The 239331-nt window shown below is 60.0% G+C and overlaps 8 protein-coding genes across 14 annotated transcripts; 2 read left to right on the top strand and 6 right to left on the bottom strand.

Moving 5' to 3' along the window:
- Positions 1-51319: 51319 nt before the first annotated feature.
- Positions 51320-58481, bottom strand: BIRC5 (baculoviral IAP repeat containing 5). Its single transcript, XM_037493939.2, has 4 exons — positions 58327-58481; positions 57888-57997; positions 56635-56752; positions 51320-52295 (listed from the first exon to the last, which is right to left on the bottom strand). Exons 1-4 carry the CDS (start codon positions 58435-58437, stop codon positions 52206-52208), a joined length of 429 nt encoding a protein of 142 aa, XP_037349836.1. The 5' UTR covers positions 58438-58481; the 3' UTR covers positions 51320-52205.
- A 13144-nt stretch (positions 58482-71625) lies between these two features.
- AFMID (arylformamidase) lies at positions 71626-82458 on the bottom strand. Of its 2 annotated transcripts, XM_037493869.2 has the most exons (11): positions 82400-82458; positions 80899-80989; positions 78211-78315; positions 78083-78131; positions 75774-75859; positions 75614-75686; positions 75312-75409; positions 75007-75085; positions 74793-74934; positions 74546-74650; positions 71626-72302 (listed from the first exon to the last, which is right to left on the bottom strand). In XM_037493869.2, exons 1-11 carry the CDS (start codon positions 82409-82411, stop codon positions 72270-72272), a joined length of 873 nt encoding a protein of 290 aa, XP_037349766.1. In that variant the 5' UTR covers positions 82412-82458; the 3' UTR covers positions 71626-72269. The 2 variants fall into 2 exon arrangements, with proteins under 2 accessions (XP_037349766.1, XP_037349767.1); XM_037493870.2 differs by lacking the exons at positions 78083-78131; positions 78211-78315; positions 80899-80989; positions 82400-82458 and having other exon boundaries at positions 72266-72302; positions 74546-74718; positions 75312-75686; positions 75774-76385.
- Positions 82459-82719: 261 nt separating this feature from the next.
- Positions 82720-91365, top strand: TK1 (thymidine kinase 1). 2 transcript variants are annotated; one of them, XM_037493882.2, is made up of 7 exons: positions 82720-82834; positions 82910-82941; positions 83544-83654; positions 85648-85741; positions 89555-89644; positions 89854-89973; positions 90076-91361. In XM_037493882.2, the coding sequence occupies exons 1-7, from the start codon at positions 82769-82771 to the stop codon at positions 90274-90276; spliced, it is 714 nt and encodes a 237-aa protein (XP_037349779.1). In that variant the 5' UTR covers positions 82720-82768; the 3' UTR covers positions 90277-91361. The 2 variants fall into 2 exon arrangements, with proteins under 2 accessions (XP_037349779.1, XP_037349778.1); XM_037493881.2 differs by having other exon boundaries at positions 89854-91365.
- Positions 91366-91582: 217 nt separating this feature from the next.
- Positions 91583-95653, bottom strand: SYNGR2 (synaptogyrin 2). The gene is made up of 4 exons (XM_037494054.2): positions 95490-95653; positions 93671-93908; positions 93170-93309; positions 91583-93086 (listed from the first exon to the last, which is right to left on the bottom strand). Exons 1-4 carry the CDS (start codon positions 95586-95588, stop codon positions 92889-92891), a joined length of 675 nt encoding a protein of 224 aa, XP_037349951.1. The 5' UTR covers positions 95589-95653; the 3' UTR covers positions 91583-92888.
- A 2122-nt stretch (positions 95654-97775) lies between these two features.
- On the bottom strand, positions 97776-105273 carry CUNH17orf99 (chromosome unknown C17orf99 homolog; the record flags this gene model as incomplete). Its single annotated transcript, XM_037494053.2, has 4 exons — positions 105219-105273; positions 104882-104914; positions 99247-99543; positions 97776-98077 (listed from the first exon to the last, which is right to left on the bottom strand). Coding segments are annotated over exons 1-4 (669 nt in total), but the record flags the coding sequence as incomplete, so codon positions are not given.
- A 2385-nt stretch (positions 105274-107658) lies between these two features.
- Positions 107659-114858, bottom strand: TMC8 (transmembrane channel like 8). Its single transcript, XM_037493349.1, is given in 17 exon segments — positions 107659-107919; positions 108577-108655; positions 109013-109127; positions 109130-109170; positions 109259-109389; positions 109515-109698; positions 109853-109950; positions 110176-110299; positions 111022-111152; positions 111405-111575; positions 111862-112009; positions 112184-112320; positions 112699-112781; positions 112971-113120; positions 113424-113545; positions 113628-113817; positions 114759-114858. Coding segments are annotated over 17 exon segments (2265 nt in total).
- A 1794-nt stretch (positions 114859-116652) lies between these two features.
- On the top strand, positions 116653-128553 carry TMC6 (transmembrane channel like 6). Of its 2 annotated transcripts, none has more exons than XM_037493865.2 (21): positions 116653-116705; positions 117784-117934; positions 118021-118163; positions 118303-118398; positions 118646-118801; positions 119893-119998; positions 120105-120201; positions 120387-120644; positions 120875-121065; positions 121799-121943; positions 122250-122405; positions 124312-124457; positions 124545-124626; positions 124786-124883; positions 125474-125569; positions 125811-125886; positions 126335-126468; positions 126627-126803; positions 126914-126992; positions 127535-127602; positions 128176-128553. In XM_037493865.2, the coding sequence occupies exons 2-21, from the start codon at positions 117879-117881 to the stop codon at positions 128240-128242; spliced, it is 2427 nt and encodes an 808-aa protein (XP_037349762.1). In that variant the 5' UTR covers positions 116653-116705; positions 117784-117878; the 3' UTR covers positions 128243-128553. The 2 variants fall into 2 exon arrangements, with proteins under 2 accessions (XP_037349762.1, XP_054545216.1); XM_054689241.1 differs by lacking the exon at positions 116653-116705 and adding an exon at positions 117280-117395.
- A 2956-nt stretch (positions 128554-131509) lies between these two features.
- TNRC6C (trinucleotide repeat containing adaptor 6C) lies at positions 131510-221076 on the bottom strand. 4 transcript variants are annotated; one of them, XM_037494848.2, is made up of 23 exons: positions 221037-221076; positions 188328-188427; positions 187572-187593; positions 174983-175309; positions 163933-166539; positions 157171-157386; positions 155307-155473; positions 152789-152869; positions 151600-151657; positions 150042-150184; positions 148050-148199; positions 146760-146906; positions 145321-145440; positions 143093-143176; positions 142619-142850; positions 141156-141323; positions 140103-140294; positions 139610-139753; positions 138604-138720; positions 137224-137418; positions 136667-136737; positions 136136-136275; positions 131510-132227 (listed from the first exon to the last, which is right to left on the bottom strand). In XM_037494848.2, exons 2-23 carry the CDS (start codon positions 188388-188390, stop codon positions 131867-131869), a joined length of 5805 nt encoding a protein of 1934 aa, XP_037350745.2. In that variant the 5' UTR covers positions 188391-188427; positions 221037-221076; the 3' UTR covers positions 131510-131866. The 4 variants fall into 4 exon arrangements, with proteins under 4 accessions (XP_037350745.2, XP_054545464.1, XP_054545465.1 ...); XM_054689489.1 differs by lacking the exon at positions 221037-221076 and adding an exon at positions 219737-220128; XM_054689490.1 differs by lacking the exon at positions 221037-221076 and adding an exon at positions 216447-217559.
- Between the last annotated feature and the right edge of the window lie 18255 nt (positions 221077-239331).

Below are 239331 nucleotides of genomic sequence, written 5' to 3'. Positions count from 1 at the left end.
GGCGGGGTGCGGAGGGGAAGGGGGGGGGATCTGGGAAATCCGACCAGTCTCACTTCTGCTTTGCGGGTTGTAACAGGGAGCTGCCCTCACCCCCGGGCTCAGGACTTCCTCCGCTGGCCATTTGCGTGTGTCTCACTGAAATTCCGGATCGGGGCGTCACTCTCCTCCCCGCTGCCCCAGAGGGTGGCTGAGCATCACGGGGGAACCGACGGGTGACCGGGGGACAGGACGGACTGCCGCAAACCTTCCCCCGGCTGATTCACCCTGGTTCGAGGGACAGGTCATTTTCTTAGAATGTTCCAATGGGGTCTATTAGGGTTTTTCCAGAGATTTCCACTCTCGATGACCCAACCCTGGGCCCCCCAAGTGGGGCTCGGGGTATCGCCCACAGGCCAGGGTGGCGTTTGTCCTCCGACCTGGCGCCCCTATCTTGGCACCGGCTTCCAAGGAGGCCCTTGTCCACCCAGCTGTGCCCTGCTGGCCACCTCGTTCTCCCTTAACACCCGCTCCTTGAGTGGACGGAGGGGCAGGAAATGACACCGCAAGCAGCAGGAGGACGCGGTTTCCATCTAGCCTGAGCCCCCCGTCTTCAGGCCCCTTCACGTCAGGGCACCAAGTCCCCAGGGCTGGGCCCCAGCCTGTGCTGACGGCCCCCCAGGGGGAGGACCGGCTTTGCCCCAGGGACGACTTGACTTGGATGTCTGAGCTCCGGTAAAGGGATCTGACCGCGGGGTCTCCCCGCACACGTGCCGATTCCTGCGGGTTTGTGCTCACAGAGGAGAGAGAGGTAGGCGTTGTCAGGCAGGGCTCCCAGCTTCAGGGACATGTTTTCAAACAGTTGAAAAAGTTTAGGTTCAAAGAAGCTGTAGGTTCTGGAGCAGTGAAAACGGAGCAAGGAAAGTGATAAATTGGGGGAGGGGGTGGGAACCCACAGTTCAATCCAACCTCAAAAGACCTCTGAGAAGGGACAGAGGTGGGTGCGGGTACTGAAGAAGGTGCGGGTACCTGGAAGGGGACCTTCTGGGGCGCAAGGGGCATACGCCATAAGGGTGGCGAGAGAAGAGGGAGGAGGGAGCTGGGGAGGACGGTGAGAGGGCGGGAGGAGGCAGGAGGGGCCTCCAAGTAAAAGCAAATGCACAGGAGCAAAGGGCAGAGTGAGGCCTCAGGTGAGAAGTCAGGACTTTGGCAAATAACACAGGCGGGAAGAGGAAAGAGCAGGAGCCGGTCCCTGCTGCGCACCCACTGTGCCCTGGGCCGCCCGTGGCCGGTCAGGGACGGTGCCCTCCTCTGGGGAAAGGGAGCCACGCCCTGGGCACTTCTCCAAGTAGGGGCCTCTCCAAGGCCCGCTCCTGGCTGTGCCCGCTTCTCCATCAGACTCAGAAGGCAAGCAGGGCGGGACGTCCAGAGGCAGCTGGCGAGGGGCAGCAGGCTCTGAATCAGCCCCAGGGAGCCGTCCTGGGGCAGGAGGGAGCTTGCCCCCCTGGCGGGGAGTGGTGTGCTTTCTGGCCTCTGAGACGGGAGAGGGCCAGGGAGATGCGCAAACCAAGCCCTGTGGGGCAGAAACCAGACTGGAGAAACTGGAAACCAGTCCTTGCTGTTAATCACCAGCGAGCCGCGATGAATCACCGCACAGTTCATTTAGGCCCGTTGCAGTCGGCCGGTCCCGCCGAGCGGATCCAGCTTTGGGGAGGAAACCTGAACGCGGGGTCCGCTCTTCCCTAAAAGATTGCAGCAGCTGCCAGCAGGGAAGTGAGAGCGCGTGGTTATGGTAAGAAGCCTCGTGTCCCAGGAAAATCCATAAGGTGAAAACATCGGAATTAACGAGCCGCACCCGGGGAAGGGGCGCACCGGACACGACACCCCCTGCAAGGCCAGCCCCAGAGAGAGCAGGCCAGAGGGGTCTCGGGCCCGCTGCGTTGTTGTCAGTGTTCGGGGTGTCTCTACTTTGGATGTTTTTGGAAACATCTAGAAATAGTCACGTGTCGCGACAGGGAGACGTCCAGAGAAATGCATCCCAAGCGATTTTATCGCTGTGCGAGTGTCAGGACACAAACCAGGGGCGCAGCCTCTGACGCACCCGGAGGGAGCCCCTCGGGACCACCCTCAGGCGCATGGTCCATGCCCACCAAAGTGTGGTCCCCGGCACGTGGCTGGACCACCAAGAGGTCTGCCGTGCTCGTCTCTGCGTGGGCATTAGAAGGCTGAGGCATTCATTTTCCATTTCCCTGGTGGGTGTGTGTTGGGGGTCAAGCCCTAGTTGCTCCAGGGCTGGGAGCACAGGACAAAACCCTCAGACTAGCAGGGATCTCCCAGGAAAAAAGCCATTGACCTGTACTTTGAAATTCGAATACAACAAATACACATTATCTTTTCTTCCCAAAGGTAAAAAAATTGAGATTTCACTATCCGCAGCTCAGCCAGTGCCTCCCTCCGTGCATGGGATTGTGAGCCCCTAGGAGCGCGGGGGCAGGGGAGCTGCGGGGAAGGCCTTCTAGAAGGCAGTGCGAGCATGCGGGTCACGTCAAAACAGAAAGCTGTCAGGCCTCCCGGGCACGTGGCTGGACCACAGCTGTTGAGCGCTGGCACAGTGGTTGAGCGCTGGGCTGCAAATCTGCCCACAGCCTCTGCAGCACCGGTTCAATCCCCGGCCACCGGCGAGGGTCCCACATGGCGCGCAGACCTCTCCTGCCGCCCGCTGCTCCCCTCAGCAGTGTACTTCGGTCCCTCTGCCTGCTCTGCTCCCCGTTCTGGTGAATTCTCTCAACCTCCCCAGCTCCTGACTGTACCTAGTGTTTGCATAAATAAATAAACAAATCTTAAAAACAAAAACAAAAACCAGAAAGCTGTCGATTGGTGAACTGGGACAAGTCTGGGGGGCTGAGCGGGAGGCTCTGGCCTCTCCCACATTTTATCAGTGACTGGAATGAAGACCGTGGAGCATGTGGTCAGCAAAACTGGGGCCTGGGGTCACCCAACTCATTTGAATTCAAAATGATGACAGGCGGGGCCTCCCCGGTGGCACAGGGGTTAAAGTGTCAGCACTATGAAGCTATCAGCAGCCACCACAGCACGAGTTCAATCCCCAGCCAGGGAGCTACCCACATGGCGCAGTAGACCTCTCCCGTCTCCCTGCTGCTCCCCTCAGCAGTGGATTTCAGTGGATCCGCTTGTTCTGCTCCCCACTCTGCTGCTGGTGAATCCTCTCACCCCTGCACCTCTGGCCCGCACCCCAGTCCTATGCATAAATAAATAAATAAATAAATAAATCTTTTAAAAAATGATGACAGGGCCTCCCCTGGTGGTTGCAGCCTCTGCAGCGCCAGTTCGATCCCCGGCCACCCGCGAGGGTCCCACAAAAAATAAATAAATAAAATAAAATAAAATTAAAAAATGATGACAGACAAGGACAATAAGCTGAAAGGCCCAGATGAATTGGAATAGGCTTGGATTGTGGGTCCTGAATCGGACGCCCCAGAACCGCACGGGGAGGACAAGGTGCCGGGTCACATGGCCAGCGGCACATGAGGAGGCCAGGAAGCCGCCAAGCCTCTGGGCCTCATCAGGCAGATGTGACTTCCAGGGCTGTGGCCAGTTCCGGGGTGACATGTTTGACGGAATCGATGGTCGGGAGGCAGCTCACCCAGACCAAAGGACAAGGGAAGTTTCCAGGAGCCTGGTGTCAAGTCAGCACAAAGAAAGGGAAAACAAGGCTGGTCTGAGTGCCAGACAGCCCTCTGCCAAGAGCCGCCCCCTGCGCCCTGGCCCTGCATCCTGGTCTGTTGGGGCTGAGAGCCGCCAGACGGAAGTGCTCAGCAGAGCCTGACCTGGGCCAGATGCCCCCAGCACCCCTTCCTGGGCCAGACACTCCCAGAGCCCCCTTCCTGGACCAGATACCCCCAGGGCCCCTTCCTGGACCGAAGGGCCCCTGGGGCCCCTTCTTGCTGGCTGGGTCTGTGTTCGTCCTGGGAAGTGACCCGGCAAAGCTGGGACAGTGCAGAGCCCCCACCTCATCAGAGGGATGACAGCACAGAGGAGGAGGGGCCAAGGACAGACAGCGAGGGCAGAGGGGAAGTCCAGCGAGAGAAAGAGGAAGGCCGGGAAACACAGGAGCGGAAAGCCGGGGCAGATCAGGAAGTGAGAGGAGCCGGGAAAAAGCAGAGCCCCGGGGTGGGGGCCAGCACCCTGCGGCCGGGGGAGGCGGGAACCCCAGACCTTCCCCAGTGAGGTGTGGAGGGGCAGGTAAGAGCCGTGCCGGGAGACTGCTGGGCTCCTAAGCATCTGCTTCAGTGGGGTGCTGGCCTGAGCCCCCCGCCAATGCTTGCCCCTGCAGTTGCCCCCGCCCAGAACCTCCGGTGTGTCCGGAATTACAACTGGCTTTTCTGAGGGGGCCCTCGAGCTGGGAAGACAAGGCGTGGGACTGAGAACCCCAAAGAAGGGTGCAGAGCCCCTCACCAGGTGTGCCGCTGGGCGCTGGCAGATCCGAGTTTAACGTTGAACTTGGGGCTGTGCGGCCTCAGGCAGCACAGATCCCCTCTCTGCTGTGAGGATAAATGAGACAGTGCGTGTGTCAGCCCTGGGCCCCCCCTCAGAAGTGTCAGCGCGCCCTGACTTTGAAGTGAGCAGCCCAGGCCCCTGAGAGAAGAAAGACGGGGGTCAGGGAGGGGGCGCAGGTGGCCCCAAAGCAGCATCCGTCACCAACTGTCCTAAGCCCTGGCTCAACAAATGCTCTGGACTGTGATCCTGCACTGGCTGGACATCTCTGGGGCCAGGGAGCGAGGCCCCTGGTGTCCAAAGGATGATGTGAAAGCACGTGGCTGGGGGCCCAGCAGGGTCAGGGCCTTGGGGGACTTGGCTGTGCAGGCTGGGGAGTCTGAGGGAGCGCCCTGTGTCCAGCACATGTCCAGAGATGTCTGGGGACCTCCATGTCGTGTGGTGTAGGCAGGCGGGCAGAGGGCAGAGGCGGCCAGCCCCCAGAGGAGGAAGGCCCTGTAGTGGCAGGCGCCAGGTGCCAGGCCCCGGAGCAGCCCTCCCTGGGACTACTCCTGTGGGCATATTTTTGGGGGCCCTGTCTGGCTTGGGGCCTTAGCTGCGATCCCAACCTCCAGGAGGGAGACTGCAGAGCCTCCCCGTGAGTCACTGCGCCCACTTCCTGCCACACGGAACCCAGGGCTGAGTCACCGGCCCCCCAAAGGGACAGACTGGCCACAAGGCCGGAAAGCGGGAGCCCGATGGTGGCGGGAGAGGGGGTGCCACTGCCCTCCCCGTAGCCAAGGCGCCCCGGGCAGAAGCTGGAATCTCTGGCGAGCAGATTCCCCAGGAACAACCACGGCTTTGCGCCCTTCAAAACCCACCCAGGCCAGAGCGAGCCACCCGGCTCTTTATTTTGAAATAATTTCAGGCTTACGGAAAAATTGCAAAAATACTGCAAAAGATTCCCGGATCCTCTACCCCAGAGCCCTGCGCTCACTCTCTGCAGCGTTTCCTTTATCTTCTTCCTCCTTCTTGCCCCACTTTTTCTCAGCTGTTTGAGAGTAAGTTGCCTACATGGGGTCAATTCCCCCCAAAACTCCTGTGTTTTCTGAAAACAAGGGCCCTTCCTGCAGAGCTGGAGCCCAAGGTCACCCTCAGCCCAGCGGCACCTCGATGCCTGGCCTGGCTTTAGGGCCAGTCCAGGGCCCTCTTGACTGCACCGGTCGGCGCCCCAGCACTGCTGGCACCTCCACCCGCTGGCCTGGGAGCCAATGGAACTCCCGGCATTGAGCGTAGGGGTACCCCTGTACCACAGGGGAGCCTGATTCTGGGCAATGGGACCCATGGCCCGCTTCCTCCCGGCATGGTTCCTTCCTTCCTCAGCAATGTCATTCGGGTCGTGGGAGACAGACTTCCAGATCCATCCCACAGACCGTCCGGGGCTGCCTGTTACCGGGGCCCCGCACTCAGGAAGGAACCCCATGCTTGGGGTTCAGGGTTCTGCCATCCCCTTGAAATTCTTAATCAGGGCCACCCCAGTGGTGCAGCGGTTGAGCACTGGGCTGCGAAGCTGCCCACAGCCTCTGCAGCGCTGGTTCGATCCCCGGCCACGGGTGAGGGTCCCGCATGGCGCGCAGACCTCTCCTGCCGCCCGCTGCTCCCCTCAGCAGTGTCCTTCGGTCCTTCTGCCTGCTCTGCTCCCCGCTCTGGCTCTGGTGAATTCTCTCACCCTCCCGCGCTTCTGACTGTACCCAGTGCTTGTATAAATAAATAAATAAATAAATCTTTTTAAAAAAAAAAAAGAAATTCTTAATCATTTTATCTTTCAGTTTGAATTTTCCGAGTGAAGCCCCGTGGGGCCCTGGAGCGCGGGGCAAGGATGCGAGCCCAGTGGCAGAGGGGCCGGCCTCAGCTGGGCCCCAGCCCCAGCCCCTGGCCTTTCAGCGGGTGACCCACCTCACAGACAGGGGCCCTGAGGCTCAAGATGCCTTGTCAGCAGGAGATTAACCAGCTGGATTCAGCCCCCGTTCTGCGCTGGTGCCCAAGTTGGCACTGGGCGATCGATTTGGACATTGTCAGTCTGTCCATGATGTCCGGATATGGCGTGACCACCGCGACTGCCTTGGCTCTGCCCCACCTGGGCCCGTGGACACAGGAAGAGGCACTGGCCTGGCAGCGGGAGCCAGGTCCAGAAGGCAGATGGGAACAAGGCCTCTGAAGTGGCCGAGTCTGGACCGGTCCTGGCCGGTCCTGTGTCCTGGCCTGGACCAAATTCTCATTTCTGCCAGCCAGGGCAGCGGTCAATCCCGGGAGCCCCGTCCCTGGTCCTCGCCCTCGCACCACGCATTCCCGCCCTGGCTCTTGGCAAATCCTCTAACTGCTCTGCTCACCGCACCCTCTTCCCTGAAATAAATCAAAGGAGTTTCAAAGTGGGGAGGAGGTCGCTTAATCCGGCTCTTGGGTCTGCAAAGGAGGCCTGGGTTCGGGTAGAGGTCCTGACGACGGGAGGTGCCCGGGCTCGCGCTGGGTGGAATCCTGTCCTGCCTGCCAAGTTCCTGCGGAGCCCGGGGCGAGTTCACCTCTCCACGTAGCAACAGTCCGCCAACGGGCTGCGACTTGGGAAGAGTAACTTCCGAAGAGAATCCCAGGAGCGGGACACCCCAGAGCTCCCCCAAGGGCCCTCAGGAGACCGCGGCATTACCCTCTGGGCAGGTCTGTGAGGGAGGCGCGCCTAGCATTCCGCGGGACAGAGCGGGACGCGGAGGCTCAGAGAGGTCAGGGAACCTGTCTGAGGAGCCAGCCGGCCGAGCGGAGCCAGGCCCGTGACAGGACAGCGTGCAGCGGGCCTTCCCGCTGGCGCTGGCCCCAGGGGAGTGGCAGGCGCTGGCTGCAGGCTCCACACTCCCAGGGCCCCGGCCAGTCATCCCGTAGCCGCCACCCCAGGAGCAGAGGAGGAAACCCACCCCCTCCAGATAAACAAAGCACTTCCTCCCGGAGCCAGCGGCCCAGGAGGAGGAGGTGCCGAGCACAACTGTTTATAGAGACAGATGTTTGGGACGGAAAAAAAGAGGCAGCCCTCCTCCATCCCCATGGAGACAGAGGAAGTTTGCAACTTGGGCAGAGGCGACTGGAATTGAAAAAGGAGAAGGGAAAGGGAGGGAACCAGCTCGACCCACAGAAAATGGTTTGACATTTTCAGAAACTGGTGCCTAACAAAGGGGCGTTGCCAAGGCGACCGGCCTGTGGGCACGGAGCTGCCCATCCCAGCTGGACCTGGGGCCGAGGCCGGGAGGGGCGGGAGGCACGCGTGGAGGCGGAAACCCCACAGGGGGGCAGAGCAGTGGCCCCACACGCCCAGGGCCTCTCCCAAACCTGGGCGCTGCGACCCCTCCCCTCGCCCGCTCCCCCCAGGCCTTCTCCTGACCTCCCCTCTCTGCTCTGTCTGTCCACCGCCCGCTCTCCCTCTTTCCCTGTCTCTCTCCCTGCCCTGTCTCTCCTTCCTTTCTCCATCTGCCCTGAGTCCTCCCTCCCTTCCTAGCTCCCCACTCTCTCCCTCTCTCCCGCCTTCCACCAGCCCCCAAGCCTGGGCACCATGGACCCGGCTATGTCTTCTCCGTGTCAGCGAGCAGACAGCTCTCGCCCTGGCGGCCCAGAGGCTGCACTGCCTGGGAGTGGGCTGGGGTGGGGTGCTGCAGGCTTACTGCTCCCTCAGGCTGAGGACCCCCCACTGCAGGCGGCAGCTCCAGAGACTCGGGAGACAGGGACCAGAGCTTTCTCTCCAAGAAACGTTCTGGCTCCTTGGGCTCCTGGGCCTGGCTCCCTGGGCAGAGCCAGCGGCCTTTCTGGCCCCCACAGATGAGCCAGGGTGACGGTTGCTCAGCTCCGACGGTGATGACCCGTCATCTCACTGGCCCTGATGCCAGCCCCAAGGCCCTGTGGGCCCTGCCAGCCCGCCCACAAGCCCCTGCTGGTGCTGATGCCAGCGCGGGACTCCACTTTCTGCTCCTCCACTCAGCTGCCTTCGGTGCTGGTCCTTCTCCTCCTGCCTCCCTCCAGGGGCCGGGGAGGCGGGAGGGAACTTCCGATGAACTCTGGCTGAGGTAATGAGAGCCCCTGAGGCCAGGATGTTCTGTGGGAAAGGGCTAGAAGGGAGAGCTGAGCTGCAGCGGCAGCGCTGGTCTCGGGGTCAGGGCCTGCAGGTCCAAAGGAGGGGCCGGCCGTCTGGGACACCCCATGATGGGAAGGCAGGCCACAGCTGGACCATGGTCACCCAGGCTGGCCCGGCCAGGAGTGCACCCCAATTCCAGGCTGGTGTGAGGCTGGAAGTGGGAAGGTGTCCCGGTGTCCGTCCTCCGCTGACATTGGGGAGATTAGCACTTGGCACAGGAGGACTGGGCTAGAGGCCGAGTGGAGGCCGTGGCCAGTGGGGACATGTGCACCGCGGGAGGGGAGGGCAGCTGCAGGGCTGCGAGAGGCTGCAGGGGAGGCTGGGGAGGAGCCAGGGCTGCAGAACCACCGACCTACAATCGCTGGGCCTGGCCCTCAGGACAAGGAGGCCGGCCTGGAACTGAGTCATGAAGAACGCCCCCACCCCCAGGGGAGGCCAGGGGCCTGAGGTGAGGCCTCATCCGCTCCCAGGCAGGCTGACTCAGTGGACGAAAGTCAGGCTGGGTTCCCTGACCCCTGGAGCAGCCTGGCCACACCCTCTGGAGGCCATTCCCCCCATCCCCGCCCCCCAGGCCCAGGCCCAGGCCCAGGAAACAGTGTGCAGGCTCAGTTCCTGCCTCTGCTGGGTGACCCTGGGCCAGTTACGTAGCCTCTCTGGGCCTTCATTGCCCCATCATAAAATGGGGCTAATGGCCATGCTTTGGTGAGATGTGACGATGTGTCAGAAGCACATCTAGGGACACCCAATGAGCTCAAACTGTGCCAGGCCCTGTGCCAGGCTGCCTGCTGGGCACTGACCTGGGCAGGGAGGGTCGTACCGGTGGGTTCCGGGCTAGGAGTTAGCCAAGGGGGCAGCCCAAGCCTGACTGGGGCCTGCTGCCTGGTTTTGCCCACAAATATGACTTTTCATCCCCCGCCATCCCTTACATCCCTGCTCCCCCCAGCCCTCTTGACCTCGGCGGCCTCACTTTATTAGTGGCCACTGGTTTTTATACGAGTCTGGCTCCGTGGAACCATCTGCCACGTGAACGTCCAGCGGTGGCCTCTGCTTCCCCACCCGCTTTGCTCACGTCCCCTAAGCTCCTTCCTGGTGTGCCGGCCTGTCCCCCCAACTCCATCCCCCTGACCCCGTCCCCCTGACCCTGTCCCCCGTCCCATCCCCCTGACCCATCCTCTAGCCATGGCACTGAGGTCCCTCCTTGTCCTGGCTTTTGTTGTCATTAAAAAATATATATATAATAAAAATAGTAGAAGAACAAGGGTGCAGGCTAGAGGTGCAGGGGGCGGGGTGTGAGAGGATTCACCAGAGACAGAGTGGGGAGCAGAACAGGCGGATCCACTGAAATCCACTGCTGAGGGGCGCAGCGGGGAGACAGGAGAGGTCTGCTGCGCCATGTGGGTCGCTCCCTGGCCAGGGAGACTCAACCCCTCAGCCGCCAGGACGGCCCCTGGCGATTGTTCACATGCTGCTGTAAGCAATGTTTATTGCTTTTGCAGTTTTCCATGGTTGAAAAACAAATCAAAAAATACTATTTCATACACCTGAAAATTCTAGGAACTCTAGGGTCCGGTGTCCATGAACAAAGCTTCACTGGAGCTCAGCAGTTCGTGAATCAGCTGCTTCAGCTGCAGCAGCAGAGACTCAAGAGCCTCCTGCCTGGTCCTTCCCAGAGAGGGTGCTGGCCCTGGCCTGGGGGAGCGTGTTTAAGCCAGGGGCCAGGGAGAGAACTTTCTGGGCACTGGGGGAAACTCGGGTGGTAGGGCAGACGATGGGAAGGAGCAGGCTGGCGTGGAGGGCCGGGGCCTCAGACCCACCCCTCGTGCCCACGAACTTTCTGGGTTCCATCGCAGGTGACAAGGAGCTGAGGGTTGGGGGGCTCTGCTCGGCTGCCACAGTCAGGTGCTGCCTGTACAGGTACCCCCGGGAGGCGGAGGGGTGGAGGGGCATTGGGAACTGCTGCTTTTTGTCACCTAGAATGGAGGAGCAGCCCAGGGCCCCCCACTTGACCCTTCCAAGCACCCTCCAAGGCCCGCTTGACCCTTCCAAGGCCTAGACCTGCCTAGGCCCCAGGACTCAGATTGGGATTTGGGGTTGGTGGGTGGGGGCTGCAGCCCTGACTCTAGAAGAGCCCCAGGAAGTTCTGAGGGTGCTCACAGTCACTTGGGCCTTCTGCTCAGCGGATGCTGACAGGGCAGGTGAGGGTCAGCTCTGGAATAGGGCAGGCCTGTGTCTGGCCAGGGGTGCCCAGGCCAGCTGGGGTTGCTCAGGTACAATGTCAGTGAATCAAGGGAGATGGTACGGGGTGGGGGTGTGGCCAGGGCCTGAGTTCCACCCTCACCCCTGGGAGCAGGTACAGACTCCTCCAGTGCTGCAGGAGAGCAGGAGGCTTGCCTGCTCCCGCCTCCTCTCCCCACAGCTGCCGAGCAGCCACCAGCTCCTTCAGCCCTCCCTGCTCCCAATCTTCCTGCTCAGTCTCCCCCTGCCTGGGCTTCTGGTGCGCGCCACCCCCCACACCCACCTGGGCTCTGGCGCTGGGAGCCCAGCTCCCAGCAGTCCCCACCTGCCAGCCAAGCTGGGCTCTGGAATCTCAAGCCCCGGCAGCTGCCTCACTCTCAGGGATCTCCCAGCCGAGGTCTCACCCTGGCCCTTCCCATGCCTCCCTCCCTCTCTCTGAGCTCCTAAAGTCCCTCCCCGGCCTGCCTGAAAGTCACCTGACTGGGAGGCCGAGCCCCACCCGGTTCCCCAGCCCAGCTCTCCCAGTTCTGGAAACTCGGAGAACTTGAGGAGCCTGAGAGCCCCGTGGCTGGAAACCCCCCCCCCGCCCCCGCTGCTACCCCCACCCAGTCCCAGCCACACCTCCCGCTGCCACCAGGGCACCTATGAGCTCACACGCGTGTGCATGCACAGCACGCCTGCGCACACTTTCACCTGTGCACACGAAGATATGCATGCACCTGCGCGCAAAGCACACCCAGGTGTGCACCGTGCACACACGGACCCAGGCATGTCTGTGCACACACACGTGCACTCTTGCACCGTCAGGCTTCCGACCCCATCTCCAGCTTCCCTGTGGGCCTGCTGTGGTGACTTGGGGGTCACCATCAGCTCCCCAAGGCACTTTCCAGAGCAGTGCCCACCCCGCGCTGCAGGGCTGACTTCCCTGCTCCCGAGACCTGGCAGCCCATGCATCAGTCCCCTCTCTACTGCCCGGATGGAAACAGTTCCCTGTGACCGTTCAGAGATAGCGGCGAATGAGGGGGGCAGGAGTCCCCGCCCGCGGCTGTTTCACTGGGAAAGGGACTTTCCTTAGAAGGAACCGAGGCGTCTTGTATCAGCACCAGCTCTTAACGATTTGGGAAGGGAAGCTGAATAGCTCTTTACTGTAATTCCAACAAGTAAATTATTCATCGAGAGGCAGACAGAGATTGGACAGTGGCCGGAGAGGCAGGGACCCCAGGCCGGCCTCGTGACCCCCGCCCAGGCCTCTCCGCCTGCTCCTGATGGGCCAGCACCGAGTTCCTGCCCAGTCAGGGGGCTCTGGAAGTCAGAGGCCCTGGGGGTCCATCAGGAAGTGGAAGAGAACCGCTTTCAGCTGGGAGCCGGGGGTGGAGGAAGGAACTAGAGGGCCCTGGGTGTGGGGAGCCACAGTGAGGGGGTCCCGGCCCCTCAGACACTTGTCCTGAGTGGAGGGTCCACGGGCTCTGGCCAGGGGACCCGGGTCCCAGCAGCCTGGCACTGTCCTGCCAGGCCAGGTGTCCCCAGGTGCCGCCGCCGCTCCTGCAGCCCGGCGCCCGCCGTGCCGACCTCAGGTGCTGAGCGCAAGGGGTGTGCTCAGGTCTGGCCCCCGGTTGAGGCCTGGCCTCCACCCACAGGAGGCAGGGAGAAGGTGGACATCAGAGCTTGTCCCTCCAATTCCAAGCAGCCCAGCCCCGCTGCCCGCACCCCTGCTCCGGGCACAGGGAGGGGGCGGGGACAAAGCCCCGAGCTCCCCTGTCCTGCCTGCGGCCCTGCTCTGGGGCCGGGGGCAGCAAGAGAGGGCTCCAGATAAGCCCTCGGGCTTCGTCCTTCTGTCCCTTGCGTTGGGGGCCCCCGCTCTGCCGGCCCCAGCAGAGGGAGTGACCCGGGGAGAGGGTGGCTCAGGGCGCTGGCCTTTGAGGTCTCCTCCGGGGCGGCGCCTTCCCACCAAGGCCGGCCTGGGGGGGGAGACGTGCTTCCTGGGGCCACGGCCCGGACCCGCGGGTCGAACGAGGTGGGGCAGAGACAGAGGAGCGCGGGGTCAGAGATGGGCCCGCGGGAGCATGAGGCGGGGTCTGCAGCGATGGTCGGGGTCAGGAGCAGGGAGAGGACAGGAGGGGAGAAGAGCTGATGGGGGCGCCAGAGAGCCCGCCGGGAGGGGAGAGTGGGGGCTCCCAGGGCAGGGGGGGGGGGGGAAGGGAGGATGGGGGGCAGCCGGCACAGCCTTTTGGAAAGCGGAGCCCCGGGGCCAGCACGTGCTGACTCACCCGCCTGCCTTCAATTTCCCTGTTTCCTGGGGATTCTCATTTTATTTTCGGGAAAGCTGCCTGCTCTGTGACTAATTTGTTCTTAAACAAACCAAACCCAGGCAGTGGGGAGGCTGGGCGGGGCCTGAGTCACTCCCCGCCCAGGGGGGGCCACACCCGACTCTGGGCTTGGGCCTCCCCCAGCTCCTGGGGGCTGTGGGCTCTGGTCTGAGGAAGCCCCTGGGCTCTGCCCGATGGGTCAGCGGGGCTGCAGGGGATCCCAGGCAGCTGAGCGTGTCCCTGGACTGTCTACTGCCGAGAACAGTGCCTGGCAGGGAGCCAGGACTCACCTAATGTTTGTTGACTGACTGACTGATGGACTCTTTGGTCTTCATTCTCTCCCACCAGCTCCTCCATGAACACCCCCTCTCCCCTGCCCCCCAGTTCCATGCCATGGCTTTTACTAATCACTCCCCTCCACCGGAACCACACCCTAAGCCAGACACAACAAACGCCTTCTCTCTGGATCTGCCTGAGGGCCACAGGTCTTACGGCCCCTCGGGATGCTCTGCCACTGGGTCACTCTGAAGGGTCCATCTCACAGCCTGCCCAGGCCCACCTGGCGGCAGAGCACTGCCAGGACCTTGGCCTGCCATCTGCGGCTCTCCACTGAGTGCTACAGAGCAGGAGCTGGGCCCTGGCAGAGGCAGCTGCCACGGGGGCCTGGTGGGGTGACCTGAGCCACAGGGTGGGGTGAGGGCCTCCTCTTCCACCCAGGCCAGCTGGGTGCAGCCCCTGAGCGGGGTCTGCAGAGGCCGCCGCTGGCGCACAGACAGGAAACCCTCTACTTCTGTTTTGCATTCATCCTTTTCAAATTCCAGCTTTGGTGGGTGCATAATGTATAAACCTGGGGATAAAGTGCCCGGGGTTCATAAATAAATCCACGCTGCGGATTATCTTCCTAGGAGGGAGAAAATCGCCCCCAGCTCCGGGGACCCCAGCTAAGTAGCTGCTTATGAAATGCATCTGCGAACAAGACAACTGGTGCCCCTGGTCCAGGAGGCAGGATCCGAGAGGGGGTCCTTCCTGTGTCAGGAGAAAGAGCCCCCAGGCCCTCTGGGGGTGCTGACCCACCTGCACCCCGGCAGGGCAGGCCATGGCCGTGCAGAGGCTGCTGACCCTCCAGGAGCTGGGCACCTTCCACCGGGAGGCCGCGGTATGAGCAGCAGCTGCCTCCCCGCCCTTGGGTGCTCCCGGGACCCCGGCCGGCCCGGCGCGCCTGCTCCTCCCCCGTCCCGCCTCCCGCCTCCCGCCTCCCCGGAGCGCGCGGTGCCGCGAGGGCCTGTGCGCCCCGCGAGGGGTGGGGGCCCGGCCCGGCCCCAGCCGGCGCCCTGCGCAGTGGAAGCCGCCGCGGGTGACCCCGGCCCGGCCCGGTCCGGCCCGGCCGGGCCCGCGAGCCAGGGCGCCCCGGGCGCCTCCATCGAGCCGCCCCTGCCCCGAGCGGCTTCCCGTAAGCCGGGCGGGCGGCGAGTTCCCGACAGCGCGGCCGGGGCGGCGCGGGGCCTGGGCTGCGTCTACACCAGCGATCAATGCGCCCGGCTCCCCACCCGCCTGTGGAGCCGCGGCCCCGGGGCGCCCCGCGGGGCCCGAGCCCGAGCGCCCGACTCCCGCCCAGGGGCTGCCCAGCCCGCCCTGCCCGGAGCCCAGGGGCCCGGAGCTCGCGCTGCGTGAGCGCCACCAGGGACAGGACCCCCCGGGCCCGGGGGACGCCTGGCAAGGGCCTGAGGTGGGGCCCGCAGGCTGGTCCCCCTCACCGGAGCTCTTCTCCCCGCCCGCCCGCGCTGTGTAAAGGGGCTTGGGGGGTCCACAAAGTCTCCCTTTATGAAGCCCCAAGGAAGGCCTGGAGCTTGGTCTCTCCAGGGACTCAGGACCCCTGCTTTGCTCCCTAGTTTTGGGGTGCGGGCGGCCGGCCTCCGGGGAGGCGGCAGGGCCTTGCTCTCGGCTCTTGGCCCCCACTCCTGATCTGGGGGTTGCTGGGGTGAGGGAAGGAGGAGGGGGAACGAGATGTTGTAGAGACAGGAGGAGACTGGGCTTTGGGGGTGCAGGGATGGTGCCCCCTGTGCAGCGAGGCCTGCGGGGCAGATGGAGGGGCTGTGGGGCGTTCCCGCTCTCTGGGGTCACGCATCCCAGCCCTTCCCTGGGAGCCGAGAGCAGCAAGAGCGAGGGGAGGCCCCGCGAGCAGCCTGTTCCTGCAGAGGGGCCTGCGCGGGCCAGGGCGGAGCTGCGCGGGATGGGCTGCTGTGTCCTGCGGGGGCTGGCTGTCCACCCCTCATCCCTGCCACGACCCCCCCCACCCCTGCCCCGGCTCTCAGGCCCCTGGCGGGGAGGAAACCAGACCCAGCGCCCATCTCCACCCCCAACTGCTGCACCAGACCCCGGTCTCAGGGTCCCGCTCCCCTGGGTGGTTGCTAGAGGGTGGACTCCAGGGTGCCAGCCTCAGGCAGGATCAGGTGCTGGGCCTGGGGAAGTTTTGGGGTGCTGGGCACTGACCACAGATGGGCACTCGCCATCTGAACACGGCAGGAGGCTCCTTCATGGTGTAGGCGGCAGGCGGTGTTTGGGGGATTCTTGGTTAACCGCCTGCCCCACGCCTGCTCCCCTCTCCACCCAACCGGAGGCCAGAGGTGAAGGTGTGCCCCGGAGGGTGCCCGTGCACACCCCGTGCCCGTGCTCACGCATGTCCATTCCCACATTTATCCACAGATTCACTCACCGCGCATGTGGCCGGCGCACGTCCCTTCACGCACCGCCCGCCATTCACGCATCGCTCACCCACAGACTCATTCCTGCGCTCACTCACCACTCACCACTCACCACTCACCACTCACCACTCACCCACTCACCACTCACCCACTTACAGCTCAGAAACCCGGGAGCCTGGAGAGGGGACACTGTTTCGGGGAGGGGGACACCCCAGGTGCTGTGAGCCCAGGGAAGAAGCTTTTTTTTTTTTTTAAAAAGGTTTATTTATTTATTCCTACAAGCACTGGGTACAATCAGAAGCGCGGGAGGGTGAGAGAATTCACCAGAGCCAGAGCGGGGAGCAGAACAGGCGGACTGAGGAAGTACACTGCTGAGGGGAGCAGCGGGCGGCAGGAGAGGTCTGCGCGCCATGTGGGACCCTCCTCCGGTGGCCGGGGAGCAGCCGGGGATCGAATTGGCACTGCAGAGGCTGCGGGCAGCTTCGCAACCCAGCGCTCAACCGCTGCGCCACCAGGGAGGCCCCAGGGTAGAAGAGTTTTTTTTTTTTTTTTTTTTTTTTAATCCAGTAATCTGGGCCTCCCCGGTGGCGCAGCGGTTGAGCGCTGGGTTGCGAAGCTGCCCGCGGCCTCTGCAGTGCCAATTCGATCCCTGGCTGCTCCCCGGCCGCCGGGCGAGGGTCCCACATGGCGCGCAGACCTCTCCTGCCGCCCGCTGCTCCCCTCAGCAGTGTCCTTCGGTCCTTCTGCCTGCTCTGCTCCCCGCTCTGGCTCTGGTGAATTCTCTCACCCTCCCGCGCTTCTGACTGTACCCAGTGCTTGTGTAATTAAATAAATAAATCTCTAACAAATAAATAAGTAAAAATCCAGTAATCTACAGAAGCTATTTTTTTTTAAAAAGATTTACTTATTTATGCATAAAAGAGCTGGGGTGCAGGCCAGGGGTGCAGGGGGTGAGAGGATTCACCAGAGACACAGGGGGAGCCAAACAGGTGGATCTACTGAAACACACTGCTGAGGGGAGCAGCGGGGAGAGAGGAGTGGTCTGCCGCACAGTGTGGGTCACTCCCTGGACGGGGATCGAACTCAGGCCTTCATGGTGACCGCGCTGAGACTCAACCCCTGGGCCACCAGGGGGGCCCAAGAAGCTTTGGCCCTGGGAGTAAATTCCTTTCTTTGACTGTGTTGAGGTGACGGTCGGTCCACGCGCATCCGCATCCGTAAGGCACAGCGCAGAGAGCGCGTGGGCACTGTGCTCAGGAGCGCCCCACCTTCACATTTTAAAAAACCTTAGCCCCACATCCTGGCCAGCAGAGCCCCAGGTTGGAGACAGCGGGGAGGGGGGTGTGTTTGTGTCTCTGCTCCCCACAGGGCTGACATTTCTCAGTCGGCCCCTCTGCCTCCGAAGTTTGAGCCATATTCAAAAAATACTATAAAACCAAAGAGGAGAGCCAAGATGAGGTCAGAGATGACCAGGATGGGGGAGGAACCACCAGGAGCCCCACTCCTGGCCTAGTCGCCCCTCAAAGTGAGGAAATGGGGGGACTGTGGAATCACCAGCTGCTGGTTCGATCTCCCAGGGCCTCGGCTTCTTATTTTAAGGAGACGGTGATCATTCCTGTCCTCCCCGGCTGCCTGAGGATGGAAGGACCTGCCACGGGTCATCCGAGATGCACGCCGGAGGTGACTGACGTCGTGGGGGGAGGAGACGGAGGCCTGCGCGGCTCAGGGCGTGTGTTACCTGCTGTGCTCCCGCCCACGCCACACCCCTCTGAAGGCCGCGTGTCCTCCCGGGGCCCCCGTGGCATCCGGGACCCCTACAGCTGCGTGGGAGAGGTCTGCGAGGCAGGGACACCCCAGCACAGGAGAGCCCTAGCTCTGCTCCCCAGTGCTGGGGCGCCGGAGGCTCCAGGGCTGATCACCCCGGAGGCAGAAGAATATGGCTTGGAGCCCAGTTCTGTCCCCAGACTGGCCACCCATCACCTGTGCCTCCCCAGCACCCCTTTCCTTTTTCCTGACATGAGCACCCCAGCTTGTACCCCCCATCCTTAGTCTCTGTGGCTCCAGGAAGGGACTGACTTGCCTCCCTCCCCGAGAGAGGCCACGGACTCGGGAAAGCCCACCCAGGACAGACACGCCCCCCGCCTCCCGCCCGCAGCTGCTGCCCCCGCCATGGGGTCGGGGACAAGAGAGGAGCCTGCCTCCAGGTGAGGCTGGGGCGCCTGGATCCAGCCGTGCCTGAGGCCTGCCCCGCCTGTGGGGCTCTGCCCCGTGAGTCAGCAGATAGGCGCTTCTAGTTGTGCGCTCCGGTTTAAATAGGCTTCAAACTGCCCGGACCTGCTGAGGGACCTGGTGTGGTCTGGGCCTCAGAAGGAATATTCGGTGGAAACAAGGGTCCCTGTTTGCACAATGCAGGTGGCGGTTAAACAGGGCCAGGAGTCGAGGCCCTTCAGTGGGCACTTTGCGAGCACGGGGTGCTCCAGTCGCCTGGGTCTGGCCGCTTCAGGATGCGGGCTTGTCCCGAGCAGCGTGTCCCCAGGTGTTTCCCGCGTGGACGTCGTCCAGGGGAACGGCCTAGACCGGGGAGGTGTGGCCAGGGTCCACCTGCCCCTCACAGCAGCCTCCCGGACAGCGCTGGGCAGCAGTCTCGGGCTGGGGCCGTGCCTGGCAGGGAGGGGGACGCGAGGCTGCGCGAGCCTGGACGCTGCCCCCGTGACCTGAGGCCCCGGCTGAGGCGCGGCCGGCGGCACCAGCTGTCCCTGCGACGCGGGAGCCCAGGCTCGTCTGGCGGCACTGACTTCCTGGGCCACCCTGCTCTCTCCTTGGGGACCCCAACCTGCTCCATAGGGAGACCCCTGGATGGGAGGAGCTGTGTGGCAGGTACCCTAGAGCCGGCTGGACAATCGCATCTCCCTGTCACCTGGGGGTGCCCAGCTCCTATTCTCGCTGTGGCCCCCAGGGCAGCCCTTCGCCTGCTCCCCGCCGTGAGAGGTGGGGTCACTTGCCCAGTTCACCCCCACCGGCCCCCAGATAGCCTCCCCTAGCAGTGGCGGATCCCAAATCTACTTCCTCATATGGAGGTGCCCCTGGGGGCTGCCCGAGTGTGACCCACCGGAACACAAGCGCCCCGAGGCCGGGCTGCAGCAGCCCCGAGCCATAGACCCGAGGCTGGGACCAGTGGGGCCCGGGGGCGGGCGCCAAGTCCTGGACCTGGGGCGCCGCCGCTGCCTGGTGTCCAGGCCGGGGTGTCCTCCACCTGCTGCCCCATGGCTAAGCCTGGAAACACTCACACTCCGCGAAGCCTGTCAGAGAGCTGGGGTGGGGGGTCTTGGGGCTGAGGAGTGGGGCCCTGTGGCGACAGAGACTCAGTGGGGGACGGGCGCTCTGGGGATGGAGGGCCACAGCTGCACAACCCGGGTGCTCTTAGTGCCACTGACGTGCCCACTTAGGGGTGGTTAAGTGGTAGATTTTGTGTTGTGCGTGTTTTACCACAATAAAAAAATATTTAATAAGAATAAAAAACCTCAGGCCTTGACCTCGGTGTCTGGTGCAACAGCAGACTGCAGGCCCTGGGCGGGGGCTGAGCCCTGCTGCGTGCTGTCCCACAGTCCTCCGCGGGGGTGGGGCGCGCACAGCCCCCCTGGAACCCGGAGCCCGGGTCCGGGAGCCCCAGTCCTGGCCTTGCCGGCGCAAGCCCCGCGTACACCCGCCTGGGGTGGCTCTGGCCGGCCTTGCCGCAGCCCCCAGCACCTCTGGGGGCTCCCACGCACCCTAGGATACTGGGGCAAGAGGAGACCTCTGAGCCCTGCTCTCAACACAACCACCTACACGTGCACGCACGCGAATACACGTGTGCACACGCACGGGCACGGGCCCCCGGGGCGTCGGCGTCCCAGACCTGGGCAGGGGAGATGGCCCCTGCTGCCCACCAGCCTGGCCCCTGGGGACATTGTGCCCCGCCCACCTCAACTGCTGGCCCAAACAGCAGCTCAAGTGACCCCGACATGGGTACCACGGCACAGGCGCAGGGCAGGCTGGGGCCTGGACCTATACCCAGCCTGCCTGGAAATAGGAGGCCAAAGAATGCAGTGGGCAGCTTGGCAGGGAGACAGCCGACTGGGCTTCCAGTAACACGCTGGCCCTGCCCTGACCTCGCCCACCCGCCCCACCTCAGCCAATAGATGCCCGTGCCGGGCTCCGGCCCCCAGCAGCACCCAGCCCCACAGCTGCAGCAGGACCTCCCGGTCACCCCCCCACCCCCGGCCCGGCGACAAGAGGACGGGAACTAGATCCCTGTCCTCTCGGGCCTCCAGCCCTGCCGGGAAGGGGGTATCTTTAGCTTCCCTTCCTGGAACCCACTGGCGCTCATCCCTCCGGGCCAGCTGCGGTGCCTCCGCTGGGCCACCGCCCCAGCACCCATTCCCTCGAAGAGCAGCCCCCCCAGGGGGGTTTCCTCCGCTGGCTCAACGCCCACCCAGCTCAGGACCCCATGTCCAGCCAGGATCTGAGACCGCCAGCCCCACTCTGCACATTACCCCACCCTCCCCCAATCATGGGGGTGCTGGCCAACACACTCCCCCCAATAATTAGAGCAACTTTGCCAGGGGAGGAAGCTGAACTCCAGGGAGGGCATGGGAGGGGCACGGGGTGTTTCCGAATCACAGCCTCCTGGTGTGGGATGGCCAAGCTCATGGTGGGTGTGGGATGTCAAGGTCAGAGTGGGTGTAGGGTGGCCAAGGTCACGGTAGGTGTGGGATGTCAAGGTCAGAGTGGGTGTAGGGTGGCCAAGGTCATGGTGGGTGTGGGATGTCAAGGTCAGAGTGGGTGTAGGGTGGCCAAGGTCATGGTGGGTGTGGGATGTCAAGGTCAGAGTGGGTGTAGGGTGGCCAAGGTCATGGTGGGTGTGGGATGTCAAGGTCAGAGTGGGTGTAGGGTGGCCAAGGTCATGGTGGGTGTAAGATGGCCAAGGTCACGGTGGACATGTGGGGATGGCCGAGGTCACGGCGGGTGTGTGGCTTGAACAAGTCAGTCTTGAGCACTGAAGGAGAGAGAGCAGGTCTCCTGACATGGCCGTGGAGCTGGAGCAGCCAGGGCCGAAGGGTGAGGCCGGGAGGGGACAAGACAGGCGAGAAGGAACAGCCCCTGCAGGGCTTCGCCCAAGAAGAGGCCCTGGCGCAGGTGACAGGAGCTGAGCCAGCAGCAGGCGGGGGCAGACAGGCTGAGCCTCCGGGCCAGGGTGGCCCCAGGGCCTCTGGGGCATGAGGGCACCGTGGACCCCTGGCAGGATGTAGAAGGTCAGGTGGGGCCTGGCCTCATTTCCAGGCCCCAAGAAGCCCCTCAGTCTGGATCCTGAAACCACCCCCATGCACTCTCCGTGCCAGGAGGGCCTGGCGGGGAGGCGGGGAGTCAGGTGGCTGCCCTCTGTGGAAGTTGGTGGGGGAGGGGAAGAGAGGCCGTGGCCCCCAGGGAGCTGGGGCAGAGAGCAGCAGACACAGAGGAGGGGGGTCACATGCAAAGGGGAACTTGCTGCGGGGCCAGGAGCCCAGGAAGCCGTTCAGGAGGAGGGGGCACCAGTGCCGCAGAGTGAGCACAGATGGCAGAACAATACAAAAGCCGGAGGGGTGGGGGCCGGTGCTCCGGCCTGTGGCTCCAGCTGCAGGTAACTAAGCGGAGGCTTCAACCACAAAGATATCTGTTGTTGACGTCAGAAACTACAAGAGCTGGTTGGCAGCTCAAGGCTGTTGGCAAGGGCCCAAGTGTTTCTACCTTCCCATGTCACCAAGCAATAGCAACCTCCCTGTTGCTCAGAATTTCCCGTTTCAGTGCTGAAAGCCTTGCATCCCAGGAGAGCAAATCCAGACCTCTAGCCACCCTGGTGTTGGGGATGGTGGCCCTTGTGGGCACAAAATAGCTGCCACAGCTCCAAGCATCACGCCCTGCAGGGCACCCCTGTGGGTGAGAAGCGGGGCCGAGCAAAACAGACTTCTCCCTGAACAGCTCGGAGTCCTCAGAGCCGCCCCTTCCCGTTCACTGGCAGGCCTGGGCTCACGCTCACTCGAGACCGGTCACTGGCAGAGGCGCGGGCACCGGCGCAGAGGCCCACCCGGGCCGGGGCTGTGTGGGTGAGCAGGAAGGGGAGCACTGCTCGGTGGCCCCCAGCACCCGGCCGGGCCAGACGAGCCTCGCGGGGGCCAGTGTGCGTGCAGCCTGGGGAGCTCCCCAGCGGCGACGGAGGGGCCTCGGGTCAGACTCGCCCAAGGAGTTGGGACCCAAGGACACGGGTAGAAAGGCCATAAAAGTAAAACGACAGATGCGGGGTCCATGTTAACTCTCTCTTGCGGCGGAATGTCCCAGAAATCAAGCGGCTGTCACCCAGCAGGGCACGCCCGGGGGCTGACCTCCTGGGGCTCTGTCTGCCGGACGCTTTCGGTCCTGAATGAACAGCGCCCACGTCCCACCAGCGCAGCCACCGAGCGGCTTCAAGGGCCCACCCGGGCACCGGGGGTGGTGGGCGGGCGCCCCACCGAGGGGCCGCGAGAGGCCGGCCATCCACGCAGCTTCTCCCCGGGGACGCCAGACGCCCGGGCGCAGACCCAGGGCTGTGGGTCCAAATCCCCACAGACACGCGCGAGCTACTCTGGCCGGAGCAAAGGCCCGGCTGGCCGCCGGGGGGCCCGGCTGGCGGGAGTGGGGGTGCCCTGTCCAGGGACTGGGGCAGCCAGACGGATTCAGACCGGGTGGGGCTCGCCTGTAGCTGGCGTGGGGAGGGGGCGGGGGGGTGGGCGGAAAGACGTGTGTCCACTCTGAGAGGGGAGCCAGCAAACCTGGTCCCCGTTACTAGCTCTGCGAGAGTATCCAGAGCAGCGGGCACCCCAGTCCTCAGTGCGGAACAGCTGACTGGGCAGAGGGAGGGAGCGGGAAAGGGAAGGGGGAGCACGAAGGAGGAGGAGGCCTAGGGGAGCAGGTGGGGGCCCAGCAGCCAGCGGAGACAGGCGGGGAGCGCGTGCCACAGGCTCCTCATGCACGCGACATGTGCAAAGGCCCTGCGGCCGTGAGCCTCGGCTCTGCCGGGAGTCTGGGGACCTGCACCCCAGCCTCAGCGTTCAGTCAGCCTCTAGTGACGCCCCGCCACGGCCCCCGGCTCAGCTTGCAGCGAGGAGGCCAAGCGCGGAGGAAGGGACTTGTCCAGGGATGCTCGGCCGGAACCCAAAGGGCCGGCTCCGCGCACGGTCGGGCCACGAGGCGGCTCCTCCTGGCTCCCTCCTGGCCTGGCTCCCGCTCCCTGGGTCCGCCCCGAGTCTCCGGGGCTTGGGGTTGCGTTTCCTCCTCCGTAAGATGGATGTGGTGTCAGCAGAGCCTTCGCCTGCCGGTTGTTTCTGAGAAGCGCACAGACTGCGTGGCTGCACAGGGTGCGGAAGGTCCCCCAAGGACGCCTCCTCTTTTGGGGCCACTGCAGTTCTTATTTGCTGTTGTCTGTGCCCGGCTGAGCTGCACCCACCCCCAATTTCTAAGTCTCACCCACCGTCCAGTAAACAGACTTGTCTGTCTGCAGGGCACCAGGCCGGGGGCCAGAGCTCTAGGGCCTCAGGCCACGGCCCACCATGGTTCACGCCCAGGTAGGGCCCCCCACCTTCAGCCGGCAGGTCCAGGCGGGCGGAGCGGCCCCTGCAGCCAGGCGAGGCTGGGCTGCGAAGGTCTCCCCCTAGCGGCCAGACACGGCGGCGGCTGGCCAGGCCCTGGCATCTCACCCTCCCAGCGCCCTCCCAGCGCCCCCAGGCCCGGGCACCTGCTTCCGTGCATACACTCGCCGCAAGGGGCCACGAGGAGGCTGGAATCTCGGAGCAGACGGCACAGGGCGCCCCGGGCTGGGTGGGGTGGGGCGAGACGGGCTGCACCAGGGCTCCGGCATGCACAGAGCTGGCAGGGGCCTGAGCAGGGCGGGAGGGGGTCCTCGTCCCGGATGTTGGGGCGCAGGAGAGAAGACAGGCAGCGCAGGCGGAAAGAGAGAGAGGGGCCCCGAGCCCCGAGGCCTGACTGCGCGGAACGGCTCATTGTAGGGGGACTGCTGTGCCCGAATGTAAGGGTGCGGGGCGAGGGCAGGAAGACATGGGGCTGGAGGCTGCGTCCCCCCACGCAGAGCACTTGGCTCAAGGGCCCGTGGCACTTCCTGACCACACGCTCCTGCTGGCCTGGGCAGGGCAGGGCAGGAGCCAGAAAGCCCGGATGTGGACGCGCAGCCCAGGTGCTTCTGAGATCAAGGCTGGAAACCTCCTGGGCTCCGGGCAGCACGGAACTGCCCGGGCAGGCCTTGGCCCAGAGACGGCAGCCGGGAGGTCTGGGGGGGCCCCAGATTCCCAGGCGGGAGGCCGGGCCGCATTCTCAGACATCTGAGTGAGGGGTGGGGGTTAGGGGGACCTCGCGATCCCACGCTCTCGGGCCTCCCTCTCCCTGCTGCTCGGAGGGCCTGACCACAGGGTGACCGCAGCCCTCGCTTCCCAGCCGCGTGCTGGGCCGTTTGGGGAACAGCCACTTCGCTTCCCTGAGACCAGTTTCTGCACCTCCAATGGGCCCATTAAAGCCCCTGGGGAAATAGAAATAAAAATAAAAAAGATGAAAAGTCCGTGGGTCCCTTGTAAGTTTCCTTTTCCCCTGATTTCCCTCCAAATTGTGAGAATGACATGATGTGTCCTTCTCAGCACCTGTGAGTGTTTTGATTCCGGGGCACTGAGCACACGTCCGTGACTGTGGGTGTCTCCCCTCCATCTCGCCCTCCCACGGGAGGCTCTGTCCCCGTGGGGTCCCCAGCCCTGCCCCCCCCCCGGCCGTGGAGCTGACCCCTCCGGCCTGGGGAGAGAGAGGCAGGCGGGGCTTGTCCTTCGTGAGCGCAGCGCCTTTGAGGCTCCTCTCTGGGGAGACATGTGTCCCAGGCTCCTTCCCGCGGGCTGCCCAGGAAGTGGGGAGGGCCCCCCGCATCCACTCATCCTCCGAGGCACTGGGGGTGCTCCCCCTTCTTGCAGCCGTGAGTCGCGCTGCTGTGGACACCTCTCTTGTAGGCCCAAGCCCCAAGCGGCTCTGCTCTCGGGGTTGGCGTTTCGCCCTGAGGACACCCCAGACAGCAGCCTCCCCGCGTCCTTCCTGCCCCTGGGCAGCCCTGGGCGGGCTTCACCCACTTGGGGGTGGGCTTCTGGGGTCACAGCAAGATGGGGTCACCCGAGGTCATGTCCCATGAAACCCCGCGGGCTGGGCACTGACCCGCACGCAGCCCCCGAGGTGGGCGGTCCGAGGCGGGCGGGCCCGCGTGCTCAGGAGGCAGGGAGCGCGGCTCTGCGGCTCTCACTGCGAGGACGCCGACCCGTCCTGGGGCCCCATCCTCGGGACCGCATCTCACCCTACTCAGCTCCCCAAGGCCCCACCTTCGGACTCCATCCCACGGGGGCCAGGGCTGAGCCACACGGATTTAGGGGACACAGTGAGCCCCTGCAGTCACAGAGCTGGGAGCAGAGACAGACCCAAGCAAGCAACGAGGTCTTCCCCCTGAGTGTTAACTGAGCACCTACTACGTGACTCAAAGACCCAGCGCATGAGTGACCAAGAGGGCGGACTCCGGGTTCAAGCCCCAGCTGAGCACTCGTCAGCTGCACCTCCGCCCTGGGTCCAGACTCCCGGCTGCTCTGAGCCCCCGAGCCCCGCTTTGAACATCTGTGTATTTGGTTGTGAAGGATGAATCACTGGTCTGTGTATGGTGCCAGGGACCATTCACTGTAGCTGGGACACAGCTTCTGCCTCAGTTTCCCCAACCATAAAATGGGGATGATCACAGGACAAGACAGCTCTACCTCTGGTGGGTGAATGACAAGTGGGGGTAGCCCTGTCCTTCCAGGTAGCCCTGACCACTGTCTACCCCTTAGTCCCCAAAGCTGCTCTGTCTCCTGCAGTTTACTCTCTTAAAATTCCCGTCCATGGTCCCGTCAGGGGCTGAGGGTTATGGTGCTTTCCTTGCGTGATGGAGGAAGGGGCAGCCCTAATAACCCACAAGGAGTGAGCCGGGGCCTCTTAACAGATGCAATCCGTGAAGCTGTCCGCAGGCACTGCAGTGTGGGTCTGCCGGACCTAAGCGGCCTGTTCAGCCACCATGATGGTCACCTGCAGCTCCGTGTCCCCATACAAAGGTCAGAACTGCCCCGTCAAACAGTCACAGGAGCCAAAGCTTGCAAGCGCCTTTCAAACCAGTCAAGAGCAGAAAGCTGGATCCCCCTGGGAAGGGTGTGCATCATGAGGCGTGACCGGGGACGCCCGGGGGGCTGAGGACAGATGCATAAACTCACTCCCGACTCATACATCATGAGGTATGACCGGGAACGCCCGGGGGCCGAGGACCGATGTATGACAAGGGACCCCAGAAGCTGATCAGTGGACGCCTTGTTGGTGAGATTAGGACGGTGGCCGGGGTCTGGGGCCCGGTTTCGATGACAACACTTGGTCATCAAGCTGATAACGTGGTCAGCAGACTCGTGTCCCCCAAGCCCTAGGTGACACTCCTGAGTGTCACCATCCCTTTCTCCACCTATGATTATTCTGTCAATAAAAACGGCCAGGATCTTGCGCTCAGCAGCTTCCTGCCTTGTGCAGCCTGCTCCACAACGCCCATGTCTTTGTCAGTGTTGTCCGACGCGACAGTGCAGCACGAGTTCGATCCCTGGCCAGGGAGATACCCACATGGCTCAGCAGACCTCGCCTGCCTCACCCGCTGCTCCCCTCAGCTGTGTGTTTCAGTCAGTCTGCCTGCTCTGCTCCCCGCTCTGTCTCTGGTGAATCCTCTCACCCCCCGCACCTCTGGCCTGTACCCCAGCTCTTGGATGCATAAATAAATAAATCTTAAAAAAAAAAAAAGAAGGAGAGAACCGGTGGGATTGCATTTAGTTTCCCAGCCGCCACTTCTAAGTGTTCTCTTTAGCTCAAAGCCCAGGGGAGGAGAAAGAGCAGCGAGAGCATGTTTTCTCTCTTTTTCAAATTTTAACAGCTTTCTTGCAAGCGCGTTCACATAAGGCCCCACTCAGCCTGGTTCTAGCCTTTTCACAGACAGCGCAGTGCGGCCACCAGCAGGGGGATGGGGCCCCGGGATGGGGTCATCGCATCGGTCCAGACACGGGCACCCCAGCTCTGTGCCCCCAGCCTCTCTGCTGCCGCCCCACTCTCTGTCCCCACCCATTTCCCCACTCCGGGCATTTCGCGGGAGTGGACACTCTGATGTGGTCTCTGGCCATCAAAGGTGTCGAGAGGCCATTGTCCTTGAATGAGCCGGAAGAGAAGACAGACACGGCGAAGCGGCCAAGCTCCCAGAGGTGGGCGGGATGCGGCCACAAGCCAAGGAATGCTGGGGCCCCAGGAGGCTCCCCTGGAGCCTGGGGGAGCATCCATTTCTGTTGTCGTCAGCCCCAGCTTGTGGATTTCCACGGGGACCGTGGGTGGGAGGTCACTGCTCGGCCCAGGACCATTTTCACAGGCTACTGGGGCTCTGGGCTGTTAAGTAAGTAACTTGCTCCCCAGGCAGCCTGCGAGGAAGTTGCCTCATCCTTTTGAAGTCTGCCCAGGAACCCTGGCTGCTAGGCCGGGCTCCCCGTGCCCCCAGTCCCATCAGGAGGCCACAGAAAGCCCACTTTTTCCCAGAAGGATGTTCCACGTGTTTTACAGGCATTCTGCTGTGATGTTTATTATTTATGGTCACTTTTAAGGACATAAAATTGCAGCTGCATTGTTGGGAGTCAATTTTTTTCTGTGACTTTAAGACACAAACGAAAATAATAATAATCTCATTAGTATTTGAATATTGTCATCATTCTGTAGCATATAAATTTTATTGCCATAACTACTGGAAAATTACTGAGAGCCGTGGAGGAAGGATTCAGGGCAATGAACGGGACTCAACACAGGTGGTCATTCCGCTGGGGGCTGCAAGGCCACCCGTGACCACTACGCATTGAACAAAAAACACGCTGGGTAGGCAAGTCTGAAACTCCATGGCCCAGAACTTTCCAGAACTGTAAGGTGTGGTTGGGAATTCAAAGAGGCCTCTGACAACACACAAAACAGATCCCTTTGTAGTTAAAGTCCCTTTGTAGTTAAATTTTCTATCATCTTGCTGACAAGGATGTTTTACTGCTGCAATTGTAAAGCTATAAAACGCAAAAAGAAGAAGCCATTTCCAGCTTCGGGAAAGTCGGAATGATAAAATGCAGCTTCATCAACAAGAAATCTTTGGCTGGGGCACCGAGTTGGTTCTGACGGATGGGAAACTGGGGGCGGGCGGACCAGGGTCACCCTAGAAAGGACAAGACGCTCAGTTAAATTGTAAACAAAGAATCATTTTGGTGTAAGTCTGGCCCACGCAGGCATGGGATATACTTACGCTACAAAGTCGTCCTTCACTGCCTGGCCTTCTGGTTTCACTAGGCGCCTGGCTTTTCTGGTTTGTTTGTTAGTTTGACTCCATTTGGCCACTGTAGGTGGCACTGAAGAGCAAGGTGGAGCCCCGCCCCCGCAAGCCTGAAGAATGGAGCACCTGGGACAGGTGTGGGTGCAGGTGCGACCCGAGGTTGGCAGGCAGGGCTGTCTGAGTGGCAGTTGGTTTAACCATGCCCCCAAGGCTTTGAGTCAGGCCAGGTGAGGGGGTTGGGGGTGTTACCATGGCTTGGGCAATGACTGTTTAGGTACACAGCTGAGTGAGGAGACAGGTGTGAGTCTGATAGGGGTTTATCACACGTCTCATGCCTCTCACGGAGGGGGGCTGCCTCACCACAGGAGATCTGGCCCTGATGCCCCTCCCAGGCTAAGGTGGACCCCAGACTTGCTCTGCCTGCACCCTCCTCAGAAAGGGGTTTCCAGTGGGCGTTTCTATTAGCATGGGGTGGGGGCTACACCTTCAGGCTTTAAAACTGCAGAGCATCAGCCTCAGGGCCTTACCCAGGTCTCAGCCCCCTCCACTGCCCCGAGCTTGGGGGTGGCCATGGGGACACAGGCACAGTCATGCGGAAAGAGTTCCCCCAAACACCATGAAGATGCCCCTGGAAACTCCCACCCCACCCACCCATTTCAGGGGGTGCTTCTATGGGCACCCACATTCCCCAATACACGGGTCTTTGTTTCTGCTTTTTTTTTTTCACAATGCAAATAAGGTGAAAATACAATAGGATTCCCGTAATAAATAGAGAAGCTGGCCAACACCCCCCTCACCCCTCGCCTGCTATCTGGGGGGCTGCCCACTCCATCTCGATGGTCCCGCCATTCCCAGCAGGACCTCCCCTGACTCCAGGGCGACCTGCAAGGATGCCTGCTGAATTCCCAATCTGTCCTAGTCCCTTCAAACACTCGGTGACCTCACTTCCTGCCATGCTGCCCCTCCTGCCCCCAGAGCAGGCTCCGTGGAGCAGGCTGCAAGGGTGGCCTCCCCACCATGCCCCGCCACCGACACTCTGACTACTCCTGCGTCCCCTTTGTTAGGCCTCGGCCCCCTGTGTGCTTCACAGTCCAGCCTAGAGCCCCCAAACACACAGGTGCCCCCGCATCCCTGCTGGTGGCCACAGGCCAGCACTGCAGAGACGGGGTCTGGGCTGGGGCGACTGGGCACTACCTGTGCTCTGCATGAACACTGCCCCCAGCCCACTGCCCATCTCTCTCTTCTGCCCTGCAGGAGTCTGGGACTTAGCCACTCAGAGGCAGGGCCTTTCCTGCACCCCCAGGCAGGGGCAGGTGGGACTCGGGCCAAGATGAGGGTCTTCAGAGCAAGCTGTCCAGGAGCCGAGGGCAGAGGGCCACTAGGGGACCCCTGGAGAAGTGGGCGAGCCCAGACCCCTCCATGGCCACAGTGGGCCAGAGAAAATGGGCCCAGAGGGGAGTGGCCTCAGGATCCCCAGGCTGACCCAAAGCCTTGAAGTCAGAGCACCTTCCCTGTGTGGCCTGTCTCCTGAGCTCACAGGGTGGAGCAGGAGGCTCCACTCCCCAGATGTGACTCCTTCCTTCCTCTTCTGGGTAAGGAGGGCCGCTCTGTCGGCCCCTGGGAACCCGCCCAGGGGCTCCCCCAGCTCAGGGGCCATGGCCTGCACCTGAGTGACTGGGGGTCTAGGGCAGGTCGACACCACCCACCCCTCTGGTGAGCCCCAGACCCCAGGAGAGACAGATGGGGAAGGGGAGGGAGCAGAGGAGGGAGTGTCCACTCGGAGGGCAGCCCAGCCCCCTCTGCTTCCTCCAGGCTCTGCTTCCTCCAGGCGAGCCCCAGCAGGACCCCAGGGAGCTTTGGAGGGAGGCAAAGGGCCCAGCCCTTTCAGGCCTGGGGGCCCTTGGAGCCAGCCTCCTGAGGAGCACGGGCCCACCCCAACAGGAAAGGAGCAGCTTCCCAGAGCCTAGCAGCACCCCCCTGCCCCACACCAGGGTGGGTGCGCAGCTACAGGTATGTGCTTTGGCCTGGCTGGGGGACACTGGGCATCCCCTGAACCCTCAGCAGGCTGGACCAGCTGGTGGGAGCCCCCTTGCCCCCCACCCCAGCCATCACTCGGAGCCGCCCTGTTGTGACTATGGGCTGGATCTAGTCCCCCAGGAGAGGGAGAGGGGCTGGTCAGGGGATAGACTTGCAGGGAGGGGGTGTGGGAGGTGGTTCGGGTGGGAGACAGCCCAACAGCAGGGCCTGGGGCGCAGGAGGCAGAGCTGGCTCCCCACCTGGAGTTCTGTCATTACTGGAGTCAAAGAGAGCCTCCTGGGGTCCCTGCAGAGCTGCCTGCCAGTAAGTCCCCTCCCAAGGGTCCCTCCGCCCTCCCGCAGGCCCAGCTGTGCCTGCCACCCCACTCTGGTGGTCTCCCGTGGCCCTGAGGCCTGGGGTGGGCAGGGGTGAGCACCCTGCCCAATAAGCGCAGCCCCTCCCTCTCAGCCTGCCTGCTGCCTGGGATCTCTGCAGGGGCTTTCTTTCTTTCTTTTTTTTTTTTTAATAATAAATTTTATTTTTATATTCCCCATACAATTGCAACCCCCTTATTTTGACCCCAATCCCTCCCCTCCCGCCCCCTACCCCCCATAAAGTCTCTGGTTCATAGTTTTTTGTTGATTTTGATTTTCACTTTCTTATAATTAGTCTTTTTCCCGGTCCCTTATTTAGGTTTTCTAGATTCCTGCTATGAGTGAGACCATCCGGGATTTTTCTTTTTCTTTCTGGCTTATTTCGCTGAGCATGATCCCTTCCAGCGCCATCCATGTTGCTGCCAGTTGCATGTGTTTATCTTTTTTGAAGGCTGAGTAATATTCCATGGTGTATATGCACCACATCTTCTTGATCCAGTCATCTATTTTTAGGCATCTGGGCTGTTTCCAAAGCTTAGCTATTGTAAACAGTGCTGCTATAAACATAGGGGTGCAGGTGCTCTTTGGAATGGATGTTTCTGTGTCCTCTGGGTAAATACCTAGGAGTGGAATGGCTGGATCCTATGGAAGCTCCATCTTTAGCAGGTTGAGGAATCTCCATCAGTCTCCATAGTGGTGGGTCCAGTGTGCACTCCCACCAGCAGTGCAGGAGAGTTCCTGTTTCTCCACAACCTCGCCAACATTTGTTGTTGCTAGTTTTTTTAATATGTGCCATTCTCACTGGTGTAAGATGGTATCTCGGGCCTCCCCGGTGGCGCAGCGGTTGAGGGCTGGGTTGCAAAGCTGCCCGCAGCCTCTGCAGCGCAAGTTCGATCCCCGGCCACCAGTGAGGGTCCCACCTGGCGCGCAGACCTCTCCTGCCGCCCGCTGCTCCCCTCAGCAGTGTCCTTCGGTCCTTCTGCCTGCTCTGCTCCCCGCTCTGGCTCTGGTGAATTCTCTCAACCTCCCGCGCTTCTGCCTGTACCCAGTGCTTGTATAAATGATAAATAAATAAATAAATAAATCTTAAAAAAAAAAAAAAAAGATGGTATCTCATGGTAGTTTTGATTTGCATTTCCCTGATGACAAGTGATGTTGAACATTTTTTCATATGCCTGCTGGCCATTTGCATTTCCTCCAACTGGGAGAACATTTTTGCACCCAACACTAATGATAAAGGACTGATCACAAAAATCTGCAAAGAGCTGATGAGACTCAACAACAACAAAGAAAATAATCCAGTCAAAAACTTAGGGTCTATCCAGGAGGAACTCGGCGGGGTCCCCTCATGCAATTGTAGCTGCAGAGACCCTACTTCCAAACGAGGCCCCACTCACGGATCTGGAGACTGCCATTCACCCCAGTTCACCCAGGAGCCTGGAGGGGGGCCATGGTGGTCTCTGAGGGGCTCCCTCTGCACGCTGACTGAGCCTCCGGCCCCCAAGATCTGCTCTCTCTATCAGCGGCTCAGGCACGTCCTCCCTGAGGCCTCCTGGGGCTTCTTGAGGACACGCAGCAGGAAGGGCTGTGAGTGGACGCCGTCTCCTCCTCTGCCAGCTGCGGGCTGGCCCCCAGCTGCTGCCGCGGCAGGTGTGGCCCTGCTATCAACCCCCCATAACCTGAGACCCTGAGCTCCTTCCTCCTTCCAGAGGTGGGGGGGGGGTTCCCATGGGAGCTCTGGTTGAAATGACAGAACGGAGCCCACCTGTGCCCGGGGAGGAGCGCCTGCCCAGGCTGGGAGCACCCACCTGGGCTGGCACAGGAAGCCCCTGCTCCCCCAGCCCCAGCAACCCCCGTCAGAGCCGCTGCAGCTGCTTGCCGGCTCCTCCAAAAGCTAAATGCAGAATCTGATGCCACCAGCGCCCGGAGCAGCGACGCAGGCCCCTGGGCGTCGGTGCCCGCCACGTCCCTTCACAGCAGGGAGAAGGCAGAGGCACCAAGGCCGAGGATGCGGAACGCAGTGGGTCACGCTGTCCTCGTTTCGGCTTCAGGCAGGAAGCAAATCCTCAGTGGCTGCCACGTGCGTGGCCAAACCTCGCGCCATTCTAGTGAGCTGAACCAGAAGAGGGACAAACAGCGGCCGGTTACTCCTACAGGAGGCCCGACAGCTGCGGAGCCGGAGCAGGCGGCGGGCGGGGCGGGTCCGGGGACACAGGGGTGAGGTCCGCACAATGAGGTGGGCGGATTTAGCGCCCCCCGCCCCCCGCCCCGCACACCTAAAAAGATAGATTTTCCATTCTGTATATTTTACCACAATAAAAATGAGAAAACCTCCTACCAAGAAGAAAAGACGGAGCAGACACACGGAGGAGATACTGAGGACCTGCAACCTGGAATCTTGGGGTTCGTCGTGCCCTTCTGCCTTCCTTTGACTTGCTCAAATATTTTCATAATAAAATTTAGAAATAAAAGGGAGGTTGAGTTGTCACTTCCGCTTCTTCCCCCGCTTCTGGCGGGACGGCACAGCCTTGGCCCTGGCCCTGGCCCGGCCTCTCTCGGGCCCACAGGCTGGACCGCAGTGCACCCCGGGGGCGGGGTGGGGGCTCGTGAGCAGCAGCCACTTGTTTCTCACGGGCTTGGAGACTGGACGTCCCAGGTGGAGACACAGCGGGGAGGGCTCTGGAGCGGCCAGCTGCTGGCCCCCCCCATGCTCTCGTCCTGGAAGGGGTGGGAAAGCCTCCGGGGCGCATTTGCAAGAGCACCCACCGATGCCATCATGGGTGCCACCCTGGTGACCTGAACACCTCCCAGAGGGCTGGCCTCCACCACCATTATCTTGGCAGGTTAGATTTCAACACAGGGGCTTGAGGGGGTCACAGGGATGCGGGCCAGAGCCCCTTGCTCTGAGCAAAGGGTGTCGGCCACGCGCCGCCAGCTGTGACTTGAAATGCGCTGTGCTGCACACTTGCCCTCTCGCACGTCTGGCATTGCCAGAGAAAAGCATGGAGGGCGGCCCAAGGAGAATGAGAGCCTGGAACTGAACCTAGCTAGTCCCAGCACAGGCCAGCCCAGGGCCCCAAGCCCCCAGAGATGTGTGCAAAAAACACCCGAGGCCACGGGACTGTTTGTCACGCAGCATTACCACCTAAGTACTGACCGATGCCGGGAACCTAGGGGAGCCCCTGGGCAGGACTGTGGTGGACAGGGCCGCTCTCTGGTTCCCTTGGGTGGGAAAGGCATCTGTGGGTGTGCAGGGTCAGCACGGAACGCCAGCAGAGCACAGGCCTGCAGGGTCCTCCCCATGCCAGCTGACCCCCACGGCCCTGTGCATGTCCCTAAGTTACTCCTCACCTTGGCGAGTCACCCTCAAGCTTCAAAGATCCAGGGGAAGCATCTGATTGGTCACAAACACACGTCGGTTTTCAGGTCTGGGAGAGGAGGAAGCGGGTGGAGCCACGGAGCCACGGAAGAGACGAGAGCCCAGCGTGGGCTGAAGGGCAGAGGAGGGCACTGAGGCTGGGGTGTCGTGGCTCTGCCTCTGCCCCTCCTTGGACATGCAGGCAGGGGTGTTGTCTCCTGCCCCGGGTGTGCTCAGCACAGCTGCCAACCGATCCCAGCCCTGTGTGCCTGACTGCACCCCCAGGGAGACGAGCTACTCCTTCCCAGCCAAACAAGCCCTTGGTGGGGACCCCTGGATGCCCGCCGAAACCACCTGTTACCACCCCAGGGCAGGGAGAGGGAAAAGGAGAGGCAGGCGAGCAGTAGGCATCACCCGTGTGGAGTCTGCGGGGCGTGGTTTCCAGTCTTGGCTGACACTTTCTAATGGGCACCTGGGGTAGGTGGCACCTGGGGTGCTCATCTCAGCAGCCGGGACATCAAAGTCGGCTGAGCAGCTGCACATGCAGGTTTGGCAGATGCTCAAGAAAACCAACAAGCAGCCCCGAAGCACAGCTGGAGGAGGGAGGGCCGGCTGGCCGACGGAGCAGCAGGCTGGGGACACAGGGATCAAGCACCCCCACACACTGTCCTTCATGCCCCCAACTTTGCCTGTGCCTCCCACTGATTAAACCCAACAGGAAGAGGGGCGCTCTGCTGTGGCCCTCACAGGGCAGCCTCTGGGGTGCAGAGCAGGCAGGGCGTGAGGATGGATGTAGGGAGACATCCAGCCTGGCTGGGCCAGGGCTGCCCCCGAAGAGCCGATTCACTGGGCTCCTCACTGGGGTGACCCTGGTACCCCGGAGGACTCTGTATGGTCGTCCCCAGGTCCATGCCAGCCTCGACCTAGCACAGCTATCACAGCCTTGCGCAGGCTCACCTCAGGCAGGTTAGGGCTCGTGGGGCCCAAACCCTCAGCGCTCCCTCCAAAGCCTGTGTGCCCCAGCTGCAGACCTGGGGTCCCTATTCCAGGCCCCTCGCGCCTGCTCTCCCCGAGCCAATCAAAGGGGTGTGGGAGCCCAGCTTTGCAGTTTGATTCCTCTTATTCATTCACTCATTTATTCATTCTTGCAGGAAGCCCTCTCTGGGCTCTGCAGACCCCTCAGGCCAGGTGGGGCCACTCCCTCCCCTCCTGGGGCCCGCACAGGCAGAGGATCTCATAGGTCAGTGCCTGTGCCCAACACCTTGGCCACGTGGCAGGTCAGGGTGCAGGTCCTGGGTTCAGACAGACGGCCGCAGTGACACGAGCGCTGCCGGGACGGGAGTCCGCAGGCCTGTGGGGCCCGGTGCACATAAGTGTCACATAAACGTCACCCGTGGCCTCTCCAGGGTGCAGCAGTTGTGTCTGAAAGAAAGCAGCCTGCACGCCTTGACTTAAAGGGACTTCGTTGTTTGACTGCTCTGTTTGTTAGGGGGAAAGGATGTCCTGAGATAATCTCATACAGGCTTTGTGGACTCCACCCCCACTCCAGACTAAAGCCATCAGGACATTGGGAAAGACAAATCCCGTCACCACCAAGGGGAGGGTGGCTGGGACCTGAGGGTGGAGTTGGGCAGCCAGGTTGGATATAAAAACCAAACACGTGGGCCTTGCTCGCTCTCTGGCTCGCGATCGCTCGCCTCCTGGCTTCACCGCTCCTGGCTGGCGGCCAGCTCTCAGAGCGCCATTTTGGGATTCCTGATCGGCGGATCGGGTAGGACTCATTTAAAACTTTGTCTCCCACTTTTCTCCCAGAGCTGTACATTTCCTCATTTCCCCTTCCCTTGTAAATAAACCTTTTATTAACCTTTCACGTGTGCCTGCAGTAGAGCATTGATAAGTCCTTTTAAGCGCGCGGGTGAGGACCCACAGTCAGGCACCCCGTTTTGTATCGGGGTTGCTCTACAACATGTTGACTTGGCTGTGGCCCCCCAGCCGGGGGAAGGCGTCCCTGATGGACTCGCACAAGCAGGGATGCCCAAACCTTCGCTTTTTAAAAAATTATGTTTGTTGAAGTGACAGGTTTACGACGCTGTATGTCGAGGGGACAGATCTCCAGTTTGGAAAAAAACGCAGCATCTGCGAGAAACGAGGCACCTGTGCTGCCCCGAAACCGGGTCTGGTGCAGCTCAGGCTCCGGAGAGCTGGGGGGGCGGTCAGTCACGGGTGGGCCGGTGGCAAGCCAGCCTCGTCCCTGCCAGCAGAGCCAGGCCCTTCCCTCCCCAGGGATGTTTTGTCTGACTCCCCAGCGCAGCCTGGAGGGCAGGAGCTCTGTCTTACAGGGGTTTTTTTGCGGGGTGTGACAGCAGCTGTGCAGGACTGTATGGAAAGACCTCGGGGACCCAGGGCAGCCCGTGTCCCTTGCAGAGGACAGCCTCTCCCCTAAGGTCACGGATCCTGCCCAGGGCCAGGGCAGGGGTCCAGCATGCCGGGTGGGTGTTCCCAAGAGCAGGGAGGGGCCCTCAACTGCCTCTTGGAAGGTGAAGCAGAACAACGGCTAAAGGGCAGTGACCCCCAAGCCAGAAGTCAAAGCAGAGCCCCGGGCGGGTGCAGGGACACAGCAGCCCCCCCCTCTGGCCCAGGCTGCGCCCTGGTCCGGTGGGGCGCTGGGGGCAAGCTGAGTGTCTACTGAGGGCCCAGCGGGCAGGAGGCCGCAGAGGCAGCTGCCCTCCTTTACCATCTCAGCAAAGCATTTACAGTCAATAAACGGGCTAATTAATTCTCTTCAAAGACCTCTCAATTATTCATCCCGGGCTGCAGAGAGAACAATTAGAGCCTCTCCCGCTAAGGGTTCTGGAAGCGGAAGTGAGGCTGGGCAGCAGCGCTGAGCCCCCTGGGCTGGCCCGCCCACGCCCTCCCCCAGGTCCTGCAGGACTGAGGCCTCTTCCTCACGCTTGCAAGAGCCTGCACCACCCACTTCCCCAGGGAGAAAGGCAGGAGCCCAGGCCGTGGGTGACTTCTTTCCCCCAGACCTGGACACTCAGTCAGGCTGTGGGCAAACCGCCTCCTTTGGGGGGCTGCCAGGCTCCCAGAGCTGAGGCCTCTCTGCCTCTAGGAAAGAGGATTGCACTGGCGGACAGAGTGTGTGTGTTGGGGGGTGGGGGGCGAGTGAGTTCTGAGGGGCAGCAGCTGCAGGCCAGGCTGGGTGCATCTGATACCCCACTACAGGGGTGCCCCGGGATCCCAGCTGCCACCGCAGATGCCCTGGCTCCAGCAGGGCCGTCCGCGGGGCATGAAGTCCCTAGCCAGCTCCCCTGGTTCCCTGCAACTGCGCAAGTCACTCCCGGCCTGAGGCCCAGGGCAGTCGCCGAGTGCTGCCCTGCTCTTCCCCAGCTCAGCCCCCTGCCCGCACGTGCTCCCCAGACTCCCCCAAACAGCATCAGCCGGCAAGCAGAGGGTTAACTCCCAGCCGCTCCCGGCGGCGCGGAGTGGGGGGTGGGGGGCCGGAGGGGGCGTGCCTGTCGGGAAGTATGGATTTCTGCAGTGGTTTTACTGGAAAAGCTGTAGCTGAAGGTGGGAGGGGGTCACCATGGCAACTTCTGGCTATGGGAACAGGTTGGCTGGTGGGAACCAATTCTTCCAGGGGCCCAAGGGGGCATGCGGCTCCAGTTGGCACCCGGGGGCCCCTCCGTTGCCTCCCAGGGGTCCTCTCTAGGGTGGGGAGGCCCAGAGACCCGCCCCAACCTGGAATTACTCATTTCCCCGCCTCCTCCGGCAACTTCTCCCCAGGGCTGGGTCCCTGACTCTGCGCCCACCCCAGGCGCCCGACGGCTCTCCTGGGAGAGCTCAGCATCGGGAGCGCCTCCGCGGCCTGGGTGAAATTCAGGGAAGCCCCAGGCCGGCAGGCCCAGCCCAGGCGTCCGGGGCTCCGGGACCCAAGAGCTCCCCACACCGGCCCACACCTGGGAAGGTTCCGGCCCAAGAGGCGAGTTCAAGGAAGTCCTCCCACCCCAATACAGACACCCCCAAAGCCTCAGCCCCCCTCCCGGGGTGGGGGCAGTGCCCAGAGGCACAGTGGGCTCCTGGGGGGCACCTCCAAACACCCCCGCCTGCCCCTGACCCAAGAATTCCAGGCAGCTGGGACCACCCTGCCCAGTGCTGCCCCCATCACTGGCATCCCCAGTCTGGCCTCCCATCGGGACTCTCTGCCCTGGCCTGCCTGGCCGGCCCACTCAGTCACGGGCCACCAGCAGGAGCCTGGTCCGGTGGAGGCAGGCTGGGCATTGCCAGGGCAGAGCTGCGGGTCCTGGGCTTCCAGGGTCAGGCTCCTGGGAGGGAGGGAGGGGGTGCTGGCCTCGAAGCCCCCTGCAGATCCCGCAGGCACAGAGTGGGCTGGTGCCAGGGGCGAGTGCCAGGAGGCGCTTCCAGGAATCTCCAGTGTCGCTGCCCAAACAGCCAGCAACAGAGGGCAGCGAGCGGGCCCATGGGAGGGGAGGGGGCCATCAGCGGGCCCTCCCGCTGCCCTCCCCTTGGTCCAGGAAGGCCGCCCCGGCCTCCAGCTCAACTCTGCCCACGGCGCTGGACACTGACCCCGCCGCCTCGCTGTCCTGCGGGCACAGGGAGCCGCTCCCCCCCAGGGCGGCCCGCGGGGCGCAGAGGGGAGCCAAGGCCAGCCGCGTCTCTCCCGCCCGCCGGCCAGAGAAGGGCCCGACCCTCCGTGAGGCCTCCTGGGTCGCTCCTGACACGCGAGGCTCCCGAGGTGGCGGGCGAGGGAGCCCCCTGAGCCGGGCGGGCCGGCCAGAGCTCGGTGAGGTCCCCACACCTGCCACCGCGGCCCCCAGCGGCCTCGGGGCGCCCAGCAGGGCCTGGAAGGGTTAAGCGCGGATCCCGGCCCTGCCTTCCCTGCGGGTTTGGGGACCCCTAAGCCAGCGCCCTGGCTCCCCTGCGGTGCCCTCCCGCCCGCGCCCCGCCGCCAGGGGCTTCCATCTCGCGCTCTCGGATCTGCCGAATCCCGATAAAACATTTGGGGGAGATAAGTGCTGCGTATAAATAATTAAGACCACATGCATATTCGCCAACAAAAAAAAAGTTTAAAACCCCCATTCCGGGAACAGCCGCCTGTGTGGGGCCGGGCGGGGCGGCGGGGCCCACCCCCACCCCTCTCGCTCCTCCCCAGAGGATCCCGGGGCTCCTCCCCCGCCCGCCCCGGCCGCCCCAGACGCCCAGAGAGGGTGGCAGCGGCCGCGCCGTGCGGCCACCAGGGCTAGCTGGCGCGGGGTGGCCCGAACGCCCTCGGAGGCCGAGCCCCAGCAGGGTCCCCCCAGGCCAGCACAGGGTCCAGGCAGCATCTGTCCCCCAGGCCTGGTCATGTCCAGGCAGCATCTGTCCCTCTGCCCCAGGGCAGCCAGCCCGCACCCCACCAGCTGCTGGCGGACCCTTGTGCAGGTACAGCTGGGGGGCCCGGGGCGGGGGAGTCTGGAAGAACTCCCAGCAGGACCCGGCCTGGGCCTGGCCGTGGAGCTGCCTCCTGCCCCCCACCTCGTGCTGTGGGGGCTCCCTCTGGAGGGGTGTCTGATCACATGCCTCCGCTTTCCACCAGGCCATTGGGCCTGGTCCCTAAACCTCCTTGTGCACACCAAGCTCCTGGCCAGGCGGGAACTGTCCCCCAGGGCCACCGCCCCCCAACTCTGCTCCTCTCCCAGGCTTCGTTTCCCATCCCGGACAGGAGCCCCGCTCCCAGCGTCCTCATCCGCATCTATCCAGGTGTTTCCCAAACGCCGTTATGCTCCGGGCCCTGCCAGGGCTCCCCAGCCCATGAAAGAGGGTGTGTTTTGGGAAGAGCGCTAGAGGCTGTCATGGAAGGCTTCCTGGAGGAGGCAGGCCGAGCCTAGTCTGGATTGGAATCCTCCGAGTGCAGGAGAGGAGAGCGGGCAGGGGGGCCCTCTGGGGGCGCGCACACCTGTGCCTGTGTACACACCTGTGCCCGCGCACACACCTGTGCCCGTGGCGCCCACAGCCCACGGCGGCAGGTGCTCTCAGAAGAGGCCCTGGAGGCCTCGGTTCTGACGCTACCACTTTCCAGCAGGGCTCTCTGCCTCGCAGACATCAACTTCCTCACCTTTAAAACGGGGATGGTCCCGGACAGGCAGCGCTCCTGCCTGTCCATCCTCAGCCTCTGTCCCGGGCGGGAGACAAACCCCCCGCCCCGCCGCCCCCAGCACCCGGCACAGGCCATCAGCCTCGTGGGTGCCCCGGAGATATTGACTGGTGGCTGGATCGAGGGACCTGGAGTTTTCTTTCCTGATCTTCCTTCCTCAGCAGCAACAAAGCCTGGCAGCCTGCGCTCCCTCCGGGCTCTGGGAAGCTGCCTGAAGCTCAGAGCGGCTGGCGCCACCAGCCCTGGCACTCGCCCCTGCCCCGGGCTCCGGAGGGTGACCAAGGCCTGTGTGTGGACGCCAGCTCTCCGGCCCGGCGCCCTCTTAGGACCAAGGAGGGTGTGCTGGCGGGGTCAGCTCTGCCACAGCCCCGCCGGGGGAGGCCGAGCCCGGTGCCTGCGCCGCGTCCCGGAAGCCGCCCGCGACTGCCCGCGCCAGCCCTCGCCCCCTCGGCCCGGGCCTCACGCCTGTCGGGCAGGTGCAGGGGGTAAGAAGTGGTAAGACCTAAGACAGCGACCTGCAAACCATCCCACACTTGGGGTCACGCCCCTACCAGCGGGAAGGCCGGGCTCGGGGTGCTGGGTGAGCTCACGACTCCGCGAGTGCGGTTATTTATAGGGGCGAGGCCCCGCGACGGTGCGCGCGTGCTACTTGCATTATGAAATACTCACAAAAGAAAGACAGTTTTAAAGGATGAGCTTTAAATGCAAAGCATAAACTTCTCCTCCTCACCCCAGTGGGTCAATGTTTACCCCACATTGTCAAGGGGAGGCCCCTTGGACTCCCCAACTGCTGTAGGTTCCCGGCACCTCCCTTACCTTGGCCCATTTCCAGCCTCAAGCTGCAACCTCCTTCTCCCCATAGCACCCCGACTCTGCCACCGTGAAGCCCGAGGTTTTGCTGGCCCCAGTCAGCCTGTCGGCAGCTGGGGATCCAAGTTTGGGATGCCCAGGGAGCCCCCCAATAACCTCCATCTGTCCCTGCATTCAGGCCCTGGTGGGGCTGGGCAGACTGACTGCCCACACCTCTGGTAACCCGGTGGCTCCCCCGGGGCCCCTGGGGAGCCCGCCAGGGTGCGCGGGAGGGCACTGGGATTCTGCACTGGAGCCCGTCCCACGCTGGCCTGCAGGGGGTGAGGGCTCGCGGAGCTCTCGGGCGACAGACCCCAAAGCCCCAGCCCTTCAGAGGTGTCCTGTCCATGTCCACTGTCCAGAACCTTCCTCGCCCGTTCTCCCACATAGGCCTTGCCCTCCGGCGACGGGAGTGTCTGAGGGTGGGCCCTCCTGCTCTGCCAAGCCCCCCGGGCCCCGAGGCTGTGGCCCGCTTCCTTGGGTCCTCCACGCCCAGGACCGGGTGGGTGTCCGTGGAACTGCCCCGCCCCCAGATGGGCCAGCCTGCCCATGCCCAGCGTCTGGCCCCTCCGACCTCCCTGCCCGGTAGGCAGAGGGGCAGGACAGAGGCCCGGGAGCAGGCCAGCCAGCGTGGAGCTGACCCCGCGCCTCGGCCCAGGCGGGGTAACAGGAAGCGAGTGGCCGATGCCGGTAAGCGAGTGAGATGCGAGAGATTAGAGGTCGGCCGCCTGCTCAGAAGCCTCCTGGACTCTGACAAGTTACTGGAAGGAGGCGGAAGCTGCTGCAGCAAGTAGCGCCAGACCCCGGTGCCTGCCTCTAGCCGGCAGGGGCCCAGCAGGGCGTGTGGGCCGGGGTCCCAGAGGGGGCTGGGGGGCGGAAGGGCTGGGGGTAAGTGCGGGCTGCAGCCAGAGCTGGGGGGCTGGGAAGGCAGGGGCCAGGGGGTCTCCTGGGCTCAGCGGGCAGGAGCCCCAAATGTAGGCGTCCTCCCAGCTCTGCAGAGGGCCCCGTGGGCCAGTCCCCACACCTCCTGCCCCTACTGCCCGTCCCACCTCAGCCCCACCCCAGGGAGACCTCCAAGGGGGGGCCACCCCCGGACTTGCTTGCTCCCCACAGACCTCCACATCCCCACCCCCAAGCTGATTCCTGGAAGGCTGGCAGCTTCCCAGCAGAGCAGAGGGAGCCCTGGGGCTGCTGTCCCAGCGGATTTCCCGGGATTCCAGCTGCTCCACCCACCCCCGGGTGCCAGCCCCACACGCGGCTCCTCACCCGCAAGTTCTCGAGTCCCCCGAGGCTCCCGAGGAGCCCTTAAGATCCAGAGTCGCCTGGAGCCCACTGGCCCCACACGCAGGTGTCTCTGTGGGAGGGATCCAGCCCTGCCGAGCACCCCACTCCCAGCAGGCTGAGCCCCCTCTGCCTGGCAGTCTGGGAGGGTCCTGAGGGGCAGCAGAGCCTCCCCCCCCCACTGTGGCCAGAGGGATGGAGGGGCAGTGCTGGGTGCAGGAAGGGCCCCCAGCCCCTCAGAGAGGAGCAGCCAGGGGTCATCGCAGGGCCTGCTTGGCACCAGGCGCCACGGGGCTCCCCTGCCCAGGGCCGCCTTTCACGCCCAAAGCCAAGGTCGGGTGGGCTCGCGTCCTCCGCCCGCCCCCGGCCAAGACCTCCCCAGCCCCGCCTGGACTGCCCCTCCCCAAGCCGGTGCTCCCCGAGCCGTGCCCCGCATTGGCCTGGTCTGAGCCTGGGCGCAGCGACCGCCGGGTAGCACCCCAGCCAGCGGCCACGCCAAGGCAAGACCGTGGCAGGAAGTGAGGACCCCACTGGCCCGGGGGACGAGAAGGCGCCCGTCGTAGGGGAAGGGCCGTGAGTTCAAGCAGGAACGCGGAGGACCCGGTCACCCGTCAAGCGCTGGCAGCAGCGAGACCAGCCGCAGCCGGGCACGCTCCGCGATGGGCAGGTGGACAAGCCCAGAGCACTGCGCGAGGCCGCCAGGCTCCTCGGGGCGGGAGCTCAGGGTCGAGAGGAGGAAAGCGGGCAGCGTCCTCCGTTACCCGAAGGGGCGGCCGGAAGCCAGGAGCGGCCCACGCGCGGCCGGGATGCTGCGAGGTCTGCGGGCTGCGCGGGCGGCCGCCGCGGGAGGGCCGAGGGTGTCCAGGCGTCGGGCGGGCTCAGCAGCCCCGATAGGCCTCGGCAGCCCCGCCCCGGGGACCTCGCCGAGGCATCCATGCTGCGCCCCAGGGCCCAGAGCCGCTCGGACCCGCCGCAGACCAGGGGCCACCCCAGGGGCACCATCCCCAAGTTCGAAGCCCGGCTGTCCTCGACTCGCACGGAGACCGGCCCGGGCGGCCCGCGCAACAGAAGCACGTGCCCTGCGGGCGCAATGGGAAGAGCCAGGATTACTCTAAGGGCTAAAGAGGGCAACACCGCGGGGCCGGCAGTGCCCACCCTTGGGCCTCTCCCCAAAGAGCATCAATCTTCCAACTCCAAACCTGGCGCCCTCCAGCTGCACCCACGCGGACTCCCGCCCGGCCGCGGCAGGAGGGGCTGGAGGACGGGCCGGGCCGGGGTCAGGGCCGGGGCCTGGCCGTCACACCGTGGGACACGGCCCGGCCGTGAGGAAGGACAGAGGCCGCGCCGGGGCCGGGGCCCGCAGAGCCGACAGAGCTCGCTGCGCGTTCACAGGTGTCTGTAAAGGGGGCGAATACGCTCCCCGCGCCCCCGCGGGCCGGGCCGTGTGACACTCATAACTTGGAAAACACGGGTGTCTCTGAGGTCCCAGCGGGGAGCACCCAGACCCGGGTCCAGAGGCTGAGGGGGCACCGGCCACCTTCCGGGGCTGGCCTGGCCCGCGCGTGCAGGGCCTCCCGGCTGCCATGACGTGCAGCCCATGGTGGGCTCCTGCTGGGCCGCGTCCCACTGAGGGCCTCCCCCGCTGTCCCCGCTGTCCCCGCCCCAGCACGGCTCTGCAGGGGACCCTCCGCTGTGCTGCTGCGGCTCGCCGCCCGGCTGGGGGCACGGGGGCTTGGAGGAGCCCCCCAGCAGCCCTCCTTCCTTCATGACGTGGCCTTGATGTGGTGCGCGCCCACGGCCCTGCCGGGGTCCCCGGGCCGGCACTCTGCCCGTAGTCCCCCCAAGTCTGAGGTGGCTGTGGAGGCGCAAACATCCCCCCCTGGACACCAGGCCGCGGGTCGGACCCAGGCCGGCGCCCTGTGCATCCCACGGGCGCCGGGCCAGGAGGCCGGGGTGGAAAGGACATTTCCCCGAGCGGCTCCCAGCCCCCGCGCTATCTCCAGCTCCATCTGCTGCCTCCTTTATCTCAGCGGGGCCAGCCGGCTTCCCAGCAGCGGCTGCGCTCGCTCGCTTCCTGCCAGAGGCCCCGCCTTACAGGAATCCGCACACTGTGCACCCAGAGCTGCACCTGCAGGGGCGCCAGGAACCGGGGTGCCATGTGCAGCCAGCCCCGGACTCGCCTCCGTTCCAACCCCCACACGAGCCCCCCCCCCCCCCCCGGGTCTCCTCACTGCGCTGGGGAGCCACCAGTTGGCAGCTCAGGAAAGCGGGGGCAGGGGCTATCTTGAGGACCCTGTGCAAAGACCCAGGCAGGAGCAGGAGCAGCGTCCACCCCGCTCCCCAGGGTGCCGGGCCTCCCCGGGGCCGGGGCCAGGGAAGGTGGCCCGTGCCTGCTGAGGGCTGTGGCCAGGCACCCTGGGTGCAAAGGAAACTTCTGAGGTCCCTGCTGGCGCCCATGGTGGGGGAGAGGGATGCTGCCAGGACCCCAAAAGGAGGGCCTCCCCCCACTGGCTCAGGGGGCTTCCCGGAGGAAGGGTGTCTCTGGGGAGACCTGGCGCCCAGGGACACGTGCTGGTGGCTGGGTCTGGGCAGAAGGAAGGGCAGGCGCAGCCGGTGGGAGAGGCCAGCACAGGCAGGAACAGAGATGTGGGAGGGGCTGGGCCCGGCCGTGGCGGGGCCGAGGGGGCGGGAGGGACCCCACCGCTGGGTGGACAGGAGCCGAGTCCTGGCCAAGAGCAGTGGCTTGGGGGCAGGAGGCCGCCGGTACATAGTGGGGGGCAGGTCTGTGTGCACGTGGAAGACCACACCATGACCCAGGACCTATGACCTCCGGGAAAGGCAGCTGTCCAGGGCGGGGCTCTCCTTCTGAGAAGAGGAGGAGGGAGGGGGTCTGTCCAGTGGGGGCTGCACGAGGGGCTCTGACTCCTCAGCTCAGCCGCGCCCCACTTCTCAACAGGAACACTCGCGCCTCAGCTGCAGTCCGGGACACGCGGGAGCACACGATCACTGACACTCATAGGCACAGGCACGCGCACACACACCCACTCCCTCACACACCGGAGCACATGCCCGTGCATGCAGCACTTACAGTGCACACGCCTGAGCATGCACTCACACACGCGCACATACCTTCACGCCTGTGCACATGCACACACACGTGTGCAACACATCACACACAGAAAGACACATGGACACACACGAACCAGCCCAGCGTGCCCTGGGACGGGATGCATGTGCACAGGCGTGAGGGTGTGTGCGCGTGTGTGAGTGCATGCTGCCTCCCAGACCCGACCGGGGCTGGCAACGGCAGAGCTCTGATGACGGTCCAGTGGGATGAGCGGGGCCAGGCCAGAGCTGTGGGCGCCTCAACTTCCTCCAGTGAGGGGCCGACGCCTGTGGCCCGCAACCAGGAGGGCGCACTGGGGAGGCCTCTTCTCCCTCTGTAGGGAGGGTCCCCTAGTAGAAGCCCAGCCAGGCCTGAGTCAGGGGCACCCCACACACAGCGCCAAGCCCAGTGCCGGGGGGCCCCTCAGCTGCAACCAATAACCAGGACAGCAGGGGCCAGGCAGTGAACCCGACAGCGCAGGGCTGACCACTAGCCGGGCCCTGGGGTCAGCACCCCGCACCTTGTCATGGAATCCTCCAAAGGGTCCCTTTTGCAGCCAAGAGGCAGGCACGGAAAGGCTGAATGGCTCCCAAAGGGTTAGAGTTCAAAGACAGGGGTGGGAAGAGGTGACGCTCCATGCACCCCTTTAACTCTGCTCCCCATCAGGCCCCTGGAAGAGGGACATTAGGACGCGGCCATCATCCGCCTGACTGCCTACCTGGCCTCTGTCACGCCCCCCACAGCGGGAGGCTGCCCTTGGGGGCCCTGCCCCAGGGCCGCCACTCACTTCTGCTCCCCTCAGAGGCCCCCGCCTGAGAGAAGCACCCCCCTAGCCCCCTGGAGCTGGTGGGGCTTCACTGCGCTAACATCTGTGAAGCGCTTGGAGCGCCTGGGATGAGGGAAGAGCCACAGGGCGCCTGCTCCACAGGTTGGCCCGTTTCATGCTGGGGAAGCAGAGCCCCCGCACCCCCTCCCTCTCCCGCACCCCAGGCTCGCGCAGAGCCCGGGGCGACGAAGCCCGAACTACAACTCCCGGCATGCCGCGCGGCCCGCCGAGCCTGGGCTGGGGGATGCTCGCGAGTGGAAGCCCGAACTACAACTCCCGGCATGCCGCGCGGCCGGTCAGCGGCCGAGGTCCGGGCAGGGCGCCTCGCTGACCCGCAGCTCCGGGTCGTGCCCGGGGGCGGGGGGCGGGGGCCGGGGTGGGGGGCCGGGCGCTGACCCCCCTATACTCGCAGACTGGCCCAGGGGCAGCGGTCTGGGGGCGGGGTCGGGGGGCGCGCGGGGGTCCGGCGCGCGTGTGGACCCGCGCGGCCACGGGGTGACCCGGCCCGGGCCGGCTGGGCGCGCCACGGCCGAGGCGGTCGTGAGGAGCAGCCGTGGCGAGGGCCGAGCGGGGCTGGAGGCCGGGAGGGGGTCGCGGGGGCGCCGGGGGCGCTGTCCGTGGTGCTGGGGGGGCGGGCGGGGCCCCGGGCGGTGGCCGAGGCGCGCTGCGCGGTCCCGGCCGCTCGGCCCGCCCCAGCGCCCGAGGGGCTCTGCGAATGCAGGTTCTCGGGCCCAGAGCAGAGTCCGCATCTCAGCGGTCAGGTGGCGGCCGTGCGCACCCAAGGGTCGCCCGACGGCCCAACGCGACGGGCGCTCCTCCGAGCCAGAGCGCGCCCCTGGCAGGCCCAGCAGGCGCTCAGGTCGCCGGCCTAGCGCATGGCAGAGTCAGGGCTCAAGCCAGGCCTCTGCACTGTCCTGCGGCCATCGTCCTGCCCCGCCTGACCCGTGAGGAATAGCAGAAACGAATCTAGAAAGGGGGGGCCGCCTTCCCAGGACCGGGTTCTAAAACCTGGGGAGCGTCTCCGAAGCTCGGTGATGCCCTCGCCCTGGTTGAGGGCTGCCTCCACGGCGAACCAGCCGTGCCAGGCGCAAGCCACAGGGCCACCACGTGAGTGCCGAGGGCTGTCGGGGTCAGGTGACTGGCGGGCTGATCAGGGTCCAGCAGACGCCCACGTTGCCCGGAACTTCAGATGCCGAGCCCAGTGCTCAGCAGGCGCCCTGGGTGTAAACAAGCCGAGCCTCTGGGTGGGGGAGGTGCTGGCCAGGCGCCTTGGAACCCTGGGGTGGGGGTGACTGACAGGGAAGGCGACTTCCTAAAGATTGAGTGGAGACCCCTGGGCAGGGAAGGGAGACCCCTGGGCAGGGTTAGGGCAACTGCATATGCAATCAGCGCTGAGGAGGAGTCCAGGATACAGGCGGGGGTGGGGGGACTGGAGTGTAGGGTGCAGAGGGGCACCCCTGTTCCCGGAGGGGTCAGAGGTCAGATCCCACCAGCCTTGAATGTCATGCTAAAGGCTTTGGATTTGATGCCACGGGCCACAGGGAGCCACAGCAGCTTTAAAGCAGGGGCCAGAGCCCCACAGCTCCCCCAGCCCTCCCCCCCAAGTCTCCTGTCCTTCCTTTCCGTGAGAGGAAGTCAGCAGAGAAACCGCAGGGCCCCACCTGCAGGGGGACTGATGGGAAAGGAAGTGAGACAGGTGTGAGGTCTGGGTGGGACAGAGGGTTCAAACCACAGAGCTTCAATGTGGCCCAGGAGGAGGTGGGGTGCAGAGGGTTGAATGAGGGACCTCTGGACCCACATATGCGGTCACCGAGACCACAGACTGCAGCTGGCAGACGGGGCTCCCGTCCCGCTCCGACACTCACTGCAACCCCGGGCGGGGGCTCGGGCTCGAGTATCCAGGGAGAGCCCGTGTGGAAAGGCGCCTCGGCCCCCGCCCCCTCGGAGCTGCAGGGGCGGACGAGGGGCTGCCGGGGCGGGGCGGACTTCGCCTGCGCCCACCAGCACCTCGGCAGCCTCACCAAGGCAGTGAGCGCGGGGACTTCATCCAGATCCTCTGCACGAGTCTCCCCTCTCTGCTGGGGGCTGTGACTTCCGTGGACATCAGTGGAGCCCCAGACCCTCCCCTGGCCGGAAACGAGGGAGTGAGCAGCACATTCCAGTTCCCTCCCCGAGGGCGGCCTCCTCCCTGCACGCTCCACACCTCACCCCCATCTCTGGGTTCTGCAGCCGCCCCCCCTCCAGCTGGGGGTCCTGCACTGTCCTCGTCCCCCACACACTGCCACACCTCCGCAGCGCCCCTTTCCTGAACTCTGCGTCCTGGTGTGCCCATCCCTGCCTGCCAGACAGGTGCATGCCCTGGGCTGCTTGTCCCCCAAGGGGCAGCACCGAGGTCACGACCTCAGGCAGAAGATGCTCTGCAGAAACCACGGGGCACGGGGATGGCTGTGCCAGGCCTGGTGAGGCACAGGTTTGCTGTCCTAGACCTGGCTTGCGAGCGGGAGGGTTTCCCAACCCGTGGCAGTAAGGCGTCTTGAAGGGGCTGGGGCAGACGGGTGCAATGGACTTGGTGCCAACACTGCCCCCTCCCCCACCTGTCTCTGATGTGTCACTGCCAGGGCTCCCAGCTCCCTGAGGCAGGGGCCCCCTCCATGTCTACGAGCAGGGCAGGGCAGCCCAGGTAAGGACCCACATCCGCACGTGGGCCCTGGGCGTCCTCTGGCCAGCACAGGGCTCTGCTCGCCTAGTGGAAGCCAGCCTCCCAGTGCCAGGAGGGGCCTGCAGGGACCGCGGGGTGGTGGCCTCCCCAGGAAGGTAGGGCCAGTCCCCAGGTTGACCACCTGGGGGCAGCTGCAGCCTCCTGGACACTGGGCCCTGCTCAGCGCCCTGCTGCCCCCTTGTGGGCACCCGGAGCACTTCCCGAATTCGGGGCGCTGTCCTTTCCACCCCGCCCTCAGCAGGGATAGCTGCTCGGTCCACAGCGTGAGCTCCAAGGCCCAGAGCTGGGGAGGAGCAGACGGAGCAGGTACTGCTGAACTCTGGACCTGATCCTTCACCCCATGATACCTGCAGAGCCCAGGGGTGCAATCGCAACCCCTCCCAGGCCTGCCCACAGCACCCTGGACCTCTGCGAGCTGGAGGAGACTGTCACACGGAGCCTTGGGCACCCCTAGGACCTGGTCTTCAAGCTCAGCTGCCTGAAGAACACCCATAGAAGTTGGGGGGTCGGATCCTCCCATCAACCACCCTCACCAGGTAGGCTGACCCCCGCCATGAACCAGCTTCCTACCCCCTTGAGCCCCGCCCTGGGGTTTAGTCCCCTCTGACACACTGTGGGTGCCCATCAATGGCTAGGGCCGCTTTAGGGGCTGCACAAGGTTAGTTGGGCATCCCCAAAGCTGCTTCCCAAGAGCAGAGATACCCACACCCACCAAGAGAGCCAAGCCCCAGCTTCCTCCCGGCACCTGCAGAGGGGTGGGGTTGAGTCCCACGCCCCAGACCAGGCAGCCACTGCCCCTGGACCTTTAACACCTCCCCAGTGAGCCACACCAGCCCTTCCCCATCCTCCAACCTTCTCCCCAACAGTCGCACATGGGGGTGGGGAGGGCAGGCAGGGACTCCTTTTCCTCCCAGGGTCTGGGTGCCCCAGTGGGGGGCCCAAGGACTTCATCCAAGAAGCCTGGCATCTCCGGGAAGCCCGGGGCGGGGCGGGTGCCCGGCAAGGTGCTGGCCGCACCTGCCCTGGTGGAACCAGCCAATGCCCAGGAGGCGCTGCCGGGGGGCCATCGGAACGCCTAGATTGGCCAAAGGTGCCTGGACCAGAACCCCCCACGTCCCTCCCGGAGCTGCTGGTCCACTGCTGCCTCCCTCCCTCTCTGGGCCTCCCAAAGAGCCCAGCGTCCCTGGGGGAAGCCCTGGGCTGTGTCGTGGGGATCGGTCCTGAGTGCCATGCTGGCTGGGACAGGTGCGCCAGCCAGGACCGCAGGGATAACAGCCAGCCTGGGGCGCTTGGTGGCTGGCTGGCTGGGACAGTAGCACCAAAAGACCAGGGAACCCAGGATGACTCCCGCTGACCTTGGCACATCCCCCAGGCGCAACGTGCCGGGACAGCAGCGTGGGCAGAGCTGGGCCCAGCGCCCAGCAAAGCCTCATGGGGCTCTGCCGCTGTCACTGTCAGTCCAGGGCCGGAGTCAGGGCCCCTCCTCAGCCCGGCCAACCCCCTGCCTGCCCTCGCTCCTCCCACCAGCAGTCTGGAACAAGGCAGAGGGCAGGGAAGAGCCGTCCCCCACTGCCCATCTCCCCCTCCCAGACCTGGGCCTCACCCCTGGGGCCCCTCCTGCCCCGGCGGGGTGTGTGTGGGGGAATGACAGCCAGAACTCCGGCCTGCCCTGGAAAGGCCCCACGTTGCCGTCACAGGGCATCCCCCGCTGGGCCCAGGAGGAAGCAGGGACAGGCGGCAGGACACGCAGCGCCCTATTCTCCCGGCCTGCGGCTCCCATGGCCCCAAGCGCACCCCTCAAGAAGTGTGGTGCTCTCCGTGCAGGGGCTCCCCCCGCGGGAGGACCAGCCCGCAGGCCGAGGGCCCACGGGGCACGGCGGGTATTTAAAGCCCTGCAGCGGGGGCCGCAGTTTGAAATGAAATGGCTTTATTTTTCAGGACCAACCAACAGGACTGCAGAGTTCCCGCCAGAGCCGGGGCAGGCCCCGCAGCGCTGCCGCGCCCGAGGGGTGCGGGCGCCCCATCCATCACCCCATAGCACCCGGCTCTGGGAGTGGGGAACGGGCTGCGGTGGGGAGAGGGCCTGGGCCTCCGGGGCTGGTGTCTCCTGCGGCCTGGCTTTGTCCCCCAACCCCAAAGCAGCTCACGCTGCTCCCCGACGACCAGGACCGGCTTGGGGCTCCCCTGCCAGCGCGGCCTCGGCTGCTCTATGGAGCAATCAACAGCGCGAGCGGAGACCTCGCAGAACCTCAGGGCCCAGGGCTGCCCTCCCCGCTGCACACAGAGCCGCGCCGCCAGGTACGGAGGGGGTGGGGTGGGGCGCGCGCGGGCAGGCGCCCCGGGACCAGAGGGTCGGGCCGCTGTCGTTGCACGACCACCCAGACGCTGCCCAGGCCCGCTGCGCTGAAGCTCGAACATCTCGTCAGACGACAAACAACATAAACAAGTTATCTACTTTTTAAAAGTTTCCCAAAAAGGTCTCCGGAGACCAGGACAGAGGCTGGCGGGCACCGGGCGCGACACATCACCTCCCGGGGCCTCTCCCGCCACCCGCGGGCGAGGCTCACCCGGCAGATGGCGAGCCGACCGCATGCTCTAGGCGAGGACGGGCACCGCGAGGCCCCTGGCGGCAGGCGGGCAGGCAGGCAGAGAAGCGCGCTCGGCCGGCCGCGGGTGGAAAGGGCCCTCACTGCAGCCAGGGCTTCGGCCTCCGGTACCTCGCCCCCCAACGTGGGGCTGGCAGGAGGAAGAAACAGGCGCGGGAACCCCTGGCCTCGCCGCGCCTGCAGAGGTCGGGCAGGGACGTGACCCCCCAGCAGCCGCTTCGGAGTAGAGGGAGGCTAGCGCGTTGCACGGAGGGGCCGCCAAAGGCAGCAGGCGAGGTGGCCAGGAGGTGCGCGCCACACTGGCAGGCCCACGCGCACTGCGGTGCGACTGAAAATGGCCCCCACAATTGTCTGCCCCCCCCACCCCTCTCAGGCTGGACGAGGCTGGTGGAAGGGCCTCCCTCGCATGCGCCCGGAGTGGCCGCTGCCCCTGCAGCACAGCAGGCCTCAGGCTGCCTCTGGAGCCACTTCCAAGACAAAACAAAGTTTAAAGCCAGTTTCACGAAGCACAGTTCTCCTCTGCAAGGCGCTGTGGGGCCCCAGGACCGGTGGTGACACGGGGTGCGCCTTGGGGACCCGCCCACGGGGCCGGGAACCGCCGCGCGTCACTCCCCGGAGGCCAGCTTCTCGATGGCGGCGCGCACTTTCTTGGCGTCTTCTTTAAACTCCCTCTGCTTGCTGGTGGTTTCCTTCGCCTGGAAATGAAGCGCAGCGCGTGAACAGGAGCAAGGGCGCTGTCACTCGGGGGAGGGGTAAAAACAAGAAAGGGAACGTTTGCTGGGGACCCCTGGGGAGGCGCTGGGCTCTGTGGGCAAGTGCCCATTCGCGCCACCGCCCCCCACACTCACGAGAGGGTGACGCCGCTCGGCCTGCGCCACTCACACTGGCCAGGCGACCGCTCGGGGCCCGGGGGTGGGCGCGGCCGTCGCCCCGGAACGGACAGGAAGCTGAGGTCCAGAGCCAGGACCCAGCTCAGGGTCACCAGCTAGTCCACATGTGGGGGGAAAGGCTGCCCTGAGCAAACCCCATGCAGGCTCTGTGGACGCCACCCCCCCTCTATCAAGACACGGGACAGGCTCCCTGCAGGCTCTGTGGACGCCACCCCGACTCTGGGAACTACAGATCCCATGACTGGGAGGTTGTGAGGCCCTGAGGGCGGAGCTAAGCAGCATTTTCTCTGTGTGTAAATAAAACCAGCCACGCTGGGGGGTCTCGGGCACTTGGCTCTGCTCTTGGCCAGGCCGGCTTGGTCTCCCGGGTCCCTGGGGAGTCCAGGTGGGCGGAAGGGGTAGGAGGCATTGAAGACTTTATCTCCCTCTTTTCTCCCTGAGGCTACATTTCCTCCTTCCCTTCCCTTGCCAATAAACCTTTGTTAACCTTTGGTGTGGGCCTGCGGGTGTGAGCCTGCGGGTGTGAGTCCCTTCCCAGCGGGTGAGGACCCACCGTCAGGCAACCCGTTTTATATCGGGGTTGCCCTGTAACACACACACACACACACACACACACCCCTGCTTGTCCCCCCGCCCGCCCCCACTTCTGAAGCTCCTGTGGGGAAAGTCCCCTCCTCATGCCCAATTAAAAAGAGCCGCTTTTTCCTGAAACAGAAAACTCTCCAGCCTCCAGGTGCTCCTGTCAGAGGGAAGGGCTGTCCCGAGCACACTCCATACAGGCTTTGTGGAGTTCCACCCCCCCACTCTATCAAGACACGGCAACTGGGCCTCCCGGTGGCGCAGCGGTTGAGTGCTGGGTTGCGAAGCTGCCCGCGGCCTCTGCGGCGCCGGTTCCATCCCCGGCTGCTCCCCGGCCACCGGAGGAGGGTCCCGCATGGCGCGCAGACCTCTCCTGCCGCCCGCTGCTCCCCTCAGCAGTGTCCTTCGGTCCTTCTGCCTGCTCTGCTCCCTGCTCTGGCTCTGGTGAATTCTCTCACCCTCCCGCGCTTCTGACTGTACCCAGTGCGCGCATAAATAAATAAATAAATCTTAAAAAAAAAAAAAAAAAAAAAAAAAAAGAAAGAAAGACACGGAACTACAAACCCCATGATCACCGAAGGGAAGGTTGCGAGGACCTGAGGGCGGACTTCAGCAACTAGGGTCAAGGTTTGAAGATTTAACCGGCCGTGTGGCTGGGGGTCTCTCTCTTGGCCACGATGCGTGCTCGGTTTTTCGCCAGCTCAGCGGGTCATTGGGATTCCAGGTCAGCGGAACAGGTAGGACACATTTCCGAACTTACCTCCCTCTCTTTCTCCCTGAGTTATTCATTTCTTCCTCTCCCCTTCCCTTGTAAGTAAACCTTTTATCCACCTTTCGGGTGTCTGCAGTTTAGCATTAACAAGTCCCCTTTAAGCGCGCAGGTGGACTCACAGGCAGGCACCCCGTTTTCTCTCAGGGTTGCTGGCCCTACAACACTCCCTGCGTGTGGCAGCTGCCCCCACCCTGTGCCCGCAGAAGGACAGTCGCGTCGCTGAGCTGGGGTCCTCCTTTAATCTCCTTGATTTCTCAAACACATTGAAAAACAAAAGACTTATTGGGTTAAACTTGTCTTTCTAGCAAGACAAACAGCTTAACTCAAAAACTGACTTTTCAATACGTACAATTAGGTGTATCTTAAATTTGATCCCATTACTTTAACTACTTTAGAATTATTAATTAAAAGAAAATTTAATTTTTAAGAATTGACTTGACCAGAGTGAAACAGCCGCTGACCAGTGACAGCAGGCCTGAAGGGACACTCTGCAGCCCGGGCCGTGTCTGCACCGACACGGACAGGGACTGGGGCCTGTTATGATGCCCGCTGACTCCCCTTCTCCCCCCAAGGAAGCCTGCACCAGCAGGGACCCCCGAGAAGCGGCTCTGGCCCCCCGCCTGGAGGCCAGCACGGCCCCTGTGAGCATCCCAGCAGTAGGGATGAAGCGAGCCACAGACTTCAACACTGAAAATGCCATAAAAGCCCCGGCGCAAAACTGCGCCAGGGCTGGGGACTCAGGGCACTGTCCTCCCCGGGACACCGACCAACAGGCCAGACACATGGGAAGTCTGTTGGCTCCCAAAATGGGGGGCCGGGGGAATAAGTCCAGCTCCTGAAAGGATTTATTTTCACACTGACTCTAACACATTCCATCTTTTGTAAAGACGGGCCTCGATGCAGCAGCACAGGAGCAGGGACGGGCCTGGCCCCGGGGCTCTCCAGGTCAGCCCCCCAGCCTGCAGCGCACCCCTCAGCTCAGGGCCCTGTCAGCAAAGCAGCAGCAGTCGCACCCGACGGAGATCCGGGCCTCGGAGGCTCACAGCGTGTCAGCAGCTTCCCGGTTCACGCTACCTGCAGCCAGTTATTTCACCGACCAACTTCCACGGAACACCTGACCGTGCCAGTCCTCCACAATGCACTGCGGCCACGGAACTGACCTCATCTGTCCTTTAAAATAGCGGCTTCCAACCTTCTTTCTACAAAACAGCCCAGGCTTGCAGGCCAGCGCCCTCCAGTGCCCACCCAGGTGGCCCCAGTGTGACAGACAGGCCTCAGGCTGCGCCCGTTCTCCACACCCAGCTCCCACCCAGCCCTCACCATCCATCCCACAGGACGGGGCTCGGGGCAGGAGAGGTGGGGGCTGCGTTTCTTTTTAGAAGAATAAATTAATTTTTAAAAGATTTATTTATTTATACACACAAGAGTTGGGGTGCAGGCCAGAGGTGTGGAGGGGGTGAAAGGACTCACCAGAGACAGAGTGGGGAGCAGAAGAGACGGATCTACTGAAATACACTGCCGAGGGGAGCAGCGGGGAGACAGGAGAGGTCTGCTGCGTCCTGTGGGTAGCTCCCTGGCCGGGGATCGGCTCGTGCTGCAGTAGCTATGATTGCTTCACAGTGCTGTGCCTTAACCCCTTGCGCCACCAGGGAGGCCTCTAGTCCTGATTTCTAATATTTATTTTTAGTCTCTGTGTAAAATGTATACGCTGAAGATGCTCTGGGAGGGGACACACCAGTGAAGGGTGCAGGGGCTTATATCATTTTTGCAAATTAAAGTAATAAAAATAAAAATATAAACATTTTCTGTATTTTGATCTGGGGAGAACAAAACAGTTACAAAATGAAAGTACAACACTGTCTTCAAATCTCCCCTCCAGCCTGGCTCTTCCACAACTTGCTTTACTGACCACCAATTTCTTCCCCTTTCTGGCAAAAAGGTATGTAAGAGTATGTGAGTGTATGTAAGAGTATGTGAGAGTCACTGTGTTGGGCAGAATGATTTCCTCTCAGTCTCTAGAAAGGAAGTTTCAGCCAAACCCTTGGGCTGCAGCCGTTGAGCCGCAGCAAGGACTGTGCAGCCAAGACTGACCTGAACGGCAGGTGGGGGAGTAGCAGAGAACCAGGCTGCCCCACCCCGCCCAGAGCTCTGCCCAGAACAGTCCACAGGACAGGCCCACTCCCTGTCCCGCTGCGGGTAGGCGAGCAGACAGGTTGCCCGGCCGACCTCCAGCTTCAGGCTACGAGTCACCTCCCAGGAAGTGCCCACCCAAACAGGAGCTACACTAAGGCCACACCGCACATCTAGAATCCAGGTGGACCCAGTGTCCAGGTTTTCTCTAATTCTCCACGCTTCTACTTCCAATAGCCCAGCGCCTCCATTCAGGCAGAAACTGTAGAACCCCCCTAAGGGTTGCGCTGTCAGCTCTTGTCCCCAGTTCACGCAGTGCCCATCCCGAAACACGCCATGACCCCAAACCCTGCCGCCAGCACTGACATGAGAACGCAAGACCATGTAAAGGGCCTCCCCCGTCATCACCGAAGACAGGAGGGCAGCACAACCACGGCTGTGCAGGGCCAACCATCCCTTCCCTGCGGGGGCCTCCCATCTCTCTGCACAGACCCAAGACCCGCTCCAGGACAGAAGCTTTCCTGCCCTTCTCCATCCTCGCACACACACGGAGGGGCTTGGAAACGCTGTCTGAAGGGAACAGCGCGCCACGCGCGTGAGGCCGGGAGCTCAGTGTTCAAGGCGGGGCGGTTTGACGCTGTTCTGCCTCCCAAGCATACATACGATTTTGTTCTTGGCTCTTTCTTTGTCCAGTTTCAAAAATTCACTGAGGGTTAATTCTTCAAACTGCTTCTTGACAGAAAGGAAAGCACAGCGAGACGAATGCCTCTTATGTTCCTCTCTAGAAAAATCAACGCACGACAGTGTCAACAGAGAAAAGCCAGGTCCGGGGAAGCACTTTTCTTAACTCACGGGCCACTCCCCACCACCCACACGCAGCCTCGCTCAGCGGCAAGTGCAGGGTGTAGAGTGGACAGGATTAGCGCCGGGTCACCAGCCACACAGCTGTCCTGGCACCCTCGCTCTGTGGACGCCGCCCACCACGTGCTCGTGGCCGGTGCACGTTATCTGCGACGTCACACGGTCTAAGATGTCACGCGTCAAATCCCTCTGACACCCTGGGGAACCGTTTGAAGCAATCTCATGCCCCTGGGAGTGTCAGGTCACCCACTGGCTCGACAAAGGCGCCACCGGCCAGGTGTCTCAGTGCTCCTTGGGCCGCGTGGGGCGGAGGACAGTCACCAGTGTCCACAAAGACATTCAATAATGACACATCAGACACATAATTCACTCCACAGGTCCTACCCCCAGGATTTCCCAGTGACCGCCGGCCTGGTCACCAGACCCTCCCTGTTAAATCTGAGTAACAGCAGACACGCTAGGAAAAGCAGCAAGTCTCTGCTGGCCAGAAGAAACAACTCGGTGATTCTCTGGGGAGGGGGTTTTAGATTGTGGGGACAAACCATTATGACAGGGTCAGCGTGGCGAGGGAAAAGGGATGTCACATGACAGACAGATCCTCCGGCCTGACCAAACACACACACACGGGATCTTTTCTAATAACTAACATTTCAGAGAACAAGACCCAGAGCAACGAGCGAGTGTGCCTCTTTCAAGGGGCGTTTTGGCAGGGCTGGATCACAGCTCCACAAGGCTAGTTTTTAAACTCTCAAAGAGAAAAGCACCTGGACATCCCAGGAGGCGAGAGGCAGGCTGCTCCCGTGTCCTGAGCTCCCCGAGGGCGCCCGGCACCTACACAAATGTTCAACATCCACCCTGAAGGGTGTGTGGCCAAATCAGGTTCGACGAGCTGGACCAGCAGCGCCAAAGCGGCTGCCTGCAGGGACTCGCCCCCTGCAGCTGCTCTATCACAGGCGCCTTGGAAATGCAGGTGATTTGGGGGCGCCCTGGTCAGAAGGAAAGCTTGCACTGAGGACAGACACCCTGGGGTGCTGGGAGGCTGGCGGGGGACTTACATGGGGTCGTCGTCTGGCTCCCAGCCTTCCAGCTCCTTGAGGCAGAAGAAACACTGGGCCAAGTCGGGTTCGTTCTCCGTGGGGCAGTGGATGAAGCCGGCCGCGGCCATCTGCAAGGGAGGGACAGCTTAGGCCCCTGCGGGGAGGGCCCCGGGGCCCGGCCGGCCTGAGGGGTCGTGGCCCCTGGGCGGGGCCCCCCTGGGACGCAGGGGGCTCGGGGCGGGGCCCCCCGGGGACGCAGGGGGCTGGGGCGGGGTCCCCCGGGGACGCGGGGGGCTCGGGGCGGGGTCCCCCGGGGACGCGGGGGGCTCGGGGCGGGGTCCCCCGGGGACGCGGGGGGCTCGGGGCGGGGTCCCCCGGGGCCCGGCGCCCACGCAGGGCCGGAGCTCGGGCCGGGCGCGGGGGTCGCCCCGGGGCCCGGGAGCCCCCGTGGCCTCACCCGTTCCGGGGTGCAGGCGCAGTCCTCCAAGAAGGGCCAGTTCGTGAAGGTAGCGATGCGGTGGTGCTTGAGGTAGAGCCGCCAGGCGGGGGGCAGCGACTGGGCTCCCATCCCGCCGCCGCCGCCGGCCGCTGCCGCGATTCAAAAGCCGCGGTTGTCGCGCGGGGCTTGTCGGGAACGCCCGTCCCGGAGGCGCCGCCCGCGGCCTCATGGGAAAGCGCTGCCGGGCGGCGCGGGGCGTGCTGGGAGTTGTAGTCCTCCCGCCGCGCGGGCCCTGCTTTTCTCTGTTCCTGGGGTCCTTGGGGAGCGCTCTCCGCTCGCCCCTTCCCACACTCGGCGCTGTTCCCACTGCCTTCGAAGAGTTGAGGGACGGGGAGCTGAGCATGGACGGAAGCTCCGTGATGGGTTCAAGGAGTGGCCCCTTTCGGCGCACTTATGTATTAGGCCCTGTCAGCTTGCAAGCCCTCATTTTTGTGGACGCCCCATTCTTTGAACCCCGAAAGGGCCAGCTGCCCCTGGACCGGCCAGGTTAAAATGCTGGTCCTGGCACATCCCCCTGGAGGGCCCGCATCCGCGGGGGGGAAATGTCACAGATGAAAAACACAGCTGAGCCTCCACCCTCATCCAGAGACGCTATTGAACTTGCTTCTTATCAAGGTTTTTTACTGAAGCTTCGTGAAAGTCCAGAAATGACCTTGGAGCATAGTTCTTCCCTTTGCAGCAGATTTCCCCGGAATTAGCCATCCTGGGATCAATACCTGGAGCTCTAAGTAGGTCGCCAAAGGAGGGGAGCTTGAAGTATCAACAGACTCCTGCCTGAGGCAGGCAGGCCCCTTTTGGGGCGCCTTCCCCGCCTTCAGGTCTCCATTCTCGGGCCATACACGTAACATACCTACAGCAAGTCCTTGGCATGAAGATCCTAATGTCCTGGTGTTAGGGGGAAACAATGTCCTGAGCTAATTCCATGCAGGCTTTGTGGACTCCACTCCCACTCCAGACCACAGCCGTCAGGACATTGGGAAAGACAAATCCCGTCACCACCAAAGGGAAGGTGGCTGGGACCTGAGGGTGGACTTAAGCAGCCAGGTTGGGTATAAAAACCAGACACGTGGGCCTTGGGGTCTCTCACTCTCTTGCTCGCCTCCTGGCTTCACGGCTCCTGGCTTGCAGCCAGTTCTCGGAGCGCCATTTTGGGATTCCTGATCGGTGGATAGGGTAGGACGCATTTAAAACTTTGTCTCCCACTTTTCTCCCTGATTGTACATTTCCTCATTTGCCCTTCCCTTGTAAATAAACCTTTTATTAACCTTTCGTGTGTGCCTGCAGTAGAGCATTGATAAGTCCTTTAAGCGCGCGGGTGAGGACCCACAGCCAGGAACCCGTTTTGTATCGGGGCTGCCCTATAACACTGGTACTTTTGCTTTCATGAGCTAGATTTCTGAAAGTGAATTCTAGGCAGACTGTGCCTTTAAAACATTAACACCTGGGCCTCCCTGGTGGCGCAGTGGTTGAGCGCTGGGTTGCAAGGCTGCCCGCAGCCTCTGCAGTTCCAGTTCAATCCCCGGCCGCCGGCAAGGGTCCCACCAAAAAAAAAAAAAAAAAAAAGAACACCTATGGGGGCCTCCCTGGTGGTGCAGGGGGTTAAGTCTCAGCACTATCAAGCTATGTGCTGCAGCAAGAGTTTGATCCCAGGCCAGGGAGTGACCTACACTGTGTAGCAGACCTCTCCTGTCTCCCGGCTGCTGTCTCCTGGCTGCTCCCCTTCAACAGTGGATTTCAGTAGATCTGCCTGTTCTGCTCCCCACTCCATCTCAGGTGAATCCTCTCACCCGCCCCCACACCTCTGGCCTACACCCCAGATCTTGTATGCATAACTAAAATAAATACTTAAAAAAAAACTTTAAAAAAATTGAACACCTGGTGTTCAATTATTTTGCAAAAAGATACAGCTGAACCTACCTACTGGCCAGTTTACTTCCCAGCACTAGATATTTACCTTTTTGCAAATGTGTATTTTTTGGCATCCTTATCTACTGAGTCATTTCTGTTTTCTTATCAGTTTTTTTGCAATTCATAGAAATGATCCTCATCCATCTGTGATGTATTGCAACTTACCAATTTAACAAATGAGAACATTGAGGTCTGTGCAGTGTAAGTGATGCCCACAGATCTCACTTGTTGAATCTCTGCAGATTTAACACAAGGCCTGTCCGCCTCCCACCAGGGATCCTCCAGAAGGTGAGAAACAAGTTGTTGTTTGTAACAGTGTGGTCCCCAGGAAAAGGGGAGGTTCCAGGTCCCCCGCTCATGGCGGAGCTGACCAGGGAAGAAGAGAAGGTGGAGGGGAGACTGAGGGAGGAAGGAAGCAGGATGGCGAGACAGGAGACCTGGATGAGGCACGTGGAGAGAGAGACATGTGAAGAAGCTGCAGTTGCTTCTTGGTCCTGGAACGGTTGAAACAGGCATGGATGAGACCCGCGGGTGGGGCTAACAACGGCAGCTTTTATGTTGACTTTGCTCCTTTTGTCCTGTACATGCTGGGCCCCTTCTGCCCCTTCCTGTGGGCCCCCGCGGGGAGGTGCCTTAGGCTGTGGCAGGCTTTCGGGCCTCAGTGGCCCTAATTTGGGCCAACAGTGTTTGGCTGGACATTTGCCCATGAGTGGTAGGTAACTTCGGGGGCTTGATTTGGAAACTATTCTTTGTCCTTTTTTTGTTGCACACTAATTAAAGTTCTTTTCCATTAAAGGTCTTACACACTAGAGTATGTTTGCCTTGATGCAGCAGGCGGCAGAACATATTTAGAGCAGGCAGGTTTGGGGGTTCTGGGGTGCCCCTCTACTTGCCCTGTAACAGCTTAAGTTTACAGCAAACTATAAACCGGCTAAGAGAATGCCCTGGGGGGGGGTGAGGCACTTCTGTCCCTCACGGGGCACACCACCTCCCTGTCCCCCGACCTGTTCACCAACCCCAAGCCCTCCCAACTTCCCCCTTTACCATCTTGTGGTGGTTTCACAGGCGTGGCTGGTTAAATCGGTGACCACAGGGGTTAGCAGCAGCTCCAGCCCCTCCCCCTGCCAGGAGGTTGATGACTGGGGCTGAGGCTCTAAGGTTCTGATCAAGGCTTGGCCTTGTCAGCTGTCAATGAAAAACAGCCTGTAGCGGAGGGAGAGTCACGCTTGGGCGCAGCTGCTGCTTCAGTTGCTAGAGTCCTCGAAGAACAGCCTCTGACCTCAGCCGCTGGCCGTCGCCTGTGCTGTATGGCCAGTCGCCAGGCTGGGCTCCCAGACGCTCTGAGGGCCGCAAACCCTCCCGACGAGGCCGCCTGCCCCTGCGCCCCGCCGTGTGCACGTGGTGACTTACGAAGGCATTTGGGGAAATGAAAGAATCTCTGCAAAATGTTCACTCACCAACCTTCTGATGGTGTCTAGGGGCGTTTCATCTCGGGTGGAGTCAAACTGCGGAGCCTTCCAGGCCCTTTGCCACCCAGGCAGGTTCTGGCCGCCTGGCTTTGGCCTGGGAATGTCTGATTTAATCTTTGACGTCAATGACTTCCGTTTAACTGTCTAGAAGGAACCAGCTGCTCGGCCAAAGCATAAATAAAAAGGCGCCTTCTCAAAAACACAAACGGCTAAATTGCCAGCAAAGTGAGTTCGCCCCAATGCCCAGAAGAACCGCCCCACGCGCGCTCCAAAGCGAGAGGAGCTGCTTATATAGGCAGCAGGGGGGCGGGGCTGTTCTGACCGAGCTCATTGGAGGAGAGCAGGCGGTGCCGGCGTCTCATTGGCTGGACTGCGGTGCTTCTCATTGGTGGAGCTGTTGCTAGGCGGGGCAACGCTTCCTCCAGTTGAAGTGCAAGGGGCGCGGCTTCCTCTTGGGACTGGCCTGTGGGCGGGAACATGCAAATGGGCAGGTGGTGCCGCGAGCGCCCTCTAGGGGTCGCCCCGCGGCGAGGCCCCTGAGGTTTCCCTATTTAATTTCCAGCCTCCCTGGGGCCTCCCCGCGCGCCCTCACCTAGGACCCCGCACCCCGGGGCAGGGACACCCCGCCTCGCTAGGACAGAAGGCGCCCTTCTCACTCCAGAGACCGCGAGGCCAGGAACCAGGGGAAAGAGCAGCTGCGGCTTACACAGAGGCAAAGCTGCATTTTTATGGGGACTCCCTGGAGTTTCAGAGTAGGCTGTGCCCTGTGCGGGCGGGGTGAGAAAGGATGCTTGGGGTGAAAAAAGGATGCTTGGGGTGAGAGAAAGGATGCTCGCGTCTGTGAGGGCCTGGAGTGCGCACACCTGATCTGCAGGCCCAGCTGGGGCAGTCCCCTATTTATTTAGAGCCGGGTTCAGAGAAGGTGAGGGGTGCTGTCCTCATCGGCTTGTCAGCTAGGGCGGTGGCAGGGCTGTTGCCTGGGGGGCTCCGCTGTTCCCCCACTCGAAGCACATGAGCTCATCCTGACATCTGCCCGCTGTTTGCAGCAGACACCGGCTTCCCGTGTGTCCCTGGCCCCAGGACTCGCCCCCCAGTGAGAGGCGCCTGCCTGGCCCAACACCTGGCTGGTGGGCAGGAGCTCTGGGCACCGAGACAGTAGCCCTGAGGACAGGGAGGGCTGGGGTCCCAGAGGCAGTGTTATAGGGCAGCCCCGATACTGAACGGGTTCCTGGCTGTGGGTCCTCACCCGCGCGCTTAAAAGGGACTTACTGTTATAGGACAGGGAGAGGGGCAGCCCAAACCCCGCAAACCTGCCTATTCTAAATGGGTTCTGCCATCCGCCGCATCAACACAAAACATAGGAGACTTTAATGGGAAGGAACTTTAATACAACTAGGAAACAATACAGGAAAGGCAAATAATCTAGTTTCTAAATGAAGCACCCAAAGTTACCGTCCCCTCCTCGTGGGTAAAAGTCCATCCAAATGGGATTGGCCCAGAGCAAGGCCCCAAGGCCTGCCACGAGTCTAAAGCATCTTCCAGTGGGGACCCACAGAAAAGGGTCACAAACAAGCAGACAAGCCCGGAAGGAAAAGAGCAAAATCAACATCAAGATAAAAGCGGCCATTGTCACCTCCCCACGGGTCTCACCCACATCTGTGTCACCCAGTCCACGACCAAAAGCCAAGCGCAGTTTCTTCACGTGTCTCTAGGCTCCACGCGCCTCCTCCAGGTCTCCTGGCTCCATCCTGCTTCCTTCCTCAGTCTCTTCTGCAGCTTCTCCTCTTCCTGCTCAGCTCCACCCTCCCTTGGGTGGGGCAGGGAACCTCCCCCTTTCCTGGGGACCACCCTGTTGCATTATGAATACTCCACGGCAGGACACACAAAAGGTTCATAAAAGGTTTATTTACAAGGGAAAAGGAAATAAGGAAAATGGACAACTCAGGGAGAAAATAGGGAAATAAAGTCTTAAATGCGTCCTACCCTATCCGACGACCTGGAAACCCAAAGGCACTCTCCGAGCTGGCCGGAGCTGCGAGCTGGCGGGGAGCCAAAATGGGGGACCCCCCACCAAAGCCCACGTATCTGGCTTTATACCCACCTGGCTGCTGAACCCCACCCTCAGGTCCCAGCCACCTTCCCTTGGGTGGGGATGGGATTTGGAGTTCCCAGTGTCTTTGGCTTTGGCCTGGGGTGGGGGTGGAGTCCACGAAGCCTGTGTGGAATTAGCTTTAGGACAGCCTTTCCCACCTAACAGCAGCACATTCTGATCAAGCAAACAAAATGGATTTAAGATCTTAAAATGTGAATGCTGGACACTACCTGCCAGGCCATCTCTCTGTTAGGGGGAAAGGATGTCCTAAAGCTAATTCCATACAGGACCTACCCAGATCCTCCTCCATTCGACAGCACCACGTCAACACTGTGAAAGCAAAACTCATGAAATAAGGTCTCTCCCTCACCCAAACCTCTGGCTTACTCCCCAGGAGGAAACGATCGCATACAGGCTTCCAGATGTGTGTGTGTGGCCTGTCTGGCGTCTAACATTGGGTGAGGCCGGAGGCCTGGGGGCGGAAGAATTCACCAGAGGCAGAGTGGAGGAAGTGAAACACCCTGCGAGAGAGCAGGGGCCAGGCGGGAGGTACAAGCCTGTGCAGGAACTGTTGTAGAGCAACCCCGATACAAAACAGGGTGCCTGACTGTGGGGCCTCACCCACGCGCTTAAAAGGACTTATCAATGCTCTACTGCAGGCACACGTGAAAGGTTAATAAAAAAGGTTTATTTACAAGGGAAGGGGAAATGAGGAAATGTACAGCTCTGGGAGAAAAGTGGGAGACAAAGTTTTAAATGAGTCTTACCCGACCCACCGATCTGGAATCCCAAAATGGCACCCTGAGAGCTGGCCGCCAGCCAGGAGCCACGAAGCAGGGAGGCGAGCGATAGCGAGCCCCCCAAGGCCCACGTGTTTGTTCTTTTTTTTTTTAATAGAGTCATGTTTTATGTGGCAGCTCCTGCCTCCATGGTTGGCAATGCCACTGTTGCCACCATTGATGGCCAGTAATTGAATGAAATAAAGAGTGGCTGTACTGTGGATGATCACAAATAGAGTACGTAAGACCCTCTTCCCCTGTGCGCTGGACTGGTCAGCCAATGACGGGTAAGATCAGGAACAGACCTTCGGTTTGTGACTCCTGACGACCTAAGACAGGCGCAGTCCCCGAGGGGATTTATAAGTGTCCCCCCTTTTAACTTTATGGAAAATAACTGCTAGAAGACAATAGCATTGAGTTTCAATAACCCGCTCAATTTGCTGAGGTCGGGCCTCCCCGGTGGCGCAGCGGTTGAGCGCTGGGTTGCGAAGCTGCCCGCGGCCTCTGTGGCGCCGGTTCGATCCCCGGCTGCTCCCCGGCCACCAGAGGAGGGTCCCACATGGCGCGCAGACCTCTCCTGCTGCCCGCTGCTCCCCTCAGCAGTGTACTTCGGTCCTTCTGCCTGCTCTGCTCCCCGCTCTGGCTCTGGTGAATTCTCTCGCCCTCCCGCGCTTCTGACTGTACCCAGTGCTTGTATAAACAAAACAAACAAGCAAACAAATAAATAAATAAATAAAACATGTCTCTATAAAAATAATAATAATAATAATAATAATAAAAAAAATAAAAAAAAATTGCTGAGGTCACACCGTCGCTCCTCAATAATAAGTGTTAGCTCTATTAAACTATTACTGTAAAACTAGTTTGACTGCTTACGGAAAATGCATTAGGAATCTGGTGGGTGTGGGGAGCCTAGAATAATGGAATTAGGTTGTGCTGTATAAACAGTCATAGTAATAACAAAAATATGTAGGTCGACATAGATCCTAAGCAGAGGGGAATTCTGAATAATTGGGTCAATGGGTAAGCTAGGGCTAATTACAAAAGCCAAAAGGTCATGACCAGTGTAGAGAAAAATGGGACCTCTTGCAGAGGTCTCGGTCAGTACCTGATTTATCGGCACTTGTGATCAGAATCTAGAGTTAGTGCATATTGTCTTCGTTATGTTTCACTGCATGTAATGATTTGGTGTATGATTAACCACATAATGTACAGTGTCTATGAAAATGTATAAAAAGAGCATGATGCTTTCAATAAATTTGCACTCAGATTTTCACTCTCCCTTGAGTGTGTCTGTGTGTCATTCTTTCTTGTCCCTCGCCCTAATTCCTTCGACCACCTTTTGCTCGTTCTCACTCAATCCCTGAGACTGTCTCGATCTCCCGCCGCCACTGGGCTGGTCCGCGGCAGTTTTATTTATTTATTTGTTTATACAAGCACTGGGTACAGTCAGAAGCGCGGGAGGGTGAGAGAATTCACCAGAGCCAGAGCGGGGAGCAGAACAGGCAGAAGGACCCGAAGGACACTGCTGAGGGGAGCAGAGGGCGTGGCAGGAGAGGTCTGCGCGCCATGTGGGACCCTCCTCCGGTGGCTGGGGAGCAGATGGGGATGGAACGGGCACCACAGAGGCCGCAGGCAGCTTCGCAACCCAGCGCTCAACCGCTGCACCACCTGGGAGGCCCCACGTGTTTGGTTCTTTATATCCAACCTGGCTGCCCAACTCCACCCTCAGGTCCCAGCCACCCTCCCTTTGGTGGTGATGGGATTTGTCTTTCCCAATGTCCTGATGGCTTTAGTCTGGAGTGGGGGTGGGGTCCACAAAGCCTGTATGGGATTAGCTCAGGACATCATTTCCCCCTAACAGAAGGACTTGGGACTCCCTCTTATACCTGCTCTCGTGGGCTTTTCATGACTGGGGGAGTCAGCCTCTGCGGGTTGCTCTCTGATGGGACATCAGGTTTGGGGGGCTTTCCGCACAGGAGGTGTCCTGTCTGGTTCTGCTTGTTCTGTTTCCACATTCCTGGACTCTTGATAGGCCCGCAGCGGTCATGTGGCGGCCAAGTTCCCATGGCAACACTATCTCTCTCCTTTTCTTATCTACTTTGTGTCTCCAGCATTGTTAGCTGAGCAACATGCAGAGACTAGGTTTTAACTGTTAAATGATGACATCCTGGCATGTAAGCGTGCGCAGTGTAGTCCCCCCGCCTGCTGTAAGGAAGGATGGAGGGGCGCTAGAAAGGAGGCAGGACGAGGACCCAGAGAAGCAGCTGAAGGAGAAGCAGACAGCTGGGGAGAAGACGGCTGGAGGGGGCGTGGGGTGCAGAGACGTGAGGAAGCCGCGCTGGCTGCTCGGCCTGCGACATGCCGAGACACTTGAAACAGACGTGGGTGAGGACTGGGGGAGGCTGACAATGGCTGCCTTTGTCTTGAATTTGCACACTAATCGCACACTGATTGTATTAAAGTTCTCTTCTACTGAAGGTTTACACACTAGAGTTTGTTGTATCTTGATGTGGTAGATGGCAGAACCTATTTAGAGCAGGCAGGTTTGGGGGTCCTGGGGTGCCCCTCATTCTGCTCTGTAACAAGAGCACATCTCAGGGGCCTCCCTGGTGCCAGGCGGAAGGACTAACATTGGGTTGGCGTCTAACATTGGGGGACGCTGGAGGCGTGGGGGTGGAAGAAGGTTGATGACATTGTCATCAATCTAACCACAGCCTCTGCAGCATGAGTTTGATCCCCAGCCAGGGAGCTACCCACATGGCGCAGCAGACCTCTCCTGCCTCGCCCACTGCTCCCCTCAGCAGTGTGTTTCAGTCAGTCTGCCTGTTCTGCTCCCCGCTCTGTCTCTGGTGAATCTTCTCCCCCCTCCCCTGTACCTCTAGCTGTACCCCAGCTCTCGTATGCATAAAGAAATAAAAACACACTGCTGAGGGGAGCAGACGGGGAGACAGGAGAGGTCTTTGCGCCATGTGGGTAGCTCCCTGGCCGGGGGTAGCACTCGTGCTGCAGTGGCTGCCGATAGTGTCATAGTGCTGAGACTTAACCCCTTGAGCCACCAGGGAGCCCCAGATAAAAATGAATCTTAAAAAAAAAAAAAAAAGAGGAAACTCTTGAGCAATTCTGTGAAACAGCAAGGGAAAAACAGGCCAGCTGAACAGAGAACCTCCGGGAGGGAAGGCGAGGGGCGGGGTTCTCAGGGTCAAGGTGGAAAAAGAAAGCCCCCTCTCTCTGCCACCCCGGGAGTCGGCCTCCCACACTGCGAGCTCCCAGCTTTTTGGTCTTCATCTTGTTATAGGGCAGCCCCGATATTGGACGGGTTCCTGGCTGTGGGTCCTCACCCGCGCACTTACAAGGGACTTATGAATACCCCACTGCAGGACACACAAAAGGTTCATAAAAGGTTTATTGACAAGGGAAAAGGAAATAAGGAAAATGGACAACTCAGGGAGAAAATAGGGAAATAAAGTCTTTAATGCGTCCTACCCGATCCGCCGACCTGGAAACCCAAAGGCACTCTCAGAGCTGGCCGGATGCTGCGAGCTGGTGGAGAACCAAAATGGGGGACACCCCCCCAAAGCCCACGTGTCTGGCTTTATACCACTCCTGGCTGCTGAACCCCACTCTCAGGTCCCAGCCACCTTCCCTTGGGTGGGGATGGGATTTGGAGTTCCCAGTGTCTGTGGCTTTGGCCTGGGGTGGGGGTGGAGTCCACGAAGCCTGTGTGGAATGAGCTTTAGGACAGCCTTTTCCCCCTAACAATCTGAGAATCTGAAATAGCGAGCCCTGTTTTCAGTGGTGTCTCTTCATTGGAAAGGGGATTGTCCTTTTGTCCTTGTCACTTTTCTGCTGCGTGGCTGGCATTCCTGCTACTGCTTGGGGGGCAGGTTATACGCCAGAGACTTAACCTCGCTAGTCGTCTCCCTCCAGCCCTTTCTTCTGAGTTTGTTTTTGTCTCTTGACTTTGTGATGTGATTTTTTTTTTTTTCTGGCAGAAGTTTTAGATTGTTGAGGGATCCTTTTGAGACCCAGGGCAAGTTAGGGTAATTAGGCAGTTTTAGGGACACTGCAGGAGGGGACCTCGGAGAATTGAGGAAGGCTTCAGAGATAAGGGCAGCAAGAGGAGTGTAACTAATTCCACCCGGAAAAACAAACATCCCAGGACCAAGGAATACACTGTTAACGCGGGCCTTGCTTTCCTTCAGGTGGTAAAGGGAGGCAGAAATTGGAGAAATGGAGAGTGGTTTAATTTATGGACAACTTAGAAGGGCAGCTGTTTAACTTCAATGCAGATGCTCCTCTGAGGACTGGGCCATAAAGATAAAGAAGTAACAAATGGGGAAAGAGAAAGCTGTTAGATAAGGAATGTGAAGATCCCCCGCTCAGTAGCAAATTAAGTGAAACGGCCAAGAACTAACCCATCACAGAGTGGAGCTGTAGGATAATGAGGGAAAGCAGGTCTACATTCCCCGGGACACTGACTCCACTTTGGCTCCCTCGCCCCTCCCAGGCCGGTTCTACCGGCCCGGGTGTCCCACTTTATTTCTGTTCCTTTTCTCCTCAATAAACTTTTTCTTTCTCTAAACAAACCTGCCTCTTCTCGCTTGCTGGCCTGAGCGTCTGCGAAGTTCCTGCTGCGGTTTCGTGAGACCCCAGCCCGTGGGGTCTCGTGGCTGGGACTCAGCGCTGCCCCTGCAGCCTGGGATCCGTTCCTGGCTCAGAGACTAGGCCTGACAATTCCGGTATCACTTTCTACCACTTTTTCTTTCTGGTTTTTGTTTTCCAGTTTAGGTGGTTCTTTGTTTTTTTAAAGATTTATTTATTTATGCATATAAGAGCTGGGGTGCAGGCCAGAGATGCGGGGGATGAGAGGATTCACCAGAGAAGAGTGGGGAGCAGAACAGGCAGGTTGACTGAGATCCGCTGCAGAGGGGAGCAGCGGGGAGACAGGAGAGGGCTGCTGCGCCGTGGGTAGCTCCCTGGCCAGCCAGGGGATCGAACTCGTGCTGCAGTGGCTGCGGATTGCCTCCTAGGTTGTAGGTTGTCTCTTACCCTTGTGCCACCAGGGAGGCCCCAGTTCTTTGTTTCTGCCATACCCGGAAGGCTTGTTCTAGTGGGATTAACAAACAATGGTCCTTGAAGATTGCTCTGGTTTGGAGTTTAAGTCGCAGTCTTGGCCCCTCAGAAGCAGGCCTGCAGCAGGCGCCCACAGGGCTAAAGCTTGTCCAGCCGTTGCCCACCCCCCACCCCCCCAACACACAGGTCCTCAGCTGTCAGCTCTGCGCTTTGAAATACACCTTTATCACCCACTGACTGGCCTGGTGTGGGGGACCTGCTCTTGCCTCGCTTCAGCCCGGGGGTGGAGGGGGTGAGGGGGGTTGGGGTCTGCCTGCCTGTCCCTGCTCTGGTCAGAAGAGCCTATGGGTGAACATGGAGACCCAGGGCTGCTAGTGTTAGGGGGAGAGGATGTCCTGAGCTAATTCCATTCAGGCTTTGTGGACCCCACCCCCACTCCTGACCACAGCCGTCAGGACATTGGGAAAGACAAATCCCATCGTCACCAGAGGGAAGGTTGCTGGAACGTAAGGGTGGGGTTAAGCAGCCAGGTTTGGTATAAAACCAGACACGTGGGCTTTGGGGGGTTCCCTTTTGGCTCCCCGCCAGCGCTCGGCCAGCTCTCGGAGTGCCATTGGGTTCCCAGGTCGGCGGATCGGGTAGGACGCAGTAAAGACTTTATGTCCCTCTTTTCGCCCTGAGTTGTCCATTTCCTCATTTGCCCTTCCCTTGTAAATAAACCTTTTATGAACCTTGTGTGCGCCTGCAGTGGAGTATTCATAAGTCCCTCTGAAGCGCGCGGGTGAGGACCCACAGCCAGGCACCCCGTTCTATATCGGGGCTGCTCCGTAACACTAGCAAGAGTCTGGGAACAACAGGGAGGCAGGAGGGGAAATCTGGCTCCAGGGAGAAATGGACAAGTAGCTTCAAGAGCACCCCGGCTGCCCACCCTGCTCCCCGAAATCAGAGAGTTTTATAGGACTCCCAGACCTCATGGAAAACTCCCAATGCGCGGAAGAGCCAAGGGCCAGGGAGGGGAAGGGGCACTAAAGGTCCGAGGCAGGCCTGACCCCTCAGCCCCGGTGTCCAGGGGGCCGCCTGCCGGCGGGCTGGGGCAGGGCCACCGCAGGAGGAACCCCCAGGAGAGCCACGGAGACCAGGCTGGGGGTGAAGGGGGTGGCGGGGCAGGGAGCTGGGGCAGGCGGCGCCAGAATCCCGCTCCCCTGCCAGCAGCACCTGACGGGGTCAGCCCTGCAGCTACAGGGTCTGCGCCCCCCCGGGGGCTCGCAGAACGGAGGGGCAGCTGGAGGGGCGCCTCCCAGCTGCTTTGTCCTCTAGGCCCGGTGGCTGCTGACCCTCAGTCCTGCACGTTATGACTTAAAGTAATTTTTTATTTTCCCCTTGTAAGTAAAAACCGCAAGGCCGGGATGCGCCATCCTCAGCGACCCTCTCCTTTCCCCGGGTTTCACCTTGGCCCACCTGCCCCGTCGCTCCCACATTCCACTCCTCCTCCTCCACACGCAGATTACACACTCACACACACACACACACACACACACGACCTCTCTGTGCGTATGTTTTACCTGAACCGCCCAAGAGTAACGGGAAGGCCCTCCGCCTCTCACCCCCAGCGGCCTTCCCGCTCCCGGCCTCAGCACAGCCGTCAAAATCAGCACCTTACACGGATGTTGCCTGTTACAGGCGATCAGATGTTTCGCTGGCATCCCATTAAAGTGCTGATGGTGATACAGCTTCCCATCAGCACAAGGGAAGTTCAAGTTGCCACCATTTCACCCTGCGGGTTAACCGCTGGGACCAGGTTCCCTCCAGCCTTTTTTCCTGTCTTTAGGTCTCCAGGGCTACTAGGTCACCCCATGGAGGTGTCCGTGCTTCCTTGTTAAACTGTCCCTTTCACAATCCGAGGGAGCAATCCTCAAAGGGGCGGAGGGGGGGGAACATGGAGGGACAGCCGGCAGCTGTGAGCTGTCTGCCTCACAGGGATTCGTCACAAATAATGAGTCCAAATGTTAAGCACGTGACGTGCTCACAAGTCCACCTGCAAAATCTAGAGTGGATTCTACGAGAGCATTCTTATTTGCCTGCACCCTGAAAGGGCTTTGACCATTTTAATACCTCATATACACAGTTCATTTAGACACTCAGTACATTCTGATCCCGAAAGATAGAAAGAACCAGATAAAGCCAACTCCACTTCCCTCCCCAGAGGGAGACGCGGTCTCTGTACCCCCACCCACTGACTCGCAAGTATAGACCATCTCCGTGAGCACCTCTCGTCGGTATATTGTATCCTCCAGCACCTTATCTTTTGTAGTGTGACCATATGTCTAGGTTTCCCCAGTGGTGAAGGCAGGTCTCTTCCTGATGGCTCTTGCGTACTTTTTCCCAAGAAATAGATGGTTCAGCTCTTTCCTATTTCGGCCATAATCAAGGATTCTTAACTGGGGAAAGAGGCGGCAGCGTGGGGTGGGTGGTGGGCTCCGTGCGAGGAACAGCAGGCAGCTGGGGGGCTGGGATGGGGTGCGGTCAGGCTGCCGGGAGCCACTCAGTCAGGGTGCCACTGCTGGGGCTCAGGTGCCATCAGAACTCCTGGAAGATTGTGTCCAAAATCATCTGCAGCAGGAAGAAAAGATAAGAAAAGCCCAGCATTGGAGAGGCCCTGCGAGGCTCTCGGGAGGGACTGGCGGGGAGGAACAGGCTGCGATAGTGATGGTGCCATGGAAATTAACGTGCCCAGGAGTTCTCGTTGGAAATGTCCCAACACGGCTTAGAGCCTCGGGGATTAGCTCTGGCTGCCTGCTGGGCCTCGCTGCCCCAGAGCCCTGGCTGGCTTCACATGGTTAAAGAGCTGGAAAATGTCACTCGTTCATACGTGGAAAATAAAGAAACAAAGCAAAGGAACAGACAAAACTAAAGCAAACCCTTGAAATCTGATGGGGGGAGGTTGAGATCCCTTGGAAAGTGGGGGGCAGGGATGGTGAACCCATGGACTATGGTGAAGGATTATGGGACTGGGGTGTTGGATGTGCCATGGTAGCAGCATCTGGGGGTGTGAATGTATGTACCTAAACGTGTACATAGACCCATATACAGTGCTGTAAGCCAACGGTAGCTCAATAAAAAATAATAAAAAATATTTTTAAAAAGAAAAAACTCATAAGTATTATTGTGTGACATGTAAAAATGATCTCAAATACTAATTTCAGCATCCATAAGTATAGCTTTATTGTCACACAGCCACGTTCATTCCTTCGTGAATTGTCTAAGGTGAGTTTTGCTCCAGATGGCAGAGTTGGGGAGCTGTGTCTGGCTGTGCAGTCATATGGCCCCCCAGAACCTAAAACATTGACTTCTTAGGTTTTTCAAGAGATGGCATATATGGGTGATTGCTTTTCTCCCCGGTTAAAAAAGTAACAAATGGCCATAGTTAAACAAGGTGGAAATGGGTTTTAAAAACACACTTGTTGGGCCTCCCTTATGGCGCAAGGGGTTAAGTCTCAGCACTGTGAAGCTGTCCGCAGCCACTGCAGCGTGAGTTCGATCGCTGGCCAGCGAGGGTCCCACATGGCGCGGCAGACCTCTCCTGTCTCCCCGCTGCTCCCCTCAGCAGTGTGTTTCAGTCAGTCTGCCTGTTCTGCTCCCCACTCTGTCTCTGGTGAATCCTCTCACCCCCACACCTCTGACCTGTACCCCAGCTCTTGTGTGCATAAATGAATAAATCTTTGAAAAAAAACAAAACAAAACAAAACAAACACACTTGTTGATATCTGGAAAATTGCTCTGTCACAGGCTCAGCCCAGCTGGCTGCCTTAGGAAACCAGGGCCTCCGTGTCAATGGTTTCTCCTGCATCTGCTCTCACACCTGAATCTGATACCGCATAATGCATTTTCATAAACTTCATTTTGTTACTTGGTCATATCATCATTTAACCTCCTTGGGCATTCAAGGTGCTCCCAAGTTTCTAACATTAATAAAGCTGCAAAGACCATCTTGGTGTGTTTCTTTGATTACCCTTAAGACAAACACCAAGGGCCTCCCCTGGTGGCGCAGCGGTTGAGCGCTGGGCTGCGAAACTGCCCGCGGCCTCTGCAGCGCCGGTTCGATCCCCGGCTGCTCCCCGGCCACCGGAGGAGGGTCCCGCATGGCGCGCAGACCTCTCCTGCCGCCCGCTGCTCCCCTCAGCAGTGTCCTTCGGTCCTTCTGCCTGCTCTGCTCCCCGCTCTGGCTCTGGTGAATCCTCTCACCCTCCCATGCTTCTGACTGTGCCCAGTGCATGTATAAATAAATAAATAAATCTTTAAAAAAAAAAAAAAAAAAAGACAAAACACCAAGCAGCAGAATTGCTAGATCAGTGGATTTGGATCTGAAATGTCAACCAGACTGTGCTCCCCAAACACGGGGCCAGCGTGTACTTCCCCTTCCTTGCCCCTCCCCCACGCCAGCACGAGGGCTTTTCTGGGGTGAAGGTGGATGGTCACATTTCTCTGATTACTACTACAGCTGGATTTCCCCATGTTTACTGGCTATTTCTATTTCTTTTAATTTCTCTCTTATTCTCTGTCCACTTTTTTCTATTTATTTCTGTTCTTAAAGAGAAGAACTCATTGATTTGAGTGAGCTCTTTATGTAGTAAGGATATCACCAGGTAGGTGACGGTTGAATGCTAGAAAAGGCCCCCTGAGTGGCAGCTGATGAAAAAGCGAAACTAACCAAGTGCACACTTTTCCCAGAAAAAAACCAGAAACGACAATCTCCCAAGTCGTGGCAAATATTTTCCCCAAATTACCCTCTGACTTTTCAAGGCGTCTCCCCCTTGCAACTGTAACCGCGCAGGTGAGGGAAGGGAAGGGCGAACCTGCGTGAGCACGTAGTCCGTCTGCGTTAGGTTCCAAATGATTTCAAAGTGATCCACGTCGTGGATCTCCACAAACAAGGCTTTCCAGCCCCTCCGGTGCAGCAGCTGGCGGGGGAGGCAAGAGGAGGCGCGGCTGCAGGCCAGCCTGTGTCTGTATCCGCGCCTGGCGTCCACTGGGTGAATGAAGAGGCAGATCATGAGACCTGGGGGCCCGCAACCTCCAGCCCGAGGCGGGCGCTGGGGCTACCTGATAGAACTCCCTGGACTGCAGGTGGAACTCGGGGGAGTCGTGCTGGCCGACAAGCACCAGGATGCGGAGGGCCGGGTCTCCCGGTGGCACCCGGGACGCCTCCAGGAGCCGCTGCGGGCTGTTCCTCCGGGCATCCTCCCTGGTGTGGGGCGGGCGAGTCAGGATGGAGGGAGCCTTGGCCCCTGGCCTGGGGGGCGGGGAGGGGACTCACAGGGTCATCCCGAGAGCATCGTTCTCAGAGGTGTGCAGGACCGGCTCCAGGTCGTAGAGCCCGCTCACCAGGAAGAGGCCTGGGAAGGGGAAGAGCAGGTAGCCAGCGCCCCCCACCCCTCGGGCAGGCACCAGGCAGGGCAAGGTGGAGCCGGCCCAGCCTCCAGGGCCAGAGAAGGAGCAAAGAAGCTTTGCCTCTAGGGTTCCCAGCTCCCGGGTCAGGCTGCTCATGGCTGCTGGGATTTCCAGCAGCTGGTGCAAACCCGCAAAGACGGGGGGTGGGGGGACTGTGGTTCCCACAGAAACCTTTGATGTTGGGGGTGACCCCGTGCTTGGTCCAGTCAGCCAGGAGCATCATGGAGACCAGATGGGCCCCAGCTGAGTGTCCACACAGGTAAACACCCCTGGATGGATCAGAGCAGAGAGCTGGATTTGCGCTCAGTCTCCCAAAAGGCGTCAGGCCAGGACCAGGGAGTCCCAAGTCGCCTGGTTCGTCACAGGCCAGTGGAGGCGGACTAGCTTCCTCCACGGGGCTCAGTCCACCGTCCTCCCCCAGCACTGTCCTCCCCCCGGCACCGTCGACACAGGGAAGCCGCAGCAATGCCCACTTGTTGGATGGAAACCGCTTCTGGACGAAGACGATGCTCCGGGCCGCCTGGTCCACCATCAGGTCCAGGGTGCCTGTGGGACACACGGCCGGGTCAGGGCCCTCAGCGTGCTTTCCCCTAGAGCCCCCTGGCCCTTGACCCGCCAGACCACGCTCCTTACCTCTGGGGGCAATGTCATAGCCCACTATCACCACGGCCACGCCTCGAGCCGTGAGCGGCTGGACCATGAAGGCAGACTGGTCTTTACTGCAGAGAGAGATGAGGACACGACCAGAGAGGCAGCCTGGCCGCTGGCCGCCCCAGAGCCCCGTCCACCGGAGGCCACGTTGCTGGCCCCCGCGCGTGGGGAGGAAGGCGGCTCGCCCCTTGCCACGTCATGTGCTGCCGTGGGGCTCTGGGGCCTTGCCTTCACCTCTAAGTGGGTTTCTCGCCTAGAATAGATGTTGTGTCTCTCTCTGGGATGCTGCTCTGGGGAGCTGAGGAGGCCAGAGAGCTTTGCACGGTGAAGGTAAAGGTGCGTAAATGTACCTGCCGAGGTGAACATGCGTGAAGGTGCGCAAACCTATCACAAGCAACACTTTGGTAAGATCTAGGGAATGTCCTGGAAGGTCCCAACCGCCCTCTGCTTATCTCAGGCCAGCCGCCCCGTTTGCCCAGGGCTCTCTTTCATTACTGAAAGCCATAAAAAGGTTTCCTGGGCAACACCCCAGCTGGTTGGTCCCTGTGGCCTTGCTTCTGAACAGAGAGCAAACTAAACATGACCTTCAGCCATGCCCCCGCCCAATGCCCCCAAACCCTAACCCCCAGTTCCAGTGGAGGCGACTTTCTTGGAATTACGTCCATGCAGATGTAATGAAGAATCTTGAGATGAGATGGCCTGGATTTAGGATGACCCCTAAGCCTAAGGGCGGCGACGTCACGAGAGACAGGAGAGGACACCGCACACAGAAGCGAACTGAGAGTGGACAGAGCTTGGGGGCAGGCGCAGCGGTCAGCTCCAAGGCCATCTCGAGCGTGTGCGGCCCGCTCTCCCACGGGGCAAACAGGAGCGAAAATCAGCAAGTGGGACGACAGAGAATAGGCAGGAAGCCTGCTGCCCAGGGAGGAGGCCTGTGCGCCTGACGATGGATTAGCATCCAACATACGTCTGAAGAGTTCGTGCTCCTCCACAACAGACGATAACCAACCACCTCGTTCAGAGGCTCTGAAGAAGAGGCGCAGATGGCGCCGGGCAAGGTCCCAGACCACTCGCCACCAGGGAAACGCCAGCCTGGGCCACACCCACCGCGCCTGGCCAGAGACTGGCTCTGTCAGAGCCAAGAGCCAGGGGGTGCTGGAGAGGATGTGGGAGAGAAGGGGCCTCTGCACCTGCTGGTGGGAATGGAAACTGGTCCCTCTGGAAAGCAGAAGATTCCTCCAGAGACCAGGAGCAGAACTGGGCCTGAGGAGGCCAGAGAGCTCCCTGGTGGCGCAGGGGCCAAAGACAGCGCTAACAAGCTATCGGCAGCCTCTGCAGCACAGTTCATACCAGGCCGGCCAGGGAGCTACCCACAGGGCGCAGCAGACCTCTCCTGCCTCCCCGCTGCTCCCCTCAGCAGTGTGTGTCAGTAGATCTGCCTGTTCTGCTCCCCACTCTATCTCTGGTGAATCCTCTCACCCCTGCACCTCTGGCCTGCACCCCAACTCTTGGATGCATAAATAAATAAATCTTAAAAAAAAAAAAAAAAAAAGAACGACCACATGCTCCAGCTGCCCACTCCGGAGCATTGATTTGAAGACTACAGAGCACAAATTTGAAAAGGCAGCTGCTCCCCTAATCACCACGGCGATGTTTACAACAGCCAAGACCGGTCCACAGCCCACGTGCTCTTTGACAAATGAGTGGATAAAGACATGGCGTGTGTGTGTGTGTGTGTGTGTGCATACATAAATACATATATATATTTTTTTCCCTGTGGAACACCACTCAACTCTAAACAAAGGTGAGAACTGTCATTTGGAGAACACGGGTGGCCCTGAGGGCCTGGGCTAAGGGAGACACTCATGTATGGAAGACAGAGAAGCAAAGCAAATGAACCCACAAAATGAAACAAAAATGAACTCGCACATGCAGAGAACAGGCTGGTGATCACGGTGGGGGGTGGGGGCCAGGGGGTCCGTTGAAAGGTGGAAACTAGACGAGGGGTGTCATCACTTCTCGGCATGTACACGTGTCACATGTAGACACACAAAGACCAAGTGGGGAGGTCGCTGAGATTGGGGTGTCGGGGCCACAAGCCAAGGGAGCCTGAAGCCCCAGAAGAGCAGCATCCCCCGGAGTCTGGGGAGCTCCCGGCTCCCTGGGATGGGGAGACCATCAGCTTCACATGGGAGCCCCCGGTGCCCCTGGGCGTGACGCTGGGCATAGCAGCCCTGGAAAGGAGCAGACAGTGCTCCCCCCTTCCCTCCACCCACCCAACTCCCCCTCACCTGCCGCTCTGCCAGTATCCTCCGTGAAAAAACACCAGGAGCGGGTAGTCTGTGAGGCAGAACAGGGGTGAGTGCGGGGGAGCGGGCAAGTGTGGGCGAGCCCCCCGAACCCCCCGATCCCCCCTCACCCTCAGACTCTTCCTCAGGAAGGTAGATGTCCAGCTCCTCCCCTTCCCTGGCTCCGTAGGGGACACTCAGAAGGCTCCTCCTGGTGGCCCGGGCCCTCTCGGTGGCTGTGTCGGAAACAGACAGGTCGCTGTCAGGACGGCCCCCCACAGTCTGTTCCATTTCTGGGGGATATCTTTCTGCTGAAAGCCCCTTGGGTGACCAGCCAAGTCCACCGCCAGTCCTGCCCAGGAGAGATGGCGGCCCGTCCTCCTGCTGACCTGCCGGGCTGCAGGGGCCACGACCTGTGGCTCCTACGTCAGCCTGGGGCCCCAGCAGGCACCTTGGGATGCAAGACGAGGTCATTAGCATGGGCCTCTGGTCCAATATGACTAGTGCTCTTACAAAAAGAACACCCCTGGACACACACACACGCACACAGAGTTATGCTGGCACCAGACGGTGAACTACCAGAGGTCAGGGCACAACCTGGACAGGCCCTTGCCCAGCACGTGATGGGGGAGCACAGCCCTGCAGACACCTTGATGTTGGACTTGCAGCTTCCAGAACTGTCAGAGAATAAATTCCTGCTATGTAAGCCCGAGGCCCGAGGCCCCTTATTCCTGCAGCCACGGCAAAGGGCGAAGCAGCCCTTGGGCGCACAGCCGGCACCCTGCTGGCCATGCGGAGGGTCAGGGCAGGTGACGGTCTCGAGGACAGGCAGGCCGTGGCGCACACCTGCCTGGTCTGCGGGAGGGGCTGTTGCTCTAACACCGCGACCGCTTGGGCGGGTGGCCTGTGAGGCACATCACATCAAGAATAAAGCCTGCTGTCTCTCCTGCTTTTGTGGAAAGGTTTTCTGGGGCAGCAGGAGACTTTGTCATTATTTTTGCTTTATGGTCCTTTGCCATCTTCTGCCAGTTTGATTCCAAAGGGCGCCTCTGAGTCCATGGTCCGCCAGAGCCGGCACCGAGGAGGCCCGGGTACGCCCCCAGGGGTCTCACGTGACACCCACGGACTGGTCAGGCTGCCCAGCTCTGACCCAGAAGCTCAGCTCCCAGATGGGCGCTCAGCTCCGTCCCCAGCTGAGTGAGCTTGGGGGTGACCTCACCTCAGGAAGCAGGAGCCAGGCTGGGGGGAGGAGGAGGGGGCACAACACGGGGAGGAGGACCCAGGCTCTGAAATGACTGTCGTGGCTGCAGACTTGTCCTCCCCCAAGTCCCAGGTTGAGTCCCAAGCCTAGCGTGATGGCTTGGGGTGGTCGGGTTTAGATGCAGATGTAGACGGAGAGCCTCACAGGTGGGCTGGGGCGGGATCAGCCGTCGCGTAAGAGGCCTCGCTCTATCCTCTCCACTGCTTCTTAGCCGGGGCAGCTGTGTGGTGGCAAATCCACAAGCCACAAAAAGGGATGTAAGAGGGAAGCCGTTGGCTGCGCCTGACCTTGGACTTTCCAGCCTTGGCAACTGTGAGAATAAAGTCCTGATGTCTACGCTGTCCATCTACGGCATCTTGTCAAGCCCCCCAGAGCAGACTAATACAAATACAAATGCCATTTTAATGTGATATTTAAAAAAAATCAAAATTAATGCCATAAAAGCCCCTGATGAACAAAATACAAACACTGTCAGCGGAGGCGGGTCCCAACCGCGCGCAGAGCTCCTTTCCTCACCTGGTCCCGACCGGGCCCCGACCCCGCTACCTGGCCCTGCTCTTTATCTATGAGGGTGGTTAGTGGCGCCGGCACCACCTCTGGGCCAATGGGAGAGAGGGCAGGGGAGGGGCGAATGTGAAGCTCGGGCTGGCCACAGGGCAGATGGAAGGCAACTGCCTCGGAGGGCATCTGAGGACATGCGCCCGATCCCCAAAGTCCAGTGTCTTAGGCCTCACTCCTTCCCCTGGCATCAGCTCGTCGCTCTCTAGATTGAAATTGACAAGCAGGTCTTCTAGAAGCTCGTGCAGCCTTGGCTGTCCCAACAGCATTGATTCTAACAGCCCGCTGGGATACTGCAGTGTTTACTGAGCAAACAGAGGCACACGTGGCCGGGCGCTGGCACGGCAGGGATGCCCACCAAGCCACCAGCCACATCTGTCGGGCCAGGGACGGTAGCGAAACCTGCCGAAACAGCCCCCGCTGGGCCACGTCATTGTAGAGACATACCTGCCCCGGGAGTTCCGCTCACTCTGCGGAAACAAAGCAGATTTGCCAACATGCAGTTTCCCGAGCGAGCGGCGAGGCCGGCGGCTCTGTCCCTGGCCCGCACACCCTCTCGGAGCTGGATCCCCCAGCGCCATGCAACACCGGCAGGCGTTCAGCTCACACACGGGAGACACAGGACAGAAATGGCAATGAACGCCAAGACTTCTAGCTCACCGGTTGCCACGCCGTGGGAATACAATAAATCACTAAATAAAGTGTCATGGCTTTTTCATCAATAGTAAAGTCCCGCCCTCAGCAGCCAAGGGGGAGGAGGCCTTCTGTTGTCTACTCCACCACCCGTGACTTTGCACCCCGAGGGCCCGGGCATGGTTGGCCGAGCAGGAGAAACAAGGAGGCCTCAGTCTCTCGTGCCTTCTGCCATCTGGCAGCCAGGGCTCCTGGCACCCGGCCTGGGCAGAGGAGGCGCGCACAGAGCCTGGGGTTGGGGACATCTCTGGACAGCTGGACATGCCACGTGCTAAAGTCCACCCACGTGGCCGCTGTCCCCCAGTACCTTGGACTCCTTTCTGTGTGTAGGTCCTCAAGGTCTCCTCTGCGCCGCGCCTGACAGCCCAGCGGCTGGGGCTGTACTGCTTCTCCAGCTCCTGCGGGGACAAGCACCAGGCTCCGGGAGGCATTTGTTTCAGCACAGGGCACCCCCAGTGGGTCCTGGCTGAGGCAACTCTCTGCCTGAGAGCTCCTTCCCTGACATGTCAGCTTCCCCAGGGGCCCTCGGCTTCCTTCAAGCCCCACCCGACTGTTGCCAGCTAAAGAATCAGGTGCCTGGGATACGCTGCTGCGTGATCTGTGATCCACAGCCCAGCCCCGGGGGCACATCAACGACTGTCACACCTTTAACCCACAGAGAGCTCTGAAGGGGGGAGGGGAGATGGGGTCGCATAAGGTGTCCTCCCTGGGGGCCGGGAGCTGGGGCAGCCATGGCAGGGATGTGCAGGTGATGCGCAGCTGGCCTTCCTGGAGAGGTCACTGGCTGCCGGACAGAGGGCAAAGTGCAGAGGTGAGGGGGAGGGACAAGGTCAGTTGGGAAATGCTGACTGTCCAGATTGCTAATCACAGAGGAGAGCAGGGAAGCTGGGGCCGGAGCGTGGGGCTATCAGGCTGCGGTGTTCAGGCTTAATGCAAAAGCAACACGGACCCGGGTTCGGGAGGAAAAAAAGGCAAAGGAGAAAGGGCGAAGGCTGGCCGGGGCCTCCTGGAGGGTTTGGGTGCTGGAGCCAGATGGACTAAGAGTCCTGGAAGCTTTAACTGGGGTCACTCACAGACTCCGGGGCTCAGCTCCCTCTGTGGGGGGTGTCAGTAATCAGATGGCCTCACAAGGATAAAGGGCCAGGCAAGTTCACGAAATAAAGCTGCCCCTGCACATGCGGTCACCTCTCTTCCTGCCGCCCAGGGGCCGGGCATCCACACAGTCCACCGTGGGGACCTTGCGCCATGGGGTGCCCACCACGGCCACGGCACTGGTGACCACGGCACCGCAGCGCAGCAGGACCGGAGTGTCCTCCGATGGCCTGGCCAGTGTGTGGGGGACAGGCAGGCACAGACACTCACAGGGTGGCATTTCTTGGGGGTCATTTCCTAACTTTGATCGGATTCTCAGATGTGCCAGGACCACTGGCGAAGGCGCGGGAAAGCCAGCTGGGAAAGGAAAACCGAGCGACAGCCACCAGGGCTGGGGCAGGCTGCTCCTCAGCCGCCAGCCCCGCCCGGCCACATTCTTCAGCCTCGGAAAGCGGCGCAGAGAGGCCTGAAATCCGAGATTCGGGTCGGGGACTCGCCGCAGCTCCGGGGGGTTTATGGCTATTCAGAGCCGGGCCGTGCATTCTCGCGACCCCTAAACCCCTGGCCCGCAGAGGCCTGGCCGGAGAGGCAGCCGCGGGGAGCCGGCACCCTGGGAGCCGCGGGCGGGGATCTGGCGGCTTCGCGATCTCCTTCCAAGAGGTCGCTGTGGTCCCTGAGCCGGCCCGCAGCCCCGGCGCCCGCAGCGGCCCACCTACCTCCTTAGGCATCTGCTGCCAGGGAGCCAAGGCCCGGCCGCCGCCGCTGCCCGGGGCCTCCATCCTGCCCCGCCGCGCCCGCGTGGCGCCAGCGCTTTTATGGGAGTGGGTGGTGGGCGGGGCCAAGATAGGCCCCGCCCCGCGGCCCGCCCCGCGGCCCCCCGCCCCAGGCCCCGCCCCGCCCCGGGTCCGAGGCCCCGCCCCGCCCGGGACCCGCGCGCCAGGGGCCCGCGCGGTCGAATCTCCCGCCCGCCGGCGGGCGCGGCCCTGCTCGGGGCGGCGCCGGCGGCTGATTGGCCGGCCCGGAGCCCGCGCTGGCGCCGCCGCGGGAGCTTCGGGGTCTCCGGCGCGAGAGCTTCCTGCCGCGCCATGAGCTGCATCAACCTGCCCACCGTGCTGCCCGGCTCCCCCAGCAAGACGCGCGGGCAGATCCAGGTGGGCGCGTCCGGGCCGGGCCGGGGGGGCCGGGGGGCGGCGGGGCGGCCCGGCTGACCTCCCCTTCTCCCGCAGGTCATCCTCGGACCCATGTTCTCAGGGAAGAGGTGAGGGGCTCGTGGGGGGCTGGGCCCGTCCTGCTCTGCGCCCCTCCCTCCAGCGTCGGGGCCCCCCTCCCCGCGCCCCCGGCCGCCGCCCCCCCCCGGCCCCCCGGAAGGGCCCGCGCCCCTCCCGGAGCCGCCCCCTTGGAGCCCTCCCGCCGGGCACCCGAGCCCCCCAAGGCCGCGTCTCCGCGGCTCTGTGCACCCCGCCTTCGGCGCCCCCACAAGCCCAATGGGTCGCCTCAGCTGCCGCCCAGCTCGGCTGCTCCCCCTCCCCGCGAGCAGCCGGGAGCTGGCGCCTGTGTGCTGCAGACTTCCCGGGGCTGAGGCGGGGCTCGTGGCCCCCATTCCTGGGTGGCCCCGCCCGCCCCGCCCGGAGCAGCACTCTCTGCCCACTGTTAGTGGGGTCAGTTCCACCCGGGGTGGAGCGGGGAGGCCCCACACGAACCCCAAACCTGCCCCCCCCACCCCCGTCTCTGGGCCCCTCTCTGTGGCGCTGGCCCTCACTGGGCTTGCCCCAGCGGGACCCTGGTCTCCACCAGGGCCTCCCGCTGCGCCCCAGGAGAAGGCCAGGGGGCCTCACGGGGTCTTCCTTGCCCACTCCCCAGCACGGAGCTGATGAGGCGGGTCCGCCGCTTCCAGATCGCCCAGTACAAGTGCCTGGTGATCAAGTACGCCAAAGACACGCGCTACAGCAGCAACTTCTCCACCCATGACCGGTCAGTCCCCGCCTTGGCCCTGCCCTGGCCCGCCCCAAGGCCTTGGAGAGCTGGCGTCCTTCCTGGCGGCCGGGAGGGGTTTCTAGTGCCGATCCCTGGCACGGAAGCTGCCAAGCCCCAGCGCTCCCCAGGCTGCTCAGCAAGATGGCCTAGGACTTGGCCTTTCATGCGACTCTAGCGGGGCGGTTCTTAACGGGGTGCGATCCCTCCACCCCAGAGTCCATTGGCTGGAGAGGTTTTTAGCTGTCACAACTGGAGGGGGGGAGGTGCCACTGGTCTCTAGTGGGCAGAGGCCAGGGATGCTGCCCAGCATGGTCGGTGGTCTCTTCTGACAAAGAGTAGTCTGACCTCAAATGTCGAGAGTGCCTGTGCCGGGGTGAGGGAGCCCCGACTTCCCAGACGCAGAGGTTTTATTCGGCCTGTGCATTGGTTTTCATTTAATTTCATTTTAAATGGCTGCTCCTTGTGGATTCTTCCTGGCCTGTGGCCGCCACGCCTTCTCTTCGGTGGGATCTGCCTGCGCCCTGTGGAAGTTCGTCTGCCGTGGGTCAGAGTTTAAACTGGGGTCAGGGCCTGATGTTTCTAAGCTCCTGACACCATGTCCTCTAGACTGACCACCTGGGCCTCCGGCAGCAAAGCCACGCTGTGCCACGCCAGGGCTTGTGACCTCAGCCACAGGGGTGGCTTCAGGGTGGGGCCCAGATTCCAGAGATGGCCAGGTGAGAGGTGCCGGGATGGGAGTGACGCTTGGCTGTGCTGGCTGCTGCTGGTCATTGCGGTCTCCCAGTTTGCGTCCTCGAGCCTAAAAACATCATGTCCACTGCACAGGACAGGCAGAAGAGGGGACGCTGCAGTGATTAGAAGCGCCGCCGGGGTCGGTCAGAGGGGCTTCAATCCACGCTCTGCCGAGGGTCACCAGCGCCCTAGTGGGCTGAGAGGCCAGGTGGCCTGGGCTGCTGCGGCTGTGACCACCCTTGGCCGTGAGCCCAGAATGCTGCCCTGGCTAAGCTGGCGCTGCTGGCTGGCTGCCTGCCCGCCTGCCTCCACTTCCCCCTCTTGAGGGAGGGAATTTAGGATCCATGGAATACTGTCTCATGCTCTTCCCGGGTCCTGAGGTGGGACTGCAGCAAGGTGATCACTAAGCAGTGGCGGTAAAGGTTTGTTTTTAAATAAATGTGCCTACAAACTGCTGAAACTTCAAGAGCCTAGGCTCCTGTGAGGGCCAGTTCAGGGGAAGGAAACATTGTAGAAAGACAGAACTTTGGGACAGTCCTCTTTCAAAGGGCCCTGGCTGTGGGCCACGGTATCATTTAAAAGCACTGGAACATTCAGGCACACAATTTCTGGTCAAGCTCTGCTGGGCGGGAATCTCCCGCGGGATACGGGAGGCCCCAGTGGCCTATCCCAGCCTTGCCAGTGAGTTGCTGGGTGACCTTGGAGAAATCCTTTCATCTGCCGGAGAAGCTGAGTGACTGGGGCCTCGGGGCTCAGGGTCTTGAATCCGGGGCTGGCGCTCAGCCCAGGCATGTTAGGGCTCACGAGCCCCTGCCTCCGTAAAAGGGCAAAAATTTTAAATTGCATCTTCTGTTTACATGGATATAAAGGCAAATACAATGCAGTCTGAGTTATGTATACTTAGTCGTTCTGCTGATTTTTAAAAGAAATGGAAACACATCGTGAGCCCTGGGTGCTGTGCCCCGTGACGCCACCTCGTCCCCGCCACGGTGTCGAGGCTCTTCTGAGGCCTGGCGGAGCTTCAGATCAGGCATGGCTAATTTCTAGTCCAGAGCGTCAAGTGAAGTGACTGGTGTGGAATAACTGGTTTTCTGAACAAGGGCCTTTGTTTTCCTCAGAGCCTTCCCACCCCTGCTAACCTCTCAGAGCTCCAGAGCTCTAGGCAAACAGCGCGGCCTGCTTTGCAGGTAGGGGTGGTGATGAGAGCTGGTCCCTGCCTGCCTCCCTGCCCTTGCTCATGCCCTGGCTTTCTCCCCAGGAACACCATGGAGGCGCTGCCAGCCTGCCTGCTCCGGGATGTGGCCCAAGAATCCCAGGCCGTGGCTGTCATAGGCATCGATGAAGGCCAGTTTGTGAGTTGGCTTGTCAGGGTATCACTCTTCCTAGGAGCCCCTCACTGCCCCCCTTTTTCAAACGGCACAATATTTACAGTACCGTGAACGAAAAAGAAATCAGATTCCTCCACAATGGTGTATAAGGGACTGTAGTTCATGGTTGCTTCTTGCTCATTCCTTATGGGTTTAATTTTCTTCTTGGTCAGGGACCTCCTGCAGTAGCTCTTGCAGACAGGGTGTGTGGAGGGGGTGCTCTCCCGGTTCGGTAGGAAAAGGTCTTTATTGTGTTCTCTGGCAGAGGAGGTGCCAGAGGAGGTGCCAGGTGCCTCCGTGGTAGGAAGATTCTTATTTTTCCTTGTTGCTTTGGAAAAGCAGCTGTGCTCCTCGCGGCCTGTAAGAAGGCTGCTGTTGTTCCAGCGCTAGTTCCCCGGGCAGGTGAGTGGTCGGCTCTCAGGACAGTATGTGCCAGGGGTGTTTATTTTTACTTATCCTTCTTTGCATCTGGTGTGCCTTTTATTTATTTTTTTTTTTTTATAGAGGCATGTTTATTTATTTATTTATTTGTTTGTTTTTGTTTATACATGCACTGGGTACAGTCAGAAGTGCGGGAGGGTGAGAGAATTCACCAGAGCCAGAGCGGGAAGCAGAGCAGGCAGAAGGACCGAAGTACACTGCTGAGGGGAGCAGCGGGCGGCAGGAGAGGTCTGCGCGCCATGTGGGACCCTCGCTGGTGGCCGGGGAGCAGCCGGGGATCGAACCGGCGCCGCCGAGGCCGCGGGCAGCTTCGCAACCCAGTGCTCAACCGCTGCGCCACCGGGGAGGCCCTGGTGTGCCTTTTAAATGTGGCATCTTGCCTTCCTTCCTGGTGTGGTGGGGAAGCCGCTGTCACCCCGATGTCCCTGGCTGTCTCTGAGGTGTCCTGGGTGCTGTTCCGGTGTGTTCATTTTGACGACTGTTTCTCATGTCTGGGATTTCTGGTTCCTTTTTTAATATCTGCTACTGGAAGTCACATCTGCCCTTCTTGTTGAACAGCTTGCTGTTCACGATGCTGTTCCTGCTTTGCCTTCTCAATGAATCCCCTCTGTGTCCTCAGAAGCGTGTCCCCAACTGAGTTTGCAGGTTGACTTTTGTGGGCTAAGTCTCCCTGCTGGGCTTTGGGGATTTTCGTTCCCACAAGGGCAAAGTCTTGAATGAAAGAAATGCACCCGATAACCCCAGCGTTCCAGAAACACCTGCCAGCCAGCCTCGCCTGCTGTCCAGGTGCCTTCAGAGGCCGCCCGTGGCGGCTGGACCCCGTGCCGGTTTCTGCGAGTCCAGCAGGACGCCGACCTCCCTGGAGTTAGGGTGCCTGTCCTGCGTAGCCCCGCCCCACGCCTGGGGTTAGAGGACACTGGAAATCAAACAGATGCGCGCTTGGTTTGCTGAGGGGTGCAGCTGCCCCCGGTGCCCAGAACAGGAGGCTTGGGCCCTCCCGCCCTGTCCAGTCGCAGCCCCAGGCTCCACGCCCGCAGCCAGGGAACTGAGCGCCCTCCCTCCAGACTTACCGCAGGGCCTTAGTAACAGCTCAGCTCCCCAGCCTGGCTGTAAAACTGGGTGCAGGGCTGGGCCAGCCCCGCAGTGGGAACTGTCTCGGGCTTCTGCTTGGTTGACATCCACGTCCCCAGTGAGGAGCCTCTGTCCTGCCCCGGTCTGTGTCTCCCTCCTTCCTGGCGACACGTAAATCTTCCGCTCCTGTGCCAAGCGAGACTCGTGCTCGGCGTCCTCCGTCTGCCCGCCCGGGGCCGCGCTCTGGCAGGAGGCGGCCTCCCAACACACACATGAACAGGGCCGCCCTGTCAGCCTTCCTGGGGGAGGGCCTGCGGCTGGGTGTGCCGGGCGCGCTGTGGAGGTTGTTGGCACTGGGAGAGAGGCCTCTGAGCCCCCAGGCCCAGGCTGAGGATGACGGCGGTGGGTAGCGCCCCAGCTCCCCAGGCCGATGCCCCGCGGGGACCCTGGTGTTGGTCAACAGCTCCACAGCGGTGTGCAGAGGCCTGTGGGCTGGGGGTGGCTGGACCATGATTTTAAAGGCTCTTGTGTTCTAGTCCACAGGCGGTGACGTGTCAGTCGGAGGGGCTAGGACTGACCGCTGGGGACGTGGGGCGGGCACGGAGGACGCTGCTAGTGGGGTGGGGGCTTGTGCTGGCTCTTGCTGGGGAAGCTTCGGAGGCCAGCTTGGCTCTTGATTTGGCGCCCTCAGGAAGGGGCGGCGCCATCGCCAATCTCAAACTCACCTGGGGGCAGGTGCTGTGGGCCCTGCGGTAGCCGCTGAGGGGCGCCGGTGCGCCAGCGCTCCGTCTGTCTGCTCGGACTCTTTGGGAAGGGGACTTGTTTCTATCTTGACCCCCACAGACACGGGGTGGCGGGTCTGAGGCCCATGTTCTGGGTGCTGACTGCCCACCAGGGCTTGTGAGGCCAGGCCGGCTCCCACCCTGGGCTGCTCTTCTCCGGCCACCCCAGAGAAGCAGCCAAACCAGGGGCGCTGCTACATGTTGGCCACCTGCAGCGTGTGTGCGCCTCTCCCAGCGGGCGTCTGTCTGGGCGGTGCCAATCCACGCCAGCACGTGTCCTTGTGGACAGACGGGGTGGGTGTGGCACTTACGGCTGCATGGCACCTGCTGACGGGGTGTTGGGGTTCCTCTGCTCAGTGGAATTTCTGGTCAGGGGCCAGTGTCACTCATGCAGTAAGTTCAAGGTGCTGGGAATACACCCAGGTTCTCCACGCTTGGGCTCACATCCTAGTGGGGGGAGAGGATGTGGGGCTGCTTGTGGGGATGGGGGAAAGGGGTGCAGGAGAGTGGGGAGCGAGGGGGCGCCAGCTTGAAGGTGGGGGGGTATGTGTGTGAAGACTGCAGAGACTGCAAGGGGACTGGAGAGTGGCCAGCAGGGGGCAGAGGTGTGTGGAGCCCCAACCTTAGATCCCCAGGAGAACCAGGATGCTGGGCACACACAGCCACACCCCGCTGTCTCCCTCGTTTCTGCCGCAGCTGCCTCTTCTACGTTCTTTGGTGACTGTTCTTAATTTCCCCTTTTGTAAGTTGCATTGAAAGGGCTTCTACCTATTTTGGGGGGAGCATATTTTTCTGGGGGACATGAACTGATGGGGGCCTTTGTCTCGGGCTGTGACTGTTTCTCCCGGCTTCTCTGCCTTGGAGCGCTGCTGGCGGCTCTTCCTTGTCTTGTGTGGGTCACGGCGGGGTCCACCCAGCTTCTGCCAAGTCCCAGGGGATTCACCCTGGGTTTTTTGGTCCTTTCTTGATCCTGGTCTTGCCAAGCACTCAGCCCTCAGCCAATGAGCCAAGCAGGGCACGGGGAGACCCTGCATCCAAAGCAAAGGGCCCCGCCCCTCACCAACCCAAAGACACGCGGGCCCTGTCCTTAGCCCGGCCACCCAGGACGTGGCCGTGGAAGCCGACCCTTAGGCCCCTTGTGGCACATTCCCGGGCATTTGGGTGCCTGCAGTCTCCAACAACCCGAGGGCCTCCCTGCCACTCTCAGGTGGGGGTGGGGGAGACACGGCTTCCGAGTGTGCAGTGACAGCCAACAGGCCCACCCAGAGCAGAGGCCACGCCTGGGAGCCGGCCGGCCTGCCTTGGAGCCTCGGTGCTTGCCCGAGTGGACCCCGTCCTGCTGTGGACACGGTGCAACCCACGTGGCACAGGGACGGGCCCCAGGGCAGCTGTGGATGCGCCCATGGACGGCAGGGAGTGAGACAGACTCTGCGGTCGGGCTGGGTTGGGTAGGGTCACCCTGCACTGGTCTGGGGTTGTCTGAGCTGCTCTCACCGCCCCCCAGTTCCCTGACATCGTGGAGTTCAGCGAGGCCATGGCCAACGCCGGGAAGACGGTGATCGTGGCCGCGCTGGATGGCACCTTCCAGCGGAAGGTAAGGCGTCTGGCCCTGGGTCCAGGAGGGGGGCGAGGCCCCGGGGCTCGGCAGAGACGCATCGGTACCGCGTCACCTCGGGAGCGTCTGTCCCAGCCTCGCTGACGCTCGGGACAGGCCAGGTCAGGCAGTGTCCTGGCTTCAGTGCCCGAGAGCCGGGGTCTCGCCTGCGGGGTCACCACACACCTGCCGTCTCCGCCGGCGCGCAGGCCTTCGGGAGCATCCTGAGCCTGGTGCCGCTGGCCGAGAGCGTGGTGAAGCTGACGGCCGTGTGCATGGAGTGCTTCCGGGAGGCCGCCTACACCAAGCGGCTGGGCACCGAGAAGGAGGTAGCGCCCCCTGCCTGCTGGGGGTTTGGGGGGCTGTGCTCGACCCGGCTCTGTCCCCTGCTGCTCTGCCCTGTGGCCAATGCCGCCCTGTCCCGTGGCCAGGTTGAGGTGATCGGCGGGGCAGACAAGTACCACTCCGTGTGCCGCCTCTGCTACTTCAAGAAGCCCTCGGCCCCGCCCGCCGCGCTGGACAGTGGCGACAACAAAGAGAACTGCCCCGTGCTGGGGAGGCCAGGGGAGGCCACTGGGGCCAGGAAGCTGTTCGCCGCCCACCAGATCCTGCAGTGTGGCCCTGCCCACTGAGGCGGCAGCGGACCCCAGCGCACCGGCTTCCCTTCCTGTGGCCGCCCCTGGCTGTGCCCCCCCCCACCCCACCCCCCGCCAAAGAGGAAGTCCGGGGATGAGGTCCGCACGGGACTTACGGCTTCCGCCTCCCCGGCCTTGCTCACTTCCCAGCTGCTGCTCCCCTCACCCTGCACCCTGCGCAGAGCTGCCAGCCTGTGGCTGGGGTCTGGCCGCCGACAGCCCCCTCCTCCCCCGGGGTGAGGGGCAGAGCCGGGGGCTGCAGTGATGCGGGCGCCCGGCTGCTTCCCCCTTGTGGCTTTCGCTGCAAGTTTCTGTTCTCACTGGGAAGTCCACGCACCAGCACTTCTGCTCAGCGCCCAGCCTCATCCGGCGAGGGCTCCCGTCCTTCTGCCCCAGCGACTCCCCGCCAGCGGACGGCTGCACCTGTGCCCGCCACTTCCCTGCACACTGACGCCTTCCTGCTCTGCCGTCCCCTCCAGGACGGTCCACCTGGTGGGGCTCAGATCCCGGGGGCCTCTCCTGGGGAGCAGGGGTTAAGACGCAGCCCTGTGAAGCTGTCCGCAGCCACTGCGGCAGAGTTCGATCCCTGACCAGGGAGCTGCCCACACGGCACAGCAGACCTCCTGTGTCCCCGCTGCTCCCCTCAGCAGTGGATTTCAGTCCGTCTGCCTGTTCTGTTCCCCGCTCTGCCTCTGGTGAATCCCTGCACCCCCCGTACCTCTGGCTGCACCCCAGTTCTTGTGTGCATAAATATTTAAAAAAAGTCATTAAAGGGGACGGGGGGGCAGGATGATTGCTGCAATGTGTGAAATTTGTATCTAATGTTAAAATCCAGTTCTCTTCAACTGCCTGGGATTCCCCGGGTCTCACCGCTCTGATGTGATTTGGGTGGGGATTTCTTTCCAGATCTTTTTCTGAGCTGCTGACCTCGTAGCCACATCTCTTTTTCACCGAGCCCATGAAGCCCGTCCTCGGAGGCGCATCACAGGCCCTCCCGCCCGGGGAGGGTCCGGGAAGCACGGCGGCTGAGCCAGGCTCAGGCTGGAAAGGCGGGGCCTCGGCTGGGGCTGTGAGGTCAGGTTTTGCTTGTGGAACAGACACTTGGTGACTTGGGAGCCACAGAGCCCTGCTCGGCACTGCCGCCTGGAGTGGCCATGGGCAGCTCGTGGCAGCCTGGAGCCTGCGGGGACGGGGTGGCCGGACTGCATCGAGCCCGGTTGATGGGGTCGTGGCTCCAGGTCGCCCTGCCACCCCCTCGGCTTCCCTGTCCCCCGTGCTCCGGTTGGGCATGCCCCCCCTCCAGCCTAGCCACGGGACATTAATTCGCAATGCCCCTTCGGCTTTTACTCAAGGCCACTTTGACAGCTCCCTCAGAATGTGGTGCCAGGGGTGGCCTCCCCCTAGAGATGGCGCTCACTCCCCCGTGCCCGTCACATCCCTGGCCATGCGGAGCCCTGTCTGCAGGACGGAGTGAGGGTGCCCCTCGCTCTGCTTTGAGGGGCAGGAAGGAGCAGGTTACCAGGAAGGGGCATTCGATGGGCAGCTCCCAGGTGCCCTGCGCCAACTCCAGCACCGGGCGCAGTGGTGAGGCAGTCCAGAAAGACTTCTTGTTTACAAGCTGAGCACGGCTGCTATTTTGGGATGCTGATGGAGACAGGGCAGTGCAAGGCATGAGACCCCAAAGGGGGGGGCTTGGTGGCTACGCACGTTGGAGGGCAAGCTGCCAGGGCTGTCCCCAGACTGGAATTTCTCCTACCCTCGGCCGGGGCCTGACCTATGACAAGGGGCAGTTAAGAATGAGAAAAAAATGTTTATTCATCTGCAAACCAGTTCAACAGAATCGAGGGTGCCCGTGTCTCCCCCAACCCCCGAGCTTTTCAATACACTCCAGACAGCGTGGGGCTGGGCAGCCCCGCTCTCCAGCTGACCCTGGCAGAATATGCACATCATAAAGCCGGGTGCTGTATTCAGGCAGAGCCCCTCCTGCCGCCACAGGCAGGAGCAGAAAGACAGTGCTGCCAGCCCCTGGGTGGGCAACCAGTCCAGCCCCACCCCAGGCTGTTCTGAGGCAGCGCAGGGCCATGGGCAGGGTGGTGACCCCGGGCCTGAGAGCGAGCAGCCAGTGCAGCAGTGAGCGCAGGGGCACAGCAGCCGGCGCAACCCTGAGTGAGGAGGAGCGGGCCCCCAGCACCAGCTACAGGGAGGAGGAAGGCCCCCTGGGCCTCATCTTTGGCAGAGAACCCCCAAGAACAGCAGCCACCCCGGCCCGGGCGGGCTGGCTGGCCCCCGGGGGCTAGGAGAAGCGAAGGCGCTTGTTAACAGCATGTTGGCTCTGGCGACCCCGGGGGCGGGGGCGGGTGGGGGATCATAAAGTGGTGAGCAGCGCATCTGGCTAAAACCCTTTCCTAAAAACCATCTCGCGGGGGTGGGGGAAGCGTCTCGGACATAGGCACTTGGGGTGAGGCTCTGGGCAGCAGCCAAGGTGGGGAAGGCCGGGGTCCCCGGGCTGCAGGAGGGGGCTGGCAGCTCCAGGAGGCAGGTGTCATGAGAGGAGTCTAGGAGGGGGGGTCCCTCCCCCCGCGCCCTCCCTGCTCCCCGAGCCGACCAGCTCAGTACACGGGGGGCGGCTGGTAGCCCTCCGCGGTCTCCGCGTTCTGGGTGAAGGGGGGCTGCTGGTAGTTGTCCACAGACGCGCCCGGGTAGGAGGCGTAGACCGTGCTGGGGTCCGGAGTGGGGTCCACGTAGTTCTGGATGAAGTCGTCCACACCGGCCTTGTAGCGCTGGTAGGCCAGGGAGGCCAGCACACCCTGCGGGGAGCCAGAGATGGGCTTTCCTCAGCCCTCCGCCCTCTTCACCAGCGACGCCCGGGCCCCCAGCCCGGCGCACCTACCCAGGAGAAGATGGAGAAGAAGCTGAAGGTGATGGCGGCCCGGGGCGAGTCGCCTCCCACCAGCACGTCTGCCGGGTTGGTGGCGACCCACTGGTTGGTGAGGAAGCAGAAGCCAACGAACCACAGGAAGGTCCAGAGAGCTGGGGAGGCGGCGGGAAAGGCAGGGTCAGCTCCGCGGAGGAGGCTGGGGCTTTTCCAGAACCGGACCCTTCTCTGGGAGGGGAGGGAGGCCTGGGGCTGGGTGTCCCAGAAGCCTCCAGGAGCAGAGAGGCCCCGGGCGGAAGCGGGGTGGGGAGGGGATGGCATCTGGGGACGCCCGGTCAGACCGCCGGAAAGCCGGCTCTGAAGGGGAGGTCAGTCTGGCCGCGTGGGGGTGGGACCCCAGGCCGCCCCCGCCCCTCCAGAGCGCCCCACGGGCCCGCGACTGCCGACCCCTAGAGCTTTTGGGAAGGCCGCGGGCTCCCTGCCCCTCCTGGGCTCAGAGGCGGGCGGCAGGGCTACCTGAGAAGAGCAGGTCGCCAACGACCAGGTACTTGCGGTCGGTGGCGTTGCTGATCTGCGGGAAGTAGACGTCCACCACCAGGAAGAAGGTGCAGGCCAGGAAGGCCAGCACCCCGATGGCGCTGCCGTAGCGGCAGGCGTCCTCGTTGCGGTTGAACACGCAGTACTTCTGCCTGGAGTCGTGGGTGTTGCTGTAGCCCTCGCCGAAGATGCAGCAGAAGACGATCATGGCGAAGACCTGGGGGGGCGGGGGGTGAGTGGCCAGAAAAGCCCCCGGGGCCCACGGGCGGCAGGGGGCAGGCCCTGGCCCCTCCATGGCTGCTGGTGCCCTTTGGGAGGGGGAACTGCCGCCCCTTGTGAACTGGGGGGGCGAGCTGATGCGCAAGCGGCTTCCTGGTGTGCTACGCATGGCCGGGCCAGGATGGGGGGGGATGGGGGGGTGGGGGGTGGTTTCTGGACTATGGGGATGTGGGGGAGGGTGTGGGGAGTGGACGGGGATCTCCTGGGAGGGGACTGCCCCGCCCCAGCAGCCTGGGCGGGGGGGTCGTGGAGTCTAGGCACAGGATGAGGGTCAAGGGCAATCCACTCACCCCCACTTTCAACACCAATGAGACCGACAGACACCCAGGCCTGGCCTGTTGCGCCCCGAGCCCCCGGTGTTGGACTCCCCGCCCCGGGAAAGCCACGCCACTGTGCACTGGGCTGAAACCTTGCCGCGGGGCCCCCACCCCCTCGAGTCTGCTCCCACTCGTGCCTGCTCCAGGCCGGCACCCCCAGTTTGAGCAGGGACTTCCGGCCTCCGGAGCCTGGCCCCTCCCCTCCGGGGAGCCCCGTCTGCCTCCTGCCTGGCGCCCGGCCGGCCGGCGGGGCTCTCCAGGCGGGTCTGGCGGGCAGACAGTGGGCACAGCCAGGAGGTGTGAGGTCCCAGGGTGGGTGTGGGGTCCGCCAGCCACAACTTGGGGGGGCTCGGCCTCTGGGAACAGCTCAGGTCACCTGTCTCCTCCCCAGACTTCCCGGCCGCCACCCGGCGATGCCAGCAGATGCCAGGCAGTCGGGACACCTGGCTCCTTCTAGGACAGCCCTGGCCGCTCCCTGCCCTGCCCAGGTGGCACATGGCCCCACCAGGCCTGGGGTTGGCAGCCCAAGCCCCACCCCCAGGGAGCCGGAGCCGGAACTCCAGGATGCGGAGCAACGCCCGGCGGCGTCCTGGCACTGCCAGCCCCGCGCTCCCCGCATCGCCGGCCCCGGCCGGACCCCGGGGTCAGAGGGAGGGGGCGCGGGCGCCACTCGGGCACCCGGAAGGCCTGAGCCCCGGGGGGCGGGGTGTGGGCTCCGCGGGCGCAGCCTCTGGCCCCCCTCCGGCCTCCAGCGCCGGGTGTCCAGGAGCGAGGCCCGGCCCCCGCCCCCCCGCGCCCCCCGCCGAGGGCCGCCCGCCCGCGGGGAGCGCCCCCCGCCCGGGCCGCCAGATGGGGGCGGGAGAGCGGGCCCGGCGCGCCCTCGCCCGGGCGACGGGGGGCCCCGCCTCGGGCGCCAGGTCGGCCCCCCGCCCCTCCCCCCGCCCCCCCAAGAGGCTGCGGAAAGCCCCTCGGGTGCCTGCCCCGCGGAGTCGCCGCGCGGCCGCCACCTGCCCGGAGCGGCCCGGGCGCCTCCGTGGCCCGCGGGGCGCCCTCGCCCGCGCCCGGCCCCCCGCGCCCGGCCCCCGCCCGCCCCGGCCCCCCGCGCCCGGCGCCCGCCCGCACCCGGGGCCCCCGGGGCCCGCCGCCCGCCCGCCCGCGCGCACCTGTCGCGCCCCAGCCCCGCGCCCGCCGGCCGCGCTCACCAGGCTCACGGCGCGCGCCAGCACCTGCGGCTGCGTCAGGAAGCGCCGCAGGTCGAAGGAGCCGCCCGCCTTGGCCGCGCCGTAGGCCCCGCTCTCCATGTCGCCGCCGCGCCGCGCCGCGCACCGCCGGGAGCCGGCCCCGCCCCCGAGACCCGGCCCCGCCCCCGAGACCCGGCCCCGCCCCGAGACCCGGCCCCGCCCCCGAGACCCGGCCCCGCCCCCGAGACCCGGCCCCGCCCCCGAGCCCCGCCCCGCCCCCGGGCGGGGCCGCCCAGGGACCGAGGGCAAAGTGCGGCCGCGGCCCGCGCGCGGAGCCGGCGACGGGAGCGCGCGCCCGGAGCGGAGGCAGGACCCGCCGCGCCCCCGGGAAGCCGGCCCGGCGCCCCCGCCGCCCACCCCACCCCGGCCCGGCCCGGGCCCCTCCGCCCACCCCACCCCGGCCCGGCCCGGCCCGGCCCCTCCGCCCACCCCACCCCACCCCACCCCACCCCGGCCCGGCCCGGCCCGGCCCCTCCGCCCACCCCACCCCGGCGCGGCCCGGCCCGGCCCGGCCCCCCCGCCCACCCCACCCCGGCCCGGCCCGGCCCGGCCCGGCCCGGGCCCCTCCGCCCACCCCACCCCGGCCCGGCCCGGCCCGGCCCGGCCCGCCCCCCCGCCCACCCCACCCCACCCCACCCCGGCCCGGCCCGGGCCCCTCCGCCCACCCCACCCCACCCCGGCCCGGCCCGGCCCGGCCCCTCCGCCCACCCCACCCCACCCCAGCCGGGCCGGGGGCGGCGTGCCCCGCTCCAGTGGCCGCAGGCAGAAACGGGGCTCCCCGGGCACCGGCAGGGGCGGCGGCGCCCCCGGCTCTTCCCCCAGGAGGCCGCGCGCCGACGCCCGGGCTGGGCAGGGGGGCGGGGCGCGCCCCGGGGCGCGGAGTCCTCCCAGCTGGGCGGTTGGGGCGAGCGGTGCCGCCCCCCCCCCCCGGCCCCGTCCCGGGGCTTCTCTCCGGGAAGGGGGCGTCGCTGGGCAGCGGCCCTGGGGTGGGCGCAGCTGGGCCGTGTCAGGCTCCCCCCTGCTCCCCGGGCTCCGCTGGGCGCCGGGCACAGACACCCCCTTCCACCGCCCACCCGACCTGAGACCCCAGACTCGGCCAGTGTTGCCGGGCGGACCCCGCGCCTCCAGGGTGGGCGGCAGGTTGTTCTTTATTCGAATTCTGCAGGGCCGGGCCGGGACTCTCGGGACTGAGGGGTCTCGTCACAGCCTGCGGGCAGAGGGGCGAGGCTCCAGGTGAGGTCAGCGCTCCCAGCCGCCCCTCCCGAGGCCTCCGAGGATTTTATGGTGCCCAGCGCATCGGAGCCCCAGGCAGGAGGAGGGGGTTAGGCTGAATCACCCCACTAAATGAAGGAGGCACTGAGTCACCGGAGGGCACGTGCTGCCCCTGGCCACCCGGCGGCGAGGGGGGCCTGGTCTGTCCACCCAGGTCACAGGAAGGAAACCGAGGCTCAGGGGCCCAGGGCTCACCCCTGCGCCTGGAAAGGGCAGGACGGGAGGAAGGGACTAGCGGTAAGACAAGGAGCTGCTAAGGACAGACTCCTGGACACTTTCCAGTGGAGGACCTGGGGACAGGAGCCAATTGGGGTGGCACCACGGAGGCCAGACGGGCAGGGCAGGCCACACCAAGACCCTGGTCACTTTCCAAGTCAATAAAGTGACGGCATTGGGCAGAGGCCCCAGGAGATCTGCCTCCTGTCGCCAGTGGGGACGGACGGACCCCTGGGTTCCTACAGAGGACAGAAGCCCCTGGCCCACGCGGGCCCCCGAGGGCATCGTCCCCCACCCAGTGTCCCTTCCTAGACCTGGGAGGCCTGGGAGCGTGCCTCCTCCCCCAGGGCCTGGCTGGCTACGCGGCCTTGGCCGCCCACGTGCAGGTCCTCCCGGCATCGCCACAGCAGCAGCCGAGTAAACGTCCTGAGTCCGCGTCCATGACCCGTGTCAGCCCACAGCGCTTTGCCCCGCTGGCAGCCCTGCCCTCCAAGCCCAAGCCCTGCCCGCTCCCCAGCCAGGGTCCCTGGCAGTCACGCACAGTCAGCTGTCGTCATCCCTCCACGCCCGGCACCCTCCCTACCTGGCCCACGCGCTCCAGCCCAGCATCCCGGAGGTGACTGCTGCGATGGACGAGAGGCTGCCGGCCAGCACCACGGCGGCCCCCTGGGGCAGCTGTCCTGCGGGGAGGCGTGGCGGCTGCGCTGGGCTTCTGTCCTCGGCCAGGGTGGGCCCTCCCACCGGCCTACCCAGAAGCCCCAGCTTCCCAAACACCCAAGAAGGCCTCTCACCTGGGGGCACCAGTGTGGGGGGGCTGCGCTGGACACTGATGTCATTGGCAGCCTGGCACTGGAGCCAGTTTGATGTCTGGGTCAGGGGGAAGGAGAAGTTGGCCGGCTGCCCGTAGTCGGGGTTCTGCTGCATGTGGACGTGCCCATCTTTTCCAACCAGGCTGTAGGTGATGGGTGGGCTGCCCGAGGACGCCTGGCAGGAGATCTCCACCATGGGCTCTGACACGCTGCCCAGCAGGGTGAAGTCAGCCTGCACTTGGGACACGGGCTCTGGCAGGGTGAAAGGGTGGCACAGGCATGACTGGGAGTCTATAACACCCTCTCCCGCGCCATTCCCTTCTTGCACCTGGAGGCTTAACTGTGATTGCTGCCTCCTCCAGGCAGCCTTCTGGATGACCCACTCTGCCTCCTGTCTGGGCTTCTGCCCTCTTTGCAGCGTATAACACACAATTTTACCTTTGTTTTTATTCTTGTGACGTGTACTTGGGTTGTCCGGCTTAGCAAGCAGAAGTATAGAAAACACAGTTAAATTTGAACTTCGGGTAAATGATGAAAAATTGTTCAGTGTAAGTATGTCCCGTGCAGAATTTATCTGGCACCCCAATTTGTATTCTTTTACTGGAATACCTGTGCCTTCGGGACGAGAACTGTCAGAGATCTAGATTCTAGAAGCCCCAGGGTCTTCAATCTTAGATTTTAAACAGCTGTGCTGAGTTACCTTTGAAGCATACGTGTGACCTACTGGAGGCTTCCATGCCGTCCTTTCTCCACCTCTGGGGTAGGTACTCTTACCCTTGCTTCGCAGATGAAACAGCTGAGGTCCGGAGAGGTGGTGTGACTAGCCCAAGACCACAGGGCCTGTTATGCCACACTGGGAGAGGGTGCTCCAGACCCTGCCCCTAGGCCGTCTCCCCTGGCGGTGCAGGGGCCCTCAGGCCCACCACTGCCGGGGCCACACTCCTATGCTGTCCCCAGGAAGGACTGCTGAGCTTAGATCAGGATAGAAATGGGGAGAAGGCAGGGTGGTAGGGTGGGAGTGGGGGTTGAGACCAGCCTTCGCCAGTTGCTAGCCTGGTGGCCCAGGGGCAACAGCCAAGAGCTGTGGTTCCCCAGACATCCCCCTGCAGCTGCCGGTGAAGCAAGTTGCGCAAGGAGCTGCTGTACTGGACTGAGGCCAGAACTCCGCAGATGAGGCCCAGGCCTCACGTCTGCCCTCCAGCTCTGTGGCCTCTCCCTTCAGCCTCTGCAGGGCCTTGCCAGGAGACTGTGCCACAGGGCCCAGTCAGAGCCACCCTGCCCTGTGACCAGGTCCCCAGGGACTCAGAGTGGCCTTGGAGACAGCAGTCCTGTCCCTGCCCTCTAACCCCTGACCCCATGATGCCCTCCCCAGAGGCACCCACTTGTCCTCTAGGCCCTGCACCCCGCCCCTGGGCACTCACTGGTCCACAGCTCCCAGTACATCTGCAGCTTGGTGCTGGCCACGCGCCTGTCCCCGGCGGAGGCCTGGCAGGAGTAGGTGAGCAGGTCGGCTCTGGACGTGAGCGTGACGTTGATACTGAAGGAGGCCGGGACTTGCGTCTTCACCACCTTCTTGGCCACCTCAATGTCCTGGCTCCCCCAGAGCGAGTAGGTGATGGGTGGGGGCGCCTGGGGTGAGTGGCACATTATTTGGACTCGGCGGCTTTTGGGGAAAACCTCCAGGACTTTGTAGGCAATGAAGACATCAGGAGTGGTTTCTGGGGGGTGGCCAGGTGGAGGAGGAAGAAGGAAACCAACATTTATCAAGCAGCTTAAGTAAAGGCTGGTTTGGCGGTTCCTCAAAAATCAGTTACCATGTGACCCAGTAATTCCATTCCACTCCAAGGCAGCGCCCCGGAGGATGGAAAACGGGGGCTCTTCAGATGCGTCTGCAAGTGTTTATAGCAGCGCCCGGCACAGCCACCAGAAGGTGGAACCACCCACACATCCGTCGCCACAAAGGGAGACTGTGGCCTCCCATACCGTGGACTGACACCCAGCCATAAAGTTGTCAGAACACTGAGGGGCCTCCCTGTGGCCTGGGGGTCAATTTCAGGCTCTCACCACTGCAGCCTGAGTTTGATCCCCGGCCAGGGAGTGACCCACACGGCACAGCAGACCTCTCCTGTCCCCCCACTGCTCCCCTCAGCAGTGGATTTCAGTGGATCCGCCTTTTCTGCTCCCCACTCAGTGGTGAATCCTCTCACCCCCTGTACCTCTGGCCTGCACCCCAGCTCTTGGATGCATACATAAATTAAAATAAATATTAAAAAAAAAAAAAGAAAAGAAAAAGAAACTGCTGGAGAAGGGTCTCCCACCTGGGGTTAGGCTCTTTCTGTGCAGAATATGTTACTGTTACCACAACATGACCTGAGGCCCTGGGTGGGAGGCTGGCAAGTTGCAAGGCCAAGGGGCCGCTCGCTTCCCCTGGGGCTCTGATGCCTGATGGGGGTATGGCCTTGAGTCCGGCCCACCATTACAGGGGGACGGCAGAGCCGCTGGCGCCTCACAGCAGTGGGGACACGAAAGGCAGAGTGAGCCAGCCGGGCCCTGGGGAGCTGGCCGCGTGTGCATGCCTGTCCACCCTCACCACTGGGGCCGCCTCGGGCCAGGCCCTGCTAAGGAGCCAGGGGGCAGGGGGTGCCGGTGCCCGGTGCCCAGAGAGGCCAAGGCCTGGGCTGAAGGGACAGCGAGCAGGCCGCAGCAGAGAGAGGACCTAACCCCCGGGACGCGCCGCTGGGGGCCCAGGCGTGGAGGGCGGGCTCACCGAGGTAGGGGCCCTCACAAAGCAAAGCGGGACGTCCCAAGAACAGGAACGGGAGACCCCTAGAGCCTGCAGCAAGCCCCCTCACTGCCCCAGCAGGGCTCACGTCTCCGGCCACCTCTGCTCGGAAGGACCTCTGTGCCTTGTAGGAGGCCCGGGGGTGGATTTTGAGCCCGAGAAGCTCTCAAGTCTCCCAGCCGGGCCTGGCGCGGCCACACGGGGTCCTCCGAGCCCGCCGCGGCCAGACGTGCTGGCCTCTGGGCGCCGGGTGTGACCAGGGCGCCGAGAGCTGCGCTTTCCAGACCAGTGCGTGCCCCGTAACGCACAAGACAGGCCCCCAAGAGACTCTGTTCTTCCACCCCAGATGTCAGTCGGTAGCAGGGTGACCCCCAGGTTCCCGGCCCCACCCGAGGAAGTTGGAGCGGCCAGGGCGGGGAGGACAGACGGGGTGCGGGGGGGAGGCAGGAGAGCGGGGAGGAGCCTGGAGGGGGCGCAGGGCGCGGAGGCCCGTGAGGAAGCCACGCTGGCCGCCCGGCCTGGGACTCGCAGGGAGCTGGGGACACGGAGACCCTGGAAACACGTGGGTGGCCGGGGGAGGCTGACAATGGCGGCTTTGACTTTGCTCTTTTCCTCCCAGACTTGCCTGCCCCCCTGCGCCTTTCCCGGGGGTTCCCCCAGAAGGAGCCTTAGCCTGGTGGCAAGTTTTCAGGCCCCAGTGGCCCCGCTTTGCGCCCACCCTGCTCGGCTGGGTGTTTGCCCACGAGGGGCGGGCGCCCGGTGCTGGCTCTGGGACTTCAGTCTCTCTCTCTCTCTCTCTCTCTCTCTGTTGCACACTAATTACTGAACACGGATTATATTAAAGTTCTTTTCCATGAAAGGTCTTACGCCCTAGAATGTTTTGTCTTGATGCAGCGGCTGGCAGAACCCACTTAGAGCAGGCAGGTTTGGGGGCCCCGGGTGCCCCTCTCTGCCCTGTAACCAATAGTAGTGAGAACTGTGCCCCAACACCAGGCAGAGCCTTCTAGAACGGGCCATCCTCCCTGCCAGTGCTGCCCAGACACCTCAAATATTCCCTCATCTGGGCTCTTTGCAAACGTCACGCGCAGCCCCACCTTCGTGAAATGCTCTTTTCAAACACACCGCGGCGCCGTCTCTGAAGCGAGCTCTGCCCAGAGTCCAGCGCAGGCTGCAGGAGCCACCGCAGACCCCCCAACACCACAGCGCGTTCCTGGACCCAGGGGCCTCCTCCTCGCTGCCCACAGACGCCTGGAGGCCAAAATCCTGCCTCCCTGGGAAAGACTGGGGTCCAAGAGGTTTTCTTTTTGCGACCTTCATGAAGGGAAATGATCTTGACTTATAGACCCCGCCAGGGAGCCACCCACAGGGCGCAGCAGACCCCTCCTGCCTCCCCGCTGCTCCCCTCAGCAGTGTGTTTCAGTAGATCCGCCTGTTCTGCTCCCCACCCTGTCTCTGGTGAATCCTCTCACCTCCACACCTCTGGCTGCACCCCAGTCCCTGTATGCATAAATAAATAAATATTTAAAAAAAATAAAAGTGGAACCAGAGGCTGATCTGCCTTCAGCTCCTGCCAACGGCCGTGCACGGGCGCCTGATGTATGCAGGGGGCAGCGGCTGGGTTTGTGCTGGGCAGTGGGCGGCTCCGGTTGGTCTGCCTAGAGGCCTGTGGCTTCCCCTTTTGGTTGCCTGTGCATCCGGCCCTCCAGGAAGGAGGGGCTGCCACTGCATTTAAAAGGCATCAACTGTCTCAGATTATTTGAATGATGGGGTGGCACCCTCCAGATTTGGAGGTGCGACAAGGACACGCTTAGAATGGAGGCTGGCCGCCGAGACCACGCAGGCTGGGCCTCTCTGAGAGCGGCGGGTGTCCAGGCCCTGTGGGGCCCCCCCACTCTCCAGACCTGTCTCTGATACCCGGGAGCAGCCTCCTGTTGGAGGGACTGTGCTCTCCAGAGAGGGACTCAAGCCCCGGGTTGGCCTGCGCCTGGGGCCGCGTGGAAGCGGCCCTTACGGAAGTTCCCCGGCCGTTCCCACTGGACGAGGCGTGCCCGTGGGGGGAGACACACAGACAGGCGTCCGCACAGAAGGCTGCTGACGTCGGGGCTGAGGGCAGGGGGTGGGGGGGTGCGCCTTTACCCCGGCACACCGAGCGGTCCCGGGGGGCTAGCCCGGGCGACACCCCGGGGCCTCCTGCTGGGACAAGCCATCGACACCTGACTTCTGACTTCCGGCCTCCACACTCGGAGAGATTCCCTTTCTGCTGTTTGACTGCCCGGTTTGGGGTGCTCTGCTAGGGCCGCCCCGGGACACTCATCTGGGGCCCCTCCAGGTGGCTGAAGGCCTCCCTCGGAAATCCCGGATGGAGTTTAGGAGAAAACAGGGCAATCCCTCGCGTTCCTTTGCTCTCTCAGGGGGACATGAGTCTGAATCTGTCCTTCCACCCCTCTGAGCTGGGCCCCCCAGCTCCTGGGCCACCCCATCCTCCTGCCCCAGCCCCTAGGGCGCTGCAGCTCCCGGCCCCCTAGACCCCCCCTTCCCAATCCTGACCCTTCCCCGTGCGCCCCGAGGAGAGGAGGGTCATGGCACTCACACCCCTTCAAGCCAGTGAACAGAAACCAGCCACCCTTGCACGGAACGCCTTCGGGGCTCCGGCGGGTCCCCACAGCTCCCCCGACCCAAGGCGACAGGGTAGACAGCTCCTGATGTTCTGGGCCTCCCTCCCACCCCTAGACTCCAGCAGAGGTCACCTGCCCCCCCAGCCACAGGCAGTGAGGAGCGGCCGCCCCCCAAGACCCTGGCCCCTGGCGCCCTTCACTCCCATCACGCCCACGCTGGCCAGAGTCTTGGGGATCTCAAGACACCCCAAGACCAGCCCACCGTCCTCATCCCGCAGTGCCCTCGCCTGTGCTCTCCTCTTGTGTCATGGTCCGTGGTAGACGGGAGCCCCCCACAGCGGCTCAGGCCGAAGACCCGGCTTCTGCCATGGCGCCCGCGCTCCCTCCCTTGGCGGCTGTGGGGCTGCCCTGCGGCTGTCCTTGGGCTCTTCCCTCCGAGGATCCCGGGACCCGCTAATGGCTCACTGGGTTCCACCCCTGACCTCCTCCCGCCTCGTCTCAACACGGGGTAAACCTGAGCAGGCCGCCCTCTGTCCCCACGGCCGCCCTGTCCCCACCCCCTTCCCTGCTTGCTCCCCTCCAGGACCTGTAGCACCCGGGGGTGGGAGGGTGGGGGGGTGGGAGGGTGGGGGGGTGGGGGGGCTTGCCTTGATCATGCGCCCCACCTTAGGAAGCGCCCACAGGAGGGCAGGGACCTCAGTTCTGTGTCTGCATCTCGCGTGTCCGCCCTCCGGGCCTAGGACACTGCTGGCACTGACCAGTGTTCAGCCGTGTTTGTTGAATGAATGCGCGAGTGAATGAAGGACTGATCGTCAGCCCTTGGGAGTTGGCCCAGCAGGCCTTGGCCCGCAGTCGGAGCAGAAGTCGGGGCCTGAGGGGAGGGCCGGCCCTGCCGGCTCCGCTCCTCTTCAGCAGAAACACCGGAGGTGTTTGTTTTTAAAGCAAATGAGGAAATGGCAGTTCAGCCTGTGCGCATTCAAGAGAGGCCCGCCCTGCGGAGGAATCCAGGCGGGTGCCCCCTGGGACAGACCTGGGGACCGTGAGCAGGGTGAGGACCACGCAGGAGGGGAGCAGCCCCCACGGAAGCCGGCCCAGGAGGAGGCGATGGTCACCTTCACCTTGGGGACACGGGCTGGGAGGGTGGGAGAGGGCAGGGCGAGGGAGGGGGTCGATGCAGCAAAGGGGAGGGGACAAAATTGGGGGAACCAAGAGCTTCCCTCCCTGGCTCTGTCTCCCCACCCCCCGGGGCTGCTGGTCTCAGGGACCTTGATGCCCCCCCTCCACTGGCCTCGGAGGGAGCCGAAACTTCCCCATTTTCGCTCCACCCACTGGCTTGTCTCCAGCCCTCTCTGGGGTGACGCCCACCCAGGGGAGCTACGGGGCGACTGCGGCAGGTCAGGGGCCTGGGATGGGGCAAGTGGCCGGATACACCCTCCAGGACGCCCATCATCTCCACTGTCCCCCAGGCCAAGGGGAAGCAGAGTGTGGAGTCCCCCCCTTTCCTCTCACCCCAGGGCCCTGCAGGGGTTGAGGCCAGTCCCAGAATCGTCCAATTCCCCCAGCAGACACCCCCAACCACCACCTCCCTCCAGCCCAGGCGCCCACCATGGGGTGGGGGGCTCTGACCCATGGTCTCCCTCCAGCTTGCTGGGCACTCACCTATCTCCGGCTCCGCGGAGAGGCTGCTGGGAGCTGTAAGACAGGAGAGGGTGGTGGCAGGAGGAGTAGGGGCTGCCGGGAGGCCGGGGCTTAGCCAGACGGTCACGCACGGAGGCGCTTTCGGCGACCACGCTTAGCGTCACCAGCCCCCTCTGCAGAGGAGTGAAGTAGCGGTGACCAGGCTACGTGGCAGTGCGGCTGGTCTGGGACTCAGGCCTAGTCTTTCCCTCTCTGTCCTGTGCCACTGGAGGCGTCCAGGCCTCTGCCCCCACCCCTGCGTCCCCTGGCACCCCCGGGCCCGGCAGCGGCCCCACCCAGGACCCCAGCGTGGGCTCACCCAGCACAGCCAAGAGAAGCAGCAGCAGCGGGCTCATGTCTGCAGCGCGGGTCCTGCCAGGCTGGGAGAGCGTCTTCTGGCCACCCCCACCCTGGGGCCCCTGGGGAGCTCCTGGGTGGGTGCCTGCAGCCAGGAGATAACCTGGAGGCCACAGCACCCTGGGGCCCAGCAGGCCCAGAACAACATCTCTCTCTGCGCAACTCTCAGGGCATTAGGAGGCCCCTGGGCCCTGGAGCGACCAGTGCTTACCTCCGGCCCCCCGTGGAGCTGCGGGGGAGCCGCCGGTCCTCACCCAGGGTGCTGCCTGGTGAGGAGGTCCTGCCGGCTCTGTGACGGTCGAGTATGCTCTTTATTCGGGTGGGCCTCATGGAAGCACGGGGGTCTTTTCAAAGCTCTGTGGGGAGTCTGGCCCCCCCCCAGTGAGCTGGCCTCCAGACCCCTAATAAAGAAGCAGGGAGGAGACAACGCACCCCTCTCACGCGAGGATTAGTGCCACCTGTCGGGCACCCACTAGGGGCTGGTGCTGGACACTGGCCGTCCTGGAGTGCTGCGGCCTTGCGCTCAGGAGCAGGAGGGGCCCTCCTCTGGGCCCACAGACAATGGGTGACTGACTCCCCAGGGGCCTGGATCCGATGCCAGTCGGTCTAAAAGGAGGTGCGGCCACAACACGGACGGTGGCCTGGCCTGGCCAGCAGCTGCAGCAGAGCACCCCAGATCTGGAGGGAAGCTGGAGATGAGCTTGGCCTTCCGGAACCGGAAACCGCAGTTAGGCCAGGCCAGCGGGGGCTCGGCAGCAGGCGCCTCTGCACGCAGAATGCGAAGCAGGTGAGGTGGCGCCAGGACCCAGCAGCCCACGGCTGGCCGCCGGCACCTTCCTGCCCTGCCAGTTGGGCCCCTCACTCCAGCCCAGGCCTGGGGCTGCCGGACCCCTGGCCCCTTTCTGGCCAGGCTCAGTTAGCCTGTGAGGAGACATCCTTTTATGGCTGCCTTCCCCGGGGGGCTGTCTGCCCCCGGCTAGCCAAGGGACCCGCAGTCCGGGACAGCACACAAGGCCGGTTCCCATCCTGTGCCTTCCTCCCTCCCTGCCTCTGCCCCCTCACGGGCACCTGTTGTCTGGGTGTGCGGGGAAGCTGGAGTGACCCTGCCCGGGAGCAGCAGGAAGCTCCATGGGCAGAACCAAGTGCCACATCCCAGAGCTCCTGGTGACCAGCTTTGCCGCCTGCCGGCCCAGTGGCCTTTCTCCCCGCCAGCGAATCAGCCTCCACCCGCTCTCCCGGACTCACCTGTGGCCCTGCCCACTTCTCTGCGTCCGGAAGGGACAGGAGGAACCAGTCAATCCTCTGATGACTCCATGAAGCCTCCTGCCCTGTCTCCAGCCGCACTGCCCGTGCCCTCCTGCCCCTCCACCCCCGTGGCAGGAGAGTTTTTAAAGCACGTCCCCAGGCTTCTGAACACCCCCCCGACAGTCTCTCAGCTGTCACCAGGAGGCTGCAGAAGGCCCAGCCGGGTGCTGGCTGAGCCTGGCTGAGCGCGTGGGAGCCGCTGGCACACGACCTGCTCTGGCAGCCTCGGGTGTCCTGAGCTTGAGAGCCATGGGGTTAGAGGTGGGAGGCTTGGAGGTGGTCCTTCATCACCTCAGCCCCAGGGGCATCCCAGCCCTCGTGGCTCTGCGGGGCACCTCACCCCAGGGTTCCTAGGGTTTCCTCAAGGTCGGTTCAAGGAAGGGGAGACACGTGGGGAGAGTGAAGAACAGGTTCTGTGACGGGTCTGGCCAGGGGTCCTCTGTCCCGGTTTCCCGTTCCCTCCGGCCGGCAGGTGCGGGGCAGCTGACTGGGAATGAGTCCCACCGGGAGAGACCAATCACAGCCCGTTCCCAGCTCAGGTGGGCTGGGAGGGGCCCCGGAGCCTGCTGGTGCAGCGGCTGTGGAGCGGGTGCCTGGGCTCAGTCCGGCTCTGCGTCTTGCTCACACCCTCTGAGAGTGTCTGTTGTCTGCTCGCAGGAACACCCGGGAGTCGCGCGAGGACCGCCTGGTGCCCTGGGCACAGAAGCCGAGCCCGCGGCGTGGAGGGTGTCTGCGGACCGCCAGGCCTGCCCCTTCTGGGGCGGGAGCCTGGACTTTATGCGGCCTCCTCCCGCAGCACGCAGTGTCAGAGCTCCCCCGCTGGCTGCAGAGGCGGACACGCGGTCGTGGCTTATTATATCAGCATTTTATGTATCTTAAAAAACATTCAACAGAAATAGAAAACTTAAAGGAACACAACAAAAATACAAGTTCGCACGCTCTCTTCCTGCAGCCCTTGGGTGTGCGCGCCCGCCGGGGGGAAGCGGGTCGGGCCCACCGAGAGGGCGCGGTCGCCGGGGGCAGGCGCGGGAGGCCACGGGCACCTGCGGGGCTGCCTGCCCGACCCGCGGACGCTGAGAGCCGAGGCCCGGCCACAGCTACTGCTCCGAGCCGCTGGGGAAGCGGAATCTCCAGCTGGGCTCAGGGGCATCCTGCGGCCCGGGGCCCGGGGAGCGCAGGGAAGGTCCGGGGCTGGGGGGCCTGGGCCCTGGGGAGCCGGGGCACGGGAACCCGGGGCAGAGGGACAGGGGGCGCGAAGCTCGGCGGCGAGGGGACCCGGGCCCCAGGGAGTCGCCGGGACACTGCTCGGGCAGCAGCCGCGACAGGTCGTCCACCAGGTGCCACTTCTCCTGGACCTGCTGCGGGGGGAGCGAGACACGTTACAGGCGGGGCTTCCTCCCGCCCGCCGGGATGGAGACGGCGCGGCTGGGCAGCTGCGGCTCGGCTGTCCGGGTGGGAAGCACGCGGCCGCCGCAGCCCGAGGCCCCGCCCCTTCTGCCCCGCCCCGCCCGCCCTCCCGAGACCCCGCCCCGAGGCCCCGCCCCGCCAGCCCAAGGCCCCGCCCTCCGGAGGCCCCGCCCATCCTGGACCCACCCCAGCAGCCCGAGGCCCCGCCCCTACACGAGCCCCGCCCTCTTCCTGCCACTGTCCCTGCCAGCACTAGACCCCGCCCCTCCAGAGTTCCGCCCCCTAAATGAGGCCCCGCCCCTCCCAGCCGCTGCCCCCCCCCCCCCCCCGCCAGCCCGAGGCCCCGCCCCAGCTGCTGGGGGCCACGCCCCCTCCGCGTCCCAGGCTGCCACGCTCGTCGTCCCGCCCACCAGTGGCCACGCCCCGTCTCAGCCCCGCCCCAGCCCAGGAGTAACCGCGGGGCGCTGGCCCCCCCAGCCCGGTCACGCACCTGCTGAGCCCCAAACCCAGAGTCATATTCCTACCAGTCTGGCTCCCCGCCCCCCGCTCCACCGCCCTCTGTAACCCCCAACCCGGGCCGCACCCCGAGGCCCGTCGGGGACGCTCACCCACGCCAGCTGCCTGCGGAGCTGCTGCACGGCCCTCGCGCCGGCCCGGGCCTGGGACACGCTCGCGGTCAGCACGAGGCTGCGGGCGGGGCGGGGGCACGGTTAGTCCCGCCGCGCATGGCGGGCGCCGCCCGCTACGTCGTCCCTCCGCACCCCAATCTCTCCTGGGGTGCGTAGACGCCGCTTCCTCCCCGCCCCAGGCTCGCCCGTCTGCGAGGCGGTAGGGGTGACCGGCTGCTCTCCCGCCGCCAGGCACTGAGCTCCCCGTGGTCTCGTGTCCCAGGGCAGGCCCCCGGGGCTGGCCCAGGCCTCTGTGGGCCACGCTCCGTCCCCGGGGCGGCCTCCGGGGCCCTTCTTGCCTGGCTCCCGTCCCCCGCGGCACTGCCCAGGGGTGCCCACGGGAGGAGGGACCCACCCGGCTCCCTCCCTGAGACACCTGAGCATGATGAGCAGGGGGAAGCTGAAGGCGTGGGAGCTGAGGTAGTGGAGGACGAGCTGGCCCGCGGGGGGCAGCCGGAGGGCCACCAGCTCGGGGACCACCTGCCAGGGGCCGAGTAGTTGGTGAAGAGGCCGCAGTCCCAGGAGGAGTGGATGCTGGGGAGAGACGGCCAGAGAGGGGCTGGGCCCGGGCCCTGGGCGAGGCACCACCGCCTGCCGGCCGCCCAGCCCGCCGCGCCCTCACCTGCTGACCACGTAGCCCAGGGGCAAGGCGGCCAGAAGCAGGCCGAGGAGGAGCACCAGCTGGAAGAAGAAGGTGGAGCTGGAGGCTCGGAATCGCCTGGAGGACGCCCTGGAGTTCCTGAGGAGCGTGTACTGGGGACAGTGAACACACGGGTGCTCAGCCCCATCGGGACGCAAGGAGGGACTGGGGCGCGGATGCCAGCTCTGCAGTTGGGGCGCAGGGCGCCGCCGTGCTCCCTCCAGCCCGCTCCCCTCACCTTCTTGAGGTAGAAAGTGAGGAAGATGAAGACGCTGTTGAGCAGCGGCAGCAGGGGGCAGTAGAAGAGGCCCATCCAGGTGACCGTCTGTCCCGCCACGATGTCCAGCACGTTCTTGGGCACCAAGAACTCCTCCCGGTCTAGCCAGACCCAGAACCGGCCCGAGAACCGCTCCACCAGCAGCCTGGGAGCGGGGTGTCCAGCAGCGGGGTGTCCAGGGAGAGCCAGGCCTCGGGCCCCCCACCACGTGCACGGATGGCGCGGGACCGCTCGCCCTGGCCGTGGCCGCCGACCGGCCCGAAGCCAGCCCTGGCCCCCGGGGGTGCCCGCGCGCTCACCTCCTGGGCAGGCTGACGAGGAAGGTGAAGGCCACGGTGAGCAGGAAGTTGAAGGTGCTCAGCTTGTACAGCTCCTCCCCCACCGCGTTCTCCCAGCACTGGGGCAGAGGGGGCATCACCATGCGGCTCCCGCGCCCGCCCCGCCCGCCCCCGCCCGAGCCTGGCGCGACTGCCCGGTGAGGCTGCAGCCAGGGTGGAGCCGGGACCCCGCGGTCGGGGGTGGGGCGTGAGGGGCCGGCGGAGGGACGGAGGCCGGGGTGGACGCGGCTCCGCGGGGCCGGGGGGCAGCTCTCGGAGGGGGGCGGGAGGCCCGACGCGGCCACCTGGTACTCGCAGGCGTCGTAGCCGAAGGGCTCGCAGCCGGTCCCGTTCCTGCCGACGCACAGCACGGTCTGGCCCAGCGAGAAGGAGAACATGCCCAGGCTGGCCAGCTTCAGCACCACGCACCTGCGGGCGGGGCGGCGTCGGGCGGGCGCGGGAGGCAGGGCCGCTCCCGGACCCAGCCCCGCCGAGTGGGGCCCAGCCTCCTCCCCGCTCCGTGGTTTCCCAAAGGGTGTTCCCCGGGCCCCTAGGTCCCTGGGGTCCCGTGGGGAGGGGTTCTGCTTGTAGACAGTGGGGGAGCAAGACCGGGGGAGGTCTGACCCCTCCCCAGGCGTGCAAAACCCCCGCGGGGAAGCCCCGGGCTCCCCGCTCCCAGGACGCGGTGACACCCTCCTTTCTTCACCCCTTTATCCAGGTCCCTCATCGCGACCACCCGCGCGCGTGCTCCCCGACGCGCACACCTGGAGGGCGCGGGCACACGGCCCACCGGAGCAGCGCTCGCGCCTAAGAGCTGAGGCCGGGGCGGGGGTGGGCTGGGGGCAGGGCTGCTGTTGGGGGGCGGCGGAGCTCGGTGGGGCTTAGTTTCTATCTGTCGCCCTCTTGAGCGCGCTGCCCGCCCGCAGCCTGGGGAGGCACGTAGACCCGGCGGTCTGCACCCCGGGGTGGGGAGGAAGGCCGGGCGGGAGCGTGGGGTGGGCGCTGAAGAGGACCGGTGTCCCCACTTGGGAAGCTGGTGCCCCGCACCCCGCAACGCTGGCCCCTCGGAGGGGCCGGGGCTGCTCGGAGGGGCCCTGCCTTTCCTTGCTCGGGGCCCCTGGCCCCGGCCCGCCCGCCCCCGTGAGCCTCACCAGACCAGGGCCAGGTTGACCTCGGTGTTGGGGGGATATTTCTCCAGCTGGACCAGGAACACGAACAGCCGGGGGCCCAGGAAGTTAACCAGGGCGATGACCCCCGGGGGCAGGTACTGGAGCAGCGGCTCCTGCGGGACGCGGGTGGGGGTCATGGAGGGCCTCGAGCCGCCCCCCACGCCCACGCGCCCTGGGGGACCTGGGGAAACTGGGGCGGCTCAGACCCCGCCGGCCGCGGCTCTCCCGGTGGCGGCGGGCGCGGGGACGGGGCACCGCAGGTCGCGGGCAAACCGCTCTAGCGTCCGGAGCCGGGTTTCCTCCCTGGCGGGGCCGCCCGTGTCCGCCCACGCTGTCCCGGACGGACAGAACCCAGGGCCTGTCACCTCCTTATTGTCCTGCGAGTACTTGGTGGCCCAGAAGATGGCGCTGATGGCCCCGGCCACCAGGGCCGCGATGAGGACGTTGACCCGCAGGTAGCTGAGCAGGAGGCAGGCCCGCCGGGCCCGGGACTGCTGCCGCACCAGCGCCAAGTGCCGCCGCTCCTGCAGGGCCACCTGCGGGGCGGGGACGGCGGGCGTGTCCGCACCAACGCACCAGCCCGCAGCGGGCACACACTCCACCGCCCTGCTCGCCCACGCGTGCGCACGCCCCGCACCGGGCCCGCACCCCCTGGCCCCCGCACTGGCCCCCGCACCCACTGGCCCCCACACCGGCATCTGCACCCACTGGCCCCCGCACCCACTGGCCCCCACACTGGCATCTGCACCCACTGGCCCTCATACCCACTGGCCCCTGCACCCTCGGGCCCCCGCACCAGCCCCAGCACCGGGCCCCACACACCCTTAGCTCGTGGCTGATCTCGTACTTCTTGATGGCGGCCGCTTCCCGGCCGTGGATGCAGAAGTCCCAGGAGGAGAAGACCTTGGCGCTGAGGGGCGACCTGTAGTCCTGGCCCAGGAACAGCTTCTGCGGCAGCCCCTTCACCATCCTGGAGGGTCGCAGGGGGGCTGTGGAGGAGGGGTACCCCCGCCCCCTCCCCACCGCCTCAGCCTCCCTGGGGCGGGAACCCTGCAGCTGGGGAGCAGGGCTCAGGGCCTCCCCTACAGATTGGGGCACAGCACCCCAAGGGAGGGGTGATGCGGGCCGGCGGGGGGCACCTCACCGCTGGAGCGTCCCGCAGAAGCAGAGGAGCAGGCAGGCCAGCGGGCTCAGCAGGTAGGCCAGGCGGATGCTGTAGGCCGAGCTGCCCTCGGGCCCTGCCCGGTAGGTGCCGTAGAAGAGGTAGGTGTCGTTGAAGGCCTGGGGACACGGCCGGCAGGAGTCCATGCGGGCCCCGTTCTCAGGGCCCGGCTCTCCCCACGGCCCTCGCGGAGGGAGTCAGAGCGCCCTGGTTTCACAGCAGCTCGGGGGGCAGGCAGCTCGCCCAGGCCGGGGGCAGCGGTGTCTGTCCCAGAGTCTGCACGCGTGTCCCCCGGCCCCTCAGCACCTGTCTCGGGCCGTGGGCGCTTGTCCAGGGCCCCAGGCTGTGCGCTGCGGCCTCAGCTCTCTGACCCCTCCCTGGCCCGGCGGGCCCATCTGCGTGAGACTGTCCCCCTGTGTCCTGGGAGACTGGAGTCCCCCGAGGCCAGCTGCTGGGGTCCCCCAGTGCCCCTCGCCGTGCAGGACGGAGCCACTCACCCTGCCAGTTAAGACGCTCCAGAGCGGGTTGTGGAACTTCGGGGCTCCAGCCTGGGGCTGGTGGCCGCTGGGGCACTGGGCGGCTGTCGGGGAAGAGGGGCCGATGCGGGGGGCTCCCGAGGCACAGGGCGGGCCTGCGTCGGCCGGCACGTCTGGGCTGGGTGAGTCCAGGGCTGGGCCGGAGCAGGAGCCCCGGGGGCGCTGGGCCTGGACCAGCACCCCAGGGTGCGGGTGAGCCGCAGCCACTCTTCCCTGCCGGGCCCAGCACTCACTCAGGTTGAAGGCGGGGCGGGGGTCCGGGGGGCCGAGCCAGAGCAGGGGCAGCAGGACGACGCCGGTGGTCAGCAGCAGGGTCAGCAGGTTGAGCAGCAGCAGGAAGCGCAGGAAGGTGAAGTAGGACTGGATCCCGGTGCCGAAGAGGCCTGCGGGCGGAGGCGCGGGGTCTGCCGGGGGAGGGGGCGGCCGCCCCCTCGGGGCGGGGGGCGGGGCCAGGGCCCCCTCCCGGCCTCGGGGCGCCACCCGGGGCGGCCAGCAGGGGGTGCTGTCGCCCGTCGGGCGCTGCCCTGGGGGGGCGGGGCGGGCGTGAGGATGGGGGCTCTCGGGGGGCTCTCGGGCCGTGGCAAACCGGATGCCCCCCTCCCCGTCCAGGTTCTGACCCGGACCCAGCCTGGAGAGGGGGCGGCGGGGCGGGGCGGGGGGGGGGGGGGCGGGGGGCGCGGACCTACCCCCGATCTCGGCCAGCGCCGCCTCCCAGAGCCCGCAGCCCCGCGCCAGCGCGCGCGCCGCCTCCCGCAGCCGCCGGCCCGCGGCCCCCCGACGCCCCGCGCCCGCGGGCGCCCGCAGCTGCCTGGGGTGGAGAGGGCACCGTCACCCCGCGCCCCCGCCCGCCCGCGCCCCCGGCTGTCCTCGCGCCCCGCGGCCGCACCCACCGCAGCAGGCGCCGGTCCGCCAGGGCGTAGGGCAGCGCGCGCGCCGGGGCCCGCGAGGCGCACAGTCGCCGCAGCTCCGCCTCCCCCGGCGGCTCCGGCTCGGCCGCGGGGTCCGGCTCGGCCGCGGGGTCCGGCTCCCCCGGGCCCGGCTCCGCCGCCCGCCGCCGCAGCATCTCCGCCGCGGGGTGCGCTGGGGCCGGCGGCAGCCGCACCCGGGGAAGGAAGTGGGGTCCGTCGGGCGAGCCTCAAGGTCTTGGCCTGTGGTGCCCAGAAATGAGAGTCGTGGGGGCGCCGGCTGCAGCCCCCCCACCCTCCGCCCCCCGCCCCGGGACAGCGGCCGGGTCGCAGCCAAGGCCCGGCCCTGGACACGGGGGCGCGAGGCCGGCCCTTTCCGCACCTGCGGCCAGGCCTGGCCCCCCGGAGAGGCCACCTGCTCGCTGGCCCCCGCCCTGCACCCCAGGACCCTGTGTCCCGAGGCACCCGGGCGTGCAGGGCGGGGACCCTCCTCTGGCCCCTATGTCCGGCCTTCAGGACCGGGTCTGCGCCCCAGGACCCCGGGGGGGAGGCGCGGCCCGGCGGGCAGGGGCCTCTGCCCTTCCTCGGTGGCTCTGCGGGGCCGGCAGCCTGGGCGCCACCCCCACCCCCCGACCCGCTCACCTGGGGGCTGAGTCCCGGCGGAGCCCCCTCCTCGGGCTCCCGCCACTCGGGCAGGGCAGTGAGGGAGCCCAGGGGAGAGGTCACGTGACAGGAACCCCAACTCCCCGCTGCCTCCCGCTGTGCTCCGTCCCCCACCTCCCCCAGTTTCCTCTGCTCGCAGCCGGGCCTGCGTTTCCTGCGGCTTGCGGGGCGCAGATGGGCAGGTGAGTGGCCGGAGGGTCGGCCTCCTGGCCTGCAGCCCAGGGGCGCTGGGCTGGGGTCGCGGCCCCCTCCACGCGGGGCGGGCAGCTGTGTGGGAGTTGGGGTGCAGCCCCTGCAAAGGCTGCCTTCCCGGGCAGGGGCGCACTCTGGCTTCCCGAGCTGGACCCAGGGGCTGCCCCGCGCTCTCCCAGGCCTGGCCGGTGGCCGGGGCGCCACCCTGCCCCCCTCCCGCCTGGGGACCCGGGTCTGACCGGCCCCAGTGGGGGCGCTGACCTGGGCAGCACCGGATATGTGGGGCCAGGGTCCTTATCTGCCGGTTGCAGGAGCCTTGGCTGGGCCCCGAGGGCCGATAGTGGCCTGGGCTGGGCCCCATCACCCCGGGGTGCTGCTGAGTTTCCAGAGCTGGGGGGGCTGTTTCTCAACTTCCCGCCTCTGTCTTTAGCGCTGACGCCAAGGCCGGGCCCAGCTCCTGGCCCACAGCAAGGCCCGGGGCTCGTCCCAAGCCGCCCGTGGAGTCGCCTTGCTCCCCCCTCTCCCCCACTTCCTCCCCCCATATCTCAGGGTCCCTCATCTCGATCTGAGCCCCGGGTTGCTCCCCCCGCCCCCGCCTTCCAAGCCTCTGCTCCACGCCTGCCCCAAGCTGGTGCCGGCGTCCCCCCAGACTTGGAAAGTGGAGACAGTCTGGCAAATCTATTTGACCCGAGAGGCGAGGGCAGCAGTAGGAAGGGGGGGTTCACAGGGTTCCATCTGGGGAGGCCCCGAGGAGGTGAGCCTCAAGTCGGGTCTGAGTCCCTGGATGTGTAATGGGGCTGGGAGCCACCCGGCGGGGCGGGACCGACCTGGGTCCAGCCTGAGGACCATGTGGCTGCTGGAAGGCCCAGCCCTGTCCCCCCTGGTCCCCAAGCTTGTGGGGGGCCCTTTTCCATTGGGTTGCATTTGCATTTGTTTCTTCATTTGGTTTCCTGGCTTAGCCCACATGCCCTCCCCTCCAGGCGGGCCCGCCCCTTCCTGCCCAGGTGGCCAAACTCGCAGGGGGCTGGTGGGCCCAGGAGGCTGAGGGGCCTGTGACCCCAGCAGGGGCCCCACCGCTGGCTTGGGGCACGACGGAGCAGGCACAGGCCGCCCTCCCTCAGCCCCCCGCTCCGGGCGCAAAGTGGGCCCAGCACGCGTGCTTGATAAACAGCAGACGTTGCACCCCGGTTCCACCACCCCGGGTGGGGAGCCCTTCCTTCACCGGGCGGAGGCGAGGGGCACCCAGGGTGCTGCCGAGGCATCATGGGATTTCACAGCATCTGTCACCCTGCGGGTGGCTGGGGAGGGGCCGGTCAGCAAGGAAAGGCCCCATTTGAAACTTGAGGAAACTGAGTCCCACGGAAACCAGGCTGTTCACCAGCAGCTGGGACACTCGCCAGGGCTGCCCAGCCCAGGCCTGGGGGCGGGGTGCAGGCGGGACCGGGGTGCAGGTGGGGTTGGGAGCAGGCAGGGGCAGAGGCGTAGGCTGGGCGGGCAGCTCTGGCCGCCAGGCGAGACAGTCGCAGGTCGCCCCCGACCCTCCCAGAGGTGGTGGTGCCCAGGCCCGTTCCCGGCCCGTTCCCAGCAGCCCCTTTGGGGGACAGGTGAGCCACTGGCGGGCTCCCAAGTGCCTCCCGGGTGAGTGGGCAGGGTCCGGGCCATCTGGGCAGGACTGCAGCTTCTCGGGTCCTCCATCTCCTCCTGTCCACCCCGGGCTCGAACCCCTGACCAGGCGGCTCCGCCCCCTCCAAACTCCTTTCGGCCTTGGGCGCTGGGCAGTGCGTTCCTTCCTTGGGTTCTGGATCTCCACGTTCTGCCTGGAGGGGCGGGCAGGGAACTGCCACCCACCGCTGTCCTCCGGCCCTCCCACCCCCAGGACAGGGTGGTGAAGTGTCCCAGCGGGATACAAGGGCGGGGAGGCTGGTACCACTGGCCGCAGGGGGGGATGGGGACCTGGCCAGCGGGGGTCCGGGAGCTCCTGGCCTTGCTGCAGCCCCCGCCCGGAGCCTGGGCTGCGGCTCTCCGGGTGGCAGCAGCTCCCAGGACGCCCAGCCTGCAGGCAGAGGCAGCTGGGTGAGGTTCCTGGAACGCGGCCCACCCTGCCCCTCCCAGGAATGGTGCGCCCTGGAACGTCCCCGGTCCCGCCCCGTCTGGAGTCGGGTGTCTGAAGGCCGCACCAGCCGGGCGGAAGTCCTCGGCAGTGCCCAGGTGAGCCCAGGTGTGCTGGCACGGTGGGCAGCAGGGCCTCCCAGGCCTCGGGCTCTGGGGGCACCTCCCTCTCCTGCTCCCCCCCACCCAGGGGTGGATCTGAGCTTGGGAGGGTCTGTCTGGAGGAGGGGAGTCCAGTCCTAGGTGGGGCCTGGACTGCGGGTGAACCCTTGGCCTCTGCTCCCGGCCTGCTGGGCTAAGTGGGGTCCACTTCTGACCCCACGGTTTCCCCAGGCTGGGCCCCTCCTGGGGCGGGGGTCCTGGGCTCAGAGAGGGCCCTCCTTGGGTGCCCCGATGGGGGGGCACTGGCTGGGACCTGCTCAGTCTGAGTGCCCGCGTCACCCCCAGCCCTCCCCGCCCCAGTGCTGAGCTCCCCGCGGCTGGCAGGGCGCAGCTCTCCGGAGGCAGCTGCTGGGAATTTGCCCGCCACGCCCCCACCCCGCCCCCACTGGCACCGGGGACAGAGCCCCTGACCAGGCCGGCCTGGCCCCAGCTGCCCTGCTGACGGCAGAGCCTGGACAAAGGCGGCCTGTTAAGCAGCCCCAGCCCCCACCAGCTGCCCCGCCCACCTCTGGGCGCTGGAATGCAGGGGAGTTGGTCTGGGAGCTCTGGCGACCTCCAGCCGCTGTGATGGGTGCAGGGTGAGGGTGCAGCTGGAGGAGGCACCGTGTCTGCTGTGGCCAAGGGAGGGTGAGGGCCCAGGCTGGGCTGCCAGGGTGGCTTTCCTGAGCGGAAGTGCTGTGGGTCACCCGCGGGCGCAGGGAAGGCCTCAGCTGCCCTGACCTTCTCACCCGGCCTGGAGTGGAGGGCCGTCCGCAGGCCGGCTGTCCTGTGTGTCCCCGGGCAGGGGACAGGGAGGAAGCCCATGGGGCCGGCCCAGGCCCCACGCCCTTCCCCACGCCCTTCCTTCCTCCCCCGCTCCCTCCCCGTTCCGCTTGGGGGTGAGGTTTCTGCAGAGGCCTGGGGACTGGGGACTGGGGTGGGGCTCAGAAGGCCCGGGCTGTGAGTGGCGCCTCCCACAGTCCCTGGGGACAGGGTGGCGGGGCAGCACGGTGCTGAAGGCCGCCTGTGGTTCCAGGTTCCCTGCCCCGTCAGATGGGCAGAGGGAGGCTGCGGAGGCTGCGGCCCGGCTCTGAGCTGCCCGAGGTCTAGACCAGCTGCGCTGGGCCAGACATGGCCCAGCCGCCGGCCTTTGTCCTCAGTGTCCCCGAGACTCCAGAGGATCAGGGGTAAGTGCTCGGGGTGGGGGGGGTCTGGGATGTTTCAGTTTCGAGGGGCCTCTGGGGCATGGCCTTCCCAACCCCCTGCCCCCCAGCCTGCAGGAGCCCAGCCCCTACGACGAGAACGAGGTGCACGACTCCTTCCACCAGCTCATCCAGGAGCAGAGCCAGCACGCGGCCGGGGAGTGGCTGGAGCTGCGGCCGAGGGAGCCAGGGGCCGGTACCCTGCGGGACTCAGGTGAGCGGCCGTCCGGGGCTAGAGCCGGGGCCTGGCCAGATGGGAGGTCGCCCCTCCCGGCAGGTGTAGGCCTGGGGGGAGGGGGCACCGTGGCCGGTGGCCTCTTGGGGACCTCAGGACAAGCCCCCGTGTCCTGTAGGCAGTGACCAGGAGCCCCTCCTGCGGCCCGAGGATGCCCCTCACCACAGCACGGCCACACTCCGCATCCTGGCGTGCATGCCCAGCCGCACCATCGGTGAGTGGCCCCTCTGCACGCGGTGTCGGCCCGGCTGCCGGGGGTCTGTCCCGGTCCTTGGCCCGCACCCAGCCTGGCCGCTGCCTGGAGGCCCGGCCAACCCCTGACCGCCTCGCTGGGTTCCAAAAACGCCACGGGGATAAAAATAGGCTCTCGGCGAGGCCGCCCGTGAAGCAACTTTCCAGGGTCCAGGGAAGGGCGGGCGCCCAGGCGCGGGCCCCGCGCTGCCTGTCCCCGTCCCGCGCAGGCCGCAGCCGGGGCGCCATCATCTCCCAGTACTACAGCCGCACCGTGAAGATGCGCAGGGCCAGCCGGCCCCAGCTCAGAGACGTGGGGCGCTCGGCCCGGCCCAGCCTCCGCATGTACGACCTGGAGCTGGACCCCATGACCCACGAGGAGGAGGGTAAGTGACCCCGGGCCCCCAGCTGTGAGGCCCCTTTGTGGGGGTGGGTCGTTGGCCGCCCGTTGCGGGGCAGAGACGCGGGGGCGCTCAGTCTGCAGAGGGCTTGGCCAGGCGTCCGCAGCCCCTGCCGCAGCTGCGGGCTCCGGAGACAGCTCTGTGCCAGCTTTGGGATGTGATGGTGGCTGGTGGCAAGCAGGCCGCTCTGGCTCTCGTGCGGCTTCTGGCCGGCTTGGTGAGAAGCACGGGAACCAAGTAAATGGATAAACACACCACCAAAGCTCGGATCAGGGCATCTGAAGAAAGGTGCCCTGGGAGCGCCTAGAGGAATCCAGAGAGGCTTCCTGGAGGAAGTGTCACTAGCGTGGGCATTTGCAAAGGCCCTGTGGTGGGAGCATGCCTAGTTTTCTGGGCTGTAGGGGGCCAGTGTGGAAGGTTCTGGGAGCCAGGGAGAGTGGTTGTGGCAGGGCCTAGCATCACGGGCTGGTCTTCTGCCAGGTGGTCTCTGGTGTTCAGGTGCCCCGGAGCCTGGCGCATCCCTGGACAACTTCCTTGTCGTTCCCTTTGGGCTCAGCCCTCCCCAAGCTGAGCCCCCAAGCTGGGCCTTTCCTGGGGCCTTGCCTGTGTCTACCCAAAGTCGCCCGGTGGGCGAGGGAGCACGGCAGGGCGGCCTCGGGGTCTGGGGATGGTCCCTGTTGCTCTGTCAACCGGGCCAGGTGCCAGCTTTCTGAGGGCCATTTTTATCAGTAAAATGGGGTTAAGACAGTGCCCCTTCCAGTGCGGTTGTGAAAAGAAAGGAGGTGCCAGGGTGGACCTCAGGCCCTGCCTCCCCCGTGGCCCCACAGCTAGGCTGGCGTGGTGGGGGTGGGGCAGGGACCTCCACTTCTGAGGGGACACTGGGGGTCAGACCACGATGCTGTGGGTCCCAGAAGCCCTGGGGCAGACAGAGGGGGACTGGGGCGGGTCTCAGAGGATGAGGGTGCTTAACGGAGCCGGCACCCCAGCTCCGGGCAAGGGTGGGTGAGGAGGCGGGGGGTGGGCGGCAGGGGGGCAGGGCGGGCCGGGGAGATGACCGCACGCCCGTCCTCCCGCAGAGAAGCGGCGGCTCCTGGTGAAGGAGCTCCGGGGCCTGACGGAGGGCCAGCGCGAGCACATGCTCCGGGGCATGCCCCTGAGCCTGGCCGAGAAGCGCCGCCTGAGGTCAGTGCCCACAGCCAACGGCCCGCTTGCCTGGCCGGGCGGGGTGGCGGCCGGAAGGCCCCCGAGACTGCGCCCAGCCGGGCACCGACTCAGCCTCTGCCCGCAGGGAGGACAGCGGGACCCAGAGCGGGAAGCAGGGGGCCCGGCCGGACCGCCGTGGGCGTCCCGCCTGCTGGAGCCGGCTCCGATTTGCCTGCATCCTGGTAAGGGCTCCTGGCTCCACTCCGGGGCCACCCTCTCCCGCTGAGGCAGCGGCCCCTCCAGCGGGTGGGTGAGCCCCTCCCTGAGCAGCGCCGCCCCGGCACCCCCTAACCGGCATGTTGGGAGGCGGCCTGCGGTCACTGCCCCCGCCGGGCCGCGTCTCCAGGGCTCCCTGTGGTCCCCGCAGGGCCTGCACAGCCTGGGGCTGGCGCTGCTGTCGGGGCTGCACGCCCTGGCCCCGTGGCGCTACGCCCTGAAGCGGATCGGGGCCCAGTTCGGCTCCAGCGTGCTCTCCTACTTCATCTTCCTCAAGACGCTGCTGGCCTTCAACGCCCTCCTGCTGCTGCCGCTGCTGGCCTTCATCGTGGGCGTGCAGGCCGCCTTCCCGCCGGCGCCCCGGGGCCCCCACCCCGCCTTCACGGGCCTGGAGCTCCTCACGGGCGGGGTGAGGCCTGGGCTGAGGCCTGGGTGGGGCGCGGGGCGGGGAGCAGGCGCCTGCGTCAGGGCTGCCTGTGCCCTGTGCGGGCACTTGAGACGTTCCTCTTGACTGAACTGGGGTCAGGAGGTCGGGGTCAGCCTCGGTCCTGCTCTGGCCCCGCCCCGGCCCTGCCCTGGCACCCTCGGGTGGGCCGGGGGAGGGAGGGGACCCCTGACTCGCTGGGCCCCTCTGCGCAGGGCCGCTTCACCCACACCCTCATGTACTACGGCTACTACAGCAACGCCACGCTCAACCAGCCCTGCGCCGCGCCCCCGCCCGGCGGCCAGTGCGCCCCCGCGGCTGGGGGTCTGCCCTACAACATGCCCCTGGCCTACCTCTTCACCGTGGGCACAGCCTTCTTCGTCACCTGCATCACCCTGGTGTACAGGTAGGCGGCCGCCCTCCTCGGACAGCCTGGCTCCCGGCGCCCCGGACCCGCCCCTCCGCCCACCTGCCCACCGTCCGGCCGCCTTCTCCTTCCGTCCACCGCCCTGGCGCGTCTGTCCTCCATGAGCCAGCCCGGCTGCCTTCCTGCCAGCCGTCCTTCCCTGCCTCCGCTCTCCCACCCTCCCGCCCCCATTCACCCCCGCCCCCGCCCTCCACAGTCACCCGCGGGCCTGCGGGCCTGGCTCGGGACAGGCAGGCGGGCGAGATGCCCGTCCGTGGGGAGATTGCTCCTTAGGGGAGAAGACGGACCGGGGGAGGCCGGGAATCCAGGCGTCCCGGGGGGCCCTGTCCAGGGCTCCCACAGCTTTGGAGGAGCCAGGCTGGGTCCCCAGGACTTGCCCCCGACGGGGAGGCTGAGTAAGAGCAGGCGTTTGAGAAACACGGAGGGCGTTTGGTTACCGGGTCGGGCAGTGCCAAGGCCCCAGTGAGCCAGCGTTTCTGCGCCCGTGTCCGGGTGGGGAATGGCCCCGGCCGCTCTCCTAGCCACGCGCCCCTGCACCGGGCGGGGCGGCGGAGACGGGGCAGCAGCCCAACCAGGGGCCGGTGCTGGGCGGGCGGTGGGGCGGGAAGGGGCAGCCCAAGCGGAGCCGGGAGGCCGCCTCCCAGTGGGGTGGGTCGCAGTGTCCCGGGCCGCGGCCCCTGGCGCCGGTCACCCTGCCTGCTCTGCCCCCCAGCATGTCCCACTCCTTCGGGGAGAGCTACCGGGTCGGCAGCACCCTCGGGGTCCACGCCATCACCGTGTTCTGCTCCTGGGACTACAAGGTGACTCAGAAGTGGGCCTCCCGCCTCCAGCAGGACAACATTCGAACCCACCTGAAGGTGAGCCACCCGGGGCCGGGGCCCACCGCCCACCCCGCCCGCGTCCCCCGAGGATGGACGACCGGGCCTTGAGCAGGGCTGTGGTCAGGGGTGGGGCGAGTCCAGGGTGGGGACCATCAGCTCCCTGCTGCAAGTGAGGCCCCGAGGCAGTGTCCTTAGCCCGAGACCATAGGGGGCAGGGACAGGTGACCCCATGGGGGGTGACCCCCAGTTCCTCCAGGCTTCGGGGGAGGAAGAGTCCTTGTGTGTGCCTGTGGGTCTCTAAGTCCGTGCGGGAGTGGGTGACGGGCCTGCTGTCGCCCGCAGGAGCTGCTGGCCACGTGGCAGCTGCGCCAGGGCCACCGGAGCCGGTGGGGGAGGCTGCGGCAGGTGGCTGTGCTGGGGCTCGTGTGGCTGCTGTGCCTGGGGACCACGCTGGGCTGCACCATGGCTGTCTACACCTTCTCCGAGTCCATGATTGAGGTGCGGGGCGGGGGCAGACGCCCACTTCCTTGCAACAGTCCCACTGGGCCTAGTGAACCCTAAGGTCCCGTCTCCTCGCTGGCACCCCTCTGTCTCAAGCTATCCCCTATATTCCTTTTTCTTTCAAAACACAACAAAACACCCACCTCCATGCATTGCACCCCTCCAGCCTGGCCTCCCTCCCTCTCCCTGGCCCCCACCAAACCCCGCCCGGCTCTGCTGACCTCATTTCCTCCCTCAGTGTCTGCTGAGGGTTCCAGGTCTCACATGCAGGTCTTTAATCTTTTGGGACTTTCTTTCTGTGTGGAGTTAGCGATCTGGTTTCCTTGTTTTGCGTGTGCCTATCCAGTTTTCCCACCACCATTTGTTGGAGAGGTTTTCCTTTCCTCATTGACGGTCATGTCTCCGTCATAAAGTAGGTGTTGCGATACGTGTGGACTTTTTTCTGGATTCTCAATCCTAATTCCATCGATCCATGTGTCTGTTTTCATTTCCACACCACGCTATTTGAATTACTGTGGCTTTAGAACGTAGTTTGAAATCTGATTATGCGATGCCCCCATTTTTCTTTTTTCTCAAAATTGTTTTGATTACTTGGGGTCTTTTTTGTTTCCATATCAATGTTAGTATTTTTTGTTCTAGTGTCTTGAAAATATATAGGAATTTTGACAGAGATTGCATTGGATTTGTGTATTGATTTGGCTACAACAGTCATTTTGACTCTGTTAATTCTCCCCGTCCATGAACATGGGATAGCTTTCCAACTTTTTGTGTCTTGTTCTTTATCTTTTTTTTTTTTTAAAGATTTATTTACTTATGCATATAAGAGTAGGAGTACAGGCCAGAGGCGTGGGGGGTGAGCGGGTTCACCAGAGACAGAGCAGGGAACAGTTGTTTTTTATTTTTTAACAGTGTCTTAATGTTTTCATGTATAGAATTTTCACCTCCTCTGTTAAATTTATTTCCAGGTATATAATTCTTTTCCATGTTTTTATAAATGAGACTGTTTTCTTAGTTTCTTTTCCTTCTTGCTCATTATTTGCATGTCAGAATACAACAGATTTTTGTATATTGATTTTGTAGCTACCACTTTATAGCTTTTTTGTTTCTAATATTCTTTTTTTGGGGGAGGTGTCTTCAGGGTTTCTATATATGTTATCGTAATGTCTGCAAATAGTGACGATTTCCTTTTTTTCCCCCTCCAATCTGGATTCCTTTTATTTCTTGTCTAATCATTCCAGCTAAAATCTCTAACATCAATTAACGTGGTGAGAGTGGACAGCCTTGCCTTGTCTTGCCCTTAAGGAAGGGTCTTCTGCTCTTCTCCACTGAGTGTGACGTTGGCTGTGGGTTTGTGTATATGGCCGGCGTTGTGCTGACGTGGGCTCCTTCTGTTCTCTTTTTGTTGAGTCTTATCGTAAGTGGTGCTGTCTCCGGTCAGGTGCTTTCCCGCACCTGCTGATGTGACCCCGTGATCTTTCCTCTCGGGTGCTGAGCAGTCGCCCAGCGGCTTTGCCTGTGCCAGACGGGCCTTGGAATAATCCCAGGTGGTCGTGGCCTGTGACCCTTGTACTGCTGTTGAATTCAGTTTGCTGGTGTTTTTTTTACCTCTGTGTTCACCAGAGATATTGGCCTGAAGTTTCCCTTTTTTGTGATGTTTATTTCTGTTTATTTTGTCTTTGTTTTTTCTACCTACTGTTCCCTGCCCACCCCCCGCTTCCTGTGTGGTTTGAGCACGACAGGCCTCGTGGGCCCTGTCTCAGGGGACAGAGGTGCTGCCTCCAGCCCTGTCTGCTCCTCCCGCCCCGGGGCCCCTCAGTCCTCCTACCCCTCCCGTCCTGGGACCCATCCGTGGACCCAGCTGCGTGGATGGGTCCCTGCGCTGACCCCTGCCACCCCCCATCAGAGCCCGGTGTCTGCTGAGCAGGACCTGCTGGCTCTGCCCCTGGTGGTCTGCCTCTTCAACCTGGGGGCCCCCTACCTGTACCGTGTCCTGGCTGTCCTGGAGCGGCACGACTCCCCGGGGCTGGAGGTGTACGTGGCCATCTGCAGGTGCGCATCGGAGGGGCAGGAGGGCTCCCTGGGCACAGCTTCTTCTCCGGGCGCTTCTCCCCAGCCTCACACCCCCGCCCTCCACAGGAACCTCATCCTCAAGATGGTCATCCTGGGGATCCTTTGCTACCACTGGCTGGGCCGCAGGGTGGCCACCCTGAAGGACCAGGTGAGGGCGGGCCTGGACGGTGTCGGGGAGGCCTGAGCGCTCAAGAGGGGACCCTTGGCCAGGGGTGGGGTGTAGGGGGTGCAGGCCATGTGGCTGTCAGGCTGGGTGCAGGCAGATGGCGCCTCCAGGGTGGGGGGTGCTGAGACCCGGTCTTTTCAGTGCTGGGAGGACTTTGTGGGCCAGGAGCTGTACCGGCTCATGGTGATGGACTTCATCTTCACGCTGCTGGACACGCTGTTTGGGGAACTCGTGTGGAGGTGAGGCCCTGGGGGCAGAGCTGGATGCCGGTGGCATCCAGGGCACCTGGGCTTCCCCACCCACAGGTGAGCCTCCTCCCTGCTCACCTGTGAGGCGGGGAGGGGCTACCCAGGAGGGCCGCAGGCCTCTCTGACCGGGGCCGTAAGTCCCCCTTGACCGGGACAGGTCGGTAAACTGTAAAGACACTCAGCGGCCGGGAGGCTCGGGAGGAGCCAGCTGCAGCGAGTGCGGCCCGTCTGCTTGTCAGAGGCGGACAGGGCGGGACGGGACGGGCGCTGGGCCCCGGTGCCTCCTGCGCAGGCCACGGCCCAGCGCGCTCGCCGCCCTGCAGGGGCTTTGCTTTCCCCCATTTTGGTTTTCCTTGACGATGGATGAATTTAATACTGATGATGAAATAAGAGTTTTCGAAGGCAGCAGAGCGCCGGATGCTGAGAAGGGTGCTGGCGTCTCGGGAGCCTGGGGAGGGCAGGAGGGCGCAGCCGTGGCCGGGGGGGCCCCCTGGCCGGGACCAGACCTCGCCCCGCCTGCGGGCTGGACGCGAGGCCGGTCTGGGCTCGGCCGCCGCTGTGACCTCAGGCCCTCCGCACAGGCTCATCGCCGAGAAGAAGCATAAGACAGAGGGGAAGCCGGAGTTTGACATTGCCCGGAATGTGCTGGAGCTGATTTACGGGCAGACCCTGGCCTGGTGAGCGTCTTCCACTTGCCTCCCACTGCCGGCCCCAGCGGGGCTCAGCCCCTTTTCCTTCTGGGGCCACCATGAAGCCAGGCCCTAGGGTTCTGCAGTGACAGGGCCCCGACGCCCCACCTCCTAGGGTCCCAGTCTGGCCGCTCTCGCCCCCACCCCATGGTCCTGAAGCCTGGCGTGGGGTGGGCGCAGCGCAGGGGTCATGCCTGGCTCCTGGACTGCAGCCGCCCCCTCCCCCCAGGCTGGGGGTCCTCTTTTCGCCCCTCCTGCCTGCCTTGCAGATCATCAAGCTGCTGCTCCTCTTCTACATCAAGAGGGTAAGGGTGCCGCTGGCCTGGGGGTGCCGAGGGGCCACAGCGGGGCCCTGGGGCTCGGGCGCCCTTTCCACCCGAGCCGTGTGGGGCTGGCAGTCCAGGGCTTCCCCAGGGGTCAGTCCATGGGTGACCCCCAGTTCAGCACCACTGCTGGCAGCTCCCTGCTGGGGCTCACGGGGCATCTGTGGGCGGCGGGCGGGGGAGTTGGGAGGACTCTGAGCCTTAGGCCCTCCGGCCTGCGGGCACCGCCCTGGCCCCGTCCTCAGGCAGGTGTGCCGGTGGGTGAGAGCCAGGTTCCCTCTCTCTGGGCCTCTCTCCTGGGAGGGGGCAGCGTCGGGCCCGGGGCCTGGGGGTGTCCTGGGAGCACAGCTCTCTATCAGGCAGCCCCGCCCCATCCCTCTGGGAGGCCCCGCCCCGGGGAGGAGGTGACAGAGTGGACCTTTGTCTGCAGACCAGCCTCATGGCCAACTGCCGGGCGCCCCGAAGGCCCTGGCTGGCGTCGCACATGAGCACCGTCTTCATCTCCCTGCTCTGCTTCCCCTCCTTCCTGGGGGCCGCCATCTTCCTGTGCTACGCCGTCTGGCAGTGAGTGGGCCTTGGCTGGGGGCTGAGGCTGGGGGGCTGGGAGGTAGGGGGCAGGGGTGCAGGGAGCAGGGGCCTGGGGTGCTGGGGGCCCGGGGTATTTGGGTGCCGTGGAAATTGCCCGGGCCTGGCCGGAGGGCTCAAGCCGCCGTCGTGCCCAGGGTGAAGCCGTCTGACACGTGCGGCCCCTTCCGGAGCCTGGACACCATGTACGAGGCGGGCAGGGCGTGGGTGCGCCAGCTGGAGCAGGCGGGCCCCGGCGTGTCCTGGCTGCCCTGGATCCACCGGCACCTGGTGGAAAGCACCTTCCCCACCTACCTGGTGTCGGCCCTGCTCATGTAAGCGAGGGCAGGCGCGTCTCGGGGGGCCAGCCCGGGGGGGCCCGCCCCACCCCCTCCGCCCCTCCCCCGGCTCCGCAAGGGCCCCAGCCCGACTGCCGTCCCCGCAGGGCCGTGATCTACCTCAACATCCAGGTGGTGAAGGGCCAGCGGACGGTCATCTCCATTCTCAAGGAGCAGATCAGCAACGTGAGTGCCCCCAGCCCCGCGACGGCCGCCGAAGCCCGTTGGGCGCCTGTGCGCTCAGGCCTGGGCTCCAACTTCACCTGCTCATCACAGTCCCTCGTCGCGGAGCGCGGGGGCTGCCCCCAGCGGCTCGGGGGGGCCCGTCCGCATCTTCCGCCCGCGGTTCTGCCTTATTAGTGGCGAAGGGGGGTTGAGGAAGCAGAGAATGGAAGTGGCTCGGCCGATGCCCTTGCGACGGGCACGTTTCTGACTTGGAGGCCAGAGGGGAGGTGGCCGCCCAGGGCAGGGTGGGGAGCGGCGGGGCTGGCTCTTTGGCCCTCACCGTGTGGCCGCATTTCCCTTTTCGCCTTGGCTGCTGGGAAGCGGAGATCTGTCTCTCTGCGCTTGCTTTTTCCTTGCCCGGGTTTTGGTGCCTCTCCCCTGGTCTTTAAACTTTTGCTCTTGAGACGGTCAGTCGGGGCCCCCTGGGAGCCCCTCCAGCGCCATTCTGGACGGCGGACGGACGGGCAGCTGCTTCTTTAGCCCTTGTGTTCTGGCCTTTCCAGGAGGGGGAGGACAAGATCTTCTTGATCAACCAGCTCCACGCCGTCTGCCAGCGGAAGGAGAGGGCCAGGTGAGGCTCGTGGAGCGGCTGGGCCACGCCTGCGTGAGCGGAGGGAGAAGCCGGCCTCGCCCCGGGTCTCCAGCTGGGGGCTCCCTGGGTGCCTCTCAGCCTCTTGAGCGCCCCTGCCTGCCCTCTGCCCGCACGCCTCCTCCCAGGGGCTGGGGGCACTTGGGGAGGAGGGAAGTTTTCAAGGTTGTCAACAAAGAAGGAAACAGAAGTGTGTGCAGGGGGCAGGGTGGACCTGGGGGGCTCGCCCACATCAGGGGGAGGCCCTTGTCCTCAGGCCCCTCACCCGCCTGTCGCTTCCCGACGGCTGCCCGGGCCTCACCCGCTCCCCCCACCCACTCCGCTCAGGCACCCACGGTCGGGCCCCAGCAAGGGAGAGGCCCGATGCCCGTCTCCCTGCTGCTCGGCCGGCGCAGGCTGGGGCCAGCGGTTCTGAGGCCAGGAGCCCTCCCTGGGCGGCAAGACCCCACAGACGGAGCCACCTGACCGGGGAAGGCCGGCCTGCAGCTCCCTGGGGCCGGAGAGACGCCCGGGGCGGTGACCACCGCCGCCCTGGCTGACTCCCCTTTCTGGCAGGGCTGGTAGGACCCAGGCCACGGAGGCCCCCCAGGACCAGCTCACAGATGACAGTGGCGCCAGGTAGGACGGCGGCCCGGCGTCCGCTCAGCATGCCCGCGGCCCTGCGCCCCGCCCCTGTCGGCAGACACTGGCCTGAGGCACGCTGGCCTGCCCGGGGGACCCCCCAGTGACCTGCCTGGGACACGGAGGCGGTGACAGGACTCCGCAGCCCATTCAAGCGGCCGCCAGAGAATGGACCAGGCGGGTGCCCGGGGGTGCCACCCTGTGCGGAACTTATTTATTCAGATTAAATGTGTTTTGCAGAATGGGCTCGTCTCCGGGGAGCCTGTGCCCCAGCCCTCCTGGGGACCCCGAGCTCCTGCACTTGCCTCCCTTCTGTTCCTCCGCGCGGAGCCCCACCCCAGGCCCCCCAAGGGCCGGGAGATCCCCCGCGGGGCTCCCCCAGGGTAGCCTGGCCGGTGGTGTCAGCGCGCGGCCCCTGTTGCGTGGCCGGCGGGGGGTGACTGCGGGCCCCCGGCGGCCACTCGGGCAAGCCTGCGGGCTGGGGGTGCGGGGCGGGCGGGGGGCGACCTTCAGAGTGGGGGGGACCCTCCCCGGCGGGGGGCCGGGCCCAGAGAAGCCGCGGCTGGGGAGGAGCCCGTGACGGCGACGGGAAGGCGGGGCCGGCCCGGCCGGGCCCTGCAGGCGCGGGGACAGCGGGTCAGGCGCGGGGACGGCCTCCCCGGCCGGCGGGGGGCGAGACGGACACCCCGCGTCACCCGCCCGGACCCCCGCGGCCTCCGCCCTCCGTGGACGTCGGGGCGTCTGGGCGGGGCCTGCTGCGCGCGGGCGTCGGGGGGCGCCGGGGGGCGCCGGCTTGGGGGGCGCGGGCTTCTGCTGGGAAGACGCCGGGGCGCGCGCGGCCCCGGGCCCGACCAAGCTGGGGTCCCCGTCGGCGGCCGGGGGTGGCGGCCGGCCTGTCCCCTGCGGGTCCTGGGGCTGGTTCGGGGCCCGCCCCGGCCCCGGCCCCGGCGTGGAACCTCTTTTCCAGGCGCTCCAGTCCGGGGAGCCCCGCCCCCGCCCCCGCAGCACGGGGCCCCCTGCGCCCCAGGCCCTGCGGCCCGGCTGGGGGTGCGGCTTTCGGGCGGCTGCCCGGGCGGGGCCGCCAGGCTCCATCGGGCTCTTCGCGGCCCAGGCCCGGCTCCTCCGGCCCCCGCCCGCCTCGCCGCCCCCCGAAGCCCCCGGCCCCGGGCGCGTCTCTCCGTCGTGCGGGCGCGGGGAGCCCCGCGACGGCCCCGCGTGCCCGCCGGGGCGCTGTGTCCACGCCCGTCTCCTTCCTCGCCCCGCCCCGCCCCGAGCGGGCCTCGGCCCTGGCGCGGCAGCCCCGCCGGGCGGGTCCGGCCGGGAGCGCGTTCCCCGGCGTTGCCCGTTCGGGGCCCGTCGCCCGTTCGGGGCCCGTTGCCCGTTCGGGGCCCGTTGCCCGTTCGGGGCCCGCCGCGCGCCGGCCCTCGGGAGCCGCGCTCGGGCGCTCCTCCGCCGTCACATTCTGTGAGGAAAACATTAAAAGCCACAAACTCGCTTTTTAATCTGAGTCACAGACATTTTTGATTCAAAAGAAAAGGTCAAAAAAAAAAAACAAAGACAACAGAAAAACGGGAACGGAACGAACAGACGCTCCTCCGGCTCCAGCCGCGCGGGGTCCGGGGCGCGACGCGGGGCGGCGGGGGCAGCTGGCGCCGGGCGCGCGCACGCCGGCCCGGCCGCGTCTGCGGGCGCGCGCACGTGCGGCGCGGGCGCTCGGGGCCGCGCCTGGCGCGGGGGGGGCGGGGCGCTCCTGATCCTCGGAACCGGCTCGTGCTGCTCTGCGATCCGGCAGGCCCTTTTCGTGGATTTTTATGTCTTTTGTTCTTTTTTTGCTTTTTTCCTTTTGAGAAAACCGTTAAAAAGCTAATTAAAAAAGAAAACGTAATGCACAAGGTTCCTGATCAAGCAGGCAGGGGCACAAGGTCCATATACGTGAGCATACGCGAGGGTACGTCACTCCATTGTCTTTCTTTCTTGCAAAACAATCAAAACATTGATCATTTTTAAAACATAAAGCAATTTTTAATATATAAAGCACTCTTCAAACATCTATTTCTTTTGAGTCCATTATTTGGTAAATATGTAACTGCTACACATTAGAGATTAGGTATGTTTCTTCTTTGTGTTTTTTCCTCTTTTTTCCTTTTTTCTTTCTTTTTTTGTTTGTTTTTTTTTTTTAATAACATCTTCAGTGCTAGGAGTCGGGTTTAAAAACGCGCCTCGGCGCCGGGCTCGGGCGCCGCCGGCCCCGGCCCTGCAGGACGCGCCTGAAAATAGGTCTCTTTAGGGCGGAAGTCTCTTTTTTTAAATTCCGTTTTAATTTTTTTTTTTTTTTTAATTTTAAAGTCTGAAGGAGAAAAAAGGTCTGTAAACAGGCGGGAGCCCACGCGCGGGCCAGAGCCGTCGCCACCCACCGCGTCCAAGTGCTTCTTCCTCCCCGGGAACCCCCCTCCTCCGCAAGTATCTATGGCCACAGTTCAGCAACAGTTTTTCTCTTTAACTTTATATTCCAAATGGAAAAATGGTGCAATACTCTGGTAATAATTCTCTTGCATTAGTCCATAATAAAAAGCTGCTAAAGGTAGGTATACATATTATTTCTCCAGAGATATACACTGTCATCTTTAAACGCAATAACAGAGTCCTTGAGTAAACATTACACGTGAATTGTCGCCGGCCCTGTCCTGTGACTTCTCTGTAACGGTGGGATTAGCTCAAGGAAGGGCAGGGACACTCAGTGCAAAGTTAGAAGCTAATAATAGTAACAAACGTCTGACCAATGCGCCAAAAAAAGCATATACTGAATACAAGGGAAACCCACAGTTGAATCCCACACACACGGCACACGACGCAGAGTGCGCGCACGCGTGCACACGCAAGCACGCACACAGCCGTGCACACACACACACGCACACAAGGCTATGAACTTAGAAATGTCTCCTAGAGCCTGCTTCTGCGTACTGATGTCGACCTGGAAGTGTAGATTAGACTTAGAAAGTGTTCACATTTCATTATTGGCCTGCTGGATTCAAGTATTTGCATGTTTGATATGTCTCTCTTTTTTTTTTTAACTTTTAAAAAATATCTTTTGGGATAAAAAAAATGACATGAAGGAGCATGAAACAAGGGAAATGTGCATAGGCGGCCCGTGGCGCGGGGCCCGCCCCGCCGCTGGCGAGTGGGGCCGCTCCAGCCGCCTCCGTAATGTGCATAATCGTCACAGGCTCGTTTAAATAGGCTTCTCGTCTCCCTCCCGCCCGCCCCCCTCGATAAAATAACCCTTTCCAGCCCACAATCTGAAAAGTGCCCTTCATGATAAAACTATTCTAAGCAGCTTTTATACTTAAAAAATCAAAATGACAGCACACCATACAAGACACGACGACGACACAGAGGAAAAGCTATGAGAACATCCTGTCATTCGTGACACTGACCGCGCAGCCCGCACTGTCCCGGACAGTTCGCAAGGGCTGCGCGAAGGTTCGTCTTCAGTACTGGACCGAGGTACTCGAGGGGCTGCCGGGCTGCTTGGGTCCAGCGGGGTCCTCTGCGGTGCCCGGACTGGAAAGGGTCAGCTTCTTCTTCCTAGTGCTGATGACCGTGGCGCCTGGGCGTCCCCAGGGGCCTAGATGGACTCCCCGCTGAGAAGGTCGCCCGGAAGCAGTGTATTCAGCGGGGTGGGGCTCCCGATCACCCGGCCATCGTCGGTGCTGGGCGGGCCCCACAGGCTGCTTGAGTACTGGGGAACCCCGCCCCACAGCAGGTCGCTGCTCCCTTTGCCGGCCAGGCACGGGGCGTTCCAGTGGCCGGCATCGCTCCGCACCAGGCCGTGGGAGCTGCCCGAGGCTCCCAGCCGCGTCTGGCCGGTCCCGGAGCTGGACTGCCAGCTGGAGCTGGGCGGCAGCGCCTGGCCTTGGGCTAAGAAACGATTCACTTCTTCTTCGCCAGCGAACTCAGCCAAGATGGTAGTGTTTCCCAGAACACACCTGGAAGAGCAGGACAGCAACACAACTAAGCTGCTTTTTCTTAAAGATAAGGCAAACTGACGCCCCTCTGGCTAGACGAAGGGAAGAAAGAGCAGACAAGCCAGAAAGGAAAGAGGAGCCCCACGAGGACCCTGCAAACAAGGTCTGGAGGCCGCGGGGAACGGCTGGGCGGCGACAGGCTGGGCCACCGGGAAGAACGGGCAAGCTCCAGAAACACCTGCACTTCCAGGGCGGAGTCATGAAGCAGCAGAAAATGTGGACAGACCAATGACAAACTAGCGAGGGAGCCAGTAATGAAAACCTCCCAACACAGAAACAGCCAGGACTGGGCCACGCCACTGGGGGGGTGGGGGTGGGGTGGGGGGCCCTTGTCATTTCAGGAACTGGTGCTTCTCAAATTCTGAAAAAAGGGCCAAGGTGGGAACCTCCAAACTCGCCCTGTGAGCCCAGAGTGACCCTGAACTCAAACCCAGAGGAGGGCAACTCTAGGAAACGGCGGGCCAGGAGCCCTGATGAGCGCAGACGCAGCCGTCTCAACAAAGCACAAGCAACAGGTCGACAGCACCGGAAAGAATCTCACGCCACGACTTCGTGGGATCCCCCCGGGGGCGTGAATGGTTCCACACACCACATTCATGATGAAAGAGATCACACGATCATCTCGACAGACACGGAAAACACACACTTGTCCTTTCACGACAGCCCTCGATGACAGGGCGAAAGGAACACACCTCGACGTAACCGAGGCCCCGTGACGGACCCACCGCAGCTCCCACCACCGAGCTCGCGGTGGAAGTTTCGTGCTCCCTCTCAGGCTGGGAGCCAGACCTGGGAGCCACGCCTGCCACTTCCACGAGACACAGTCCGGAAGCCCTGGTGAGAGCACCAGGGAAAAGTGTCCAAACTGGGAAGAAAGAAGTAAAACTGTCTTTCTGTGCGATGGCACGGCCCTAGAGACAGAAGACCCGAGAGACTCCGCCGAAAACACTGCTGAGCTCACCCACAAGCTCAGTCATGCTGCAGGACAGAAAACCAACGCACAGAAAACAGCTGCGTTTCTATACACAACTCAGAGATATCTGAAAAAGAAATAAAAAAATCCATTCACAATAGCATCAAAAACATATTTAAAACATTAAAAAATTAAAAATATTAAAAATTTAATCTTAAAAATGGTTTGTACAATGAAAACTAAGATAGTGATGGAAAAAAATGAAAATATAATTGACAACTTGTCTTGTGTTCACAAATCTGATGAGTTTTGTTAAAGATATGCATACTAGGGCCTGCCTGGGGGCGCAGGGGTTAAAGTCTCAGCGCTATCAAGTATCGCCAGCCACTGCGGGTTCAACCCGGCCAGGGAGCTGACCTACAGGGTGCAGCAGACCTCTCCTGTTTCCCTGCTGCTCCCCTTGGCAGTGGATTTCAGTCAGTCTGCCTGTTCTGCTCCCCGCACCTCTGGCCTACACCCCAGTTTTTGTATGCATAAATAAATAAAAAATAAAACTTAAAAAAAAAGATATGCATACCACCAGGCCATCTGCAGAGTCACTGCTGTCTCTGTCAAAATGCCAATGGCGTTATTCACAGATTTAGTAAAAACAACCCTAAAATTTCCATAGAGCCACAGAGACCCTGAACAACAAAACAATCCTGGGAAAGAAGAATAAGGCCAGAGATATTACACTTTCCAATTTCAAACTACATTGTATAACGACATTACAAAGCTATAGTTATCAAAACACTATGGTAATGGCATAAAAAACCAACTTGCAGGCCAATGAAACCGAATTGAGAGCCCTGAATTAAACTCATACCCATGCTGTCAGCTGATCTCTGACTAGGGAGCTAGGAAACGGGCAACCACAAGGGTGCTTCTTGCACCCCTTGCAAAAATTTACTTGAAATGGCTCAAAGACTTAAAAACACAAGATGTGAAACCATAAAACTCCTCAACGCCAAAAAAACCACAAGCGACAAAAGCACAAATCAACAGGTGGGACATAGCAAACTCTTCTTTCTTTCTTTTTTTTTTTTTTAGTTTTTTTTTTTTTAACGATTTATTTATTTATGCATGCAAGAACTGAGGTACAGGCCAGTGTGCGGCAGGTGAGAGGATTCACTAGAGACAGAGCGGGGAACAGAACAGGCAGACTGACGAAATACACTGCTGAGGGGAGCAGTGGGCGAGAAGGAGAGGTCTGCCGCACCATGTGGAGAATCTCCCTGGCCGGCCGGGGATCGAACCCACGCTGCAGAGGCTAAGGACAGCTTCACAGCGCTGCGCTCAACCTGCTGCGCCACCGGGGAGGCCCATATAGCAAACTTTTCAAATGAAAACCGAAGTGCGCAAACCTCATGCCTGTGAAGATGGTTATTACCACAAATATGAGAAACTCCAGCTACCAATGAGGGCACCTGAGGCCTGCTGATGGGCAGGTAAATGGTGCATTACATGAACCATGTGACCAGCCCCCTGGCTCCCGGATGTGCATCTAACAGAAATGAAAACGGGGTCTGCGGGTGCTTGCACCCCCATGTTCATTGCAGCAGTAGTCACACAGGTGAGACGTGGACGCCACTGATGAGTCAACCAATGGATGAGGGGACAAAGATGACGTGGAGTGCATGTATGTGCATGCATGTATGTGCGTGTCATAAATCATGACATGTAAATGTTACTCAGCAGGAGAGAGTAGGAAGTCCTGCTACGTGTGGCATCACGGATGGGCCCCAGGGCCCTGTGCTGGGAGAGGCACATACTAGACGACCCCACTGCAGAGGCAGGGTGCGGCCGTGGTTATGGGGGCTGGGGCGGGGAACAAAGCAACAACCAGGGATACACAGCACAGGGAGCGGGAGAGCCCGGGGGTGTGGCGTGCAGCACGGCCACCGCAGTCGCGATGCCGCAGAGACCTCAGCGTCCTCAGAGTGGATCTGGGATGTTCTCGCCACAGAACAGACACGCAGGCACGTGGGGGCGGCAAGCCCACCGCAGCACGTCGAACAGGGCGTCGGCTTGACTCACACAGTGCCACGTGCCAGTTACATCAACAAGCAAACAAACACCAGCTTGTTATGAACCTGCCACCCCCAAAAGCAGGGAAAGCGCAAGGACTTCATGTCACAGGCCACCCAGGGCAGTCCCGGCCACGTCTAGCACTGCCACTCCTAAGCCCGCGTGTGACTCTGCTCCCTTGGCTGGGGCTCCCAGAGCGCGGGCCAAGCAGGCGTGTGAACGCACCATTGAACCAGGTGGCGTTAGGGTCCCTGTAATTAAATCTACATCCTGGGCTAAAAACGGGGTGACTAACCCTGAAAATCAGAAATCACATCTCAAGTGATGTGGCTGTGCAGGCAACGCCCAGGGCGCAGCAAACGCATCCCAAGGCAGGAGGGGCAGGCTGTGGGGTGCTCCCGGGGCCTGCAGGTGTTGGCTTGGTGTGGCCGCGCTGGTAGCAGCCTCCTCCTCCTCCTCCTCCTGTCACTGGGGAGCCTCCCCGTGGGGGCCATGGCCACTGAGCCGCAGAAGAAACTGCCAAGTCACACACAGCTGCTGGGGTGAACTGTGTCCCTCCCTAAATTCTCATGTTGAAGTCTTGACCCCCAGTACCTCAGGAAGTGCCTGTCTGGAGAGGGTCTCTGAGGAGGCGATGGGAGAAATAAGGTCACGAGGGTGACCCTAACCCACTGTGACGGTGCCCTTCTGAGGGGAGGAAGGTGGGGCACAGGCGGGGTGCATGAGAATGGGGCGACGCAGCCAAGGAGACGGCCTTGGGGAGCTCAGCCCACCAGCACCCGCCCCCGGACCTCGAGACAACTGATGCCATGTCTGGGGGCCCAGAGCTCAGTGACCCCACAGCCCGCCCTGGAGCTGCCAGGGCCACCCAACCACGACAGAGACGTACATGTGCAGGGACTTCTGGGCCTTGGCAGCCTCCTCCTTGGAACTGTAGCGGACCACGGCGTTGCCCTGTGTCAGGTTCAGGTGGAATGTGATGAGGGGCCCGTGCTGCAGGCACAGCGTCCGGAGGGTGGAGCCGTCGATCTGGGGGGAGGCGGAGGGCGGTGACCACCTCTGGCACCCGGGCGCGGCCATCCACACAGCCCCCACGCGGCTGCGGGCGCGCGCCTCTGCTCTAGCCGTGGCCGCGCCAGGCCACCCGAGGAGCCCAGCTAACGAAAAGGAGGTTCTGGCTCAGAAGCCCCTGAGGTTCTGGATCCAGAGAGGAAGGAATGGGGGCGGGCGTGGGGTGAGGCGAGCAACTCCATTCGCCTGTGCCTCTCAAGCCTCCCCAGAGTCAAGGGCAAACACTTGATGAGGGACACAGCTCATGGGCTGGGCGAGCCTGCCCTCGGCTGCCCGTGGCGACCGGCCCCTGTGCACGGCGCCGGGCGGGCCCTCACGCTGGGGACACGGGGCTGCGCGGTGCCTGTACCTGGGGCGTGAGGTTGCGGAGAACGAGCCAGCTGCTGGTCCTTCCCGAGGCGTCTGTGCTCCACGCCGAACCTGGGGGCGGAGGGGCTTGTTAGAAGCGGACGCCATGCGCTTTTTCAGCCTCAGGGAGCCCATGTTATCTTTTGGTTTGAACCCAGAGTCTCAGTCCCTGCAAACCCCAGGGCTGGTGTGATGAGAGGGAGGGGAAGTTCCAGGCTCCCTCTCTGCCCCCCAGAATCAACGCTCTGACCTGGGTGTGCTTGTCAATAAAACAAAGTGGACCCATAGGGCTGCTCTCAAAAGGCTGAAAGGGCTATTTTCAAACTCTCTCTTGCTGTTTCCTAAATTCCCAGGATCTGTCCCCCCGCCCCCCCCCCCCCCCCCCCCGCCCAACTCAGAGCAGCGTGCCTGGCGGGGCAGCGGGCTGGGCTGGCCCTGGGTGTGCATGCAAGTCTGGCCCGGGGAGCCTGGCCCAGTGCAGGATGGCGAGAGCGAGTGGCGAGGTGGAGGTGGGGCCCGGGCCGTGCCAGCGGAGGGGCAGGTGGGGCGGATGCGTACCCGAGGAGTAGGAGCTGGTCCAGCCCAGGGGGCTGGCTCCCCAGCTGGAGGAAGGCTTGGGGTTGGTCAGCCCCGGAGGCGGCCTGGTGGGGGCAGGAGTGTTTCTGGGCACCTTCCACAGTTCGTGAGACAGAGAGGCTTGCGCGTGGGAGGCAGGGCCGGAGGACCACGTTGATTTGATGTCTGACAGTTTACCTGCAAAGGCAGAGAAATGGAGCACAGGCCTCCCTGAGACACGGAGGAGAATCCCTGCCGTGTTTGGGGACGTACTTGGGCTCGGCTTCCGCGATGCGCACAGCGGCCCCATGGGCTGGGCTGGGCAGAGCCACGGCGGCCCGTCCACTAGAGACCTGGCCACGGCTCTCCTATGCAATCAATTTGCTTGACTTGCTAGACACAAATTTGCCACCAAGAAAACAGCATTTTTGCAGTTCTACCGGGACATGTTTTGCAACATCACAGGCTAATGGGGTTGAGAGCCGAGCAGCTACATTGCTATCACTTTCCCCGAGGCAGCCCCTTTCAGAGAACCCCCGCCCAACCCCCAGGTCTGCTCTGGCTACAGACACGTGTTTGAAGGCTCTGGGGTTTGGCTGGTTTGGGAAGATGCAGGCCAGCGCAACCCTAGCCCCGCGGCGAGGGTGGAGTCTCCAGCTGTGTCCCTGGGACCGCGCTGGGACCCAGCTGACCCGGTGGGGGGAGCCTGCTCCCACCCTGGCAGCCCCCCAAGGTGCCGGGAGGCAATCGTGTCTGGCCCTTCTCAGTGAGGCGCGTCCCTGCATGGCCAGCGCGAGGGTAGGGGCAGGAGGAAGGGTGAAGCACTTCTCTCTCTCGCCCTCTTTTTTACTGAGATGCTGAATGATATCACAACTGACTTCCCCTCTGGCCGCCGGCATCAGCAACCTTCTACTTTACAAAAGGCCCGAGTGTCGCTGAGCCTCCAGGTTTAATGAGGTATTTTCCGACTGCTACTCATCTGCGCGTCTACACCTTTTACATTCTTCAGGCTTCCAGCTTCAAATGCCTCTGAAGTTTTTATGATAAACAATTCCCAATTCTCCCCTAAGTCTAAGAGAAACTCATGCCTGAAATGACCCTTCACGCTATCGCACAGAAACAACACAGGCCCTGCCTTGATCTGGACAATGGGGTGCGCTGAACCGTGGACCTGCGCCCCTGACAGCAAGCCCCAGAGCCGTGGTGGCCTCCGTGTCTTCCATCTCCACTTTCCGGTTCTATAGCCATGGGGGTGGGGGGACAGAGGAACGTGGGCCGAGGCTGAGGCCCCGGAGTTGAGCACACCCCATGCGGAGCAGGCCTGCCCATGCGGTCCCATCAGTGGCAGGAAGAGAAGGCTGCCTGGAGGAGGGGGGCGCGTACCTGTGATGCTAGGTGCGGGCGCGAGGCTGCTGAAGGAGCGACTGTAGCCGGAGGCACTGAGCGGCCAGGCACTCGAGGAAGGCAGCGTGGCATTCTGAGATGATGGTGGGGAGGACCCTGCAGAGCCAAGCACGGCACTGAGAAGGTGGCCGCCTCCCCCGGGCTCGGGGCGAAGGGAGAGGCCTGAAGGTCCCTGGCTGAGGAGCAGCTGCCCCGAGACAGGCAGGATGGCATCATGGGCAGGGAGGTCTGTAGTGCCGGGCCTCCCATGCACAGAACCACTGAGACCCGCCACTCTGAAACAAACCTCTCCCTGCAGGTGAGACTTTAGGCAGGAGCCTCAAGGCCCACTTTGGAAAACAATTCCCGGGCTCTCCCCAGGATGAGCCCCCAGCCCTGCCCCCTCCCATGCAGGGCTCCGGATGACCGCAGGCCACCCGCTGGCCACCCGCAGGTCACCCGCTAGCCACCAGGGCCGGGCTCCATGGCTCTTTTCAGTGTCAGGTCTGGACTCTCTCTGTGAGGGTGACCCTGGCCCTGCTGCTGGGCCTGAGAAGGACCTGGAGGGGCCCGAGGGTGCCTGGCGTCAGGCGTGCCAGGGCAGATGCCGCTCGTTTTGCCAAACTTCTTATGGGAGGGAAACTGAGGTGGATGAGTAAAGAGTCAGTTCATTTTTAGTTTAGGACAAAGAAATTTCAAGGGCCTCCCCTGGTGGCGCAGCTGTTGAGCGCTGGGTTGCAAGGCTGCCCGCAGCCTCTGCAGCGCCAGTTTGATCCCCGGCCACCGGCGAGGGTCCCACAAAAAAAAAAAAAAAAAAAAAGAAAAGAAATTTCAAGTCAAAACTTCTCATATAAGAGCTTAACGGTTAATAAGCGATTTTACAACAGGCTGCTGGTAAAGAAACGAGGGGTGATAGATAAATCCGCACACAGCCCCCGCCGCAAGTGCCCCGTGAGCAGGGCCTTGAGAGGCCCTCGAGCTGCTGCAGGCCCCGGGGTGGCCTCACCTCCACTCTTGAGGAGGTAGCGGTTGACATCCTGTATGGTGGTGTTGATGGTGGGCCCGGTGGGGACGCTCCCGGGGGTGACGTCAGGGTCGTTCTCGGGGTCTATGTTCTGAAGTCCTTTCCACGGAACTCCAGGGTGGAATTCTGGAAAATGCCAAACAAGAGGAAAACCGAAACAGATCAAGCACAGTCATCTAAATCCTTTTTTTTACAACCTGAGAATTAAGCTAAGGCGTATGTTAGACTTTCAGCAAACGGCCAACGCTCAGGAACAAACTCGCACTGGGTTTCGGCTCCCCCGCGCCCCCCTCTTCTGATGGAACCCAAGGGCCACAGAAGAGTCCCTGACACCCACCACACCCCAAATCTATCTGACAGATGGTCTTCCGTAGAAAGCCAGGGCAGCTGACTGCGGGGCCCAGCTCGTGCCCGGGCTCCCCGGCCTCGCCCCCGCCCAGGTGCGGCGGACAGCTCTGCGGCCACGCATGCTCACCTGGGGGCCAGTTGATGCTGGAGCCATTTGAGATTTTGTCACTGTCGGATTTGGCACGTGACCAGCTATGGGGAACAGCTACGGGAGGGCTGGCTGGTGACTCACTGTTCTGGATTAAATCGTACCGACCGTAGGACTCGTCGATGGAGGACTTGGCTGGAGGCCCGATACTCAGCCCTCCAGGGATAGCACCTGAGGGCAGGAGACGGAGCCCGTGAGCAGGGCCCCTGCCCCCCACTGCCGGCCGCGCCCTCTGCAGCGGAGCCCTGCCACCAGCCTTGGCCGCTGGCACTTTCTGAGAGCCGGCTGGGACTTTGTCCCTGAAGCACCGAGGCGCTTTCAGAACCACATTACTTTATCAAGTGGGAGATCCTGCAGGGTGTGGGCCACAGCGCTGGGAGCTGCCCACGGCATGGCTTTCGGGGGCCACTGTGGCCAGCCCCTGAAGCGGCCCTCTGAGCCTGCCCTGCCCTGCGCCTCCCCAGGGAAGGGGCAGGGCCCGAGGTCTGGTTACACAGACAACTCAGCCGGCCCCGGCCCTCCTGCCAGGAAAGGGCCAGATGAGCTGAGATTTCCTCACAGAATTCCCGGTCAGGCATTTCCCTTTCCTATTTAGAATGCCTCACAGCAAGAGAACTGTCTAGATGAGACACTGCGTTTCCCCTGCCGGCCGAGGAAAAGGCTTGGTTTGAGAAACAGCCCACACCAGTGGGCGCCTCCTGCAGTCACCAGCCCGTGATTTCTCCTCTTCCTAACATCACTTTCTACTGTGCTGATCATTTTATTGAAGACAATTTTCAGCATAGTCCAACTTTTTGTTGAAATATATAGGCGTACATAAAGACGTCTGCAGACCGATTTATATTCTTTGCATTTTCAAGTACTTTTGGGCTTGGACTAAGATCTGGGGCTTAAGGTTTCAACAAGTCTGGTCACTGCCCAGTGGGATTTCCCGCCATGACGGCAGCATTTTTTTCTCCACGTGGGTGAATCCTCTGACAACACGGGCGGCGTGATGGGGGCGGGGGGGAAGGCGCCCCTGCCTGCACGTACCATGCTTGCTGGGGTTCTGATCGAGAGGAGAAGCAGCACCGGGTAAGTTATCCATGGGGTTGGGGTGTGTCCACTGGGGGAGGCGAGACTGGGACTGAGACGGGTCCTTGACCGACAGACCACCAGTCATGTCCATGCCGCTGACATTCATATTCGGGTTCAGCCCAGCTGGAAACAAAGACACTGTCAGGCTGTGCCTGGGCTCAGACCCTGCCCCGGGGTGGAGTCTGGTGGGTCAGACCCGCCTGCCGAGCACAGTCCTTGGCGCTGGGTCTTCCTGCAACCCTGCTAGGAATACTGTGCCTGAGCAGAGGGGAAGCGGCAGTGAGTAGCCATGGACTAAAGGAGACCAAGGACGCTTCATTTCACGTGTTTCGGGGCTGACCCTGGTCCCGAGGCGTCTCAGTCGGAGGCTGGAGAATGAGTCCAAACGACCAGGAAAATCTTTCCTGACATTAGGGAGGTTCACGGGAATGCATCAGAGCAAAACACGCTTTCAGGATGCTGGAGCCCCAGCTCCTGGATGCCGTGGCCAAGTTGGGCCCCACAGCCCCCCAAGGCCCTGTGCCGGGTGGCGTGCCCAGACCCGCGACTACTCTCTCAGACGTCTGCCCAGCAGTGGCATCTCGAAGGGCATTTCTCAGGATGCACCCCTGGCTGGGCATTGCGGGGCAGTGTTGGAAAGTGCCCCCCAGCGTGAGGTAGTGGGCCTGCTGCCCAGAAGCCCGCCCCTGGGAGCTCATGAATCCGACAGCTGACTACACTTGGGCCCCAGCTGGCTGGAGTGTGGGTGGGGCCTGTCTGGAGCCGGAGGGGCAGGTGCGGGACTTGCTTCTTCCTCAGCCCCAGAGCCGGGTCCAGGGCCCTGCCACACGTTCTCAGACTCTGATGCTCAACCCACAGACAACCTGATGCCCTGCCTGTCTCGGGGTGCTCACAGCGACGCCTCACAGGATGGGTTTCCTGGCCCAGCCCTCCCGTGGCGGTTCAGCCTGCGGCCTGGCGCTCTGGCTAGCCTGCAGCCCCTGGGTTACAGGTTAGGGTTCTGTGGGTTCAGGATCCCATGCGCTGCTGTCTGAGTCTAGAATTCACACTCTCTACAACGTGAGCTGTAGGCCCATCACTGCTTTTGAAGAAGCGCCTGCTTTGCTTCAATCCAAACCCCCTTACGGCAAAACCATTCCACTCTGCCCTGCACCCTGGCTTGGAGGACGGTGGCTGTTACCGACAAGCGGGAGTCGGTGAGGATCGGAACAAACCGCAGGCGGGGCCCCGCTGGGCTTGGGCAGCGTGTGCTCTCCCTGGCACGACTGGTCAGGCTCTGCAGGGACAGCTGCTGCTGCCTCCTAACCAGGGGGCCTGTGCTCTGCTCTGACAAGCTGCAGCTGGGGCAGCCCTGGTTACACCCCCTAGGCCTCCGGCGCCCCCTTTAGCTGGGCGGCCACTCCCACGGCGGGACTCACCGAGAGGGTAAGGAGCGAAGGTGCTGGGTGAAGATTGCTGCTCTTTGGTCTGCAGGTCGGGCAGGCCGGGGGCCTGGGGGTGAGGGGGGAAGCTGTCCATGGCCGATTTGCCTGCAGAGGGGTGCAGAGACAGGTGCGGCGCGGGCGGCGGCGGCTTCACGAGCAGGGCCTGGGCCAGCTGGCGCTGGTGCTGCTGGATCTGCTGCTGCAGGTTAGTGATTGTGCGCGCAACCTGGGGGAGACGTGTGGGTGAGCGGCTGGAGGGCGCCTCTGGTCTGTCTGTACACGGGGCGCATGTAGCCCGCACCGCCTTCAAGCCTGGGTCACCACTGGCAGGGCCAAGCCTCCACCCCAACCTAGGGGGCCCCGGAATGTTTCAAGGGGGGCTTCAGGGGGAAAACCAAGGAGACGTCACAGCAGCGCCTGAACCTCTCCCGGCGGGGGCGCTGCCCAGGCGGGGCTGGCGGCACCTACTTGCTGCTCCTGCTGTCTCATGGGTCCGGACACGTTACGCTGGGCCTGCAGCATCTGCTGCTGGATCTGTAAACGCTGGTATGCCTGTGGGCAGAGGACAGCGGTGAACGCATTTCAGGAGGCCATCGACCGACGCTTCCTCTTCTGCACCAGACGGACGGGAGGAAGAGGGCCAGGCTGGCCCGAGCACCGGCGGCCACGCGCTGCTGCGGCAGGAAGGCCCCGGGAGCAGGAAGGTGTCCTAAACCCTGGGTGTTAACCTTGAAAAGGAACTCGGCCAATCCCCTGGTTATCATGTTAATAGCAACTCTTTTTCAGTTAATGAGGGATCAACATTGTTCTCTGGACCTACACAAACTAAAAATAAAATGAAATGAGGGGGAAAATGAAGCACCATTCTCAGATGGCGTGGAGGGATGCTGTCCAGAGCAGCCGGCCCGGAGCTGAGGGCGGTGGAGGCCACGTGGGGTGGGAGTGGAGGTGCCCCTCGCCCACCCCCCCAACGGGTCACACACCGGCCCAGGGTGCCGCCTGCTGTGCTACGTCTGGTAGGCCTGACCCGCTCATTGTTTTAAAATGTCATGGTTTTTTTTCCTACAACATGGATATTTAGAGACATTCTTGACGGGATTTATTAAAACAGAACCCCAATAAAGGTGGTGATTATGGTAACAGAAATCAGTAATCTGTAAATCACGGAGGAGAAAAATACTCAGTAAACCCTTACAGAACTAACACTTTAGGATTCACTGAAGCTTTATTTTGTCATATTTTCTGGAACAAAATGGGGAACCAGCATACATTACTGAATAGAATAGAATATTCTAAGCACCACTCAACCCTTTCTCACTGTTTTCATACTATAGGGGGTCATGAAAAGTGGGTGTAGACAGGGAAGCATGATGATGGGCCAGGGGGGTCATGGCAGTGCCCACAGTGTTCTTGGGCATGGAAAGCTACTTTCCTCTATAACAAGATTCTAAATTAAATGCTTTTAAACATGTGCGTGATTTTTTTTTTTTTAATAGAGGCATGTTTTATTTATTTATTTGCTTGTTTTGTTTATACAAGCACCGGGTACAGTCAGAAGCACGGGAGGGTGAGAGAATTCACCAGACCAGCGCGGGGAGCAGAGCAGGCAGAAGGAACGAAGTCCACTGCTGAGGGGAGCAGCGGGTGGCAGGAGAGGTCTGTCGTGCCATGTGGGACCCTCCTCCGGTGGCCGGGGAGCAGCTGGGGATCGAACCGGCGCCGCAGAGGCCGCGGGCAGCTTCGCAACCCAGCGCTCAACCACTGCGCCACCGGGGAGGCCCAACATGTGCGTGATTTTTATGGTTGTCTCCCTCTCTGAGGCCAGTGTTCTCCTGTGGCTGCTGGTGGCGGACGTGCTCCTGCTGGCAGCGAGCCCCCTACCCCGTCTCAGTGAGCCCCGCCACCGCCTCCCCTCCACCGCGGATGACCAGTCCCAGCCTGGGCGACAGCCACCCACGGCTCATCCAGCATACTCCCCTGTCCCCCCACCCCCGGCTACTCCGGCGGCTAGAGGCGTCCAGGAACAGAAAAGAGTCGGGCCTAGGGGCCCTGTAGAGGCCTGGCCTGGTTCTGTCTACCAGAGGCCTAGTTCTTCTCTTTCCTCATGATTCCTGGACATGGGGTAGCTGAATAAGACTTCTCAATAAATCGGGTGTTACCATATTAAAGGGAGAACACGCCAGGTCCCCTCTTATCTTCTTGGGATACAGTGACATGGCATTTTACGGCAACACAAGAAGATTGTTGAAAGTTAAAAAATGCAGGATCGTTAAATTATAAAGCTTTCAAGAATGATTCGGCCACATCAGCTTTATCACTGGAGCTCTGAGAGCACGAAGCCTGTGCGGCGAGCTGGGCCCGGGCACGGCACCCGCACACCAGCCTGGGGGAGCCCGGGCAGCCGCTCAGATGGCGCTTGTGTCCCTGGGCTCAGTGAGAGTCTGGGGGAGAGGCGGACGTGTCTGCAGCTAGAGATGTGCCTGGTCGGAGACCTGGGGGCTCTGAGCGTGAAGGAGCCGAAGAATTTACAAGCACTTAGCAAAAGCGCCGCAAGGAGAGCTTTCCCATCTATTTCAACAGTTTAAAAACGTCCTAAGTCTCAGTGGCAGCCCCTGACACGAGGACGGCGTGGCACCCGCGGCTGGCACCCTGCAGGGCCCCACTTGGCTCTCTAACCCCACGAGCCGCCCACTCACCAGCTGCAGCTGATAGAGCTGGTTCAACATCGTCATATGCTGAGGATTAATTGGCGAGGTTAATAGTGCAGGGTTGAGACCAATGTTTTTTGCTGCAAACTGCAAAAGCTGTGCTTGAACCTGTTAACACAAAGTAAGGCATTAGGTTCTGAGTCCGGTGACTCAGGAGCCAAACTATTTAAATGACAATTGCATTTGGCTCCTGAGTAAACTTCCAAAAACATTAAAACCGCAACATTTTAACATTAGTGAGCTTATGTGAAGAGCAAGGAAGGGAGAAAGGAAGGAAGGGATTTTCCTCCACGCTTTCATTCTGAATAAGTGGCCGACAGCCCTGGTCACTCTGGTCAGCTCCGGACAGAAGGTGAATCCTTCTGTCCCAGGGAAAGCCTGTGGTGATGATCTGAGGCCTGGGGACATGAGATCGGGGAGCAGCAGGCTCCACCACTCCACCATCCCAAGGGGCAGCCAGGACACGCCACCCCCAGAGGGGCCAGGCCTCACCTCGGCCATCATTGGCCCCTTGGGGCAGCCTGTCTGCGGGGTGTCCCAGCTGGACACCTGCCAGGTAACATGGCCCACGCGCAGCAGAGACGCCAGGCGCAGGCCCTGTGGGTAGGGGCGCGGACGGTGGTGCCCGGATCCCCAGCCCTGCTGAGGTACTGGGCACTGTGCCTGTCCCCATTTCTCCCCCTCACCCCAGGTTTTCGGGGAGTGTGAGGGGTGTGGTCCATGCTGCTCCCAGGCAGGGTGGGGCTGCCCGGCTCTTGCTGCTTCTGCCGTGGGGCGCAGGCCAGAGGGGCCTCCGTGCCCGCCCACAAGTGCAGGCTGTGCTGCCCCGACTGGGCCGAGGCACTGCGGTCACTTGGTCAGACTTGGCCCAATTTCGGCCATCAACTCCACGCACACATCTGGGCTCAAACAACTGTGAGGTGGCCATTACTCGCAGCGAATTCTGTGACGTAACAGTGGTTACTGAATACTTTTACGAGGGATAACAACTGTAACGAAATTAAAAATTCAGTCCGCAGCCTAAATCACGCCGTGTTGCATGTAATGGATGCTGGCCCGGAAGCACTGGCATCGTGCTTCAGAGCTCTGTAACGCGGGAACACCTTAGGATTTTCCCTCGTTCTCTCTGAGTTTTAAAAAGAACCTCTGGCGAAGATCATCATCAAATAACGACCCTCATGGGGCCGGCAGTCCCACCCCTGCAGCGGCGCTAGCGCCCGGGTGGCGTCCCAGGCCCTTCCCACCAGCCCCAGGACAACTCCCCGGGTGGCCTGAGCACTCTCTCGAGCCCAGTGCAGAACCGCGTGAGGCAGTGGGTGTGTAGCTTGCAGTCTGGCTGGCGGAGGCCCCTGGGGTGGTCCTGGAAGGCCTCATCCCTGTGCCACCTCGTTGGGGGCCACGGGGGGGGGGCAGTGGGCGGGGCTGACCTGAGGGGTTAGAAACTGAGGCACTTGAGCACGGAGGCTGGGCTGGGAGGAGTTCAGCGGCGGCGCTGGGGGCTGCGGCGGCGGCTGCAGGGTCCGGGCCTGTGCTGCTCCGCTGCTGCTGAACACGCCCACGCTGCCACTCGGCATCTGCGGGCAGGAAGGGAGCTGAGCTGCAGGTGCGGGCCCCCTGCCCTTTCCCCCCTCCCCACCCCTCCTCTACCCCTCCCCGCCCTGGGCGTCCTGGGCCCGGCCAACTCGGAGCAAATGCTGGTTCAATGGGCCACGGAGCTGGCAGCAGCGGCCACTGGAGTGAGGCGTGGGGACTGCCAGCTGGGATGGCTGCATGTCCCGGTGGGCAACTGAGCAAATGGACAATTCAGGTTGTGGCCCATGTGTTACATGAACAGAAGACCTGACTTCAGTGGTACTTCATGCTCTCCAGGAGCAGAGACGTGGTGGCCGCAGGGGCCCATCGGTGTCCCCTCAACTGCCCCCAGCTGCTCGAGCTGCGGGTGCTGCTGTGGGGTGGGAGGGGAGGAGGTGTTGCCCACCACCCCCGGGACGGCAGGAAAACACCTGCAGGGCTCCTGGAGCACCTCAAACACTGCACCTGCTGAAAGTGGAGCCTCCAAGGCACGAGTCAGCCCCACCCATGAGAAAACCAAGGAGGTCGGGAGAAGACGGGGGGGGGGGGGGGGGCGGGGGGCGGGGGAGGAGGGGGAGCAGGAGGAAGGGGCCAGGAGCGGGAGGAAGAGGGAGAGGAGGCGGCAGGTCGGCCCCACCCCCAGGCCCACCCTTCAGCGAGGGCCGCAGTGACCTTCACCTCCCCCAGAGCCATGCCACCAGGACCTTCCGAGACGGCACTGCCACTTCCGGGAAAAGGGCGAGTGCGACGTCCACGAGATCCCGTATCTACGGTTTTCCTTGCAGGGGCAAGAGGAGGGCGCCACCTGCACCTACGGTGGCCCCGGCAGCCGGGGACCCTCTGTGCCGCGGGCGTTTAAACAAGGAGCCAGTCGGCTCCCAGGGCACTGAACTCAAAGCCGTTTTAGTCCTGGGCGAACACTGACCCGGCTCTGAAACGCTGCCTACACGGGGGTCAAACTGCAAAACCTGGATTCAACCCATGGCGCCAGGAACTCACTTGAAGGGAGATCCTCACTGTACTGCAATGACCTTTTGGGTCATCCTTGAAAATACAGGCCCCAACTCAACAAAAGAGTTCACGTCTCAACCCCATTTTTAACGGCAGGTAGGATAGACCATGCAGCTCTCCCCCAAGGACCTTACCTGTCGAGAAGAATTCAAGTTTTGCATGCCCAGCCCTGAGGCAACCCCACCCAGGGCCTGATTAGGGAGTGCACTGTTTGAAAGGGGGAGCTTCAGGCTTGGTGAAGGCAAAAACGGTGAAGTCGCGGGCTCTTCCACTAGGCCGCCATCCTGATTGGACAAAGAAAGGGAGAGCTGTGTGCAGCGCCCGTCAGCGGACAGAGCGCAGGTTCCCAGGGAGAGACGGGGAGATGGATGAATACAGAATTAGAAGAGCCATGGAGGGCACGGGCAAAGGAAGAGGAGGAAAGAAAAAAGAGAAATAGGATTAAGATGCTGTTTTCATTTAAAAAATGATTTAACAACACACATCCTAGCTACTGTCTTTTCATACACGGAGACCCTGCCTGGGGGTGCCGGGAGAGTGAGAGGTGTGGGCAGAGTCTTATTTGGAAAACACTCTACAGCCACTTGCACACAAACAGGCTCACGTGAGGAGCCATGGCTAGGCCTGGGTCTGCTGCAGGCCTTGCAGGCCCAGACACTGTTTCCTGTGTCTGGGCCTGACAGCAGGTTCAGTGAGAAAATAGGAGCCTCACTAGAGACTTTCTTACATCCGTTGAGGTCACACTGTGTGCCAGACTCTTTGGAAGTTAATCTCACGTACCACAACCCCGTGGCCTTATTCACCATTTTAAAGACAAGGAAAGAAATCAGGTTCCCTACACAGGGCTGCCAAGTTCAGCAGATAAAACTCAGGACGCCAAGTTATATTGGAAATAACATTTTACAATGTGCATGTTCCAGCCGTCATCTGTCGTGGATCTGAAATCCCAGTTTCACTGGGCACCCTGGGTCAGAGGCCGCACACCACAGGGCAGTGCGGGGCAGGGCAGGGCAGCAAAGCCCTGGCCCGGCCAGTGCGGTGGGCGAGGGCCAGGCCCTGCTCCTGAGAACAGAGGGCAGGGGTCTCCCTAGTGGCACAAGGGGCTAAGTCTCAGCACTAAGAAGCTACCTACAGCCTCTGCAACACGAATTCGATCCCTGGCCAGGGAGCTACCCACACGGCGCAGCAGACCTCTCCTGTCTCCCCACTGCTCCCCTCAGCAGTGTGTTTCAGTCAGTCTGCCTGTTCTGCTCCCCACTCTGTCTCTGGTGAATCCTCTCACCCCCACACCACTGACCTAAACCCCAGCTCCAGTATGCACAAATAAATATTTAAAAATAAAAAAAAGAACCGAGGGCAGCTCAGCTCTTCTTCCATCTTCACTTTGTTAAAACTTGTCCTTTCTTGCATCAATTTTATTTTCAAGTTCCAACTGTCTGGCTGAGTTGGTGAGCTGCTGCTCCCGCTGCAGCCAGGCCAATCTGGAGCAGAGTGCACGCCCGGCAGCACTAGCAGGACCGCGTGGCGTCAGGCTGGTTAAGCCTCCCGGGGGCTCCAGGACTGAACTGGCCAAAGCCGCGAGGGCCGGCCAGCTCCGGGGCCTGTCTCTGAGGTTAGGCACAGAGCAGTTGTCTCTGACTGGAAGAGCTGCACCCAAGTCAGGCCAGGACCCAGACAGCTGGTGACCCCTGTTTACTGGGCAAAGTGGGGAGCAGATGGCTCAGCCAGGTTCTCTCAAGTGAAGGAAAGTCAGTTTCGACCTCAGTGTTTGCACTCTTGGCCCCAGGGCTGCCCCATGGGGTCGCGCATCGTGCATAGGGCCCAGGCCCCGGTGCCACTGCCCGCGGCCTCAGTCACCTGTGTATTGTCGCAATTGTTCTATCTTTTCTGTGACTGATTTATAAATTAAACCTTATCACAGGCACGGATGTATAAGGACAGACAGTCTACACAGGGCTCAGTGCTCTCTGCAGCTTCAGGGGACTACTGTGTGTTAGGAAAAATGGGCAAAGGTCACTTAAGTGACACAGCCCAGCAAGTTTTTAATCTGGTTTGCATGAAGGACAAAGGTAAAATAAAAAATAGCTCTCCTCGGAAAACAAGCCCCAAGCCCACCTAATCCTTACCTTGTCAAGAAAGGTGGGGCGGTCCACGGAAGACTCTTTGGAGATTGGTGGGCGGCAGCCGAGGGGCTTGGTGACCATGCCATTGTAGTCGGTCACTCCCAGTCCACGCTTGTCCATGTCCACCTTCTTTTCCAGCAGAGCGCCTGGGGCACAACCAACAGCAGCGACACTGAGGCCAACATCCCAGGCCTGGGGGCGCTCCCGACTCGAGGCGGCCCTGCCAGCGCGGGAGGACCAGGACCTCAGCCCCCGGGAGCGGAGGGTCTTGGCCTGGCTCCGCATGCCCTGCCCCAGTCTTGCTTCAGCCACACTGACCCCCTCTGGCCCCCAGGGGCTTGGCCCTCTTCCCCACTGGGGACCACCCCTGTGCACACGGTGTCAGCCGCCCTGACGCTGCTGTCGGCCAGTCCCCACCCACCCTGTGACCCCCCCAGATTGCGGGATGTCGGGACACAACAACGCAGTCAGCCAGCCTCCAGCCTCGGCCTTCCCTCCGAGGTGCCATCTCCTGCGCCTCTTCCAGAATCCTCCCCGTCACGTGGCTTTCTCCATCCTGGCAGCTAATGCTGTGCGTCCTCATATTCCAGAATCCATCACTCACTAACATCTACTTGCACGCCCATGCCAACACTGTGGCCCTTTTGTGGCCACTTGTGGCCACACACATGGAAACACGTGATCCAACATGTGTTCCAGACCCAATGGGACCAGGCCCTGCCTCTCCTCCTGCCCCCACGGTAAGTGTCCTTTGGTGGGCTGCTGAGAGCCCTGGTGTTTGCATTTTGTGCTTCTTGTTGGTTGGTGACTTTGTTGCTCAAAATGGCCCCCAAGCCCAGAGCTGCAGCGCTCACAGCTCCTGGGAGTCTGAGACCACAGGAGGGCACATCTGGCAGGCGCTGTGCGGCGGGAGCCCCCGCCGGCGGTCACGGAAGAGTCAGAACAGGAGGGACGGCAGAGCACTGGGGGCCGCTGGGCAGAGTTGCACACGCAGCTGGCGGCGGCTCAGGCGCTGGGGGCAGGAACAACGGACAGCCACAGGAGTGGCAGCCCAGGTCGGCGCCGGCCTCGCCTCCAGGCCGATGGCTCGGGATTTGCTCATTGCCTGGTGGTCCTCGTGCCGCCGACGCGGAGGGCTGGCTGTAGTTCACTTGCGAAGGTTTAACCCAACTACTGCTTTCACGGCAGCTCTGGGGTGGGGGCTGCCATTGCTCGGGGCAAGGCTCGTTCTGACAGGCGCACGGGCTGGGCCAGTGGCCTGGGCAGGGCGCGAGCTCAGCAGGCACCCAGGGACCCTCTCTGGTGTCCCAGCACCCTCTCCAGGGCATCGGGACCTCCTTACCCCAACAGACGGGGAAGATTTCACCTATTTGTGCTGGAATCAAGTGAAAAAAGAAAATGCTTCCACGTGGCAGTGTCCACATGCCCCAGAGCCACGCTTGCCCTGGACAGGCACAGCTCCTGGCTGCAGCCGGAGGCCACCCGCACCCCGCCCCACGCAGGCCTTGAGGGATGCCCAGGAGCCCGCTGCGGGCCAGACGCCGGCGCCCATGCTACTTACTCATGGCCTGGTCAAGGTTCATGTTGTTGCTCTTCAAGGCCTCTTCCGCCGGCTCTCTCTGGGCGGGAAAACAGAGTCGTTAGGTCGGGTCTTGGGGGGCGGGGGGGGGAGGTCAAGCACTGTCAGGCATCGGCCCGGATGACGGCTACTGTCCTAACAGTGCCAAGTTTGGGAACTGGAAATACCACTTTCATCGTGGCGAAAGTCACAAATGTCTACTAAGTTATAACATTTGTAGTAAGGAAACGTACTGAATTGATTTTTAGCTTAAAAAACATTTTACACTTTAGAAACAAAATACACGGTATCTGGAGAATACTGCGATCATTTCTGTACCACAGCAAGTGCCGACAGCTCAGTGGGGGCCCCTCCCCCCTCCCCCCGGACAGGGCAGGGGCCTCGGGACCCACAGGGTCTGTCTCCACGTCCCTGATTCCGGGTTCTGCCAGCAACAACTTTCACCAAGAAATGTGAAAACTAAACAGGACCGGGGCGTGTTTTGAGGACTGTCCCCCAAGGGACAGGCCTAATCTGAGGGCAAGACTAAAGGCAGCCGGGCGTCGTGGCCAAGGTGCAGAGTGACTGGACTCGGGCAGGCCCCTCGTCCTGCCCGCCCCCACCGGGAGGCTGGGCCACCGGTGCCCGGCTGCAGCGGCAGCGGCTGTGCCCACCCGGATCCCCAGGGACACCCCAGAAACAGAAGACATGCACCCGTTTGACAAGCCTTTGGGAAGAAGACGCTTGAAGGGCGCGAGTGGCCCAGGCCTCCCGGGCACCCCGGCCCTGGCTGGGAGGGACGCCCGGGGCTCGGCCACTCCTGGGACCTGAGCTCAGGAGCCAGCGGGTCCTGGACGTGACACTGTGCTAAGTTTTGTCATCGCGGCCACTGCGTCCAGACTCGTGGAGACTGACTTTTCGCGATGACGTAGAAGAAAGCGAGCCGTGTAAGGGAGAGTAGGGCCCGCTCAGCACGGGTTATTCTAGGAAAAGGCCCTCACACCTTTCTCGTGAGAAACGACGTACATCTTTGTCAAAGGCCAAAGCAACGACCCCGAAACAGAAGTGCCGGGGAAAGGGGGTGTGTGGGGCAGGTTACGTCAAGGCTGTCCCTCAAGAGTCTTCCTCCTCATCTCATGCAACAAGTGTGGACAGGACACGGGGCGGGGGCAGTAAAGGAGGGCGCAGTCACCGGGAAGCCCATGTCCGTGAGCTGCTTGATCAGCCGGTTCATGATCCAGGCCTCGTCCTGCTTGCCGGCAGCTTTCAGGCCCTGGAAGGAAGCGGGAGGGACGGTGCGTGAGCGCTGGGCGGCTCACAGGCCCGACACCACGGCAAGGGAGGTCACAGATTGGGTCAGTGCACAGCCTGAGGGGCGCCCTGCAGCCCAGGGCCTTCAGGCGGCTCATCTGTGCAATTTCCAGACTTAAAAAGCAAGATATTCCGGGCCTCCCCAGTGGCACAGGCGGTTGAGCACTGCACTGTGAAGCTGTCCACAGTCTGCAGCGTGGGTTCGATCCCGGCCAGCCCACATGGCGTGGCAGACCTCTCCTGTCTCGCCCGCTGCTCCCCTCAGAGTGTATTTCGCCAGTCTGCCTGTTCTGTTTCCCGCTCTGTCTCTGGTGAATCTTCTCACCCTTCTGCGCCTCTGGCCCGTACCCCAGTTTTTGTATAAATAAATAAATCTTAAAAAAAAAAAAAAAAAAGCAAGCTATTCCTCCTTTCCAGAGAACCCAGCTCATCACAAATATGTGCCACTTCCATTATCAAGTAAGCGCAGCCAGTGCCAGGAACAGGCCTGCGTGGACACGGCGGGGGCTGCTGAGAGCCTCCCGGGCCTCCCCTCTGAGGAGCCGGAGTGACACGCAGGCAGGCTCGGCTCGCAGGGCGGGAACGCAGCAAGGGGCAAAGCCTGCCCTTGCCCACAGCCCCCGGGGCAGAGGGAGAAGAGATCTGGGCCCACTAGTAAAGCCCTGCAGGCCAGGGCGGAGGGGGAGGAGCAGGAAGGCGGCAAGGCTCAGAGGCAACGCCTCCTCTTCACCACCTTCCTCCCTCTCTACAACCACGAAGGCTTCCACAGGGCCAGAGGACCCTGAAAAAAATGCCCCAAAAAGGATTCGTCAAGTGCTTTTCAAGACCACGCCAGCAGGGACGGGAGAAGGCGCAAGTGGGGAGCCCGGCGGGGCTGTCCCGGGACCCGAGCCCACGCCCTGGCCGGGCAGGCTCTCTGGACACACTCGTGGTTCCGGCTGGTCACCCACGGCCCTCCGCCGGCCAGCCGTCCCTGAGACTTTCTGGGGTCTACAGTCACGTCCACTCCTTGCCAACAGGGGGCCCTGATCTCGGTTTCTGCGTTTTGCTTACCACTAATTGAAGCTTTTTCAAATTAATTTTTTTTGTACAGACAGCACACTCGTGTGGCCAGGAGGGAAGAGGGAGCATGGAGCACCTTCGCTCTCCCAGCCCCTTCGTTGTGGTTCACTCTGGAAGGAAACCACTTGGCAATTTCCTATGTAGCCCTCAAGAGGATTCTCAATTTCACAGAGAACACGAAGAGTGTGCGTGGGCACCTGCCCCGCGGGCACATGTTTTCTGTGCTGTCTTCTCACCTAACCATCTAGCTCGCCGCCTCTTTCCAGCCAGTGCAGGCAACACGTCCGCTTAGCAGTGCGCAGCTTCCCAGAGCATGGGTCCTGCGTGATTCGACGAGTCACCCCGTCGATGGACAGCACCGGCCGGCACCTGCACCCCCCGAGGTGGTGCTTGCTGACCACTGGAGCCCTGGCCAGTCTGGGAAAGGATGAGGGCGCCCCCTGCGGCTCTGGCCTGGACACTCTTGCGCGCCGGGTGAGGGCTCTCCGTGTGCTGGAGCCGCGGCCCGCTCCTACGGACCATCTACCCACAGTCTCTGCTCCTTTTTCCTTTGGCTGCTGGTTGATTCTTCTCAACAAACCCTCTTTCTAGGACCTCTGTTTCTATAACAGGGAGGTCAGCCCTCCCTAGGATTTCAGCCACAAATGCTCTTTTCCAGTTTGGTGTCTGTTTTTTGACTTTGATCACAATATTTTCTGTCGCACAATTTTCATCAGCTACATTTCACAGTCTGACTGTGTGCCGCATAGATTCTGGCCAGTCAGAAAGGCTCTGCCCCTACCAGGCTGTTTGCGAACGGAGCCCTGGAGCCTGCAGGGCTCGTCCCAGCACCCGCGAGCGTGGGCTTGCGCCAGACCCTTAGCCGCCGCCTGCGCCCTGCAGGAGCCCGGGGCTGGGTCTCACTGGCCCCTCTCGTGTACACTGCAGCCCTACAGAACGTGACTTTACAGGGTTGGGCCATCAACGTTCACACGTAAGGAATTAAAACTGAAAAGCTGAAAAATGCTTATTACTTTGTTTTAAAATATCAACGATAAACTCATTATATGTCAACATGTCAACTTTTTGGAAGGGAAAATGATTGTATTTTCTAAAACAGAATTTTCCAGTGGGGAGAAAGGCAGTGTGTGCCCGTGGCCCCCTCACCGCCGGTCCGAGGGCAGGCCGGGTCTGCACTTCCGGGGCGGCTTTGGCCCCAGCACCCCTGGAAGGGCCCCCAGGCCCCTGCGGCTCTCAGAGCTGGGAGACCTGCAGTCCCGGCCACCACTAACGGCAGACGGGGCTGGTACCCGGCTTCTAAGTGCCCCCGACTTTTGGTTTGTCCAGAGCACACGCACCTTTTGGAGTCCCTTCTTGGGGGCGCTGCCCCAGGAGCTGCAGGAGGCGGTGCTTTCCTGGGAGGCGGCGTTGTTCCACACGCCCCCTTCTTCGTCCTCCCACTGGCCGGAGCTGAGGCTCGTGTCGTCCCCACCACTGCCCCAGCCTTCTTGCATAGATTTTGCAGCTGGAAAGAGAGGGACAGGAACTGACCGAGCCGCCTTTCCTGAGGCAGAAGCTGCTGCGCTGTAATGTCACTCGGGGCGTGGCAGGACAGAGAGGTGTGCGGTGGCCTGTCACCCCTCACTCCCCAGGCTCCCTAACTGAATTTCCCTCTGGGCGGTGATATGTGTTTACGTGTGTGCAGTCTCCCCAACGCCAGCACTGGCAGCTGTACCCGGGGCGGCCCGGCGTCCGGGCAGACTCTGGCGCCCAGGAAGGCAGCCCCGCCCCCCCCGTGTGGTCTGAGTCGCTCCTGATGCAGCTGCGCCCCGTGGCACTGCCCCCACGTGCGGCACGCAGTTGCTGGGTCCACGTGCAGGTCTGCAGGGGGCGGACAAGTTCCCGAAAATGGGGGGGCCTCAAGGAGATGGGGCTACAGATTCAATACTGCGTTTGCTTCCAGAATATTAATTTTTCCTCTTTCTTAATAAAGTAATTTCTGGTGTGAAATTTTCCCCAAATTTTCACTTGCTGGGAGCCTGAAGGCCAGAGGAGAGTGCAGTGGGCCGGGCCTGAGGATGAGGGGGCCGCGGGCTTCTGAGGGAACAGCCGCAGGACTGGCCCTCCATGGACAAGTGGCAGGAACAAACCCACGGGCTCCAGCGGCACAAGGCACCAACACCTGCCAGGCCCCGCCCTTTACGCTGTGCCACATTGCCGGGGAACCAGGTGGAGGCCGCAGCGGGACAGCCCGGCTCAGCGTCCGGCCGCCTCAGCGACCCACGCATGCCGGGCAGCGCCACCTGTGGGAGGACAGAGGGCTGCCCTTGGCACCGAGCCACGGTCAGGCCGCACAGCGGCATCTTGCCCATGCCCACCCCGCTGCCGGGCACGCCCAGGCAGAAGGCCGCCGGGCTAACAAGAGCTGGACAGCTGCAAGTCGCGCCGGACGGGATTTACGTGCACGCTCATTACACCTCCTCCGGATGGGAACTCAGCGCGCTTTTTCTTTCCTTTCTCAAAAAAAGACAAAGCACAAGTCTGGAATTTCTAAAGCAGAATTTTGTTTATGAGACAAAAGTAAGGCAGAGTGTCAGGCTGCGGTGAAGGAATGCAGCTTCCCAGCCTGGGCACATGGGAAACAGGGGCCTGTCCACTCCGCCAGGGTGCGCGGCGAGGGCTCTGCTCAAGAGCTGCCCACCCACGAGGGGCTGCGCTGTCCTGGTTTCTGTGTTTGTTTTTCGAAAGCAGAGAGTGTGGACTTCTGCTTATGGTCCTCTGTGTCGCGTATCAGACTTGGCAAATATTTCTTTATAGTCTCGGTTTAATGTTAGACTTAAAGTGCTAATAAAATGATGGGCCTCCCCAGTGGCACAGCGGGTTGAGCGCCGCACCGTGAAGCCATCCGCAGCCTCTGCAGCACGGGTTCGATTCCTGGCCAGCCAGGGAGCTACCCACAGGGCACAGCAGACCTCTCCTGTGGCACCTGCTGCTCCCCTCAGCTGTGTCTTTGGTCTGTCTGCCTGTTCTGCTCCCCGCTCTGTCCCTGGTGAATTCTCTCACCCTCCTGTGCGCCTCTGACCTGTACCCCAGCTCTTGTATTAAAAAAATAAATTCTAAGAAAAAATGAGGTGCGCTTCCTAAAATGTTAGCTCTTGGAAGTCAATGAGAAGCGGCCCTTCAAGTACTGCGCTGACCCCGCCCCCCAAGGACCCCGCTTACCTGGTTTGCACAGGGCTGGGGCGGCAGCAGGGGCGCTGGCTCTTCCAAAGGTGGCCGCCGGCTCGGCAGGCTGGTCCCCCCACCCGCTCCCACTGCTGGGCGGTTTGCCCCACGCTGCTGTGCCGTTATCAACCAGGGTCGACGGGGAGGATGGTTCTCCCCAGGAGTTTTCAGCCTTGGAGTGAACATTAGGCATTTCTCCCCAGCCTGACGAAACTGCAAAGGGCATGGAGGGAGACAGAAAATTAAAAACAGTGCAACCAAGAAAAATACAAATGGTAATTTCAAATTCAAAGTAATTTTGAGTCGTCTGTCTTTAGGATGGCTTTTAGCCGGAAGTGAAAGGGAGACATTAAAGCTCCAAAGGCTGCAGTGTTCTCACTCCCAACCCCACCCACTTAAAACTGAAAGTCTACTACACATTAGAAACTATTAAATTCACAGTATTTGCAACTTGTTCGGGTTTGAAAGAATAACATCTAATGTTTAAGAAATAGCTTTTATTCGGTTTTTATTTCTGGTGAAGATAATGACCTGGACGAAATTTTAGGCGCCATTATTCTCTTACAAGGAAATTTACAAGTTGAAAATGTAAGCTCAAAAAGTATTCTCGTCTATCTCTTGACCAAACATCGCAGACACAGACCCCGGCAAAGGCACGAGAAGTGGGCGGACATCCCGGCTGCCAGCAGCAGCAAGCGCAGAGGCCCTGGTCTTGGAGACGGGAAGAGAGGGGGCCTCCCTTGAAGCCTGGGGGTCGGTCTCAGGCTGTCAACGCTGCGGCCTGAGCTCGATCCCTGGGAGGGACCCACATGGCGCAGCAGACCTCTCCTGTCTTCCTGCTCTCCCCTCAGCAGGGTATTTCAGTAGATCTGCCTGTTCTGTTCCCCACTCTGTCTCTGGTGAGTCCTTTCACCCCCTGCACCTCTGGCCTACACCCCAGCTCTTCTACGCAAATGGATAATTAAAATCTTCAAAGATACTTAAAAAAAAAAAAAAAGATCATATGATGGAGGTGTCACCGCCACGGTGGTCCCGGCGGGCACGGAGGGTTGAGGTAGAGGTCAAAGGTGGCCCAGGCCTGCCCGCCCCACCAGGGACTGGCACCGGCACCCAGCGCGTTACTAAGGCATCACTAACTCCAGGGACAGGCATCACAGGGACAGTTTTCTCCATCTTTACACTTTACTAAGAAAAGGTTGTTACATATGGAAACTTTACTTTTCCAAATCAACTCAAATTCTGATGATTTTGCTCCTGCCCACGAGCTGGCCCACAGGCGGGCAGATGCAGCCGGTGCTGGCTGTGAGTTACAGACAGAGCTGCCCGGAGACAGGTGCGCGGGTGCGCTCAATCTCACTGAAGAGCAGAGAGCAGAAAGCAGCACATGCAGAGAGGTAACAAACAAAGCTTACATGGGTTGGTCACAAATGGATGTGACTTTAAAAAAGGTCATATTGCAATCACAAAACATGAATTTTCTGACTAAAAATTGCACAGAATCTGCTCCCTTGAAGCTCTTCACCACAACACAATGCAATGATGTTGGTCAAGGACAAATGCTGTGCAGGCCAGGACTCGCCCTGCTTCACAGCTCTGAGCTGAGCGACACGTGGTCTCCAGCCCGATCAGCTCGTTGTTCTACATTGGGAGTTTTACAAATTGAAGGGACAAAATTAAATCAGGAAAATTAACGCAGCAGATACAAATAACGGATGTTTTGGGAAGACAAAATCATTTCGGTTGCTGAAGATTGATGAGTTGTAAAAATACTAATTTATGTCAAGTAATATTGAATTCACAGAACATTTGTCATCTTTATACTCTCATCTCTTTGAAAGCAAAACTACAAATTATTTAACTAAGACAAAACTAAGAATAAAATTTTTTAAAAAAAGATTTATTTTTATTTATGCATACAAGAACTGGGGTACAGGCCAGAGGTGTGTGTGTGGGGGGGGGTGAGAGGATTCACCAGAGACAGAGTGGGGATCAGAACAGGCAGACTGACTGAAACACACTGCTGAGGGGAGCAGTGGGCGAGACAGGAGAGGTATGCTGCACCATGTGGGTAGCTCCCTGCCGGGGATCAAACTCATGCCTCAGCGGCTGGGGATAGCTGAATAGCGCTGAGACTTAAATCCCTGCACCACCAGGAAGGCCCTAAGAATAAATATTAAGAGCCTGGTAATTGTAGTTACCTGATTTTCTTTTTAAGTTTTTAATTCCTGTTGGAACAGCAGAGATGCTTACAGAGTGTTTTTATATAGAAGACAATTTGTAAGCGGTAAGTTTCAAAATCTTAGAAATAAATGGAGGAATAATTGCTTACTCAAAAATAAGAAAATAGGGCCTCCCTGGAGGCTCAGGGCTTACATCTCAGCACTATGAAGCTATCTCCAGCCACTGCAGCACGATTCTGATCTCTGGCCAGGGAGCTACCCACATGGCGCAGCAGACCTCTCCTGTCTCCCCGCTGCTCCCCTCAGCAGTGTTTCAGTGGATCTGCCTGTTCTGCTCCCCACTCTCTGTCTCTGGTGAATCCTCTCACCCTCTGCACCTCTGGCCTATAGTCCAGTTCTTGCATGTGTAAATAAGTCTTAGAAAACAAAACAAAATGAGGAAACAGCATTTCCATTTTAAATTGGTCTCTAGTTTACCCGCAGTGCCAAGCTAGCGTCCCCGTCAGAACGTGAGCAGTCCAGGCTGCAGAAGGCTCTAGACCCCAAGGAGAGACGTCAACAACCCAGGAGGCAAAGCAGGCATTTTCAGAAGACAGAAAACGATACTGCTAAAATAAGTCTAGTCTCCACTGTTTGCTGCTGGAGTAACTCTGGTCTGCTTTTCGTCAATAACTTTATAAAGTGGCACTTAAAAGGCAGAATAAATTTCTCTCTTCCACTTAAAACACTGACATTAAAATTTCAAAAAAGGCCCTTCACACCCTACTGCCTTCTGTGCTGTAGATTTTAGGAATCAGTATCTTGGTAATAAAGTAACAATAATAATGACATGCCACCAGATTGCTGGCTTCCACTAATTTCAAGTATACATTTTTCATCTTTCTTGCAGAATGGAGAAAACAGTGCCTCAGTGGCAGACATCACCCAAGGTCAGTATAAAAACAAGCTGGAGGCAGGAACAGGCCCGACATAGGATGGGGAAGGCCCCGGCCCCGACGCAGCAACCCCACCAGAGCACCGTGGCACTCTTACTTCGTGGAACAAGAAACCCACTCTAGCTGCTCCACGGTGCTCCCTACAGTTACGCAGTCTGAGGGGACAGGGAGCCCTTTTCAGGAAGAAAGTTTCACTTTTTTTAGGTGAAAGAAGAAGGACTGAAAATTTAAGCGACGGGCACCTGCTGTGAGCTGGGTACTTTCAGAACTGACTTAAATCTGTACGAGATGGGATTTGGCTTTTACTGATGGACTTTAAACATAATGGACATTTTTTATACTGCTTGGTCTGTTGCCTGGTTATGTGGGGGACAGAGGAGAAATTGGTAGTAGCTGTGGCAACAATTTTTCATATTTGAAGTCAGTACAGGTACTTATTGAGGGAGGCGCTCACAGAGAGTTTGCTCAGTTGGTGGGAAAGTATCCCCCTCTGCAGACAGCCTTGTGGCCGGGCACTTACTTGACAGGTCTGTCCCTAAGTCAGGGGACTCTATCTGAGGGTGACAGGTGGGGGAGTGGTTTTCAAAAGTTGTCCGTGTGACCAGAGAGGCCTGGCAGCCTCCCAGAAGCGCTGTGCCTGGCTGCCCTGCTGGCATTCGAGGGCAGGAATCAGAAAGACAAGCAGTCGCACATTAAGGCATGTCTTAGCGTATCAGGACATATTTTACATTTGCTAACTCTCTCTGATTAGTGGGTGGGGGGCCAAACGGTATTTTTAACTGTCTTCTCATTTATTCATTTTGCATTGAACACCTAGGGTGAAAGTTGTGTGTGGGATGATCCTTCATCTGGGGACTCCCTGGAATGACCCCCCCACGCTCCCGCCCTTCTGGCTTCCTGCTCCTCCTCCAGGGCTAGCCCCCTCCTGCCTGGCAAGTCCCTCAAGCCCAAACCCAAGAACATCCCACAGCCACAGAGAGTTTAGCAGCTCACTTCTGTTTTTGTAACGACAGCCTGATGCTTAAAATAGAAGGACCGCGAGAGCCGGCAGGCCCGGCAGGCCCGGCTGTCATGGTGCCTGCTCATCCGCTGCATCTGCAGAGGATGGCATTTTTGCTATCAGTTTTATACCAAGGAATGATACCGGAGCAGGTGAGTGCTGGCCTCTGCTCTTGAGCAGACGTCTAGAAACATCCCAAGTGTCTGAGTGACCTAGGCAGGTGCTTCTTCCAAATTTAGTCCCTGTGGGGGCCAGGCCTCTGTAGGGATAGCTGACACCACCCTGGCCGGGCTCACGAATGTAAAAGCACCACACCGAAGTCCCCCTTGAAGTCCAGCGGAGAGGTCAAGTAGCCTTCTGCAGCCTGCCCGGATGACAGACTCTCCCCAGCCCCGTGGACATGCCCAATGATGGCTGATGAGACTCATCCGAGCAGCTGGGAGAAGAGGCAGAAGACGGGTTGGAAAAGTACCCTGGAATGCGCCCAGCGCCTCTGGGGTATTTCTGGCTTTCTGACTTGCACATGTGCGACAATCCCCCCACCCCACTGCTGCGGGGCCTGCTCTGTTGCTAGGCAGGCTCCGGCCAGTCCGCGGTGGCTTCACACTGGGCTTCACAGTGATCTCTCTGCCCTTGGCCTCCCCCGCCTCTTTCAAATGATCTGAATGTTCTGGTGAAACCTGACTGTGCAGAGATGGAAGGAGTCTCCTCTGGTTCGCCCCCAAGTCAGGTTCTGACGCCCACCAGGAGGTGTTTGTCAGCACGGTTTGTATTAATTAACATTCCACGTTCTCCTGTGTCTGCAAATTGCCTTTTAAGAGTCCTAGAATGCTTATTTCTAAGTGTACTAGAAAACCAGGCCACTGAGTATTTCAGGACTGGCTTGCCCTTCCTGAGAAGCCTGAGTGTGTGATGCTCGCCCGCCTCATGTCTGGCCCATTGCGAGTGGTCACTGGCACCCCAGGCTCCAGCCACCGTCTGGCCACGGCGGCTCCAGCCCCTTTGGCTCAGGTTGAGCTGCGTCGGGGCAGGTGAGAAGGAGCTGGGATCGCCTAAAGCGTCTGTGGGCAAGTGACCACAAGGTGGACATGGGGCAGTTCCCGGAGACACTGCGTCTTGTGAGGCCGAGGTCAACACCCGCAGGTGGGAAAGCTCACACTTAAACCCCAACTTCTGACACTGGGGGGGGGGTGTCTTGTGAAATCATCACAGGCCAACAGGACACCAGGGGGCTGCTCAGGAGTCACCAGGCCTCTGGCTCTGGCGTGGAGAATCCCAGTGCATCTGTGAGGCTGGGTCTGCACGGCTTCAGCCCCCAGCTATCCTGGCCTGGTGGGTGCTGCTGCACTGCTGCCACTCCCAGTGCCCAGCCCTCTGCAGGGGTGGGGGCTGCCCAGCCCTCAGCGGAGCCAGCACACTGGCGTCGCTCTCAAGGAGTGAAGGTGTGTGTGTCCCTCAGCTGGAGGGGTGGCCTGGGGTGCCAGGGCGGGCGGACATCAGGATCGCCTGGAGCTCCCGACAGGGGTGGGCTCTGCTCTCACCGCGAGTGTGCCTGGGTCAGGCTTGAGCCTTGACTGCGAGGGGACGGGGGGCGGCAGCCCACATAGCCCCTTGGTGTCAATGGTGGAGACTGTCACAAACTAAACGATGACCCAACTCGCCTGTGCACCACGCGGACTAGACCCAGCTCTGCGCGTGGCCTCCCGGCTGGGCCACACGGGTCTGCTGTCTGGGGCAAAACAACTCACAGCTGCTTCCCCACCGTGAGTCTCTGCCAAGGCCCTCTGGGTCGGGGACACTCCCGGGGCGAGGGCAGGGCTCCTGTGCTTGGTGATAAATGTGCAGTGTGTTCAAAAGATAGCACCGCTACATATTTTTCAATAAAAGAATGATTGGCCCCTCTGACTGGATAAGAATGCCTTTTCCAGAGTGAGTTCACATTCTTTGTCTACTAAAGGTCAGTAAGGGTAGATTTTACGGGAAACGGATCACAGGGTCCGAAATCACCGGCAAACGGGGGCTGCGCTCCTGGGGGTCTCCGAGACGCCGGGGTCAGGCGGCCCGCGAGCTGCTGGGCCTCCCACCTTGGTCCCTCAGGCAGGCCCGTGGGATCACCGGGCCAGGCATGTGGCTCTCCCCGAAACCTGGAGTGGGGATCAGGGCCCTGAAACGGCGACCTGTGAGGATCGGTGCTGGGAATGAGGATCTCGGGGTCTCGGGTGGCCATGGCAGCACCCTGGCTTCCCTCCAGGCGAAAGGCACAGGAGACCTCTGACTTATGGGGCCGTCAGCCCCGAGCTCCCAGGAAACTGCTGGCTCAGCTCCCAGAGACATGAAGGCTTGAAAGTAAACAAACTCACTTAATGGTCCCCAAACCTCTCCGAAGTGGATGTGGTTTTCCCCGGGACACCCTGCCTTACCTGTCCCCTCTAGACGCTGCTCACAGGCCGCTGCCGTGCGGCAGGTCACGCGCACCACTGCCTGCCATCGGCCACCTGCACAGGTTGGGTGCACGTACGCTTGAGGCCGCGCGTGCTGCCGCCAGCAGCCGGAGGCATCCTACCTGGGCAGTGCGCCCCTGCCAGCAGCCGGAGGCATCCTACCTGGGCAGTGCGCCCCCGCCAGCAGCAGGAGCGCGTCCTACCTGGGCCGAGCAGCGGCGAGCGTGGCAGCTGGGAGCCCGGGTGCGCCGGTGGCACCTCGCCCGTGCTGGCGCTGTTGCTCACGGTGGTGGTGGTGGCCGTGGTGGCGGCGCTGGCTGTGGTGCTGCTCTGGATGCCCGGGTTGTTCCTGTCCCACATGTTTACAGTTTTATTGTTGTAGTGGCTTGGGTCGCCCCAAGCTGAGGTACCATCATCAATCTCCATTTTGCGTCGAATGGACGGTGGAGAAGGCTCTTCCCAGCCGGTGGCCTCCCTGCTGTCCTTCTGTTTGACAGGGACAGGCCCCCCGACCCACCCTGTTCCTGTCTGCTTGACAGAAACAGCTCCGCCCCAGTTACTCACGGTGCTGTCTGGGGGCTTGCCCGCCCAGTTCTGCTGGGGGCCAGGTTTCAGGGACTCCCCCCAGTTTGTGCCCGGGGTCATCTTGGCGCTCGTGCCATTGCCCCAGCCGCTGGTCCCAGACCTGGCCGTGTCACTCCAGCCAGACCCTGACCTAGTACTGTCGGTGTCCCATCCAGAGCCATTTTTCTTCCCTTCCCCCAAGTGTCCCAGGACAGCAGAGGAATCTGCCCAATCTCCCCCTCCTGCACTCCAGGCTGGACTGGGCTTCTGTCCGTCTCCCCAGTTTTGAGGTTTGGGTTTCGGAGGCTCCCCCCAAGTGGGCGACTTGTCCTCCTGGTGTGCGGTCCCGCTCCAAGCCTGGCCGCCCTTGGCGGCAGCAGCAGCATTAGTAACAGCAGTAGAATTGATCGAGTCCCCCCAAACCCCTGGGCCGTTTGGCGCTTTGCTGCTGCCGTCTCCCCAGCCCGTGTGTGCTGGCACAGCAGTCGGCGGTGAGCTGGCCCACCCAGATACTGAAGAGGTATTTGTACTGTCCACGACGGACCCGCCGTCCTTCCCGCCCGAGGCCGGCGGCTGAGCAGCCGCGCAGCCCCAGGCCTCCGTCCCATTGTCATTTTTCCGCTCCGACCTCGGGGATTCTTCAAATTCCCAGGCAGTGTTTTGCTTCACTGGAGTCTGTCCCCAGCCGGTGTTCGACAGGACTCGCGGGTCGAGGTCATTCCTTGGCAACTGGACATGCCCTGGGTCTCCACTCGCCTTGTCTCGCCTGCGGCCCTCTGCTCCCTCCCTCCCGGCGCCGCCCTCGCAGTGCCCCCCAGAGCCCTCGCTGCCACTGCCCTCGCTGGCCGTGGTGCTGGAGGACGCCGCCTTGGCCCAGGAGTTCGTGTGTTCGCTGCCAGGCTGCACGGCAGGGCTCTGGCTGCCCATGCCAGGGCTGCCCCACCCTGTTGACCCTTTCCCGCTGACGTCACTGCTGGAATGCTGGTTTGGGGGCTTTCCCCACTCCCCATTCACCCCGCCTGAGGTGCTTCGGCCGGGGTGGCCCCACGCTCCCGAATGGATATTGCCAACACCGCCGCTGCCGCTGCCCCTGCCCCAGGCGAGTATTCCAGGACCAGCGGGCGGCCCCGAGTCCCACGCGCTCCCGCCACTCCCCTCCTTCTGCGCGGCGTTGCTCGATCCATTTTGCTTAGCACTTAATGCTGAGTTCACAGTGTCTCCATTCCCCTGATTGAACCCAGGATTGCTGTTGCCTGTGGCGGGGTTCCCTGGGGACAGCCCCCACACAGAACCGCCAATCCCTTCACCACCCCCTGCACTGACTTGAGAAACCGATGATCCGTTAGCACCAGGAAGGCCTTGCAGGTGAGGCGGGATGATGGCACCCACGCCGACAGCCATGCCCCAGTTGGGCAGCCCGTTCGTCTGCATTGCATTGACAGGGTTTGCTGAAGAGTTCATGGGATTAGTGTTATTTGGTCCGTCAGTGGAAAGGTTCTGAGGTTGGACGCTGAAAGACACATTCTGAGAAGCGGGCGTCTGGGGTTCTGTGCTCTCCTGCGGCAGCAGGTTCCCCCAGGCCCCCAGGGTGCCTGCGGGGCTCCCGTTCTGGTTTCCCATGTTTTGACCTATGGCACTGACCGGACTGCAAATACTGGAAGGGTTGCCCGTGGCCACAGCCCCTTCATGCCCCAGCACAGGCCAGGCGGCGGGGTTGGCACTGGGGTTGAGGTTGAGGTTGACGCCCGCACTGGAGCTGGGGGCACCCCAGCAGCTCTGGCCCCGCCCGTCCCCCGTCATGGTGTCCATTTTCCCGTCCCCCCCACTGAGGGGGCAGTGGGCGAGGCCCGAGCCGGCCCCGGCGGCTACTCCCCACACTCGGGCAGCGTTCCCGTTCCCGCTGGCTCCCGCCGTGCCCAGGGCGCTCTGGCTGGAGGGGCTCTGGCCGAGCGCGCCGTTGGGGCCGTTATTGCCATTCGTCTTCTTGGTGTGTCCCGGGAAGCTGCCCTGGGCGCTGCCCGTAGCCATGCTACTGCCCTCCGAGCCGCAGTTGGGGGCAGCGTCAGTGTCCGCCGGGCATTCTGAGGCGGCTTCCGCCTCGGCTCCGGTGATGGAAGGCCACGCCTCCTGGTCGGCCCGGTCCACGATCACTTGATCCCAGCCGCAGCCGGCGTCCCCTCGGAAAGTGGCCTGCTGTCCCCAGTGGGGATTTTCATAATGATCTGCCAGTCCGCTGTGACTGAGGTCTGAAAAAGATGAAAACAGATTCAAAATGAGATTTGCCTCCCATTTGTCAATGCATCAACAGTCAGCGAGTCGCGGGGAGGCTCTGGGTGACAACGGCTGAAAGATGACAGAGGAAAAAGTTCTTTGTCTTCTTCATAACTCCCGTTTAAAAAATAGTTGGCGTTTCTGAAATTACACTAGCCCTTAGCACTCTGGCCTGCCGCTACCCCTCGGGAGAGTCACAGGTGCATCGGCACGAGTGGCTTTGAGAGCCCTGAACCGCACCCGGGATGTGGGGGACCCTGAGAACGCTCACTCTGGGGGCGCTGGCACCGACGGGAAGCATGTGGATTCTGGACCCTGACCTCGTTAGCCACAGGACTCTGCAGGCTACAGAGACCCGCGGGTGCATGACAGGCTGTGGCAGGGCACAGATGCTCGGGGCGAGGGAGAGAAAGCGGGGCCCCAGCTCCCGAGGGGCGAGGCTGCAGACACCTGCCTGCCTCCCGCGCACAGGAGCGTCCTCGGCCCAGCCCGGGGTCTTCTTGGGTCTCGGGTTCTCTCCACACATATTTAGCCTCTTAGAGTTACTTGTTTCGGAGCTCCACGGAACTCCACGCGCGATCTGCCTGCAGGATTTATGTCACTTCACTTTCATGATACATTCGGAGACGGCGCGGTTTCCTCCTTGCTGGAGGAGCTCTAACACTGCCATCAGACTGGGGTTCCGATGGACCGTGGGGGTGCCGTCAGGGTGGGGACGGACCCTGACTGGCTGCGAGGGCCGGGGTGGGGGGCCCCCCCGGTGCTGACACCGTCTCAGTGCCCGGAGGCGCCTCTTTACAAACTGCTCTTGGCCCACCGTTGGGCGCGTCCCCACGCCAGGGCAGCCACAGTGCCCTCAGCTGACCGCTCCCCTGGACGAGCAGGCCCAGGAGGACACATGACAGGTACGGGCTGCCACAGCCCTGGGCCTTAGTTTCTCCTTTCATTTACCTTGATTTATTTTTTCCTTCTCAAGAAGTTTTAAAATGGTCCGGTGCTTTAATAAGATCACGGTTCGAACATAAAAATGTATTCAAATGCTGGAAAGATCAAAACTAGAAAGTAAAACGCTCCAATTTTAACACACTGTTAACAGTTTTCAAATTAGACTCCAGTCGACTTGAAAACGCCGCTCCCACCGTCTTACTGCTGCGTGACAACAAGCGCTGACGCCCACGCAGAGCCCCGCGACGCGGAGACCAGCCCTCCGGACAACAGCTCCTACCCTCTCCAGCTCCCGGACGCCTCCAGGGCTCTGTTGGCCCCAGCAGCACAGTTTGAACAGCACTTCGGGCCGTCCTTCTTGTCCCCCTCCTCCTCCTAGCCGTCCTGCCCGGAGCCTCCACCACGGACTCGTTGGCACGTCCCCACAACAGGGCCTGGCGCTATCATTAATTCCATAGATGAGAATGTATAAAAAACCCACTTTTATTCTCTTAGAAGTATTTTATGCTTCAAAAATATTTGAATAACCTGCATTTCAGAGCCAAAGTCTCCTGACTGGGCTAGTAATTCACAAGTCCTGCATCTAAAAGATACAATTATGTGAAAAAAAATGTGTGAAATGACTGAACTGTACAAGCCAGCATTTTGAAATGGACAAAAGCTCTGAAAGGAGTCAAAATGGAGCTTCCCCTGTAGACACCTGGATGCCCCTCGCCACCCCACACCACCCAGGACCACGGGAGGTCAGCACCCAGCGCCTGGCGCCCAGCAAGTTGGGGGGAGCTGCAGGTGCATCTTGACGGCCACATGACATCACAAACGTCACGGCGTCCGGAAGTTCCGGGTGGGTCCGTCTGCGCTGCCTTGGGCTGACCCGACCGTGATGTGTGCCTCGCAGACATGGGCTCAGAGGGGCGAGCCCGGGAATGGGGCCGCGACTGGAAGCTGGCTGCACGGAACTGAAACCTGCTTTTCAGAATGAAATTCACGTGCACTTTCTATGTCACTTTATTATTAAAATAATTTCCCCTAAGAAAAGCCTTAAAGGGAAACGAGGAATGAAGCTTGCAAGTCATTGTAAATTCTCTTTTCTTTTGCTGTTAAAATGGTTTACACATTCTAAAAATAGATGTCTCTGTAAAAATCCAAGTAACATAACTGTCTTAAGTGATTGCATTTTAAAGCATTACACACTAGCATGGTTTAAAGAGAAAGGCTTTCTTTTTATTCTTAAATTGCAAAATGTTACTGAAGATAATTTTTCCAAGGAAAATTATGTAACAAAGAGCTTCCAAAAGCTACACTAAGCAAAATTTTAATTAGGTATCAAATTAATCAGTTGGGGGAGTGTGGACAAGATTTACTCAGAAGTGTGCAGAATTCCTAATTAGTACTAACTTTGACAAATAATACATAATTCATTCTTTATCATCACAGTCCTTTATAACTGAAATTGCGAAATAAACAACCTTACATTATAAAAAAAAATCCAGGTGCTTTCCAAAGCTGAGAGTGTAGCTTACCAAGGCTTGCGGATAATACCAGTTCCTCCCACTTGGCTTTCCAGGGGCAGGAGAAAAATCGCCACTCTTCACTCTTGTCAGCTTTGGAGACCCTAAGGCACCTCCCGCCCTCACAGCCCCCCCCCACCCCCTTCACCGCATGTGAAAACTGAGCGGAGAAAGCGCACTGAATTCAGAAGCCCTTTGCCGGACAGGCTCTTAAACATTTCATCTGTCAATATCTACAAATGCAAGGAATTATGAGAAGCAGAATGGAGTGGAAGGTTTACGGCAAACAATAATCAAAGTGTCCCAAAGAATAAGCTTGTTGCCCTGTGTTTTTCCTCACAACGGCAGTAAAACAAGGTTGCTTCCTCCAGGTTCAGAACCTACTAGAGCAACGCTAAAACTGGGGGCCAGACAAGCTTGCTCCAGGCTTTGGGAGGGCCGGCCACAGCTAACAGAGCCCAGGAGCAGCATTGCGGGGAGGCCACATCAAGTCGGCTTGGAGTAGGTCTTTAGCAGACGCTTTGCCAAGACGCCATTTTATCATGTCTGAACCGCAGCCAGGAGCCCGGGCGCAGGACTGCCATGGAGCTCTGGATGGCGGGAGGCGGCCGGCTCGGGGGAGGCAGGCACTGCTGGCTTCGGGTTTGCTCTGCTTCTCCTGCTTCCCGGGCTCCAATACCTGCACAAAGGTGCCACCCCACCCCCCAGGAGACACGCTACCTGGCAAGCCGGCTGCCCGGACGCCTGCGTCTAGGGCGGTCTGGGCTCTCGGCTCCGCTGTGTCGGCCGAGCAAGGCGACAGCCTCACCCTGTAGCCCTGCCAGGAAAGTCCCTGTGCAGGCCTGGCTGGGCAGACTCGGGCGCCCTCGGGGCAGGGGCTGGCCCTCTCCACGCCAGGAGGTGTCCGGTTCATCCTCTCCACCAGGGGTGGAGGCAGCGGCCGGTAGGATTTGAAAGCTTTGATTATCTAATTGTAGCTGACACTACAAACCAATCTCCCCTCGTCCTTAAATTCTTTCCACAGTCATAAACATTTCTCTCGGAGACCCGGTTCCACAGCGTACCAGAGCTGCTTTTCTTCTGCCTTTTTGAAAGTCAGCCAGAGAATGGCGGCACATTGCCCACTGGCTGCACGGCCAGTGCTGCCCGGAGCTGCCTTTGCTTTCCGTGGGTTCTTTCCGCTTTTCCTAAACACCCAGAGTCCCCACACTGGCCGTCCTGCCCTCCATGAGTGCCATAGGGAAACTGGCACGTGGCCAACTTCTTAATTACTTTCCTGCTTCTATCTAAAAAGATCTAAGTAACAAACCCCACCGTGTTATTAATCAAAGCCGCTGTTTAAACACATACACAGCAGCCAACAAGACAATACTTTGTCCTGCTCTCAGCACAATGAAGAGAGTTTTTCAAATGAGATAAAAGTTCTCAAGCGTTTCCAGCTGGAGTTACGCTATAGCCTGGCAAAGTCTGAGTCAATAACAACATGATAAAATGACATTTTGCTGAAGCCTTAATAGGACGAACTGCCCACTTCCCCATTTGGACCTGACCAGCTAAACGTTTTTGCCAACTGGCCACAGGGCCTCCCCTCCAAAGCAATACACAAATTTAGAAATCCACCTTCCTCTGTATTATTTTATTAGAAGGCTAATGTTTGATTTGCCGGAGTCTTTCAGGACAAATGGCTGCTTTCCACAGAGAACCTGGACCGGGCCTGGAGGAGCCAGCCCGTCTGTCTCTCAGGCGCCCCCACCCCCACTGGCGCCTCTCACCACGCCTGGGGTGCTGCTATGGCGAGGAGCAGGCGCCTGCAGGGCCGGACTGGCCCCACCCATTCTGCGTCCGCCCCCTGGGGTTGCCCAGAGTCGGGGTGCTCTTCGTGGGCGACCTTTGTTCTTTCCAGGTTCTTGGAGGGCGCGTCAGGCCTCTGGCCCGGCTGCTTGAAGATGCCCCCTGCAGCCACCGCGGGCGTGCAGAAGGAGCCGCGGCTGTGCTGATGAAGGGAGCATTGTGGGGAGAAGGCCGTTTGAGTTGGGAGCCCGAAGTCTGTGCCGTAGCTCAGAGTCTCCCTGTAACACCAGCGCTGCTGCCTCGACAGTGACTAGCGCTCGTCTGCACGCCAGCGTTGAGGTCTCAGCTCCTCAGGCCCCGGTGCTGATCTGGCCAAAGTGATGCCAAAGCAAGACTGAATGACACCGACGCCACACCCGGGCAGGAGTGGGATGCGCTGGGCCAAGAGGAAGCAATGCAGCTGGGGGGGCGTGTGGGGAGGTCGGGGGTGTGTGGGGGGTGGTGGTGATGCCATCTGAAGTGGGGGCCATGGGAGGAAGTGCTTGCATTGCTATCCTCTGAGACCCAGCCAGAGTCAATAGCCCTTCACAGGGCTGCCCCCGCCAGGGGTGAGGCTGGTGGGAACACCACCCACACTTGGACCTTTCCCAAGAAGCAACAGTCAGCCCCTCTGCCCCTACTCCCTCTGAACAGTCTCAGCCCAGCCCCGGCTCCCAGCACAGGGGGAGGGATGGGGCCAAGGCTGCCAGTACAGGCAGAGCTCTTGGGCTAGAGGAGACGACCCACAGCTGAGCAGGGGTCAGGGCATCGGAGCACCTTGAGTGTTTGACGTTCTGGCAAAGGCCCTTCTTAAAGGTTGAACCGGTGCCCACACCTGCCTAAGCAGGTGCACGAACCGCCTGGCCCACACGCTCACGTGAGGACGGCCGAGTTCAGGTGGGCTGCGCAGCACGGGCACCGCCACCTGCTCTGCAGGGCTGGGACAGATCTCAGGCTCTGGGGACGTGGTGAGTGGGATGCGCACGTCACAGTCGTTTGATTTTTTTCCCAGACCACAAGTCTTGCCGTGTGCCGCGGACATGAGTCTCCTGATCTGCCCGTTCCCGCTTTGCCCGTCCTCCTGCTGGACTGTCTTTTCTCCTTGTTGAGTTGTAGGAGGGCGTGGCATTTGTCCGTGGGTTTTACTTATGGTCTCCTACAGAAGTTCTGACTTTTATACACTCGCATTTGTCAGTTTTTCTCTTGATGGCTTCTTGTTTAAGAGAAACTTTCATCCCAAGAGCTGAGAACCGTCTCCTGCATGGCCTCCTGCAGCCCGGCTCTGCGCGCTCCCCAGCACTTCTTCCCACCACGCCAGCACCCCCACCTGGCCTCCGCCAGGGCCACCTCCCCTGCATCTCATCCAGAGGCCTGTGCCTTCCTGCTGGGGAACCGCTGCATGATCGCCAGGGCCCACTGCCCCTTGCGAGCTCACACTCTTTCCCACACCTGCCCTGGCTACTCCATGCGCATTTGCTCTTCCAGACGAGCTTCAAAAGGAGCCTGTCAAGTCTCAAAAGCAATTTGTTGGAACAGGTTTTGTTAGGGGGAAAAAGGATGTCCCAAAGCAAATTCCATATAGGCTTTGTGGACTCCACCCCCACCCCAGGTCAAAGCCAAAGACACTGGGAACTCCAAATCCCATCACCACCAAAGGGAAGGTGGCTGGGACCTGAGGGTGGGGTTAAGCAGCCAGGTTGGGATAAAGCCAGACACGTGGGCTTTGGGGGGTGTCCCCCATTTTGGCTCTCCACCAGCTCGCAGCGTCCGGCCAGCTCGGAGAGTGCCTTTGGGTTTCCAGGTCGTCGGATCGGGTAGGACGCATGAAAGACTTTATTTCCCTATTTTCTCCCTGAGTTGTACATTTTCCTTATTTCTTTTTCTCTTGTAAATAAACCTTTTATGAACCCTTTTGCGTGTGTCTGTAGTAGAGTATTCATAAGTCCCTTTAAAGCGCGCGGGTGAGGACCCACAGCCAGGAACCCGTTTTAATATCGGGGTTGCTCTATAACAGTTTGAATATTATTCCATTGGACTTGACCATCACGGTAAGTTTTGTGATTGTTTATTGGTATGACTTGATGCCAGCAGCAGCCCCGCCCCAGCCCTACTCTCCTCGCCGCCTGCCCCTGACACCCAGAGGCCTGCGACTGTGGGTCTGTGCCGCGGTGCAGGACGTCCCACTACCTGCTTTGCAAAGCGAATCCAAGACTCAGGTCACGCTCCCTGGCCTAGAGGACTCTCCTTGGCGGCCCCACCCTTGATCTGGGTTTGCTGCCTTCCAGTGTGCACACGGCACCTGCTGCTATCTCCACTGCAGACCTGCAAAGTGTCTGTTACTGGTCACCCCAACCCACGCTGGCCGTGAACTGTGCGTCCCCGCAGCAGATGCCTGACACTTGGCAGGTGCTCAGTAAGTTTTGCTCAACCAGCGAACGACACTATGCTTGACGAAACTAGAAACCGAGGCATCTTCTCCCTCTTCTCAGGGGCGTGCAAGGTCAGCGTGGCACTGCTGCCCAGACACATTAATGGAGTGAGAAAAGGAAAAGAGAGTGAAAAAGTACTCAGCTAGCATGCCCGCTTGTCGAGGAAGTGGCAAAACGTAGGGTAGCATTTTTCTGTAAGAGCAAGATGGACAGGTTAATGCTAATCACCAGGTGAACCCCAGTAAGACGTCGCGAGAGTCAAACGTGCTGCCCCCCCAGGTCTCAGGAAGCATGTGGCACACAGAAAACAGTGATTACACAACTGTCAGGTCAGGCCTCTCCCCTTTCCACTAGCTGTCTTGTAGCACCAAAGTATGTTACCTGCATGTAACAAGTATGTTACCTGCATGTACAAGGCTAAGAAAATGACGAATTCAGTCTCGAGTTGCTTTAGTTTTTCCACAATTGCATGACGCCATGCGGCATCCTGCCACCCCTCTCCACTACGGCGGGGCAGAGCTCAGACTCCTCCCTGGGGAAGAGGCAGCCAGTGGTCAGACACTCTGGCGTGAGGACACTGGCACCTGGGCCGACCTTAGAAGGCTCACACTGCTGCGCCCGCGCGGCAGGGCAGGAATTGACTGTATAGTTCATTACGTGCTGCCTGTAGCTACGTGGGTGGCTATATTCTGGTCAGTGAGTATGCTGGATCTTTTTTCCTTCCTTGTTCTTTGGTGACAACCATCACCTGCATCCACTCTACCATGAGCGTGGCCGATGAGTCAGGACTCAGAGATACACAGTTGTCTAAAATTATTTGTTCTGAAAATACCACAAAGGCATGGTTTTGAGAAACATTGCTATAAATACTTGTAGGTCATGTTGGAATTATTCCCCATACGGCAGCACTGAAAGAAAAATAGTAATATGACTGTGACATGTTTCTTTCACATTCCAGGCTAATCCAACAAGCCTGCTCGCTTCTCTGGTTACAGACCTGAATTTCACTATATCAGCAAGTGTGGCTTCCACGCCCGGGCCAGGGCCAGCGGTGAAATTATTTGAAACAGAAAGAGTTAAGAGAATAACAGATAAGTGAGGCAGCTGAACACACACACACACACTTTGCTTGCTTCCAAAAATTCCTCTAAAACGACAGTAAAGAAAGCGTGTAAGTAAAACCTGAAAGGTCAGGAGGACAGGACCGGGGTCAGGAGACAAGGGAGGTCAGCATTCTGGAGGCTAGAGGGCAAAGTGGCACTGGGGTCAGGAACACTGGCAGCCGACACAGCACGGCAGCCAGCACCGAGCAGGTGGGTCAGGGCACGGCCATGCCAGGGCCAAGCAGCCCCCAGGGCTCATGTGTGAGGGACGCTTCCAGCAGCACCGCAGCCTTCCTACATGACTATGGGGGTGCCATCCCGAGCAATCCCAGTAAACTGTAAGGAAAGGGCTTTATAGAGAGGCTTCGGGGCAGGATTCTGGTGAGGAGCTGCAGCTGACCTGGCTGGCGCCATCTGAGAAACAATACAAAGAAGCAGGAAACAGAATTCAACTTCAACCCCGACGGCAGTGACCGGAGGGCCCAAGCTGGCGCGCTAGCTCCCGCATGTGAGCGCGTGGACGGAATGGGGCTGCTTACCGCTCAGCAGCAACCGTGAGCCCCAGGTGAAGAGAGTGCCCCCTCACCCGGTGTGCATTACCTGGTTGGAGCTGGCCGGGGCGCTGCTGCGCTGCGGCTGCAGTGGGGGGAGGCGGGCTGGCCCCTGCAGGCCCGGCGCCCCTGGTGGGGCTGGCGCTGGCCAGAGCCCCTGCGGGCAGTGGTTGGCCTCTCTTTAACAGCTGCTTCTGTTCTTGCTGGCGGAAGCGGGGAGGCACCTCGCGCGGCAGGTAGCGGGCGGCGGCGGGCTGCTGGCCACTGGCAGAGGTGCGCTTGCCATTGTTGCTGCCAGGGAGCGGGCCGGCGGGAGTGCTGGTGCTGGTGCCGGTGGGCTGGGGCGGGCTGGAGCAGGCCTTGGTAGGTTCTGGCACTAGAGGGAACAAGACAAAAAGAGCCCAGAACTTCAGTGACATGTCCTTTAAAACCCAACCCAGACCAAAGAAGTAAAACAAATCTGGGAAGAGACGGCAAGGTGGCCGGAGACGGGGCTGGGCTGAAGGCGGTGCTCCGAGGTGAGCCAGTTCCCACAGCCCGACCACGACCCCGACCAGGCTCCCCATCTGCGAAAGGAGGCCACTCAGGTGGGTCAGAGCAGCAGTCCTCGCGCCTCAGATGGTCCAGCCCAGGCGACCCGGTGGCGGTAGCATGGTACTGTGGGAGGGAGGCTGAAAAGACGCATTGCCCAGAAACTCACTTCCTGAAGCCCCAGGCGAGAAACAGCACTGGGTCCCCGGACCACACTGAGAACCACCAGTCTTGGTCAGTGGTTTTTCAGAACTCAGGGGTCTTCCGATGTCCACGAACTTATGAATGTTTTAATTCTGATGACAATCTAAAAATGCCAAAATGCTCTCCGAGGGCGCAGTCGCATGGAGGCTTCCCAGTCATATAAAAAGAGAAAGGGAGCGGGGCTGGAGTGGGGCCGCGGGGCGGCGGCGAGGGAGAGGAGCCCTCCTTCACGCGCCCCTGGGCTCCGGAGAGCTCGCCCAGGACCTTGAACATCACCCCCAGCTGCCCCCGCACTCCCTGGGCCCGTCTCCAGTCTCTGCTGGGCAGTGCTGCCCACGTCAGTGCCCATCACCCTTCACGCTCCAAGGGTCAAACAAGAGTTCTCTGGGGAGACGGTTTCTCACCTCAGAGAAGCGACAATCAATTGGGGAATAAAAAGGCAGCACACAGGGAGGCTGTGGAGGAGACCGTGGTTGGTCACGCGGGGGACGGTGGCCGCGCGAGAGGGACGTGCTGAGGACCAGGTGCGGAACAGGCGGCCGCTCTGCTGCTGCTTCACATCGATTGCGCGTAGAAATAACTTCGGGGTATGAGTTAAAAATGTTATTAAAAGTCATCTCACTTGTTTTTCAAACCTACTAGCATATTTAGAAATTGTTTCTGTGGCTTGTGTGTGGGCCTGAGGTAGAGCCCGCGGAACAGCCCAGGGGGAGAAATGGCACTATCTTCTCAAAAGAGGTGAAGCTTGAACCGGCTTCTCAGAAATACCCTACGTTTCAAGAGCTACATGTGCTCATGAAGGCCGAGAGTGAGCCGGAGGCTGGCAGGTGTCGTCAGCATGGGTGATGACCGCTTCGCCGGGGTGGGGGGAGTCCACCCTCGGGCTGACGGCCTCTGCCAGAGTCCCGAGGCCCCCAAAGCAAGCACAGTGGCCGCGGGCACACCCCCGGCTCACTCCCGCGCTGGTACCTCCAGCTCCTGGAAGGCTCATGCTGTGGCTGGTGGCAGGTCCTCCCTGGGCCCTGAAGGGAAACCCTGTGAGCAGAGGCGGCAAGCGCTGGGCCTCTCCGTAGGGACGCGGGATGCATGCCTCCAGGGGACGGCAGCGTTTTCCGGATCTTCGTGGCCAGCAGTCAACATGCGTCCTCACCCTGGTGGGGGGCCTCCCGTGTGGGTCGTGCAGGAGGCGCTTCTGCCAGCTGCACGTCCATCAGGCCACGGGTCTGCCGACAAGTCAGTCCCTTCCTCTCCTCCAGCAGCGCCAAGGCCAGGGCCCTGCCGCACGGATGTCACAGGCGGAACAGCTGGGTTAGGGGGCTCTTGGCTGGTTTTATTGATGGAGCATCACCAAATCATGTGTTTTATTTAGAACAATTAAGACAGCAACCACTGACCGGCCCCACAGCTGACAGCAGGCTGGACATTCCGGTTGCTCTCAAGCTTCTCATTTTTTTCTTTTAAATGAGGACGACACCTGCTGGCGAAAAAGGTGGAAGAACCATCATCCTGTAAGGAAGTCAGTCATCTCAACAATTTTCTTTCCTGGAAACCAATTTCTGCTCAGTGAAAATTTTTAGCCAAGTCCTCGACAACTCCCGCCTGTTTCTTTTCCAAAACAACAGGCGATGGTGTGGGCAGGGTTCAGCCGCCCCCAGGCTTGGGCGGCTCTTGGGGTTCCTTTCCAACCTGCCGTGGACCTGGTGGTCTGAGGGCCCTGAGAGGGGGCCCCACTGGCGGCTGCCACCTTCGCGTGCAGCAGGCCCGGCCCCGAGCAGAGTGTCCATCCAGGACCGCGCGCCCCCAGCCTGGTTCCCAGAGACTGAAACTAGGAAGCGTCAAGACCTACTATGTGCTGACTCAGCCCCAGGGCTGCCAAGAGGCCCCCTGTACCTGAATGCGATCTGCCAAAGTTTCCTATTGCAACTGCTTGAAACTTTCCTACGTCAGCGCCACCCATTCATGTCCGAGCGCCGAGCGCGAGTGAGGAAGGCAGAGCCCCGAGGTCCCTGGAGCGGGGGAGGGAGGTCACAGTGGTGCGTGGCGGAGGAGATGAGGGCGCAGACCCAGCTTCCTCATTTTACCCCCACAAAACGTGTCAGACACCTCCTATTCTCTCCTATTTACTTTCTTGGGAAATACTTCCTGAGCACCTCTCCCGTGCCAGGCGCCGAGAACACAGGAAAAGAAGCAGATGTAGCCTCTGTCCTGACGTGACCTAGTGAGACAGACGTTATCTTACTGCGCGGCATAAGCGTCCGCCTGCAGCAGGACGGTACAGCAAGAGTGGGACAGGGGATGCCGACTTGGGCTAGGGGCTCAGAGAAAGTCCCTGTGGACAGCGACAGCGGAGCTGAGCGCGGGGACGGGCCAGCCCGGGGCGCGTGTACACGTGTGTGCAGGTCTGCAGGCCGGCGCCAGGTGGGGAGGCCCTGGCCTGCAAGGGCTGCATGTCTTCCAGGAGGAACGTGGCTGGGGCTCAGCACCTGCGGGAGTGCTGCCAGTGAGGTCAAGAGGTGGGCACAGACTGCAGTGGATTTTGGGGTCCTGGTGATGGCTGGGGAGCACGCGAGCAGACTGGGGGATGGAGATGCTGGGGAGTCTGTCCTGGGAAGGCGTCCCAGGGATGGGCCCGGAGGCGGCACTGCTAGAATTGCTGCTGGGGCCTGCCCCACTGGCTGGAGCGCACCCGGCGGAAGCTCCCTCTGCGGACCGCTCACCACCCTCACCGCCTCTGCAGAGTGGGGCACAGTGCCCAGGGCACTGAGGGCTTCCACCGCATTTGTTACCCAAGTCGCACTACCAAGACATTCTTTTCCTTAAAAATTCATTCTGAAATACTTTCAAGATGCACAGAAAGGCATAAAGACCCATGTGCTAGTGGGCCGCGTGTGCTAAGTGTAGGTATGCCCACACAGGATAAGCAATGGCTCCATGAGACTTCACCTCCAGAGCCCAGGCCCCTCGCCCGGGCTCACCACCCCCACGGAGACATGGCAGATGTGGCGGACACAGTGGCTGCTGCTGGGGCTGCAAGCTCAGTCCTGCCACTTACTGCTGATGACCCTGGGGGAGTTCTTCACCTTTGTCACTCACTGTGCCATCTGAAAAGTGTGGGTGGCAGCTTCCTGGCAGTGGACGGTGGGGGGTGACTCTGCCCTTGAAGTCAGCAGCACACATGGGGTCCCCAAATCTTCCTGAGGGAGCAGCTCTTCGGGAAGATTCTTTGAAATGACTTTCTAGGCGATCCCTCCCCTGCCTGAACTCGCTCTGCCTGAAACAGTAGAGACTCCTGCTCCCTTCAACCAAATCCTGGCCAAGAGCACAGGGTTTTGGTTGGTTGGTTGTTTTTTTTAGCAAGTTCCATATCCAGGTCTTCCACTTGACAGCAGTGCACTGTATGGTAGGAGCTAGACATTTAACAACTATTTCTTTCATGAAATTGACTGACTTAAGTACACCGTAAGTCAGAACCTCACGGGCCACACTGGCTTGGGCACCCACCGTATTTCAAAAGTAACTCTTTATAGGTAATTGCTAATCACCCACAAGGGACATTTTAGCCCACACATTTTAACAAGTCTTATTTCTGAAATTTGAATGCATCTTACAGCTGTGCATATACTGAAGTTTCCTCACTCACCTTCCAACAGTAAGACATTATTAAATCAATGATAGGTTCTGTAACTGATGACATCTGAGAACTTCAGAAATAGAAGTTTTTGTATGATAAAACAGGCACCACACAATGCCAAAACATCACAAAATTATGCATCAATTCCAGTCATTTGGAATATGTTTTTAAAGATCGAGTTTCTCTAAAAAAAAAAAAAAAAATTCAGTGTCTTAAAATCTTAAATTTACTCAAGTACACACGATTGCTTTCAACTCTGATTGCAAAGAGAACGGTTCTCTTTTTCTAAGATAATCAGTGCGTGCAAGGGCCGTTCCCATCACTGCCACTTCTCCCGCCACCCCGCGGCAGCCAGGGCTGCAGCACGAGGCTCCCGGAACAATGGGATGCCAGGAGAAGGCTCTGGGCGCAGAGGCCCATCTGCCGGGGTGTCAACGGCCCTGTGGGGCACAGAGCCCGTCTGTTTGTTTTGTTGCCGGCTCCTGGCTGCTCTGTTGCCATGGCAACTTTTGGAGCCCAACTCAAAATGCGCACAAACTCATTAACTACTAACTACGGTAGCTGAGTGTCTGCTGCTAATGAGAAATGCTGTTTAGAGATATTTCCTATTCTGATGTGCTACAGTTACCTCTCTAAAAGGCATTAAATTAAATTAAATGCTACTTTTAATAGATGGGATAATATGAAGTTAAAGCAAAATTGTTTCAATAATGACTGCTAACAATAAGAATCATTTCATTAAAAGGGTACTGTGTTGACCCTTAGAGTCTTCTTAGAAAGTACACGATTTATCACACAGGAAAATATTTCTAAGTTTTTTTTTTAAATAACAGCAGGTTGATTTAGAAGGTTAAATAGAAAGTTCTGACTCCAGCCTGTGTCCAAGCATAGCGGCCGACGCGGCACCTGTCCGTGTGGACCCGCTGAGACACCACCTGGGCAGACAGGAGGGCAACGGCCGGCCCTGCGCTGTCCTACCTGGCACTGCCCCTGTGCTTCCCCAGCACCACCTGACCTCGGCGCGCGGCAAATCCCCCGGACCATAACAAACGCCTGAAACAAGCAGCAAGTCCTAAGTGCCATGAGACACTGAAGCTTAAAGGAAATGATGTCTCGACTGTGATCTCCCAAGTGTCTTCTGCAGGAGGACCTGTGTGTGTGTTCCTTAAAAAGCCGTGGGCCCATCCTCCTGGGCTGCTTTTCCTACCACTGCCAGAAGAGGGAGCCCGTGCCCCCTCGCAGAGACCGCCGAGCAGGGAGGTAAATGGCCAGATTGCAAATGAATCCCAAAGGCCTCCTCACCGCTCCCTGGAAAGGGGGACTCCCCCAGGGCTGGCCCGCATGCCCACCCGCACCCCTGACACACCACTCTCCTCTCTGCCACTGGTTCAGTGCCTGGAAAAGGCCCCACTCCCGCCAGCCAGCCCCCAGGAGTGCTGTTCCCTCGGCAGGCGGCGTCCCTTCGCCCTTGCCTTTCCCTTCCCGCCCACGAGGCTCTCTCAGCTCAGGGCACTAAGTCCAGGCCCAACGTAGATGCTTCTGCTCCATGTGCTCCGACAATGAGCTCCTGTCCTCCCCGGCCACCTGTGTCATTGTCATGGCCACGCTTCTGTCCACCCCCACAAGACCCCGGTGCCATGCAACAGGAGCAGACCTGTTTTTTAAAATCTTTTCCTCCCCACAGCACAGTGCCAGGCAAGTGGTGGGTCCTCATGATTCACCTGCGGGACCCAACAACTGACAGCCAGCTGGTCTCCCAGTCCTGCCCCAGCCAGCACCTGCCCCCTCCTCCCTGCCCACGCCCAGCTTGGTCCTGGGAGCCCTGGGACAGCACCACTGCCTCCCTCCTCGCCCCAGCTGCTTAGAGCACCTCCAACCTGGCGCGCATGGGGATCTTTCTGAAATATCTCATTAAAGCTCCGATGCACCCTCTAGTCTGAAGATCATGCCAAAGTCCGAGGACAGCATCAGGATCTGAGCCAGCCTCTCCACTCGTTACTGCCCCAACTCCCTCCTTTTCTCGGGGAGACAGTCTGTGAAGAGCTCGACTCTCCAGGTGGGAAGACATCTTGGTGCAGAGCTAACCTGGAAGGGCCCAGTCTGGACATACACTGACGTCACTCCTAGGGCTCTCCTCTTCCGGAAGCCGCTACCCGTCCCCGCAGAGACGGCACGGGGAGCGAGGTGACCAGGCCCTCGCAGCGCCGATCCTTTCAGGCAGAACATCAAGGATGAACAAATCACAGTGCATTTGGTTGCGTTCACTTGCTTGTGTTCCCGCCTCTCCTCTGGGTGCATCCCATGGAGAGCAGGGGCTGATCTCTGCCTGTTCAGGGAATCAAGAGCAAACCTGACCCAGCATTCCAGCGGCCTGTGCCGTCTCGGGAGCTGCGACCGCACCGCGACAGGGACGGGCTGGATGCGCAGCAGCCTCGGGCCTCACGCTGTGACGAGGAGCCACACACACACGGGACAGGGGCTGAGGCCGCAGGAAGCCAAGGGCAGCCCCGCGTCTCTGCTCGACTCAGGAGGTATGAGAAGCCAATCTAATAGGAAAGCAAATAACTCAATAAAAAATGGCAAAACATTTGAACAGAAAACATGCAGGTGGCTGAGATGCACACGAAGACATCCAGCGCCGCCAGGGACAGGGGTCAGAGCCGGGGGACTGCGGGCCTCGAGCGCCGCGGCTAACATGGGCCCCGCCATGCGCTGGTGAGGGTGCCCAGTGGAGAAGCAGCCCCTTTGAGGAGTGAGGTGCGCCTCATCTAAGCTCCAGCCTTCCGCTCCCACAGATTCCGAGGACAGGAGTCCGTGAGGACGCGGGTCCTGGCGGAGCCCGGGGCTCACGGCGGCTGCAGGCGCACAGCTGCGGGCAGGCGGAGGCAGGACAAGACGAGACAGAGACAGACGAAAGCTAAGTGAGCAGGGCGCGAGTGCGCGGACCCCTGCGGGAGGCCTGGGGAGCAAGTCTAGGGGAGCAAGCAGGCCCAAGGTGCAGGGCCGGAGAGGGGGGCGGCAAGCGTGCAGCAGGCCGGTCACCAGGTGTGTGTACGCCGAACGGCTCCGTGCACGCGCTAGGTCTACCGTGTGTCGGCGCTCAGCGAGACTGCTGGCCGCAGGAACAGTCTGGAGCACACGATTTCTCAGAGAGCAGGCTGCCAGCTGTGTTAGGCTACTCACGCAAGCTCTACGTGCCGGGCCCTCACCGAGGAGCGAGGAGCGTAAGAGCATGTCGCCGTGGGAGGGGTGTGCGGTGGGGGAAGAAGTGGCAGCGGCTCCCCGGGCTGCTTCCTCACTTTCCTCTAGGATCGGATCAAGAACTTACACACAGGAAGCGCCAGCTTGGGCTGTTTCGGTCAACAGTCCTCCTTCTAAATGGTCCCCAGGCTGGGGACAGATCACGTTTGCACACTTTCATCCCACGAAGAGCAGTCATCCACTTACGCTGGCTCCCTAGGGGCCTGGCAGTAACCTGAACAACCTCCTTAAATATCCAGCGCCATGGCTAGACACATCTTATAAGGTGCCATCCCATAAAGACCTCATATAATGAACGTCTGAGGAACGTCTTTCAGCCGTATTTGAAAGACCCTAAGTTACTTTCCAGAATGACCACTGTGACGGTGGACATGTGACAGCGCTGCCTCTGCGCCTTTATATGCTGACAAGAAGACCTGGCACTGACAACCAGCAGGTGAGGGTCCTGGTTCTGCCACTACCAGTGTCAAAATTTGCACAAATCATTTAACCTTTTTGAATTTCATTTCCTATCCAACAAAGGAGTAGGATAACCTCTAAGATCCTTCGAGTTCTAAGATTTTACTAATTTTGCAGTAAAGTAAGGCAAGTGAAATGCCACCTTCATAACACAACGGTGCTGATTGTGCTAACTAGGTCCTTAGCTGCTGGCTTGTAGGTGTAACTCACATCTCAAAACAACACTTGGCGTGGCCAAGCCTCTGTGAACACGAACACATGCACGCTTGAGGGATGTGGCCAATCCGATCAAGGGTGACTCAGGAAACACAGACCTGCTGCTTTGTGGCCACACCTGCTGACTGGTGCTGGAGGCCTGGGAGGCCGAGCGGATGGCAATCGCTGCTCCGCCCATGGAAGTGCCTCCTGATTGGCCGAGTGCAGAGCCGCGGGTCTCATTTCTCTTGGCTTTTATCTGTATCTGACTATGGAATCGGGAAGATAAGCTTTCCATCTCAGCTCTCACTACATTCCCTTCCTGTTGAGAAAAAGCTTTCTAAGCATGTTTAGAACGAGCCTTAATCGCAGTACAGTGCACACAGGTAACTGGTGACCCCCGAAAACTTTCTCGCCACTGAGAAAGAAGGCTACTGAGAGTGGTTTCCACTGATTTACCTAAACAAAAGCACACGAAGGTCTTCACATTAACACAACAAACCGAATCCACGGCAAAGCTAAACGCATGACTACAAAACTTACAGTCCTTTCCAACAATGCTAGGAGAATATCAAAATACTTGATTTATAAGAGCATATGACTCAAAGCCACAAATCATCAGTCAAACTAGGTTTGAGCCATGTTGGGTCACCGAGCTATCTGCTCAACTTTGAGCTTTTGGTATGACAACGTCTACTGTATGAAAATCTGGCAAGAACCCCCTAGAAAGTGCCTGACCCTCGGACATTGGTCCCGCCACAGCAGACACAGCACGCCTGTTGGTGGTAATTCTAAACAGCAACCCGACTCCCTTCACCCCAATAGCAGAGCCACAGGCTCTCTTTGCGTTAACAGGTGACTGTCTCTTCCGGGGTCACCAATGCAAAGGCAAGGCCGGGCATGCACAAGGGACACTCTGTGGACAGGCCCCCAGAGGCTGGCGCTCGGCTTAGCCCAGCTCCTCACGCGGCAGGGACCGCAGGCGCTAACTGGGAGCAGAGAAAGTCAACATAAAACATATCTATGTGTCTGTCGTCACAAAGAGAAAGAAGTGTTCGAGGATGGCTGACAAAATGCTAACTGTAAATATCTCTAGATGGAGGGATTTCAAGCGAACTTTTTTTTAGATGATGCTAACCTTATCCTCCACAAGAACACACTGTTTGTATTTTTCATTACAAGAGGAAACTAAGGAAATGATGAGCGCAAGCAGCCCCACGGGAGGCGAGAGGCAAGGAAAGCGCGCAGGAGCTGCGACCAGACCTGGAACCCAGACTCTGCAGGGCGGCAGGACACACAGGGCGGGCCAAAGCAGGTGGGCACCTAGGCGGAGGCTTGAGCAGGTGGCGGGCCGGGCCCTGCAGCCGTGAGCACAGCCGTCGAGGGGCTTCAAGCACACTCACCCGCTTGGCCTGAGCCTTAGGGAGAAAGTGACCTAGTAAGAAATCTCGAGTCAGGATTTGAGGAAAGAGAGACGAAATTTAGTCTCACTTGTAATTCTGTAAAGCAGATTTCCTAGAAACCTAGTTTTCAGATTGGGAGGGCCGGGCTGTGGAGGCAGGCCACACATTAGATGAAGTTAATAAAAAAGATAAATTCCTAGCAAGATTCAGGTCCAGGTGACTCTTTCAAATGAAGATCCAAGTCCAAGCCGGGTGGTGAGGGCCAGCTCAGGACACTTAGGGGTAAATACGCTGCACCAAGGCAGACCCATCAGGGAGGCCTGGGCTACCTTCAGCAAAAAAGTACAGTGGAGCTATAGTGTGCAGACTGCAGTGTTCTCCGAAAACATTTCAGGTAAGTCAGTGTTTAAAGAGGCTACCTTCAGACCGAGGAGGTGCGTGGAGGCAGCACTAGGTGAGGCACCAGCAGGAGCGGGAGGCCTCGGTTGCACAGCAGGGAGGTCATAGCTGACTGGGTTTACTCTGAGCTGATTGTCAGGATCCAACCAGTTCAAGTCTCTTTCCGCCATGTTAACTGATTCAATATATTGATATTAAACGATCTAATTTGTGATTGTAGCCTTTCTTTAAGATTATTCACTTCTTGGACTCACTCGAGAAAAACTAAACTCTTTTTTGGCTCCAACAACGCAGGGCTCTGGACAGTGCCTGGCGGTCAGGGCAGGTCCAGGGCGCTGGAGCGTGTCCCGTCTGCTCGGGAGATGACGCGGCTGGACGCAGAGGCAGGATGGGGCGGAGCTCTGCCCTGCTAGCTCTGTGGCTGGGGTGCTCTGCCACAGCCCCGAGCGCCCCCTCTGCTGATGCAGGGCTCTGACAAGGCACAGGCCCTGCGGGCGCGGAAGCTGCCTGGGGAAGGCTGGTCAGCACCTTTCCCGGGTGCGGTGAGTTCGAGACCTTTCGGGTTCTCTGGTCCTGCCATTTGCGAGCTGCGGTCTTGGAGCCTCTGTCAACATCCAGTCTCAGCTGACTGTGCTCACAGGAGACAGTGCCAATGACAATCAGGCATGGTGTGAAGGCAACTGCTAGGAGAGGGGCCGGGCTCAGGCTAATGCGGCTGCAGCCGGGCATGGGTGCAGGGGAGCAAGGTGGCCACAGCCTCAGCTGTGCAGGTGCAGGAGAAGCCGTGAAGGGTCTGGAAGGTCAGAAGAGCAGATCCCTGCAGTGCAGGTGCACTGAGCCTGGCCTGTCAGGCCCGCTGGTGCCACCCCTGTCCTGTCGGGAACTCGGAGCCAGGGCCATGGGCAGTTACTCTGACTTGAATCAGTGATGATGGAGTGTGGAGAAACGGAAGCCTTGATGCTACTAGGACTCATTCGCGAGTTACCTAATAGGCATTGTTAGATTATTTGTAATTCAGAAAGCATTTCTTTTTTGTATAGAAGGACATTAATAATCATTATTACAATCAGTGATAGGCTGGTATGAAGTTAGCGGTTCCTGACAAACTGAACCCACAGGAGCGGTAGATCAGAGAAGACGGAAGGAGAACATAAAGACCTACTAGGGTTGGCGTCCGCAGCGGAAACACTCAGCAGAACAGTACCGGAAAGTAAGGACGCAGTGTAAGGCAGCAGGGTCCTGGCTCACTCTCTGTGAACTGTCAAGTGTGTTACCGCCTGAAGACAGACGGCGACGATGACGGTGACGAGAGACATAGCTGGGACTCAGGTTGCAAAAATTCAAAATGTTAAAAAAAGGAAATGAAAGATTCAGAACAATTCTGTAATGCTAGATGACAATGAAAAGAAACCCTTTTTTTCTTATTCAAGATCCTAAGTTGGCATACGCCCCAGGACCACAGCTGTCTAGACCCTTCTGAAAAGAGGTCAGTCCCCACTGGCCCTGGAGTGTGAGAGGCGTGTCCTTCTGAAACCCACCTCCCCCTGGACACCGAGCAGGGCTCCGAGCCTGTCTGCCCAAGTCCCACATGACCACAGCTGCCAAAGGCCAGCCACTGGCCACGCTACCCTCTCAGCCGCTCCACGGTAAATGATGCTCGCCCTGTGCGATCATGGCATCTGAATAAGATGACAGATGAGTTTTACTTTGAAATCTAGAAACCGCCAAACCAAAGCAGAGTTCCCAGAGTCGCGGCCTGAGGTGGCCTCACCCAGGCTCTTGGGTGAGCGCCACAGGCCACAGGAGCAGGAACGGCGGCCGATGCAGCTGCCCCTCCAGGCAGGCCTCACTGTGGTCCCCACAGCCTGTCCGGAGCAGCTCGCTGCACACCTTCTCTTCCTTTTAAACACGATGACACCCAAGGCTGGAAGGGGGCAAGCCCCTGCCCCGCCACGCTGGTGACTGCAGCCACTGGGGTGCCCATCCCTGCCAGCCCGTGTGGCCACAGCAAGAGCCTGGGGGTGCTGCTCCCTTCTACTCGCTCTCCAGCAGGCCCACGGGCTGCCTGAGTCACCGTGTGGCCGCCCCATCCCCACCAGCACCCACTAACACAGCAACGTGCGGATTCTGGACTTGGAGAATAAAGAAGCCTTTCACACGCCGGTGAGAAAGGAGGGAAAGCGCATCTCCCCAGGATGAAGAGCTGGCAAAGAGAAATTGGAAGTTTGAAAAAAAAATTCCATGTCCTTTGGTGGTTCTCATTTAGCAGTTTAGTCTTTGTCTGGTGGAAATCAAACCAAAGGAAAATTAAATTATTAAGAAAGTTAAAATAAAATTCTTTGGCATTTTAGAGTAAACAAATGCCAATGATTCGCAGATGCAAAGCCAGTGAAGAAGGAAGAATTTCACAGTGAACTGAAAAGAACAAACAAACAAAAAACCAGATTCAAAGGCAAGGTTAGGTTTTGTTCTCAACCATCAATTTTTTAAAAAGTCACCATCATCACAAAGTTTGATATTGACGTAAAGCATGTCCCCAAATGAAATAGACTTACCTTTGGTTTTTTGATCAGCAGCCTGAAAAAAAAAAAATCAGAATCTGTTTAGAATAATGTTTTATTCAAGTTTATAAACAGACATTAATTAATACTAAAAATTTTAAAAACACATTTTTTCTCAGTTAACTTATTAAAATATAGTATTGGGGAAAATGCATCATTGTCTGCACGGGTGACTATATCGATCTAAAGGCCAAAGAAATCTTAGAAGCTATTCCATTCACCCTCTCTAGAGCTCTCCATTTTAACATGGTCAAAGTATGCACACAATTAAACTAGGAGCTGCATTAATCTAGGCAAGAACATAAAAGCAAATGGCATAACTTGGTATAAATGCCATAAAATTCATTGACAGTAAGATTTCCAGGAGGACTTCGAGCTTTTGAATATTTACTAGTAGGATTTATAAAAGGACATTTGCCAAAGCTACCAACGCTATTTCCAGTTATTCTAATGAAATCAGTTAAGTGGCCCCTTCCTCATTTCTTGCACAGGGTTGTTCTGGAAGGTCCGTTTCAAGTAGAACAGCATGGACATTCCTCACCACCAGCGAAAACCAGCCTTTTTAAAAACACCGCTCTGATGGTCTAGTTCTTCGAGGAAGCCCTCCTGGGCTTCCGCCTGTACTGATTTCAGTAGCGCAGTGTCTGCTTTTCACTGGTTACAGAGGCAGCTGTTGGCTCAGGGGAACGAGGGGGCTTCGCCAGGCCGCTGCCCACAGCCACGGAGGACACCGCAGCCACTCTAACCGACCTTTTTCTGAGCGCCTTCCTTCTTTTTCTTTTCTTCCTGCTTTTTCTTTTTCTTTTCTTCCATCAAACGTTCCTCTTTTTGTGTTTCTTGTTCTTTCTCTCTGTTAAATATAAAGAGTGTTTAAGTCAGAATTTCATGTGGGGCAGGAAGAGCACCCACCCGATCCCGTCCACCACCCTCACCCCCCAAGCAGGCTGCGCCCTCAGCCCCCGGCGCTGGACGCCTGCCTTCTATCAGGTGGTGCGGCAGGGATGCAGCGGGTCAGGGACCGAGCTCCGAAGTCTGGCCAGGCCTGAGCGGCTCAGCATGGGCTTGGGCGCTTGGGGGCACCTGCACAGCCCCACCCAATCAGAGCCGTGGCGGCAATTCTCATGTACATTCTAATCACATGCTCCTCAGGCAGACTGTCGTTTAGACACAGGTCCCCCCGCACGGCATGTGACGTCGGACGTGCGGCGTGGCAGAGCAGCTTGGCCTGGGGAGGCGGGCCCCCTGAGCGTGGTGTGAGCACTGGGCCAGCACAGCAGGGGCTGCCAGCACTGCCCCCCATGTGCGCCTCACGGGCAACGCTCCTGCAAGCACTTCTCCTGGCCATGGACATGGTGTGGGGCTTCCTCTGGAGAGGTGCTGGGGACACTGCAGGAGAAGGGGCTCTCCCACTGCTCCCATGGGGCATGAGGGACCCTGTGGCCGTGAGGGCCTCCGGGGTGATCCCAGCCACCAGCCCAGAAAGGGCGGGCTGGGTCCTCAGCGACCTGACAGCCGGCGGCCTGCTGTCTTGCTCGGCCCTCTCAGCACAGACACTGGGCTCTCCAGGCCTCAGGCCCCTGGCCCCACCCATGCTTGTCTCTCACCATCCCAAAGACATGGGGACACTGGCGCTCCACTTCAGGCCGCCGCGGCACTCGCCCGCCCATGGTTAGCTGCGCTTGGCACTGAGGACCGGCACCCCGAGGGCCTCCCCACCAGAGAGTGGCTCTGGGAGGGACTGTGCTCACCCTCGCTTCCCAGCCTCTCCGCAGCGGGCGCCTGGGCACTAGGGCTACTCTCACGGCCGACTCTCCCCTCAGACATGCCCGTGGCCCCCAGCTCCCGACTGGGCCCAGGCTAGCCCAGAGGAGGGAGGACCACGGACTGAGCAGACAGAATGCCAGACACGAAGCACAGCAAGAGAGCACCATCCGTCCATAATGCTGGTCTTGAATTTTTAGCTTTGGGTTTCAAATGTGCACGCGCGGCTCATACACAACTACACCTGTGGGCCTTCCAGCCGAGTCTCAGTCTGCGCATATGTTGATGCTGTCATAATAAAAATAATTTAAATTGACATGGGGGGGGCACCTCAACACAGTGTTTTTGAAACCAGGGCCCCGCAGCGTGGGCCGTGGGGCAAGACCAGCCCTTTCCCCCCTCCACGCAGGCGGCAGAAGCGGTGGCGAGCTCTCACCAGACGCTCGCAGCCAGCACCTACGGGCGGCCCTCCCCGCGCTGGCCTAAGGAGCTGCATGTGGCGGTGCAGGCGGCAGCAGGTCCCCTGGTCCAGGGTCATGGGGAGCCACATGGGCCCTACCAGGCAAGCGCCATGGCTCCTCCCTGCAGTTATGAGAGAGGCCCCAGACCAGGCCAGCGCGTAGGCTCCCGGGGAACCCTCTCTGCGGTGCTGCTGCAGGCTCTCCCCCTTCACATCCATCGTTATATTCAGTGCCTGGATTGTAGAATGGACCTCTCAGGGGCAAGCTGTGAGCCGATTCGTGGTAAATGGTCCGATCAGCCACTGGCTTGAGGCTGTGGCCATCAGGACTGTAGGTGGGAGCCCTGGAAGAGGATGTGAGGCGGGGCAGGCGCCAGTTTGCAACTCACACAGCTCCTGACCTCCAAAGAAGAAAGCAGCAGCAGCCCAAAGGCTTCCCAGAGAGGTTGGAGAGCATTTGCAGAGGTCAAGGCTCTGCCCCTGCCCCGGACCACTGACACCCCCTGAAGGGGCACCAAAGGCCCAGGCTTGTGTCCCAGAGAGCTGTCTGTGGTCAGGGCACCCTAGGGAGCTGTGAACATGGTGTTTCTGACACTGATGCCTCCGGGGGACTGGTGGTGACTGGCACCACTGGCCAGTGCTGTCTAACACCATGGACCGGTGTGAAGAGAGTGTGGACACTCTGGTCAGGTCACTTTTGAAGGCTGTTAACTGCTCCTGGTCATCCGGCACCGCCTCCCGGTGCTGCTGCCCATTTTGTCTGGTCCAGCATCCGGGACCGCCCATCCCCACCTTCAGACTGTGGCCGGGGCCGCTGCGGTGTCATCTCAGCGTCATCACGTCCCCCTACTCACAGGCTGCCACCCGCCCCAGGCCCTTGTAGACGGTCAGCGCCATCCTGAACGAGCAGCCTTTTGTCTGGGACGTGGGCACTGTGGACACTACTGAGGATGAGAGGCCGCCTGTGGCCTTAGAAACTGTCTCCCCATCTGTTCACTAGCCATGTTGCTGTGGCTCCCGCGCCTGAGTGGTCCTGCACTTGTGCACGCGGGGAGAACCCACAAACGGGGACTTGTCTCTTGCTGGCTAGCACCCTGGGTGCCCAGAGCCCTGAGACCATGCGCTTCAGTTTCTCAGCCTTAGCTGCTCACCAGAACCACCCGGCAAGTTTTGAAAACTCAGTGCCAGGGCTGAAGCCCTTTTCTGTGTAATCTCTAGGCCCGGAACACAGGCGTCGGCAGTTCTCCAGGCTTCCGGACAACTCCGCTGCCCAAGCTGGGGCAAGCGACGCTGCAGAGATCTGTACCCCCACCAAGTTCGAAAGAGCTACTACCTCAGATGCCACTTGGCGGAGTTATTTTCACACCACAGGTGCAGACCCTAGGAAACCCGCCCCTGCGCAGGCGCTGCTGGGCGCGCGGCTGCGGACGGCTGGGAAGGGGCCAGCCTGGCAGGACGGTCGCCGCGGCCGTGACTCATTCCGACCCGCAGCGCCACAGGCGCCGTCAGTTACCTTCAGGTGTTACACCTAACACAGCAGGCAGGATCGCCGCGCTTCTAGAAGGTATTCATTAGAAGATGGAATAAAAACGATTTTTGCTTAATACCATTACTCTGAAAATTAAATCAATTAGTCCGCTATTCCCCAGCAGCACAGCGGAGGCGTCGCGGTGCTGGTGAGACAGGCGTGGACGCAGAGCCCGCGGCCGGGGACACCGCTCGCCGCGCGCTGCTCGTGGCGCGAGACCCCGTGTGGGCCTGTAATCGGGTTTTACCTAATTTCTCGCTAACAGTGATTTATTCTAACTCCCAGTGCACAATTTCTGCCAATTTTTTTTTTTTAAGATTTATTTATTTATTCCTACAAGCACTGGGTACAGTCAGAAGCGCGGGAGGGTGAGAGAATTCACCAGAGCCAGAGCGGGGAGCAGAGCAGGCAGAAGGACCGAAGTACACTGCTGAGGGGCGCAGCGGGCGGCAGGAGAGGTCTGCGTGCCATGTGGGACCCTTGCCCGGTGGCGGGGGATGGAACCGGCGCTGCAGAGGCTTGGGCAGCTTTGCAGCCAGCGCTCAACCGCTGTGCCACCAGGGGAGGCCCAATTTCTGCCAATTTTTGATTAATAAAAAGCAACAGCTAATCACATTTTACTTTATAAAGTGATGCAGGCTTATGGAAAAAATACAAATAGGACAAAAAGATAAGAGGGTGAAGCTTCCTTCCCCAGAGCCCACAGGTCCTCTCCTGAGAGGGGACACGTAAAAAGCTCCTCAGGAATCTTTAAGAACCTTTTCTGGGCCTCCCCGGTGGTGCAGCCGTTGAGCGCTGGGTTGCGAAGCTGCCCACAGCCTCTGCAGCACTGGTTCGATCCCCGGCTGCTCCCCGGCCACCGGAGGAGGGTCCCGCATGGCGCGCAGGCCTCTCCTGCCGCCCGCTGCTCCCCTCAGCAGTGTCCTTCGGTCCTTCTGCCTGCTCTGCTCCCCGCTCTGGCTCTGGTGAATCCTCTCACTCTCCCGCGCTTCTGACTGTGCCCAGTGCTTGTGTCAATAAATAAAAATAAATCTTAAAAAAAAAAAAAAAAAAAGAACCTTTTCTCCACATGGACCACACGTTTATCTATCAGTTTAAAGAAGATAACGAATGACCATGTGGCTTTTCTCAATAACACGCTCCCGTGGAAATGGAGAGAAACCCCCACACACGTGCTTGGGGGCTGCCCTCACCAACCAGTGCGAGACGGCAGCGCCTGGGACGGCGGGGGCTGGGGCCCTACAGCGCCCCCACCTTCCACTCATCACTGCCTCTCAATAAAGAGCGTTTGCTTTAGAAAGACTCTACAAACGCCGGCCGCAGAGCAGGTAATGTGCTGTGATTTTTCATTTTTGTGTAGCTGGTTTTTTTTTTTTTTTAATAGAGCTGCCAACTATTTTTCTCTTCCTTTTGCCAATTTCTTTTTATAAACATTCACTTTTTGCTTTTTACACTTCCATCCTCCCCCAGTTTAAAACATGAACACTTCTGGCCTCCCTGGTGGTGCAGGCGGTTGAGCACAGCGCTGTGAAGCTGGCCGCAGCCTCTGCAGCGCCGGTTCGATCCCCGCTGGCCCCAGAGATATCCACATGGCGCACCAGACCTCTGCTGTCTCGCCCGCTGCTCCCCTCAGCAGTGTATTTCGTCATTCTGCCTGTTCTGTTCCCCACTCTGTCTCCGGTGAATCGTCTCACCCTCCCACACATCTGGCCTGTACCCCGGTTCTTGCATAAAAATAAATACATCTTTAAGGAAAAAAAAAAAACACCAAAACAAAACATGAACCCTTCCCCCACCACGGCATTCCAGGACCTTTCCGGAGCCTCCCTCCAGCTCATCCTGGGTTGGGGACTCTCTGGCTGGAGCACTAAAGTCCTCTGGTTACTTTTTTTTTTTTTAAAAAAAGAGGCATATATTTTTATTTTATTTATTTGTTTTTGTTTATTTGTTTGTTTATACAAGCACTGGGTACAGTCAGAAGCACGGGAGGGTGAGAGAATTCACCAGAGCCAGAGCGGGAGCAGAGCAGGCAGAAGGACCGAAGCACACTGCTGAGGGGAGCAGCGGGCGGCAGGAGAGGTCTGCGCGCCATGTGGGACCCTCCTCCCTCCTCCGGTGGCCGGGGAGCAGCCGGGGATCGAACCGGGGCTGCAGAGGCCGCGGGGAGTTTCACAACCCAGCGCTCAACCGCTGCGCCACCGGGGAGGCCCTCCTCTGGTTACTTTTTAACAATTGTTTAATTGTGGTAAAATACACACAAGACGTATCAACCACTTACAAGTGATGTCACATTTGCACTGCTGTACAACCGATCTCCAGACTGTCCCCATTAAACAACCCCCAATACCCCCAGCCAGCCCCTGGCAACCCAGGTTCTATTTTGGTCCCGTGAGTTTGTCTACTGAGAATCTCACTGTGGTTTTGATGTTGCATTTCCCTAATGATTAGTGATGTGAGTCATCTTTTCACATTTATCTTTTCGAAGTTTTTACTCTTTTTGTCACAGTGTAACTCTTTATGTGAAACTTGTTTGTAATCATTTCTGTCAACTACGAGTGACACAGGGCTGAGCTGCAAACCCCTCGGTACAACTTCACCACCCGCAATGGTGATGATTCGGACTCCCAGGCTCAGCCCATCCTGCAGCTTCCCGTCTTCCTCCCTGGATTACGCCCTCGATTTTCTGGAAAAGTATCTTTTCAAGGGGCCTCCCCTGGTGGCGCAGCGGTTGAGTGCTGGGTTGCGAAGCTGCCCGCGGCCTCTGCGGCGCCGGTTCGATCCCCGGCTGCTCCCCGGCCACCGGAGGAGGGAGGAGGGTCCCACATGGCGCGCAGACCTCTCCTGCCGCCCGCTGCTCCCCTCAGCAGTGTACTTCGGTCCTTCTGCCTGCTCTGCTCCCTGCTCTGGCTCTGGTGAATTCTCTCACCCTCCCGCGCTTCTGACTGTACCCAGTGCATGTATAAACCAAACAAACAAACAAACAAATAGATAAAATAAATAAGACATGCCTCTAGAAAAATTAAAAAAAAAAAAAAAAAAAAAAAAAAGGAAGGGTGTGGGGACGGGTAATTTTTGGAGACATGCTTGTCTGCCCTTTTTGTTTGAGAGGAAACTTGCTAAGTATGGAATTCTGGGTTGAGAATCAACTGTGAGGCCTCCACTTTACGCTGCTCCAGCACTCAGCACCCACACAAGAAGAGTCTGGGGCCATTCTGATTTTCAGTCCTTTTTAGGAGACCTTTCTCCCCGAAGCCTGTCTCTATCACCAGAATCCTGGACTCACGAGGCTGCACCGGCTGTCTGTCTCCTTCACTGCTTGAGCTAAACGTTGGACTGATGCTTTCACAATAGGGATGCTTCTTTCGGCTCTTTTTTTCAAAAACACTCTGATTTCTAAATTACGGCACACTGAGCCTTTTGCATAGATTATCTATCATTCCTACTTTCTATTCTGTTCTCAATTTTCTTTTTTTGTTCTCAATTTTCTAGATACTCAGTTTAACCAGGCCTTCCAATCTTACTGGGTACCTTATTACACAATATTTAAAATTTTAATAACTTTCTTAATCTCTGGGTAATCTTTGCCTACAACGCCTGTTCCTGTCTGATGGCTACAACGTTGCCTCCGCTCGAGCTGAGGGCATGGATTAGGGTTTTTCTGAAGTTCTCCTGAAACCCCACCACATCTTTCTCTCCTTTTGACGTGAAAGGCTTCGCATGGCTCCCAGGTGACCGCTGGTGGCTCTGGCCACTCTGGGTGTCTGTTCGTGAGAGGCACCAAGAACCCACGAGCTTTGGTGCACGGGCAGGGCTGGTCTCGTGAGGGACTTTGCTCTACTTTGGCTAATTCAATTAGAGCTTCCTGGCAGTGTTCAGGTTAGGAAAGGCTGGTAAAGTGTTATTAGGTAAAAAGGGAAGGGGAATGAAGGGTATTCTGTCTAGTCCTCACAAAAATATTTATGATTTTTAATTATTCAATATGTATCTAAATAGCTGCTCTGTGCGGGAGATACTCACTAAAACCTTGCAGACAATATGAGGTGGGTAAGACATAAAGTAGTCTTAGGCCTGGAGAGGCACAGACCCCAACAAGAAGGTGCAGGCAAGACCTGGCTTCTCGTTACCTGTGGGGAGACTGGGGAATAAGCAGAGAAGGTAGTGGAGACGTGTGTCCAGGACCTGGTCGCAGGCGGGGCCTGGAGTAAAGGCCACGGCACACAGAAGGCCAAGAACATGCAAGTCAGAACTGAATGGGCTGCCTGAGGACCATGGAGTCCTTAAGTCATGGAGCCACCCAGTAAGTCATCCAGGACTTGGAGGAGAGGAAGGGACAGTCTGGGGAGCAGGCGCAGAAGGGGAGAAGCGTTTCCATGTGAGGACTAAAGGGCAGCGTGGTCCACAGAGACGCAAGGTCTCCCAATGGCCACACCCTTGTATGATCCTCTCCCTGGGGTGTGGAGGGGACCCTGGACTTGTTCTCACCCTCTGAACACAGCAAGGGTGATGGCGCCCCCTCTGGGCCAGGTGAGAGGGAACTCGTTGCTCCGGCAGACAGGGTCAGGCTCCCGACGGGCTAGCCTGGAACAGTTCCTCGAAGGCTGCTGCTCCAAGGGGTGACTTTGGCCGACAGGCTCGGTGAGCGCGGACGCCCACTCTTTCCCAGCTAAGGCCCCGAGTGGAAACCAGCCCTGGCTTTGCCCACAGCCTGCAGGGGAACGGCTAAGTCACACCTGACCCACAGAAATTGCCAAGAAGTGTGAATTGCTCTAAGCCACAGTTTTGGGGGTTAATCGTGATGACGTAGAGAAAACTAAGGCAGGCAGCAGTTTGAGGCTTCTGGGGCAGGCCACGGCGGAAAAGCCCAGGACAGGCGTGCTCTGCCGCTGACCGAAACACACGGCGCAACGTAGTACAGCAATGCAAAGAATGACAAGTCGACAGACGCGGGACTAAGCCTGGGGGGCCAGCATGGGGACGGTGTGTCATTCCCCTCCTTTCTCTGGGGTGTCTGTTGTTGCTGTGGCGAGCAGGACGGGCCCAGAGCGGGGCTGGCGGGCAGCGGTGCCAGGCAGCTCCGCCGAGAGAACAGACACTGGGGGATGGTGCTCCTGGGCTAGACGGTGCAGGGGCTCCCAGAGAGGAATCAGCCGGGACCCCACATCTGTGTACAAATGTCCGGGATGCTGGGTTTACCTCTGAGTCACGCCTGCACGGTCTCACACCAGCAAGAAGCTGAGAACTTCACTATGGTGTCAAGCGCCCTCCCCTCTTCTCCACAAGCCCCAGTCTAATCCCCGGACGGCGCGGGTGTGGCCCAGCCAAAGCAGCACGGGGAGTCTGGAGAAGCTGAACCGACACGGGAATGGCTGTCCCAGACGGGGAAACAGACTTTGGAGCCTGAAGCTAAGCAGCGGGCCGGCTGCCAGGGCAAAGCAGCCACAGTGGCAGAAGCAGCAGGCCGGGGGAGCCAACAGGGCACCGGACCCACAGAGCATGTCAAAAACGTCCAGGATAAACCCCAAGTTACTCCTAAACAAACAACAAAATGGGACCAACTGCCATCACAGCAGATGGGAGGACACCAGTTCCCAGGCCCAGGTGGGCCCACGATGTCCCTGGAGCCTGTCACCTGGCTGCCAACACAGCTGCGGCCACATCCCTGTCCCACCACCTTGTCCTACCTTCTGTTACTTTCCATGGCTTGTTACTGTGGAAGAAACCATGCTCCTCCCTGTGGCTGGCTCTCCCCTGTAAAATCGTTTCCACCTCCATGGGCCTTTTGCGACTCACCTCCCGTCCCTGCCCTGTCGGTGCTGCGGCGGTGCCCCCGAGCGCCAACCCCCCTCCCACTCTCCTCTCCGCTTCCAGGGCAGAGACAGGCCCCCGGGAGCAGCGTGCCAGGCCGCGTGCGCACAGGCGGGGCTCCGGACAGGAGCCGTCAGAGATGGGAGGAGGCCGACAGGGCGGCCTGTGCCACCGCGAGCAGGAACCAGGTCCCGGCGCCCGGCGTGCTCTGCCTTGCCCGCCGCTGCTGGGCCAGTCAGGACTCTCCTTGGGCTGAGACCCGAGGGAGTGGCAGACAGTGGGGTAGTCACTTCATCGCTGAGCCCACGACCACTGCAGACACCGCTGCGGTGTCACTACATCCGCGTGTCCGGCACAAGTGCAGGAGCTCCAAGTACCATTTTGTGAAAACCTTTATTTCATTTCTGAGTTTAACCTAAGATTAATCAGAAAATGACACTAATTTTCAGAGGGCCCCGCTGCCATAGTCGGTTTACACCGCGACACGTGAGTACATGTACTCAGACATGCCTGAGACAACAGGCGCCCCCGACCAGGCACCAGCCCCGCCGCCCCGCAAGCACGCTAGAGTGGAAACACTGGTCGTCAGGCTTTCTTGTTAGCAAGGTTTTAAATACGTGCTGTGAGACAGTGATAAGCATGTTTCCCCCAAAACGTCTACTTCCAGCCGCTGAGGAGTCTGGAGGTGGGGGCCGGAGCCCCACGCAGCCCTGCGGCTCTGCCCCGGGGAGGCCTGTGAAAGCGCCTCCCTTGGCCAGCGGGCACCACGCCGGGCTGTTCCAGTAGAGGGCGCTAGAGAGGCAGAGCTGGTGGCTGGCCCCAGCCCGCCCCACCTCCAGGAAGACCCGGCCAGTGACTTCTCTGCCACCTGCTGGGCCACGCCTGTGCCCTCTCGGATGAGGTCTGGACTCCAGCCGCGGGGGCTCTTACTCAGCCCCACTGCTCCTTCCTTCTTAAAAGCTTCTCCACCCCCGGCGGCCAAGTCCCCAACGTCCCGGTGGGCGCTAGCCCTTCCTCCCGGCCAACTTTCCCTGCGGCCTCATCCCAACCCCCCAATTAGAGCCTATTTCAATCCTGTCCACACACCGGAGACTCCCTAATACCGTGATGCAAATAAACAGCTCTCAGACGCCTTGCTGACGAACGCCATCCGCCGAATGTAACCACTGGCTCCCCTGGTGCGAGGCACTGCCCTGCGGTAGCCACCTGCCCAGGAGCTCGGGCTCTGCGGCACGCAGGCCCGGCGGCCAGAGCTGGGCCGTCTGCACAGGGGCCACAGCAAGTGGAGAGAGAGGGCGCCGCCCAGCGCCTTGATCCTGAAGCAGGGGTCGCAGCCAAGGACAGCAGGAAGAGGCGTCCAGGGCGGACACTGGAGTCAGGTGTGATGAGGGTCTCCAGTGCCCGCCCACGCGGACTGTGAGGAAGTCGTAGAGAAAAATGGCATGACACGGATAGAAACCCACAGGCACCAAAGGACTTGCACACCAGAGGGCCTCCCTGGCAGCGCAGGGGTAAAGTCTCAGGCTGTCACCACAGCAGCCTGAGTGCAGTCCGGGCCAGGGAGCTACCCACACGGTGCAGCAGACCTCTCCTGTGTCCCTGCTGCTCCCCTCAGCAGTGTGTTTCAGTGGATCCGCCTGTTCTGCTCCCCACTCTGTCTTTGGTGATCCTCTTGTCCCCTGCACCTCTGGCCTGCACCCCAGTTCTAGGCAAAATAAATAAAATTTAAAAGACAAGTTTCACACTAAAAAGGTGAAATGTAAAAACTCATTTCAGAAATGACAGATGATAAAGATCAGAAATGACAAAGAAAATCTACTGAAAAAACTCAACTTAAAAAATATTTCATTTTCTGTTTGGTCTTTAAACACACTCTAGGTTCATGTGGTCAAAAGAGCCTAGACGAGGGCCCCAGAGGAACAGCGCGTCAGGAAGCAAGCCTCCCGCACACGGCACGCGCGCCCATGCCCGTCACGCTCAAGAGAGGGGAGGGAGGGGCTGCGGTGGACGCGCCCGCCTGCTTCTCCTGGGCTGCGGCCATGCGGCCGCGCTTAGGTCGATGCCCAATCTCTACACTTTGCTACGCGGCATCAAGTCTCGTAAAAATATTTAAGCAAAAAAGTAAAAGTGGTCTGAATTTGCTGTTCCGTCCTTGCAAAGCCGGGCCCAGCCCCGGCGGCTCACCCTGCAAACAAGAGCGAGCTGTTGGCCGCAGTTGGCGCCGGGCCGTCCCTACCGGGCCCAGCAGCAGGCGCTCGGGGTGGAGGCTGCACCTCCTGCCTCCAGCTGCTCGGAAATCATGCAGACGCCAACAGCCCCAGCTCTCACACCGTTTACTTGTATAAACTGCGGATGCGACACTACGCTCATGTAATTTAAAAATGCAAACACTTCCTATTATTCTTACAAAGTCAATTTACTGCTAGTGCCACCACTTCAGCTCTCTAATTTCTTAAAAAAAAAAAAAAAAAAAAAAAAAGAGGAGGCAAAGGTCTCGTGTTTGTCTCCTCAGAGACCCTGTCCAGCGGGGCGCGCCGGGAATGGACTCTCAGGTACTCCGTGCGCACCTGCGATTCGCCACAGCAGCGGGCAATGAGCAGTTTACCAGACATGGTGACATCACACAAGTTAGGTGACTAGGTATGAGCTACTCCCTTCCCTCCAGGGTGTCTCGTTAACAGCGATGCAGAGAAAGGAAAGCCTCCCGGTCCTGGGTGTGCAGGGCGGGCTCCTGTCAGCCACTCTGCGGCCACCGTGGGGTCAGAGGCACGATGGAAGACCCGGGGGCTCCTAGAAGACTCCTGGGAAGACAAGGCGACGTCGCCCACGCACGAGTTTCGACAGTGCTGCTTCACCCAAAGAGAGAACCCAGAAAGCGAGACGATTCCCCAGACACCAAGTCCAGCGGAGAGCCCGTCTCAGGGATGACCCGTTCCGCCTCAAAGGAACTTTGCTGGAACGGACACCACCCATCGGAAGTTCCGAGGCTGCGAGGGAGCAGCCCGAGGTGACACGGAGCGTGGCCGTCTCTTATGGGGAGGTGTGACCACGCTGCACCCCGAGGACCACCCTCTTGGCCACAGACAAGAGGCAGGCTCTGGCTTCAGACGTCAGGCCAGCGAGTGGTCTGTACGGGGGACCCAGGAGCCCACCCAAAGCCCTCCTCTGGCTGGGGCATCGGCTGCAGAACAAGCAGACCCGCTAGACCTAAGAGGCCCCCAGGCACGACGTTCTCAAGCAGGCCCGGAGGCTGCCCGGGCATCTTGGCTCGGCGAGGCCATCTGGGGCCCGAGCGCCTGCACTCACTGGGAGGGAGGAGCCCCGAGGGCCATCGCGCCCTCTGCTCATGTCCCTCCCGCCCAGGAACCAGAGCGCCTGCGTGGGGCTCCATACAAGGAAGGCTGGAGACAGTGTTTCCAGATGTGTCCTCAAACGTCTTCCAAGCAAATAAATAAATGAAAAGTCTTCGGAAAGGAAGGAGGCGAGACCCAATCATGGCTGGGCCCCACGTCTGCACCCCGCGGTGGCCCGCCCACCTCTGCAGGGGGATGGGACAAAAAATTTTTCCAAAACAAATCTGAATCTATTACTTGAACAGATGGCGCACAGATCGGGTGGCCAACATTCAGGACTACATGTAACGTGACCAAAGCGACCTTAGCCGCAAGACTTCTTCACCGGGCTAGGGCCTTACCTGCTGCAGTCGCAGACAAGGCCCAGTCAGGTGCGGGAGGACCGAGGAGCACATGTTCCCGGGACATCTGCGGCGGAGTTCGTTACAAAACCCCGCCTGTTAGCTAACCCGAGGCCTTCCAAAATGAGATGTGCCGTTCTTTCATGCCCCGGAAAGAAACGTGGTCGATTATGCCGTGAGCGCCGTGCAGAGGGCACGCGCCACTCCCGCCCTGTGCCAAGCGGGGTGGTTCTTAGAACAAAGGGAGTACAGTAGGCCGCTGAGATGACAAGCCAGACTGCTCTGCCCCGTGAAGTTTCTGGATAAAAAACCAATTACATTTTTGGAAACACGCCTCTGTAAGACAGCGTGGCCTGCCTGCTCTTCCCCAGCTAAACTGTTCCCGCCGGGCCTGTGGGAGGGCAGCCTGGCTGCGCAGAGCCAGGCAGGTCATCCTGGATTCAGGAAAGAGTCGGGTGCGGGAACCCTGGAGGGCGGGAGCCTACACACACCAGAGCCAGGGGGCGCTGTCAGGCCGGGCACCTGCAGGCCACGCCCGCCACGCTTCCCGCCGCGAGGCGAACACCTGGCCGCAGCTTCGGGTGCAAGAATACCGCGGACACGGTCCGGAGGCCCCGATATGAAGGCGCTTGCAGCTCGTGAGCGAACAGCCCCAAGCCGCGGCGCGCAGCGCGGCAAGGCCAGCTCGCACGGCACAGCGACGTCGACACCGAGTGTTACATCCCTAACCTTTCCGGTCAGACAGAAAAGGACCTCCCTGGCCTTCATTTACAGCTCTGATTATTATCGGACGCATCTCCCCGTATTTACTGACTCACATGAATTTAGTTTTCTGCGAATTGACTATCTCCTGGCCTGCCCCTTGGGTTCCTAGTTTTTTCTTTATCAATGTGTAAGTTTATACCTTACATGGATTAACCTTTCATCATGTTGCCGTAAACAACCTCCCTTTTTAATTTGCCTTTTAGGCAAATTTAGGTTTAAAGTGCCACAAAATCCACAAAATACTTTCATGAGACTTCACTTTTAGTATAGAAATGTTCTCCAAATTTGTTCTTTTTATTTTCCAGATTTCCTGAATTTTTACACAGACGACATTTTGTTTAAAGTCCACCTGGGTGTCTGGTGGGCACCAGGACACACCTCGCCTTCTTTCTAAACCAGGCAGCTGCCCGAGTGCCCGCCTCCCCTGGCACGCCCACCAAGTGCGACCCCAACTCTCCACGGCCACGGTCACCCAGGGCAGACAGGCCTGAGTGTTGTTCTGTCCTGGACGCGACCGCGCGATTCCGCCAGGGCCATGCTGCTTCCATTACTCCCGTGTCATAAACTCCTGCTTATCCGTTACCACGGTTCCCCCATTACTCTTTTTGAAAGAATTCTTTCACATACTTTTATCCTTCCAGATGAAATTTATAATCATTTTGTTACGCTCTCTCCAAATACACATATTTTTTATTAGAATGATTTAAATCTACAAATTAATTCAACTTAAAGTTGTAAGACTTTTTTTTTTTTTTAAAGATTTATTTATTTATACAAGCACTGGGTACAGTCAGAAGCGCGGGAGGGTGAGAGAAATCGCCAGAGCCAGAGCGGGGAGCAGAGCAGGCAGAAGGACCGAAGGACACTGCTGAGGGGAGCAGCAGGCGGGAGGAGAGGTCTGCGCGCCATGTGGGACCCTCCTCCGGTGGCCGGGGAGCAGCGGGGGATCAAACCGGCAGGGCGGAGGCTGTGGGCAGCTTCGCAACCCAGCGCTCAGCCGCTGCGCCACTGGGGAGGCCCAAGACTTTTCTTATTTGAGAAAATCTCTCTTTTCCTCTTCCAGCGAGACTGCCGTCCTGCAGAGGAAACACTGATTCTCGGCACCTCGCTTGACTGTCCACACCGCAGGTCTTTCAGCTGATCATCCTGGGCTCTCTGTGTACACAAGGTCCAAACAACCACCACCTTGCACCTCCTCATTTCGTGTTTCAGCTTCACACGGGTGTAGGCAGAGCTCTACCATGCCCACCCTCAGCCCCTCCCCAAGACTTCCTGTGTGTTCCTGACTGTGTTCCTTCAAGTCACCAAGTCTGTGGTGATTTGCTACGCAGCAACAGAAAGCCAGCAGACCCATTCGTTCAACTGACAGGGCCTTAGACCGTGGTGTTAGAGGATATTTAATAATGCGATTAGTGAGTCTGCGCCGTCAGGGGCGGCCAGAGCTGAAAACTAGACCAGTTATATGAACAGGTGAATTTCACAGAAAGATCTCTTAACTTGTCAAAGGGCCCTAAAAAAAAAAAAAAAAAATGCAGAAAGCAAAGTCTTACCACCTCCAGGCAGAGAGTGTGCAGACAAGGAAAGGGTAAGAATTTAGAAGAGGCACCCCGCACACTGGCGGGCCTGGCTGCCACAGACACATAGCTGGTCTTATGGGTGGAGGGGCTTCCCCAAGGGAACAGGTGCTCCCGAAGTGCCACTGTTGACTCCTGTCTGCTGGCCTTAGGATGTGATTCTTTCGCCAAGCACGGCTGAGAAGGGCTTCCCGCCATCACATGCAGCATACATCCCAGGCCCACTGGTCTTCTAGAATATAAATTACAAGGATAGCTAAACCGTATTTACCCCCTTCCTACTTTACTGCATTTACTGTTTTCTACAGTTAATATTATTTCAGACTTACCACCACTTCCCCTTTCCATCATTCCTCACTCTTTCTTGCATCGCCACGATTCATCCTTACTGGGCAATTTTCCATCTACCTAAACAACTCTCTTTAGTTCAGTGTGGATTTGTTGACCTTATATTCTCGCCAGTCTTTCTCTGAAAGTCTATATTCTACTCTCATTGTTTTTTGTTTGTTTGTTTGTTTAAAGATTTATTTATTTATACAAGCACTGGGTACAGTCAGAAGCGCGGGAGGGTGAGAGAATTCACCAGAGCCAGAGCGGGGAGCAGAGCAGGCAGAAGGACCGAAGGACACTGCTGAGGGGAGCAGCGGGCGGCAGGAGAGGTCTGCGCGCCATGTGGGACCCTTGCCCGGCAGCCGGGGATCAAACCAGCACTGCAGAGGCTGCGGGCAGCTTCACAACCCAGCGCTCAACCACTGCGCCACCTGGGAGGCCCATCTCTCATCGTTTTTTTAAAGATTTATTTATTTATTTATTTATTTATACAAGCGCTGGGTACAGTCAGAAGCACGGGAGGGTGAGAGAATTCACCAGAGCCAGAGTGGGGAACAGAACAGGCAGATGGACCAAAATACACTGCTGAGGAGGGCAGCGGGCACGGCAGGAGAGGTCTGCGGGCAGCTTCCCAGCCCAGCACTCAACCGCTGTGCTACCGGGGAGGCCCTACTCTCATTTTTGCTTGATAAAAAATTCTAAGTTGGCAGTTATTTTCTTGCAATTCTGTGAAGACACTTTCATTGCCTTTTGACTTTCATTTCTTCTGCAAAGTCAATTGTCAGGGGCCTCCCTGGTGGCTCAGGGGTTAAAGACAGCACCATCAAGCTATCACCAGCCACTGCAGCTGGAGTTCCATCCCCAGCCAGGGAGCTGACCCACATGGCGAGCAGACCTCTCCTGTCTCCCCGCTGCTCCCCTCAGCAGTGGGTTTCAGTAGATCCGCCCGTTCTGCTCCCCACTCTGTCTCTGGTGAATTCTCTCACCCTCCCCCCCCCATCTCTGGCCTGTACCCCAGTTCTTGTATGCATATTTTTTTTTAAGTCAGTTGTCTGTTGTGCTTTTAAAGGTAACATGTCTTTTTTCTCCTTTGGCTAATCTTAAGACTTTGATTGTCAGCAACTTTTCCTTTTAGCTTTTATTCTGCTAAGGCCCATATTCTTTAACTTGTGGCTTGACAGCCTTCGTCGCTTTTATAAGATTCTTAAGCATTATTCTTTAAATATCGCACCTGATTTAGTCTTTCTTATTCTAGGGCTCCAATTGTAAGTATTGTAGACTTTCATAGTGTTCCATTTGCTCCTTTTTTAGTTTTCGTGCCACGCCTCGTCCCCGTCTCTGTGCTTGGGCCTGGGTAGCTTCTGCTCTGGCTCTCGGCTCACTAATGCTCTTTCTTGGCTGGGACCGAATGCCGTGAAGCTCTGCTGTCACTGTCCTCTTCAAGTCTACATTTCCCATTCTTTCATGGTTTCCAGTTTTCTGCTGAAATTCTCCATTTGTCAATTAACTTTTTGAGGCAAAACCCTTCAGGGTTACCTGAAAGCCCCAGTCCGCTGGCCTGGTGTCTGGCTCTCCTGTGCTTATCCTTGCTGCTGTCTTTTCTCTGGTTTCAGCCTCTGCAGAGGCCTGTTCTTGAGTGACTGTTACACTGTATGTAAGAAAACAAACACAGTGGCCACTTGAGGCTCTGGATGATTCCTTCCTAGAGAGAGGTTGCTCCCTTTGCTCCTGACAGGCCCGCAGGCATGGAGCTACATCACTGAAGTCTGTTGAGCCGGTTTAAGGTTGAGTATTGAGAGGGTGGCTTTCAGGACCACCTCTGCTCACACTACTCCCAGGTAAGACCTCTGGGGGTGGGTGCTGGGATGCGTACCGGGGCCCTCTTCCTCTGTCATCCCTGAATGGCAGCTTTTGAGGCCCTGGGCTCACCACCCACCTGCTGTTCTCGCAGCATCAGCGTCCGTTCAGCATCTTAGTCATCACTTTTGAGTCAGCAAAGGCCCCGGCAGGGTCAGGTGACAAACCAAGTATTTTCTTGGCTCTCTCTTCTTTGGGGGGGTTTGGCCCCTCCAAGTCCTCAAGGTCCTGGCGGGTTTCGTGCCTTGAATCCTGGCTTTTGGTGGTCTGCCCAGCGCTGGCCTGCAGCTCTCCGCAGCCGGCTTGGCGCGGCACAGCCAGTCTGCCTTGGCTGGAAGCAGAAGTCCCAAAGGATACAGAATTTTACTCAATGACTTTCCAGGTAACAGCTGAGATGTTCTGACTTTGTTTACCGGATCTACTGCTGTAACAGAATATTAGTGACGTTCTTTGAGTTCCTAAGATAGGCTTTATTTGTCTTACTATTCTACTGTTCAAACATGCTGCCACATTTCTCTCAAATTGTTTAGAAAGAGGTTTTAAAAAATACTAACACTGATGAATTATGCTTTCTTACAAAGGAATAGTCTCAAATGATAGTCATATGACTGAATCTAAAGTTAGCTTTGTTGCTATCATTTTCATATTTTTGGTATCATAATTATAGTAGCTTCATAAATAAACTGGGTAGCTTTCCCTCTTAAAGTGCTGAGATAATTTATATAGTAAATATTAAAGAGCATAGAGAATTAATTTATTAACCTATCTGAAAGGGAAAATCTTTTCAGAGACAAATTCTTTCCTGCTTAACATTTCTTCCCCATTCCAGTGAGGCCTTCTAGATTCTCTAAAGGGTCTGTGACACCTCTGAAAGTTTAGCTCCAGTCCAGACTCTCATCCAACTGTGGATAGTTGGTGTCAGCAGAAGTCAGTGCTCCGACATGTGTGAGGCTGTAACTGTTCAGTCAAACGGTATCTACCGAGGGCCTACTGCGGATAAGTCAGTACATTTTATGAAAGACGAAAAGCAGTAGGCAATGTGTTAAGCATGCTCTCTTGCTCATTCTTTCATTTGCTTCTAAAAGAAGCCAAACCCTAGCTTTGTATCTAAAGTGACTGTGTGACTGTATATTTCTTAGTAGCTAACCTTAGCGAATAACAGCGTTGCCACATTACCACAGTTAAATGCCACAGGAGACTGATTCAGAAGCATTTCTGTGGGAACTACAGTAAATTAAACTGACAATATGATTACCACAAGAAGAAATCTTAATGACCTACAAAGACTACAGGTCCCTTCTCTCTACCACACCTTTCGCTCGTACAATAAAACCATCTATCAGCACCTGTGCTGGTTTTCAGGGTAAAACAACTCCCCTTCCTGCACCTTACAATCCCCGCTAAAGTGAACACTGCAGGCGCACCTGTGATGGGGTTCAAATGCCACCTCTTCCCAGCCTGGACTCCCTCCTCTGAGATTACAGCAACGTGCTCAGAAACAGAAGGTGACCATGTCGCCGTGTGATGGTGGGGGAGATTTTCCGGGCTGCACACAGGGAAGACAGCGCACGCCCTCACACGGCCCGTGCACCTGCCCGGCAGGCGTCACTACCCACTTTTTCCAGACGGGCAAACAGAGACATTGAAAACTAAGGCCAGAGCCAGCTAGCCAGCAAGTGGCATCCCAGAGGTGACAACACTCACCACACTTACACCGGGGCCCGCGGGTGTCAGTGGACGGTGCGGAAGGAAAGAAGGACGGGCGCGGGAAGCCTTCTCATAACACGCACTCAAGCCACAGGCCTCTTCTTTGCGCAAGGTGGTCTCTGTGGTCACTCAGCAAGGATGGGAGGTCGGTGGCAGGTTTACTCAGGGTCTCGCGTGACGACTCTGAGAGACGGTGGCCATGCTCAGCGCCCGCTGTTGTTACTGGAACTTTACTTCCATGTGAAATCCAAAAGCCTCTTTACTACCCTTTTCTATATTTTAAAAAAACCAGATTTTACCCTTTTCTATATTTTCAAAAAACCAGGAATGCTTTGAGGAGACTCTCTTTAAGAGAGACTATTCCTCCAAGAGTGACAAATATTTTTACGCTGTTCTGTGAAACTGCCTCCGTAGGCCAGATGCGAGGGCGGCACCTCATCCTGCCACCATCATTTCCCCAGGGGCACCTAGACTGACTTTTTTAGGTTTGCTTTTAAATTTTGTTTCTCTGCCCTACCAGTGCCCCTCCCACCAATGCACTTTAAAACTCACCTCACGGGTGTGCCCGGCTGGTCTGTGGCAACGGCTTCCCAGGTGTCTACACACACCTCGCCAGTTACGGACCGGTGCGTGTCACACGCAGCACCTTGTGCGCCGTGCGCATCCTTGATAAAGAGGCTTTAACAACGACCTCGCCCGAGCGGCGTGGTACCCAAGTGGTTTGAGACGTGCAGTCGCTTTCACAGCCAGAAGGTAACTGGACCCATTTTCACAGCACATGTTCAAGAGCCACACGGGAATGGAAGAAATACGCTTCTCTTTTCTCTTTCTCCTTAGGATTGTATTTAAATGTTGCCAACTGAGTATGTTTAAAAATGTTTATTATGGTTTCTTTAATTTGCCTTCCTTTAATTGCTGGCAATATAAATTAAAAATACACGCTTGCTCACAAATCTGTTTTGTAAGTCGCTTTCGCCCTTGCTGCTGGCCTGTGCCAGGAGGCACAGAAATAGTTTCCCACAAGACTTGGGCTACAACCCGGCACTGTCTCTCTGGAGGGAAGTCACACCCCCTCTTTGGATGGGTTTCTCTTGAAATCCCCTATCTGTGAATTTTAAATAGTTTAAATTATTTAAGACTTATTCTTCAAGGGCCTCCCCTGGTGGCGCAGCAGTTGAGCACTGGGCTGCAAAGCTGCCCGCAGCCTCTGCAGCGCCGGTTCAATCCCCGGTGAGCGTCCCACATGGCGCGCAGACCTCTCCTGCCGCCCGCTGCTCCCCTCAGCAATGTATTTCGTCGGTCTGCCTGCTCTGCTCCCCGCTCTGGCTCTGGTGAATTCTCTCACCCTTCCGCGCTTCTGACTGTACCCAGGGCTTGTATAAATAAAACAAATCTTAAAAAAAAAAAAAAAAAGACTTATTCTTCAAAACACAGATACACAAGACGTAACGCTGGTTAACACTGTTGTTGCTAATCATTGTCACCTTGACTACAAACAACACGAGACAGCAATGGTAATACAAACCCAAATGAAGCCAAGCAGAAACAACACACACGAGAAACAATGCTATTATTTATATTTTTAATAAGATGACATTGTCAGATAGTGAGTATACGCCTCTAATACACATCAAAGGTTTACACTGTTGGGATGGTAGGTGTTTTTTTATTTTGGTCTCTTAAAGAAGGCTTGCAGTAAATTTGTAAAGTCATGCAACCATAATCGTAATCCAGTTTTGGAACATTTTCATCACCCCAGAAGACCCAGTGCTGGGCGACAGTCAGTCCCCACCCTCAGACAAGCACTTGGAGTCTAGGGCTCTGCCCTCTCCTCAAGGCGCGCTGCACAAGGCGCAGGGCGAGGTTTGTGAGGTCCCACACTGGAGCGCCATAGTGCCATCGCGTGATATATGTTGTATCTTTTTATTGCTGAATAGTCCATTGTATGGAAACCCACATTCTGTTTATCTATTTCCCAGTGGACTGCCCCTTGAATCATATCCACTTTTTGGCTACTGCAAATAGAATCACGGCCATACTTTTGTGTGAAGGCGTGTCTTGTCTGTGTTGGTGGTGTTACATAAGAGAGGAGTCACTGGGTCACATGGTATATTTCTTAATTAACTGCCGAACTGTTTTCCAAAGCCTTTCTTCCCAGTGACATATGAGGGGTTCCCCTTTCTCCAAATCCTTGTCATTGCCTTTTTCATGGTAGCCCTTCTCATGGATATGAAGTGGCATCTTGTGGTTTTCATTTTCATTTCCTGAAAGCCTAATGATGTTGAGCCTCCTATGTACTGACGATTCATTTGTAAATCTTCCTTGGTGAAATGCCTACTGAAATCCTTTGTCCATTTTAAAATTGAGCATTATTGAGTTATGCGCGTTCTTTATCTATCCTGAGTACAAGTCCATATATGACTTGCAAACATTTTCCTCCGGTCTATGGATTGCCTTTTTATATTCTTAATGGTGTCTTGAGCACTAAGTTTTTAGTTTTGATGAAGTACAACTTATCATTTTTTCCCCTCATTGGTGCTGTATTTATAAACTTTTTTTCTAACTAAAGATAATTTTTCTCCTACATTTCTGCTAATGGTTATAGACTTCAGTTCGTACATTTAATAAGTCTGTGACCTATTTTGAGTTCATTTTTACGCATGGTGTGAAGTAAGGGTCTAAACCACCTTTTTCATGTTGGTATCCAACTCTCCCAGCACATTTAATAAAAAGACTATTTCTTTTCCTCATTGAAATGCCCTGGCACCTCGGTCAAACATTAGTTCACCATAAAGGTTTATTTCTCAACACCCAGTGCTGTTCCGTGTATTTATATGTCCACCCACATGCCAGATGCCAGTATCACATGGCCTTAAACGCTTTAGCTTTATGGTATATTCTTAAATTGGGGATTTTAAGTCCATCCTTTAAAATTGTTTTGACTAAGTCTTTTTCATTTCTATATAAATTTCAGAATTAGTCTGTCAACTTTGGGGGGCAGGGGAAAAAAGCCTTCTAGGACTTTGATGGGGAGGGCACTGCACATAAATTGCTGTATTCCCACCCATGAACATGGAACATTGTTCCAATGATCTGGATCCTCTCTCATTTCTTTTGGCAAACTTCTGCAGTTTGCAGTATAAAAATGTTTCACTTCTTTTGTTAAATTTATTCTTAAATATTTAATTCTTTGGGATGCTATAGTGAATGAAACTGTTTTTCTTAATTTCATTTTCAAATTATTTACTGCCAATATATAAAAATGCAAGTGATTTTTTTGTCTACTGATCTTGTTCCCCATGAGCTTGCTATCTCTGCGTGTGGATTCCTTTGGGTTGTCCACACACAGAATCACGCCACCTGTGGCTAAGAGCAAGTTACTGCTCTTCCTGTCCTGGTGCCTTTTAGTTTAAACTGACTTTTATTCACACCGACAAAGGTGTGAATGCACAGGCTAGACTCTCGAGTAGAATAGTGAACAGGAGTGAAGAACATGGACATTCCTGCCGTTTCCAGTTTTAGAGAGAAAACATTCCATCGCTCATCTGTTAACATGATGTTAATTTATTTTTTTTACTATTGTGCTCTTTATTAAGTTGAAGAAGTCCCCTTTTGTACCTACCTCACGGGCATCACCTTTGGGGACTGGGTTTTGTTAAGTGTTTTCCAGCACCTACTGAGAGGACTGCGGTTTTGTCTCGGGAACATCACTCTGGTGCACTGCTTCAAGTGATTTTAGGACATTAACCCCGGCTTTCAATCCTGGGAGAAATTCACTTGGTCATAATCGTTTTATGTGGTGCTGGCACTGGCTCCCTAATGTCTGACTGCAGATTGTGTTTCTATTTAGATTTGTGGAGCTGCTTCCCCGTGATGTCTTTGGCTTCGGGTGTCAGAGTAATACTGGCCTCACAGCTGGGCGGTCTCTCCTCTTTAATTTCTGGAAATGTTATGTGAACGTTTGGCATTGGCTCTCTGTATGTTGGAAAGAATTCTTCAGCGAGTCAATATGACCTCGGCTTTCTTTGAGGCAAGAGTTTAAATTATGGACTCTCTTTCTTCACTTCTTGTATTTCCATTCAGCTTTTCCATTCTCTTGAGTCAGTTTTGCTAATTTGTCTGTTTCTAGGATTTCGTCCATTCCATCTTAGCTATCTAAACTGTTAGGATAAGTTATTAATAGTGTTTACTTACTTTCTGTAGCTCGGTACTCATGCCCTGCTTTCATTCTTAATGGTGGCAATTTGTGTCTCGTTTCTCTCCCAGCCAGCCCAGCTACAAGATTGCCAATTTTGGGTTTTTTTCCTTCTCTACTGGCTTTTGTCTCAGTTTTATTCCTTTTGCTTGCTTTGATTTAGTTTGTTCTCCACTCTGAGTTCATTTATTCGAGATCTTTCTCCTTTTTACATTTAAAGCGGCGGCGTTCTCTCTCAGCACAGATTTGCTGTGTCCGTGGGTTTGGCATGTTGTGTTTTCTTTATTGTTTCAGTTTAAAATATTTTCTAACTCTTCCTTGTGATATCTTCTTTGATCCCAGAAGTGTTTAGAAAAATCTTCCTTAATTTCTTCCGGATGGTACATTATGAGAAGGAGGGGCGCCCACGGGGGTCTCCGAACCTCCTGACTGCACACCTAGGAGGAGGGAAGTGTGCTGCAGGCAGGAGGAGCGCAGTCTGGGCCTGGGGTGAGGGTGCTGCTCTCCAGTCGCCTGAGGCGTGGGGAGAAGCTGACACGCAGACATCGGGTCTGGAGAGCTGTGCAAGTTTGTGATGGAAACTCGGGCATCTTCAGGGGAATGTGGTATTTACTTATTTATTTTTAAAGATTTATTTATTTATTTATACAAGCACTGGGTACAGTCAGAGGTGCGGGAGGGTGAGAGAATTCACCAGAGCCAGAGCGGAGAGCAGAACAGGCAGAGTGACGAAGTACACTGCTGAGGGGAGCAGTGGGCGGCAGGAGAGGTCTGCGTGCCATGTGGGACCCTCGCTCGGCGGCCAGGGATCGAATTGGCGCTGCAGAGGCTGTGGGCAGCTTCACAACCCAGCGCTCAACCGCTGCGCCACTGGGGAGGCCCTGAATGTGGTATTTAAAGTCACAACCAAATGAGGTCACCAAAGGTGTGAATGCAGCTAGAGAGTTCACACGAATGAAGTTACAGGTAGTTTCATGAAAGTGGCGGGTGGTGTGCCAAGTATGGCGGCGCATGTAGAAGCTTATCTGGCAAGGACAGACGTCAACTCCAGTGCTCTCCCAGCCACGGATGTGAGGCAAGTGTCAACACGTGGTAGCATGTCACACCTGTGACAAAAGGATGGTGACAACAAGAGACTTGAGGGAATGATCTCAAGAGACAGGGTCTCCAGATCCACACACACATGCCAACATGAATGTACTATGGCAGGCGTGCATTTACGATGGCTGTAGTGCCTTGAAGTTGTCCATATAAGCAAAACAAGGTGCTTCTCCCCTCACATCTATTTTGTTCCTATTTCCATATGCCTCGCTACCAATGACAGTCTCTAACAAGTATGTTTCTGAGAACTGTGATATCAAAATAAAGCAGCAAACTTGTTACCCTTCCAGCCAGAGAGCCAAACAGTGCTGCCGAGAGAAAGTGAGCTTCTCCCAACACAAGCATCCGCTCACCTTTCTTATAAAAATCTACAAGGGTTTACAACACCCCATGCCTTCCAACTTTATGTGTTGAAGAAGCAGAAGATATAATACAGAAGGAAAATGGGTCAAGTGAGGGAAATTGCTTTCCAGCTGAGATTTGAGACTGAATGGGAAGTCGCTGCATTAGACAGAAGCAAGGCAGTCGCCGCCCTGCTGCACAGAGGCGGCTGGCTCTAGCTGGCCCATTAAGCAAAGCATTCTGGTTTCAAGGTGACACAGGTTTTTTTCCAGAATGTCTCTCCACTTTTAATAATTTGGATCAAAAGTAGGGTCCCTGTAAATAGGTTTCAATTCATTAGTAACATGAATTTTCAAACAATGCTTCAAAGAAAAACCTGCTGCGATGGCAGGAAAAACCAACGAGATCTGGGTTATCTCAGCCTTGCGCCCACCTAAGTTGCAATCCGGACGCCAGACAGAAATCAGGGGAAGTACAGAATCTACCATCGGGTTTTTCAAATATAACACATATTTGGTTGCTCTTACATATCTTTAGAGCCCAAAATGATACTAATTGGAGCCGTGACCCCATGATACATAGATTATTTATGTAACACTAGGGGCAATTTTTATGATCAATAGGCCCGTTGCTACAGATGAAATCTGGGGCCCCCAAAGATCTCTTGTCTCCTCAAACACGATGAAAGTCACCGTCAGCCTGAGCAAGGCGGCCGGCCGGCAGGGCCAGGTCGCTGCGGCTGGCAGGCCTGACCTCCCTGTCGTGCCTCGGTCTCCTCCTCTACGGTCAGAACCGTGAGGCGCCATAATAAACGTTCTGTACTTGGCAAATGATAATAAGCACTGAAGAAACTACAGCCATCAGGAAGTCTGGAGTCCTTTCTCCAGCGAAGAGCCAGCAAGCTCAGCAACACACCATCCATCGAAAAGAAAGCAAGCAGGCTGGCCCCCTGCCGCCTCAAACCCGGCCTCCCGCCATCTCTTAAGTGTGGTTTCCAGAAGAAGGGAAGGAAAGGAGAGAAGGAAGAACATGGAAAGTGCACATGGGAAAAAGGGGGAAGGTTGTGGAGGAGACAAACAAAAGCAGGGAACTTCTGAGGGACCCTCAAGGCGGATTCTGGAATTGACTTCCACGTGGTCAAGATGTGGTTGGGAAATGCCAAGTTAAAGAAAAAAGCCATTTCTTGAAGGTAGGAGGTCTGTGTAATCTAAATTCTGCCACCAAAGGTTAAGCAGGCATCGTGTAAGCTGTCTAGGTAACCCCGGGTAATAGTTCTGCCAGAGGAGAGCTGAAATGATGAATCAACATAAAGTGATTTCCAGGGAAAAAATTCTGACAACATTCTTTTATAATTCGGTCCAAGTTCTACCGAGCCCCGGATCAGAACAGAATGACAAACGTCACGGACGCTAACCAGACGATCCGGATGGCCGGAATGACCCGTCAGCCATAAGGCTTGCGCCTCCCACAGGCCAGTCTCCGGGGATAGTCGCCGAGAGGCAGACTAGGAATATGCCCAGTCTGCCCAGTGTGCCTGTAGTCACCGTCTGTGAGAAGCGTCACACCTCGTGTCCTCCCAGTGCGGTAGGCGGCACTTGCTGGTAGCGCCCCAGGCCTCAGGGAAAGGGGCACCCACAGAAAAGCCGGCAGGGGTCCCGCGAGGACCGTGGGGGCCCGCGCTGTCCTCCTCACTGCAGGCCGCCCCACAAGATGGCCAATGCATTGAAAACAAGGGCGGGCACTACCCGAAAAGGCTGAAAAGCAGTGGAAAAGTATTCCCTCAGCAGCCGCTCCCTTCACCTGCCACAGCGACATCTCTGAAGAGGCAGATGATTCAAAATGAAACTGAAAATGTGTCTTCCGAGCCACAGGGTCCCGCAGAGACCGTGAGGTAAACAGTCGTGACCTCTGCCACCAGGAGCTAAGACTGCCAGACACGGGAGTGAAGGGCGACGCCAGGCGAGCAGGAGGGCGGCGGGGTCGGGGAGGAGGCCCGGCGGGCGAGCGGGCGCTGCGGGTTCTTCAGCCTCCCGCCCACTCCCCGGGGCCAAAGAGGGAAGAAAGTTCATTTCGTTCATTTAAGTTTTTCTTTATTCAAAAAGAATTTATTGTCCCCCCAGCTTAAGGGCCCGCTGAGCCTATGTAACCTACAGAAAGTTCTGGCGGCGGCACCACCGCGGACAAAACTCCGAGCCCAGCCCCCGCTCACGCCCGCAGCAGGCCCTGGCCCGAGGAAGCACCTGTGAGGAGCAGAACCCGTCACCGCGGGCTCGCGCCCGAGCCGGGCCTCCAACCCCAGCCTCGCGCTCGGCGGAAGCGGCCCTCAGGAGGCGTCTCTCCTCAGCGGCGTTTTCAAAGGCCCCGCCACATGCATGTTCACACTGTTCCGGCGCGCTGCAGGAGCGGCAGGGAGGACGGGTCGGGCCTCTCAGCTGCCCTCGGCGCGGCAGCCCCGCGCCCCGCAACCCCGTCTCCAGCCGGCCTCGGCCGCGTCCCGCCTTCCCGCCCGCGGCGCCCGCACCTCCTCGCAGGGGACCCCGCGGGCCGGCCCGGCTCTCTCAGGCTTTCCGAGTCTGCCCCCAGCAGAACCTGGCCGGCCCCCCGCGCCTCCTCTTCTCACGGCCTGGGCTGCTCCTCCACACCCCAGAGTCCATGGGGGCGGGGAAGGGAAGGCGAGGTTTAGCTGCCACGGAAGGCGGGTCCACGGGGAAAACGGGCTGAAAAGGGAAACACGTTTCTTCGGCGCTGGCCTTCCCCAGTCCCGCCAGGCTAAAAGGCGGGTCAGGAGGGGCCGAGGCCACCTGCCCTGGCCGCAGTGAGCCCAGCAATGCCGCGCCTCGGGGCCCCTCAGTGTCTCCGCCTGCTGCGGTGGCTTGTCTCTTGCCAGGAGCCAGGCAGCCACGCGGCCATGGATGTGGGGACGCGGGGGGAGGGGGACGCGCCAGGGCACGGAAGCTTCCCTTTCGGGGTTCACCAGGCCGGTGAGGAGCCCGCGGGGGAGGCCCTCGCGGGATGGAGCGCAAATCCCGGGTCCCTCCAGCGAACAGCAATGTCTGGTGGCGTCACCTCCTCTCCCTCCTCCCTCACCTCACGGGTGAGGCGGGCAGCGTTGCGGGCCAGGAGGGTGAGGCCAGGAGGGTAAGGCCGTCGAGGGCAGGCCCCAAGGAAGCACCCCGGGATCTTCAAGGCCGAGGCTACCTGAGAGGCTGCGTTCTGATCCCCCCTCCCCAGGGACTCGGATGTACCCGCTCCCTCCTCCCGCTCCCTCCTCCCTCGCCTCATTTCCCCACCCAGGAACCCTCTCCGAACCCCACCAGCCTGCGCAGAACAAAGCCTATTAAATCCCTCATTCGCTCTCCCCTCCCCCCGCATTTCCCAAGCAGCGTGAGAAAACAGAAGGCAATCACAGGGGTTAGATTTGCACCCCGCCCCCTGGAATTCCCGCAGGCCGCTGCGGTTAGGGCTCTCCCAGCACCCAGCCTCTGGGAAGGCGGTAAGATGTGCCCGCCGCCCCTTCCCAATCCCAGGTCTGGCTGTAACTGCCCACTGCTATTTTAACTTAGGTTCCTGGCTTATTGAAAGAGTAATTAAAAAGAAATTGTCTTTGGGAATAAAAAGTAAACAATACCTTTGCCAGGCTCCACCCAAGCAACGGTCTTAGCTGGGTGAGCCCTCACCCTTCGTGAGCTGGACCGGCCACGGGGTGGATGAGACAAAGCGGGGGTGCCCGACAGCCACCCTGGCACTAACCTGTGTTTGCCGGTCGCCAGTCTGGCTCCGCGGACTCCCGCCCAGAGAGCAGTTACCCACGCCAAGAATAATCTGACTCGACAGCGTGCACTGTAGACTGCAGCTCACGCCATCAGAGGAAGGACATCGCAAGGGCACGCGCATTAGTTTCTAAGATGTTCTCAAGGAGGAAAACAGGGTCATTAGACTAAGGACTACGAGGGCCATTCAGGGACCCGCACGCCGGAGGGCCACCGGGGATCAGGAGGGTTGACACCGATGGCTGCCGGACATGGAAAAGGCCGCGACCTTGTAACGGCGGTGAGCTGACGTGTTTGCACTCTGTCTCATTTTCGTGTTTCTGTGCAAAAATTTATAATCTGTTGTGTCAAAAAAAGTTTACAAGAAAGCAAAGCGGGACCGGAGCCACGGCAGACGGCCCTCTCCCAGGGCTCCCTCGTGAGGCAGGCTGCGGGTGGCCTGCGTGCTGCGGCCCTAGGCCCAGAACTCGTGTCTTCCGGCAGGTTGTTCTCCAGCAGGAAAGACTCGCCGTGACGAAGAGGGGGACCGTGGCCCAGACGACTCCCTGCTCGTTTCCTAGAGCAGATATGCAAAGTCCTTGGCATAGAAGAGATTTTTCAGGGGCGATGTTCTTGTCCTCAATAGAGAAAACCAAGTCCCCGCCACAGCTGGCAGTCCGCGCGCCGCGGGAGTAGTGAGCGCTCAAACCGCAGTGAAGGCCGCGTTGCCAAGGCCCTTCCTTCTGCTGTGGTTGGCAGCGCAGAGGGCTCAGGAGGGTGCGAACAACTATCTGTGCCATAGCAGTGATGTTTCATGGCTGGGTGCCCCGAGTGCCTAGCTCTGCACACAGCTCCGCAGTCTTCTGAGGACTCCAGAGGAAGAGCGCGTTCTGAGCAAGCAGCTCGCCATCCCTGCCATAGCTTCTCCAGTCTCTGAAAGCATCTGTGGCCAAAACAATTTTGCTTCTAGTACAACTCAAAAATATGGCACAAAGGGTTTGGATTTTCACCATGTTTTCAAAGTGCAAAAGCTCGTCACATCCCAAATGGAGAATTCAAAAAATACACATTTTAGGGCCTCCCCGGTGGCGCAGCGGTTGAGCGCTGGGTTGCGAAGCTGCCCGCGGCCTCTGCGGCGCCGGTTCGATCCCCGGCTGCTCCCCGGCCACCGGAGGAGGGTCCCACATGGCGCGCAGACCTCTCCTGCCGCCCGCTGCTCCCCTCGGCAGTGTACTTCGGTCCTTCTGCCTGCTCTGTTCTCCGCTCTGGCTCTGGTGAATTCTCTCACCCTCCCGCGCTTCTGACTGTGCCCAGTGCATGTATAAACAAAAACAAACAAATAAATAAAGAAAGAAAGAAAACATGCCTCTATATAAAAAAAAAAAAAAAAAATACACATTTTACTTCTCATTAAATAAGTTCCAGTTCATATGTATGACGTACACAATGGAAAACTTACAGGTGATTTTAACCAAGTTATTCAATCAAGTTCACTAAGCAAAAACTACTCATTTCTTAGTTTCAATTCACACATACAATCTCTACACAAGATGCCACGGTTATTTATGACAGGTAACCTTATATTTTCAAGTAGTTATATTCCTGAAAAGCCATGGATAAACTCCATGTTTGTGAACGGGCACATCCATGTTGCACGGCAATCCATTTAAACGCTTATTACATATCATTTTGCAAAGTAAAGAGTGCTCTTGTGACGACACAATTATTTACAAACCAACTTCCAAAAATTCAGACAGCCATGATTAGGCTGGCTTAAAACAAGAAAATGCACAAAATCTACCTAGACAAAAATGACCCATCACTTCATAAGCTGCTCTCCCTTCTCCGTCATCTTCAAGTCACACTGTTAAGATGTTCAGTGTCCTAATGAGGCAAGTAAAACCCAATCGCCTTCCCTGGGAAGCCCGTCATCACGCTAGCAGACCACGTCACAGCGCTCTCAGAATCGCCCTCACAGCCCCCGCGGTCGGAAGGTCTCGGGAGTGAAGGGAAACGAAAGGTGAAAGTCTATTTGATTGTCTCAAAATCAGGGCGGGAAGCCACGCCCATCCCGGTATGAAAACAACAAGCAGCCCCCACCCCTGCCCAGGGCTCTCCCACCTTCTCCCCCCCGCCCCCCCCCCATAAACCCGCCCCTTGTTGCCTCTACCCCCCCCCAATCCACCCATGGCTCCAGCAGCAGGGCCTGCCGCAGTCCTCTTAGCTCCTCCGCCCCAGTCACCCCCATGCTGTGCTGACAAGACGTTACCGCAGACCTCTGTCCCTTCTGATGGCGTCTCGGCCGCCACTTGCACGACAGACCCTGAGCGAGTGGTGAAGAACCATCTAAAACACCAGCAGCCGTCTCCAGGCCTAAATCCTCCACAGACGGCCAAGAGACCGGCAAGGAGTCCCCGAGGGACTGGAGTTGTGAGGGAAGTTATGGGATGAGCATAAGGACATTCTGTGTCCTCAAATCAAATCATGGATTCCTAAACTGATTTCCACTAGTAATCTCTTTTTCCAAATTTAAAATTAGTAGCTTTCTTAACTCCAGCAGGAACAAGCCCGAGTCTGGAGAGTGCCGCCCTGGCTTCGAGTGGGAAGCAAGCAGGCAGCGCGCCGCACCAGCCCACAGCTGTTTCGCCCTCACAGCGCTGCCACGGAGCCCTCACCAGGGACAGGGCTCCCCTCCCGCTCCCCTCCCTCTCCGGCGTGGTTTTGGAAGGGAGCCGGAAGACAGCATTTGGAAAAGCACAAAACCATCTCAGGAAAGCCAGATGTTTAGCAAAAAGGTGGTGGCGGAGAGAAACACTGCAGGGAAGGTTTCCTCCATCCCCCACGACCTGGCAGGGAAGGTTTCCTCCATCCCCCACGACCTGGCTGCGTGTCAGCCAGGAGGGTCAAGGCAAACATTCGCCCACTCGGCCTCTAATCAGCGCTCTAAAGGCAACTATAGATTCCAAAATTGCAAAGCTAAGGGAGTGTAAATACAACCTGCCACAAAACAATCTCCAAGCGTTAAACATGAAGCACTTGAAAAATAACGACAGTCAGCATGGTTCGGAAGAAAATCTACAACCCCCTTCCACGCGTGCCCAGGTCACCACCAAAACACTGCAGCGCCGGACTCCAAAACGCAGCAGGGGAGGGTGACCCTCAGGGCAGCTTCCGGGGCAACCTTGTCTAACTTCGCGCCTTAGTGGGGAACGGAGACTTGGGCCGGCAGCATCTTCAGTTTGGACAAGAAGTTTGGAAGACTTGGTCGCGCTTCCCAAAGTCCACTCTTACCGGAGACATCGGGCCGGTGTGACAGTGCGTTTTCTTCCACACCTGGGCGCCCACAGACCCATCCTGCTGCTTGAGACGGCGCCAGCTGGAGGAATTCTGCATCGCACAAGTGTAATTTAATCTAACTAATACTTTCACTACTATCATTGTCTTTGTTTCCAATTTCTCATGATCCAACGTCTGCAAGAAAAACAGATCCTGAGACTCTCTAGTCTTAGGGAAACGCGCACACTGAGTCTCCTCCACCTACACGGGTAAAGAAAACGACGGCCCAGACCAACACGCCTTCTGCAAACCCCAGCAACAACACGGATTCCGCCCCACGGCTGCGCTGGCCGCTTCCGAAGCCTCCGTTCGCATCCCTGTCCCCGCGAAGCTCCCAGGGGGCCGCACCGAAGGCGTCCGCGGGCCGCCCGCCCCTGCGGCTGGGGCTGACAGTTCTCCCGGGCGCCCTCCGCCAGCCAAGCTCGCGGGCCCGAAGCCAAGTGTCACCCGCTCCCGCCCGCGGCGCGAGGGCGAGTCTGGATCCGCGCAGGGGATGGTCCGCGCCCCGACACCCTCGCGCCGCGGCTCCCGCGCGCGGCCCCCGCGGCCACCGGCGCTCCACGCGGGGGGGGGGCCCGGCCGGCTCGGGTCACCCGCAGCGGCGTCCGCAGGCGGAGGCGGGGGCCGGCGACGCAGCGGCCGGGGCCGGCGGGGCCTCCGACTCGCCCCCCGAGAGACGCTGGGTCGGGCCCCGGGGAGCACCCCGGGCAGCCCCGCCGCGCGGACGGCGCGATCATCGGCCGGGCGGGGCCGGGGGCGCCGCCTCTCGCGTCCCGCGGAATCCCCGCGGCCGCCGGGCGCCTCCGAGGGCCCGCGGGGCGCCCCGCCTCGGGCCCCGCCCCGCGCCCCGGCCCCCGCGGCCGCGCCGGCTCGGGCAGGCGGCCCCGCCGCGTACCTGGCGAGCGACCCAGGCCCCGGGCCGCGCCCGCGTCCGCACACGGCGCCGGCTCCGCCGCGAGAGGCCGCGCCAGGGACCGCGGCTCGCGGCGAGGGGACGCGGCCCGGGCGAGGCAGGCTCGGCCCCGCAGCCCGGCCCGCCGCAGCCCCGCGCCCCCGCGCGCCCCCCGCGCCGCCGCCCCCGCGCGCCCCGGCCCGGCCCGGCCCGCGGACCCACCTCCCCGCGCGCGGGCGGCGCCCCCGGCCGCGCCGCGCGCCCCTTCCCGCCCGGGCCGCCGGGCCCTCGCGCTCCGGGCGCGGCCGAACAAAGGGCCGCCGGCCGCCCGGCCCCGCGGCGCCCCGGCCCGCGCGCGCTCACCTGGGCTCCGTCCCCGGCGGCCGCGGCGGCGGCTCCTCGGCGGGGCTCCCGCGGCGGCGCGGGCCCGGCGGCGGCGGCGGCGCAGGCGGCGGCGCGGGCGCCCTCCCCGGGGCCGGCGCGGCGCTCGGGCGGCGGGGGCCCGCTCAGCGCCGGCGCCGCGGGCTCGGGGCCCGGCGCGGGCGGCGGCGCGGGCGGGGGGGCGGCGCGCCCGGCGGGGCCAGGTCCGGCGGCGCGTCCTCCTGCGCGCCCGGCGGCGGCGGCGGCTCCGGCGCTCCCGGTCCGCGGCGGCGGCGGCGCTCGGCCGGCTCCGCTCCTGCGCCTCGGGGCGGGCGGGCCGCGGCGGCGGCGGCGGCGGCGGGCGCGCGGCGGGCGGGCGCGGCCTGGCGGGGCGGCGGGGCGGCCGGCGCGGCGCTCAGGGCTGCGGCGCGGCGGGGCCGGCGGCGGCGGCTGCGGCTCCCGGGGCCGTCGCGCTGAGGTGCGGCGCTGCCACCGCGGCCATCTTGGGGCTCTAACTGACAAGAACCCCCCTCCCCCCGCGCCAGCCAGACGGGGCGCTCGCGGCCCGGCCCCGCCCCGCGCGGCCGCCCACAGGAAGTCGTCCGGGCCCCGGGCACGTGACGCCGCCGCATCTGCATACCGGGGCGGGCGGGCCAATCGGCGCTCGGCCCCCGCGCTCCGCCCCCGCGCGCCCCCCGGGCCCATTGGCTGGCCTGGGCCCGGCCACGCCCCCGCCGTCCTCCTTAATACCCGCCCGCGCGGGGCTCCCCAGACCGCGCGGGGAGCGCGCCGCGGGGGTGCGGGCGCGCGCTCCCCGCCCGGGCGCGTGCTGGTCCCCGGGGCTTGCGGCGCCCCCGGCCTCGGTGGCCGCCGCGGCCCGCGTTAGCGCGGGGAAGCCGGGGCGCGGACCGAGCCCGCGCGCGCGCTCGGGGTCCCCCGCCGGCGCCCCGTGCTCGCCCCGCGGCGCGGGCCCTGCTCGCGGCGGGCCGGCTCCCGCACTGGCGCGCGTCCCTCCGCGCCGCGCCCCCGCCCGGGCCTCGCCGCGGGGCTCACGCGCGCGCTGCGCCGGTCCCGGGACCCCGCGGCCGCGCGCCTCCTCCCGCCCCTGCGCGCGGCCGCTCCCCGGACAGCGCCCGCCGGCGCCGAGCCGCCCGCTGCGAAACGGCCCCCCGGGGCACCCCCTTCCCCGGAGGGCGAACACCCCGCCCCCGCGCGCTGGCGGCCGGGCCGGGCCGGGCCGGGCCGGCCGAACCCGGGCGCCCGGGCTCCCACGCCCCGCGAGGTCCCGCCGGCGTGCGGGGCTCCCGCCGGCCCCCCTCCGCGCCCTCTGCCCCGCGGGCGCGGGCCGAGGCCGGGAGCGGGGTGGCGGGTAAAATTCTGGATTCCAGTCACGAAACCAAGAATTTCCCCCAGTGCGCGGGGGTTCCTGGAAGCGGCCGGTTGCGCGGCTGCCGGAGAGTTGCTGGGGCCGGCGAGGCCGCGCTCTGTCCACGTGTCCCCCGCGGAGGAGCCACGCGCGGGCGCCGGCCATTCCGCTGCCGCCAGGGCCGAGCTGCGAACCTCGGGCGCGCGAGGGGCAGGACGCCCGCGCTGCTCCGGCGGCCCTCCTGGGTCGCGGCACCTGGGGCTCCTTCTCTGCCGAGTCTGGAGCCTCTGCCAGTCGGTGTCGCGAGGCGCCTGCAGAGCCCCTGTCGTGTGTTCCCCCCCCCACCCCACCCCCGAAAACCACATCACTCCCCGCGACCTGGAGTCAGACCAGCTGGCTTAGGGGCTTGGCTTGGGCCCGCACTGCGGCCCTGCATTTTCTCACATCTTGCAGAGAGAGAACCTGCCTCCTTTTTGTTTCTGAGAGACAGATACCAGCCTGTGCTCCGGGAGGGAGTGCAAAGCAGTAACCTCTTCAAAATATGCAGAGCCACTAAGTAGATGACGCAACCAAGGGACGCAGATACCTGTCACCCTGTGATGAGCAGAACTTCACTTTCTTGAAAACTGAAAAAATTACATATTTCGTATTTGTCATTATTTTTCTTATCTGGTTCCCTGTCCAATCTTCCTGCCTCAACTCAAACCTGGCAAGATCATCCTCTCCTCCTGTTTACGTGGATTGTAGACACCTGGAGAACAGGCAGTAAGTACTCTGAGCAACAAGGTTTGCTGCACAAGGAAAATTGGGCACGTGGCGTGGCATATGGACCCATGGTCGTATGGGAAGTCTGGACCAACCCAGAAATATTGAGGCCCACGAGGGATGCCCACACACAAAGCGTGGCTCATGGTGGCACCCATTTGTGGGTGCTGGGACCGAGCAAAGTGGAAGGACCCCCAGGGAGAGTTGTAAAATGGGTATGGGTGCATTTGGAGTCTGCCAGCCCCTTGTCAGCCCCACCACTCACTACCCCCTCATTGTGGGTTCCCTTGCGCTGGCTACTAGCTGCCCACTCATGGGCAACTGTGACCTATTGGCTATCTGCAAATCATAGCAGAACATTCCTTGACTACAGAGTAGAGCCCGAATCACGAGGCAGGCCGGGGACGCCAAGGTCACTGGTGACCTGATTACACAGCTGTCTCCATGGTGGTCTCAGGATAACTCTGCCTGGGATGACATCATACTTTGCTGATGTAAATGCCTTAACACATGGCCACGATGTCCCCTTCTCTGTTCCTCATAAAACTTTGTCCCCCACTCCTATCCCACCCTCCGGACCTTATTCCTCATACCATTGTCGCATGATCAGCTTCTACTAGCCTGGGTGCTTTCAATAAATGGCACAAGAACTTCTGCTCCAGCAGCAGAGTCTTGTCTTGCAAACCTGCTCCACGACTGCTGTGTCCCTCATTGTGTTCCTGCTGCAGAGCGGCAACCAAGTTAATCTATAAAAATGGGCCAAACCAATAGAATTCCGTTAAAGAAGATTAAATGGTAAAGGTCAAGAGCTCTTAAAATGTCAACTTGTTATGGACAGCTGGAGAAGACCTGGTTGGACACAAGCTCATGTACAAAAAAATTCTAGGCAACCACATGCTCGACCTGGCTACAGGTGGGAAATGGTTTGTCAAAAAGCAGACAGTGTCCAGTTCAGGACACTGTGCTGGGATCTGGTCAGGTCCCACATGGCGTGTTATGGCCAGCGCCGGGCACTAGAGTATGAGAAAGAAATTGACAAACAGATTGTCTTGGAGAGACGGCTGGCTGCCGATGGGGATCCCCCTTCCAAACCGCCCCGAACCCAGCCTTGAACATCCACCATAGGGGAGAAGAGGTGGGTGCAGGGAAGGAGAGACAAGCAGAACAGGATGGCTGTCTTCAGACACATCGAGAACTCCCGGACAGGCGCAGGTGTATGCTGAGAATGACGGAGACAGACCCGAGGTCTGTAGGTAGGTTTGGGGGCAAATTTCGGTTCCATTCAAGGAAGAATCATGAGCACTCTCTGTAGAACTCCTGCTTAAAATGTGACAAGATCCGCGTCCAGTGTGAGCAGAGACACAGGTGATTCCATCCCTCACTCCATCGACATTGCGGAACAGACCGCTGCATGGAAACACACAGGTTGGATGAGCCGGTGGCCCGCGGTGAGGCCCGGCCCGCGGTGCCGTGTCGCCTGGGAGCTTGTGGGAAATGCATCTTCCTATCCCAGGTGCCAAATCTGCTGATTCAGAAGATCTGGGGCGGGGGCCCGGGTGGCTTCCTCTTCGATCCTCCAGGTGATTTTGGAGCAGGTGAAAACTTGAGCAGAAACCCTGAGAAAGGGCACCTTTCCTTGCGGCTCAGGGCGCGACACTGGCCTCCCTCCCTTTCCCAACCACTTCCTGCTGCACAGGGCCGCGTTGCTTCCTGGCGAAATGTGGGCAATGGTTTGTTCAAAAAAATAGACAATCGCTTTCAGTTCATAGTCTCTTCATCCTCCCCCCTCTGCAGATTCTGCAGGCACATGTAGTTTGCAGCCTCATAGTGGACTCAATGGGAAAAGCTTCGGGACTCGCACAATTGCTTCTCAGAGACAATGCAGAGACTGGACAGGGTGCGCCCCGCTTGTCGCCAGCAGGGAGCGAGTGACTTGGCCTCAAAAAAGCTGTGATAAACTTGAAAGATTTTCCTAACAGCCAGCAGGGCACGGGGCTCTGGTCTCCAATTCTGTCCAGAAGGATCGCCCAGCGGGCTTGTTGATTGCAGATTCCCACAGGCCCTGGGGAGGCCCATGAGTGCATGTTTAGCCCGGTCCCCCGAATGCTTCTGGGGCCATTGTCCTCCTCTGCCAGGGAAAATACCCACAAGGAGAAGAGAATCTCACCCTAAGGGCGAGGCTGAACCCCGCTCCGCTGACAGTGGCTGACTCCGGCAGTGCTCTGGGCCTCGTGCTAGCCCTCACCCTGGCCTCACCCAGGAGGGGATTCTCCCTGATGCGCAGCGTGTGCAGCAGTGGGCCACGTGCTGGGGGTCAACAGCTGAAAGCCGCGGCTGACTTAGGGCGGCAATACGTGCACAGTGCTGAAGCAGGCGGGAGGGACCCGATGACTTGGGAGGGCTTGGAAAGACTGGAGGCCGGGGCGGTGAAGGTCAGAGCTGAAGACAGAGGGAGGCCCCTGTAGAGGACACAGAAGGGAGTAGCGTGGTGCTCATGGGGGCAGCGGGGCTGGGCCTGCTCGTGGGTAAGAAGGGAGAGGAAGGAAGCAGGAGAGATGAGCAGGGCCGGATTACAAGGAGCATCTCATGTTATGTTAAGGAGCCTGGATTTTATCCCAAAGACAGTGTAAACCCTCCAATCATGCTAAACATGATGCGCGGCTGTCTGTGAGCTCTCTCTGGAAACGCTGCGGCGGAGCACATGGAGAAGGATAAGGTGGTGAACAGGGGGTGACCGCACAGGGCAGGAGGTCTGCAAAGTTCTGCAGCCCAGATGCCAGAACCTGTGGAAGTAACTCGGGTGGCGGGAGAGGTCTAGTGGAGAGGCCCCGCTGGAAGAGGACTGGACTCTGCGGGGTGGGGACTTGGGGGCCAAGGCTCATGCAAGGAGGGTGGCTCTGGAGGCTCAGGCAGCTCAGGTTTCTTGTTGGGTGGGAAAAGGGGGGCAGGGGGTGGAGGGGCACAAGCCTTAGGTGGAGCTTTGGGGAGGAACGGGTGGGTTTGGTTGGGTATCTTTGGAGTCAGGAGAGACTCCAGGCTGGAGAAGGCTAGCGAGGATGGTCTGCCTGGGCCGTGGGCTAGGAGGGAAGCCGAGAGGGCTGAGCTCCAGCCTGAGGATCAGCGGGGAGGGGAAAAGCCCCCCAATATGAGAAGAGACAGTCCGAGCTGTGGGCTCCCAAGGGAAGGGAAGGAGCTGGATGAAGGAGTAGCTGGTTCACAGTGCACCAGCAAGGCCTGCGTAAGGGCCACCCACATGGCTGCCGCGAGGTCACAGAGTCCTAGGCAACACGGGGCGGGGGTGGGGGGGACGGGATCCGCAGGCTGCAAGGTGCACAGGAAGGAGGAGGATGGGTAGAAGAGGTAGGGAGGACCAGTCTTTAAGTGTGACCCTTGATGTGGACTGACTTGTGCCGCCCGCCTCCCCAAACACTTGCTGAGTCCTAACCCCCAGGACCGCAGAGTGGGGCCTCATCTGGAAATAAGTTCTCCACAGGTGCAGACAAGTCAAGATGGGGTCCTGGGGGCACGCCCTGCTCCAGTGCGGCCTGCTTGTAAAGAGGGGCCGTTTCCACGCAGACGCTCCTGTGCTGGGGAGCGCCCTGGGAGGTGAAGGTGCAGTGGGCCGAGGCACCCACCAGCTGGGGATTGCCAGTAAACCCCCGGGGAGCTAGGGGGGACCAGGGCAGACTCCTCTCCACTCAGGGGAACCGCCCCCACCACCCCGAAACCTGCCCCCTCTGCCTCCAGGCCTGTGCCAGGATTCTTGCCTGGCAGCTCCCACGTGTGGGAGGCCACGCTCAGCGGGAGCCCGGAAGGTGACTCCGGAGGAATGCGGGGCCCAGAGAGTGGTTTTCTGTGGGTTTGTTTCTTTAAAGAGAGAGATTTGAGCAGGTTACTCTGCTGAGAAGGCGCCTGGGCTGAGGACCGTGCTGAGGACGATGTCTGTCCGCCTGTCCGTCTGTCTGACAGGGCCCGGCATAGTGGAAGCGGGCCTCTGAGCGGATGGGGGGTGTGCTGGGGGAGGGGGTGTTCTGTTGCGGAGACCAGAGGGAGGCAACACAGAGGGAGGCGGGGCGTGTCCCATGGCGTGTGCGCCAGAGTGTGAGCGTGTGCGCAGGTGTGTTGTGCGTCCGGGTCGGTCGCAAAACAGCAAATGTCATTACGACTTTTTTTTTTTTTTTTTCATGGCGTTGAAAATGGGCGCCCATTCCGTCCGGGGCTGCGATTCTGTCTGCAGCTCTTGGAACTCAGTGGCGCTCGGGATACAAATTCTCGTTTCAGTCTGCGTTAACAGCGATGCACCGTAGCGTGTCGTCTGTGGGGTGTTGCTCCTTCTTGCGGCTCTGACTGTCACTGAAAGGCGCCCCGGCCCCGGGCGCTAAGGGACCTCGGACCTGACGCAGGGAGGCCTCGCCCGCTCGTCTCTGGTGCTCAGATCTGAATCACAGCGGACATTTTCAGTGTCTTGGACATGAGCCTCGCCAGCACCCGAAACTTCCCAATCTCTCTCTCTGTTGGGTCCATTCCTTCCAGATCGAGGGGTGAGCATCAGTGCAAGGTCTCCCAGGAATCTGGGGGGACCAAGCGAGTCATGATGAAGGTAGTTCCCGCTTGGGCTCAAGTGTTTAAACCTGGTCTAACAGCCCTCATGATACTGGTAGGAGGCTTTTGGCGGGGGGGGGGGTGGGGGGGGTGGGCACTGGGGTTTCTTTGTTTTAAAGATTAATTTATGCACACAAGAGCTGGGGTGCAGGCCAGAGGTGCGGGAGGTGAGAGGATTCACAGAGAGAGTGGGGAGCAGAACAGGCAGATCTCCTGAAACACACTGCTGAGGGGAGCAGCAGGGAGACAGGAGAGGTCTGCCGTGCCCTGTGGGTCACTCCCTGGCCGGGGATCGAACAGTGCTGCAGTGGCTGCTGATTGCTTCATAGTGCTGAGACTCAGCCCCTGCACCACCAGGGAAGCCCACAATTTTAATATATTGAATAATTTTCCATTTTCTCCTCCTCCCAAGTAAATCCAAACACATACTTGATTGTGAACAGACAATGAAAATAACTGTCAGTTATCTGTTGCCGAGTAATAAATTATCCCTCAAATTGGGTAACTTGGAACAATAAACGTATCCTGTCACCCGTTTCTTGGAATCAGGGATGGGGGCAGCCGAGCTGGGTGGCTCTGCTGAGAGGCTTGCGTGAAGCCAAGACTGAGCTGCTGATGGGACTATAAGGCTCCAAGTTCACTGTCAAGCCCTCGGGCAGGTTTCAGGGTCTTGCCACAGGCACCTCTCCATCAGGCTGCCCCTTGTGGCTCCCCCAGGGTTAGTAATCCAAGAGGGAGAGCGCGCCAAGGGAGAAACACAAGTCCTCTGCACCCAAGTCCTCCTTGCACTGAGGTTTTAGGCAACCAGGGTCAGAAAAGATGACAATAAGATATTGAAAGAGAGAGAGAGAGAGAGAGAGAGAGAGAGAGAGAGAGGATCATGGAGAAAGAGCAAGTGTACTCACATGCCTTATGCTGCAGTAGCTTGCTATAATATTCTATTTTATTATTACTTATTGTCATTAATTGCTTACCAACTAAAAAATGTACTTTCTCCTACGTATATATGTATAGGGAAAAGCACAGTATATGTGGGGTTGGTACTATCTGGGGTTTCAGGTACCCACTGTGGTCCTGGAACATCCCCTCTGAAGGAGGGGCACCGTAATACCAGGAGCCCCTCCCATCTCCACGTGCCAACTCCGGGGACCCACACACAGGGTGTGACTGTCAGGAGGTGGAGCTCGGGGGTCATGAGGCTGATTCCCACAAGAGAGATCCACAGGACCACGGGGTCAGCTCTTCTGAGGGTGCTCAGCTCAAGCTCCTGGCCCAGCTAAATTCAGATCATGACCTATCACCTGTCTTTGAAGTTCCTGCAGAATCACTGGCATGCAGGGGAAAGGTCTGCTGCGAATGCCCCATTGGGGGTGCCCACAGCCCCCTCAGCTCATTTCCCTTCTCTTGTGTCAGAGGGGATGGTCCCTGTCCTAGGGCCCCACCCCACTCTCAAACCCTGACTCAGAAATTCAGCGTCAGTGGCTCCACAGCTGCTGGCTATGGAAACAATGAAAGCCTTCAAAGAGGAGGTGAAATTTTCATTTGAAAACTCCTGCTGTATTTAGCTGGGAGCCTGGGGCTGCACAAAGTTCCCCTAGAGGCAACCATTAGGATACGCGAGGGAGGCACTGGGCGGAGCCTGGAGTTTGGATATGGTGCTGTTGATAGCAGATGTGGCAGAGATGCCTCCATCAAAACCCACCCTGTCCTTCCATAGCTGGAGTTTTCACAGAGAAGGGCGGCTGGCCAGGGACTACATTTCCCAGCATCCCCTGCTCGTCCAGGTCAGACCACGTGATCAGTTCTGGCCAATGAGATTTGCATAGAAAGATGTTTTCCTTCCACACTGGACACCTGGGGGGCAGCTTGCCTTCTGGCTCCTTTCTCCTCCCGCCTGGATGCAGGCACTTCAGAGCCCAGGGCGTGGGAGAGCCTCAAAATGAGAAGGATCTGTGTGCCTGAAACTTGAGAAGGAGAAATGTCTCCTACAAGCCAGGAAGGGCAGATGAGGGAAAATGCACCTGTGTTAGGTAAAGCCCTCGAGAGTTCGGAGTTTGCTTGTTCCGGAAGTTACTACTGCCCCGACACGCTCAACCAGACCTTTGTCAAGTCTATCAACAGGGACTGCAGAGAAAAATAGTCTTAGGGAGCCGAACATGTGATTGATCAGTGGGATGGGATAACCAGGGAGAAAGTGGGCGCAGGAGTCAGGAAGCTGCACCCCACTCCTGCCTCTGCCTCTGCCTCACGGGGCATTCCCAGAAAGGACAAGAGTAACGAGAGCCTTTCCATCTCATGCTGCACACCTGACACTCATACCCTCATTTAATAGTCTTAGGTCTTATCTCAATCGTTATCTGGCTACATTGTAGGCATTGGTGACAATTTAAAAAATGAATCCATGTGAAAACAATTTTTAAAAGCCTACTCTATCAGTTATGTTCTACTGGTCTTAAAACCAGACAACCCCACTCCCACACCCCTCCTGCCCTGGATCCTGCTCACCTCTATCCTGAAAAGCAAACATCTTCAAGTCCTTTAGTTGTTTCCTCTGACATTTATATTCATATTTCTAAAACAAAAACAAAAAAAGCTTTTATTCTCCTTTCTTGATTTTTCCACTGTAACAGGGTGGAGTGGCAAGCCTGAAGGTTGCAAATCTCGGAGCTCTGGCGTTCCCGCATGATCTCGCCTCCTCCAAAATCACACCGCTTGCCCTCCCGGCCGTCTCTGGGTGACGCCACGCTTGTACCCCTGGCCTCCAGGCTCAGGTGTGCACACTTAGGCACAGCTGACGCCCATGCTCAGGTGTCCCCAATCAGGCCTGCATGCCCCGCACCCGTGTTCCCAAGCACCTTCTGCGTTACACTATCAAGGCCACCGGGGCTAGTGGCATGGAAAGGCTGATAACTCGCCCTCACGTGACTTTCTACTTGAAAGATGAGGATTTGGCTCTTGAAGATCAAATCCCATCACCCTCACAGTTTTCTCTCTCTCGACAGCAGAATTTGAGCTGAGTTTTCTAGACAGACAAAACAAACAGCAATAGTTAAAATAGTATGAAGTTTCCTCTAGAGGATTCAAAAAGCTAGAAAGTTAGGTTGAAAACAGCGTCTGAGTGCCCTGGGGAATCAGAACTTAACTCTGGACCATAGGGAGCCATTGACAATCTGAGGCAGGAGGTGAAGTGAATAAGAGCCAGGCAGCGCTGTGGGTGGCCATGGGGGGACGGGTCAGGGCAAGAATCACAGGACCATCTGAGTTGTTGGCCATGGACTCGTGCCTTCATCCATCCATCCATCCTTCCATCCATCATCCATCCATCCATCATCTATCCATCCTTCCATCATCCTCCATCCATCCATCCATCCATCCTTCCATCCATCATCTATCCATCCATCATCTATCCATCCTTCCATCATCCATCCATCCATCATCCTCCATCCATCCATCCATCCATCCTTCCATCATCCATCCATCCATCCATCATCCATCATCCATCCATCCATCCTCCTCCATACAATCAACTTTCTCATCATCACTCACACATGGGCCCCGTTATGCTCCTCGCTCCCGTGGATTCTCTCCACAGCCGTCTATGGCACTTGTCCCAGTGCTCACCACTCTTGTCCAGTGCCGGCACTGCTGGCCTAGGTGTGGGGTCCCCATGTGCTTCAGGAGGGACAGACAGTCGTTGGCATTGGGGCTAAGCAGGGTGGAGCTGTGATAAAGGAGGTGGAGGCCTTTCCCAGAGAGACAGGAACTTGGCCACTAATTGGAGGGCAGGAGTCTGAGGGAGCGTGAGTGACTCCAAGCGAGGAGGCCGGGGGACTGAAAGAGCGATAGTGTGGGGAGGAGAAGGCGAGGGGCGAGTAAACCTCCACACGATGGCTCACCTGCCGCGCTATCTGCACGAGCAAACCACCAACCGTGCCCGGTGTGTTAGTAAAGGTGAACCAAGAGCCCCCTGATGCTGTTGTCCCAAGTGCGTGGCCATCGGCTCGGACGTCGGCTTGGCTCCTGCAGCTGGATGTGCACGGGTGTCCTTGGGGCATTTCCACACACACACAGTCAGCATGTGGCACATAACAGGCGCTCAACAAATATTTGTGGGATGAGTGAGAGGTTCTCTGCACCAGGCATGACTGGTTGGCTGCCTGGGGGGTGAGGGAAGGAGTCTTGGGAGCCAGGAAGGGACAAGCATTGCAGGATCCGGGCTTAGGCACGTACAGGCGGGAGGAGCCAGTCTGGAGGGACCAGAAGCAGATTCCTCCCAGCAGCTTGGTGGCCATGATGACCTCAGTCAGCTGCAACCCTTCCTACAATCAACAGGGTGAATAATTGGAGGAGCGAGGCCAGAGAGAGAACCCGCAGGCGCGTCGCAGCTGCCCGAAGCACAGATGTCCGCAGGCCGATGCAGTGGAGAGGAGGCAGGTGTGGCTGGAGCCTGCGGCTGAGCACGCCCCTCCTTCTAGGGTCGCCTCCTGCCCTTAGACCCAGAGGAGGGAGCCCGTGTTGATTCTCCAAGTCGCTTCCAGTACAGCCTTTGTGCTGGAAAGCCTGGCTGGGAATTGCTGCTGGGACCTGCCTCAGCCCAGCTGTGCGTCTAGGGTCCACGTCCCTGGAGCAGAGCGATGCTGGCATCTGCAGAAGGAGCCCTTCTTCCTGCCTGGACATGGTGTCGGGGACCCCAGAACTTGCTTCTCGCAGGGGTGCCACCAGTGTTGAATCCCACCAACCAGAATATGGAGATTCTGGGGTGTTCGTGCATGTGTGTGTGTCCGTGCGTGTGTGCATGTGTGTGCGCGTGCACGCGCGCGTGTGTAGAGACAGAAGTGGGAAAAAGAAACCCAAACCTGGACAATCCAGATGTTGCCAAATCTCTATGTTGGCATCTGGTACCTGGTGTGGCTGGAGTCGGCAGGAGCGGCTGGTGCTCGCCACTCGCACTGGGCAGGGCTCCCGGCTGCCCTTCGCTGACCATGGGCATAATGTGGCCTGGAATATGGCAGAAGCTGGATGATGAAGGCTCCACCCTATTCTCTCATCCTAGCAACCACTTGTTTGTTTTTGTTTATTTTTTCTTTCCAACTATAAAATAATACATGCTCTTTATGAAAAAAACACAGAGACTGCACAGAGATGGAAAGAAGAAAAACATCACATTGTCCCGATCCTCAAAGAAGCCAAGGTTAGCTTGAAAAGTGTCTCCTTGCAGGCTTGCATCTTAGCGTCATTTGAAAGACCACAGCTATGTTGTGCTCCACCAATTGTTTTTGAATTACTCTCTGGGGAAAGAGAAGCATGTTTAGTCTAGGAGTAAAAAAAAAAAAAAAAAAAACAACTTTTTCACATTTTTCATATTTTTAAAATAAACTCTGTAAAAGCCTCTTAACAGCAGACACACTTGTATCAAATGAATTTGCCGTCATTTACATAATGAGTCTCCGACTAGATGCCAAAGGATCTTAGCGCTAAGTCCTCTCCCAGATGGGGCCTGGGAACTCTTACTAGCGTTTAGAGATGCTGAAGGCGATGACAGGAGGGGGTTTTGCTACCCACGTGCTTTTCCAGAGAAGTCGCCTCTGTGTTTCCTCTCCCTGCTTAATGACTGATATTTGCACCCGAAGAGCGGGTGTCAGTAACTGCTGCATTGGCTTGGGAAGTGCTTACTTATTTTCGCTGTTTTCATGTTTAAGGCAGGTGAAACAAGTAGGCTGGCTTTCTTGAGAAAAGTCAAAGTAAAGCTGTGTGCTCTTGACATGGGGCCTGCCACCCAGCAGGGCAGCTTTCTCAAGTTGACGGCCACTGAGGACCCAGCTCACGAAGGCCGCTGCAGCTGGCCCTGAGGTGGCAGTGCACCTTGCTTGGTTGGGAGCTTGCAAACATTCCCCTGTGGCACTGTTTTGGCGACCTCAGTTTACCTGCTGTGCCTTCAAAATCGAACTTCCTTCCCCAGCGCTGTGGGGAGGAGATGCGGCAGGGCCTCAGGAGGGGTGGTTCTCCTGCGAGCACCCTGAAAAGCCCAGGTGGACCCTGCCTGCCGTTGGCATGGCAACTCGCCTTAAGACCTGCGCACTTCAGCACCCCCCCACCTCCAGTTCTGCTGAGCAGGATTCAACGACTCCCCAAAACCCCGTCAACAACCTGCTCAGGCTCCTCTGCCCGAAGACCTGTGTCAGAGCTGCAGGACACTTCCCTCAGCCGTTTGGGCACAACCAGGCCTTTGTGCCTTGGGGTCAAGTGCGGCTCCTAATGGGCAGTGTAAATAACAGGCCTCTGTTTCCAGAGGACAACGCAGTTCTGCAGCGGCGACACGTGTTTTGGTGTCAAAAAAAAAAGGCAGCCTGACATGCCAGCGAAAATCTCTTTGGAGAATCCGGCACTTATCGCTGAAAGACCTTGTTACACAGCATCCAAACGGCTGCAGCCGCCTCCGCCATGCTCTGCAGCGGGATCCCTGTGCGGGGACTGTGAGCGCTGGGGTGGCTGCCATGACTAGCAGCTGAAAGATTTTACTGGGCTTGGTGGAGAGGCCTGGTGTGCCGGAAAGCCCCTCTATCCCAAGGTGGAACTCAAATTGAGCACAACAGCGGTGAGAAAGCCAGACTTGCCCCTCGTGGATGGCTGCAGAGGGCAGTGGCAAAGTGCAGGCTCAGGGCTTCCCAGCCCCGGGTCCTTGAATGAGGGAGAGGAGAAGACACCTGTGGCCAGAACACTGGCGCAGGGAGGGGCGGCTCCCCAGGCTGTTGGTGGAAACTTCGAGAAGGGGGTTCCTTAAATGCATCCCCTGAGTTTACTAGACCACCTCCCCCACCCCGGTTTTTTAAAAAGATTTATTTATGCATACAAGAACCGGGGTACAGGCCAGATCTGTGGTGGGGTGTGTGTGTGTGTGAGAGGATTCACCACCAGAGACAGAGCAGGGAACAGAACAGGCAGACTGACTGAAATCCACTGCTGAGGGGAGCAGCGGGCGAGGCAGGAGAGGTCTGTTGCGCCATGTGGGTAGCTCTCTGGTTGGGGGTTGAACTCGCGCTGCAGTGGCTGCCGGGAGCTTCATAGGTTGCGTCTTAACCCCTTGTGCCACCAGGGAGGCCCTAGACCACCTCCCTTTGCAGACCAAGTCCAGCAGCCAGTGCAGCTGGGAGCAGGAAGAACACCAGGGCCAGGGACCATGCTTTATATATTAGCCAGGGTTCTGCAAAGAACTGAACTAATGGGAGAGAGAGAGAAAGATTTTATATAAATTATTACATATATATTGTGTAGAGTACATGTATGTATATGTATCACGTGAGATATGTGTATGTATCACGTGACATATGTATCTTGTGAAGCGAAAGAAAGGGAAGGAGAGAGAGGGAGGTTGATAGAGGAAGATGTATTTTAAGGACTCGGCTCACCTGGTTGCAAGGGATTTCGAGGCTAAAATTTGCAAGGCAGGCTGAGGAGTCAGGGAAGAGGTGGTGGGGTAAGTGGGTTCTTGGGCCGCCTGGAGAGGGAATTCCTTCTCCCTCGGGTGGTGCCAAATTTATTTTTTTCTTGCAAGGCCTTCAACTGATTGGGTGAGGCCCACCTATATTACAAAGGGTAGTCCGCTTTTTTACTCACAATCCATTGATTCTAATGTTAGTCAGATCTTAAAAATCTGAAAAAATACCTTCCCAGCATCCTAAGCTGGTGTTTGACCAAACCACCGGGTACTCTAGTCTAGCCAAGTCAAGCTGATGTGTAAAATGAGCCATCATGACTGCCCAGGTCCCCGAGGTAGTTGTCTTGGTTGCTGGCCACTCGGCACGTGTGAACTATACCCGCAGGTGACTGTGTCACTATCCCCTCACCCACAGCCTGGCTTTCTGTCCTCGTATCTCCTCCCATCTGACATCCTGCGGTTATTTGACATCGCTCTGTTGGCTTTGTCTTTGGTGCCCAGAGGAGAGCCTGGCACATAGTAGGCACTCAATAAATCCTTGCAGAAGGAATGAATGGATGAATTACAGGGCAGCAACGTCCTCCAGCAGAGCATTAAACCAAGTGGTGCTCCTTCTGGGCTGGGGCCCCGGGGCCCCGCAGTGGAGCCAGCAGTGGAGCCAGCCCTGCGAGCTTATGCCATTTACAGCACTTTGCTCACTACGGTCACCACAGGGTTGTGGAGTTTTGCTCCCACATGGAGGCTGGGAGGCAGAGCTGGGCCCATTCCGGCCCTCCCTATTTCCTAATGCCTGGCACCAACCAGTGCGCTCAATAAAATGCTGAATGATTGAATGAATCAATCGACAACTTAATTACAAATCCCTCACAATTGCTGCGTTCTTGACAGTCTCCAAATTGCTACTTTAACGTGGCTTCTTACCCCTCCCACAGCAGTAAACAGAATCTGCCTCCCAGAGCCTTTGGGGGAAGTGGAAGTTGCCCAGTCTCGTCACGGCCACCCTAAGGCTCACTTGTTCTCACCCTCCTTACCCCAGCGCTGGGCGTCCTTTGTCTGAGCCTCTCCACAGCCTCTTTAACCGAGTAGCGGGACCTCTGGTGATGCGGGGGATTTATAGGCCCCCGCCACCTATCAGGGGATCTTACAGTCATCCAGCTCCATTAGACGATCATTCAGAGAGAGATTAAAATAATGAAGGTGAGAATAAAGTGTACCCTTGTCCTGCTGGAACCCCATTAATCATCATTTGTGGACTAAAGGAAGAGTGATCACCCCAGTCCATTAGAGAAAGCTGTCACTTGGGCGCCTCAGGAGGGCTCAGAAAATGGCTCCCTGAAGAGAATGTAGGGGCGGCCACAGCCCTGTGATGAAGCCATCACACCCAGCCTGGCTCTGTGGGTGGTGCTGGACGTGTTCGGGACGCCCAGAAGTGTCCTCCACGGACCACGGTGCTGAGGAGAGCCGGGGGAAGCTGGGTGAGGCAGCGCCTGAGGCCGCCCAGCAGCCCAGGTGGTTTCCTGAGATTGGGCTTCACCGCTTTGGAAAAAGTTACCATTTCTCCCAGATTCACAATTTTAAGGTGCGTCAAGTGTATTGTTATGCTACAGAGATGTAGAAAATGTTGCATTCGATTCATAAGCATTGTCTCCATGTATTTTTTCTTTTTATTTATACAAGAGCTGGGGTACAGGCCAGGGGCACAGGAGGGTGAGAGGATCCACCAGAGACAGAGTGGGGAGCAGAACAGGCAGACTGACTGAAACACACTGCTGAGGGGAGCAGCGGGCGAGACAGGAGAGGTCTGCTGCACCATGTGGGTAGCTCCCTGGCCAGCTGGGAATCGAACCCATGCTGCAGAGGCTGCGGACAGCTTCACAGCGCTGTGTGTGAGCCACCGTTTAATGTCTGCAAAACCTTTGGGTTGAGGGGGCCTCCCTGGTGGCACAAGGGGTTAAGTCTCAGCACTATGAAGCTATCGGCAGTCACTGAACTTTTTCCAGCCAGGGAGCTGACCCACAGGGCACAGCAGACCTCTCCTGTCTCCCCACTGCTCCCCTCAGCTGTGTATTTCAGTCAATCTGCCTGTTCTGTCCCTCACTCTGCCTCTGGTGAATCCTCTCACCCCCGCACCTCTGGCCTGCACCCCAACTCTTTATGCATATTTGTATGCATAAATAAATCTTTAAAAAAAACATGTGGGTTGAGCGAGAAAAGTTAAGTGTGGGTGAAAGAAAGTAAGCCGTCACACAGTCAGGTATTAGGAGCACAGATGCATAGAAATGTCCACATGTAGAAAGAAGACTGGAAGGAAAAGCATCCCTAAAATGCTAATTAATTGTTGACTTTGGGCGGCGAGATTCTGGGTAAATGTTTTTACTTTTTATGATTTTCTATATTCTCAAAATGTTCCTATTAAGCTAGTGTCTTTTCTAATATATGCCATGTGCTGTGTCCTGGTTTTTATTTAGACAAGTGTAAACTTCAGAAGCAGGTATTTAATTTGTAGTTGGTATAGAACTGTCTAGATGAAAGTAGAATGATGGTATTCTAGCCAGGGCATGGGAGATGATATTTTGGTCACTTTGGTTACCTTAATTCTCCTTTTGAAGTCAGCGAGGTTCACCTACGTGCCCCCAAGACTGTAGGGTGGGCACAGATTCCACTGCAAATGTACTGCTGGGCCTTTCAGCACATCTTCTGGTCTAGAGATTTGCTACAATGTTGATAGGAAAAAATCCATTTATTGGATGTGGAATGAAAGGCATTTGGTTCCTTTACATTGTTTCCAAGAACCTGTCACAATGGCTGGTGAGGACTTATGGGTTTGCACAATGGATGCTCAGCATTTCCCAGTTTCCAGTGCTGGGCCAGATCCTGCGAGCCAGGGGAACGGGTCGGTTCCCTGTTTCCCCTCACCCAGGACCCCATCTGCCTGCACACCTGGAGCCATCCTGTGTCAGGTGCATCAGCAGCTGCTATTTCTCATGTCCCTGCTCCTTGCGGCCCCAGGACGCCAGAGGCCAGCATGAGAAGTGAGAGCCAGGGCTGCAAGCTCGGAAGGGGGCTCCCCAGAAGCGCCCACATTTCCTGGATGCTAGAGTGGGAAATCCAGAGGGAATTTTGCCTGCTGCAAAACAGGGCTAGAACAACGCCAAAGGTCAATGCCAAGGTGGGAGACTGGTCACTGTCCGTTGGGCCTCAACCATGTGCGAACAAGCGCAAGATCATTCAGGCTCAGGGAACAGTGGGTTTATTGAACAAAGAGGAGATTGGGGAAATAACGAATTTCTAGGCCACAAGTGGCCAGTTGCCTCGCCCCAGGTAGAGTCTGCAGTGTCCAGTAGTCCAGACAAAGGCCACTTGTGCACAGTGGCCCTGTCCAGTCAATGAGGGCCTGGAGCTGCCGGCACACTGGTCAGCAGTGCACCAGGGTCCAACTCACGGTGGCAGCTGCAGGTGATCACAGGTGGGGCCACTGAGGTGACACCACAGGAGCCCACAGCAACAGCCTGAAGGCCGGGCTGGGCAGCAATGGAGGTGACAGCACTGGGAGCAGGGCCGGATGATCAGAAGTGGTGGACAGCTCTGAAAGGTGGCCTGACTCGGAGGGCCGGTCGCTTGTCAACAGTGCTGGTTAGCACTCATTAGCCATGGTCACCACTGGTCACCAGGAGGTGCTGTCAGAGACACCGGTGTTAAGCATCTGTGAGTTGTGGCCCACGCCACCAACAAACAGCTTGTGAGCTGTGGGCATAAGCCAAGAGCAACCAGCTCATTTTGAGACACCAGACCAGTCCAGCGGTGCTCTCTGCAGGCCAGAGGTGGGTGGAGCATCCGGGTCTCTGCAGAGGCCCGTGGGAGCCTGCGGGTCTGCTGAACCCATGGAGGTCTCCTGCACCCCATGGAGGTTTCCTGCTCAATGCTCCTTCTGTGGAGCTGCCCGCTGAGTCCTCCTCCCTTTGCAGGTTGGCTGCTGAGCCCTTCTCTCCTCAGAGGTGGGGAACAGAGTGAATCCAGGCTGGCACCTGCCCCGCCTTATATCCTCTTTCAGGGCCCCCACCGACACGCCTGATTGGACCATTTTCCATCCTAATCTTCTGATTGGTGTGGGGGAGAAGCGCTCCCAGGGG

This window comes from Talpa occidentalis, unplaced genomic scaffold (assembly GCF_014898055.3).
Source record: "Talpa occidentalis isolate TD23 unplaced genomic scaffold, MPIMG_talOcc4v2.1 talOcc4.7, whole genome shotgun sequence".
Classification (NCBI taxonomy): Eukaryota; Metazoa; Chordata; class Mammalia; order Eulipotyphla; family Talpidae; genus Talpa; species Talpa occidentalis.
The sequence above is the reverse complement of the archived record's forward strand: the minus strand, read 5'-3'. Positions and strand labels throughout refer to the sequence as shown.

What these genes read in the sequence shown, in the direction of transcription:
- BIRC5 (XM_037493939.2), bottom strand. Translation starts at nt 58,437, where the DNA reads ATGGGAGCCCAGTCGCTGCCCCCCGCCTGGCGGCTCTACCTCAAGCAC. An exon ending in GCGCCTGCACCCCGGAACGG is followed by an intron (nt 57,998 to 58,326) that starts GTGAGGCCACGG and finishes CCTCCCTTGCAG; the next exon opens with ATGGCCGCGGCCGGCTTCAT. An exon ending in AAAGAGCCAAGAACAAAATC is followed by an intron (nt 52,296 to 56,634) that starts GTATGTATGCTT and finishes CTTCATTTCCAG; the next exon opens with GCGAAGGAAACCACCAGCAA.
- AFMID (XM_037493869.2), bottom strand. An exon ending in TCCTGAGGAAGAGTCTGAGG is followed by an intron (nt 78,132 to 78,210) that starts GTGAGGGGGGAT and finishes TCTGCCTCACAG; the next exon opens with ACTACCCGCTCCTGGTGTTT. An exon ending in CTATGACATTGCCCCCAGAG is followed by an intron (nt 75,687 to 75,773) that starts GTAAGGAGCGTG and finishes TGTGTCCCACAG; the next exon opens with GCACCCTGGACCTGATGGTG.
- TK1 (XM_037493881.2), top strand. Translation starts at nt 82,769, where the DNA reads ATGAGCTGCATCAACCTGCCCACCGTGCTGCCCGGCTCCCCCAGCAAG. An exon ending in AGACGCGCGGGCAGATCCAG is followed by an intron (nt 82,835 to 82,909) that starts GTGGGCGCGTCC and finishes CTTCTCCCGCAG; the next exon opens with GTCATCCTCGGACCCATGTT. An exon ending in GCATCGATGAAGGCCAGTTT is followed by an intron (nt 85,742 to 89,554) that starts GTGAGTTGGCTT and finishes ACCGCCCCCCAG; the next exon opens with TTCCCTGACATCGTGGAGTT.
- SYNGR2 (XM_037494054.2), bottom strand. Translation starts at nt 95,588, where the DNA reads ATGGAGAGCGGGGCCTACGGCGCGGCCAAGGCGGGCGGCTCCTTCGAC. An exon ending in TGGCGCGCGCCGTGAGCCTG is followed by an intron (nt 93,909 to 95,489) that starts GTGAGCGCGGCC and finishes CCGCCCCCCCAG; the next exon opens with GTCTTCGCCATGATCGTCTT. An exon ending in TCTTCTCCATCTTCTCCTGG is followed by an intron (nt 93,087 to 93,169) that starts GTAGGTGCGCCG and finishes GGCTCCCCGCAG; the next exon opens with GGTGTGCTGGCCTCCCTGGC.
- TMC6 (XM_037493865.2), top strand. Translation starts at nt 117,879, where the DNA reads ATGGCCCAGCCGCCGGCCTTTGTCCTCAGTGTCCCCGAGACTCCAGAG. An exon ending in CGGTACCCTGCGGGACTCAG is followed by an intron (nt 118,164 to 118,302) that starts GTGAGCGGCCGT and finishes CGTGTCCTGTAG; the next exon opens with GCAGTGACCAGGAGCCCCTC. An exon ending in TCAAGGAGCAGATCAGCAAC is followed by an intron (nt 126,993 to 127,534) that starts GTGAGTGCCCCC and finishes TGGCCTTTCCAG; the next exon opens with GAGGGGGAGGACAAGATCTT.
- TNRC6C (XM_054689489.1), bottom strand. Translation starts at nt 219,798, where the DNA reads ATGGGTCTGTGGGCGCCCAGGTGTGGAAGAAAACGCACTGTCACACCG. An exon ending in TGCTGATCAAAAAACCAAAG is followed by an intron (nt 175,310 to 187,571) that starts GTAAGTCTATTT and finishes TGTTCCCTCTAG; the next exon opens with TGCCAGAACCTACCAAGGCC. An exon ending in TCCGCAACCTCACGCCCCAG is followed by an intron (nt 136,276 to 136,666) that starts GTACAGGCACCG and finishes GCCTCCCCCCAG; the next exon opens with ATCGACGGCTCCACCCTCCG.